The sequence below is a fragment of the Rhamphochromis longiceps genome, linkage group LG12 (assembly GCF_057381845.1).
Source record: "Rhamphochromis longiceps isolate RC_006_pf linkage group LG12, R_longiceps_female_GT1.1, whole genome shotgun sequence".
NCBI lineage: Eukaryota > Metazoa > Chordata > Actinopteri > Cichliformes > Cichlidae > Rhamphochromis > Rhamphochromis longiceps.
This window is the reverse complement of record NC_140568.1, coordinates 34,468,838-34,705,280: the sequence shown is the minus strand read 5'-3', so window position 1 is coordinate 34,705,280 and position 236,443 is coordinate 34,468,838. Positions and strand designations below refer to the sequence as shown.

General features: G+C 40.0%; 10 protein-coding genes and 2 long non-coding RNA genes across 27 annotated transcripts; 5 read left to right on the top strand and 7 right to left on the bottom strand.

Moving 5' to 3' along the window:
- Positions 1–5,210: 5,210 nt before the first annotated feature.
- Positions 5,211–13,146, top strand: LOC146657707 (uncharacterized). The gene is made up of 3 exons (XR_014914094.1): positions 5,211–7,606; positions 10,197–10,795; positions 13,008–13,146. It is a non-coding gene; the product is annotated as an uncharacterized LOC146657707 (long non-coding RNA).
- A 100-nt stretch (positions 13,147–13,246) lies between these two features.
- Positions 13,247–22,653, bottom strand: cdc45 (CDC45 cell division cycle 45 homolog (S. cerevisiae)). The gene is made up of 18 exons (XM_085426005.1): positions 22,435–22,653; positions 22,265–22,324; positions 21,782–21,874; positions 21,398–21,535; positions 19,644–19,790; positions 19,489–19,547; positions 19,355–19,403; positions 19,198–19,259; positions 19,058–19,108; positions 17,387–17,506; positions 17,142–17,273; positions 16,952–17,050; positions 16,710–16,871; positions 16,472–16,610; positions 16,307–16,390; positions 16,077–16,195; positions 13,934–14,010; positions 13,247–13,552 (listed from the first exon to the last, which is right to left on the bottom strand). The coding sequence occupies exons 1-18, from the start codon at positions 22,483–22,485 to the stop codon at positions 13,488–13,490; spliced, it is 1,707 nt and encodes a 568-aa protein (XP_085282131.1). The 5' UTR covers positions 22,486–22,653; the 3' UTR covers positions 13,247–13,487.
- A 1,256-nt stretch (positions 22,654–23,909) lies between these two features.
- On the bottom strand, positions 23,910–33,508 carry plpp5 (phospholipid phosphatase 5). Of its 3 annotated transcripts, none has more exons than XM_085426002.1 (8): positions 33,351–33,508; positions 31,128–31,268; positions 30,924–31,032; positions 29,838–29,928; positions 29,660–29,723; positions 29,448–29,572; positions 28,821–28,991; positions 23,910–27,801 (listed from the first exon to the last, which is right to left on the bottom strand). In XM_085426002.1, exons 2-8 carry the CDS (start codon positions 31,196–31,198, stop codon positions 27,632–27,634), a joined length of 801 nt encoding a protein of 266 aa, XP_085282128.1. In that variant the 5' UTR covers positions 31,199–31,268; positions 33,351–33,508; the 3' UTR covers positions 23,910–27,631. The 3 variants fall into 3 exon arrangements, with proteins under 3 accessions (XP_085282128.1, XP_085282130.1, XP_085282129.1); XM_085426004.1 differs by having other exon boundaries at positions 33,375–33,508; XM_085426003.1 differs by lacking the exon at positions 33,351–33,508 and adding an exon at positions 32,790–33,340.
- Positions 33,509–36,211: 2,703 nt separating this feature from the next.
- Positions 36,212–64,797, bottom strand: nsd3 (nuclear receptor binding SET domain protein 3). Of its 3 annotated transcripts, none has more exons than XM_085426000.1 (25): positions 64,221–64,797; positions 61,422–62,281; positions 58,202–58,450; positions 57,931–58,093; positions 57,677–57,831; positions 56,063–56,692; positions 55,823–55,985; positions 55,611–55,711; positions 55,129–55,174; positions 54,885–55,015; positions 54,021–54,146; positions 53,771–53,897; positions 53,478–53,678; positions 51,121–51,300; positions 50,318–50,464; positions 47,093–47,249; positions 44,829–45,031; positions 44,621–44,733; positions 44,378–44,524; positions 44,160–44,282; positions 43,531–43,647; positions 43,034–43,175; positions 42,815–42,921; positions 42,502–42,706; positions 36,212–41,519 (listed from the first exon to the last, which is right to left on the bottom strand). In XM_085426000.1, the coding sequence occupies exons 2-25, from the start codon at positions 62,235–62,237 to the stop codon at positions 41,254–41,256; spliced, it is 4,815 nt and encodes a 1,604-aa protein (XP_085282126.1). In that variant the 5' UTR covers positions 62,238–62,281; positions 64,221–64,797; the 3' UTR covers positions 36,212–41,253. The 3 variants fall into 3 exon arrangements, with proteins under 3 accessions (XP_085282126.1, XP_085282125.1, XP_085282127.1); XM_085425999.1 differs by having other exon boundaries at positions 55,823–55,988; positions 64,221–64,796; XM_085426001.1 differs by lacking the exon at positions 50,318–50,464 and having other exon boundaries at positions 55,823–55,988; positions 64,221–64,792.
- A 3,702-nt stretch (positions 64,798–68,499) lies between these two features.
- On the top strand, positions 68,500–82,342 carry letm2 (leucine zipper-EF-hand containing transmembrane protein 2). 2 transcript variants are annotated; one of them, XM_085425996.1, is made up of 11 exons: positions 68,500–68,755; positions 69,203–69,271; positions 71,830–72,376; positions 76,108–76,251; positions 77,191–77,328; positions 77,442–77,645; positions 78,071–78,190; positions 78,739–78,858; positions 79,185–79,283; positions 79,626–79,694; positions 80,974–82,342. In XM_085425996.1, exons 2-11 carry the CDS (start codon positions 69,225–69,227, stop codon positions 81,028–81,030), a joined length of 1,545 nt encoding a protein of 514 aa, XP_085282122.1. In that variant the 5' UTR covers positions 68,500–68,755; positions 69,203–69,224; the 3' UTR covers positions 81,031–82,342. The 2 variants fall into 2 exon arrangements, with proteins under 2 accessions (XP_085282122.1, XP_085282124.1); XM_085425998.1 differs by lacking the exon at positions 79,185–79,283.
- A 1,625-nt stretch (positions 82,343–83,967) lies between these two features.
- LOC146657702 (uncharacterized) lies at positions 83,968–86,757 on the top strand. Of its 2 annotated transcripts, XM_085425991.1 has the most exons (3): positions 83,968–84,100; positions 84,783–85,006; positions 85,091–86,757. In XM_085425991.1, exons 2-3 carry the CDS (start codon positions 84,793–84,795, stop codon positions 86,248–86,250), a joined length of 1,374 nt encoding a protein of 457 aa, XP_085282117.1. In that variant the 5' UTR covers positions 83,968–84,100; positions 84,783–84,792; the 3' UTR covers positions 86,251–86,757. The 2 variants fall into 2 exon arrangements, with proteins under 2 accessions (XP_085282117.1, XP_085282116.1); XM_085425990.1 differs by having other exon boundaries at positions 84,783–86,754.
- A 2,470-nt stretch (positions 86,758–89,227) lies between these two features.
- prnpb (prion protein b) lies at positions 89,228–95,350 on the top strand. Of its 2 annotated transcripts, none has more exons than XM_085425992.1 (2): positions 89,228–89,383; positions 93,377–95,346. In XM_085425992.1, the coding sequence occupies exon 2, from the start codon at positions 93,384–93,386 to the stop codon at positions 94,473–94,475; it is 1,092 nt and encodes a 363-aa protein (XP_085282118.1). In that variant the 5' UTR covers positions 89,228–89,383; positions 93,377–93,383; the 3' UTR covers positions 94,476–95,346. The 2 variants fall into 2 exon arrangements, with proteins under 2 accessions (XP_085282118.1, XP_085282119.1); XM_085425993.1 differs by having other exon boundaries at positions 89,268–89,395; positions 93,377–95,350.
- Positions 95,351–96,810: 1,460 nt separating this feature from the next.
- Positions 96,811–100,462, bottom strand: prnpa (prion protein a (Kanno blood group)). The gene is made up of 2 exons (XM_085425995.1): positions 100,184–100,462; positions 96,811–97,910 (listed from the first exon to the last, which is right to left on the bottom strand). Exon 2 carries the CDS (start codon positions 97,907–97,909, stop codon positions 97,391–97,393), a length of 519 nt encoding a protein of 172 aa, XP_085282121.1. The 5' UTR covers position 97,910; positions 100,184–100,462; the 3' UTR covers positions 96,811–97,390.
- Positions 100,463–100,588: 126 nt separating this feature from the next.
- Positions 100,589–117,135, bottom strand: rassf2b (Ras association domain family member 2b). The gene is made up of 11 exons (XM_085425994.1): positions 116,760–117,135; positions 110,433–110,574; positions 108,121–108,194; positions 106,212–106,287; positions 105,770–105,921; positions 104,631–104,743; positions 103,718–103,860; positions 103,343–103,496; positions 102,524–102,645; positions 102,254–102,351; positions 100,589–102,027 (listed from the first exon to the last, which is right to left on the bottom strand). The coding sequence occupies exons 3-11, from the start codon at positions 108,171–108,173 to the stop codon at positions 101,958–101,960; spliced, it is 981 nt and encodes a 326-aa protein (XP_085282120.1). The 5' UTR covers positions 108,174–108,194; positions 110,433–110,574; positions 116,760–117,135; the 3' UTR covers positions 100,589–101,957.
- Positions 117,136–119,088: 1,953 nt separating this feature from the next.
- slc23a2 (solute carrier family 23 member 2) lies at positions 119,089–156,924 on the bottom strand. Of its 9 annotated transcripts, none has more exons than XM_085425980.1 (17): positions 156,628–156,924; positions 155,041–156,435; positions 141,130–141,178; positions 138,288–138,502; positions 135,672–135,770; positions 134,183–134,299; positions 133,083–133,240; positions 128,015–128,103; positions 127,804–127,871; positions 126,781–126,962; positions 125,696–125,816; positions 124,855–125,011; positions 124,570–124,717; positions 124,349–124,454; positions 123,967–124,234; positions 123,651–123,746; positions 119,089–123,189 (listed from the first exon to the last, which is right to left on the bottom strand). In XM_085425980.1, the coding sequence occupies exons 2-17, from the start codon at positions 155,092–155,094 to the stop codon at positions 122,924–122,926; spliced, it is 2,193 nt and encodes a 730-aa protein (XP_085282106.1). In that variant the 5' UTR covers positions 155,095–156,435; positions 156,628–156,924; the 3' UTR covers positions 119,089–122,923. The 9 variants fall into 9 exon arrangements, with proteins under 9 accessions (XP_085282106.1, XP_085282107.1, XP_085282109.1 ...); XM_085425981.1 differs by having other exon boundaries at positions 138,288–138,499; XM_085425983.1 differs by lacking the exon at positions 155,041–156,435 and having other exon boundaries at positions 156,624–156,924.
- A 1,657-nt stretch (positions 156,925–158,581) lies between these two features.
- LOC146657696 (calsenilin-like) lies at positions 158,582–235,440 on the bottom strand. The gene is made up of 9 exons (XM_085425979.1): positions 235,102–235,440; positions 231,677–231,773; positions 196,839–197,013; positions 168,958–169,082; positions 168,765–168,834; positions 166,849–167,027; positions 165,902–166,006; positions 165,438–165,500; positions 158,582–159,623 (listed from the first exon to the last, which is right to left on the bottom strand). The coding sequence occupies exons 2-9, from the start codon at positions 231,680–231,682 to the stop codon at positions 159,576–159,578; spliced, it is 771 nt and encodes a 256-aa protein (XP_085282105.1). The 5' UTR covers positions 231,683–231,773; positions 235,102–235,440; the 3' UTR covers positions 158,582–159,575.
- Positions 160,756–162,772, top strand: LOC146657697 (uncharacterized). The gene is made up of 4 exons (XR_014914216.1): positions 160,756–161,039; positions 161,413–161,565; positions 161,936–162,023; positions 162,615–162,772. It is a non-coding gene; the product is annotated as an uncharacterized LOC146657697 (long non-coding RNA).
- Positions 235,441–236,443: the final 1,003 nt, after the last annotated feature.

Sequence of the window (236,443 nt, the reverse complement as noted above, 5' to 3'; positions counted from 1 at the left end):
TAGTTTACTTACTTCACAGGCGAGGAATTTACTCAAAACACTGGGGATTACTTTGGTATATTAAGGTAATGAAGTTACAGTCCTATTTAAACAGTGGAAAAATACACAAGATATTCCAATAACAGCTCTCTGATTTAGAACTGTGACTGGATTACAGAAGCTTATGCATACTTGTTTTGCTGGTGACTTACGAATCTTAGCAGGTCATATGCCCTCTTAAAAGTTCAAAATATGGCCACGCAGAGAGGCTGCATACAGTCAGGATAGAGGGCGATCAGTGGACTTCTAGTAACACACATAAGAAATACTTCATGGTAGATTAAAATTATCATCAGAGACTCAGGGTGCCCACAATTGAGGGTTGAATATGCAGTTAAGAAAACAACAAAGGTTTCACTGAGACTACAGCAAGTTTCCAGCATGTTCAACCATATCACAAGGTCCTCATCTATAGGTTTGATAGAATATTTCCATTTCAAGGTCTACTTACTTGCATTTTCTGAAAGATATGAAAAAAGCACAAGTTCAATAAGAAACTGATAAAAAACTGCTCGTCGATTGGACACAGGAGGGCAGAGTGTTGCAAAGAGAGCGGGGGCTCACACTTGCAAAGGCTCTGTCACATTTAGTTTTTAGTCTTGATCCCTAGTCCTGATCAACACCTGAGAGTCCCGGTGAGGTGTGCAAAAGTGGGTGCTTCATCATGCAGACTCCCAAAGAGGAAAGCCTAAGCTTTGAATTGGATTCTGGAGCCAGTGCAGTGAGATCGGCAGAGGTGTGATGTGAGGAGCTGAAGGATGGAGGAGCTGGTAAGGAGCTTTGCAGCAGCATTTTGTATGAGTGCTAGACAACCCGAGGAGAAGGCAGTGAGCTGCAGTAGTCAAGGTGAGAGGAAATAAAAGCAGGAATAACAAACTCCATTTCACATTTAGATATAATAGGACTGCATTTGTGAAATTTGTCAACTGTTAACATCAGAATTCAGTGAAAACTCGCCACAAAACGTCACTCCAAGATCTCTGATAGCTGGTTTGAGATCACCAAAATTACTTTTTCCCCAAACGGTAAATGGTACAGCTTTTATTTATTGATGTCAGACTGAATATCTTTGGAATTTAGACTATGAATCCAACAAAATGACCATGTTTTTAATGGCAACCTTTGCTTTTAGTCTAAATAATAAAATGTGAGTAATTTGTAACTTCAATAACTGTTAATCATACTTTCATGTTTACCTATAAATGCACAGGTTATCATAACCTAATCTACTTGTATTAGTTGGAATGTTGTTGCACAGTAAAACATGTTCTACTAGACAGAGTAACATAATCAGGCTAAGACTGGCTGACAGTAAGCGCTCACACTTTGTGGCCTGCATGGGTTTTCCCACACAAAGACACTCCCGGGAAGCTGCAGTGTGCTCTGCCTCAGTGAGATGTTTTTTTTTTTCAGATTGTTAGTTCCACTCATCTTCACAGAGGGTGACGAAGCACAGTGTGTGTGTCTGTCTGCGTGAGTAACGGGTTAAGTGAGTGTATGTATGTGTGAGTATTGAAAGAGCTGGAATGGGGGTGCACATTTAAAAAAGGCCCTCATTTCTCTTAGGAGGGAGGCAAATAGGGCCGGCGACGTCACTCAATGGACGCTCGCCATTGTAACCAGCCAGAACCTGCAGTTGCCTGGCTACGGGAGCCTATAATGTGGTGGTATGGATGAGCCTAATAAAAGGCCTGGCTAGCAGACATTCCAGTAACTATGGACACACACACACACATGCACATACACACACACGCACACACACACAAACATACGCACAGCCTATCCACAGCAGTCTGGAAGATGAAGGAGGGATTTACTTAAAGCCTTTAATGGTCACTGCAAAAATGGCTGAGACAGCAAAAGCATATTTTCTTCATTGTGTTTTATCCAAAGAGCAAATGTTGCCATATGTTTTGAAACATGCACACAAACAAACGGATGACACAGCACACAGAGAACAACTAAACTTGACCTCCGAGTGAGCGAGAGGCCATACAGTTAAGGCCGTGTCAAAAGGCGATCAGATTGATCACTGATTTCAGATTTGTGTCACGAATGAGCGACGTGTGTTTTTTCATGGTTGAGTTAAGAAGTTGACTCTCATGGCTTGAACCTTGACCTCTGGAGCTGGTCACCGGTCAGGCTGCAGATCGGCTCCCTCCACTGATCAGGCATGATCTAATCGAAGCCGAGCCTCAAACTTCGGATCAGGGTCACAACCCTCAGTCTGAGCTCCTCACACCAGCTGATAACGGCTCTTGGAACGATTGGTCACTTTAAAACTTAACATTACAGGACAATGATATTACAAAGCCTCCAAAGCAGCGTAAACGAGTCACGAAACAAGAGAACTGAGTAATGCTTTTACTGACTGAGTAAGACTTGCACCAGAGCCAGCAGGTGCACACAATCTACAGACCTCCCAGCTGGACACAGCTTACTCACAGACAGCAAAGCCAAGAGTCTGCAGGTGGTTAAACGTGGAGGACAAATGTGGCTTTGTACATAGAGTTAAAGACCCCATGAGTCATTTGTTTGAGAAACAATGAGAGAGCTAGATGGAGATGGAGATCAGAAAAAACAAAACAAAACTCCACGTTCTTTCCTCCAGTGTGTCCAGAAAGTTTACAGCTTGACTCACGGCTTTTTGTCAGAGTCCAGTAGCACGACCAGGCTTCCTGTGCAGGGGGACAGCAGAACAGGAAACAGGAACAGGAAGGAACATGGAGGGTGCGGAGAGGAGGAGAAGGAGTAGAAGTGTAATGTGTGTGTGTGTGTTTGTAGATGGAGCCCTGTGGTTTGGGTAAACTACTCCCTAGGCTTCAGTATTCACACAAACACAGGTACAGATAAATGTATGCGTTTGCATATGACAACGCTCTGTTTTATGCTAGGTTAGTGGTTTGATGCAATCCTAACATATAATTGCTCATCTGTGGGTTGAGAACAGACATTCCTCAAACATTAAAATATCCATCTGGATTATGTAAAAGTGAAGATGTTAAGTTTGTTTACTTTTTGCGCTTCACAGAACAGCAAAGACATTATCACATGTAAACAAACATCAGGTCAAATCTGGAAAATAGGGATACGTGATTTATCTTTTACCGGGAAAAGGACAAATCCCTTTATCTCTTTACCCCTTGAAAGATAACTAGAAGGAACCCTTGAAATGGTTTTTCCGAACCTAGTGTTTCAGGCCTGCTTATTGAGCAAAAAGACTGGATGTGCATCAGAAGTTAGTTTGGGTGTCTCTCTGCCTATGTAGCTACCTGGAAACTACTAATGGTGGTCAAGTCATGTCTTTATTGGTAAATACTGAGGTGTCGAAGCTCGTCATTAAGGGTACAAGGGAAATTATCAAATGTTGCTTTTATGAGGAGAATAGTTAAAAATAAATTCACCCATTTTTATACTGTAGGGGCTAAGTCCAGCATTTAAAATGAGCATATTGTATTCATTTCCTGCTTCTCTTTTAGACGAGCTTAACATGATTCAGAACTCAAAATAATCCTTTTTTTCTTGCACTGGTGCAGCCCCTGATCTCATCCTCTGCCCAAGACAAACTATTTTAGCTCCTTAATCTTTAAGGCCAGTCTCCCTTTGAGCCAACTTTCTTTTGATTGGCTGCATGTCACAAACAGAAGGTCCTATCAAGAGAACTATGTGCTCAGAGCCACAGCATCATATACCTCAAACAGTTTGCAGAAAAATAACCTGTATGCACGTATATACATACACATGAAAAAGAAAGTTATCACAGGACTCTATGGAGTCAAATCTACTTTGGTTCATTGAGTTTTGCAGGTATTTGTTTTTGCGCAGCTCACTTAAGATGAGCCACAATTTTTCAGTCAGGTTGAAGTCTAGACTTAATTGTATCACCTCAATTCTTTTTATTTTCAGCTGTGCTTTTATTTGGTGCTGTGCTTCGGATCATTCTTCTGTTGCATGACAGTCTCGGCCAAGCATTAGCTGACAGCTGATAGAGCTGATGAGAGGTGAAAAGTCTTCAAGGAAATTTAAAGAAGTCCAGACACTTTTCTTTCCAAGCTCCTTAGACAATGATGATGTGGATGACTGAGAACATTCACAGACATCAGACAGACATCATCACATATGACTTCATGATACTTTAGAATACAGAGGAGTTCACGGTCAGCTCAGTGCCTGCCAGGTGCCCACGGCCAGTGGCTGCAAAACAAGCTCAAATCATCACCCCTTCACCACCATGTTTGACCGTTGGTATGAGGTGTTTGTGCTGTTATGGTTTTCTCCAAATCTGGCACTGTGCATTATGGTCAGACATCTCTACTTGGGTCTCAGCTGTCCAAAGGACATTGTCTTGTGGTTTGTTCAGATGTATTTTGCAAACCCTAGCTGTGCTCTCATGCAAGAGACTTTCTCCTGGCAACCCTTTTAAACCATAGCCTGTTCAGGGTTCTTGTAATCGCACCGTCATGAACATTTATTGTGCTAACTGAAGCTGGCAGGATATGAGCTGAAGCTCTTGGTTTTTTTGCAGTATCTTTGAGCACTCTGTTTAAGTACTTGTATTGATACAAGTACAATGATATTTGACATCCCCAAACTTCTAAAACTTTTAAAATGTATCAAATATCTCAAATATCTGTAAGGAAATGTGTATTTAAAGCCATATAGAGAATTATTTGCCTGAACCGATTTTGCAACTTAAATAAAACATTAAAGATTTTTGTATTTTGCTCAATGTACATTTGATAAAGCTCAGATAAGGTTGTGAAAAACAGATTTAACATGTGTTATTTAATAGGTTGTTAAAATGTTTATCTACGACATAATTCAGGGATAATTCGACCTCCAAATTCTATTGATGCATTTACTTTATTGGTAATATTTAAATCCTTATGTATACATCGTGTAAAAACTATGTAGACAGCTCTCCCATTTTAAACAGGAATACTGTGGCATGTTTAAGAAATCAGAAGATGCATTATGTAGGTCCATAAATATCAAATTCTACTGGACGAGAACTTTCAGTAACTATTACCTGCTGGTAAATATATGATAAAGTGAATTATCCTTTCAAATCTGTATTTGCTTGATGTGTTAACAAGCAACAGGTTCATCATATCAATTAAAAATATGTCACAGATTATTCCCACTTACCCCCCGAAAAAGCATCTAAACCTTTAAAACTTTAACCCTTCAAATCTCAATATTTACAAAAAGGCATGCCAAATATTTAATCTCACTTTCCCAAAAATGACACAATATTTAGATTTTCATGTATAATTTAAGACAAGCCAACAACATTTCTACAGCGAGTGTTTTCTTAAAAGTGCAATAAACAGAGAGCACAGGGATGGTTGTATCTCAAAAATATGAGCGGGGAGAAATTCAAACAGGGAGTCTCTACTCCTTCCATGCCAGTCTGGGTGAGATCATGTTTCGGTATATCTTCAAATGGACATTCGAAATACCTGGACACATAAAAACTTCATCGCACACATATACGAGTGGGTAAGATGGATGAGTTAAAGTAGTGAATGGCAGCCCTCTGCTGAGATGAAGAGTGCTGGCAGCATGAGGAATGTCTGGGTGTGATCAGGAGACATTTCTGATTTGGCATGGTTAGCAAAACGTATGTTATGTCACCACCAGCACTGTTTATTACTCCTGTTGCTATAAAGGGCTGCGATACAGGCAGTACTTTAACTTTGGCTTCTATTTGGACTCCCGTTCAAACATAGGATATGGCAATCAGTGGTTTAGTAAACAAACACTATCTAAACCACGTACACAAACAGGATCAGGATTTAGATGCACAAAGTGTATTGTTTCTACACTAATTACATCTTGCAGGAAAACTTGGGACTCTTGAAAAGAAAAAAAAAACCTGAATTTGATATGTGGAAAAATTAAAGGTAGAACAAGGAAACTCATGTTAGTGTGTGTTTTGTTTTTGTCTTTCTCTTCCTGAGCTTTCTGTCTGTGTTCAGGGGACCATAGGTTATTTTGAAGAAAGAAAGTTGTTCTGCTTGTTATCCATTAAAGGGTATCCTGCATGACTGAGCCACCCACCACAGGAAATGGCAAAAAAAAAGACACTCTCATCACACCCGACTGTGTTTGAGCCTGCCCTCCTTCAACTTCCCTTCAGTTTTTCTGCTTGACATCCCAGTGTGCAAACACACAAATGTAACAGGAATGTCATGCCGATTAGGGTTTTCTACGCAATACTTTAAAAAAACATCCTGTGGAAAGCATATTTATACATAAACAGACCTTGTATTAGTGTAGTTATCATAGTTATACTCTAGATTGGTTACATTATTGTCCACAAGTCTTGAGACGTCACTCATTTCTTTATATTTTGCTTGGAAAATGGGTAAAGGTGCATACATAGAAATACAGTATATAAAGCAGAGTTTCAATTCTAACGAGCTTAAAAGTCAATATTAAAAGTATGACCAGCAAGTTCTTTAACACAGCCGGCACTTAGCTATCTGCAGGCTTCTTGAAGGACGTTCAAGGCTCTTCTTCTTTGCCAGCCTTTTCATTCTCTGTCAAGTTGATCCCACACTGCTTTAATAATGTTGAGGTCGAGGCTCCGAGGAGGCCAGTCCACAACTGATAGTGCTCCAGTGTGTGTGTTTTTTATCCAGATGTGCTTTAGTTGCATTGGCAGTGTTTGGGAACATTGCCATACTGAAAAATTAGGCGGTTTCCAATCAGACCCTTTTCAAATAATACTGCGTGGTGGACAAAAAGCAACCTTTTTCTTTCTGCATTCATAATTCCATCAATTTTGACAACATCCACAACTGGCCTCAAAACATGACAGACACTTCATCGTGATTTACAGATGGCTGCAGACACTCATGTTGTGTCTCTCTCTTGACCTCTTCTGTTCACACTGACAGAAATGTGATCCAAAAATGTCAAAATGTCATCACTCCGTAAGGCCTGTTTTCATTGAGATTCAGTCCAGTTCTTGAGTAATTTGGCATTCCTCAACCTTTTCTCCAGCTCCATCTTGCTTAGTTATTCGAATCATTTCTGATGAGGATTCAATAAACAGTAGACTGATCAACTGAAGGCCCAGAAGCACCTCTCAGGCCCTGCGTCATATCTTTGCTGCTAATCTCTTTTGCTTGAAAGCATTTTAAAACAAAAGAGAACAGACCAATTCAGGAAATAACACCGCCAACTGTGAGAGGGTTTGAAGAGGTTAAAGGTCGTAGGGGTTAGGGATCATTAAGGGCAGCTGTGGGCTGACAGGGTGAGACGAAAGCAGCAGAAGCAGTGCAGGAAATAAAGGTTTTAAGGTGATGATATTTGTACTGTTGAGTTTGTGTAAAAAGTTTGTATAGGACTGTGGATCACGATCTGCTCACAGCATGACGGAGAGACTAAGTCTCTGGCTGTCCAGAGGATTGTCAAAGACAGAGAAGGAACAGGAGTAAAAACAGCTGGTGCTCCTTTTTTATGGATTTTGATGAATGTGCAGATTTCTGAGAGTTTATTTAAAGAAAGGACACGAGCAGGTGAAACAAAAGGAACTACTTATGGGATCAACCAGCATGTAAGTAATTAATGAAACGACATTTTGTTGTTCTATAGGTTGTCATTGTTAGAAAGACAAACTACTCAGGTGTGCCGTGGCACTAGATAAAAAGTCTGATTAACCAAAGTAATTAGAGTTTGCTAGGATCAGGAATGCCTATACATCAAGCGGACCAATAAATGAATGGAGAAAGCCAACACAACCAGAGCCAGTGGTATTTGTGTACATGTCAGCAGATAAGAAAGAAGTATGAGTGCAGAAATGTCAAACACACTAAAAATTGTGCAGTTAGCAATGTTTATGTGTGTTACTGATATGTGTATGTAACAGATTATGTGAATTAAAGTTTATTAAAGGATTAGCGAGCCCTTGTTATGGCAAAACTGAAACACTACGCTTAAACATAAAAGTTGTATGGAGTTTTTAAATGTAGATCATAACAGCGTATCATAAAAGTCAGAAAATACTGTATCAGCCCCCCCCCACCCCTCTCCCACCACCCACATCATTACTCCACCGACATCCCACAAAGCCCCACTAAGCAGCTCAGTCCTGTTGAGGCAACAGTACTGTTTGTGTGAAGCCTTGAAAAATCTCTTCTGCACATTTACACATTGACTGTATGGTCCTGCCTTTGGGGAGTTGTTTTCCTCAGTGTGTGTGTGTGTGTGTCTGGTCTGTAACGTGCCACATTCCTCGTATGCAGAGCAGCGTAAAGGGCAGTGGCCCCACTTCACCAGAGGTGCAAGAGGGGGGTGGTGGAGAGCAAAGTGATTGATGGCTGAGGGGGAGAAGGCCAAAAGGGTGGATGTGCCGCGGGAACATCCAGTGAGCAGATCTCGTTATTTGCAATGTTGTCACGTCTCCATCCTTGTAACAACATATAAATAACAATGTATAAATGTATAACAAACAACAGAGAAAGGTGCTAGCAATTTATAATAAAGCCCATGATGTATTGTGTAATTTCCTGGAAATTACCATCTGGTTTTTCTGAATTAGGGCGCAGTTTACAGCAGCTTCAAATAGTGATTTAGTTGCACAGCAGAACAAGGAGGGTAAAAACAGCAGGTTTCAAAAAGATAGAAGAAACAAATTATACTGTAAATATTTTAGTAACTTTGGGGTATTTTTTTACTTTCTTATAAGGCTTATATTATTGAGTAACCTAACCTGCCCAGCTTACATTGTAATTAAACAAATACATACATATTTAGAGAACTGAATTTTTTGTGCGAATGAAAATCAGAGCAACTGAAATGATTAAAATTAGACAATTTAAATTCAAATATAAGTCATTTTAATTCAATATCAGGTGGCACCAAACATGTTTAATTACAATGCAAAACTATGAGGTCAGGCAACTCAGTGATACACCCCATGCCCCTAAAAGTGCAGTGTAATTACAGTGCAAGAAAAGAGGTGTTGATGGAGGCTACTTGTTAATACAGCCCGGTCCCCAAAACGTACTGTGGAATTATAATGCAACATGAGGATGTTATACTACTTGAAAATATAACACGAGCAGCAAAAATGTGTCTGTAATTACAATGTAATGTAGGACGTTAGGCTACTTTATAATAAAGTCTGCATGTTTTTAATATATCCTGTGTAAATACAATGTAAAATAGGGTGGTTAGACTACTCTATGTTACAATTCAATTCATGCCCCTAATAATACTTTGTAATTATTTTTCAAGTTGGGGAGGTTGGGCTACGCAGAAATAAGGTCTTCAAACTTACAATCCTGAGTAATTACAGTGTAAAACTGGAAGGTTAAATTACTCAGTAATACAGCCTGGAACCCTATAAATGCAGTATAATTACAGTGTAACACAGAGAAACCTTCTTTCCTCTAAAACACCTCGAAGTTGATAATTACGGGATATACTTATATGTACTTATAATGTGCCCATTTTCTTCAAAAACAACATTACTTTTCAAAATGTAAATTCAGTTTTTGTGGTTGAATTTCAATGCAGACACGCATCAGGACTGCCTGTAATATGGACATCAAAATAATATATAATTATAATGAGATGGGGGAGTTTATGCTTCCTAATATTATTGTAAAAAAATGATAAAACATACCACAAATTTACAGGCTACTTAAAGATACATCAAATATAATTAGTTTATTTTAAAAAATAAACATACAATGGTTCCTGTCTTCTTCTCATCTTCTACTGCATCTAAAGATAATTATTTTTTGGTAGAAAAAAAAATTATAGGTAGTCTTACATGGAAATATTTTTGGAAATTTTTGTTCCACTAAAACGTACAGGTCTTCTTTAAACACGTTAATTACCCAGCAATAAAGAAAGAAAGAAAGAAACTCAATGACAGCGGTGGAAGCAGAAAGGCTGCTGAATTTATGATAATTACATCTCTTAAAATAAACTACTCTGCTTCCTCAGTTACAGTTTGTAACATTATTTCTTCTGGATAACATCACTCTGCTGTGACTGTAAACAGTGTCATTATGGATGTAAGTAATTCTCAGCCAGCCTAGGGAAAACAGCATGACTCGCAGATACTGAGTTAAACCAAGGTGATGTGCACGCCCTCCTGACAATACCACTGTTTGCCTTAACATCCTCCACTGCAGCATGTTTCCGGCCCGCTGCTGCCACTCACTCCGGATTTTCCTGCAAAACCACCCAAACTCCCTTCACGCTGAAGTTCATGATCTTATCCTGATCCAGGGGTGATAGGGATCTAAATCACCCTGCTGGGAGCAGCTCAGGCCTTTCCCTTCCAGTGAGTCTCAAGGGCGGCAGCAAGTCCCCACCAGGGGGCCTGGCCTACATTCCCAAGTGTGGGCCAAGGCTGTGCTCTCACCTTTGCCCCACATGAGCGGGCTGAGCTCAGGAGAAGATGTGAAGTTTAGTGGACCTCAATGCTTTAACTGGAAATCATAGAAATACAGTAAGAAGAGTTTTGGTGGAACCACAAGTTGTGCGTCAGCAAAACAAAAGACTGGATTAAGATGAAAAGACTGTTATCGGTTTGGATTCCTTTCTCTACCCCTTTCACTGACCACTGCCAACAGCAAACACTTTGCCAAGTCTTTGTTTCATGATACAAGACTTATGACTTCCTTATAACGCCTGGATTTTTCCAAACTGATCCCAGCAGTTTTGCAGCCCCCTGCCTCCTGCCTGCAGCTGGATGGATAACCTTCCACAAGAGGGTTTTAAAAATGCGGTAATTCCTTCAAATATGAGTGAAGTTTAAATAGCCTAGGAGTGGAAAAGGGTTCCTTAGGTAAAGCCTCAAGTCATGCACCCCAACAAACTCACTAACACTTAATAACAAGCTAATGGTGGTTTCTGCTGACTGTGTGGTGGCAGATCGTGAAAAACTGACCTTATCTACTGCTGATGTTTTCAGGACTTCAACCTGAAGCTTTTCATAATCATTCATATCCAAACTTTAGCAGAAAAGCTAAAGTTTGGATAGCCAGCAGACTTGGGCTGTAACCACAAGTACTGCAGGACGTGCTTGTTGATTCTAGTAATCTGTGAGGTTTGCTACATTCAAAGGATTTATTGGGCTTTTGCATAGCAAGTAATCTAAAATCCACTATATCCACCTTGTAATAAAAAGGTTGCTGGGCATGCAGGTTCTTTTTAATTTGCTCCATCTCCCTCAGAAACCATTTATATGAAAAGATTTAAAAGTGATTAAACTAATACATATTTTAAATACAAAAAGCAGAAATTTCAAATATGAAAACATAAATGTATTCATTAACATTTACTTTTAGAGTTTTTCATTAAATATAATATTGTCCCTGAAACAGTAACTACTGCAGAAAAGGTTCAACTGTGCCGACTCAAGCAACATATGATACGTGACTGCATCAGATGTTAGACATTTAAAAGTGAGTTGCAGCGTTTTTTCAGTTCATTGCGGTTTGTGGCCCTTTGTTTATGCACAGCTCTCACAGGTCTTACTGTGGCAGTTTGAGGTCTGGACTTTAGCCAAACCATTGCAACCTTCATTCTTTGATTTTCAGACATTCTGTTGTACAGTTGCTGCTGTGCTTGGGCTCATTGTGCCGTTTCATGACTCAGTTTGTGCCAAGCTTTAGCTGTTACACAGATGACCTCACATTTGACTTCAGAGTATGCAGGTATACAGAGAAGTTCATGGTTGACTCAGTGCCTGCCAGGTGCCCAGGTCCTGTGGATGCACAATAAGGCCAAATCATCACCCCTCCACCACTGTGCTCGACAGTTGGTACGAGTTGATTGTGCTAATATTATGTTTGGTTGTCTCCCAACATGGCCCTGTGCATGTTTGCAGTACAGCCAAACATCTTCACTTTGCTCTTACCTGTCCAAAGGACATTGTTGCACAAGTCTTTGCAAACCTAAGTCTTCCTGCCATCATTCTTTCCAGAAAGCAGGCTTTCTCCTGCACATCTTTTCAAACAAACCATTCTTGTTCAGTCTTTTTTTAATTGTACTGTCTTGACAATTTTCCTCTTGTTAAAGCTTCTCACCTGGCCATATAACCCATCTCAGACTATTGGGCTTCTCATTCCTGATGTTTTACCTGAATGCTGCAGACCATCAAACTAATGCATCTCTGCTTATAAAGGTGTGCACAGTTAGGTATTAAAGTGCATTTGATTAGGGGCACCTGGCTGCTCCTATGGAAGCATTAACAGTAATACAGTAATACAGTAATACAGTAATACGTAAAAAGTTTCACATACGATTTGAAAGTCTTTAAATGTGTAGTTTGAGTTAAATAACCACAAAATACTGCAATAGTAGAATTTGTTATTAGTTGGTACATCTTTTTTTTTTTTTAACAATAATTGCCGTATTAAAGTTGTCATTATTTCCAGAGTTTCTTACTGTTAAATATTTGCCTGCGCTTTATTCTGACACAAACATTTTGCTTTTTTTTAAAAAACTCTTGTTTCCTCTGTTTATGCAGTGTACAAACTCACCCAACTGTTGTAATATAACAAACTCTTATTAATATTAAAAATAAATAATGCAATGTACTGTCTGTTGACAGTCAAGTGAAAGTAAATGCTTCTTTCACTGAGAAGTGAGCATAAATAGCCCGAGTCCTTGTATGTGTACTTGAACGTTAAAGCTGATTCTAAATACCAATATACCCGTCAGTCTCTGTATATACTACAACTACAATATGGCAACTAAGGACACCTTTATGGGTTCTCATTTAAAATTATGCCTTGAGTTATTTAAAGCATGACTCGCAGATACTGAGTTAAACCAAGGTGATGTGCACGCCCTCCTGACAATACCACTGTTTACCTTAACATCCTCCACTGCAGCAAATATGAGACTAAAAACTATTTTGGTATTCAAAACTGCCATTCTGCAAAATTTACACAAAAACTTACCTCACGTAATTTTTTTGTTTATCTTCTCAGGAAAAAGAAAGCAAAGCCGGCCAGGCTTTGAGATAAACAGCTGACTTCTCTCAGGCCGCAGTGAAGCCAAGACATGCTAAAAGTTCAACAAATGACACGTGAAGAATGTGGGATTTTCTGGTCATACATTAGACAAGGTAAAAAATATTAAATACTGCAAGAGTATAAAAAAAAAAAAGAAGTTAATAATGCCTGATCATATAAAAATAAAAAAAGGCATAAAAATCAACGCGTCTCCATTCTATAAAATGATTTATTAAACATGTTTAAAATGTGAATGACTTAAAACTTCTCACATTCAGGAATAAAAGACAAATTTAAAACAACACATTTACAAAAACACTGTACAATATACACATAAAAACCACTTAAAACCTTAAAAAACAAAACCAAGGATAAAGTTCTGGTGCTGGTGACATTTTACACGCCTGACACATGTGACCAGCAGCTGATCTGTCGCCCTGGGAGAGCTTCAGTTTCTCATGAAAGGAGAGTGATGAGCGCATCCAGAAACTTGCTCCTGTCTTCAGTCTTCAGTTCAATTACTGCAGAAAGAAAAACACAGATAAGAAAGAAAAACATGCCAACAGGACAAATCATCCAGCAGCAGTCTGACATCCCGGGAGGAGTTTTTTTGCTTGCGATTTTTAAAATGATGGTGAACTGGATAAATATTTTAGATGGGAATGAGCAGAATATTCTAAAATATTCTTTCACACATGAGACATGACAGATTAAACTAAAAATCCTGAGTAACAGCATCACAACTGAAAGTTTGGGTGAGAATGGCAAGACAAACAGACTGCACATTAAACAAAGACTAGGCTGCCACCTAGTGGCCACATTGCAGACATGCAAGAGCAAATTCACTGACTGTCTGCACAGCAGCAAAAAAACCAAACAAACAACACTTTACTGTGTCTTACTTGAAGTGTCGAAGTGGTCGTGAAGAGTCCTGGAGCTCGTGCTCTCTGCAGCTTTCTCAAATGCACGACCAAAGAAACTAAAAGGGCAAAAACAAACGCAGAGGAGGAAATGAGGCAATATTGTTGTATACTGGTAGAAAAATGTGAAAAGGAAATAAATTAGAGCCACTAGTTGTTATTTGAGTCCCACTGTGTCATGCTCTGAACTGGAAAATATTCACGCCTTTATTTAATTGTGTCTGAAATATTATAATTCAGCATTTGCTCGTCTTAACAGAACCTGGAACGTCTGCAGGTTGTTCAGAACGCTGCTGCAAGGCTTCTAACTTTTTTTTTTTTTTTCTTAAATGACATCAGAAACAGCAGTATGCGACATTACGTGATGGCAGAGCTTCAGTTCATCCTTTGTCTTTTTTTTTTTTTTTTTTTAATAAATAGGACAGGGGGAATGAATGAGAGAAAGAGGGGGAGAGAAAGAAAGAAAACCAAAGGGGAGAAGAGACGGTGAGAAGGGGGGGGAAGAGAGAGAGAAAAAAAAAAGAACTCCTGGGTCACCTGTATGGAGAAAAAAAAAAAAAAACAAACAAAAAAAACAAACAGAGGAGACAGCAAACAACAAAGAGCAACATAATAATAGAGAAAACAAAGCACCATCACAATAAACTAGCTAGTCATAGATATCAATATTTACTAAATAATAAACGATATTGTGCAGCACGCAAGATAGACAGCGCACAGTGTGCTTTGAGGCAGCAGCCAAGAAAGCTTTAGTCCGCGTCTGTGAATACCCATGTGTGCATACCTGTGTGGATCAGCATGCTTGCATTCCAAAGGTTTCTCCATGTAATGATCTGCTAGGGAGTGTGGGGGGGCCACAGCCCCGTCCTCCAGGGTGTGAAGCGGGTATGGAGGAGATCAAAACTCCAGACATCCAGAGGCCCCCAGAACACAAGAGACCACGGAAGACCAACAGAGGGGCAGCCGCGCCACTGTTCCAGTAAGAGCTGAGGAGAGTCCCAGATGAGGGCTCGCCCAGCAGCCGCGGAGCAGAAGTCAGGGGGAGTTGCAGTGACGCGCCCGTGAGCTCCGCCGGCCCCCAGCTGCGCCTGAGTGACCGAGCCCCAGGCCGAGAGGCCGGGGGCACCCCACCTCCAAAGGGGCCCGAGCGAGCCCCAGGCCCCAGGCCCCGACAAGCGGCCGCCAAGGAGTGAGCCGGTGTGTACCCGGACGCCCACCCCCAGACACAAAGAACCACCAACACACCGACACCTGAGGGAGTCCGCCACCGGCAGGGGAAGTGGTGGTGGGTGGAGATAGGCCTCCAAACCTTGGAGGGCCTGAGGTGTCCCCAGAGAGGTGGCGTCTGATACCCAACCTGACATATAGACACAGACATACAGGCACACACAGACACAAACATCCATTCCCACCCTCATGCTCTCATATGCACTCACTCCACACTCAACCAACGTGGAGACAGACATAAAGAGACGCTGTACACACGATCACACTCCCCAAGCGTACTCTACAAACCGGGTCTAGGTACCCTTGCCCCTGGAGGGGGGAACTGCACCCAGACCCAGGTGGTGTTACCCTTTTCCCTGCGGTGGGGAGAGGCAGACCACCCCGACTCCGCAGCAGCAGGGAGGCCCCACACCCCAGACCGCAGTCGGACGGCCAACTCCTCCTACTAGCCCTCCCGCTCCAGCAGGCCGCAGAGAATGGGGGTGGGAGAAGACTCCAAACCTCCCTCCACCCGCTCATTGTAGTGTTGATGCATATGTGTTCTAAGGTGCAATTAAAACCCAGGAGGGCATGGAGCTACCTGCCAAGGAGCAGCAGGTAAGCGTTATAAGTTATAAGGCTTCTAACTTATAACTCTTCTCACATATCACATACACAGGCTCACCATTAACCTCAGAGACCACTTGAAGACTCTGGTTTTGACTTTTAGAGCATTGCATGGACAAAAATCAGCTCACATTGGTAAACTTTTATATCCGTACATCTCCAGCAGGCTCTGAGTTGTTGAGATTAGGTCCTGCCGAGATTTGTGGACTCTGATCTCTTTCAAAAAGCAGCTAATCAGGTTAACCAGAGATGCAGGTTGAGAAGGAGAGAAATCATAAACTGAGAAACTTACTTCTTCTTGTCGGACGTCTCAGACTCTGGTGGGATTCCCACAACAATGACAGTTCCCTTCTCCACATCCTTGGGGGCAGCCATGACGAGCGGGAGCAGTTTGCAGCGTTTATTTCTCGTCTAATTGGCCAAGACACCGTGAGTGAAAGAGCAGAGAGACTTGAATAACTATGATTTCAGTGAACCTCCGTCTACATTGTGAATCAGTCCCGATAGCGTTCAGACACTCACCGAATGGACAAAAGCCTTCAGGAGGTACTTGCAGAGCAGCGTTAGCGCCATGGGCTTGGAGAACAGCTTCACGTCAGGTGTTCCCTACAAAGAGAGGATGTGAATAGGATATATGGCTAAATAAAATTGAAAGCATGCACATCTCAGGCATCCAAACACTCGCACCTCCATGAGGTAGCAGTAGAGGAAGGGTCCCTGCGACAGGATGAGGTTGGTGCAGATGCAGCTGGCGACCGTTTGCTGGATGGCAATCAGCTTCTTCTTCGCTAGCTCAATACCCGAATGCAGACGATCGATGTTGCTCCTGCACAGAGAAAACAAAAGAAAAAAAAAAGACGACATTTTTAAAGGAAATGTGAGCAAATTAAGTCTTTGAAGAGTGAACTTAGTTTCCTTTGCACACCTAGAAAGGGCATCGAGAGCCTTGATGAAGTTGTCAGTCTCGCTGTCGTCTTTCTCAGCACTCTCCAGCAAGGCAGCAGTAGCGTGCACTATGTCGCTGGCCAGGAAGCGGTTCTTAAAGCCGAAGTGAACGCCAAACGTCTGGATGCGGATGTCCTTCATACTGATGAAGAGGAGAAATGGGAGTAGAACAGGGAAAAGCAGACTGGATGAGCAGTCAGTGGTTGCCATTCAAATACATACCCGTATTTATTGGAGGACTCCTCAATGACGTCCCTCAGGTTTTCTTTGATCGACATATCCATGGAGTTAAATTTCTGACGCACTTGTTTCAGCGGCAGTCTGTAACACAAATTTTATTTCAAACAAATTCCGGCTCAACAAAAAGAGGAAGTTTGTTAACACACAAAGCATGGATTAGAAAGCACTTTACCCCATGTCTGCTAAAAACTCCTGGAGTTTCTTTTGGCCATTTAAGGTCCAGAGCTTGAAGCTGCAGGAAGTGTAGCAGGAATTATAAATGCTCTCATACAGAGACCAGTGCTGGTAAAGGGTAAGACGAAGACTGAAGAGACAGTTAAGGCTCTGACTTTCAGTAATTTTTAGCAATTGTGTGGCAGAAATCAGGTGGAACATAAAGATCTGTAAAAGGCAACAAGGCAGATGAGTTAAGGATACTCGTATTCAAAGGAGATCCTCATACAGTCGATCGAGAGCGAGTTCTCCTCATCCTCGTTTCGGTGGTTATGTCGGGAAACGTGTCGCTGCATAGTGGCGATGTCGGTTACATACTTCATACTAAAAAAGAAAAAAAAGAAGCGAGGCAGACAAAAATAATAATAACTCAGCAGAAATATAAAAGAAAAAAAAGAGAGATCAGTTTACACAAAGGTTCCTTGTATTTATATTTCAGACAGAACCCAAAGTGCAATGACTGGTAAATCTTTGAAATATTATATTTGAACAGTAAGGGTTAAAGGTGAAGTGGAAACCTGTGGTCTGAACCGTCACAATTTAAACCTCTTTTTGGATGCAGGTCACCAGCACAGTTCAGCATGAGGGGTGCAACACTGCTCATGATATAGCCAAGTGACATATCTGTGATATCCATTATTCCCGAACAACACATCCTTCAGCTGAGGCATCATCGTCCCCATTTCAGTAAGTCAGTGCTCAAGCACATTCTGCACGAGCATGGCTCCATCGCTAACGAGTCCATGTGCTGAACTTGTCTGCTTCCAGTCCAATAATATCTCCAGGAGGGCCAATTTGTTAAGCAACTGATTTCTTTTTTTATATATCAAGTAAGACAAGGAAAGCAATTTTCATGAGAATCTGCTGATGTTTTTTTTTTTTTTTTTTAACTTTAATATATTAAACTCAAACTGAGTCACAACACTCAAAGTGCACAGCATTGGGTCAAAATTTGGCACCTTATTTCGAGCCCTCATAACATCACAGGCGCAGAACTATGTGAAATTTTCAGACCTGAAATGCTTTAAAAAAAATAAATAAAAAAATAAAATAAATAAAAAAATAATTTAAAAAATATATAAAAAAAAATTTTTTTATGTCCACAAAAAAGCACAGAAGGAATCTCGTACAGAGACAAAATATGGATAAAAAAGAGATCTTCTCCAGGGATGTCAAACTCATTTTACATCACAGGCCACAAACAGCTTACTTTGATTTTAAATGGACCTCACCAGCTAAAATTCCCCTTTGTGTCAGTGTAAAGAAATGTAACTCCACATTCAATCATTGCAATATCTCAGTGTAAGAAAATTTGTGCAATTTCAACAGTACGGCTCAGCTTTTTCTACACCCCTGATATAAAAGCCACCTGTCTCACATGGTGACACGATCCTTGTTTAGCCTTTTTGAAGTTTTGTCAGCTTGACAGACAAATTGGTGCAGTTTTGTCTTTGGGATTATGTTATATCCCACAACACCTAAACAGCTTAAAATTGGTTCTGGACAAAAACGACATTTTGGCTTCAGATTTTTATAACTGGAGTGGATGGTGTAAAGGAGCTTAAAAGTCAGTTTTACCCAGAAAAAAATGAGTTATGAGTGAGCTGGAAAAGAAAAGCCCCAAGAAGTATCAACCTTATGTAATTTGCAAGCCAGTAAGTCTCAAAATTTCCATAGTACAAGATGAAAACTTTGCATGCTTTCATTAAAAAAAAAAAAAAAAAATACTCTCAGATTTTGACTGATTTAAGGTTTTAAATGGTTTGACAGCAACTGCTTTCAGCTTTTATTTACATTTTTCAGTGTCCTGAGCTTTTGGGAAATTGGTTTATAATTGTTTTGATAATAGTTTTGTAAAACTGAGGGCATCCTTACTTTGTGATTTTATCATGAACCCACTGGTCTGTCAGCCCGATGATGGCCCACCTGCAAAGAAGAAGCAGTGCACATCTAACAGACCGTATAAACTGTATTTCAAGATTGTTTGCCATGAAAGATCTCCTCAGAAAGCTCACCACAGCATATCCTTGGTATCTTTAGTCAAAACCCACGCAAGCTCAAAAAACATCATCGCAGCCTGACAGGAAAACAAATTAAAATTCAGGAGTTCATTCAGAAATTCAGGTAACATTAATGTTCTTATATTACTTATGTGAGGTTGTCAAAACTCACCGAGGTGCCGTGATATTCATACTGCTCATAGTCAAACAGGATTTCCCTCCTGTGAAATTAATGAAAGGTAAGCATGCATTCAACTGTTGTGCTGTGCACAGAAAGAACCAAACAACTAAGTAAAAACACTTCACCTTCGAGCCTCCCACTCCCTCTTGGCTCGCTGCCTTTCAATTCTCCTTTCGACAGCCCCCTGCAAACACAGGACCACAGCCCCAATGTAATAGCCTTTACAGTTCACGCTACCAGTTCATCCCTGCGGGCAGCACCGACTCAGTTTAATACGTACCTCATCAAATCTTCTGCGTTTCCCAGACGGCTCTGAGCCTTCATTGCTCTCATTTCCAGAGTCTTCTCCTTCCTCATCTTCATCTCGAAAGATATCGTCATACGACGGCACGCTGAGGTCGTCATCCTGTTTGATGAGCAGCTTAATCTGTTGAGCAGAAGACAGAGAGTTAATGTAACGCTCACTTCCACAAACAAGTGGGAGTATTGTTAAGGGAGTATTGTCCTCCACAGGACAAGACTCAGCAGTCCATCTGCATCTTAAGGATAAAGGACACTCTTTCGAGGATGCCAATGTTCACATTTTGGACAGAGAGGACAGATGGTTTGAAAGAGGAGTAAAAGAAGCCATCTATGTCCACTGTGAGCGACCATCTTTGAACAGAGGCGGGGGTTTACGACACCAACTCTCTGCCATCTATAATCCAGTTTTGAGATCCCTTCCCAGACGCCTTAACGCCCACTCACATCCTGGGCCATCTGACCTCAGGAATTCGCATGATAAGGTGGGGCCAGGTTTCACAGTGAACACACCCGAAACTCTGGCTGATTGGGACCCACGCCCAGTTTCCCACCTTGGCTCAGGCGATTAGAGGATCATCAGGGGGTCCTTTTGTCCCTCTGTGGGGGGTCACTCCCACTAGGTTTATATCTGGGACTCTCCACCATTTGACCTTAGAACTGAAGAAGCTTCTCGGATGAGAGGTGAAACGTCTTCAAGCAACTTGAAGAAGTCCAGACGCTTTTCTTTGCAAGCTCCTTTGACTACAATGACCTGGATGACTGAGAACCTTCACAGAGTATTGTTAATCTTGAACTTCAGGTGCAAATGGATCATTGTTTACAGTGAAATGCATAAAGATAATGAACTATTTGATGTTTTGTACCAGATTGCAAATACAGTACAGCACAATAGCACAAGAGTACTTCCATCTGTAGTTCTGATGGGCAAAAAGGAGACTTTATCTACATATTTAAAGGCCCCTACGCTAACTTTGCCCGCTGGACATTATCAGTCACAGAAATTTAAAAAAATCTTATACCTAACTAGCTAGGCACTTCACCGGCATGCTGGAGAGAATGTGGAGCAAAGATGGTCGATTCATGTATTTTGGACTTATTTTAACAACAAGTATTTCAAAAGTTTTGGACTTTGATGCTTGTAAAGGTTTTACAATTTTTTATCTTGCCTATTCCCCTGTGGACTAAGCAATGGTGACAAACACCTGAAGAGCCTGGCTCTACAGGCAAACTAGTGGTTAATATTGTTAAACACACACATACCGGTGGACAGATTATACACAGTGCCAAATAGAATTGGAGGAAATGTGTGTGTTGTTATTTGGCTCTTGAGACAAACTGATGAGACTGATGATGTGAGAAGATGTTTTTTTAAATTCACATATACAGAACTGTTTTTCCCCCCCTTCTGCTTTAAAATAATGCATCAACTTGGCCCTTCTTTTTTCTTACACTCCAAACGTCTCCACTATCATGCTCCCTATCATGGTCATCGTGGTTCGAAACCTCATTTTTACATCCCCTTTAGCTGTAGGGTCCGCATCCTCATCAAACTTCTGCCACTGAGCTGAGTCTTACAGGCCTGACTCCATCTGATCCTTCTCTTCTCAGACTTCATGCCTTGAGTGAATCCCTGTGCTACTCTGAGGCTCTGTGGGGTAGACCCTAGCCTGTGAACCTATGTGAACTTATTAGTGGGGATATAGCCCGAATTAGCAAACCATTGCACATCACCTGGGTATCATTGTAGACATTGACCACATCTACAGGCCGGTGAGTGTCACAGATGAAGAAGATGGAGTCATCATCTGGCTGCAGCATCTCAAGGAGGTCAACATTTGCTCCGCAGTTGATGAGAACAAAGTATCGAAACTGCAGCACAAAAATCAGTCAACACAATATATAAGGTTCAGTGTTTACTGTCATATATTCATGTGCAGGCTCAGAGTAGTGTACTACAAAGCTTTCCACTTCAGGTTCTCAAGCAGAAACGCATAAAAAAGCAAAGGTTTCCATGGTGATCTCAAAAAGCTAAAAGCACCTTCATACTGGCTTGAAATAACGTGTTAACGTCAATCTCGCTTTACAGCACAGCCTTCTGGTCTTATTTAAGTATACCTGCTCTTTGTGTTCAAGGAAGGCAGTGCCAAGGTCCTGCCAGCCTGTAACTGGCACAAGTGTATACTGGATCTGGTCACAGTGAAACAAGGCCTAGTGAAGACACAAACAGTCAGTGTTTACATCAGCTTATAATTACTCTGAACACAGTAAAAGTCAAAAAAGCTCCATAAACCGCAACAGCACTTACTGAAACCTACTGTCAGTACTTTTAAATATTCCCAGTTAATGCATGAACAGATGGTAACCTCCCCATTATGACAGTACGGTTGGGTGTCCGAAAGTCCATAATAACTGGAAGTATTTAATCAGCATGCTCTCTGTTTACCCTCTACAATGACCTTAGTTTAAGAGCGCAAATGTTCGTCATCATGCACAAAAGCCACTAGAACAAGAGAGGCAAAACAACAGTGGAAAAACAGTCAAAAACTGTGCACGCAAAGGCTACAGGAGCTGCCGCTTGCTAACATTTTATTGTCTTACCTGCAGTATTTTACAGGCGCAGAGAGCGTCAATGTCTGGTGCCACCAGGAGCACGACTCTCTGTAAGTAGCACGAGAAGGTTTATAATGTAAGCGATTTCAGTTTGCGATTTCAGATGTTAAGTTTCCTAGCTGCTAGGCAATGTTGGCTAATGTTAGAGTTAGCCTTACCTGGTTGGCGACAACTTCATAAAAATCCTTTCTTATGTCCGCGATGAACATTTTCAGAGAAGTCAGTCGATTAAAACTATTAAAATAAGACGAGCCTAATCGAATCACCCTGAGGTGGCATAAACTGCGGGTTATTTTGGCTTGCTGTCAGGCTCGGAGCTTTGACAATACACACACAGCGATGCCGCTCTGTTCCCTGTTGGAAATGTGGCGCCAAATCTACACGTCACTCCCGACCAATCAGATAGAAGAAAATCAGCAACGTCAACGCTGGAAGTCCCGCCTACCAGGTTGAGGAAACAAAGCAGTACTGGAACTAAAGAGAGCTGAAATAAAGTTATAGCTTTATTTATATCGATTTTGAAATATTTATTAATTTATTTAAATGTCATAACGATGTTTTTATAATATGTGTAAACTCCTTTAGACTTTATTAAGAACACAATATTATTTTAACATTAGTGTTTACATTTATATTACCTGAATGGTGAATTTATAATAATATAAACAATTATAGATGGTAACCTCTCTCTACCTCTATATTTTGGAGAAAGATCTAATCAGTTTTCTGTGTGTCAGAATGATTATTTTGTTTATTCCCTGACTGCAAAGACATAGGAAAACAATTTAATAAAAAACACAAAAACCTCACAGAGTTAACTATGATTTCTGTACCATACTGTTTTAAGTCTAACTGTAAAAATGCTAAAACAATGACTTATGCACACACTTCACACATTCACAAAATTGTAGTTTTCCACCGTGTGGTTACAATAACAGAAATTGTGTGAATTTATATGAGAGGTTCACTTAACCAAGTATAAATGTATTCATGTAAACCTGGAGCGCAGTAGTGACACACACTTTACAAGTATGTACTATTAAAGATGTTTTCATTGGCATAGCTATAAAAGTGGCATTAATCACACATTTTTAGACTTTAATGATAAAAGCTGTTATAGACTGAAATTTTAAAAAGTACTTGATTTAGATTAAAACATATTGGAAAGGATTTTGCCCAACCCCTTTCCACTTGAATAGTATATAAATGTATCTCATGAGCTTGTCTGGCAAAAGGCCTTGAAAGAAAACTTCTCCCGCAAACTCACAAAACAAGTTGAACTGAATTCTATTATTTAAAAAAAGGTGCGTTCAATTGTTTATTTGTGTCACCACCTGAATCTGATTTACACACCCTAACGTCTGCTAAACTATCCACCCACCAACTGTCCATTACCCTGCGACGTCATTACTTGAAATACATTAAAATAATTTCCAGCAGAACTACATGCTTCAGTTTGATTATAATAGGTGAAAAACTACAAAAAGAGAGGTGGCACAGGTTACAGTTTTGATTAGAGGTTTAAAAATCTGAATTATTACCACACACAATATGTAAATACATACAATGTCCGGGAGATTACCTCCCAATACATCATCTACAAATACTGGTGCGCCATAATTTGATATGCACATGCGTTTTAACCTCATTTATTAATCATCCATCATCACATACAAACTCAAAACCAGGACTGCTGACTCCAAAGAAAACATGGAAAGGACAAGAGATCATTCAGTGTCATGGGGAGATTCATTAAAAGCATCACAACACAAACAGCACATAAGCAGAATGAGCTGTACGATCATGGCATGAACAAAGCAAACAGGAAAGTCTCAGCAGAATCCCCCAACATCACTCTGAATGCCCTGAAATTACATAAATTAATAGAATGGATGGAGGCAAAAAAATATGTGTGAAACATGCATGATTTTATGAAAAAGCAGCAGCCTAATGACCTTTTTTTTTTTGCCTTAAAGGGACAGTTCACCCCAAAAATTGAACTTACAGATTTTTCCTTGTTTATTCATCAAGACAATTCTAGTACGAGTTGGTCAGATTGGGAAAAATCAGCTGTAGAAATGTTTTTGCCTTTAGGGTGCTTGAATCCTGTTGCTTAGAGTTCCTCAAAATACATTTTAAAATTCAGATTTTTCTCTTTTACTATGGACATTTAGCTCCATTTTATTTAAGATTATAGACAGCACTACAGGCCGGAGGGAAAATTTGTATGTCCGACTTCAGGGTGAGTCACACCTTCAAAGTTTACCCACAACTTTGCTCCCATTTTCATCCTAACCACTTCTAAAGTTACAAATATTAAAAATTCAAGTAAACTCCTGCATTCCCCAAAAAGTAAACAAGTACCCCCAAAACATCTGTCAAAGAAATTCAGATACGATTTCTCTCCTCTTGTCTCATTTTTAAAAAATTTTTTGACATTATCCACACACGTCTTCACTTTTGACTCCACCAACAATTAATCCACTGAGTAAAAAGAAATGACACGTTTCTTTCTGAGGTTAAAAAAAATGCAGCATGCCATATTTGTTTGTTTACAAGTGAATACACTGGAAACAATCAAACAAACAAAACGTAGATTCAGGAAGGAAAAAAAAAAAAGGTTACATGACCGAGAGCATACACCATAACATGCAGCATACACTTCATTCATGAACTGAGAGGAACATAGTAAACAAAGGCACAAAAATTATCCGCTTTCTTTATGCCAAGTTTGGTCTGTAACCACTGAGATCCAGCTGCTTTTATGCTTGGGTTAACCATGCAAAACTTTGGCCGGTTCAACACACAAACAGAAAAAAATATACATTAAATAAATAAAAACTCAAAATACGCCCAAACCACAAATTGTAGCGTTAAATGTCTCAGATTACGATCGATGAGTTTACATGCTGGAGAGAAAAACCTGGCCAGCAGGAGCACTGGGAGGGTAGCACCATCGCCTGGAGAGGTTAAAACAGTACCTACAGTACCCCATCTACAGTAAGCCTGAGAAGACTCGTTTAATTCGCTTTACAGTTACGGTGACTTGGAATAACGTGATTGGCTGAGCTGTCCTGTTACACCAGAGATGATTTTATCATTTAAAGCAAAGCAGGCACTGGAAAAACTGAGAAGCGTAAAGCAGCACTGCTACATCAGGATGTTAATATCGTGGAGGACTTTTTACAGAGAAGTTTTGTTTTTTTTTTAAAAATCAATAAATGGAAACATTGAACATATATTATAGGAAGACAGAAAGTTTTAAAGCATTCGATAAAGTAAAAATAAACAAGCGTGATCAATATGTTTACGTGAACTTGGCTTTAAATGCAAGAGGAGTGCTTAGTTGTTTGCACTCCTGAAAGTTCATTTAACAGAATCACTTGGAGGTGTTATATACTTTTAATCACTAAACCCAATATATGCTCAAAACCAAAACAAATACTGTTTTCCTCTGTGCCACAGAGCTTCACTGCTGTCCAAAAACTACTGGAATGTTATATGTGTATTCATCCGCAGCTGAAAATAGTCCCTATTAATTGCACTTTTGTTTTAACAACAGTGCTCAGCAATTTAAGAAGGTTTTACCTATATTGACTTTTTTTCAAAGTTTTACATCATCAAAGCATCAAAACACCACAGAAAAGATGGGAAAGTCAAAGTAATATTTAACTCGTTGTTAGCTATGATTTAATCGTGGGACCAGCCAACATCAAGCCAGGCTGTTTAAACTGAAAGGCTGTTGCTGCCACTGCACTTTATGGCAGCATAAAGTTAATTTCACATTCTTAATTTGCAGGTATAACAAAGACAATCCTGTGTCTTTACCCAATTCCTTATCAAAAACAACAAAATGTTTACCACAAAGTATCTTAGTGTTGTGATATGCTATAACAGGCATCATGACAGATGCAGTTTTACCCAGTAACCTCAAGAGAGACATGGTCTGGTGGTCAGTAGCATCTAAGCTCAAAAGTTCCATTACACTGGATCATTTAATCACATCTTACTGTCTGTGTCATCATGTCATAACATGTTTCTCTGAGGTTTTACTAGGTGTGTTTGTGCTATTTTGATCTGTGAACAGAAAGGACAGTCAAGGACTTTGACCCCTAACAAGCTGATGTTTGCTCCCAGTGTTTGTTTAAGCCTGAGCCAGCTCCAAAACCACAAAGACTGAAACAGATGGTGAAAAATCCTCAGGCATTGAGTTTCGATTCTTCTCACCAGAGGAGGCGTCTATGCACAGAAATGAACCTCAGAGTGCGGTTAGCTTCCCTTTAAGCCTCAATCCTGCGTCTTTACAAAGTTGCAAGTTTACAAAACAATCACAAAGTGATTCTCACATGAGAAACTCTTTCACAGCAGCTGAGCCAGAGACTGATGAGTGGTGGACTGTTTGTACAGTGGCTGTGTAGATAACCTGCTCAGCTGTTGTGAGTAAAGTATGTGATCTATAGGCACAATACACAGAGTGTGCAGAGCTGGGCTGGAGAACAGCATCATGATAATGAGATACCCCATCTGTACCCAGCAAACATTTCAATACTGAATAACTGTCACAGCGGAATTTTCAGACATCAAGTCACAGTTGGAAAAATACATGAGGTTACCGGACATCATTGTTAGACTTTCTGGTAAGAGAAAGCTTGTGTTCAAGATTTTTTTCCCCACTATCTCCTTATTGATGAGAATAAAACAAAAAAGTGTCTCGAGAGGAGGAATCAGGAGAAAAAATAATCATGTCGTGTGACCTCTTTCTTTTCCTGAGCGTTCCTGAGTCTATGACACTGACATCGAGGACAGGGAGGAGATAATTGTAAAAGTTCAATGCATAAACTTCACTGTGCCACAAATGAAATACAGTTTAGATGCAGAAAACTGTAAAAATATAAAGTGTTTTTGCAGTAACCCGATTTGTTATTCCTCACTTTACAAGAGGCTGTCTGACCTTGCCTCTATTCTGCGTTGAGACAACACTGACATACGTCTGTCTACGGTTTAGTTTTTGTGGTCGTACTGCGACCTCTTTTGACCTGTTTGCTGGGTAATTACGGGACTAGAAACCTGCTAGACACCTGCTAATGTGCTAGTGTAGCTCTCAAGGGTTTCAGAAACAATGTAGGAGAAAATTTGAATCGGTAATTGATGCAAATTCATTCCAGAAAAGAAACTGTGTATCATGTCTCCCTCTACAAAAAGAAAACCCAGAGAATACATAGACAATGATTAATGATCAACTTAAATACCGATATGCTGCCCAGCCCTAAAGAGTGAAAAAACAGTATTACATGGATTACTGTGCAACTCAGTTTAAATGACACCAGCAAAGAGGAAAATGCAGTTACAGCTTTTCTACATGGGCAGGATGTAGGTGGAGTTGGCCAGCTTGCGCTCCTGTGCGGCAGGAACAGTCTCTCTGTGACGCAGAGGTCTGTGGCAGTCTGGGTCCCGAAGGGGAGGGTAGTGCTGCCTGTAGCACAGCCAGGCGAAGGCGAGACCCAGCAGAGACCCCACCAGCACATCTGCATAAAGGAGACACATAACAACACGGATAAGAACTTTTTCTAAATTAGTCCCTTATTTACATTATGCACTATTATACACTATATATGGACATAACTAACACAAGCACCTGGGTTCATCATGCAAATGTGATAAGTTACCCAAACCTACCTGGCCCTGTGTGAAAAAGTCATTGCCCGTAAACCTAAGCTGCCACCCTTCACAGCAAGAACTGCAATCAAACATGTATGATAACTGACAATGAGTCTTTCACATTGCTGTGGAGGTGATGTGCCCCACTCTTCTATGGAGAATTGTAATTAAGTCATATTGAAGGGTTTTCAATGATGAGGAGCCTGTTTAAGGTCATGCGACAGATGTGAATCAGTTTTAATCCAGATTCTGAGTAGGTCATTCCAAAACCTTTCCTTTTTCACATTTTCTGATAGAGAGCAGAATTCATGCTTCCATCAGTTGCAACAAGTTGTGAAGGTCCTGACGCAGCCCCAGACCATCACACTACCACCACCATGTTTAACTGTTGTTATGACGTTCTTTTTACTAAATGCTCTGTTAGTTTTATTCAAGATTTAATGGGACTCAAAAATGTCAAAATCACGACTGTCACAGAATATTTTCACATAAATCTTGGAGATCATCAAGAAGTGTTTTTGGCAAATGTGAGATGAGACTTTGTGTCCTTTTTGGTCAGCGTTGGTTTTCACCTTGCCAGAGACATCCATAGATGTTTGTCTGGGTTCTTTTGTGACCTTCTTCAATGAGTCATTGATGCAATCTTGGAGTAATTTTGGTAGGCTGGCCACTCCTGGGAAGGTTCACCACTGTTCACCAAGTTAATTCATAACTTAACAAGGGGCTAATTACGTTTTCGCATACAGACAGCTAAGTCTGGATAACCTTCATAAATAAAAGCGTTTGATAGAGATTTGTCTTTAAAATAGTACTCAAAATTTGTCAGCTAAAAAAGCCAACTACTTACAGTATTTTGCAGTGTTCAGACCAAGCAAATTTAACAGACCTTGCCAGTGGTGTTTGTAGTCGCAGGTTCTGGAGAGGGCGATCACAGCTGCAATGAGTAAAGGAGTGAGGAAGGCACACAGCCGCCACGCTCGGCCTTGGCCCGCTGCTGTGAAGCAGCGCAGCTTTCCTGCAATGTAGAGCGCTGTGAAGCCCAAACCTGCAAAGGCAACTGCAACGAAAGAGAAAGAAACGGAAGGGATGAAATAGAGCCAGAGGAAGTTTTATGCCACAAAATGGGAAATCAGAGCTGAAATTATAGCACTGCACTGAATCCCTACCAGTTAATGATGTGGTCTGCACTACTCTGCTATTAAGAGGCTGAAAAATCTCATACAGTTCCCTTTCTTGAAAGGGCAGAGAGACTTCAGCTGCGGAAGTCTACCTCACTGAGATGTGCAGTTGCATTTCTGATTTTTTTTTATGTTCATAGATTTAAGGCAGTACTATAACTCAGGCATGAGTCTAACAATGAAATAAGAGCCTAAAGGCTATTACACACTTGGATACATGTGCATTGAGATATACGCCCCCCGGCCTCACTCTGTGCCTCCATTTACTTTTCTTGTTGCCTGCTGATGAAAATGTACCAGCTCTGCAGCCATAATTGACCATAACAGCCTCTTACAGGAAGAATGCCCGCTGGGAAAGCTCTTTCTGCCTTCCATGATGACATCTGGGTCACCACTGCATCGCAGCTCCAGATTCATCTGACCGTCTGGGAAACAGCGGTAGAAGAAGTCTGGTCGTGGCCTGAGGATGTGACACAGAATGAACATGGAGGACAAATGTGGAGCTTCTGGTTAAAGTTGAATGTGCTATGTAATCTAACATGCTTACCTGCCAACTACAAGTTTGATGACATTGGTGAAAACTCCGTTCAGCACTAGAGTCAGAGTCACAGCTGGATGACAGGGGGAAACAGAACTGAATCATGAAAAAGATAAATCAACTCAAAAAGCCAGCCCACACATTTAAATGCGACAAACCAAAAAGCTCTTTTGCACGAGTTTCCTACCCAGTGAGGCTTCCTTCAGATCACCACGCTCCGACTTATTCAGGAAGGTGAAAGCCAGGATTACAATCAGCGGGGTGCAAACCGCCACACTCTGTAACAGATCAACAAAAGAGGAGATCATAACAATAATAATTGTAAATCCTCTCCATCTGAGACTGGACACACACACACACACACACACACACACAAAACTCTCCACAGATTCAATATTAAAATGTCTAACGTTACAGCAGTGAAAAGCACATTTACAGCCTCTATGGAAAGTTTACCCCTTTAACAACCCCTGCTGTATGGTGGGTGATTTACTTATAACTCATAAATATGCTTACTGGTAGAATTTAAAAACATGGGGCTGTTTTTGGGTAATTAAACTAGATTTCTCCATAGTTTTATTTATTTTTTGCTGCTAAGACCTTTTAGACCATTTTCAAAATCATATTATTGGACATATCAAATACCCCATTGTGCAGTACAGCTTTCGTCCTATGCTGATGTTTTAGGACTCCTAAAACTTTCAGGATAATAGACCAGCCGTTTTTAAGGAAATCAAGACTGGTTAAACTGGGTAAACTTATTTCTTCTCCACACTCCACGCCTCTAAAAGTTTTGAGCCAGTTTATCAAACGTCTCAAAACTCCCCTCTGGAGTCACAGGGGGACTTTACGATTTTGTCCACGTGTTGGACTTGTTTAAAGTGATTTCCCCTGTGAGAGCTCAGTCACACTCAGTAAATATTAACTCTACGTCATCAGAACAAACAACAACTGTAAACAAAAGATTTTCATGATCATATAGCTACGTTCTTGATGTGCATCAAAACATACCCAAACTAAAAAGACAAGATGTTCATTTAATATGTAAATTAACCATCATGCGGTTTAATTTTAAAGCTAATAAAAATCCAGAGAGTTATGATATATGATGAATATTTTTTCTCACAGAAATATGAACTTATGGGAGTTAAGGTCCTAAAAAGAAACTTTACAATGATCCTACAAAACAGCAGAAAGTTAACGTGTTCCAATAAAGTACAAAAATGACCAGAGGGATTTTATTTATTCCAGTTTATCAAACAGCTATACTCACAAACATAAGAGAGGTGGGTACATGGTCCCTCTCCACGCGGTGGAATTTATACAGCCACATCTCCTCTGCCTGAATCTCACGGTAGAAAGGAGGAAGCTGCTCCGTCACACTGAGCAAAGCACAAATGGTGTTAAGGTGGTGTTTGCCCACAATAAAACAAAATGCTTGCATTCAGATGTTGTGCCTGTCCCAGGGATAACTTACAGGAACACCACCAACAGCGCCAGCCGGATGGAAATTTCCGACAGGAAACCACGCAGCAGCCTCCTCTTCATTTTGTTTCTCGGAGTGGACGTCAGTCAACAGCAAACATCTTCACTCCACCATCTTTTAACTTAACTGGGACTAAAGACAATGGAGAGCTGAGTTTTAGTTTTACTTTAATTTAGATGTTGAAAGAAAAACAATGAAACCTAAATAGATGAGAAGATTATTGATTTTTTTTTTTAAATAGTTTCAGTGATTTATGCAAAATACTTTAGTTACAAGTATGTGCATTACAAACAGCTGAAGTTATTCTGCTTTATTCTGTTGAGGTGGTACAGTTATTTCCTGGGCACCTCCTGGTGATACTGGTTAATATTTTGGGCTGTAAGTCTAGTTTTAACCTTAACATCTACAGCCAATCACCTGCCTCCATCTCCCCTTATCCTTACTATCCTCCTCTATCACACCAAATTTCCTTGACTACAACCATGAAAATTCCTTTGAAGTATTTCTCTTTTCCTCCTGCATGGCAGCTACATCTTCAACATCCTTTGTCCAGTATGCTCACTATTCCTCCTCTGCAAATGCCCAAATCATCTCGGTCTAACCCCTAACTTTATCTCCAAACACTCAACCTGAGTTGCCCCTCTGATGTACTTATTTCTAATCCATTCCATCACTCCCAATAAAAATCTTAACTCTACCACCTCCAGTTCAACCACCCGTCGTTTGAAATTAAGTTAAAAGATAACCCCGTTTACCAAAATGAGGGCATGAAACGTCACACGAAAGGTAACAATTCCAAGTTTCTCAAAATAATCACCATTAAAGCAAAGCTACTTACATTATTTATACATCCTATATACAGAAAAACAGCAAATATAAACGTTGTACTACAGTAAATATATGGAGCCCACTAAGTCCTGTAAGGTGATATTTTTTTATCTTATTACTTGTTTGATTAAGATAATCACTTGCTCGAAGAGATAAATAACTTGTTTGCACAAGATAAAAACCGTTGTGTAACTTGTGTCCACAATAAAATGCTCTCAAAAGCCAAATAACTTGATTTGCACAAGGTTAAAAACAACTCTATCTTAAGGGACTCCATAAAAATGGGGTGTATGTAAAATGATCTTGACACTTAACATCTGGTGTTGGTCTAAAGGAGGAGAAAATAATCTTGTAATCTTAATAAATACATGAGTGCACCATTCATTTGAAATCACAGGCAAAACGATGCCAAATGCGCCTGTTTGAGCTTATTATTTTAAAAGAAATGCAAAAAATAAAATAAAATTGATGACTCCCCCTCTTTACACATCGTATGTTCGCACAGATAAATACAGGTAAAGATAAAAAGGCTGTTTACATCAGTATTTACACTGACCACGTCTAAAATCTGGCATAAAGGCCAACATGCTGCAACTGTGCCCTCCACTTCCAGATGCTCTATATCAGGGGTGCTCACACTTTTTCCGCATGTGAGCTACTTATAAAATGACCAAGTCAAAATGATCTACCCACTACAAAAATCCAAAACATATACTTATTTATAAATATATTGAGGATTCTTTATATCTACAATGTATATACATGCATAACTGCAATATCCAATATTTCACAACACAATTAACTATGTAAATTTTTTGTCATTACCTGAGTTTACTCTGATGACTTGCACTGAATTGAATCAGCCAGGGATGCATAGTCCGGACAGTAGCTGCTGACGGCCAGGTTTAAGAGAAAAAACCGAGAGCTAAAAATTGGAGTTAACTCGCTGACTAGCTTGTCAGTTTTACTACACTTCGCGCCGCTGTTTGCGCATGCGCAGCGACCTAAGCGTCAGAAAAAATCTGCTGTCATCTGACTGGCTTCCCTGTATCAATCAAGTGACGGGATGGATGATAGGCTGGCATCTATTTTTTTAATGCCATGCGATCTACCAATACTACCTTTGCGATCGACTGGTCGATCGCGATCGACGTATTGAGCACCCCTGCTCTATATATTAAAGAGGTTCCATTTGACCGGATATAACATAAACGCATTGAATTATGATCAGTGCCGTCGGTACAGAGGAAAATTATTATTTAAGTGATCTGTACAAAGTATACGTTAGCAGACTAAGCTAAGCAGAGCTAGCAACATCTGTCACCATAGACATCTGGCCGAATTTCCGCGTTGTCAAGCAAATTGACAAAAATTAACACTACTAACCTTAAACCGGAAGCTGTTCTTTACCTCTTTATCCTCATAGTTTACTCTTCTTGTAACATAAAGCAGGCCCCTAACTCTTCTGTGTCTACCGAAGGTGTAAGTCGCGCATTCTTAGATTTGAGAGAAACAGGGATGTCACGGAGGAGGAGGAGGAGGAGGAGAAGGAGCGCTGCGTGAAGCTAACGAACACCGCACGCGCGTCTGGTGTGAGCTGTCAAAATAAAAGCCTTAAAAATGAAAGTGTTAAGTTAAATGCGGCTCAAAGTCCCGTCGTACTCCAGATAGATAGATAGATAGATAGATAGATAGATAGATAGATAGATAGATAGATAGATAGATAGATAGATAGATAGATAGATAGATAGATTTTAAAAAAGCGAGTTGTAGTGAAGAATTGCGATTGTGTAGTTCACTGTGTACATTTTTTAAAAAGTATATTAAAAAGATGGCCAGCAATTATAAAACTGAGGTATGGTGACAGTTTATTACCTTTTCCCTGTGTGTTATTTAGTAACATTTGATTTTTAATCAAGGTATAAAAGTGTTAATTCAGTAATTTTCGATGGACAATTCTTTTCTGCTGTTTTGATTTTTTTTTTTTTTTCGTTTACTTTTTTTCGGATGGGGGGTTGTAATGTTCTCATGATATAAATGCTTCACGGTGATCCACGTTCGTTCCAAAGGAGAAAAACATTTTCTTGATGTTTTGTAAACCGGAAGTTGTCGTAGATCAGTTTTTCCTGCTTGACACGTGGGACGCAAGAAGCCACGTCACGTTACGAATGGCCACCTAGAGGTTACAGAAGATGTCTGCATGATTTATTGCCTAAATGTTTGTTTCTTTACTGCTGCGTCTTCGTAAAATATTTCACTTTTTGCATAAGTTTAGCTCCACTTATTAAATACTCATCCATTCAAAGCTTCCCAGTTTATATTTCTAGGATTTTTATGTGTTTTGCCTGTTAATATGTTTTTACCGCACATTGAGGTAGGAGAAATAGCATTTCACTCATTGTATGGTTGTCCCGGACCAGTTACCAAGAAGGTAAAGTTCATTAAAATACACACTTAAAAATAATTGCCCCGATAATTCTCCAGAGCAAGATTAATATAAGTAAATAAAACTAAACAGAAACTTAATACTAGGTGTAAACTAAAAATGTTTTTATTAACTGAAATAAATATAAAAAATAGAATTTTGGGAAAGATGAAAACGATACTGCATCCTTACAAAACAAAATAAAAATGCTAAGGAAATGTCATGAATTTTTGGTCTTTATGACTTTGGTTAAATCTTGTTATCAGGCACCAGCCTGATTAGGGTTGATTGAGACTCTATATATGTATATAACTGAGAGGCTTAAATCTGCCCCTTACAAACACTCCAGTCTGGGTCTTCATATCAGGTACACAGAACCTTAGATGAATAATGACAAATTTGCCAAAATGCAGAAGCAGTATGTGGACAGACTTAGACACACCATTACTGCTTCTATATTATCTCAATACAGCTCTTCTCTCTCAGACTTTTAGGCTTACTTGTGGTTCCTCAGATATTTAAAAGTAGAATGGGAGGCAGATCCTTCTGCGTTCAGGTCCTCCTTCCATGCAACCAGATCACAGTTTGGATTCAGGAGACAGACCCCTCTCTGCCTTTATGACTAGCCTTAAAACGTTCCCTTTTTGAAAAAGCATATAGTTAAAACTGGATCAGGTGACCCTCAACCCTAGGCCGCTGGGGGGTTCCTATGGTACGTTGTTCTTCTTCACTCACCTCTTTTCACTCTCTATGTATAGGGGTGGCTGTAGCTCAGGTAGAGCAGCTCTCCTACTACTTGGAAGGTTACATAGAAAGAGCATAGAAAAAAATGGGCGAATGAGGCAAGTTGTGTAACTCTTAAAATGATCAGATAGTGGCAAAGAAGTTATACAAGATGCATTCCTCAGTTAGCATGGTAAATGTAAAAATTCACAACAGTATGTGCTGCTAGGAGAAAGTTGAAAATGTTGAAAAAAGTGGAGATGTCTGAACACAGCAGGACGTTTGGAGAAATCCAAACACCTTATATCAAACATGGTGATGATTGGTGCTTGTTTAGCAGTCACTTAGTCAACTATAAGCCTCTGTTTACCAAAGTACTCTAGGGTCTAATGTGAGGTCATAAATAAAGCTTGGCTGAAATTGGGTCATGCAACAAGACAATGATCCAAAGCACAAAATCTACTATATAATAACCTGACCTCAACCCAATTAAAATGTCTGAAATTGTAAGGAATGGGCCAAAATTCCTCCATTATGCTTTGAGAAACTGATAAACTCATACAGATCATGATTACTTTAAGTTATTTCACACTTGCTAAAGGCAGTTCTACAATCACACGCTACTTTTGGATTTTAGTTTTTGACATTAACATCCTAGGACCTGGAGTCCACATATGTGGACATCACATTTTAGGATGTCTAGACCAAAATACTTAATTTTCCTCTACAAGGCCTGATATCCACGTACAAGGACATTATGCTGCCACTGTTCTATCAAAATAAATGTCCTCATATGCGGATCTCATTTTTAAGGAACAAAATTCAGTAAAAAAAATTTTTTTTAAAATCTGGTAATTTTTTGTTTTTACATTCATCAGGTACCAATCAGCTCAAATAGCAAAGAAAATTTTAAAATGCATGCCATGAAAGAGTTTGGGTCTTAGAAGGTTAATAGCATGATCTATTTTGTCTTTGCCACGACTGTATAATAACTCCACTGCAGAGTGGTAAGAATTTGCCCCTGGATGCATTTTGCTCTGGTTCACTTTGTTCTCACCAAACAATAAAAAAAAAGAAGAAGCCACACACAGTGGGAGTGTTTCACTGAGACAGAGTACAGCTTTATTAAAGTCAAACTTCAGGCATGTCTGAACTCTTCAAACTCAACTTTCGAATGAAAAAGGACAGAATCAATATCCTCAAATAAAAAGACAGTCATGTACAAAAAGAGTGTCGTCTCAACAGTCACACACATTTAGAAGCAGAATTTTACAGGCAAAAAGAGCACGCCACAGTAACAAGATCCTATGCAAGTTCAATGCAAACTATTTACAAGTTCTTCAACAATAATGTAGTATGCAGTAACACAGATTGAACAGTAATTAACATGGTATTTTGTGTTCATCCACTTTTTAATTGAAGCAACACCAAGAGAGATAGAGATATGACCCCAGTTAGAGTTACTGTAAGCAATTTTACTACAAGTAAAAAGAGATCATGAGTGCTTATGAAGGTGAATTTATTTATTTATTCCAACACTATTTGACAGCATGTTAATTAAAAAAAACCCCAAAAAACCCCAAAATGACAGTCGGCAACATTGCACAAAACACAAAAGACATTACAGTGAACTGAAACATGCCCTTTGACACAGAGACAGGGGGTGGAAAACAAAATAAAATCCTCCTTAGGCGTATTTAAGGGCCACTTAAATGAGAGCAAACATGCTGTCTCTTCAAACCAAAACATACACACCAGACAGTTTCTGAAGTAACTCAGATGAACACTTAAATAATACTGCTGCTTTGTCAGGCAGGAGGGCCGGGAGAGGACAAACTGGCACAAAAAAAATGAGCGCGATCATGCGATCTGCAGGTGCGAAGGAAAATAAAGGCCGTTCGGTTTTGCAGAATCTCTGTGCAATACAATAAAAAAACCAAAAAAAACCAACCAAACAAAAAGACATTGGCAATAAGTCGTTGTCTGGAAGCATGCAGTTCAGCTAAGCAACAGAAAAAAAACAGAAGCTTTAAGACAAGTTTTATCATCATAAATGATCGCTTTTGTTTAAGCAGATAACACGAGTCAGGGATGCCTACGGTTCGATAATCATACACGTACGAAACCTGTGCTAAAAAAAAAACCCAAACCTAAGCAAACAAACAGTACATCAATAAATTAAAAAAGAAAGAAACTAAAGTTTAGACGCACAGACCTTTTGGAGTACACAAATAGGTGCTTTAGTCATGGACCTACTTGATTATCAAGGAATACAGTTGTAAAAAGAAAAGAAAAACTAGAAGTGCTTAATTGCATTAAAAACAAAACAAATACAACTATCCCCTTTTTTTCGCCTCCAGGAATCCCATCTTAAAAAAGGCTTCCTGAAAGGCACAAAACAACAGGAATTATAGGAAAGAAACTGCCGAATGCAGAAGAGTGAGAGACTTTAACTTGAAGGGGGCAAAAAGTTCATAGTTCAAGCTTTTCTATGCATTTCTGAATGCACATCAATCAATTAAAACAGAAGTCTGACCCCAAAAAGTTCATTTCCCCGTGGTCGAATTAAATCTGACTTTAACGTCCCCGTTTTCACAAATATCTGTTGTTGGACATTAAAAAAAGTCAGGTGATTATCACAGCGAGTGAGTAGGCATCAAGTGTCCTGCCTCAAACTTTGCCTAAACTAATCAGGCCTTGTGTTGTGTGCCACAAGCGAGAATCAGTGAGAATCAGTGTCCAGAGGTCGTTCAAGGCCTCACACTTAAACTGAAATCCTGTAGCGCACAGAAACCGGACTTGCGCATATTAACATAATTTGTCAATGAACGGTGAGTATTTTCAAACAACTAAAACACGTCTAGTACGTCTTAGTTTTCTGCATTCGGAGGCTTTTATTCTTTCTCCCTCATGATTTACAGCCAGCTGCCAGTTTATTAGGCAAAACCAACAACAACCCACACTGCTATCAGGCCTGAAATAAAATTTTAAAGAAAGCTATAATGCTCAGCTTTTGTTTTTAGAGGTGGCAAATTTTTTAGAGCAGGGTGTCAAACAAAAGGCCCGGGGGCCAGAACTGGCCTGGCAAAGTCTCCAATCTGTCCAGCTTTGGAAATATTGAGGGGATAAACTTTTGGACTTTTAACTGTGTTTTTACAGTTACTAAGTATCAAAGTGGGCTGCATGTGGCCTTTGATGTATAATAAGTTTGACATCCCTGCTTTAGAGGCCGGAGAATAAAACTGTCCATTTAGAAGCTGTAGCGTAACAAGAGGCTGGATACAATCCCAGCTGGTGACTGGGCAAGAGGTGGCGTAGAGATCATCCTTTCAGATATTTACCCATGATTAATCTATCAGCATCGACATCTGAACGAGTTTACGACTCATGCAATCCCACTAAAGATTAGGACTGCACATGCTCCTCAGCTCAGTAAAGAATACCTTAAACAACAATATAAAGAACATAATGTCATTTTAACTCACTGGCTCAGTTTTTATTAGCACTTAAAATAAAAACATTCGTCTGCGAAAACAGATCTCTCTTAGTGATGTACCAGTGTGGGTAGACTGAAGTCAGCCTCAACAACACTCAGGTAAACAAGAAAAAAAAAAAAGAAAACGCACCTGAGTGTCAGCACCTTGAAGCCCTGTATGTTTCATATCATGTCTGAAAAAGGCTCCATTTATTCTACCGTCATCAACATCAGTAGAAAAATAATGAGCATTATAACCTCCTCGAAGTTTCATCCCAGTTCTGAAGTTCTATCTAATAAACGGGCAACTGAGTGTTTAAAAAGACCCTAAATCACCTAAATTGATTGGAAACATTGGCACCATTTTACCCTGTTGCACTTTTTTTTTTTTTTTTTAAAGAGAAAATACATCTTTTAAGGGCACAAAAAACAAAACAAACATCAGTGTAACTGACAAAGCAAGGCGCGATCACAGAAAAGCTTCCTTCAGTGACAACCACCTGAGTCCGGGCTGCAAAACCTGCTCTGAAACAGAAACTTTACATTCCAATACTGAAGTGCTTCACACTGCTTTTAAACACCAATTACAGTGAGTCACGACACAGGCTGATGAGCAGCGGCTGTTACCGGATGTGGAATCATTACACCAAATGTTTAAAAAAAAAAAAACAAAAAAAAAACAAGAAAAAGAAAGAAAATACAGGTATATTACGTAAAACTCCCCATATGTTTTTTTAAGCCTATTTCCTTACAGAGGGAGACAAGTTACTGCACTGGTGTTTGAAAAAGAAATTGGTATAAAATGTGGTGCAATAAATACAAAAATTTGAGATTTGACGATGAGCGATTAAAAACACTGTACAGAAGTTTGTACATTATACTGGACTGAACTGTTGTTACACCATTACGTCTCCATATAAAGCCCAGCCTTAAGAGTTTTCTCAAGCTGGAAAATGAAGAAGTGTCTCTGGAGGACACGGAGGACATTTTTTTTTGTTTTCTTTTTTTTTTTTTTTGGACGAAGCTGGGTTGGCAGTCTTTCCTACTTGTGTGCCAAAGAAAAATGTAAAAGAAAACAAACAATAAAAGAAATATGAAACAAAAATAAAATAAAATAAAAACAGCATTTAGGCCACTTTCCTCAGAAGAAACAAGCCACACCCAGCGCTCACCACGTTTCTGACCGAGAGGCAAAAAGTTACAACACAGTTTAACTTCCAATAATACAAGAAGAAGAGGTATCCATTTTGAAACACTTGTCATATGTTCTTTTAATATACATTTCTGTATACGTATGACCTAGCTAAGGTGAGTAGCAATGAGCCGCGTGAAAGTGCTTTTCAGAAAAAGTCTGGCAAAAAAACCCAAATCCCCGAAAACAAAAAAGCCGTCACAGTACGCCGAACCGAAACAACTGAAGTGGACTGCATCTGGGCAGTAGTAACTACAGCTAAAAACCCAAACTTAAGGCTTATTAACACTTCTTTAAGACAGCACCAGTGATCACAAGCTGGGCCCCTCCATCTACTTTGCAAATAACTAATTGGAGGAAACATGAAAACATAGCTTTAAAGAAAGAATTTTTAAAAAAAGGATCTGTCTTGTTTTTTTTTTTTCAATTATTATTACAAAAAAAAAAAAAGAAAAAAGAAAAAGCTTTTCCATCTTCCAAGAACAATCAGAGAGGTGAGGCTCCGCCCCCTCCTGATCTTTTTAGTATTTTACAATATTGTGAGCCAATTATGTACACAATGGCGAGTGCGACTGGCAATATGAAAATCACAAGAACTTCTGAAATGTCATACCATTTCACTATATACCATTATATTTCACCTTAATAGGACTATTTTCACAAGGAGGTCTGCGTAATGTTCAACACCTAAACAAACATAATACACCACTCACTGAGATGAAGTGAGAGAATCTGTCTGTAAACATTAACAAACATAGATACTGTATATAATTATATTTATCTATACCCATAAGCATATTAAAACCATGTTTAAGGAAGGTTGGAATGTAGTGTGGTCCTGGAAAAAAACAAATTGCACGAAATTGGTCATTTCCCCGCCGCTCCTTTTCTCTAACAGATAAAGAGGATGACAGATCACGAGAAAAGCTGGCTCGTCTCCATCCTAAAGCCACCCTGTGTGTGAGACCACAGCTTACAGCAGGTAAACAAGGAGAGGAGCAGCTTGGTGGTGATGGAGAGCTTCAGCTCCCACATCCTTTTCCTCCTCTCTGCCCCTTCCTCCACCTCACTCAGTGAGTTCTTCAAAGTGCCAGGAACTGGAGACGTGACGACGCTTACACTGCTTTAAAAAGAAAGAAAGAAAAAAAAATAGCAGTAAAAATTTAAAAACAACATAATGAGGTGGTGGCCTGGGCCCTCCAGTGGGCGCAGGCGAGCTGCAGAGAGTGTAAGTAGTGGTGTTTTATGGCAAGACAGGAGGGAAAACGGTGCCTGATGATTTCTGGTCCTTCTCCTACTGTCGCCACAAAACAGCATCAAGGTGTTCGTCAGCGTGTCTCAGCTCTGAGTTGTGGCCATCGCATGTGTCAAAAAAAAAAAGAAAAAAGCACTGTATTCCCTGTTGTAGTGCACTGCTTAGGATCAGAGGTGGATTGGAGCACACTTTGCAGGGAATGAGGTATTAAGGGTTTTATCACTCCGTGGCCGGCTGGCCTGACTCCGGCTCCTCTTTGACTCTGACGGGGCTCTGAGCGGAGCGCCGCTGCTGGGTGGAGCTGGATTTGGCCCCCAGGGGACTGAGCGGGTTGTGGCTGGAACAACAGAGGCGGTCGTCCAGGGAGGAGGTGGTGAGCGCCCCCGCCTCATGATCCCGGCAGAAGGAGCGAGGGCAGAAGTCACAGAGAGACGAGGCCGGGTTGCTGCAAACGCTGCAGTCATGCCACGGGCATTCCCACCGCCCTGGAGACAGGAAATGGGTTAATTACAGACGCATCAAGTCAGAGAACTGAAAAAGGAGATTATTTAAAAATAAATATCACATATAGCCCACCACATCTGCAGTCCACTTGACATGTCAATCACAACTCTGATCATCACACTTCGTGTTTTCTTTGATTGGGAAAACTGGTGTAAAGCATGTGAACCAGATTACAAATGAGTATGTGCTGATCTTTGATATAGATTAGATAGAACTTTATTAATCCCTCGGGTGGGTTCCTCTGGGAAATTCGATTTCCAAAAAAGCATAGGCCCAGGACGAGCCTTCCTGTTAACTGTCACACTGCTGAGAGATCGTCATCTAGACACTAATTCAGCACAGAAGTCAAAACAGACGGATAAAGGTAAAAAGTGTCCAATCAGTGTAACATCTACCTCCACAGAGTAGCTTAATTTTTATATGCTCCATTACATTTCTGATAAAAACAAAAGCTTTAAAAGTAAATGGAGTGGATGTCTCTCCCTGCCTCCTTCAGACACTTCTGCATCTGTGTCCCAGCTACAAATCCAAAATGGAAAGCTCATGGAAAACTGATGCATAAGGACAGCATACAGGGGTGGATGGGAACAGTGACTTAAATGCTGTGCTTTCCACCACCTTTGTCGTTTTCCTGCTGTGCTGATTTTTTTATGTTGTGGAGTGAACTGATTTTTGAGGACAGGAGTTTCCAACCTCAAAAAGAGATCCCAAACAAAAACTTGAGCTGTCAATGAGATGATTTACAGAACAGGAAATTCTTCTAATATCCTGTCCTAATACATCTGCTTTAATTTCCGGTACATTACTGATAACATAGTATTATAGAGAAGGTTTGAAAGTACAGACAGCCAATTAAAAAAAAAAAAAAAAACCCTGGAAAACTGCAAGAAACTGACCTGCAGAAACGTTTCAGGAGCAACACAAACTAAACAAAAGCATGCAGAAAGTCATTTCTGTCGTTACCGTATGGCGGTTTGGTGAGGTTGAGACACAGCAGGTGATACGCTTTTGGGCAGTCCTTCCTGTCACACATCACCAGCTCTCCTCCTTTTCCGCAGCAGAAGCAAAAGTACTCGTGTGTGTGTTTGCCCTCCGGCCGCAGTTTCCGCTTCTTCTGCTTCATCTTTGCATTCCTGGCCTTTTCCTCTTTCTCCGTCACTGCAGCACTCTGCAGGAAATGTGATAAAACAAGAAAGAGGTATCAAACACAGGTTCCAAACTTGGCTGCTCCTTCTTAGGTACTCTGAATTTTAATGGGGATGACAAACATCCTCACCGATGGCTGGACCCCAAGAAATCCAGAGCAGTTGTCTGATCCACAGTGACACGACGTTCTCCTGTTGCCCACACAGTGCAGATTGTAGTTAAACGTCAGCTCTGTGCCTGCAGGGACACCAGGGAGAAGAGCAACATTAAATGGGAATCATCCAACTTGCTCTCAGTACATTTAATATACATGAAGGAAAATGTGTGTCAGAGCTGCAGATTAACTCACCAGCCTCGATGTCACAAAGGGCAAAGATTCCAATACGAACGTCGCCGTTTACCGTCCACTTCTGGGTTTCGCAGTTTGGGCTGCAGCTGTGGTTAATAAACCGAGACGAGTTTCCTTTTGGGCCAGCGTCGATGACACGATCCTACCGGGAAGACGTGAGTATTAAGACACCAGAGTTTAGGAAATGTTCTTCTGTGGACGATTTATGTATCAGGGATGTTATGTGAACTGACCCCAAATTGGACAAGGAAATGAATGGATGAACAAATAAATGGGACAGTCAAGGACTGAAAAATTAAATCAATGAGGAAGTGAAAAAAAAACAAAACAATTTAAGATCACTGAAAAGTATGTTGGAGTCTTTTGGGGGCGTTTCTAATGGATTATCTGACTAATATTACAACTTGTTGTATGTTACCTATTGTTACCTGTTGTATGTTATCTATTGTTGTTAGCATTGTGTATCCTGAGTGTCCAGTAAACGTCACAGATGTTACCTTGGTGAGGGTGAGCATGTAGAAGTTGGTCACATGATTTTCATGGGCACGTTTGATTCGCTGCTGGCACTCTTCTGAGTCTATCACCTCTCCCACATACTCGGCCACAAAGTCACCCTGCAGGAAACAACAAACACATTTATATTGTTTTAGTTATTACACAGACACGCACTTAAAAATTACTTATTGCTAGGAAGCAGACTGACAACAAATAACAAACACACATATGAGAACCACTGATTTGCTGAACTTTTACACTCTTGCCTGGCAGATGAAACTGATTTCTAGATTTTTGAATTTACATATCTAGAAACTGCTACTGCACTCAGATGTTTTTGTTTGTATGCAGAAGAAGATACTTATAGCATAAATGAACATATGTTAACAAATATCACAGACACTGGGGCGTTTAAAAGCTTTTCTGCAGGGTAGGCAGCTTGCAAGATTAATAAGAAGAGCTTTTATTGTAATCTATTCAGTTTTTTTATTTTTCAGTATTTTTCTATGTTTAATTTGATTGTTAAACTAATTTAGATTGCTTTATTTAACATTTCAGCTTGTAGCAAATACAAATCAGATGTGCTGATGCTCTTTAGATGAAAGGTCTGCATTTTAAGTGCAGCGCCCACCTTCTTCAGTGCCTGGTTTGTCCTGAGGCCCCAGCCACACCCTTCCGTCTTTATCACTTCTGTTTCTGCATACAGCCGTTTGGAGAAACACTGATTCTCACAGCTGTCTCCTGCAGGGCACACCTGATCACAGGAGCACAACCAACCACAGAAAGTTAAAAGTTAGATTTTATTACCTGAAACACAAATGACATAAAAACCCAAAGATGCACGCAGACCTGTGGGTGACACTCGTACTGCAGCATGCGGTTGAGACACTGGGACTCCAGGCTGCAGGGATGCTCGTCTGCTGGCTTGCAGTTGCATCGCTGAATTTCTGACAAGTCGGCCACGTGCACCTGAACTTTCCCCACAGGCTTGTTGGACTGACAGGAAAACAAAGCAGCCACAGAATTAGTAACAACCCTGAAAACTTGACGATCAAAACTTATAACCACCTTTTGGTCTTTCCATCTGCTCACCTTGATGAACTTGTAGGGTGGTGGTTTGCGAGAATTGCGGTCCTGCTTTAGAGCCTCCCTGCTCTCCCTCTGCGCCTTAAGCTCCTGAAAGCGCCGGGCTGCTTCTTCCAGAGCTAAAAGATGAATAGCGACTCAGAAAATCATCTTTTCTTTTGGCTTGAAGTGATATCACAACAGATTAGAAGGAAGGATTTTAGGAATATGTTACCTTTCTTGAAGGTTTTGTTAATATTGATCTGTCCTGTGACAAAGTTCTTGTCATTCTCCACATATGGGAAGACGCGGCCTTGGTTGATCCAGTAGTAGTCATGGGAGCCAAAGAAGAAAACCGGGAAGTCACCAATATCGTGCCGAAGACTCTGAATGTTTGATGGCACCAGGCGAGGGTTGCAGATCTCTGCAGGCCACCACCTGGCAAGCAAGGGACATCATTAGAAAATCAAGGGCAAAAGTGAATAAGAATAAAAATACCTATAGGCCACAGAAGCCTGTGATATGAAATTCCACAATCTAAATTTACAGATAAATCCACGATGCAGCGAGTCCTCGAAAAGGTGAACCATGACTTAGAGAGGAAATACTGTATTTATTTGTTTCTGCCTAGAAATTTTGTTTTTTTAAATCAAATTCAGAGCTGCTTCATCAACAGATTAATAATTATCTGTGTGCACACCTTTAATCTGCCAGAAGATTCTAAACTGTGAGACAAATATTGAGCCTGACTGACAGTCAGTGTGAGAGCGAAAAGCACTGCTCAGTGTTTCCTGAATACCTGCATTTATATTATCACATCCTGTTTCCCCATGAGGTGTGAAAACAATGTGCTACACCGAGTTTAAACAGACCAAGACCAACAATCTGCATGCACGCACCCCCCTGACATGTTTGCGGTTCTCAGGCTCATATTAGATTTCTTCCTGCTGCAGACGCAAGTAAAAAACAGATCGTTTAAACCACTGACAGCTCAGCTAAATAAAATAGTCTAGTTACAAGATCCTCTATGATGGGGTGGGATATATTAGGCAGCTGGTTAACAGTCTATTCTTAAAACGTATGTGTTAGAAGCTGAAAAAATAGGTTGTGTGTCTCTCAAAGATTTAAGAGACAAACTGCGATGCATGTCCTGTTTTGCGTTGCCAGTACACAGCATTTACCAACAGAGGCCCATGGGAATACAAGCAGACAACTGAGATTACGGTCTCTGATAACACTGAGGAATAAAGGCTGTCCTGTGTAGCTGATCTGCCAGATTAGCTACTGTAGCACAAATAAGTGAAACTCTTAATGGTGGTCATGAGAGACTGATGAATAAAACAGTCAGCACTCTCATGCTAGCTTTAAGCACAAGCAGTGGTCATGTGAGCATCAAAAATGGATCACTGGTTGTCTAGTCTGATGAATCATGTCTTCTTTACGTCATGTGAACGGCTGGGTGAGTGTGTGTTGTTTACCTGGGGAAGAAATGGTAAATGGCCTGTATTTGTATAGCGCTTTACTAGTCCCTAAGGACCCCAAAGCGCTTTACACATCCAGTCATCCACCCATTCACACACACATTCACACACTGGTGATGGCAAGCTACATTGTAGCCACCCTGGGGCGCACGGACATGGCAGTTAGGATGCACTATGGAAAGAATAACAGCTGACAGAGACAGTGTGATGCATCTATCAGTGTTTTTTGTATTCATGTGGTTGTTACGATGACATGGAACAAACACTGTTGCATGACCAGATACATAACTTCATTGCAGCCGTTCACTCTGATGGTGTTTTCTAGCAGGAATGGAGAATGACTATCTTCACAGATTGATGATGATTTCTTTTGTCTTCTGCTCCGTTTAATTTTAGTGTCTTTTATTTTAACCTTTTATTATGAATACTGGCTTTTGTAAAGGAGTTTGTAACTCTTGAGAGGAAAAAGTGCTAAATAAACAAATATTGCTTGGGTCTCCAAAGTCTCTAAATCCTCATTCTGACTGAGCAGCAACTTGCAGGACTTAAAGGCTCTTCTGCTAACGTCATGGTACCCGATACTAAAGGAAACATTCAGTGGATTCTATGCCTTGATGCGTCAGACACAGTGTTGGCAGCACTAGGGGGACATAAACGGTATTAGGAAGGTGGTTTTAATATTGTGGCTGATTGTTGGTCTTAATTTTTTTAAGGCTCTGGACAAAAGATACTTGAACAGTTTCAGCTTCTGTGGCAGATTTAAATTATCAAGACTAGAAGGATTATTATAAGAAAGGAAACAGTATTGCTGGTCATTACTGGGTTTCTGGACAACAGCGGAGGTCTACGACACAGAAGACTCTATGTGCAATCAACTTTCTGTGGTTTTTTAAATAGGATTAAAAGGTAGAAATCATGCACTGAAATCTAAACTATCACTATCTTATCCTTTAAATGCATCCATACCACAAAGTGACAGCTGCATAACCTTCAGCTGTCCCCAATCTGTGCTTCCTACCTGTAGTTGCCTAGTTTGACCCAGACAATTTGTTTGTAGTGAGGTTTCTTCCCTGCCCTGCAATCGCTGCAGGACCACGACCCCTCCGGCATCTCCATCTCCAGACACTCCGGGTGGAAGGAAGCTGGGCATGAGTCGCAGCACAGCAACTTGCCTCCTACATTTGTATGGATGTATACATGTGTGTGTTTGCGTATGTGTGTATGGATGTGTGTTTGTGTTTGTATGTGTGTATGTGTGTGTGTGGTGTGTGTGTGTGTGTGCATGCGTTGTGGAGAGGGGGTGGGTATGCAAAGAGAGGAGGAGTGCATGATTAGGTGATGCACCTTAACACCTGGTCAAACTCTGAATCTCATTTGCAGACAAGCCTATTAACTAAAAGTACAACTAGTACAAAGTCTATAAATACAGAATACAATCGTGGTTTTCTAGCATCTAATGTGAGTTAAAACAGTGTTCCTTAGGAAGACATTCCTACCACAATAACATCTGGCTATTAATCTAAATGAAAAACTAAGGCTAGGACCTTCTGGTCTGAGTGAAGCCTCCTGTAACAGCCTGACGGCATGAATGAAATGATTGGAAACCCTGCATGGGTTTCCTGGTTTGGGTATAGCATTTTATTGCAGCGGTTACAGCATGTCTGGCAATCAGATTCAGAGCACTGTACCAAGACCAGTCTTATGGGAAATACATGCGGTAGCACCGGAATAAAAATCAGCCAGCAGGTTAACAATGAATCAGGGTTATACTCAAATAACAAAGTACTGGCAAAAAGCCGGCATGCAGTCCAGCTCATAAAGCAAACTTCCCATCACACATATCACATTCTGCACAGACCAGCTTGCATGGAATCAAATCTTTACAGTATTTCCATTTCCAAAATGTAATTTAAAAAAAAAATGCAATAGCAGAATTATAATTTTTAAAAAAGAAGAAAAAACCCTGTAATTTAACCTCCATCACCTGGAAACAGTTCTTTGCTTAATTGTACTAAATGATTAGGATTATATTCCATCCAAGGCAGGTCAAAGCTCAAAGACATGAGGGGAGCCAAAATGTCATACTGTTTGAAATTTTCAGTCAAAAACAAACTTAGTTGCAGTTGCCATAAAAGAGGTGACGCCGGACGAGGTCTTTCAAATCAAAACCAAGCCCAGAGTGCTGAAGCAGAGAAGCAATGCGCCTCCAGCAGCGAGAAGCTCCACAAACCACAGAGAGAACCTGAACCAACCCAGAGCATTGGGACTTCATACATCCATGCTGCAGGTCTAAGGACCAATTTTATTTTACCAGCAGATAAACTGATTTATTTTCTTTATAACCGACTATTTTAGCAAAGAAGTTTGTAGATTGGTTGCTGATGCGCAACCAATTTTACGATGGGCCTCATGCAAGAACCACTCATACAAACAAAGCAGATCTACGATAAATAAGAACTTTTCACGTTCAACAGGATGAGTGAACAAAATTCATGAGCTGTTCAGATTAGTTGTGTTAAAAAGAGATTTTTCCACATTAGTCTGACTTTTAGCTTTGCACTGACCATCCCCACCCCCCGGGCCCTGGACTCGTACCGGTCCGTGAGTCGTTTGGTACCGGGCCGCGAGAGTTGAGGCTCAGGTGTGAAATATATGGTTTTCAGGGTTTTTATCGGTTTTCAGCATTATTTTGTTATCATTTTTATTGTTAACTCGGTTTTCCTCGGTCTTTTCATGTGTGTTATGAATAAATCTTCTTTTTTTCGGTACCGGTACTAGTTTTATTTTGTTGTATTTATCTGCGACACCTTAAAGGCCGGTCCGTGAAAATATTATCGGGCATAAACCGGTCCGTGACGCAAAAAAGGTTGGAGACTGCGGTTTTATTCTGTAATTGACTTAAAAGACGAATAACCAAATACCTCTCATCCTGCTGAACAGTATCCGTGTTTGTGACACTGGTTCCTCTTCATTGCTTCCCATCGTAACTTTGCAGAGAGAATTTGTCGCCTCTAACTTCATGCCAAATTATTCCCTTTTATACATGTAGAGTACTGCACAAAGGTTTAAAGGCATTTCAATGTTTAGGTTCTTATCATTCAAATAGTACCAGGGTGTCAGGGAACGGTCTGCTCAGCCAAACTCACATCATAGATGCCCAAATATTCAACCAAAGTCATAAAGCTATAAAGAAGTATCTTTAGCATCAAAAAGAAAACATCCTGACACCTTAGAGTCGGTCTTGGAAAGTCTGCAAGGTTTCATTTATTCTGGAAAACACTTCTTTTTGACTCTGAGAATAATCATAATTTACAAAACAACATTCATGTTTTATTCAATATGACCCCAAAGAAGTCAATGAGCCAGTAAAGTCATGAACGCGTTTACTTTGATACAACCAGAAGTGTCTTTGCAATGACCATTACCACAGAAGACATGTTTGGCTTTACTTTTCAGACCCAGAAGCTACGTCCATCTTTTATAGTCTATCGTAATAACATACTTAGGCAGATGAGATGTGTTATTTCAATTATGTCGCCATCTCTTTTAATTTTGTTGATTAATGAACAAGCACAAATGTATCTTTTTCATATCTTTAATATGAATACGCAGCCATGAGGCCTAGTTGTATAGTACAGTGACAATATCCACGGATTGATTGCCTTAAATATTACACATTTTGCATAAATGAATAAATTCAATCTATATAATTGCACACCAAACTCCAGCGAGTCGGTAATTCCTCACTCCAGCTTCATCAGTTAAAGAATCGCCTTTTTTGTCCTTTTATTATATACAAGAGCACAATTTCTGCCTAATCTACTGCGCTGTTATTGTGTGACAATGAGTCAGCAGTACACAGCTAAACAGAATTGATGTACACTTGTGCCTTTCTAAATGTAATATCTTTGAAAGACCAATTTTACAATAATTTTACTTTTGTGACTCTGGCTTCTCATATGCAACCCTTCAATGAGAGGCTTGGGATGAGAGCACAAGACTTAATTCTTGCATGAGGCCCACTGTTGTTTTGTTAATGTGTTAGGGAACTTGGCTGAAGTTACTCTGCGTCACTCTGCGTTAAAATTAACTGCATGTGTAGTCAGTTAATTAACTTTGCACCTCAAGGCTTTGAAATGAAAGATGTGTACAAAAAGGGAGGGAAGGGGGTCAGAATGGGAGCAGGCACAACACAAACACAGACCAGTGGGACAAAGGAGAAAGAGAAAAACTGTTCAGTTACCTTTCCCAACATTCTTTTTGGTAGCTGACGAAGGAGAGGGAATCATAGGTAATTTCAACTCAGCACGATTTGACTCAGTCAGAAGGTAGTGGGACTTATAGGCATATGAACTTAATATGGTGTCAGTAAGGTCTTGCACTAACAGCCCTACACAAGACACACAGGAAGAGACGGGGGTGAGCCGCAGTCAAACTCGAAAATTACCCAAAGTTTACAAAAAGAGAAAGAACAAACACGCGTGCACAGCCACACAAACACACATACTCATACACAGTTGTAACACGCACAAAAAACAAAAGTAAAACAAAGTTGGTCTCAACAGAAAGAGGCCAGACAGTGCACTCAACTTGAAGTTAAATGTGAGGCTTAAACGAGCTAAAAGTCACAAAGAAAAAAAGGATGTTTTCTTTCATCGGCACTCAGGACAGACGTGGTTCTTTTAAGTGGAGTGCAGTGTAACAGCCCGACTCGTTCATAGTATTAGTATCATGATGGAAAACAGACACAGCACTGCTATCCATGAACAACAAAGCCAAACATGAAACATGTAATATTAAAGATACCTAAATGAGATGTTACTGCGTCAAAAAGAGGTTAAAAGTGTATAAAAAACAAACAAACAAAAAAAAGATGACAATATGAGATGATGCAGGCAAGAAGAATCGATCTTGGATTTCGCCACAAGATTCAAATCGTCTGGTGTACGGTAATTAAGAACTGCTTGTGTCTGCAGCATGGGGCGAGGGGGAACGTCACTCCTTTGGCTCGGGGGTTTGTCGGTGTGTAGGGTGGGGAAAGCTTACCTCGGGCACACAGGAAGCACCATCCCACGTTGACGGGGGAGGTGAGGAGGCCGTTCTTCTTGGCGCTGCCGTGGTTGCTGCAGATCATGATGTGGTGAGTAAGGATGACACTGCCTGCCGCCACGCAGCTGTCGCTGGTGTGATAGGCCAACGGACAGCGGATACAACGAATCAGACGACCTGGAGGGGAAACAGATGAGAGAGAGAGCAGATTTTACCACAATCGTGGTATAAATTTGCCTTTATGTCTTTGGCCTTGTGACGTTCTCCAAGAAGGTCAAGGAAAAATGATTAGGTAGGAGGTAATCATTCTGGAGTATTCAACTGTACTCTAGGGCTGCTAAAAAATAAATACATTAAAAAAAAAAAGTAAAAGACAAAAAGAGGTGCACATGGTCTGGGTCTTTATGACCAGGGTGCAAACAGAGGCCCTCAAGCCATCCTGAAGACATGCACTGGAGTCACGTGAAGACACTGCTGGAAGTAGACAGGATGAGGTGTCCTTGTAGATCCGAGATGCAGGAAGCGGCAACTGTTCTGTTTTATGCAGATTACCTTCTTTTCGTGATCATTAAAAAACAAAAATGGAAGTATAATTGGAATCCAATTAATCACTCAGCCTAACAACACAGCTCTGCTCACTTCTTTTTACTGCTGAGATTCTATTAAAAACAAATAGGTCATATTCCTTTAATGGGCTCCAGCTGTAATTAAAGGAAAGCAAAAGGAAAAAGACAACCGACTACAGAGACTTCAGCTCCAAGTTATTGAAATCTATCTTCACAGTACTTAAACAACAAAACAGAATCTGACAATAGATTTTCCATAGGGCACAAGAAAACCTGGAGATTTGCGCAGTATTTACTCAGGTTTAAAAGGAAAAAAAAACTAAGCTAGACAAAATGGTAAGGCTAATTTTTGAACATAAACTATTTTTTGAAAGAAGCCATCTGAGAAGCTCAGAGGGGAAATGTGACTTTTCAACATCTAAAATAGAACAAAGTGTTACAAAAACACAAGAGATCACAAGTCAAAAAGATTGAGAGTCACTGCTTTGGGCTGTGTAGACATATACTGAACAAAACAACACGAGTTTCTCCTGCTGGGACTGGATTTAAAATAAGTTCTTCATAAAAAGTTTTCTCCACTGTATTATAGAGACTGATGGCCTGCTGTGCCTAAGCACTATTGATTTGTATTTATTTATTTTAAACAAAAGCTTCAGCTATTTGCAAATGTATCTTTTTGGTACAACTGCTCTCATTAACATTTTCACATGAAAAAATATATAGATATTAAAAGTGGATTAAAGAACCAGAGAAACATGACTTGAGAAAAATCCAGTAAAGTAACAACCTAAAACGATTTGACTCCTATCAAAGTTGCACAGGTCCTCACCTGCATCCATTTACACTCATAATGATCTTAGGTATGTGAAAAGAAATCAGTGTTATTTGATTTTTCTTTGAATCATAAAGTTTTTTCCCCATTTGTATACAAAATATAATTCACTGAAAATGATTCTTTCAGTCCTTTTCAAAGTAATTTCATGCAAAACCAGAGCAGTGTCCGGTAGGTGTTAGGCGTGTTTTTTTTTTCCTTTCCAGCCTTTCCTCTCTTCCCACTTGGATGACTTTCATGTCTGATGGCAAAGGTATAAATCAGTTCATTTTCCTAAGGGTTTCCCTGACATACTGGGATTGTTGTGGAGGGCTGCAACGACACACTTATAAAGAGATAAAGAGATAAAATTAAAATGGAGCAGAATTGAGTTCCACTTATTATTACAGTCTTCCACTACAGTTCCAGTTTCTCATGTGGCCCCTTGGGAAAATGAACCACGCACCCCTGGTATAAATCATAGTTGTTGATATCACTTTTAGCACCTCTGCATCGAAGCGCATCTTTTCTCATTTGCAGATATTTCCTGCAGGATAATGTACGATCGCCTAAAGACCTTTCCAGGAGCAAGCCAGTTTACTTTCTCCAGTGCTCGACAGTCTCCAGGTACTTCTCACCAAACAGAACAATTGAACTTTGACATGAAGAGGATGTTTGTGCCAAGGCTGTCACCAAGTATTCTTCATTAAATCTGGCACAAGTTCTCCCACAGTCTGTTTTCTCTGAAGAAGACACTCCTATTTACTTCTAATGCATTTAACTCTTACATATTTCAACAAAGAATCACAAGCTTGATTTCAATGTGAGCTTTGTTCTATTAGTCAGTCAGTATCATCACCTAAGGAGTCTAAACTCCATTTTAATGACCTTTTTTCTATCTATCACCAGCTCACACCCCTACAGACTCAACCACGAAATTACTAAAGGCCACAGACAAAAAAGGGAAGCTGTTCTACCTTTACTGGCTCGTTGTGGGTCTCTCTCCAGACAGCAGGTTGAACAACTGTGCTGAGGGCAGCTGAAACCTCCACCTGGGCTGCTGGTGGTTCCCGGGAGTTTACGGACACAGTCCTCGTGATAGTAACAACCACATCCAGACACAGAGCAGCGCGTCACCTCCATGCCCACTGTTTTACAGCTAAAACAAGGATGGTTCCCTAGAAAAGGAATGTCAGAGAACGTGCTGTAGAAAAGCGCCAAACACTGCAAATATGATGGTAGATATGTAGTTGTGTTTGAATTCACTCACCTGTTCTACATTCTGTGCAGCTAAATCTTCCTTCAGGTGGGGACGACAAACCGAGACACTCCATGTGAAACTGCTTGTTGCAGTCACCTTCACATACCATCAAACCATCGCCGTACACCTCGCAGATCTACACAAAAACACAGAGAGTGAGGCAGTTTAAAAATATACCACACAAATATACCACACAACCAATGCCTGTAAATGTTTAGAAGAAAGAGCAGAACTGAGGCGAATCATGAGCAACGCTGACCTGGCACACAGTGTCCCTCTTGCTGGTGCTGCTGTCCTGACGGGACAGGCCAGAGTCCACAGACTGAGTATCTGAAGCATCTGCATCTGCTGCTGCTGGACTATCAAGACTCTTCCCAAATAAGCCCTGAAGCAGAGATGCACTGAATGTAAACCAGAGTGTTTAACCAATGCGTCGGGTGTGCAGACATTTTTTCTTATCTTACACTGGACCTTTGTGAATTGTATCCTCATCGAACCAAGCTGTTTAAGTTCCTCTCCCTTTACCCTACTTTTTCCTGATTGGCTGTACCTCGCAAACAGAAGCTTCTGCGCTCACAGTCAGAGCTGCGCACCTGAGATGACCAAATTAGGAATATCCACTCTCTACATATAAATCAAAGAGTAGGAAAAAACTGGCAAATGAGCAGCCCCAAGTCTGAGCTTGAGTTTGCAGGAATTACTTGTACGTCATCATAACAATACATATATGACAGGAATGACAAAAAGAGTATCAACTGCTTCAAGTGTCTTCTTTTCTTCAGCAGCAGAGAAGCCAAAGAATAATATAAAAACATGTAAATAATAAAAAAAATGATCATCCTTAAGAAGGTAAAAGCTTAAGAAGTGCTCATTTCTGGTTTTAAAGGGTGCAATGTTGGGATCTAAACAGGCCTATTGCTTACAGGAATAAAAATAAATTAATGCAATAAGAGCAAAATGAATCAGAGATAATGAAAACATGACTGAGATCGAATTTTGCACTATGAACAGTAAACATCTCTGCATGCATGGCAATAATGTATGGATATTTAGCCTCTGGACTAATGGAGAAAAATATTTTGTGTGCAGAAAAAAAGCCCTAGGTCATGTCATTCAAGGCTACCTGCGGGTCGTTGAGGCCTCTGGAGTCTGAATCAGACGTGTCTCTGTACTGAGATGAAGCCATTTCGACATCTGTTGATGCTCTGCTTCGCTTCTTCAGTGGCTTGCACGCATCTGAGATCTCACTAGCTCCTACACGATCACATGGGGGGGGGGGGAAGAAGAGACAGATTTTGTCTTTCTACAAGTACAAAGAGCTTCCATGACAAATGATTTACAGCGTGTGTGAATGAATGATCGCTCACCTTTCTGTGAACCTGTCCTCAGCGTGGTCTCTGGAGCCATCTCAGCCTGCAAGGAGATTAAAAGTGCAGGTTCAGGTTATCTCAGGTCTTCTTAGTTTGGATTCTAAGCTGTCTCATTCAATTTAATGAAACTATTCCTGCACAAAAATTCAGGAAAGTTTGCAAAACAAATCTGAATATAGCTCAACACGTGCATACCTGGATTATTTTGGAAGACAGATACACAATTTCACAGTTCTCCTGCCAACTCCTGCGGTGTAGGAAAAATACAGCTGCCCAAAGCTCTATCATATTACAAAATCCTTTTAGCAGCATTTTAGCATCTGATAAGCTTTCAAACTGCTAAAGCTGTTACGTGAACAGAAGTGCTAGGCTCATATTTCAATTTTTACTTTATTATATTTTTATATTCTATAAAAATCTATAAAAAAAGACAGGGAGAGAAAGGTATGGCATACTGATTCCCTGTGGAGGACTAATACCTGCTCTTTTTTGGTTTTCTTCTTAGGGACGAGATCGTTGCCTCTCTCTGACTCAGACCTGCTTCTGACACACCGCCGCTGAAGCTTCCTCTCTTGAGAACCTAAAAAAACAAAACAAAACACTAAGCTGCATCTCTTTCTGACTTTGTCAATTTAATCCATAAAATTGAGAAATGCAACAGAAACACTCTGCATGTCTGTGTTTCGCCAACCTTGCGGACTGCTGTGGTGTGATCCCGGAGATGAGGTCTGCTGCAATCCTCCCTCTTCACTCCTCCGACTCGCTGGGGAATCTCTCCTCTCCTCTCCCTCGTCCTCTCCTTCATCCCCATCTTCCTCCTCCTCTGGACTGGGCTCAGGTTTAGCTCTGCTGTCCTGCTGAAATCAACATTTGAATATTAGCTTACAGGATGTTTCTGCTGTGTACATCTTCTTCTGTCAGTTAGACCAACCTCAGGTGAGCAGTATCCCAGGTCGGGCTGCCTGCCTTCTCTCTCCACCCTCTCTTTCTTCTCTTCTTCTTTGTCCTTCTTTGGGGAGGCAGCTGCTTTTTTCTGGATAAGAGGCCAGTCACATTTTGTGATCTCCACATTCAGCCTCTTCATTGTGATAGAAAGAGGCAGCAGCTTCCTGGCAGCTGCCGTTTTCCACGTTTTGACCGGAGGCGGAGAGTCCTGCTGTGCTCGTGCATCACAGCCGGCATTCTGTTTCGGTGAGCTGGTCTTACGTTGGTCCCCCCTCTGGTTCTTATCTTCACTTGAGGCCTGGGAGTTTGCGTTGTCATCTGTGTTTGAAACACTACACTGTCTCCGTGGAAGCTGCCGTCGCGGAGGCTGCTCTCTATCTGGTGACTTTACATCTCGGTCCTCCTTCTTACTGATAGAGCTGCTTGAGCGCCGGCTTCGTTTCTCAGGTCTGATGTTGGGTTTCTTGCTGGGTGGGGCTTCAGTAGGGTCTGGGTCCACATAGATGAAGGTGTAGTTGTCAATTCGCTCCTGTCTCGTCATCAGAAAAGCATCCTCGGCGTGACCAACACCCACCTCCCACTGAGAACGTTCCCGCTGAGGGATAGGCTTCATTAGCTGATGAGAAAAAAAAGAAAACTCATGAACTTATAAACATGTACTAACCCTGGCATTCATGATTTTGGATTAACTGAAGGCTTTTCAGGGAGTTTTTAGAACAATAATAATAATAATAATTAAAAAAAAAAAAAAAGTGTTCCACATACTACATACATGACTAAAAACAAAAGAAGAGGTGTGCGGATCCAATAATTGGTATTGATTCGATATTGGTCAAAGATAGTGGGTAACACATTGGGGAAAATATAATCAGATGCTCCATTAGCCAAAACTACATGGTACAACCTCAGTTAACAGCATGCCATGAAGACAGATGTGACAAGTAACTGAGATTTAAGAATATCTGATTGGGTTAAACTGATATCTCGAGCTCAGACGTGTCTCCATGTAAATTTATTATTGGCTTAGCTGTGTAAGAGGGGAAAAAGACAGCATCAGATTACTAACCATCAGCATGGGAGATGAAAAAGTGGCACTGAGAAATCCCCACTATAAACACTGATGTTACATAAAGCTGTCTTATAATCCCAGTGAGGATGGGATGTCTGATGATGATGTTATGTGAAGAGGACAGCTCAGAATATGCCTTCATTAAGAAAAGGGAAAAATCTTTAAAAACAAATTAGACTTGCTCATTATTCTTTCAAACTAAGTATCCCAATTTTCACCCACTCAACAAAATCAAACATTTTTAAATGTGTGCCGCTGCAGAGGTCTAAAGCCTGAGCTTTTAACTCGAAAGGGATTACTTGCACATACGATGACCTCATTACTTGAATTTTTTTTTTAATATCTTTAATATGAGCATCCACCATTGTTACAGTGGCTGAAAATAAGGAAAAGCATAGCAGGTCCACTATATGGTTAATTCTGGTTAAAGATTTTTGAAACAATCTTTTTAAAACCTGAAAACAACAAAAATTCTGTTTAAACAGTTTGTTTTCTTTAAGTCTTAAAAATAAATCTCCCATCTGTGCATACTTTGTGTCTCTCTACAGGGTTTGTGGTTTTGCGAAGTGTCTCTGACTGAAGCTCGTCAAACTGTTGCTTCCCCTGGTACATGACTATCCTCTTCTCGTGGATCCACGCTCGCTCTGCGACACTGCCAAAGAACTGGACGTGATATTCCCTGTGACCTGCACGGCAGCAGAGAAAAGAAAACAAGTTGCGGCACTTCTGTGTTTACACATTTACACACTTAAACTTGAACAACAAAGACGTTTAAGGGATTTTACCTCTGGTGTTGATGCGAGTGTGGACCTTCATCTGTGGGTCTGAGGACACCATGCAGGGCCACCAGGGGTAGGTACCCACCTTGGACCACACCAGATCTCCTATTACAAACTCCTTACAGAAGCCTGTCTCCTGGATCACTGATGGATGATGGACCTTAGGAACCTAAACATGAACAAGTCACTGTTATGTTTTCAAAATGTTTACTACAAACCACAGCAGCTGATCTGCGACGACTTCAAACTGCTTTGGTGAGTGAACATGAGCTCTTGCCTTCGGTGTCTTTGGTTCGGTTTTAATAACGGTCTTCGGAGGCTTCTCTGTCTGCACCGGCGGTGCTTCCTTTGGCGGCGGCTGGACGTGGGTGTCCTCTGTCTGGCCTGTGGTACCTGGCTGTGTTTGGCTCGTGTCCAGGCTCTGTTCCTGAGCTTGCAGCAGCAGTCTTGCACTCTTTTTCCTCTTCTCCTTCTTCCTCTCATGTCTGCGCTGCGCCTGAGCGGCCTCGTTCTTCTGAGACTCTTTCTGAAGACGGGGAAATAAACAGAAAGAAGTCAGCTGCGATGAGACGGCAGTTCATTTTGTTGTGTTTTTATAAAAGAAACAACTCAGAATTTCCTCAGATGTCCGCTGCTTTAGGGATTTTGAAGAATAATTAAAAGTAAACTAAGATGTGCACGGTAATAATTCCATTAAAAAATAAATGGACTGATAAGATTTCCAATTAATACGCACAGTTATTTTGCCAAGGTGTCTTGGGATTTAAACAGGACATTTTATGTTCATTTCCATCCGCATAATTTTATTCTTGGACTGCAGCAGAGTAGCTTTATGGTTAAAATAATCCTCATTTATCTAGTACTGAGCCTGGGTATACTCAGTTTATTTATCATCTGTCATTTGGGCTCTCTGTAAGTGAACTTCCTTCTGATTGGCTGCCTCTCATAAGCAAAAGCGACCTTCACACTTCCTGATAATGATATCCACTCCTTTCGAGATCATACGGAGTCAAGAGTTAAAAATAAATTTACAAAATAGAGCATTTAGACCAGTCTAAGTGTGAGCTTTTGGCTTACAAGTATTTGTCAACACACACTGACATCAATGTCTGACAATGTCCATGACAACATGGAAAAAGGGAGGAAAAAAGCATTTTTAAAGAACACAATGTCTTTAAAATGGGAAAATAATTGTGTTTATGCAAGTTTTTCCTTTACTGAGCAGAAGCATAAGGTGCAGGAAAGCCAAAATGTAATGTAAAGTTCCACGCTGTATGTGGACTGGCCGAGCTTACGTGTTGGGCGGCTGTCTAAAAAAGTACATGAGGCATCATTGTTACAGTTTTTTAAGTTTTCGGCTTGCTTTTTCTTTCTGTTTGGTTTTGAGCATTTGTTTTCAATTCGGTACTATCCAAAATGAGTTTGCCTGTTTCACTTCAGTTTTTCATAATTTCCATCTTTTTAACTGTTACAATAGGGGAGGGCATGTTCAAATGACGCACCAAACTGACAAAGACTAATACCAAGGACATTTCCTGCGTATGATTTCCAAGTAGACAAGTTGTTAAACTTGGTTCTGTTTTTCTGAGGCCTAGTTTTTAAGCTTTATATAACTTAACTAAAACTGCTTTTCCACACCCAGTTTTAGTTTAGCTTTAGTTAACTATTAACTGTTATAGTAGAAGACACACAATTAGTTTATGCAATAATTAAAATAATCATTTATTGATGTCCCCAGACTGAAGTTCTGAAGCAAATTAGTTTGCAGCACCTCTGAACTATGTTTCACACGTCTTTCTCGGATTTAATTATTTATAAACCAAAGGAATAACAGACACGGGACGCAGCGGTTCAGATTAAAGTCAGTGTGTGCTTTCTTCTCATGCACAAACCTTTACCAGCAAACCCTTTAGGTTTACTAATACGCACATTAATAAAAACATACAAAGTTAAAAGCAAGGTTTTAAAATAAACACACACACAGAGCGAGTTTGTTAGTACAGCCATAAAGATTTGTGAAGAAACATGTGCTCATGTTAAAGAGGACTGCCAAACACGAGCAAATGTTAATAAAAACCTGACAATAAAACAATGTGAAAACTTCAGATGCTTGTTATATTTTGATAAAGTTTCTTTATCTGCATTTTTTTTTTATTCCTGTGAGAAAAAACAATTTAAAGATTTTTAAAACAAAAGGAGCAACAACCAGTTAATTCTGTTCTTTGACAGGCTGAAACCAGCATTAGTTTAATATTTATCCTTAGAATCAGAATCAGAATCAGAATACTTTATTGATCCCTGGGGGGAAATTATTTTTTGTTACAGTGCTCCATTTTAAACCAACATTAAGACAAGACAGACAATACACTAACTAAGAATAGTACAATAATAATTAAGTTCCCTAAATAATTAAACTTGTGCTTTTTACGTGATCTTTACTCTTCCTAGAAAGAAAGAAAGAAAGAAAGAAAGAAAGAAAGAAAGAAAGAAAGAAGAACTGTCTGCAACACTGTGAACAAACTGAGCTGAAGGTCATCACAGTTATCTGGTATTCAACATTAGCTGTGAACGAGATCTCTAATCGTTTTCGTTTTGATCCTCTAATTGATTACGTTGCTAATCATTTCAGCTCTAACATCAAGTAAGAAGTTTTTCTTAACTTTATATAAATATAAAACATTAGTCCTTGTCTTTTTCAGAGAGACAGTACAGCAGATTGGCCGCAACCTCAACCAGAATCGTTCAAATCTGGTAAATTTTATTAAATCCTCTGGCAGTAGCTGACCAGAGCTAAATGACGATAGTATGTATGCATAAATTATATAAAGACTAGAAAATGCACTTTCACCCCATGACCTCCATTTGAACAGCTCTTGTTATCTTGCTATCCAAACTTTGATTAAATTAAAGGGGCTGATCCTGATAATGTGCAGCCTTTAAGCTTCTGGAGAGTTTTTAAACTCATCAATAACCCACGTGTTGTCATTGATGGCCCATTCCTTCTACACTTAATCAATTCAGATGGTAAGTGTAATTCCAGCTGCACTATCGTCTCTTGATTTTGTTGCTCATAGGCTTGGCTCTTGATCTTAGTCGAGAACACCCGGGCTGATTTTGTACCTCAAAGTTTTAGTTCTCATAGGAATGGCTAACTATAAAGTCTAGTTTGCAGAAAAATTAGCTTAAACATTATACATTTTGTAATTATTAATGCAATTTTTTAAAAATACATTAAACTCTGGAGAATCAGAGGTTCTTCAGCTCTGTTCTACCACATGAAAAAAAAAAAAATGTTTGAAGCAATTTTGAAAAGGAGATAGCAGTCAGATCATGCATCTTTTTCATTATATGAAATAATAATAAAAAAAGAAAACAACACTGTGCGCACCTGTGCAGATTTCCACATTTCCACCTAATCTTCTGCACTAAAAAGCATCTTTGGAAGAATAAACAAAAAGGTAAAAAGAAATGTTGCCTAAAAGGCTGTTGGCAGTTACCTGCAGTTCTTGCAGCAGGTCTCCGCACAGCGCAGACTCGAACAGCTCTTTGCCGTTCTGATACGTCTTTATGATCTTCAGCTTGATCTCCGGAGAGCTGGTTTTCTTCAGGACCCCACCAGAAGCACTGGATGGGGCGTGCGTGGGCTGAGACGAAGGGGTGTTGTCCACAAGTGAGGGGGGAGGACTGGACGAAGGCAGGTGTAACGGGGGAGGAGGGGGCAGGTTGTGAGTCATGATGTGAGGTGTCTGGTGTAGGTGATGCTGGGTGGGCAGGGGTGGCGGTGGAGGACTCTGCGGGTGTGAGTGGGTTTGTATGTGAGGTGGATTTGAGTGGATGTGGAGCGAATGGTGGTGGTGATGGGGATGATGATGATGGTGGTGGTGGAGGTGTGGGTGATGTGTGGACAGTGGGGGTGAAACGGGAGACAGAGGTCTTTCCTGGAGACCGGGACCTCTCAGGACGGTCCCCTCCACCGACACGAGGCCGTGGTCCCCGTAGCTCCGTATGGCCCCATAGCCATTAGCAGAGCCGTTGGGGAACTGCGAGTACATGGAGAATTTAGCCTGCGGTTCGTATATGCCCAAACCCGGCGGGTAGCCATTGGGGACCTGCGGCATGTCCTCCGAAGCCGATGGCGGGTACGGAAACTCTGCATCCAGGGCTGCATCGTAGGAGGGACCACCATCCTCACCCGGGTCACTGCCGGTGTCGCAGGTGCCTTCCTGTCTGATGTTGGCGGAGTCAATGAGCTGAGGGGGTTGCTGAATTGTATTTCCCATGATCCCTTGCATGAAAGAGAAGGAGAAATCCATTGTTGGGCTCCTGCATCCTTAACTGTCTTTTTCTTTGACTGGACCTGCCGACAGAGGTACACACAACTGAATGAACCGCAGGAAAGCTCAACAAGCACACAGCCAATAGTCACCAAGACCTTAGCTTCTATCCTTCAGGAATTATTAACAGATTATTTAACACAGAGCAACAGATTAACACTGCACACATCTGTGTTTCTGGGTTGGCCTTTTTTATTTAACTTTCTAGCAGTGTATTAAGCAAACTTGTTTGCAAATTAAAGCTTCACTCTGGAATCCCAAATTGTCACACACTGACACTTGGTGTCACATCTGAACCCACGGTTACCGTTTTTTAAGCCTCATTTTCAATGAAAAAGGCATATTTAAACCTAAACAATAATCCTTTCTCTAAATGGAACCAAGCAGATTTGGTGTCTGAAACGTATCAAACTGCAGCTGTAAATGAAGAGAAACTAAGAGCAAAGACAGAGTTACATCATCTGGTTTTTTGGCTCCCACAGTAAACACAAGGACTGTTTATTATTATACGAATAAAATAGCTAGAAAAACATCAGAATAACAGAGTTTATTTTTTGTTTATGACCACTGATCTGGGCTTTGGTAAATCTTTCTCACTGCAGATAAACACACGGGACTGTCATAAGTTCTGGAAAGAAGTCAGCCATCTACCGAATTGGTTTGCCATGTATCAGCTGTTTTCTGGTTAAAATATCTAGAAATTTCTGCTAATAATATAGTGTGAAACTTCTAACTCTGACTTGTAGAAGCACACACCTCTCCTCCCTTACAAACTCAGGGTTAGCTGACCATTAACTACACAACTTTAATTATCACTTCAGTGGCAGTTTCACCAGGCTCCTACTCCTCAAATCTGAGTTTTAGAGCAGCAGTTTGAATTATGTGGGATTTTTTTTTTTTTAAACAGATGCACTGAGGAGATCTGCAGAATACTCATTATAATGATTACTGTGATAAACTCACAGGGTGGTCTGAATTGCAGACCCCATAAATCCCCATATTATCATCACAAACTCGGGTCATCTTCGTAGTGTATACTGAGAGGTCGTGCAAGCTCCTGTTCACAAGCTTTAGGTGATTTTTATGTGTTTATTTTCATCAACACAAACACATGGTGGCCTGCTTGCACAAAACAAAAGAGCAGCTACCAGAGGTGGGTTTGACCTCATGCACTGAACACTTTTAACCACCAGAGCTGATATAATTAATTAGGTTTAAAGTGTTGAGTGGGTAATCTGCTCCTCTTGTTGCGGTTTAACTTGTTAGCAGCTTTGCGAAGGGTGAACAACGGTGATGTAAACATCCAAAAGATGTCATCCAGCGGTCACTAGTCTCCTATAAGGACTTGTAGTATAACTTGGGTGTATATATAGTGTGGCAGAGATCAATAGCTGGCTATAGATGTGTTATTTTAATCAAACATAACAAAAAAGACGGGTGCATGCATGGGCATAACAAGGTTTCAATGACTGATCTTACAGCTTCCTGCGATGTTAGCTTGAAGCTACCTGGCACCAAAGGCATCGAAATGGAAATACAGGAGCCGTTTAAACGGTTAAAAGGCGAAGCACACGACGGGGATGTGGCTGTATGTCTTTCTGACACACTCGGGGACACATTTCCATTTATTAATGTTTTCTAATCCATCTAAGCGCACATGAAACAAGATGAAAGGAGGTGGAAGGGGAGGAGGGGGGAGAAAGCTAATGTTGGGTAGGCTAACGCTAACGCTGCCAATATGGCTGCCTGGTACCCCTTTAAATCAAATTGTCTGCCGTGATTATACCTCCATCACTGACGGTTTGTGGGGGGAAAATGTGCCCGAAAGCAAGCTGGCTACGACTGAAAACGAGGAGATGCAACATGCAGAGGCGGCCAACACTGAGCAGTAGCACCAGCAGCAGCACGGATTTTGATAGCGAGTCGAAAGATGCAGGAAAATACACAAAAAAATGTCAATACCTTCAGCGTGTCCCATTCTAAACACATACACCAGCCAGCAATGCTTCCTCGTTTAATCTACAGGAGGAGGAGGAGAAGGAGAAGGAGGGGGGTACAAAATAATAATAAAAAAATAATAATAATCCTGTGATGTTGGTAAAGCTCAGGCCTTTTCGTTTTAACGCAATTCTCCACAGAGAGGAGGAGGAGGACTCGATCTGGTCGCTGCCCAATCCCAACGCGGGGCTCTTCGTCAGTGCGAGGACCCGAAAACCTCAATCTGATCGCAACCCCCTTCCTGTCCTCTTCTTCATAATAATCTCTAGCACCCTCTTCCTCCGGTTTAACAAAAGCGCTCTGCCCTTTTTTTTTTCTTTTAAATTCTCGGTGGATCCAGCTCCTCAGCTCAGCGCCAAAATCACACTGATGCAGCCTGCAAGCAAGGGTCACCAGAGGCACCCCGGGAGCTGTAGTTTATATCTTACATTTGGTTAAACAGGAGGAAAAAGGCATCTGAAATGCACGGAAATAAAGGAGGAAACGCATGTGTGGGGGGTTTCATTTATTTATTTATTTTTAATGGGCTACACAAGAACATTTTACTGCTCGTATCGTGGATAAACACTGTTAAATATTTGATTTTTTTTTAAATCATTATTGTTATTATATTTTTATCTCTGTGTCCACGGCACCATGTATCTACGCTTGCAGCAGGCTCTCCGATTGGCTTTTACGCGCCTCCTCGCCTGATCTGCTTCTCAGGGGGAGGAGGTGGAAAAAAGAAAGAGCTGTCACTCTGCCTCTTGTTTCTTGTTCCTGCATGTTGTTCCTGCAAGTGTTATTAGGAACACTTCCTTTCATATATCAAGGATTTCGTTCAGCAAGAAAGTGCCAGGTTTAAAGTCAAAGTCAAAGTCAACTTTATTGTCAATTCTGCCACATGTACAGGACATACAGAGAATAGAAACTTCGTTACTCTCAATCCCTAGATAAAATAGAAAATGAACATTTAAATATAAGAGTGATTAAAAATGCAAGTAAAATATTTTAAAGTAAAAAAAATTAAATAATATAATACAATTTTACATATAACAAGAAAGCTATACAATATACAATATAAGGGTAAATGACATTGAGTGCAAACCAGGCAGAGTAGTGCAAATAGGCAAATAGTGCAAATGGAGATTTGGTAATGTACGGTATGAGATAGTGTAACACAAAGTCTTATGAGGGTGGATGGATGGATGGATGTTCTCCCCAAATACAGGGGAGTCCAAACACATGGATAATACTTTATAATACAGTCCTGTAATTAAATGGAATTTTAATGTATTTTATTTGAAATTACAATGTAATTTATTATTGTCATTATTTACCCACAAATACTTAAATATAGGCAAAAACAATATTTTCCCATCTTACATTGTAAGTACACTGTGCTTTTTGGAGGGAGTGCTCTATATTATAGAGCAGTTTGACTTTTACATGCTTTATACTGTAAGTAATTTAAAGTTCGGTATAAGCATAACATCCATCATGCATAATAATGAATATTAAATAATAATGTAAAAAAAAAGATGTAAAAACACAAGATTTAATGTTTAACACAACAGCTGCTACTAAAATATCTGTTTTTTCCCCTTTTTTATTGATTTGTGAATAATCTGTCAAATCTCTAAAGGCTTTTGCAAAGACAATATGTGTGAATTGCAGCTTTCTTATCGTTGAACATTATCTTGTGTATTGATCTGGTCACTGTTTGTCTGCCAGATTGTGCTCTGTCTCCGGTTTCTACCATGCAAATGCTTCCTTAGAAAACGCCAAACTTTTGTGTATGAGAAATCTCTGTCAGTTGGAGCAGTAATTTTCAGACTGTGGCTCAATTAAAAACCAGTGTGCTACTTCCACCGATGTCCGTGTAACTAAAATTTCAACCTGGTCTTTGTCATTTTTTATTAATAATAAACATAAAAGATAAAATAATGGTATGTCAGGTGTGAAGTAGAGCATGGCAGAAGAAGTTATAGAACCAGTAAATTAGAAAAACAGTCTGGCTTCTGACCTTCTCTTTTGATGCGTATTTCCCAGAATCGACACAATAGTTTAAGAAATAGAGGTTAAACTGTGAGGGAACTGAAGGTGCCTGAAAACTGATCAATTGCTGCTTTTTTTGTTTTATTTACTGAACCATTTAACACTGACCTGTGAATCATTAAAGCATAAAACAGGCACCAAATACAAATGATAAACCAGTGTTGTGTTGAAACATAACAGAAAATTTAACAAAGAACTAATTTTAAAATATATCTTCAGGCCCTTTGTTAGTAGCAGCTTGATGCAAAAACACATTTACCCCCCATTTCTTTAGCTGAATGTATTAAAAATGTAAAATATAACACAGTTTAACAGATATTTTTGAATCAACATGATTTCAAAATAGCTATTACATTAAAAAAATGTAACCCCCCCCCCCCAAAAAAAAAAAAAAAAACCCAGAGGAAACTGCACAAGTGTAGGACAAAATAAGTAGGCATAACAACAAAGGGCAGGGATAGCTCAGTAGGTAGAGTGGTGGCCCCATGATCGGAAGGTCGGGGGTTCGATTCCCCTGAACAACTACCCTGAGGTACCCCTGAGCAAGGTACCGTCCCTACACACTGCTCCCCGGGCGCCCAGTGGCTGCCCACTGCTTCACTGAGTGAATGGGTTAAATGCAGAGAGGGATTTTCCCCACGGGGACCAATAAAGTACACTTTCTTTCTTCTTAAAAAATCAAACAAACAAAACTATCTACAGCAGATAAGCAGTATCTGAGCGACTTCACACAGGACCTATGGGATGCATCTGATCTATCTTTTGGTCGCTGAAGCCTCATCAGATGATTCCAAAGTTGAAATATGTGATTTAAAACATCATCAATATGTAGCGAAGAGGTCAGGAGAGCAGTACAACAGTGAGTGTAAAACACATGCGCTCTATAAAACAGAAAGGTACGGTCTCATTTTGGTCCACCATGTAATTCCATCTAGAAGGCATCTGATTAGCAGTGGCTTTATTTTAGCATGAATCGAATACAAAAGAATTACTTTTTATTATTTTGTTGTACATATACATTGGAATTGTGGATGCTTCATACTGTGCAAGAAATATAAATAGCCCAATGGATAACAAGTAAAACACACAATAAAAGGCAAACAGTCGAACAGTCTGACGTAAATATCAAGGAATACTGATCAATACTTGACACTGTGGCAACAAGGTGTCTCTGTCTGAGTGACCAGTGTAAGCGAAAGAAATGACCACTGCAACTAAAAGTTGTTTCAGAGTAATCATGTGAGTAGGCCTGTGCATGGCTCCATCATGCATTAGTTAACTTTAAAGCTTGAGGGACAGCTCGTTTGGTGGCTTACTGCAGGTTTAAACACTAGCATACCAATGAAGGAGAATCAATCCAGAGTTGATTTGATGTGAGAGGGCAAATTGCTATCAGTTGACAAACAAAAGTCGAGTTTTTCTGAATTAACAAGACCTTAAAATTGCAACAAAAACAAAACAAATTTAATGAGCAGTACTGGCTCGCTTTCCTAGTTTAGTTTCGTTGTATGTCTAAAAGACGGGATATATTGATGTATTTGTCTAATGAAGATACATTTTAAATGTATCCTCTTATATCCTGAAGACATGTCAGTTCAACTAATCCTGGAGATGTTGGATGCTTGACTCTTTTCCACGTTTGGTCCTTCTTCTCCTTCCTGCTTCATTGCTACACCTGCCTCTTTCTCATTCACACGCATATATTCTTTCTTGCTTCTACTGACTTTCATTCATCTTCTCTCCAGAGAAGACCTCCACCTATCCGGGCTCTCTCGCACCTACTCTCAGTACAGGTTACACTGTTGTCTGCAAACATTATAGTCTACAGAGACATCACAAGAAGGGGCCCAGGGCAGATCCCTGATATAATCCCAGCCCCACCTTGAATTCATCTGCTACTCTTACTGCGCACCTCACCACTGTCTTGCAGATTAGTTACACTGATTACAACACATTCAATATGAAATCGTTTGACAGCATCAATATGAAAGTAAAGATTGTTTCATTTCATTGATTTATATGTGCTTTTTTAGATGTCATCTAGCATCCATAAATCATAAAACTGAAAATGAATAAATACAAGAAGGGTAACACCCTCTTTCACTGAGCAGAAGCTTTTTTTTTCGCCCACACAGTGAGCCATCTTTGCTAGCATAGACGATCTTTGACACTTCTCACACAGCCTTTACGCATGTCCGGTGTGACATTTCAGTGCAGCTGCCTGTGACGGCTGCACAAACACACAAACACTGTCAGTAAAGAAGCTCAAGCCTGTCGCGTCTGAGGGCACTTTCGACGGAGAAACCCACCGTAAATGGGTTTATCATTACACCGGCCGTTACTTTCATCGTTCCCTTCTACATGGATTGAGTGCCGTGGATGGATATTATTGTCGTCCTACCGAGAAACCTTACATCGCCCTGTCCGCTACGGCAGCCATAGCTCGGTCATCGACGCTGGAGGTTGGTGGGCTGCCATTTAGTTAGCACCGGCCGGCTAAGCTAACGCAGCTAACCGACTATGTTAGCCGGTTAGCTCACTTTAGCTAAGCGGCTAGCCTAGCGTAGGGCTGTGTTTCTCTGGCGGAAATTTACCCTGGGAATTTACCCCTCCTGGTTTTGGTATCAAGTTACGTCCTTTTATTACTGCCTTTAAAAAGAGGCGGAGTAAGGTTTGGGTTCAGTTCTTAAGGTCTTCTGTTAGGTTAGATTATTTTTTTAGGGAAACTGGTAGAGTTAAGTCTGTGGTACCTCTCAGATGAGTAGTCACGTTAAAACTGTTGTTACATAATATCGGGCTCATTTGCTGTCTCGTCGTCTTAATGTTAGTTTTAGCACTACAGTAGTTTTCTGTCTCACTTCTGTTCCCATAAGAGTGAACTCTAACCTCGCTGTTTCTCCGTTTAACAGAGTACTGTAATCTGCCCCTACAATGGCAGTCTTTAGTCACCAGGTGCTCCTCGCAGTTACAAGATCAAGGTAAGTCAGTTGGACACGGTTTCTTTTACTTTTAGTACCTAACAGTTTTATTTTTACTTTTGCTCGAATACTTTCGCTTATTGTGTGTAAGCTGGAGCAAACTGTGAGTCGGGGCGTGTTGTTGGGCTCTGCTACAGGTAAACAAAAGAGCACGACCCAGTGCTGGACAAGGATCGATGCTGATACCGAGTTAAAACAACACATTTAAGCCTGGATAATATTTACACTTGCTTGAGAAAACGCTCAAATTAATCAAATTAACTTACAAGGGAGCAAACTCAGAAACCTGAGGACAATCTTTAAAAACTACAGGAGGAAAAAGAAGTATGAGGAAAACAAAAGCGAAAAGTAAGGGAAAGAAACCCCACAACAGAAAAAATTACTTAAGGGCCAAAAATACACAAGGACACACATGTTTATAAGGAAACACATTTTTTTATATAGTGAAGGAAATATATGCTTCACTTTTTAAGGTTTAGTGGAAAAGTAAAGAACACGCACATTGTTGAGACACCAACAGGACCATCATTAAAGTAGACAGAAAACTCTAAACTCAGGCTAATCTAAAGTAGTTGTCCTCTGGTCTGAATGTGTAGCTACTGTGAAAAACAACAAAAATGCATATGTGCTGTTTCAGTGTAAACGTCAGTGTCACCAAAATAACTTCACGTGTCACTGATAGTCAGTATCAGCTCTCTGTTGCATTCTGCTGTGTTGCAGGAGAGTGTAGTCATACAGTTATATAGTTAACTATATAACCCATTCTTGATCCAAGAACAGAAAGGGCAGGTCAGTTTGTTTGTAAACTTTTTGTGCATCCTGCAGGTAAACAGTGTGCATTAAATAAATAAATAAATAAATAAATAAATAAATGAAGATGGGTTGCCACTGTTTCATGTGCGTACATACCAGAGGGGGGGATAACATCCTCATCTAATATTAGCGTCAGATGAACTTTTTCCATAATTCTGAGAACTGTTGGAAGAATAAACTGATTTCGTGTCTGGACTGCAAGAACTCTGAATAAGTTTAGGTCTTAGACAAGAGTTTTAAGGGTCCTTAGATAAGTATGCAGTTGGTTACAGTTCCCATTGTTAACTGAAAAGCACTTGAAGGTGTGTAGTCATCAGGACAGCTTCTCAGAGGGTGGTTACCCTCAGGCAGTGCCTAATGTACATTTAGTAGCAGGCACTGTTTGAGGTCGGGGGAGTGTCCTGGGGGCAAACTGTGACCTTATGTTTGCTCCCCAAACTGTGAAGAGTCCATTCTTAAACTGCATTAATATGTATTTGCTAGCAGAGGCTCTTTCTGGAGGTATATGGAGGTAAACTGTGACCTCAAACAGTGCTTGACACTTACACAAAAGCCTACAGAAGTGAGAAAAGGCCTCTGCATTCATGTGTGTATAGTAGCAATGATGGTGTTTGGAGGAGGAAGTGGTGTTTCATTGCGGGGGTTCATTGGATTCCAGGGACTGCCGGAAGATTCAGTATCCCTCTGAAAGCGTTGCTAAAACAATAAGAAATTTTCAGAAACAGATGGTTTCCTAGAAGGAGCTGAACGAGTGATGTGGTGATTCATCCAAATATTTTTAGAGTGAATGTGAACGCAGATATGTGTACAATTCTGCGAGCTGGAAGTAGTTTCTGTTCGGCTGTTATTATTATGGGTGTAATTGCTGTTTAATGACAGCTTTATAGCTGATAAACGATATGTCGTATAAAAGGTAAAGTTTGAGATCACTTCCCCTCGTCCCCCTTAGTATATAGAATTGGTTAATAGACTTTTTTTTTTCTTCTAAACATTAGCTTTTTTCAAGTTTTCACCAGGGTACCTTGTTGTATGTTGTGACTTCACTATCCTGCTAGTTCAAACCAGACATACTAGATTTAGGATAATTAATAATAGAGAGTCTGTCTGACATGGCTGAATGATGTCAGAGGTTTCCACAAAATTAGCTTGACCTTACTGGTTAACGACAGTCCCACTTTCAAAATAAGAGTCCAGTCTAAGAGCAGTAAAAATGGGTCATTTTGTGGGGGATGTTTGCACAAATTCCTTATTTTTCAGAAATATTTTTTTTCTGGTTTTTATGAGTAAAAGTTCCACTCAGAAAACATCTACGTTTAATTCATCACCCACTAACTTAACAAACATCGTTTAAATGTCACAGTGGAGCTTTTTGAGGTTTTAAAGCTTCACAGACAGATGATTTTAGACCTAAACTTTATCTCCTGTGTGGTAGTGCAGTCAGTGCCCACACCACAGTTCAAATAAAATGAGCCTCTTATTGAAATTTGAAACATTCACATATTGTAAAGCTATCCGGTCGGCCCGGTTGGACAATTTGAGTCCACTTCTGGATTGCTAGCTGTATATTTGACTCCCTCCTCTGATTTAAATCCAGAGGAGTTCATTTACAGCAATCTGAACCAGAAGCTATTCTGTGTTTGTATTCAGTAACATAACGTTGTGTTATTGATGGTCTCATCCGTCACTAAAACATACATTTAAGGAAAGTATTGTCTAAGCAGTTTTTGTTTTTTCTCTGTCAACAGGGGATCATATTTGTTATCCAAGAGGCACAGCTGCTCCTCCTTGTCTTCCAAAGCCTATCTCCACGTAGTCCCTCCTTGCCACGTCTCGCCTTCGTTCCCACTCAGGTCCTCCCGCTATGGTCACCATCACTGTTTCCGTGGCCACCCCCTTGGTCGTAGCCACAGCTCTGTCCTCCTCACTCGCTCCCTACACAGCTCAGGTGTTTGGCTCCAGGACATAAAGCAGGAGGACACTAAGACTTCACCACTACCACCACCTGCTGCTGCTCACGATGCTTCTTCAGGAGATAAAAAGGACTCTCCAGCTGCTGCGCCTCAGTCCCAACCTCCATCTGCTGCCCCTCCAGCACCAACAGCCGCCGCAGCCACCGTTGCTCCGGTTAAGGACAAGGCACTCGTGAAGAAGTCTCTGTATCAGAGGTTCGTGGATGAGTTGAAGCATTACTACAACGGCTTCCGGTTACTCGGTATCGACACCAAGATTGCTGGCAGGATGGTGTGGAGGCTGCTGCATGGACAAGTGCTCACACGCAGGGAGAGGAGAAGGGTAAGGGAGCTTAAATGTTGGATTAGTCTGACTAATTTTAGTCTTTAGGGTTTTCAGGATTGTAGCGTGAGTTTAGTTTTTGTTTTTTGAAAATGCTTACGTTTAGTTTCCATCTCACAGCTTTGAAGCCATCTTTCCACAGCTCTGTCCTGCATAATTTGCAGGCTGTTGTGTTTATCCTGCTGTGATGTGCTGTAATAGGCTGCAGTCTGGGTGCAGCAGTAGTTTGTCTGGTTTCTACTCATTTTCAAACACTCAGCTTGAGAGTCATCCAATCCCCTTCCACCACCACCCTTTCTGTCCTGTTACTGAGATTCATTTCACACCCAGCTCACTGGCTTTGTATCAGAAGGAGCTGAGGACGATGGATGTGAGGTTTTACAGTCTTTGTTCAGTGACTCTGAAAATCCTGAATGACGTTAAATATAATCTGTGGCATGAAATCCTGCCATTAAATATGTCCTGTCTCTGACTGCCTGACCTGCTGTGCGTTAAGGATTGACTGTTTAAACACTAATCCCCAGTGTAGTTGGTGTTTTGGGATTCAGAGAAATATCACGGTCTGTATTTTATCAAGAACCTGTACACGCCTATTTACTCCTAAAGCTGAAGCCATTTAGTGTGCTACAGCTATGAGGCTGAATAAGTGTATTTTTTTTTTTCTTTTAATGGTTGTTTTCACCTAACAGCAGCACTACAGAGGTTTTATACGCCTGCCGAATGTCTAAATATATACACAACTCGTGTGATTTCACAGCTTGTCATGTTATTATATCTCTAATGACCAAACTATTTTAGCAACCAAGAAGGTACAGTTGTGATCACATATATTATACAGGAATCTATCAATCTATCTCTCTCTCTATATATATATCTATATATACATACATACACACACACACACACACACACACACACACACACACACACAGAGCGCTCAACACAGACAGCATCCTCAGAAGGAAGAGCGCAGGGCAAGCTAGCGAGACAGAAGTTAAGCTCTCCTTGCAACATGGCAAATTGAACCTCCCCCACCCTCATTCAGATCTGGCGTTTGGAATTATTTTGGTTTTCATGTGACGTATGACCCTGAAGGTAAGCGCATCATGGACTAAAGTAAAACAGTATGTTGGATGTGCCACGCAATGCTCAATCACATGGGTGGGAACTAGTGTGTTAGCGCAGTTAGCTCGTTAACGCCCCACGCAAGGGGCGATCAGGGGTAGCTCGTTAACGGAGATTTGCCGTGTTGTGGCGTTAACGTCATTTCAACGAGATTAACGCTGACAGCACTAGTGGGAACACAACGAATATGACTGCACATTTACACCGACGTCATCCTAGTGCAAAGACAAGTGGAAGCAGACAAAAACAACAAGCATGCATGCTACAAACTTTACCCGACTCATTTAGACAGCCGTTAGCACATGATTCTCCTTATGGGGACCTGATATATTTAATATTGTGGCGAGCTCAGACAAGGTGGAGACGGAGGTGTCGTTTGGTCTTGCTTCCCGTGAGCTAGCCAGGGAGCACAGCCGTTTATTGACATCTGCAGAAGAACACTGCCGCTAGCTAACTGCTCAGCGCGGCAACCGCACAGCAACAACAACACACAGGGCGCCCTCTGACCCCGGAAGGACACACCGCCGCAGCGAGAGGGCGTCACCCGTCACTATGGCAACATAAACAAAACATAACTGTACAAACAGAACCCCGAACAGCCCTGACCCGCTACATAGCCCCCACCTAAGGGGTCAGTCGTCCCCGACGACCCCATTACCCCACACAAAGTCCTGCAAATGTCCAGGTGCCTTCTTTTGGCGCACTGGCCGGTCACGACCGGCGGGGGAAAAGTCACTCGGGTCAGAACATGGGGTGCCACCATCATCACACTTCTGACACCAATGTGGCGAGCTCAGACAAGGAGGAGACGGAGGTGTCGTTTGGTATTGCTTCCCGTGAGCTAGCCAGGGAGCACAGCCGTTTATTAACACTGCCGCTAGCTAACTGCTCAGCGCGGCAACTGCACAACAACACACAGGGCGCCCTCTGACCCCGGAAGGACACACCGTCGCAGCGAGAGGGCGTCACCCGTCACTATGGCAACATAAAAAAACCCCATAACTGTACAAACACAGCCCTGACCCGCTACAATATGCTGCTGAGAATATAGCCCAGAAGAAGCGTATAGTATAGCTTTTATTTTGGAAAGAGCCATTTCTCTGTAATAAACTCTTTCCCACAGATGAGTGATTCCTCAATCAGATACAGGGCTTGCAAAATCGCTAGCCCGACGTCCCGGGGCTAGCGATTTTTCCAGTCGGGCTTTGTAGGAAGGAAAAATATATTGTCGCGAGCTCAGACAAGGAGGAGACGGAGGTATCGTTTGGTCTTGCTTCCCGTGAGCTAGCCAGGGAGCACAGCCGTTTATTGACATCTGCAGAAGAACACTGCTGCTAGCTAACTGCTCAGCGCGGCAACCGCACAGCAACAACAACAACACATAGGGCGCCCTCTGACCCCGGAAGGACACACCGCAGCAGCGAGAGGGCGTCACCCGTCACTATGGCAACATAAACAAAACATAACTGTACAAACAGAACCCCGAACAGCCCTGACCCGCTACAATATGTCAATGCTTTTGCATTCTTTCGGAAATGTAGCTGGGTAATTATGTCATTGGCGTCGATGAGCCACTGTCAATATGTGACATATTGAAATCACGTTTTAATTTGCGCTTGTTTTTTGCTTTCACTTTGCAATCGCGCGAACTGTGTATAGAGAGCGACAGCACTGATTGGTGAGTGATGATAATTTGCGCACCAATTCCTCTGACATCGTCTTATCAATCGTTAGCTTACTATGCAAACATGACAAGTGAAATCTCCCGCAGCAAGCTTAAACATATGAGAGGTTGATCGCGCAGAGAATCGCTGACCGGTGTGTGTGTGTGTGTGTGTGTGTGTGTGTGTGTGTGTGTGTGTGTGTGTATGATAATGGAAATAGCCAGTTTGACTGACAAGCTGAGGGCCGTTTATGTCCTCACAGTGCCAGCAAGTCTACATCAATATTTGACAGAAACTGTCAGTTGGTTTACTTTTCCTGATGACATGTGTAGCGCTTCAGGTACAGTTATTGTTGGTGAAGCTGGGAAACAGCCATGGTCACACATGTCCTCCATCTTGAACTGCAGCTGGCGGTCCTTATTCTTCCTGGCATAGCAACTCGTGAACTAGTTCTGCTGCATCACCAGCCACAGTTGAGCATGGAAGAGAAAGTAGATAGCACCCATAAATTTGCACCTTATCACAGATGCATGGGCTACGTCCACACGTATGCAGGTATTTTGTTAAACCTCTGTGCATCTTGAAATGCATTTTAATATTCATTTTCTGTGTTTACACAGAAACGATGTCAAAGGTGTGTACCTTTATCTCCTTTTACTTTTGATTTCAGACTGTGTGCTGTATTATCATTTGTGGGCTTTTGATTGGCCAGCATTTCTTCACTGTTATGGTTAAAGTGTACCTCTGGACGTACCCTCGGTCGCTGTCAGACAAATATCATATTGGTGCATCCCTGACAGTTAAACTGTAAACTTTGATCTGTGCTTTTATAGGACCCCTCGTCCATGGCTGTCCCTCTTCTACCTCTGCTGTGGAAGGACCCACAGTCAGCAGCACCACAGCATAAATACTGTTGTCTTGCACTGTTTCTGTTTGTTGCAGCTGATGAGGACCTGTGCTGACCTCTTCCGTCTGGTGCCCTTCATGGTGTTTATCATCGTCCCCTTCATGGAGTTCCTTCTTCCCGTCTTCCTCAAACTGTTCCCAGAGATGTTGCCCTCCACCTTTGAGACGGAGACCAAAAAGGCATGCACACACACACATACCCATACACACACTCTGCTGCCTGAGTGAACTTATAATAGGGTTCATTGGGATTATATAACCTTTCAGACGTGACTCCAGCAGCCTGCTTACTTGATCTAATCTTGATAGTTTACTCTGAGACACGTGTCTGGCATTTATAAGCACAATGTAAACTCTAAATGTTTTGTTTTTTAACATGTTGTCAGCAGACAACCTTTGAACTTTTTATGTGTTAAGTAGGTGCATCTGTCAACAACTGTAACTATTCCTATGACCTGTTCTGATATCGGTCTTTCTTAAACTGCATCATCATTTCTGATGTGTTAAACGCCGTCTTCCCTCACGCACTGAAAGTTTCTGTTGTGTGCGCCCTGTTATCTCTGATCCTGCGTGGTTGTTCTGGAGCACAGCTGAATGATTCAGAGATATGTTGTCATGCTGCTGGGCAGCTTGGAGGTGTCTGCTCTCTGAAACTTAGTTAACAATAATAACAATTAAAGAAAAAAGTAAAACAGCGTTAAAAGCAATGTCAGGGAAAGTCCAAGCCAAATGTAAACTCAACTTACTGTGATATACATTTTATTATTTGCAGTAAGCAAAATGCTGTCAAAGGGAAAATGTGGGCTTCCTTTTTATTGAGCTGTAAAAGCTTCTTATCCTAAACATTCTTCCTGATACCTATACTGAAGCATAAATTAGTTTCCCATAAAAAGCTCTATGGTTTCCGTATAATATATATAATGGGTGTTAAATGCAGCTAAACATAATCAATCAGAGACTGTGTTTTGTTTTGTTTTCCCCCCCTTCTCAGATGATCTTGTCGCATCACTCTGATCTCTTCCCCAAAATGTTTTCCTCTCTAAACTTTAAGGACATAGTTTCTTTAGCCTCTCTTTGCTTGTTGCCTTGCATTTTTAAACAATTGTTGTCATCCTGCAGGAGGAGAAGCAGAAGAAAGGTCTGGCTGCGAAGCTGGAGCTGGCTAAGTTTCTGCAGGAGACGATCGCTGAGATGGCTCGAAGGAATAAAGCAAAGTCGGACGATGAGGCGCAGCGCTTCTCCAAATACGTGCAGGAGGTGAATGACAGCAAACTCGTTGCTCTAACGTTGTTACTGATCCGCTGTCACGTGTTTGAGGGATGACTGAAGAAGCTTTACTATAGTAATGCGTCCGTAACTTTCCATTTCAGGTTCGGGGCACAGGAGAGCAACCCCAAACGAAGGACATTGTCCGCTTCTCCAAGCTGTTTGAGGACGAGCTGACGCTGGAGCACCTGGAGCGCCCCCAGCTGGTGGCTCTGTGCAAACTGTTGGAGCTGCAGCCTATTGGCACCAACAACTTGCTGCGCTTTCAGCTGATGATGAAACTCAGAGCCATCAAGTCGGACGATGAGGTGAGACTGAAAGCTCGTTACCACAAGTTTACAGCTGTGACTAGGAGAGATACACAAAGGCTGTAAAACTAAACAACCATTAATCATCTCAGGTGACATCACAGGCTGGGTTTAATCATCTGCCAGTTATGATCAGATTATCCCTTTCTCTTCTTTCCTGCTTTACTTAGTGTCTGATGTTACTGCACATAAAAATAGTACATCTTTAACAAGAAGTAAATCTGTAATAAATGTCTCTGACTTGACTTGTTTCAGATCAGTTTTACTACAATGTTTCCTTTTAAGGTAGAAAGTTCTGAAACACCAAATATATCCTCTTTTTACTGTGCTGCATATGTACACAGCTGCTAGACATACGTTGATCAAGCTAAAGAGTAACTTTTCTCATGCTTCAGTTTTTCACTTCCTCTTTCATCCCTTCACAGATGATTGCAGCCGAGGGTGTGGCGGCCATGAGTGTGTCAGAGTTGCAGGCAGCGTGCCGCATTCGTGGGATGAGGTCTCTCGGTCTTACTACAGATCAGCTTCGTGAGCAGATGCAGCAGGTGAGCAGCCGGTTTTTAACGTGTTTTCTTTAAGTGTTCAGTTGGGAGTCGCCCACAGACACCGCTGTTTGAGGTCAGCTGGAGCAAAATGGTTCAGATTTGCTCTTGAAGACAAGTTCATCTTGGAGAAAAATGAGGAGTACTGTAGGACATGATGGCAAGCTATTGGTCCAGTTATTGGATCTGCTTTTCAGCCTGTTGAGACTAATATTAGCAGGTTTGCCAACTTTGCAAAATAAATCCTTACAAATACAGGCATCCAAGAATATAAATGCACTGAATGGGTTTTAATTGGAAAAATAATAAAGGAAAATGAGGAAATAACAGAATAAAATAAATAAAAAAGTTATTGGTGTTTACAACAACACAGATCTAAATTAATGAGACAATCTCACCACCACCGATTTTTCCATCCAGTTCTTAAAGTCAGGATCAGGTCGACGTCTGATCCAAATATCAGAGCTAATTAGAAAAAACCTTTTAATCAAAAGCAAACCTTTTATACCTTTCCAGTAATCTCGTTTCATAAATGTTTTTCTCTCATCTAGTGGCTGGACCTGCACCTGAATGAGAACGTTCCTCCATCGCTGCTGCTGCTCTCCAGAGCCATGTACCTGACAGACCTCAAACCCAAACCCCACGTCATCCCGCCTGTTCCTAAGATCGAGGTTCGTCCTTTGCAGACAATTTAAAATCCTACAACTTAATTCACTGACCTATCAGTCGGTCAGAGAAAGCTGCACAACGCTTAACACTCCAGCTGTTTAAAAAAAACAAAAAACAGGATCGTCTTTGCTAATCATGATGGAAATAAAAACTGTTTTAAATACAACCAAAAGAACAGAGTAGAAAGTAAAAAGCTGGAAATATAAAAACAGGTTTTGAATGTGAAATAGAGCACATCTGAGAAAGAGAATGATAATCAAATTAAACCAGAGCAGTTTATGATTTTAGATGTGTTCTTCTCACCTCATATTTGTTGGTTGGTCTGCAGAAGGTTGGTGTTACTCCAGAGGAAAACCCAGTAGCAAATACAGTCCCAGTCAGCAGCGACAGGTTGGCAGACCCTGCACTCATCATCAAAGACAGACCGGTCAGTGCACGCCTAACAAAACCAAACACTGAACCCCAACAACACACATGAGCACGAGATCAGATGAACTGTATTTATGACACAGGAAATTGGGCCAAAGCTGCAGGTCTGCAGAGATTTCCTCCTCAAGACCAAAACTTTATTTTCATGCTGGAGGAGCTCTGCTGCCCATTTTTAGGCATACTTGAGTGCATGGATATTTTCTGAGATATAAGGGACAAAATAAATTACTAATCGTCATTTATACTTCCCAACACAGGACATAAAGCCAGTCAGTTGTATCCATTATTATTCTCTAATGATATATTTATCATATTTTTCTTCTCCTCTATCGACTTTTAGGCAGAGGAAGTGAGAGACAAAGCTCCAGCCGTGTCAGACAAACCTCTGACTCCTGCTGAAGTCCTTCAGGTGAGTGTCCACAGAAACCTGAATGGTTTCCAGTAATTTCTTCCCACTTTGGTCTCATTCGTCTGTCACACTGACCTGAACATGCGATTGACGTGCTCTTATGATAAATCTTTTAGGTAATCACTGAAAGCAGAATAAAACATAGACACAGAATAATAAATTAATCCGTGAGGGTTAAAAATATCTGAAAACGACCTGTGACTGTCACACAGTCACATTTATCTTTTAAAGTCAGTCCTCCCAAGATGTGTAAAGACATTTTAAGATTCCTTGTACGGATTTTTTTTCATCTTATTTTTAGCATCTTTCAAACGAGTCTAATTTCAAATGTTAATGACTGCCATGAGTCCTGGTCGTTTGATTTCTCCTTTGTTTATTTATGTTTTAAAGACGTGAAATCATTTTTATCCGTCATGATAAATCAGTGAAACATGTTAATGATGCCTTTGCAAAGTCTGGGCCTAACTGAGCGCTTTCAGAGCTGATTAGTGGTGAACTATTCACTCCTGGCTGCTGATTCGAGGTGTTCTTTAAGCTCCAGAGAGATTGTACTGTGCTGCAGTTTGTGCAAGGTGTGAGTGATGTCAGGTGATGAGCTTTTTCTCTCAACTTTCAGTTGTGCAGAGCACCGTTTGCTCACCCTGCCCCCCAGAGTGAGACGGCCAACAGGAAGGTTTACTGTAACATCCTGAGGCAGTCTAAAAATAGCATTAGTGTGGGAAACCATAAGAACATACCTAAGGGGAGATTGGATTTGTGCCTTAAGTTTTGACATTTTAGACACTGAAGTTAAAGAAATGCACTGTTATTTGGGTGTATTATTGGGATTTTTTTTTGTGCAGATGTTTTAAAAATATTTTTTTCTACATTTGGAAGATCACACAAATCATGGGCTCCAAATACACAAAGAAGCAGACATCTTTTTACCTCTTTCCTGCAAACATCTTCCGCTCTTTATGGATTGTTAATACATTCACGGCTAGTGTGTAAAAGGCCAAGTCAAGCCACAGGTCTAGGTGTATGGGCTTCTTTATCTACCGACAGCTCATGGCCGTAAATTCTTCAGAATTGCATATTCTTCAATGTGTTTGCCGTGTTTTCTCAGTGTCTGGGCACCATGCTGCAACTCGTTTGACCCAGGCAACAACGTCACTGTGTCCATTGTATTTCTTGGGTCACTGCAGACTTATTAACAGCGTTAAGAAGAAATTTGTTTTGTCTTGATACATGTTCAGTAGGAGATGATAATGTTTAAACACTCTTCCAATCTTTTCCACAGGCCAAAGCGGCAATAGAAGGAACCCAGAAGAGCAAGATCAGTGCGAACGGCGTGTGAAGATGAGCAGGAGAGCCTGGAGCGAGGGGAGGAATGGACGGGGCTAAAACCCCTTATTCTGTTTTTGAACCAGCATCTCACCCAGGAGTCCTGCCCGCTCCTCATCTTCCTCACTGCAGGTTCGGCGGCTTCACCTCAGCTTTGCGCACCCCGATCTCTGACACTCTCCCAACGTGCTACCGCCCTGGCAGTCAGCTGATGGCTGCTGATTCTGTGACCTGAAGTCATTTCCTGGTGAACTGTTTGTGATGACGATGGTTTCTCCCTTTGTACATTTGTAAATATGCTCATTTTTGTTTTTGTGTTCTGTAACTGAAGCAGCAGCAGCTTTGTACAGTTTGTTATGCGCATACCAGGTTTTATTTGCAGGTGTTTTTAACTCCTGTGCCAGCTGAGAGAGAAGTCAACCCTTTTCTTTTTTCTTTTCTTTTTTTCCCCACAGTAGCTGCCCCACCTTTGTTAAAGTCAGCTGTAGGCACCAGAAAGATGCTGCCTACATAAAATATAAAAGGTATTAAAATGTCAGAGATTGAGTTGATCTTATGGTGAAACAGCAGGTTTAGATTGGGGTGGGTGGGGGGGTGATGATGACGTGCTGCTGTTAAGTGAAGAGGGGTTCGTCATTAAGTGCGAGCTCACTGGTACAGCCACTGAAAGGACAAGCTATTTCAAGTGTATTATGTTTTAACACTATGATGCTAAAGAGTCTTTAAACGGAAAATGCTTGATGTCCGCTCGCGTGGAGAAGCTGTAAGCCTGAAGCCACACATGAGATGATTATTTTTTGGTATCGTGGCTGATTTGCCCAAATGTCTAACATCGTTATGCCCCCATATTTACTGTCATCAAAGTTGGAAGGTTTCTCCAGCTTTGTGTGTGTGATGCTTCAAACTCCCTGTAAACATTTAATGGAGAAGCAACTTGTGTGGTGTTTTATTTCTTTTTTCCCCACTCGTTGCTGTTTATCCGTAGGCACCTCCTGGAAGTGGATGACATAACTGAAAGGACATTTTAACTCCAATCATTGCTGGTTAAGACTTGTTTCACTGGTTTTACACATGTGCCTATGGTTAGAGGGTGATTGTTTGTCACCAGAATATATTACTTTGGTTTTTCAGTCACCTCTGTGTTTGAAGCGCCCAGTTGCACCTTTTTCTTTATAGACTGTCTCCTGTTTGGCCCCTTTCCCGTTTGATCCAAATGATTCCTCGAATTATAATCACCAGTGTTGTTACTGATGGGAAAAGCAGACACCTTTTCAATCATCTCTACATCCTGCGCTGAAGGAGATCAATAAAAAGACTCAAAACTTTCTCTCTTTTGTGCTTCAGTTTTTAATGGATGTGAACTGTTTTTGCAACATTGTGTCATCAGTAACGGATCAGTGCTTTCTAAAGAACCCTGTAGTCACACCTGACTCTGGGGTCAGAGGTCATGATGGGTGTACTGCAATGCCAGTTCAGCATATCCAGGCTTTCTTTGTGTTCGCAGGTTTGACAAACTCAGACCCAGTTAGAGATAAAGGGTGTCAACTTTCTCTTTTTCTCTGCCCACTTCAGAGCCGTTACAGTCATTAGTCTCATTAGTTCATAGCTTTTAATGCTTTCAGTGTGTTGTGGATGAGTGCCAGCTAGTTACTCGAGCTCTTAATTCGAAACTTTAGTTACTCAAAACTTTAAACTTGTTCAAACATTAAATGTTACTCCATATTCAGGATTTTGTCCTGTAACCTAATCAAGGAGACATTAAATCACTTTAGTTTGTGTTTCTGATCAAAGTAAAGTTCTACTGATTTAATATTCTTGCTGATAAATGGCCTGTAAATAGACTTGGTTGCAAATTAGGATCAAACATAAAACCACTTACAGATGTGTACAGGTGTAGTCTGAAGTTGACATACACTCATCATGGGAGCAGCTGCCCACATGGAGGAGCCAAATACCTCCTGAAGAAGAATTTTATGGTCATACAAGATCAGAGTATTGAGGGTTTGTTTTGTTTTTTAATCACAATGAGAAGAGGTATGTTTGGAGGAGTAAAGTTGAGGCTTTCAATATTTATATAATTTCCTGAAGCCTGTCGTGAGAGACAATGAACCTGCTGAGACATTTGACAGTTTCATGAAGTTCTGCATGAATAATCGAACAGATCTTGTGCCTGTTAGACCTGACGCTAAAGTGAACTACACACGGTGACAAGAACAGATCAGATGAAGCTCAGGAAGTGCAGAGAGCTTAATGCAATGGATGTCGAAAAGCTCTTAAAGAAAAAGCTGGAGCTTAAAATCAGAAGTAGAGACTATAGAGGTGTCGTCCAAGGGTTTTGTCTATATTCACCCGCATTACACTGATGCTGCTGGGCAGCAACATCCAAACAGAGCTGCTCTGAGGCCTTCATCATATGGAGAAACACAGAAAAGGAAAAAGAAGAGAGTGCAACAGCAGCATGGTGTATCAGTCATTTGGCCCTTCATCTGAAACTGTTTTTGGATTTTTTTAATATGGACTTCTGTGAAAATGAGTTTAGATCACTCATTCCCAAACTTAAGAATGTCACAAGCCAAGAGACACTACTCTTCTCCCCCCGCAACACCCTCACGGCCCACCAGGGGGCAGCACCCCACACGTCTAACCCCTGGTTTAGAAATTTGAAGATCTCGTAGTCAAAGGAAATCTAGATTTATGGTTTTGAGAAACATCCCGATTTTCAGTAAATTATAATTTTTAAAAAAAATCTTAAACCTTTCATCTAATGCCAACATCTGTGGATGGATGACACCAGTGTGAGCTGCTCACCTGCGCTGTGAAGGATATCAAAGACATTTTTAAAAGAGTCAGAAAAGTTGTTGTCTCTAGTTTGAGCTTGAGTCGAAGGTTTAAATGAATGTGTTTTCTCTGGGTCGAGATTGACAATGAATGACAGAGTGAGTGTGTGAATGTCTGTGGTGTATTTTGGGAGATGGTGACGGGAAGGGGGTTGAATTTTTTGTCGCCATGGGGACAGGAGGGGCTGACATTTGAAGTTTATCTCATACACAAGCAGTGCTGCCGTGGACTCGCTGGAAGCACAGGTCAGTATGTGTTTGTGTGCTTTGTGGTGAATTTGTCTTAACCTAAGAGCAAACAGAGGCAACGTGTTCGTGATTACAGGCTCGACCTGGTGAGAGACTTTACGTGGACATCAGGTGATAGATAAGTTTTGTGCACTTCTTTGTTTTCCTTTTGGTGGCGGGGAGCGATTCAAGCAAGTGTTTTGCGTTTTAAAAACAGCTATAAATATGGCTGGCTGCTGAAAGACTGCTCTATTTTAAGCTCGCCAGCTTTAACGGACCTACAGCTTCGTGTTGATAACAGTAGGGCAAGAATGTGTCGTGCAAACGCATATGACGGTTGTAATTGATGCAATGCACTGATACAGTTACATGCATTTCAAAGATTATTCAGAGGTTTTTCTAACTTCACAGTTAGGGTCATGCATTTTAAGGTTTCAGTGAGTTTTTCCATTTATATTAAATAATCATAAGACAGCACTGCGCAAGTACGGATCAGTGCTGTTAAAGGCAGGGCTGTGCACATAGATTTACAATATTATGTCACTCAACTCTATGGGGGGTTTAGTCAAAAATAGACTGCACACAAAGAAAAGGAGGAAGACTCCAGGTGTGAAAAATGAAACCTCGTGGCCTACAGAGGATAAATTATAATATTACTAGTGTCTTCCTGTTTGCTTTCTTCTCTGACTTCTCTCTGCAGTGGTACAAAGATGAAGCCAACACTTATAGCCATCTTGTGTCTACCTCTTCTCGTCATTCACATTAAACCTTCACTGGCTTCCAAAAGAGGAAAGTTTCCTCAGATAATGAATGCTTTTAAGAAGCCTTCAAAAACAAAACCTAATCAGGACACTAAGTCTAAGACCCAACAGTCCACACAGTTCAACCAAGGAGGCTACCCCCAACAACCAGGCAGACCAGGAGGTTACCCTTACCAAGGAGGTAACCCCAACACAGGAGGCTACCCTCAACAACCAAGCAGACCAGGAGGTTACCCTTACCAAGGAGGTAACCCCAACCAAGGAGGTTACCCTCAACAACCAGGCAGACCAGGAGGATACCCTTACCAAAGTGGGTATCCTAATCAAGGATTCTACCCAGGGTACCCAGGACATCAAGCTGGTGCTTACCCAGGACCGGGCTACCCATACTGGGGCAGTTATGGCAGTTACGGGGGTTATCCAGGCGGATACATAAACCACAACCCAAACAACAAAATCCTGAGTCCTCACTATGCCAGCAGCTTTGGGTATGGGGGTTATGGTGCTGGTGGCGGCTCTCCCTTCTCAAACTATGCAAAGGCACAGGGCTTTGTTCCCTCTGATAAATCCAAAGGTTTTGGTCGCAGAGCAGCATTGGCGGCAGCTGGAGGAGCTCTGACAGGAATGGCCCTGGGCTACGGGTTAGGAAGGTTCCCCCGTCCTCACTTTCACTTCCACAGCCCCCAGGAGGAGTATTACTACAACTACTACATGTACAGGAAGTATGGTATTAGATCTACTGATACAAATGACTTCAGCAGAGATTACGAATACATACAAGTTGACGTAACATTTGATAGTTTCATAAAGTCCTGCATGAATAGAGCAGATCTTGTCCCTGTAAAGAATCGAAAACCAAACCTCAAACCAGCTGTGACTACATCTAAACCCCCCACAGCTGCTACTGTGAACTCCACCATTGCATCAATTACTGCTGCTCTTGGCACTGCCAGCAGCGCCACAAGTAACAGCACCGCAACGAAAAACTCCTCAACAGATTCCCCTTCAACTCCTCACCCTCCGAATAAGTATGAAGACAATCCTGCACCTGCAGCTTCACAGCTCCTCCAAACTGATGATGACGACACAGTGAGCATTGTGGAGATTGGTTACCCAGCACTGATCACACAGGTTAAGCTCAAGAGGTGCATCGAACTTTACATCGTCAATGCTGAAAGAAACTTGAAGAAAAAGACCAAACTTGAAAGCAGCAGTGGAGCGCAAAGACTGCAGACAGACCTGCGAGGGCTTTTCTCTGTCATCACCAGCATTATAGTGATACTGCAAACACAGAGAAACTTGTGTGATGTGTTGCTCATTTGGTTTTTATATCTGACCAATGAGTGTGCGATGAAACACTCACAACCCATATGCAACACTTTCACAGCCCACCAGGGGGCAACATAGCAGACCTTTATAATCACTGTTTTTTGTAGATATTTGCAGACACCAGAAGAATTGTAATCAAAGTCTAGATGTTTGGTTTTGAGAAAAATCTCAGTGAGTCTGGAGTAAATTATAATAAACAAATGTAAAAGTTTTCATCTTATGATTCATTTTGGGTCATACGTTGTGCATGAATGACATCAGCCTGAGCTGAACTAGCTGAGTAGAGTATGCTTTAACTAAGATTGTAAATAAGTTAAAGTTTGTAAGCATGTCAGCATGAATGATGAAGCAAGCAGGATGAATCTGAAAACACTAGTGTGAGCTGCAGATGGACTCTCATTGTATTTACTGAAGAAACCTGATTGGTATCAGCCCTAAAGATGATCCATTCTGATCTATTACATATATGATGGAGTCAAATATGTTTAAAGTAAAAAAATTCCAAAGCCATGCAATGGCCAGATTGGAGTCTTTACTGGGCTAATTCTGGCCTTATGTTTGACACCCCTGCAATAAACAGTAACCTCGTGTGATTGAAGTTGCACCCTTTTCCTCTCCTCTTCTGTTTGATTCAAATGAATCCACAGCCTTTATCATGAATTTTTACTTCAGGTCAGCTGGGATAAGTGATCGATGGAGAGAATTTTGACTGCAGTCACAGAAATGCAACACAGGAGGAAACAGGCTGCACTGGACCACAAGAGCAAAACATAAGAAAATAATTTGTATTTTATCTGACACGTTATAGGACAGATTTACTGAAGGAAATTATCCACAATTGCAGAATGAGCTACTAAAAATGCACTGTAATTTCTATACAAAGACACACTTCAGTAAAAGAAATGTGATATAATGGCTCAAAAATCCAATGTGAGCTCAGGTTTCCCACAAGTGCTTCTCTTTGAAAACAGCTTTCCAGTTACCATGTTACTGTGTCATGTGGATGTAGAGTGCACCGCTTCTTAGTTTGAATAGCACACTGCAACATTGAGGGATTAATCTAACACACTAAAGATTTTCTTTTTTACAGACTGAGCAGAGAGAAGTTGCTCTCTGTGTACACACTGCTGAGAAAAGGAAGTTCATTTCAGTTCATTTCTGCTCTGTTTCATGAAAACAGTGTTGCAGTGCTAAGTTTTAGCACCGCGATATCAGCTTTGAGTCATCCACGTAAAGTGCAGATTACGCACTCGTTTTGATAACATCTCCGCTCGTAAATCCAGGAGATTTTTAACGTCAGAAGATGCTTTCAGCTCCTACAGATGTTAGTCTGACCTCAAATGTTCCTTCTTCTTAAAAAAGCCAGCTTTCGTAATGAAGGGATATTTGGCGAATTGAGGGGAATTTAAAACTGCTGGCTAAGGGTAAACGTAAATTCATTAAAATTATAATTCATGCCGGCAATAATGACACCCGATTATGTCAATCGGAGGTCACTAACCATATTGAATTCCCCTGCCCAATCAGACCAGGGGTGTCAAGTTTAGCCAGATGATATCTTTAAATTGCTGTCTGTCTGAGTGGTGTCCAAAAAACGACGTGGGCTTCATAGATAATTGTGAAACTTTCTGGAGGAAACCTGGTCTTGTTAGGAGAGACGGCATCCATCCCACTTTGAATGGAGCAGCTCTCATTTCTAGAAATCAGGCCAACGTATTAACCCCACAAAATGTGACCAGGAAGCAGAGTTGCAGTCTTACACGCCCCTCTGCAGCTTCTCTCCTCCTGTTATCCACCCAAACCCCATCCCCTGACTGTGTCAGCTCCCAAACAGACAAAAAAACAACAACTTTCTCTTTCTTCCAAGTCTCTGTTAGTACATGACTTAATAATTGATCAACAGATCGATTTAGTCTGCCTTATCATCCTGGTTGCAGCAGGATGATAATGTTAGCTTAAATAAAACAACAGTCCTGAGTCATTCTAACTATCAGAAACCTGAAGCACAGCTGAAGGGGCGGCGTGGCACCAATTACAGCCTATTACTCAAACAAAGACCAAGACCTCCCCCCCCCTAAAGGAGACACTCCCTGTTTTTGCCACACAAACATCCTCCAGTGACCAGCTGAGAGCTTTTTAACCGCGAGTGGTGAAAGCAAACACTTTACTCCATCATATCAGTACGCCTCTTTTTACAGTCTACATTACAAATAAACACAAGAGATGGTCAGGACAGAGATAAGCAAAGATAACTGTTCATATACAAAATAATTTACATATCAAACATTTCTTTAGGTCAAGTGGAAATTGGAAAGTGGAACTTTTTTATAAATCCCATAAAGACAGTTTTTTAATTAGAGTAAACAGAAAAGAAACTGAACAATGTTCTTCATGCTTTGTGGCCTGTTTAAACCCTGTTTCCTCTCTTGTCTGTTTCCAGTGTCTGCTCTGGTGAAAGGATGGCTGACGTTTCCGCACTGCCATTCCTGCGTTGTTGTAGACTTTCCTGAGTTCAAGTGCACTGCCACTCAAACCCGTTACTACAACCTGGCTTCCTGCTACCAAAGGAGTACTCTCCATGGGTTTCTCCCAGTTTCCTCTGGCTAGCCACTGATCCCTCTGCAGTCTGTCGATAAGCGAGCAGGCTTTCAACTCAATTTTCTTAAAAAAACATAAAATAAAAATAGGAAACTGGACAAGCAGAAGGGAGTTTTTCCGTCCCAAGTGCTTACCCTTGGGTCATCTGATTGTTGGGATTTTCTCTGTATTATTGTAGGGCCTCTACCATACAGTATTAAGGTCACTGTTGTTGTGATTTGGTGCTATATGAATAAAGTTGAATTGAAAATGGAATCATTTATTCTTTCAGTATGAGCCAAATGTACGATATATGGTAAAACGTTCAGTAAAGCAGACACTTAAAAGTTGAACCATTAGTAAGTACACGCACTGAACTCTCGCTGCTGATTGGCTGTGGGCCCTTATTTGATTATTTTTCCATTTCCTTTTCCCCGGTGGATGCCGAGAATCGACTCCACCCCAGCCCTGCCCCCATCATCTGTTTCTAAGCGACCCACATCTCTCGTGCGGCCATATGTCAGACAGAAATGAAACAGTTGAAACCATAACCGGAGAGGTACGAGCGCCGCGGGGACATTATCGAAGACAAACAGGGAGGAAGGAACTCATCTGACTCACGGTCACCACACAGGTGAGGCTGTAGGTAAAGTAGAGCAATTAATGTTTCTACCTGTGATCTGTGCGCAGTTCACGTCACCTGGAGTAAACAGTCTTTATCTAACCGAGTATCAGGCAGTGGTTATTGCAGGGCGTATTCCAGTGAAGTTTTCCCCTTTTAATATGAATTCCCTGCATTAATATGCAGTTATAAATAAATTCTAACAACATGTAACATATGTTTTAATTGTTTCAAGGAACAAACCATCCACCGGGCAATTTGTTATTGCCTCCCATATCGCGGCAGCTCTTTAACAACAAGTTACAGGGAAAGGCATCGCATACAGTTAAAAAAGTTTTTACAAGTATTTAAAGCAAAAATCATCGATTAGTTATCACTAGTCGCTGTATTAGCCTGAGACAAATAAAATGCTTACCATACCGAGGAGGTTATGTGTAAAATAAAGAAAATACCTTTATTGCAAGTCTTTAATATATAATTTATAATCAATCCACTCCTTTTTAGCCACTTAAAATATTTTTATATAGCTATTATGTTATATTTGTTACAAAGCCAGCTGGCCTCTTGAAGAACAGTGAGTGTTTGACATTCATAAATAAAGAACATATAAAGGTCGCTTTGCCAAAAACCAATTTAATCTTTTAACTCATGGTAGAAATGGCATAAAATAGCTTGAGATCATTCACGACAGATATGCTTGACGTACATTTCACAGATTAAAGGCAAACAAGTCATTTAAAACTATTTAAATACAATCGCTTTTTGGCACAACACCAGAATAAATAAAAGTTAATTAAATCAGGCTTAATTTTAATTGCTGTGTCACAGCAGCCGAACTGTTAAACACGACCTATAACAAGATCTGACAAGATAATTTAAACAACAGTTGTTGGGTTTTTTAAAGTACACAAAAGCAGCTATTTGTGTGTGAGGCGGGGAAGATTTTCGGTATCCAAAAATGCTCAGATAAATAGTTAAATAAACCCTCCTTCTCCAGTTTGTCCACAGCCCTTTTTTTTCCTTCTTCTTTCTTACTTTCTATTTTTTTTTTTTTTTTTTTTTTTTTTTTGCCTTCCCTGTGTGGTTTTGCAAAAACGATGGCTCATTCCATTATTTCAGATACTGATCAATTAGCATCATGCGTCCCAGGCTGATACACAGCGGAAATCCATTTTGGAGCGCCACTAAGGCGCCTGTCTAATGGAATTTTCTTTATTTTTCTTTATATATTTTCTAAAGCCACACCTTCTCAGACAAGGATTTGTGGTTTTTCCACGTCATGTCTGACAACAGACTGAATAGTATTCAATTTTGTAGTAACACATTACAAACAACTGGACAGACAGTTAAAATAATTTTTAGTAGTAATATATTTTATTGTCATTTAAAATGTGAACATGCTAATATAAACCCGTTAGCTCATATATAATTGTATATAACTCCTATGAGAGTTATTTCTTAATTTTCTTGTTTGTTTGTATATTTGTCACACTTTAATGTTTCAGATTAACAAACACATTTTTATAGTAGACAAAGATTACCGGCGTAAATATAAAGTATTGTTTTTAAATGATGATTTCATTTAAAAAGCTTATCAAACCCCCTTGTTTAATCATGATTCGACTTTGGTCAATCAAATTTTTTGGAAGCTGAGTTCAATTTCATTAGCCACACCCAGGCCTGATTACTGCCCACCTGCTGAATCCAGAAATAACTTACAATACAATACGACTTTATTTGTATTGCACATTTAAAACCAGAGGTACACCAAAGTGCTTCACAAAATCCACTAAAAGCAGTAGCAAAATACAAATGCAAATAGCAGGTGGAAAGCATTGATTAACCAAGCATACAAGATAAGCAGATATCGAAATAAAACTTCAAAAGCAAAATCAATACAAAACCTTGTTCAACAAAACAGAAGAAAAGGGTACTTACAAGAATCGTACTCTAGATAGCCAGGAAAGCTAAACCAAATAGATAAGTTTTCAATCGAGATTCTGGATCGAGTCAGATGCACGAATAGCTTGTGGGAGATTGTTCCAGAGGTTAGGTGCAAACAGAGCGAAAGCACGGTCACCTCTGCTCTTTGCAGTGACCTAGGTTGCACCAAGAGCAATTGTCCTGATGATCTCAGTGCTCTCCTAGGAATATACAGGCTGAGAAGATCAATAAGATAACTAGGCGCGATATTATTTATGATTTTAAAAGTAAGCAATAAGATTTTAAAATTAATGTGATACTTAAATCGATGGTATCTGACAAAATGAAGCAGGTTAAAAGATCTCAAAAAGCAACACACTATGATCTAAAGAAGCGACTGAGAAACAAAGTCATTGACATCTATGAGTCTGGAAAGGGTTACAATGAACCAGTGTATCAAAATGACTCCAAGAGCACATCAACGACTCATCCAGGAGCTCACAAGACTGGATAACCACATCTAAAGAACTGCAGGCATAAACTAACATTTCACAAAAAGACCATCGTGCCAACAGTCTAGCATGGTGGTGGTAGTGATGGTCTGGGGGTGTTTTGCTTCTTGACTTGGATGACTTGCTGTAGTTGATGAAACTTTGAATTCTGCTCTCTACCAGAAAATCCTGAAGGAGAGTGTCCACCCATCAGTTCATGCCCTGAAGCTCAAGTTCATTTGGGTGATGCAGCAGGACAGTGAGCCAAAGATGTTTTACCCCCTTAATAACTACTTAGGTTATTTTTGTCCAATGTCAAACTTTTTTGGATGATTTGAAACATGTACGTGTGACAAATATGTGAAAACCTAAAAACCAGGAGGGGGTAAATACTTTTTCAGTGCATTGTACATATTTATGTCCTGGAAGCAAGATATTTTAAAATTCTGATAGTTGAAAACAAAATTAAGATAAGGGATATAAACTACCTTCATCATCTACAGTTCCTCATCATTTTAATAAACATTACTTACCCTCCAATATAATATCTGTTTGATTATCCACCTGCCTGTCTCATTTTCATACTTGTATTTAATTTCGAAGATCAAGGTGATAAATATGTGCTCGTATCAACTTGTTTTAAAAACCAGCTTTCATTACAGTTCTTTCAATTAAAACAAGCAAAACAGATGAGAAAATAACAACAGTTTGAACTACACCCTGCATTGTTACATGATCACACTGCCTCAGCATCACTTCTAGTATCATATTTCTGTGATGGGATTTGCAACTCAATAAAGAGCTTGAGGAGTACTCAACACTGACATTACACAGCACTGTGGAGATGTCACTAATTACAGCCTCCAAGGTTCAGGTTCTGCATCATAAAGCTATCAGCACTGACATTGGCAGACTCTCAGGAGAATTTCCAGTTTTCCTTTTGTTACTGAAAGCCTAAAAAATGAAACCCTGTTGTGTTTCCACATGTCTAAACTGCTCATTTGCCTTCTTGCAAATCTAATATCTCAAAAGTGGCAATTAAGCACCAAAAATACAATCTGGAAACACAGAGATTGATGAAACAATCAGACAAAAATGCACCTAAGAAAGTGAATTTTCTACCGTGCAAAACAAAATCCAGTGCATACATGACTGATTGCAGCTGTCAGCGTCTCTGCTCTAGCCTTCCTAGTTTCCTCCAACACAATTACAAATTAAAAAAAAAATGCTGAGATGGTTTGCACATGTGCAGAGGAGGCATAGTACACATGAGCAAAGGTGCTGAATATGGAGATTTCAAAAAGGAGGAATAGAATAAGACCACAGAGAAGATTGAATTTGGTGAATTTAGGGAAGGAAGACATGCAGGGGGTGGTGTGACACAGGACGATGCTAGAGATAGGGTAAGATGGAGGGAGACGATCTTCCCCTAAAGAGAGCAGCCAAAAGAAGAACACATGTATGATTTTAGGTTTCTGCTGCTAACAGCTCTCTAGCACTAAAACTAAAATAATAAAGTGACATTAACACTACATAAGTACAAAATTAAAAGTGATATGCTCTAAATATTATCTCATATTTGTCTCCACAGAGTGAAGATGAAGCTCTATTCATTGTCCATGCTTAGTTTGTCACTTATCTTGCTTAATACCCCTTTCTCGCTGACCAGGGGAAAGGGAGGGAGAGGAAAAAGTTCGGGCAGCAAAAAAGTCTCTTCGGGCACCAATACAGGATACAAACCCAAAAAAGACTCCACCCCTCAGGGTGGCCATCCAAAACAAAACAATCAGGGCAGTCCCGGGCAGCAAGGCAATTATCCCAGGCAACCAGGTGCAGCAGGCAACCCTAACCAGTATCCGGGACAAAGTTCTCCGTATGGAGGGTATGGAGGAGGTTATGGAGGCTATGGAGGAGGTTATGGACGGTATGGAGGAGGTTATGGAGGTAATCGTCCTTCTGAGAATTCCAGAGGGTTTGCTCGCAGTGCAGTAGTAGCTGCAGCTGGAGGTGCAGTGGCAGGAACGGCCCTGGGCTATGGGTTAGGACAGTTCCACAATCCTCACTTTACTGTCCGCAGCCCTCAAGAGGAGTATTATTACAAACACTACATGCACAGGAACCATGGGTCTAAAATCCACACTAATAGAAATACTAACAAAAATACTAATACCAATACCAATACTACTGAATACAGCAGCGACAAAGGAAGAGATGCCGTAATTACTCAACCCGTTCAGAGTTATGGAGACTACATGGATGCCTGTATGAAGAGGTCTGACATTTTGCCGGTGAAAACTCAAAAGCCCCAAATCAAACCAGGTACAACTGCCACAGCTACAACCAAAACCAACACGTCTACTCTCGTGACATCACAGAGCAACGACACTGCCACAGAAAACCCCTCGACCCCCACCCCTGCAAGTCCAGGCCCTCCAAATCAGCCCGAAGAAGATGACACAGTCAGCATTGTGGAGATCGGCTACCCGGCACTGATCGAGCAGGTGAAAACCAGGAGATGCTTGGTGTTGTACATGGCTTACTCCATGAAGTACATGAGACAGGAAGGGCCGAAAGACGGGAGTACAGGAGGGGTAGAAGGATTGGAGATGGGCTTTCAAAGACTTTTAGCAGTAGTTACAAGTGCTATGCTGATGCTACTTAACAGCAATGTACCTGTGCTGCTGCACTGAGATGTTCATTTGACATTATAGAGAATGTGTTCATGAATAAGATGAAAGATGATAAGATGAAAAATAACTTGGTGGAAAGGAACCTGTAATGCTTTCTTTATTTTGTGCTGACTTCTGCTGTGAGATTTTATACTTTATTTTATACTTTATGCTTCATATAAAGCAAACATTGACGGCACAGATGGCTGACTTGTGATTACAGGAGAAATTAAAATAAATAGTTACAAAGCCTTTTCCTGTAACTGTAAAACAAAACGAGCTAAAGGGTTGTTTCTTATGGGAGAATGTGAATGTTTTCATTAATCCTAAAGGCTTGCACTTTTTCCTCGTCATGTTAAATAAATGAAATAGCTTTACTAACTTGTACTTGTGGATATTTCATTGCTTCGGAGCTGGCAAATGACAATGTCTCGTAGCATTAGTGTTATGAAAACGGTAGAGTCAGCATTGGATTATGTATTTTTTATGTTATTGTATCCATCCAGCACCTCCAAATCTGGGATCATGAGCCCGTCCAGGCCTCCTCCACACCATTATTGTGTTGGGTAATGACATAATTTTCTCTTGGGGAATATGCTACACTAAGCTAGATGTTGTGATGGGTTTCTCTTTCCCATTTAAAGGATCATGTGATCATTCAGCTCCGTATTAGTCTGTAGATTTCCAGACATTCAACGATCCCTAACAAATGTATCAAACTGTGTGATTTGGCCCCCCCTAATGGTCCCGGTCTCTCTGATAGACTTGCTTTGTAAAGAATGGTCTATTTTACTTGTACCTCAGATTTAAATGCCACATTTAACTCTCTTGTCAGACCTTTAACCTGCTTCATTATAGAAATAATTAAGAACTAGCAAACACTTATCAGCTCAAATTAAATATGAACCCCTGAAAATAGGGCATCGTGTATAAAAATGGCTGCGGCTCCATAAAGGTTAATGCAATATTCTTGTTAAGCATTTCAAATTAAAGCTGGCCGTCTGCACGTTGACCTTTTATTCATTTTATAACTGTAGGTCCAGTGTGTTGGTACACAAAATACCAGACATAACTTAAATAAGTGCACTATTTTGATTTTTACACTTAAATGTTTCAGATAATCAAATCAATTTTTATATTAGACAAAGAAACCTGAGTAAATGCAAAATGCAGTTTGTAAATGATGATTTCTTTTATTAGGAAGAAAAAAGCTGTTCAAACGACCTGAAACCGTGTGAAAAAGTAATTGCCTCTCCTTGTTAGATTATAAATTAACTTTGATTAACCACTTTTTTTTTGGAAAGCTCAGTTCAGTTTCACTAGCCACACTTAGCCCCGATTATTGCCCTCATAACACAATGCTTCATATCACAATCTAAAGAAACCCAAGAACAAATGAGAAACAAAGTCAGTGACGTCAGTCTGAAAAGGATTACAAAGGTTCCTAAGGCTTAATAATAATCTAAAATAATCTAAAATGATGTGGTTAGCATGGAGAATGAATGTCAACACGAAGCTATATCACACATTTATTTTACATTCATAACAGTTTTAAATATTAAAGAACATTCTTTAATAAAAATCTACAAATGATCATAAAACATTTAATTATGCAAATATGTCAACGAAAGCAATACTAAAAAATATAACCTATACACAATATACAGCATAGGCAAAATTATGTAACAATTGTGAGTACAAGAAAATAATTATTATAATATGTGTTAAATTTGTTTAGATCAGAGGAATAAGGAAGGATTTGTCTGTGTTTCAGTTTGGCTTAGCTGTAGCCTGAGAGTGTGTGCAATTGTTTAGAGGGAAAGGAATTTATTGACACTGGGGGTCTGCTGTCATAAAAGGAGACAGGAAGCTACAGTTGGGGGTTGCTGATGCTTGTACCTTTAATAAAATCTCATAATTGTTATAAACTTAGAAGTAGGCTTGCAGGAGACTCTCCACCTTAAATGTAAATGTAAGACAACAAGAGGCCAATGGCCCAGTGGATGCAGAGTGGGGGTCTCAGTGTTTGTAATATGTTAACTCTGTTTTTTATGTTGTGTAGAGGAATTTACACAGAGACACACACAGTGCTTTGACTGTTACGACGCACCCACACCTACATGCACACTCACTCACATGCACTCACACATACACACGGGTACGTGCACTCACATAGACACACGGGTACGCGCACACACAGGCACTCACGTGCTCGTGCATACACACACAGACACAGAGTTTGCAGCACACCATGGGGGTTTTATGATGGGGTCACTTCTATAAAGGAGTGGAAGATCTGCAGAGGGACACTGGCCTTGCACGTCTCCCCTTCTAGAAGATGCATGCTTAACAAGAGGAATAAAGGTTTTTGTGAAAATGACTACTGAGTCCGGTGCCGTCTCTGGATGGCCGAGGAACAAAAAAAAGAACCGGGGTGAAACTGATTTCGCAACACAATGAAAAAAATATTTAAATTTGGTAATTAGAAAATTACATTAACATCTAATCCTGACATTGTTCCTTGAGGTAGACTTAACTTAAAACAGATCTAATTAATTCCTGCTCTATCTTTACAGACTGTAGTCATCACCATATGTATAAAAACAGTGGTCACATTAAAAGAAGTGAAAAATGGGACAGGATAGCAACATCACATCAAATCAGATTACATTTCGTGACTTTAATAATGATTTTTGACCGCGTGTTTTCATATTCAGCGTAATGGTGTCACATTGATAAGTCAAACTCCTCTTATTGTCCTCACACAGGGTCACTGAAGTGTCCATAAAACAAATTGGCAACAGGTTTTTATTTCTGAAAACTCAAATTTCAGGTGAACTATGACTTTAAAAATGTCCCCTTTACAGTAGGATGGGTTATTTTTGAAAGGAGGGTTTTTTCTGGTGTGTTTGTAAATCTCAGCTTCGTCTCCAGCGCTACATGAATGCCACCCAGTGGCCCATGAGCAGGGACATTAGGGAGCCAATGACAACAATGATGCTGTTGTAGATTGGGCCACTGGATGCTCCGGTGTAGTACTCTACATCACCAGAGCCCTCTGGCTCATAGCCAGGGCGGGGGCCATAGCCGTAACCACCTCCGTATCGTGGGTATCCATAACCTCCTCCATACCCTCCATATCCACCATATCCTCCGAATCCTCCGCCATACCCATACCCATACCCAGGACGGCTCAAGGCAGAGCCGAGCATGGATCCTCCTATTGCTCCTGCAGCAGCTGCCCCAGCTACTTTCCCGGCACTGGGGCCACTGCTCTGGACAGGCGGTGGTCTGTAGGGCTGACCTCCCCACCCCCGGCTGTAGCCTCCTCCTCCTCGGCTGAACCCACCACCTCCACGTCCACGGCGGGCCTTGGAGCCGGGTAACAGTGTGGCCAGGAGCAGCACACAGAGGGCCACTGTGGAAAGTTTGTGCATTTCCAACGTGATTTTCATCCTGTCAAAATAAGATTATAGAAACTTTATTAGGACTGAATTGGTTAATGAGGTTAATGAACTTCATTAGTAATCACTTTTACATTTTTATAGACTTGCTTTTACTTCTATTACATGTTACATCATCTTTCAGTTGTGTTGTTAATTTTTTTGCTCAGCTTTGTTCTGTCATTGGGATTTAAAAAATTATGTATTCATTTTGCTATTATAAACAGGAAAATCAAATTTTTGTTTCTGCTGTTGCTGTTTTAGACTATACATAGTAAAATAATTACCCAACAAGTACCAACCAAGGATTTCGTTTAAATCATTTAAAGAGAAAATATTTATTTGCATTATTACTACTTGAATGGTGAGTACTTAAATTTATTTTTTTTTTAAACTATACTTTATACATTATATAAAATGGAAAGGTTCTTGAACTCACACAAACACACTGATGAGATGTTCTCAGTGCAGCTTTAGTCCTGCTGTGTGGTATTATTACACTGCTGATGAATTAGGAACAGCACAGATCACTGCTCTTAATCCAGCTTTGAGAAACAAATCTTACACAAGCACTGTGGCATGAGTGCTGAAGCAGACAAGGGATCAGATCAGACTCATATTTTCTAATGCACCTCAGTTAGGATCCTGTAGATGGGGTCTGTTTCTAAATCTATGGATTAGCTCGTTTTTGTTGGGATGAAATTCATATTTTCTTAATTCTGAAATCTGACTATTTTTGACCTAATCCTAAATTATGGACAGGCTAAGACATAAGATAACCATGTAAAAAGAATTAGAGAAAGATGACACAGGCCATAAAAATAATGTATTAACAAACATCCAGGCTACATTTATATATGAGGTTTAGGTGTAGGCTATGCACCATAAATACAATATTATTGATGTATTATTATAAAATATCCAACATTAAATTATGTAAACTCCAAAAAAACAAAAACCTAGTAAAAACATATTGCATTAAGTATGTCACTGCTATAATCTGTACTAACAAAATATTAGTGAAGATTGTACTTTATATACAGTGTGGTAGGACAAGTGTATTTTTAAGTACTGTGAAGTCTAAGCAGGTCCTGTATCTAGTAATAATTTCAGTAATGAGGTGAACATGAGGACTAACATTAGAGTTAGTGACTTGTTTGTGCCACTAAAAAGTATCTCAAAATTTTAATAACTCAACTTGAAATATTGAATCATGTTGAAATATTGAGATAAAATTGGGTGGCAATTTCTGTTTTTCTGTGGCAGAAATACGCTTGCATCAAAACATTTACTCAAATCTGTACACTTTTGATGTATGCATGACTACATTGAGTGGGTTTTTTAATGCTACTTTGCACATGCACTCTGACACATTTTAAAAAGAAATATTGCACTTTTTACTTTTATTCACCAGCTTTATTTTAATTAAGTCTTCTCTGGATGAGGATTTAAATAGATAATTTTAATAAGTATGTTATAGAGTTTTAAGAAATACTCTCCAGTATTTAAAACGCCTACAGCAGTTTCACCTTGACCAACTGCGTCACTGAAGGATAGCTCACATATTAGAGCATCGATAACACCAATCCACTAATAAGGATCGCTATCACTGAATCATAACTACGTCTGTTTTTCAAACTTTAAATCCAATTTAAAGCAAAGTTTAATCCGCTCCACTTAAATTCTCTTTTATCAACCATTCAGTCTATAAATCCAGGTTGGTTTTATATATTATTATTAAGTATCCATGATTAAAAGAGAACTTAGAGTTGACTTTTTATTTATTATAATCCTTGTTTGTACCTTGAGATGCATTCATATTAATTGTAATTAGTACTACCATGTGTTGCTTGAGAATTAGGATTTGACAAATACCACAGTCTTTGTACGCTGTATGCAACTTTTATATTACATTACTTTGTATAGTACTACTAATTCTTTTACAAAGAAATGAAATACATGTCCCACCACTGATTATATGACCATGACATCATTGGCTCTGTCAACAGACGGTGTACACTGTCTAATCTGTGTCCTCTTACAAGGTAACTCGAGCTATAATTACACTGGGTCAGTTAGTTTGAGAATAATCCAGTGACTCTCAGATTACAGCTACACTTTCTAGATATAAGCTCTGATCTGTGCAAATATTTTTTTTAAATATCCCAGAAATAAGAACAAAAGGCTGTAACTCACTGAGCCTCATACAATAAACATCCCACATTTTAATATAAATTAGTAACATGAAGAAAAAAGAGAAAAAAATAGAAATAAAAAAAGTCTTACCTGCGAAATTAATATTTTTTTGTGTGGCGGAGATTTGGATGGTATTCCTCTTTGGGAAGCTGAAGCCAAAAGTGATGTTCGCAGCTCAGACTCCTTTTCTTGTCTGTGGGAAAGTATGTTTCAGGGCCAGCCTGTTATCCGTCAGACAATCTCAATCACCTCATTGGCTGACTGTGCAGTAAGCTGCTGGTGCTGCCGACATCACGCATAAATACCTGAGAGCGCGGGCTTAACATTTGCGTTTCTAATTTTATCTGAATTATTTAACTCTCCGAGTAAACAAACCAGAACATTCAGCGAGCTCTCCCGAAGCTTCTGCCATTGCAAACGAATTCAGCATCGTTAGGTAACAGTGACTGCAACAAAAACAGATGAGAACTACAAGTTCATTTTCCCCAGACAAATTTTTTATTAAATAACAAACATTGTACGAAAACTTCCACAAAGTAGTGGCAAGAGTTAACACTTTAAAGGCTAAAATTTCTTCTTTACTTTGTAAAAGACACAATACAAAAGCAGGCAAGTCTGAGTCACTAAAAACACAACATGCATGCTCTCACACAATCTTCGGGGCGTCGTCCACTGCGTGTCAGAAATACTGAACTGTCAGGCGGAAGGAGACAAAGTGCTGTACATGTGGAGGCAAACCGCACTGCTTAGAAATGCTCGTTCGTACGTTTAAAAACATTCTCCGTAAAATTCACAGTCTTGTGGGATTATCGTTTTGTGCTTCTTGTCTCTGCTGGATGTAGATGTCAAAAAAACTAAAAAAAAAAAAAACTAAATCAAAATGAAAACAAAACATGAAGATTTTGTGCAATCTGGTTAACGTCAGGCAAACCTTTAGCGTAAGAGTGTGTGTAGGAACAAAACAAGTAGCTCAAAAAGTTGCATTATTCCAAGGAATAGTCTGTTATTTTGGGGAACTTCTGGATCTAACTTCATGCTGAGAGTTTGGCTTCAATGTCACCAGATCTCATTTAAAACTCAGTAAGCAGGACAAAGACCGGTGCCACCAAACATAAACAGTTGAAGTTTTGGGGGTTTGATATGCAGGAATCACTTCTCCATACTCTTTCACTTGGGCTTTTTATGCATTAAATTTAATGAAATATGTAAGGTTAATTTTTGTCACCGTCAGACCACTCCACATTTACAGGATGGTTGTTCCCTGTGATTCTCAGTCTTACATGCTGCCTACATGTAAAATTGCCAAATACTGTGTGTAACTGCATTATCACAGTCACAGCCTGCAGTGGCAATAAAAAGATTTCACATCAATGAAATGAAAAAGGTCCTAAATGTTTACATCAGCTTCAAAGTATCCCACCAACTTTGTGTGTTTTGTGCTTGGAGAAACCTATATAGTCACTATAAGATGACATTTGTGCTTTAAAACGATTTTGAATATTTCCTGCAGCGAAGGCAGAAGACAGGTTACATTTTAGCCTCATCTTGCAGGCTAACAGACTAAAAAAAGGTTAAAAAAACACAAACAGGAGACGTTTGTCCGAGTGCTCTGTTCATGGTAAAGAAAAGCAAAGAAAAAAAAAGTGTGTGTGTTGCCATGACTCTCAGTATCACAGAGATGGTCACACTCAACACGTGCACGAAAGAGCAAACTGTGGGCTGACTGATTGTGGGATGTGCTGAGGGAGGACAGCTGGTGAAACATGTACTTGTTGCTCTTGTCAGCTGATTCTTGGTCATTCTCTTGGTCACGGCTTGGCAGCTGTGGTGACAGTTTGGTGTGGGGGGCCCTACCATAAGCAGATCACATACACTTTGCCCCCTCTGGAAGACACTGGAGCTGCTTCTCGATTATATTCCGAATATAGTTATACCTGCAAATATGAAGGCAGAGGAAGACCAAATCTGAGGATTTTTTAAAGAGCCAATAAAAACACGTGCACATCCACATTAGACTGGGGGCAGGTGGTGGGCTAAAAAATAGTTTAAAAATAGCTTGTAGGCCTCCACTTTTCATATTTATTGCAGCTCATAAAAGTTAAAGATGTTAAGATTATGTTTACTGAATGCCAGGACAGATTAAAAATGTATTTCTTATACCTTCTCCTGAGTTTCTGCACCTCTCTGTCCTCCTCTTCCTTTAGCTTGGTGATGAAACTCTGGAGGACAGGCATCTCAAACTTGATATACTGCGCCACCTTGTGGAAGCAAAGAGAATTTTAAGGCCAAATCCCAAAAGATAATTGAATATTGGAAACACAAGTGCAAATACTTGTGCGTATACTTTATTCGTTTTACAAGGAAAAAGTAACTGTAAAATAATTAACACATGTTCATTTATAGCTATGAAAAAAGAAAATGGTGATTTACATCATATGTGACTTCTTCTCCGAGATCTTCTTCCATGAGGAATATTTTGCAGACTTGCTCACACGGTCCCTGCATGATTCTCAGCAACATAGGATAGTCAGTCCGCTTCAGTTTCACTCGCTCTGAAACACCAGAACATACACGGAGTGATGGATTAATAACAATAACACATTTTATACACAATGTCCTCAATGTCCGCCTTTGAGCTACATGACACATATCCATATTTGTAATCCACATAGCCAATAGTTCATGAATAATTTAGCACTGACATTCAGACTTTACAGCTGGGTCTGATGCAAGAACTTAATCAAAAACAAACAGCAAGAGCACTCAGTTGTATGTGGGGTAGTTTGCCATTTGTTACCGCAACATAATCTACAATCTCATCAAACATCTTCATCATCATTTTGAAAGCATCATTACTTTTCAGTTACACTTCTGCTAATTGCTGTTTGATTACTGACTGCAATGTGTTTCTTTCAGCTCAGAAAACCCAGTGAGTGAACAGAAATGGAATAATGACAACACCGATTCTGTGTTGAGTTTCCAAATATCATAGCCTCTAAAAAAAATAAAAATAAATTATAAGCTTTATAGAGATTCAAAAGGTTGATCCTGTTCATCTTGACGTAGCATTTTCAGCTACGAAGCTTTATAGAGAAGCTCTGTGTTGTAGCTTTAGTTCAGATTTGATTGCACCACCAGCAATAATGCAAAAACTTCCAACTTTAAAAGTAATAAAACTAAAAGTCTAAAAGTAGATGATAAAATCAGATAAAATAAAATTAGTGGACTGCGGCTAAAGTCTTAACTCACCTCCACTAGCATGGACCAGATAGAGTGCAAAATCATCTGGGCTGTTTTCGATTTTGAACTTGTTAAGGAGAACTCGTAGCACCTGCGGCGTGGTCATACAGCTGTTGATGCGAACGTTAGTCACCGACCCGTAAGCAGGCGTAAACACTGCTGTCTGAGGATGAAATGGAAAAACATTTTAAATATTAATATTTTAAATATTAATTTAGGTTCAGTTAAAATTGTTGAAGCTAAAACTTTTACTCTTTTCACTTTTAAACACATTTTCTCAAGAAAAATGTAACTAAAACCTGTTCCCAAATCACATAAAGTCACATAAATGAACTAACCTAATGAATTTTATTTGATTATTCTGTAAGTTTTTAAAAGTTTTACTTTATGGTTGTAGAAGTGTCCGTTGATGGAGAATCGATGGCGTCGGATTTTCCTCTGGTCACTTGGCGACCTTCGCTGGCCTCTCCTTAAGACCCCGGCATCGCTCTTTGTCCTGAGGAGCTGAGAGGAGCTCTCACTGTCCTCTGTCAAATCAAATGTTGAACCACCTTAAATTACTGATTATTATTCAGTGTAGCCCTAAGCTAAGATCACAAAATAGTGAAAGAAAACCATAGTTTTAGAAATAAACATCACTTACACAGAACTGTAAACAAATTTTATCTTTCGCTTTAATGTGCAAATTTTATTTTTAATTAAAAATGTGTTTATAGCTAATTTCATTTCATCTTAATGCGATCCAACTTTTTTTCGCCAAGATTCAGCCAGTTTAAAAACAAAATATTCTTAGTAAATGACTGATGTTTGAGGCTGCTTATTCGATCCTCATTATAGCCATCAGAGTAATGTACAGTTCAAATGAGTAAAACCAAAAGAACAGGTAGCAAAAAACTGAGAAACAGCTCAAAAAAATCTATAAATACTGAAAGAAGTGTGAGCAAACACGTTCAAAATAAGATAAATCTATCTATCCATCCATCCGCTTATCCTTTTCAGAGTCACAGGGGGTGCAGGAGCATATCCCAGCTGTCATAGGGCAAGAGGCGGGGTACGCCCTGGACAGGTCGCCAGTCTGTCGCAGAGCTAATACACAGAGACAGACAACCATTCGCGCTTACATTCACTCCCGCATTCACACCTATGGGCAATTTAGACTAATTTACACCTTTGGGTTAATATTTTACTCTTACTTTATTGGTTATTTATAACCATGTAGATACAGCTTGAAATATTTAAAATCTAAATGACTGAAGTCTTAAAATATAAATGTATAAAACGAAAGTCCAAAATTTACCTTCTGCCTCCTCTTCAGTCACACCGTTGTCCTCTGGTTGGCTGTCAGGTGGCGTCACTTCCACTGTGGGTGAGCTCTGCTGAGCCTGTTGACCATCTGTGGTGGTGGGAGAACTTCAAACAGGGAACAGGAGAGAGTACATTTATGGGGTGAAGGAGAAGAACTGCAAACTGTCAAAACTGTAAACATACAGCTAAAAATATTTTTTCAGATAAAAACTGCACCTTCAAATGATAACTCCCATCATGTATTTATGACCATAAGCTGTAGTTTCTCAAAAAACTATTATCCTGATATTGATTTTAGTGTGGACTAACAGCCACTAGAATCTTGTAAAGCCATTAAGTTTAAGAGCAGTCCAGGTCTGCACAGCTGAACTAAAACTCCCTCCACACCATGTATGAATCTAGAGGGAGATCTCGATCAGTTTGTGAGATTTTCTTGAGAACACCAGTTTTTCTTTTTTCACTTTGATATGTGTTTGTGATGCCATCAACATGCTGGTCTGTCCTGACTGTAGTGGTGAGTCTTATTATTAGGTTTCCTGTAGTAGCTGCCATTTTTAACCTGCTGTCATATCTGGGTTGGTTAGTTTCAACTTGTGACTGCTGTTCCTCTTTGCCAGTGCAGCTGTTCTTTTAGTTAGGAGTTGTGACAATGTTTCCTGTCATAATCAAGCAAATTTCTGAAGAATCTCACAGCAATTTGGCTACTTATGAGAGTTTTTGTTGTTGTTTTCATGTTAACATCCAAATGGCAGCTCTATGCCTGTGAGGCCTGCTATCCTCGGAGCAAGAATAGCTTCTTTTGATAAATGGGAGCGCTGAAAATGGCACTAAGAGCCTATTGACATGGACTGATTTGCAATAGCTTGGAGTACGATCCTCAATTAAACCAGAAGTGTGGCTTAAAAGATTCACTTTTGCTTATGGAAAGCTGCCAATTTGTATCTTATTTAGGAATTAAACTCCATTTACATGGATTTAAATCTCAAACCCTAATTACACACTTTTAAACATTAAATACCTGCTTGTCTTTCATTGGACAAACTAGATAAAATCTATATCTGCCCTCACTGACCTCTCTGTATCACCATTTCCGGTCACTGGGGTGTAACTGGATCTGTCTGGAGCTCTTACCCTTGACTGTCCAGATTGCAACCCGAGTGCCAAGACGTGGAGGAGGGGGGCGGCCGGATTCGCTCGTGGTCATCCTGCATCTGTAGCCTGATTGGTCGCCGGAGGCCCCAAAAGATATTCAGCAAGCCCTCAACAATCAGTTCCTCTTCTTCCTGTTGGAAGACACGAATACTGATGAATACACACAAACACACATATACAGTAAATACACACAGACTGGACAGTTGCTACTCCTTAGGGATATAGGGTGAAATGGGTGGGGTATATTATATTAAATATATTAAGAGCAAAAGTGAAAGCGGGGATGAAGCCTCGACACATTCAGGTTCTTCTGTTGAAATTTAAAACAATAAAATAAGATTAAACACATTCACTCACTCACTCTGCACTCACACTGTATGTGAGTACATACACACACAAACCGAGAGATGCAATTACTCACCTCTCTGTGCCGCAGCTGCAGATTCTGCCCTTCATAATAGAGGTTGTAAGTTTTAAGATGTGACAGGACTGTTGACCTGAAGACAGAAGTAGTTAAATCACTGGAAGGAAACAAAGTTTTAAGGAGATTCCCACTGATTTACCACCTCGTAGTGCCTGCAGCTGTAATTCTGCATGCACCGTGCACTTTTAACAACACTAGATCAAATTTTGGGGATCTTTATTCATCCCAAAAATGCATAACATCATCACTAATGGAGTGATGCAAATATATCTGAAAACCAGTTGGTGCTAACATCAGTGGATACAGGTCACTGCACTGACAATATTTCTGGCACTTAATCACCACTTTGGTAATTTTGGATTTCACTTAGTTTCTGTGGTGGTGAGTTGAAGGCAGCTGAGAGATGAGCAAACAAAAAGAAAACTATTCTACAAAGTCTCATTCTATGCCACTGTGCAGGGGCAGGTTGTAATATAGCCATGTAGTAATAGATCACCTCCTGTGTAATGCTGGTGCGGCCCTCCACAACATTCCTGATGAAATAAAGTATTCCTTACTATGCTGTTAATGTTAATGTCAGTAAGACCGAAAATAAAAAGAACTAATTAAAAAAAAAAACTTCATATATGTTTAGAGAAAGATAGGGCAGTCTCTGCTGCTGGATTAGTGTTATTGTGTACTTTATGCAGGGGCAGATTGAAATGTTAATTCCAACCCTGTTTAACCCTGAGATTAACAAACTGCCCAATCTCAAATCTGACAAAATTCTCTGACCCACCCAAACCTTAAATTACAATGTTGCCGTTTTCACTGATTTTTCATCTTCTCACAGTTTTCTCCTAGAGGTTTATTCTCCATTAGCATTACTTGATAGCCACTACTACATTTAAGTTCTTTCCCACCAGATAAGAACCAGATGAGATCAGGATTAAAAGATTAAAAATAAGTCACAGAATTGAGATTAATGTGTAATTTTCAGATCCCGTCCTTTCTTTCATTAGCTCTCATTTCTTTTTTAATATACAGACAAAGGAAGAAGAAAAGTGGGTGTAGCAGTTTCTTGGTGTAGTAAGATAAGAAGCATGTCTAAAGAGAAGCATTTAATGTCTGTTCTTGGTAAGGCTGAGATTCAGTTTCAATTGATGTTTTCTCATCAGCTTAATAAAGCCACCATTAAAAACTTTGGAAAAGACATTTATCTTTGGCTGTGTGAATAAAATGTTGATTTGGCTTTCTGTTGAGAGGTTTGGGGTTTCAGTAGATGCAAGTGTGTGATTTCCTGTCTCTGTGTTAACCCTGTGAGTGACTGGTAACATGATCTGTGTACTGCTGTTTATTATTCAGTCATCTTGGCAGGATATCGTGTCTTGTATGCTTATAGAAGTCAAATGTAATTTGACAATTAACTGACAAGCAGTTTCAGGACCAGGTGAAGTCCTGTTCCCTTAATATTTCAATGTCTCTATACTGAAACCCTAAATAGGAGTCTCACAATACAAGTGAATGTATATGCAGGTAGGCGGAGTAACTGTAACTTTATGTTGTGGAGAAAAATAATTGTTAATAGTTTTCAGTGTGCATTATTTATCATTTTTATTAACTGATTGGTCAGACTTCAAAAGCCAAAGATCACACAGTTTGTTAGGTATTAGGGATACTTGTTGTCATAAATAAAGACCTAGATTTCAGATAATGAACACTGCAAACATTTAACAGGCTGAAACCTTTAAAACCACAAACATCCCTATTTCACATCATCTTTTTTAAATTAATGGGTTTTTTTTAAACATACCAAAGATGAATAAAGGCTACTCATTTGTTTCCCTGTTGTCACTTACTGTGAATTTATAATCTGTATAAACATACTTATGTTTATATGAGAAACAGTGCGGGATGGAAGACTTACTTGCTGACGAACTTGTTCTCTCCGATCTGAACCCCGTACTGTGTATCATCCATTCTCAGTGAGCATGAGAGGAGCTGAGACACAAAGAAGGCACACAGAGTTAATGTCTCATGACTCCTCATGACCAGCAGCGAGCACAGAACAGAAGTGACAGAGTGACTGCAGGAAGAGGAGGAGGCAGAGCTGCAGACCGTAAACAATAACAAGAAGATGATATCTGCTTTCCTGGCAACTACTTCCCTTAAGATAGTTAAACCTCCACCACTGTGTCCCTGTACTAAATCAAAACATATACTATGCGAATGAGGGGAGCAGCTGCTCTCCTCATTCTCTTCTTCGTCTTACAATGTATTTTCTCTTTCCTGTGAGCTCTTTCACATAAACAAACGCTGCACATTTGCACATGCAGCTGTTTTAAATGGCACTCTGCCACCACCCTGCAGAGTTTTCCTTCCCTCTTCGCTGAGTGACAGAGTGTTTCTGTGTGAGTTTGACAGGATAGAAACCTCCGGATGAAGGACAGGTGCAGGACACATGGACCACCTGCTGCTGCAAATTATTTCAGCTGCCTAAACATTCATCTCTGAGCATGCTACTGGCAAAACACATTATGTGCCTTCATCTGCCATATAGCACGCTTTTCTTTTCTTTTTGTTTTTCCTCAGAACATGAAGACCAAAAGTTAAAGATGCAACTGTTGCAGGGTTTTTCCTCAAAATAGGCCTTTGGAGTCAGAGGCACTTACCAAGATTAGTTTGCATGTAGATGAAGCAATGAATCGCCTTACTTAACACGAAATTGAGCATTTTGCTACCGTTTTAGCAATTTCATGAGCAAAAATACATTTTATGGTTGAGTAAATGTAACCCCACCTAACTCTTTGAGGTCTAAAATCAGTGATGACCTCTGGCCTAGCCCACAAAAGTTATTCCCCAAAATGAAAGTTCATGATAGTTACTTAACAAGCCCATGCTATAAGAAACATCTTTTTTTAAGTAATTAAAATAAGAATTCTTGGTTCTCTAACCAAACCCTGTGTTTTTGAGACAAGCAGAAAGGATATTTTGGAACAACTTTCAATGAAGAATGATAGTTTTTTTTAACCCTTGACCTTAATAATAATAACAAAAAATACATAATATGATTGCACAGGGTCATCAATGATGCTGACATAGACCTTAAAAACACATTTTCTTCTGGGGATTTTCCTCTATATGTAGAAAGACCTCTGCTTTGTCATGCAATGCGCGTGATTTTTTTCTACACTGACATATTTCAATAAGTCACAACTGAACTGAAACAACATTTACTGCAGGTCTCAGCTTAGCCTCTGAAGAAAATGAATCCTATTGGTTTAAATGATTGCCTGTTTAAGGCAGATTGCAAAAAAAAAAAAAATGGTTAGACATTCATGATGACCTGACAATACAGCTTCAATATCTGTGTGACTTTACACTTAGATCTGTCATCAGGTCACAATTTATTCTTCACTCTTCAAGACACCTACACTGTGTTAGATTTAAGTAACATTTAAGTCCACACTATGCAACAGTGATGACCTACGAAATTACAGCTATACCTACAGCTGCTATTCCTCTGCTGTTTGTTTTGCATCCCTTGCTGTCTCTTGTTTTTCTACCCGTAAGATGATCAGGTCACTTTTGTGGCAGTCCCCAGAGACTCCTTGACAGTAGTCCTTGTTCTACTGCGGAGTGCCTTGGCGAGCTGGAGGCAGAGAGATGGTTCAAGTGGGTGAGCTAACTGAGACTACGAAGACAAGGACTACCAGCTACAATACAAGACGGTGGAGTTCGAATCCTTCCACTGGGTAAGCAATTCACTGGACACAGCTTATTACTGCTCCACTGTTATTTGCAACAAACTCTAAATTTGTATGATTCATGTATATTTAAAAAAAAACGTGTGTCTAGCCTCCTTTCATATTCCTTTTAGAGCAACTGTGAGTGACCTGAGGTAGTCTGCAGGCTGATTCCAGCCCCAGGTGTGTACTTTACCCATACCTGCCGTAGACTTTTTTGTTTTGTGTTAACATTGAAGTAGTATTACTGCTAATTAGTTACAGTTAACCCCTGTTTACAGCATACTCCCCACAGTAGTGTTAAATACACTTGATTTACTGTAAACAGGCCGAAACACCCAAAACCATTTTGGACATTAGTTGAAAGGCCTCGGTTTAAACTACCTTCCTGTTACATAGCCAGTGCCTCTGTAACATAACAGCCAACAAAATATGAAATATTAAGAATATATATATATATAAAAATGTATTATAAGACAACAATGGATCTTACCGTCGTAAAGACTATGAGTTGTTGTTGAGTCACCAGAGAAGAAACTGCCTATGAGGAGAGGCAGCCAAAGTTATAGGCAGGTAGATTCTGTTTGTATCCTCAGGTGTCAGTGATCCAAGAGGGTCTTTTCTTCTGAACGTGACTGTGAACAGACAGGGAAGAGTGGGGACGTTAAAAGGAAGTGCTCCCCTTCCGTTAAATCACTTCCTCCTTTACTCAATCAGCCACACAGGAAGCCGACACAGGGCCTGACACAGCTTAAAACTTCCTCAATTCAAGCAGCACAAATGAATAATCCGCTTACACACACGTGGACGAGCCTCACCCTGTTATCAATCTTTAAACTCTTGGATCAGGCACATACTTCCACAGTTTAGTGTAAACAGAAGCAGCTTCAACACGCAGTGCTGATAAAATAAGATGGGGCTGTCAATCTCTGAAATAAAAAGCCTCAGTTAATGTGGGCAAATTAAATATTTAACGCCAATCAGCTCAGCCCAACGCCAGGGGCTATCAATATTTCATCACCTATATTAGCCCTGTCAAGAGCTCAAAAGCTAAGCACTGACCTACACAATGGAAGCCATTAGCCTTTATTATCACGGTCAAAGGCAGCGGTCTGCGACGGACATGTGGCCAGCTGACAACACAAAAACAATGCCATAATTGTCTGAGATCAACGTGAACTTTATGCCAACTAAACTGGAATCTGATAACAAAATTGATCCTTCTTTCATGAGACTTCAAGCTCCAGAGAAAAAGATTGACTCAGACATGTCACTTTTAACGCTGCTGAGAGGGCAACATTAAAAATGTGAGCCATACTCACTGCTCATTCATGGTGAGACACCCATTTTGTTCTTTTCACTGTTATTTTAGAGCAGTGTCAATCATCTAATACGAGTTAACATATTATTTAATTCAGGGGTTGTAAATGAAAAACTAGATGAATACAAATGATCTTCTTTTGGCTGCTCTCTTTAGTGGTTGCCAAAGTGGATCAGATGCTTCCATCTCACCTTGCCTCTAGCATCCTCCTGTATCACACCTGCCCCTCTACATGTCCTCTTTCACTGCATCCATTTTCTCTGTGGTCTTTTCCTTCTGCCTGGCAGGCTCCATATTCACCTTCCTTTGTTCAGTGTATTCGCTGTCCCTCCTCTGCATGTCCAATCCATCTCAGCCTTACCTCTCCAACTTTGTCTCGACCTAAGCTGTCCTTCTGAAGTATCCATTTATAATGAATACATTATTAGAAATTAATACAGCATTGGTCAGTCATTGGGAGTGAGAGCATCTTCAACTCTTTTCAGGGTCACTCTCTACAAACTAATCATAGTACATCTCACTACCATCTTATAAACCCTCCCTTTCACTCTAATCACTCATCTCTACCCACTGTACCCTGGCTACACTCTCTTCTTCACCTTGGTACTGTCTGTCGCTTTAGATAATTGACCCCACTTCTACTATGAACAACACTTATTCTTTAGACATTTTATTTTTAGTTTACCTGGCACCTTACTCTTTTCATTTTGCTGAATTATGATAGCGATGGCTAAACTGATGCAAAAACTAATCTGCAGCTGGGCTTCAAATTCACTTTTACTATTGTAAAACTATTAGACTGTTATATTTTATAAACTTTATTATTACTTTAGTCTACTTTTAATGTGTTTCATTTGCACAAACAAAAAATGTGATTCAAAGTTTCAAAAGAGGCCTAAAAGTGTTTAACAGGTTTTTTTTTCCTTTTTCGCTCCATTTCAAGTTATCAAAAAAAAAAAAAGTGAACAATTTATATTGTTTTAGTTTTAGAACTCCATAAATGTATCAAAACATATGACTGTAATGGAAATGCAAAGCTAAAGCTCTAAATAATCATAAGCAGCCCACTGCAGAGTACTCACGTATTTTTTTTTTTTTTATCAAAATAAGGCAGCTCTACAATAGCAGGCCATAACATGCTCAGAGACCAGATTTCGATGCAGTTACCCTGTTTAATTGAAACATCTCCAAACCATTGATCACTTTTGTCTGTTATAACAAGAGATTCTTGTGTTAGTACAGGGAGTGCAGAATTATTAGGCAAATGAGTATTTTGTCCACATCATCCTCTTCATGCATGTTGTCTTACTCCAAGCTGTATAGGCTCGACAGCCTACTACCAATTAAGCATATTAGGTGATGTGCATCTCTGTAATGAGAAGGGGTGTGGTCTAATGACATCAACACCCTATATCAGGTGTGCATAATTATTAGGCAACTTCCTTTCCTTTGGCAAAATGGGTCAAAAGAAGGACTTGACGGGCTCAGAAAAGTCAAAAATAGTGAGATATCTTGCAGAGGGATGCAGCAGTCTCAAAATTGCAAAGCTTCTCAAGCGTGATCATCGAACAATCAAGCGTTTCATTCAAAATAGTCAACAGGGTCACAAGAAGCGTGTGGAAAAACCAAGGCGCAAAATAACTGCCCATGAACTGAGAAAAGTCAAGCATGCAGCTGCCAAGATGCCACTTGCCACCAGTTTGGCCATATTTCAGAGCTGCAACATCACTGGAGTGGCCAAAAGCACAAGGTGTGCAATACTCAGAGACATGGCCAAGGTAAGAAAGGCTGAAAGACGACCACCACTGAGCAAGACACACAAGCTGAAACGTCAAGACTGGGCCAAGAAATATCTCAAGACTGGTTTTTCTAAGGTTTTATGGACTGATGAAATGAGAGTGAGTCTTGATGGGCCAGATGGATGGGCCCGTGGCTGGATTGGTAAAGGGCAGAGAGCTCCAGTCCAACTCAGACGCCAGCAAGGTGGAGGTGGAGTACTGGTTTGGGCTCATCAAAGATGAGCTTGTGGGGCCTTTTCGGGTTGAGGATGGAGTCAAGCTCAACTCCCAGTCCTACTGCCAGTTTCTGGAAGACACCTTCTTCAAGCAGTGGTACAGGAAGAAGTCTGCATCCTTCAAGAAAAACATGATTTTCATGCAGGACAATGCTCCATCACACGCGTCCAAGTACTCCACAGCGTGGCTGGCAAGAAAGGGTATAAAAGAAGAAAAACTAATGACATGGCCTCCTTGTTCACCTGATCTGAACCCCATTGAGAACCTGTGGTCCATCATCAAATGTGAGATTTACAAGGAGGGAAAACAGTACACCTCTCTGAACAGTGTCTGGGAGGCTGTGGTTGCTGCTGCACGCAATGTTGATGGTGAACAGATCAAAACACTGACAGAATCCATGGATGGCAGGCTTTTGAGTGTCCTTGCAAAGAAAGGTGGCTATATTGGTCGCTGATTTGTTTTTGTTTTGTTTTTGAATGTCAGAAATGTATATTTGTGAATGTGGAGATGTTATATTGGTTTCACTGGTAAAAATAAATAATTGAAATGGGTATATATTTGTTTTTTGTTAAGTTGCCTAATAATTATGCACAGTAATAGTCACCTGCACACACAGATATCCCCCTAAAATAGCTAAAACTAAAAACTACTTCCAAAAACATTCAGCTTTGATATTAATGAGTTTTTTGGGTTCATTGAGAACATTGTTGTTGTTCAATAATAAAATTATTCCTCAAAAATACAACTTGCCTAATAATTCTGCACTCCCTGTAGAAATGCTCTGCAGGATGGTGTGGCTGCAATAGCAGAACCAGCAGCATATAAATCTAGCCAGACTGACCCACGGCTGACCTAGTCCTGTTTCAGATCGGAGTGCTCTTCTGTGTCCAAATGTAGAGCTAATCGACCGTCTGAAATCCCCCCGTGCCTCATTACAACCTCAGTCAACCCGCAGCCTCCATCTACCCCCTCTTTCTATATATATTTATGTCTCATCATTTTTGTACCACAGTAACTCTGCTCTCCGCTGCTTTCTGTTCACAGTTTGCTGCTTCATGTTTCCTTGTGAAAGACTAGAGGCTATCTAACACACTATTACAAACCAGGATCACAACTTCCTCCATCCTCCCCCCGGCTTGTTTTCTGCCCTCTTGCCCTGCTCCCTCTGAACCTCCTCCGTCAATGTCTTTGGCTGAAATGCTCGATGAATAGCTCCTGTCCTCTTCCCCTGCCTTCAGCCTCCACGTTACCACTGCTCTGCCTTGCTATTGTCATTATTGTCATAGCAACACCAAAAACATCTGAGCTCCCGAAACTAGTTCACAACACTGAGCCAAAAATAGTGTGTGTATGTGTATGTGTGTGTGTCTGTTCGTCTCTCCTGCTCCTTGTTAGGCTTACTGGGCTTGTCAAAAAAACAAAACAAAAAAAACAACACAGTGAAGCATGACTCGAATCCGAATATGGCTCCCAGATTCCAGATAAAGACGGAGCTTTTCTTCCTTTTCGGCAGATGGTAGAGCTAAAGATTATCAGCTGCTGGTTTGTTTCACATAAAGTCAATTAAATCTGGAAGAAATTCCCATCTCCGTCAATCAAAGCACACCCACTTTTTTGTGAAATAATGACGCCATGCAAAGTTTAACCATGCTACAAATATTTTCCTAGTTACAGTTCTTCAAAGTACATAGAGCTCGGTATAAATTTGGTGCTCTTTAATTTGGTGTAATTTTCCAGCACTCTGGTCTTTTGTAACTTCAAAAGTAGAGACAATGAAATTACATTTTCAGAGCTGAAACACACACTGACACTTTGTTCAAAACTTAAACCAAATTGGTTTTACGTCCACTTTAAACATCAGTCTCACCAGCTCTGCACATCAATATCATCGGATATATCAGAGCTTCGACAGCCTCAATTTAATGTCTATTATGCAGTGCAGGGGTATCAAAAATATAACTTGTGGGCCCAAACCAGCAACCCAAGTGATCTGCTTTGGCAGAGAGGAGGGCTATGGAAAAAATTGCAAAGAGGGAAGGCAGAAATGTTAGAGTTTTACCTGAATTTTTTTTTTTAGGTTTATGGTTTTCTTACTGATTTTCTATGGACTCTGATCACCACGTTCCTGCGTGGATGCCCCTTCACTTCTCTTGTTCTCTGTCACTAATAGTCCATTTAATTGCTCCCCTTGAGGTTCAGAAAGTTAAGGTTTGCCATTGTTGTTCCAAGTGTCTTCAAAAGTGACACCACAATTATCACTGCACCTCCTGATTCCTGAACAAATGTGTGTGCGGCACTAGATTTTAATTATATATCAAAGCAGGAGCACAGAGGGAGACTGCGGCAGGAAAGATGGGATGTTAAAAGGAAAATAAATTAGTTTTCTGTTTCAGCCTAATCTGTTATAGAAGTTTGTTTTTTTAACCGCCCACATGTCATAATTTTGGATTACTATTTTAAAATTTGACTTATTATCTCAAATTTCTGAGAAAATAACTTTAAATGTCAAACAATGGCCTATTGTGTATGTGTGTGGGTATTTATCTAGTTATTGTTCGGGTGAAGACTGGGGCTGTGTTGTCATTGATTGTCACTGATCACATAAACATTGACTATTGTAAGGGCCGTAAACACCAGGCTAAAACTTTCCTAAGATGGTGTCAAAAAATAAATAAAAGCGTCCAGATGAACTGGCAGTCAAAGCATTTGAGATGTCAGAAAGGGCTATGGGAACTTGAAAAGACTATTTTGATATTTGTAATGGTCAAAATTTTAGAGAATAACTCAACACAAATCAGTAAGGGAAACCTTAAGTTGACTGGTACTAGCTACCAAAACTAAATATTGTCCAGTATTTGTGAAAACGTTTAATTTTAATGTTTACATTGTGGTTTACGCTTACCGCTTACCTACCTAATCACCCAAAAGTTGAAATCAAACGTCAACAAAACACTTTAAAAACACCAGAAACGACCATGGTGGATGGATTTATTGCTGGTATATATTAAACTGCAGTTTACAATATACTGGCAAGTGAGTGCACATTAATATTCACTTTTTTTTTGGCACTGCCTCCGTCTATCCGGCCCTATTTTCTTGTTATGTAACGCGTTTTAAGGACACATCTTTATGCACACTCTGGTAGAGACCCAGTGGGGTAGTCCTATCATTTGCTGTTCAAGATTTAGGCTAGGGCATCATGTTTGGTGCCCTGATGTTTCCTCACAAATGCCTCATATTCGAGGTTTTTAGTCTGTCTGTCCCCTGCGCTTTTAATAAATAAATAAATCGGCAAATCGTCCTGCATTTGATGCTGTCGAAACACTAAAACTTCATTTTTATACAGGCAACCAAAGAATCCATCTGCAGCCAGCCCGTATCGCCACATCTACCGCTCAGACACATCATCATGATCAGCCTACTCAGCCACACCGACCCCTCTGTCTGCTTCGTGCCGACTTTTGGAAGTCTTCTCACGGCTCACCTAACATAGGTCTCCTCGGTCCTTTTCTTTCGTCTTCCAGTCGTTTCTCCTGAACTGAGCGTTAGCCGTTAAAACTCCTGGGACAAGTCGCTCGTTCTCCTGCCGTTGGACACAATCAGCGGGGCGCGTGCAGCAGTGCATCCAGAAGCTGGTAGGAGGAGAGCGCGAGAGGTCCATCTGTTGTGGCGGAGCTCGCGGCACAGCAGCGTCGCGGGGCCCCGGCAGGGAGCCAATCAGAGGGCGAGGCTGACGTGTCTTTGTTCGCGCTGCGTGAGGAGATGAATGAGAAGTGGACAACAATAGCAGAGCAGAAGGCAAGGACATTATTCAACAGAAACCCCAATTTAATGGAAGCACGACACAAAAGTACAATGTCCCACGTCAAACTCTGTCCACGCATGTGCAACTTCATGCTAGTTTATGGCTCTTATGGAAGATCAGATCTGCCAAAATACAATAAACTTTAAAAAAAAAAAATTTCATTATTTATTACTGTCCAAGTCAAAATTTCGAGTTATGCATCTCAAAATTTCAACTTACAAGTTTAAATGAGAAACTTACATTTTGAAAAAAATACCTTCAAATTTATTTTTTAAATAAATAATTTTGGTGTCAGAAACAAACTTCCATATATTAGCTCCCTTTTATAAGAAGACTAAACATTTTGTTTTCTTTTCCCTTTTTCCTTAAAAAAGTACTGTTGTAGACTTGGTGTAACCTCTGGCGTCCTCGATCATCACAACATGGACATAACCCATTTCAACTTCTAGCCATCTTGAGGATCTGAAAATCTTGTGGTCCACTGAAACATTTAATCAGAACTCCAATCATCATACAAACCTAAGAGGAAATACTTCCTGTTTCATGTTTTCACTGATTCTCTTTGTCAGAGAAAACAGCCAAAGGGAAAAATCTTTCTTCATGCCTTCACTCTGGTGATAAAAATGAGCAATTTTTAAAATCTTATTACTGAAACTTTAAAACACTGAATAAACTAATTACAACCATTCTTCAATAAAAGACAGTCCTGTTTTTGTACACGTATAAAACATAGACATAACCACCTGCTGAACTATAGGAAGCTGCCTGCACTCACATATTTGCATCTATTGACTTGTATATTGTTTTGCTTTCATTGTTGCTTCCTTTACTTGACTGTTCTGTGTGTTTTACTGTGGATGTGGCCAATCTTTAATAGCTGGTTCACTCAGTCTTTGGCCTCTCTCCACACACTCTACACCATATGGCTGGTTTCAGCCCGATTTTAGTTTTAATGCAACTGATAAAACTACAAAAAACATGTCAGTTAAGTATTGTTTCCTTTTGGTTACAAAATTGGTACATTTTGGCTAAAGCCATTGTTCCCATTACTTGTCATGATTCATGAATTGGAACTCGAGTTGTTTGTTTTTTTTGTCCTCATTTAATCTGGAAATTGTTCCTTTGAATTTACAGCAATGAAAATTGAAGGTAATTTTCCTTTGTTTCAATTCATAATTGCAGTCTTTCTTAACCGACTTTCCCACCTTCTGCAAATTAAACTGTGACCGACACAGGAAAAACTGATTCTAGTTGTTTAAAACAATTCAACTCTTTACACTGAAAAGACCTTTTAAAAAAAAAAAAAAAAAAAAAGTTAAAATAAAATAGTGCTGACCAAAGCTCTGGTTAGAGCTACTCAAATATTCAAACATGTTACCTCTTCAATAAAATGAATTAAATATTTTCATTTTAGTTTCAGTCATCTTTGTGGGAAACACAATTTAAAGAAAATGTTTCAAATCTCAGTACATTTTGATATTTTATGCTTTTCGACGTTAAAGACTGAAAGCTTTGTAGCCCATGGGACATCTCAGTCTAGAGATACTCTGTAGCTACATTACTGACAAATGAGACAAGGGTCTGTCAGTGACCATGTGCATTGTGTCCAGGATCAGATTACTTAAAACTAGATTTTGACAGGCGGTGCCCTCTGTTGTTGTTGTTTTGTTTTTTGTTTGGGGGGGGGGGGGGGGGGGGGGGGGAGAGAGAGAGAGAGAGACTCTGCAGCACTTTTAGCGCTGCCTGGTTTGTATTCCAGTCTCTGTAAACCCTAGAGATGACTGTGCGGGAAAAATCCAGCAGTTTGAGAAATAATTAGATCAGCCTATTGGGTATCAACAACCATGTAACATCAAAAGTCACTTAAAATCACGCTCTGGTGCTTAGTTTGAACTTCAGCAGGTGGTCTTGACGATGTCTACATGCTTAAATGTATTTAGTTGCTGCTGTGTGAGCGAAAAGGAGGAATGGTGACAATTTAAAAAAAAAAAAAAAAAAAAAAGACAGAAGACTAAATTCATTCAGTAACATCTTATTAAATAGTTTTAGGGACAAAGAATAAAACATTTTGTTGCTACAATTAGTTTACACAATTTATATTCCAGAATGTTTAGCAAACTTTACTCCATTAAATATACATTTGTGTTTTTACATCTATTTAAAGTTTCTCAGCTTGTTCTTGGATTTATATTGGTAATGTGTTAACATGGACAGAAAACAATGTTAGAGTAAAAAAATACAATATGAAAAGATCATAAACAGGATTCCACCAAACCACAGATTTGAAATAGGGTTAAAATGTATTTACTTTTTAAATAAAAAGTACAAGAAAATGGTGCGCTTTCCAGCATGATTTAAGATTCAAAGTTATGATTCGTTTCTTACAAATATTTGCTTGCAAAAACATAAAAACTATGTATATAAAAAAAAAACATTAAAAAGATAGAACACTTAATACACAGAAGTATAGTCTCCAGGTAATGACCCCTTCAAAATAACTGAAAGGGATTGATGTCTTTGTGTTACGCACCTTATGGTCACCTTTTTAAGAGCCATGTGAATGTAATTCAAACCAGAAACAATGTTTTTATTTTGTTTTTTACTGTAACTGGCTGCTTCTTTCACAGCTGTGCAAGAGGTGCATGTGTACTAAATCCTACAATAAGACAGGAGTACAATAATAAAAAACTGGAGGAAGCTGCCATGAGGCACAAAGACATCCCATGTTCATCTTCACATTAAGCGATAAGGCAGGTTTCACTCAGCTGCTTGATAAACAACAGGCTCTTAATAAGGTGACCAACGGGTGTGTCCTCCTCCTGCATTCAGAAATGGTGACAATAAAAATTCCAGAGGAGAAAAACAAGGTACACCAATCACGAGGACACAGATGCATCTTCACTGCAGGGCCAAGAGTGTGCAAGGAGAGACTGATGTGATGGGAGAAGTGCTGGTTGCATGAACATGATATGACACAGAAAACAAGGTCACGAGTCGTGTGCATGCCAGAAATTTACTACAGCAGGGGCCAACCCCCCCAAAACTACCCTCTATCTCTGTGGAAGCTGCTTAAAAGTCTGACTTTGATCACTGCCAGCTCTTAGAGCTAGGTTACATAGTCACGACACATCAGCTGGAGTGCCAACAACACACTGCTTATTTTACCAACCACCTGGTAAAGTCCCTTTGCAAGTCAGCCAATAATTTAAACGAGGGAGATGAGGTTTTAGATTTACAGTTTTCGCACGTCAGTTATCTCTAACCCTGGGCTCTTTTGTGACATCATTACTCTGTTTTTTTACCATCTACTCTGGATGGTCATTCAGTATTTTGGAAAAATCAGTCTGCGACCTCGTAAGGAGTTTCAGCGGTATAGTCAACGCAAATTATATTACTGTAATTGCATATTTTATTTGACAAACAAATGGAAATCTATAAAAATGTCCCAACACCTTTAACCCTACCTAAAGAGTGACACCCCTGTAGATATTAAGGGTCACATAATTAATAACTATGGTTTATTTTGGCGTAACAAAGTATGAGACGTCACCAAATCAGAGCAGTACGTCATAAATGGAACTACAGCTGGACCTGTTTTAATTAGGTCATTAATGTTCACACCTCCTTTAAAGTCTTCAAAAGCACTGTAGTAATATTTCAGGTTTCCAGGTTAGTGCGTATGAAGTCATCTGGACCCCAGTCTTCTTGGCACCATTACATGTGCAAACAGTACTTCGTAGTAAAAAGGCCCTGATCTGTAAATTCTGAACTATCCAGTTCGACATTTAAAAGTGTTCATCTTTTGCTTTCAAATGCAACATGATAGAAATGGAATGAAATAGAAGCAGCTTTTATATTACGTCAGAAACAACCCTTTCAAAGCCTCTCTCGCTGGGTGACCTTCTAAAAGTACCGATTGGAGCTGGGGCGGAGGGCAGGAGTAGCTGTCAATCATTACCGGTCTTTACAGGGCTTCAACAAGTAAACTAAAACACACTATTCTATTCTGAAAGGGACGCATAAACCCGTTAGACTTTTTCTTTTTTAAAAACCCCCCATAAATAAATAAATAGCTTTAATAAGAGAAAAAAATGGGGGAATCTGGAATGAGACTAAACTAATCACGTCTCTCAGTAGCAACAAATGTCAATGAAAAGTTTTGGTATATGGTAACAGAACAGCAGAAATACAAATAAAGAGCTTTGAGCGTTTTGGTTTTATAAAAATCTCAAGTGGGCTACTCTTTATTTCTATGCATCATTTTTTTATATTGTTGCCAACTCTGGTATTTTTTTCAAAAGCTGCTCTTTATACATAGAAGCAGCAGAGGCACACAGTGTGGTCAGAAAAGAGTGGCTCTGTTTTTGGGGTGGGGGGCACGCCTGGGTTAATACCGTACAGACTGCAAATGCTTTGAAACTTAGTAGGAGATGAAAGAGAGCGCGTATTGATGACTGAGGGAGAGCAGGAATGTGAAGAAAAAGTCATGACCAGAGTTAAACAAGTAAACATTGATACGTCATGACTGTCTGGGAAAAAAAGAACCCCCCCCAAACTGCCACACTGCACATGTGAGCTGATGAAGGGCACAAAAGAAAGAAACTGTTAGATTTATATACTCTATAGTCAGCAAAATACACTGTCCTTACCTCCCAGTACAATTATATAGCCTTTAGGTAAATCCTACCTTAATATACATCCACAGTGACCCCAAAACTGTGAGACAAGTCCCACATGGAGCTGCGCGAGAACACTTATTCTCATGTCATCATTCATCAGTTTCATATATACTCACACAAGGTCTCCCTGACAAGGCCACATGTCCGTGTTACTGTGCGCATTAATGCAGCTCTTATAAATCCTCTGCCGTCACCATGATGATAGAGGCATTATTAAAAGCTTGTCTCATTAGTTAAGAGCCAGCATGTAAAGTAAATAAAGGGTAGCAGATTTAAATTAAAACTTTAACGAGCATGTTCAGGAAAGGCAGAGTTTTGGTCCTGTTAACAACTGATGAATAATACTGACATAATCTAAATAAATGTAAACCGGTATGTTAGTGATTTTCTTTTCTGCCCAGTAATATGGGAGAAGTCTTCTGAATATTAGCACTTCATTATGAAATAATATGGGATGCGAGCCTCTTTAGCGTGAGCGTGTTTTACTGAAGAATCTGTGAAGTGACATTCTACTTTGAACTCAGGAAGGAGGTACTACAAAAATAAATCTCACAATCACTTCACATGGCTAAGGGGACCCTACAAACTACTTCCATCATTCTGCATGACCCCCTGTTGTGCAATGCAGTGCTCGTGCTTGATCTACAGTGGCTGCTGGTGTGTGCATGTGTGGTTGCATAACAAATCCAGAGGGGAACGATTCCTAACATGATGCTCAAGTCCCATATTTCAATCTACTGTGCTTTGAGAAGAATGTATGCAACATAATTTGGGCTGTCTCAGTTAGCAGCGATCACGAGTGAGTGAGCCATTAGACATTCAGCTCCGACTGCCTGACATCCATCTGTCTCCTCCTGGATTACTCCATGCACACATGCACACAAACAGACTGATCTCCACATGGTGACATCTTTTATAGCATGCTGTGGCTTGCTATAGCATGCTTAAAATAGCATAGTGGGAAGTGGGAAGAGACTGATACAAGCTATAGAAAATAAACGCATATAGTGACAGGGTGGGAAGGGGGGGGGGGGTTGGTGCATCACATTTTCTTCCACACAATCCAGTGCCGCTTCTGTCCTCCACTCCCCCATTATGTTGACTTAGTGTACCATCCCTTGCTCCCCAAAATTCAACCATTTCAAGGTTTCTCCAGCCTGCTGGTTATACCCGACTCTCTCCCAGTGCTGCGCCGCCCTCCCCTCCCTTTGCCCCATCCCCGTGTCCCATTCTGTTCCTGCAGGCTCCCTGTAGCCGCCCCCAATGGTAGCCTGTGAACGTTGGGCTGATGGGGAAGTTCTTGAAGATTCGGTGTCTGCGGATGAAGTCCATTCCAAACGGCAGGTCGTAGGATCTCATCCCTTCCAGTTCTGCTGCACTAAGACCAGAACCGCGTTTCAGCTTCCTAATACCTCGTTCTTCAGGAGAACCTGAGGATAGAGAGAGATTAATAATGAGTGCCTTAAAGTTCACAATTAAAAGTCCAGGCTAACAAGGAACAAGCTCCACAAGTCTTCTGCTGCTGCTGTGACTTTCTGATGTTTGTGAAGATGGAAAGAAATTCGTAAGATGCGCCTCCGCCCATTCATCTTCAGTTGATTTTCCAGGTGGCAGCAGGTTACGCTCAGACGACTCTCTCAGCCATGTTTTCTTCCACCTTTCCCAGCATGACCTCGAGGATCAGACATACGACCACCCCCCACATGTAGTGCCTTGTACGATACCTGTACCTGCTTGGCAGTCACAGCCACATGTTATGATCGTGTTCCTTAAAAACTTTTTTGCACGCTCCAACAAACTACCATCACTTTCTCAAGCAGCAATAACTTAAAACACTATTAAATGTGAAAACATTCATTCTTGTTCAAACTAATGAAATTAAAAACCTTACCAGGGATGGTATTGTCCAAAATGAAGGCGACAGACCCTCCGACGAACATTGCAGTGGTGAGGAGCACATTTAGCACTTGGTCAATTTCAACAATGCCTGAGAAAGACAGAAGTCGTGAATGTAGTACAATTTGTTTTTGAAGTTACAGCACTGACACAAAGTTAAACTGATCTAATCTCTGGACTGGAGAAGTCACTGAACTTCTGATTGACAAACAACTACTTCCTGACCCACAGCACTCTCCTACTGTTACTGGTGCTCCTTGTAAAAGTGAAAATGAGTGACTGAAAGTTTGATTTCCCTTCCGTGCACTCACCGGTGACCAGTGGGTTCTGTTTGAGGTAGTTCGGCAGCATCAGGCCAAAGAAGATCGAGAAGCCCAAGACAAAGAGGTTCCTGGAGGAGTTGAGGTCGACAAACTGCAGGTTGGACAGTCCCACTGCTGTAATCATACCAAACAGGGTGCAGAACAACGCTCCCAGGACTGGGTCAGGCAGAGAGGCAAAGAGGGCACTGAATTTACCCACGAGCCCCAGCAGCAGCATCATGGCAGCTCCATACTGGATTACACGCCTGCTGCCCACCTGGAGAACCAATTAAGACTTTTAAAACACCTTTTTAAATAAAGAGCAGGTAACATGAATACAGAAAAAGTAAATAAAGAATAAAAAAAACCCCCAAAACATATAGTGTGTTACCTTTGTGATTCCCAGGACGCCTATATTTGGACTGGAGGAAGTAGAGCCATTTCCTGTCCCGAAAAGACCATCCAGCACACAGGAAATGCCTTCTATAAATATTCCCCTGCAGAGACAAAAAAACATCATAATTATAGTTCGGACCAGACAGTAAACTGCCTGGGCTGTTTGTGACTACTGAAGTATGAGAGCAAATAAGGAGGTGGAAAAACAAAGGTTACCGGTTGATGGCGTGGATGGGAGGCGGAGGAGCACACGACAGCCGAGCGCAGGCGTAGTAATCTCCAATTGACTCGATGATGCTGGCCACCACAGCGCTCATCATACCGATCACACCTGCAGCCGTCACCGTGGGAACGCCCCACTGGACTGTAGAGGTAAAACATGCTGGTATTTTTATCCATCATCATGCTTAATGCCAACTTTAAACTTTCATATTATATTTCTATAGTCAGTCTACAGCATATATACAATTTGTAGACCTTCCTCTTCATTAACACACTCACAGGGGTAGGGGATTTTGAACCATGGTGCTACTAAGAGGATCCCTTGACGTGCGTCTGTGCGGGCGTAGAAACCGTATTTGTCCTTATCTGGTGGGAAAACGTCGGTCACAGTGAAAATGAAACATAACAGCCACGACATGAGAATGGCCATTATGATCTGCATGAAAGAGAAAAGAAAAAGCTTATCAGACTTTTACATAACATCAAAAACATGAAGAAAAAAAAACAACAACACCCTTTACCCTTTTTGTATATGTTTTTATTACTTCTCTCCAGCTATCTGTTTATATGCAGAGTATGTGAAAGAAATCATGACCTTTTGGGGTGTATGCATCAGTTTATTAAATTAAATTTGCCTTGGTTATACTTAGACCTGTTTATCCTAGAAGCTAATAAACTAATACATCAGGAGGTGAGTGTTTGGATCTTCTTTGGATACAGCTTTGTTCACATCATGCTGTCTGACTTCACATGTGGACTAACCATTCTACACATTTGGACTAGGAAAAAAAAATCATTTAATGATTAGTTTAAAAGCATTGCAGCATAAGACCTGAGGCCAATAAAAAGACATAAAAGTAATTTGAGATCGTTTCATGAAAAAGGTATAAATTAAAATAAGAGCAGCAAATAAATAATTTAATGGTGTTTTTAATCACTTCACCAGCAGGGGGAAGAAAGTGACTGATTTACACAGTGCTCAGACAACCTGGGGAGACGGACGTTTGCTCTGCTGAATAATTTGTGACTTACAAGAGAGAAAAATATTAATAATTGGAATGAAAGCAAAAAGTCTAGACACTGTTTGTATGCAGGCACTTACAGCATGTTGTGTACTTACAGGAAACATTTTGAAGACCTGGAGCCTATAGGATGTCCAGCCCTTCTTGGCTTTGTAGATGGGCAGAGGAAAGTGAACATTTCTGGCATACTGAGAGAAGAGCAGCACCAAGAAGATAGTCCTGCAGAGAGAACCAATCCTCCTAAGTTTAGTGGTGACATGTTATACCGCATATTCTCTGCATGACAACCAATTCTGCAAACATATTCCTTTAAGTCCTGCCTATGTCTGACAAGGACTCCAGAGGCTTAAGAGCCAATCAATTATCCTAACGGCCCAAGAAATTAGTTGCAATTACAGCCACAATACCTCAATTCCTGTGGGCGAGAGAAGAGGCCCTCGAGCTACAGTGTAAACAGCTATGACACAGCAGAAGCTGATGTCACCACCTGAACATCACATTATGAAGTGCATCATCCTTCATGAGTCAGCCCTCTGTAGCTTCACAGCCCACATGATCCAGGGTTAAGTGCTTCCTAGATTAAGTTTTAGTGTGGTCATCTTAGCCACTCAGGTCTGGCTTTAACTAGAGAAGACCCACCCACCTGTTGTTTCAACCCTCTGTCTGTGAGGGGCAGCCAATCAGAAGAAAGCTGTCTTAAAGGGAGAGACGCTAGGACAGATGGACTGAACCAAAGTTGAGTATGAGATAAATAGGGATATTTTATTTAAACTGTAAATCATGCAACGTTTCTATAGTAGAGTATAGGAATATAATTTATATGGAACTGGAAAGCACCACAATGTTACACCCCAGCTGTCAAAAAAAAAAAAAAAAAAAAAAAAAGTTAAATGTACCTCTAAATGTATCATGACGAAAACATTTAAAAGGAAAACTATGTTGTTTCCATAACTGAAAACAAAGAATTTAAATTAAAAAAAAACCAAAAAAAAAAAAAAAAACCAACTTGCCAAGTAAGTCAAAATTTTGAATCATCTCAACTCAGACATACCTTGAACTTTTGAGATACTAACCCGAAATTTTGACTTACCAATGGCATGTTTTCCCCATAGACAAACAAACTCTAGATAGTGTCTTTTTAAAGACAGTGTTATTGAGGACACATTGGCGTGTCCATACTTACAGCATAGCAATACCCCAGTGTTTTCCAGCCCTCTCCCCTGCAGCCTGGAAACCAGACAAGCCGATGAGGGCCACGGTGGGAGTGATGGTCAGAGGTCCGATGTATTTCAGGAGCATCCCGGGGAGACCCAGCATGCCAATGCACACCTCAACCATGGATGACACAATGATGGCACCTTGGATCTGTCAAAACAAAAATAAAATAAATAAATTTCTGTTCTGCAGAAACACGTGAGCTGACATATATGTACGTACACACACACACACACACACACACACACACACACACACGTGTGTATATATACCTACCTACCTACCTACCTACCTACCTACCTACCTACCTACCAAGATTCATGCAAAATGAACATTTTCATAAATCAAAACACAAAGTAAGGTTTTGTATGTGAGGCTATTGTGAGACTGCTCACTGTCAGTTTGCTTAGTATTAACTAGGTCTGTTTACACTGTACTTGCACATATCAGTACTTAAGCATTAAATAAAAACCCTCAAATTTATGAATTAAAAGCAAACACTGTGATTGTATAGCACAAGGTAACAGAGTCGGCAGCGCTGACAGCGATAATCCTGTTTGCCTGGTCTTTCTGTTCTCCTCTGTCACATTTTATCAAACGTCTGTTCCTTCATTCAACAATCTGATTCAGTCTGATCGAGTTTCGCCTCATTCACGTGTCACATAACAAACAATTACTCAACCGGCTTACGCAAATGCAAAAGGTTAACGCAAATTAAGAGCATGTGTCACACAAACCCAAACCCTGCAGACATATAGAAAACAGTAATGTCTCTATTTTAGCAGCATATATACAATGTTCAACTTTTTAAACATCAGCTTAACAGACATACTTTTCAAATTTAGTTGTTCAAAAATGTGTTATTTAAGTGCAGTTCAACAACATTTAGAGAAAACCTGCAGTAAAGTCAGTCACCCCTTCCCACAAAGATGTGGTTTGGAACAGTGTGAGTGAGTGTATGTGTGAGCGTGTGCATGTTTCTTTGCCTTACCTCTCGTATCCTGGGCTGCCAAATGTGCTCTGTGTTGAGGAGCTCTGTACCGTTTAATGCTGGAATATCTGCTTGTGGAAAAAGACGAGGAGATGAGCGATCAGAAACCAACGAATCACAGATCTTTGCAAGGCTTTCCCACTGAAAGCCAGCCAGACCATTGAGATATAATATATTGTAAAGTAAAGATAGATGACAGTCCTCTCTTCACCTGTGTTGTTGCACTTCCATTTCTCCAGTGACAGGATGGCTCTGGCTGGTGCGAGAAAGGCGAAAGCACTGGCCTGAAACAAAGGAAGCCTGAAAAACATGAAAAGCTCACTTTAGATATTAAACACTTAAGCCAACTAAGCCATCTCTTTAAGAAATAAGAGAACCATTTCGGGTTAGTTGTGATGTACTGAACAAAAAGATGACCTTTTTCAAAATGTATTTATTGACAGTTCACAATTTAAAAACAGGGTTATTCAGCCTCAATTCATAATTTAATTGGAGCCAAATCTGCTTGTCTAGGGTGAGATACCCCATCTAGCTGAGGTGCTGTGAAACACTTTCACTAGCTGCATAAAATGTTTTGACAAGAGTTAAAAACAGACTTCACATAAGCTAAATTTCATCAAAGTTGTAGAAATAGTTTAGGAAGTGTGGCTGTTTAAAAATTAGTCACATTTGGGACATTTTTGCCAAACTTCAGGGGGTTTTAGTCATATCTGGTTTCAATTAAGAACTTCTGATTTGTAACCCTAGCAGTACAATCATTAAAAACTAGACTAGACCAAGTATCATTTTTAGTTTCAGTGAGCCAAAATTAGATGAGTGTTCACAAGTACTCCCCCACATGCTGCTCCACCTGACCTTGATTTCCATTTTTTAAAAACATCACTGACAGTATTGCATGAGAATACACCTGGACTGCTGCTGACTAATCTAAGGACAGTTAAAAAGAGGCGAGGTAGTGGGAAGGAAAAAGGAAATGTTTCTTAAGAGGAAGTGAGATTTCATGAGCGCTAATTATGAATTGGCAGCACATCTGTTTGTTTCGACTAAAAGTCTTCTTGTCAGTGCAAATATACAAATCAATGAAAAAACTCCAGAAAATTTTATGTGGGCCTCAAGATTGATGGTTGGCTCCATAAAACAAAATATTTTTAACTCAACTTTATCCCCGTGTTTTTACCCTTTTCATGTTTATCATTATTGCTGTAATGTTTTCTTTGCTTTTCATTTTTAAAATCTGTTTCGTCATGTAGGCTTCATGTGTGCTTCAATGTGTAACTGTAAAACAAATCACTAAACATTTCTGTGTATACAAGTCTCATGTTTGCAGGTAGCAGCTGTGCACACAAGCAGGACACTTTGGGTAAAAAGAGAGACACTTTCACCTTTCCTGGAAAAGCATTTTGCCCTTTTTGATTGACCTCACTTGGCACGATGACTCAGAAATCTTCACTGCATATCACCCCCACCCACTTTCCACCTCTTTACAGCTCTGCACGTGTTCTTCTGCGTCATTCCTCAGTACACATCTCCAAACCTTCCCCCCCCTCGTCCTGCATTCAGTCTATCACTGTGGATACGATCGAGTCAGTCACTTGATAGCTGAAGAAATCTGAGCAGGGATGAATATGTCTGTAACCAGGCTTGTTAACAGGTTTGAACATGCAGTTAGAGAAATAGTCAGGTGAAGAAATATTTAAATGTTGAGCACCAACATGACATTCTAATGAACAGAGAGAGGCCCAGAGGACTGATGGGCTGGGATATGCATAAATAATCAGCCTAGAATAACAGTTTTTGTCCATGCTGATCTGCCTTTTTCTTCATTTTTTCTTTTTTTTTTTCCCTTCATTGTTAGGGAGTTATCTGGTACATTATAAACAATCCAGATGTGATGGAGTATGACTATTACAGATACACTGTTGCTGTCTCCCTTTCCCCCCTGCTTTTATCCTCTCCCTCCCTTAGTGGTTTCCATTCAGTGACATTTCTCTGGAGAAACGAATCCACTGAGAGATGGACAGATAAGCACCGTCTGTGACATCAGGGCAGCACTGCCTGAGAGAGGGGAAGCTGCTGGTATGGCAACAATGACGGGCTTAACAAAAAAAAGGAAAAAAAAGACCAGACTGTGTTTCAGTCTCCCCCCTCCCCATCTTTTCTATGAAAAAGCAAAAACTGAGCATGTGATTTATGTTTTAGATGTTTTTGAGCACTCTACTACACAATCAGTAAACATATACAATCTACATATTTAATGATCCTTTTTCTGGCATTTATAGCATCATGTAAGACTGGAGATAAAGTTTATATTTTGATAGAAACTCATCAGTTCACAGGGGGAAAAAAATATTTTGCATGTACAGAATTTACTTTTTAAACTATAACAACTAATCAGCAACCGAAAAAACAAAAACAACAAAACAAAAATCTGTCCTTTTCTGCTGATATCAAAAGCTGATATTAACCTCAGCCTGATGCTGAGACATTACATTTGTGGCTGATAATTGGCACAGACACTGAAAGATGTAGATATTTACCAGGCAATCAGATTTTAGTGGGACGCATTATGGGAAAAGTGGGATGCAGCACTGTTGTGGTCCTAAAACACAGAATATTTTCACTACATTGTTAGACTATGTCTTCAGACGTTGGAGACCACTAACCCTTGCAGAGCTGTCAGTTTTGTAGTCTCCAGATCTGTTCTGTCACAGAAACATATCAACATCTAAATGGAAATGAGGACTAAACTCAAATGTTAAAATGCAAGTTGTATAGAGTGTCTGAAATAGTTTGCCACATTGTCCAACAGGGGGCAGCTTCTTCACTTTCAGATTGACCCATTATATGTCCACATGAACTGTCTGTAAAATAAGTTGTGGGAAAAAAAGGACAAGACAATGGGCTAATAAAATTACCAATAAACGTAAGGCTGTTTGCTCAGCTTGCACAAATCAGTGACGATTCAGGACTAAATCACTTTCTGAAGGTATGACAGCCCCAATTAATGTTTCATGTATTACAGTTAATAGTGGAGGAACTGGCCAAATGTATCAGCTGTAGTTGCTATTAATTTATTAGTTGTCAAAAGGGTTTCAGAGGGTTTAATCTACTTGGGGTTGTGCTGTTGTCCAGTGACTCATCCCTAAAAACTTTTTTTTTTAATGAAAGTACAGACCCAGAAGAGGAGGACAACAGTTAAACAGTTACATTTGTGATTGACATGACATTGACCAATCAGCTGAAAGAAGAAAAATAGGGTCAAAATCCACACTTGGAACTTGAGCGCAGAGTTGCACACATATTTTTTTGGCCAAGTCCACACACAAAACCTTTTCTCTCACACACGCACGCACGCACGCACGCACGCACAATATTTATGACCACAATTTGAGCTCATAGAAGTGCACTGAGATTACTCCGGTGACTCGGGAGGCTATTTCAGTCAAGTAAACTCACTGTTGCTTTCAAAACAAACAGCCTGAGATCATACGAACTTCGTGACAAGGTGCATTAGCCGGACAAAAACAGCCACTAGAAGATGGTTATTGTGAATAGGATAACAACAGGGTCAACAACAACACTGAGGTAAGCTGTGGTGCTAAATGATCTTCAGCTGGACTTGAGAGGCTCAAAGTAAGCTATAAAAAGGGTCCACACACCATCGCATCACCAGCAGCAGCCTAATTTGTTGACAGCTCATAGGTTAGATCCATGTTTACGCGTGTGTGAGCTTATGCAAGTGTTGCAGCAGAAATCGACCATCTGAGCAGGCATAATTTTTCCTAATCGTCCTTTGTGTATCGCTTCTAGAGTAGCCTTCTACTGCTACAGCACATCAAGGATTGATGTGTTGATGCTCACATGCCTACCTTAGTTCTAACAAGTAACCTGAGACTTTCTCTCAGCTCAAACCTTTCTGGAAATTTTTGTGTGTGTGTGTGTGTGTGTGTGTGTGTGTGTGTGTGTGTGTGTGTGTGTGTGTGTGTGTGTGTGTGTGTGTGTGTGTGTGTGTGTGTATAAAACCCCAGTAAAGGGGCAGTCTCTGAAATACCCAAACTGCCACCAAAGTCACGCAGCTGGGTTGAATGTTATCAGTTCCTCATTGTGTTTGGATGACTAACTGCATCCTTAATGTGATTGTCTGATTAGAGATTTACAGGTGACCACATGTAATGTGATGAGTGTATATCTTTTTCTACAAGGTGCTGATTTTTAAGCCACTATTTGTCTGTTAATAAAATAAAAGGAGGAGGCAGGATAACTTTCACACACTTTTTTCCTTTCCATCAAAGTATCAGTAAAAGTCATAGAGTCAGTGTTAAAATGAACAGCCTGTGTGTGCGACTGTCTGGGTTTATATGAGTGAGGTGATTTGGCCGGTGTTGCTGCTGCTGTGCAGCATGATAACGAGACCAAGACTCTTCCACAACAGGATTGAAAGATTAGGTTTAATAATAAAAAAAAAAAGGAAAGAAAGAAAACGAGCCAGGGTTCTCTCGCGCAACTGCTCCTTCTTTATGAAAGAAAAACAGCACCTCTTGCCATCATAACTCAACTTTCATTAAAACAGACCCCAGAGATGTGATAATATCCATGACAACAGATAACATTTTATACCAGTCATTATTTTCTGGCAAGTGATAGGAGTGATATAACCTTAAGAGCTGAATAAGGGTGAATCACCGATTACAAAACATACCTCACATTAAGCATGTCTGATTTTATGTTTGTCGTAAATAACAAACAAAAGTAGAAAGTGTAGAAATAGTGCAGAGGGACCGTTACCAAATGAAGAGTTTAATTCTTTGTATTTCCAGAAAAACAAGTATGAAGACAAAACGCGATACATTCTTGAGAAAGGGGGTCAAAGCGAATCATTCCACACATCTAAACTGGTAAACAGGCCATCCCTCCTGGAAAAGTCACTACTGACCAAGACATGCCCGTGGTTAATCAGTTATTGCTTCCGTGTTTTTCACATTGCTTGGCCAGAAGTGATGCAATAGAAGAACCACATGTTGTCTCAATTTCATAAAATATTACAGAAACACAGCAGAGAAATTAAAATGCTACTCATCCATATTTTGATAGAAACTACACGTAAAAGATAAATAAAGCTTGTATGTAGTAGTGCGTATCTTTGTGGATGCAAATTGGACTAATCTGCAGCTCTAAATTAAAAAGATGTAATTCATTTACTCAGTTCATGTAACGCCTAAACACACTCACAGTTACTCAGGGATGAGAGACAGCGGGGGAAGAGAGGTGTGTGTGCATACCTGCAGCCCAGTGTGGTCTGTAGCAGGGTAGTGATCCCCACACAGAAGAAGATGGTCCCTATGAGCTGACTGGTTGCCCACTGATCAAAGCCGACGCACATCGCCTCAGAGAGGAGGAACGGCACCGCAATGGTTCCACTGAAACATGTCAAGTAGTGCTGGAAAGACAAGATGGCAGAAGGTCGTTCCTATTTTTTTCCACCATCTACTATAGAAATTTAGTCCACCCCCTTCCCAAAAGCCCCCGATAACAAAGCACAAATGTTTAGTTTTATAATTTGGATCCTCACCATCATTCCTTTAGGCTCATAAGTGGAAAATATAATGGGAAGTCTTTGACCCTCAAATGAAACTATCTGCATTGTTTATATGGTTACCATATTCCCAGAACAGATTAGTCTATTTCCCCATTTATAATCAGGGTACCAGTCATCCAGTTCTCTACTACGGGAGTGGACAATCCAGTTCCGCTCCCACCTTGCTCCACCTGGAAATTCCCAAATCTAAAGAAAAGCCTGTTTAGCCTGTTTACCTGTGCAAACCACAAAGAAGTCTCAGGTGAACTGAACAGTTAATTTAATATTTGCATTTATGCATCAGCTAACCATTCTTAACAGGCAGATTATTAAACTGATTTATATTCTGAGCACAGTTGGATTAAGAGGACAGAAGGAAAAAAAAAAATAGACGTCACTGACATAAAACATAGCTTAAAAAGCATCTGCCACACCCTTATCATAGAGTGTGTATTTGACATTCTCAGTCCATATTAACCTCCTAAGACCCAAACTCTTCCACAGCATGCATTTTTAATTTCTCTTTGATAGTTGGGCTGATTGGGTCCTCATGAATGTAAAAACAAAGAATTACCAGATTTTTTTTTTTACTTAATTTTTGTTTCTAAGAAAAATGAGAGCCACATATGAGGATATTCATTTAGAATTTTGATAGAACAGTAGCAGTATAATGTCCTCGTAAGTGGATATCAGGCCCCTGTACAGCAAAATTGAGTACTTTGGTCTAAATAACCCAAAATGTGATGTCCACATATGTGGACGCAGGGTCCTAGGAGGTTAAAACAATTTAATGTGTAGGTTTACCTGTAATCCCAAGAGCACACAGAGATACCAGGGTGGGGTGTCTTCAATGGTGTAGATCATATCCGACCTCCTTGCATCAATACTGTCTGTACTGTCCAATGTCTCAGACATTGAGCTCTACACACATAATGAAACACAAACAGTATTATCATTTTAATCCACTTCCCTTTGCATCAGTGCATGTACTTTACATAGGATGTACAGGAAAATAGCTGCCACATGTTGTGTTAGTGCAAGAGAAACGTGTCAGAGCAGATCTGAGGAGAGCTCTGTTAAATGTCTCAGACAGAGCTCTACACAGACAATGAAACACAAAGAAACTGTATCCTGTTAATCTACACTTCTCTTTACATGCATGCTATATGACATGTACTGGAAAATAATGTTACGTCAGTGGAACATGTCTGAGCCGATCTGTGGAATTTTATGAATGGAAAAATACCAGAGGTAAATTTCTGTCTTACAGAAAAGTGCAGTGTCATGGTGACATTGAGAGCAGAGAACCACAGAGGAAGATAAGGAGTCATTCTGATGAGTTGGTCTTTTCTACTAAATATCTCATCAGCATCTTTCTGTACTACAATGAGGTTAAAGTTTTTATGTAAACAAAAATAAACCAGGAAAACAGAACAACAAAACATAATTTTTCTAACTTCTACTTTGGAGATTAGAATTGAAAACAACAGCATGTTTACAGCAGAAGTTTATACTATAAATAGTGAATCACATGAAAGGGTTTTACTTATAATGATATGGCTTTTGTTTTCGGGGAAAACCCATGAATGGATACTTATCATAATTACAGGTTTTAAGCTTCATGATTGCCACTTACTGTTAAAAAAAAATGGAGGTCATAGCTCACTTTGGCTTGTTTTTATAAACAATGTAAGACATGGGTATACATTCCCTGATCTACATCCTGTAGCTACGGCATCAGTGCAAATTCAGCCTTTTATGGGAAGAACATTTTAGAGAAATAAAAACTTCTTTAAGATTTGCATACCCCTTTTCAATAACATTTAAGGTCAGCATTTTTAGAATAGATAAAAACTTTGCTTACTTATTTTTGTTGTCTCAAAACAAAAGGTGAAAAGCATCTATTAAAACTTACTGGATGTGATTTTTAAAGAAACAAAGCAAACTTTGCTACACATCACAGAGACATCACTAGGTCTTTAGACCAGTGGAGCATTGAGGGCTGTTTGCTTTATTATTAATAAATCAGTCTTTGATAACAATCTCAAGTATGTAGGTGAAAGATGAGTTGGGGGGAAAAAAGGAAATCACTGAAATTGTTTTGCTGAGCGCTGCTAACAAAAAACAACCCCCCCCCCAAAAAAAACCCCACAGAGTCAACAAAAGCACTTTATGAGTACGCTTTTTGAGTCATTGTGCCAAAATAGTGACTTGGCTCTTTCAAAAACATCCTTTAAGATGACTACAAAAACTCATGAGGAATTCACTTTGACGGTTTTTACTCCTAAGTTACCTTTTCGCCTCCTTGATTATCTTTAGTGTAGATGGCCATCAGCTCTGTGTTCTCAGTGTCCTGGTCACCACTGGCGCCGCTGACTCCATTTACCACCACCTAAACAAATACAAAGAGTTTCACGTCAACATTTTACTATCCCAATTTGCCAGAGCATGCAGGAAAAAACAAAAATCACAGTTTCTCAAAAGCAGGTTTGGCGCAATGCTCATACCTTTCGCTTTCAATGTAGGTTTTGTCAGCGTGCCAACATGCAAGCTGAAGCAATGTCAATATTTGTGTGTGTGCGCCAGTCTATATGTTACGCAGTGTGGAAGGCCGGATGCACTTATGTCCCCTGGACATGGACATGTGCTTCCTACAGTATGCAAACTTGTAACCATTCAAACAAATTTCAATAATTGAATATGCATTTGAGGTTTATGTACGAGAGTGCGGCTTTGCTGCATTTGTCACAGCATTTAGGTTAAGAACAATCAGCAACGAGGAGGAGAGAAAGCAGTAGTTTGCATAGTCAGGAGTGTATGCAAATGTGCCCACCAAACCCAGAGTTTTTACTCTACAGTCCTCACATGCAAACATATGGCATGCATAGGCCTCCAGATTAAACTCTGAGCGGTGGAGTGGATATTGAAGGTTATCAGGGAAACATGTCAGATCACCAGGACAATTAAATGCACACAAAATGTCAGGTTCATGTTTTATTTCCCTTTGTGTTCCACTGAACAGCTTCAGTAAATGCCTCCAGAGAAAATTCTTTTAAAGAGGGAACAAAGCTTATCTAAGTTTCTAACAGGAAACCAGCTGGCTCCATGGTCACCCTCAAAGCTCTATGGGAGGATTTATCGTAGTTTATACCTTGCTTAACCTGTGTCACCTGATTATTTAAACATTTAAGGGTATTAAGAAGCCACATGAAAATTAATTTCATGTTTTCCCCCCTCTTTTAGGACATGAAAGGATGTTTGCTAGCACTATTTAAATCTTCACCAGTTCCTGAAGGAAATTTCAGGTTCTTTTTTGTGTGTTTTTTGTTTTGTTTTTAATTTTTTCATTATATGGAAATATTCTGGAGAAGTGCCAAATTAGAGTTGCTTTAGGGGAAAAAAGATTCTGCTAATACAACTAAGACTTTTTCTAAAATGAAAAAGTACCTTATTCAATGTGAACACTTTTAGACTGTATGGAAACAATATGGATATTGTTAACTGTAAACAGTCATTTTATATTGCATGTAGGACAGGCTGGGTTCATTTTTAACTCGTGCTGTATGTGAAACTTAATCTGCAAAGCTGTGCAAATAATGGAGAGCACATGGGGTTTCTTACAAGTTACAAATTATTTTACTTATATTTATATCTTATGTAATTTTATGATTTAGTTCCAATGTACAGCACTTTACGTCAGCTGTGGTTGTTTTAAAGTGCTTTATAAATAAAGATGATGATAATTATAAATAGTCAGTCCTTCTGTTACCTGGGGCCTTGTTATGGGACCAACATGCTAACATATAGGTAGTCAAAATGTCTCTCTCCTCTCCAGTCTTAAGACGCCTCAAGGGGATCTTGGCCAGTCCCCAGACCTCATGACCTGATCCCTGCGCATGTCGAGGATCTACCCTGGTCCAAAACCAGATACAGGTGGTAACTCTATAATAAACCTTACTGTGAGAAGTGGCCATAAGAAAATCATTTGTAATTTTCACTAATAAAAGTTGGTCATATTTAAGATGAAGCATTAATTAACGGTAGGTGTTCTTTAAGTAGTCTAGAAGAAACAGGGTCTAAAAGACAGTGTATGTGCAAGTATTCATCTCAAGGCAAAAGTTCATACTTCATACTATTCTAAACGCTCTGATTTCGACAGTTTCGTTCTCTTGGCTGTGCAGGATTAGCAACTGCAGATATCTGGAAGATGGTTATCTCTGCTGCACAGACCTGACTGAGCACAACAGTCCACACTCTCCTAATTGTAAGGGGCAGTCAATCAGTTGGCTTAGTGTTAAAGAATCCCAAATGGCTTTTATTAAGGGCTTCAGTAAGATAGAGTGTAAGATAAATAAGAATTATTTTAATCTTTGAATCATGCAACGCAATTCTAGTAGACCAAAAATATAAACTTAAAAGGAGCATAATAGCTTCTCTTGTCAGCACAGAACATGGGCAAATCTCCTGCAAGAAGTAAAACACGTATGAAAAAGAATCTCTTAAAACATGCTATGTTTTAATTTAATGGAGCTATAAGAATTAACAAGCATATTTGTGTGGAGGAAATCAGATTTGATAAATGTCTCTGTTGTGATTTTGCCCACTGACCTACATAAGGCAGCGGCCTGGTGCCAAGAGGACAAACAGAGGAAATGGATGGAAAAAGTATTGGCTGCAGCATGCATTAAGTGACCATGAAGTAAGAGGTTCGTGTGCGACTGTCTGCTCCAACACATTCCAGGCAAAAAGCAATGCCAAATATGATTGCGTGAGTCAGAAAAGAGTAATGTGAGGAGATGTAGGACAATCCCAACTATGTGCAAACCCCTGTCTTTGTCTTCATTATACAAGCATGCTTTAGGTGTGGCTGTGGTCTCTGTGGGAACATTGTATTTATGGTTGTATGTACCGGAATTGGGTAGAAATTTGCCCCATGTTTGCACTCCTCTTCATATTTTCCTGCTTCACTGCTGCTGTCCATCGATTTGGAGGTGGTGTTCTTCCCCACGCCCATGCTTGTGTCTTCGTCTTCTTTCTCGTTCTCTGTTACTCCTTGGTCTTGTTGTGGTGTGGTTTCAGATGAATCCTTCAGGGTGATTACATCGTCTAGGAGTGCCTCTTCTGCTTAGAAAATGAGACAGATAAGGAGGGATTAATATTTGATTTATTTACAAGGGCAACATTCCTGTGATAAAATCAGGGCACTGCAGGGGATGATGGGTCAAAATTTCTGGTGGAATATATTAAATTCTCAGACTTTGTTTTTTTTTATTCTTAGTGTGATTCACAATAATAAAGCAACAGCATAAACACAATTAAATTGAACTGTTCATTAAGGGATCATGAGCCATTGTTCAATACATATTTAACTAGCTAAGATATTGCTTTTTCACTTCAAGATCTGCATTATTGATACCTGGTGTCTTTTGAAGAACCAAGACAAAGTTAAGAAGTTTTGTAAAAGCACAAGAAATAATTATGACATAGTTCTAATTAAGTAAGATCCGCTTATTGGAGCTATATAATCTGTTTACATCCTGATAGAGAGTTCACAGAAGATTTGGGAAGTGAAAACTACTCACAGGTCTAGAAATCAGCATGTAACTGTTCACATGCAACTTTATGCCACTACTACATTTATGGATTTTGAAAGTAATTCCAGGTCCAAAGCTACTTTTTAAAAATCCAGAAGACACAAATATTACTCCTTTTGAACTTTGTGGATCTAACAGAAAGTTTATCAGTGTGATTGGTTTTCTGTCTAGTTGACAGAATATTTTTTTCCTACAATTCACTTTGTTTTGTTTTTTTTGCTTGCTTTTACATTCATATGTGAAAAGTTAAGCAAGTCTTGATTATATAATACCTTAATGTTTTGTTAGTCAAACAAAAACAACCCAAGAAACACCGCTCTGGTCATTATACAGATCATTTTTCACTATATTAAGAAAACGGTCATCTTAATCTGCCTTAATCAAAACAGCCTGCACAAATTATCAATAACCAGATAACTTGTGAACTAACAAGGGATACATGTCAATCAGTAATCCATGCTGCAAACAGGTCTTTGACAAACAAAAAAAGGCACAAAGAGGAGAGCCCATTAAAAGAAAAATAGTATTTGATAACAACAGGAACAAAGATCACTGTGCGATGATGCAGGAGGCAGAAAGAGAAGGAGTTTTAGCAGGCATGGTGCATAAGACGTACTATTTTTTTTAAATCAATGTCATTTCTGTTTTGATCTCTTTTTGTTTATGCCTAAACTGGTTTACAAATTTAAACTGTGCCTTTTGTGGTCAACTGACACATCCCTAGAGGATAAAATGCTGCGAGTATTTTACATGTGACCTATCATCCAAAAGCCAGGTGTTCATGTATTCACATGTCCCTGGTGTGGTGCTCCTGCCTGTGTAGAATTTTAATTAATATGCATGAACTGTCTTGTTGTGACAATAACGCACGCAAACATATAGAAATTACATAAATGTCCCAGATGTACACAGATGTAAGCATAGGTTTCCAATGTGATAAACTAGAAACAAACTCCAGATGCATATTTACACGTCTAAATAACTGAACAAAAATAATAATAGTGACGTTCATTAGGACAGCTGTATTAATGAGCACACGGACAAATTCTCACTGAGTGAAAACTGCTGTATACATCTGATAAATACTCTGATAAATGATTGCCAATGCAGGAAGTGAAGATCTCCACACAGGAAAGAAAATATACCCACCAGCACTTTTTGTAAGTGTGGTTTATGTCACCAGTTGTTATTTTTGTAGTTTGTTACAGCTTTTTAAACTTCAGTGAAGTGATATTGCATGACTGCAGCTGTATTTGTCACTGTTAAGGAGGAGAGACATGCTATAATTACTAGAAACCAAAGGTTTTTTTTATGGCTTGGTTGATCCCTCTAACTGCACTTTTAAAGAAACCAGTCCTCGCTGACATCTGTCACAAGCTAAGGTATACGTGTCGCTTAATCAAGAATGTTTGACTAGACCTTTCATCCTTTTCCACGGCCTTTATCCCCACTTTCTACACAAAATATGTTTAATAGACTCTTCAGTACCACTTTGGTCTCAAAAATGATGGCTGGAAAGCAAATTTTCATTGAACTTGTACTTTTCCATCTCATCGCTATCTAGAAGACAGTACTACTGGCATGAGCATCCTGGTGACTGCCTTTTGTATATTTCTAAATGACTACACTCGGAAAAGAAAACCTCAAATTTGTATTTTGCATATGTTAAGATTTTCAAAGACATTTTAATATCAAGTACCACATTATTTTTTTAAAGTTAAATCATTTCTGATCACTAGATCTTGACTGGAGTATGAACTAAAACAATTATTTTGATGCATTTCCCGTTTGCTCGTTACTGAATGATCTGGAATTCTAATACGTTTTAACAGCTCTGCAGGAGTATCATGGTACGGAAAGATGCAGACACTCATATTGTGATACTGGTCTCAGTTTACTGAAGCCAGATATAGTTTTCCAACCATTTGCTCTACGAAAAACTACATGCTTACATTTTTAATCTTTAAACTGTTATCAAATGTCAGCAGCTGTCCACGTTGCTTGCGAATCCCATTTTTGTTGCGGCTCATCGTCTGTGTTGGATTTTGTTGCATTTTTCAGTTTTTGACATTTTCAACCTAAAGCCCTCCCAAAATATCCTCTCCCACCCAGTCATATTCCTGCTTGCAGTGTAAGATGTTGGGATAGTTGTAATACCTAGATGACACATCCCATCACTCCTGCCAAGCTGGGCGGTTGGGAGCATCTGTGTGGAAGGAGCAAGAGAAGGGGAAAGGAGGAGGCAGTATAAGAGAGGACGTGAGGGGAGGGGGGGGGGGGGGGGGGGGGGGGGGGGGGGGAGAAGAGGGGGAGGAAGCACAGAGAGACACAAAAGGGTCAAGGATAAGGAGGAGGAGGGAGGTGAGACATAAGTTAATTTGACAGATAGCATTTAATCACAAGCAAGAGTTATTACCGTGTGACTGATGTGCCGATTGTAATTCAGACTCTCAGCTGAAACATGGTTTCAGGAAGGCGGCAAGAGCTGTAGAGTATTGCAAGCCTTCTGGCTCTTCAACAAGTGCATGTCTTAAGCACCTTAAATTGGTCTTATGAGAAAAGTGAGGGCCCAGCTGAACTTTAAAGACACTTTAAGCACACTCATAATTGCATGTAAAAGCCATCTCAAACTAGTCAGACAAGTTTTAAAGAGTTAGGACCAGATTGTAATTTAAATTGTAGAACAAAAATCTCTATCGCCTCTGCTAAATGACTCAAAAAGATCTAAGTCGTACAGAGACAATAAGGCAAGTAATTCTGTTATTCTTATAGGTAATAACTGAAAGACAATATCACCAAATGTGGCAGCACTCCTCATTCTTCTTGGCATGTTGATTTTCATTTCAGAGTCATCAATTTTTAACCAGGGGCTTAGATTTCATTAATGGTGGGCATTTGTTATTGTGGAGGCCTTCTACTTAAACACTTGAATCGCACTTGAAATTATGGATGGATATCAATTTGTTTCTGATACTGAGGCCATTTTTAACTCCGCTTATAAGTCTAATTATCTATTAATTACCTTATTCCTGTGAAAACAAAGAAAGGTTTCCATTGTGAATAAAACAGTTTTATACGAGCGAGCACAGAATAGAAACACTACAGGAGAGAAATAAAAATAAATAAATCTTACATGTGAGTCAAGTGTTCCCATCAGGAGCTTGAAGTAATTGTTTTGCATCATACAACCATTTGTCACCATTATCAGTTCCTTTTATCACTGCCAATCTTTGAGGCATATGATGATGGATTCGATCATTTGCTTCTTAATTTTTACCTCTACTTTAGGCTGTGACTTAACATGACAGGAAGGCTCAACAATAAACTTCGCAAAAGCAATTCATTCAGCTCCTTTAACACTCTTTACCCTGCAGCTCTGCCTTTATTTTTTCTCTTGCTAATTATTACCAAGTTTAAATCTTCACTAGACACTTACACTCAATTATTTATCAACATTTTGTTAGGTAAACCTGTTCAACTGTTTGTTATCAAATATCTAATCCACCAATCACATTACAGCAACTCATTGCATTTAGGCATGTACACGTCGTCAAGACGACTTGCTGAAGTTTAGAATGAACATCACAATGGTGAGTTGCATAAGTGGTTTTGGACGTTGCACGCTTGTTCGTGCCAGACAGGCTGATCTTAATATTTCAGAAACTGACAATCTAACGGGATTTTCCCCACATAATCATACCTAAAGTTTACAGAGATTTTTTGAAAAATGGGCTAGAATACTCATTGGCTCAAAACAGAACATATGTCTAATGAAGAGTGTTTTTCCTGTATCAGCATCAGCCTTCCAAGGGGAGACTACTCAAGTAAGCATAATCAATAAGGCAGTGATTCTCATATCTGTGCATTTTCCTGCCATGTGATAAGCAAAGTGTTCCATTAAATAATTTTACTAAAAGCTACTAGTGATTTTGTTTGGCTCTGTTTAAAATCTGTGGGCAAGACAAATTTCCTCTATGCAAAATATTAGCTCAGTGTTATCACAGAAATCCCTGCCATAACTACAAAAATAAGAACATCATACTAAACCACTGTCCCTTAATATTGTCACATGATGAGTTATTAATCTAAGCAATGAATACTACATACAACACAAGAAATGATGGCACTTAATTAAGCTCAGTGCTGCCTAGCCTATGACTCTCTCAGTGCTGTGAATCATCTCTGAGATGTGGAATAGAATAGAAAGTATCCCAGTAGCCTGTCTGCCGGTGATGATCGGAAATCTGTGTCGTTCCCTCATCCCACCCCCACCACAAAAACATGGGGAACTGGAGCGAGAGAGGAGAGAACTGAAACTGAGTATATGCCATTACACAACAAAATCAAAATCTGCAGTTTTATAATCATGAAATGTCACATTATGTAAAAGCAAACATAACAGGACAAAAACAGGGAAAGTATTCATGTTTGTAAGAGAGACGATATTAGAGAGATGGGAAAGCAGCGAAGAAAGAGTGAGACAAGAGGGAACAAAGACAACTGTTGTGGTTATTTTAAATCATCCCAAAATACACAAGCTGCTGGACATTTGAAGGATCTATAACCATGGTAACTCGATCTGCAGATCCACTGCAGGCCTGTGCCATGTTGTTCGTTTCCACACCAGATGTTTGTGTTGGCGCTTTCATCTCCAATTTATGTGACAGCATGCACATGTGTATGAGGACCATCCCCTCCAGATGTTAATCTGGGGCTCAAAGTCTAGACGACATTATGCCTGCTGCAGGACTGCATAGTTCAGTTCAGTCTTTAGTTCAGCAGCAAGCACTAAACTAATGCTTAAAACTGCTGCTTTTACAATTACAGTTTAAAGTAGCAACCCCTTTTCCTAAAAATACCAACTGAATAAACTTCATAGAAAAGCATGACTTCAGATGTTTGAAACACAAAAAAACAAACATAAGACTTTAATTGAACTATTACAGACTGGCAAAGGTTTTCAAATAATATTCATCCAATTTAAAAAAAAAAATAAAAATGTATACAGATTTCCAACACGGTCCAGTCAATCTGAGTCAGTCTGTGCTGTTGAGTGCAGCTCATTTGCAACGAGCCGATTGCTTACCTGTGTTATTTGGCACTTAAATTGCAGTCCTGCAACAATTACTATTTAGGGATTTTTTTTTTTTTTAAATCTGACTCTGAAAGTAGTTTATATGAACTTGCCTAATGTGAATTCTCCTGCAAGTGGTTGCAGACTTGTTCCTGTCTTTGAAACAACCATTTAGAAGGAAACAAGATTTCAAGTTCACCGCAATCCACTTTCCCCCAGCATAAAAAAAAAATAAAAAATTAAATACAATTAAAAAAAAAAAATGTACCAATGTAAACTCTCTAGCTCATTAAAGGAGACACCTTTTATTTTTTTCCTGTGATCCTATTACGCAATATCGGCCAGTCTTTTACTTTTTAATTGTCATTTCCTTCCGTGAGCACTGGTGGGTTGAAGGACAACAGTAGCACTGTACTTCTGTTATTTTTTTGTGTATTCTAATCCATGTCTGGGGAGGTGCTAATGAAAACAAGAGTTATATCTCCTCAAAGCTGATCGTATTTTCTCCTAATGAAACAATGAAGCTAAAGAAGCCTTCTCTGAAAAACTATTAAAAAAAGAAAAGAAAAACAAGCAATGATCGCATATTCCCATCTGCATTTTGTTGTCAGAGTCTTGTTACTTAACATCTTGTAACTACTTCAGTAGGTTTTGTTTTTAAAATGCATTACATACTGGAGGAAGCTATCAGAATCAGAGAAAACAAAACCACAGGAGGTGCACAGTAGAAAAAATTTCCACAACTGTAAGACAGCCAGCAGACATAATAAGGACTGTAACTGGAAACTACTATTCATTGCCCAATGGGATTGGGAAAAAACAAATGTGAATAAATGGAATTAATAGAATTAAAAGTCCTGTATTTGAGAATGTGGAAGTTAAATTTAAGAAACTCTTTTTTGCTTTAATCTATAAAAATATGATCTATTAAATGTAAATGCTGTTTGTCTGGTTTTGTAATCTTCCTGCAATGTGAAGCGCAAGAACGTCTTTTGTAGTTGTCATGTTATCATGAATCCAAAGTTTCACAATGCAAAATGTACAGTCATGTACAACGCTGCAAAGCTCCACCGTTTCTCAAGCTTAATAAAGAAAAAAAAAAAAGTCATTATCATGTCAAACTTAAGCTGCTGTGAAAGTATCTGGTACCAGGAAAAATAAAGCTGCAAAAAATTTTAAAGTGAAGAAAATGAAGTTTAAGTTCAAAGTCTTTCTGACTTGGTAAATGGACTGGTTCTTGTATAGCCCTTTGCTACTCAAGCACCCAGAGCGCTTTAGTTTTTAGGTCTTTTACACACTTAAAAACTCACCTCTACTCATCAGAACTGGATACTTACAAGTTCCTTCCATTAAAAAAAAATATATATATATTTTCATGCTTTATTATTTAAAGTTAGTTATGTATATGAAGATAAAGAACAGGGGACTACTTTAATTTGTATATACAACTGTGCCTCACTTGTCCAGCGGATTAAATTTAAAATGAACATGCATTTGTATCTTTTTATAACACAGTAAAGGAAGTGCGTGTCAACTTGAATAATGCCATCTTAAGTTTACCTGTCTTGTCCATGCTTTGCATATGTATGAGACGCATGGAGCAGAGTGTACAAGAGTGAGTACACGGGGACCGTGAGTCTTTAGATGTCATGTGTTGCTACAAATCTAGTTTCCTTATCAACAGGTCTGACAAGCAGAGCTTAACTGTATGATTGTAGAGGCTCCATTGTAGCTTTATTATTTTGTTAAACAACAACAGGTTTTATATTGAAGAGGCTATGATGTAGAACCATCTTAGCTACATTTGTGCTGTTTGCCTAAGTTGCCCTGCAATGTTGAAAAGATCATGGCAGATGGTAGTAGTAGGCAAAAGTGTGCAGGAGGAAATAACAATTAAAGTTGGGCAATATGTAAAAATATTCCAACCGACAATCGTCAGTCCAATAACCGACGATAGTCGATATATTCGAAAATGTGCAGACTTTTTGATGGCCGGAGCAATATAATCATGCATGGACTGATTTGAGCATTTAGAACACAGAAGAAGTCCAAACAAGGATGAACTAATTGCCAAATTGCACACTGGAGGAGAAGGTGCAGACAGAAATGGACTGATACCTCAGCGAGGAGGTCGTAGATGGAGAAGATGATACACTGGCTTTGTGGAAAATGCATGAAGAACGTTTCCCACTGATGTCACACATGGCACGGAAATATCTGTGTATACCAGCCACAAGCACACCTTCAGAACGCGTCTTCAACACCGCTGGTAATATTGTTAACCACCTCCACACACTGCTAAAACCTGATAAACATGCGGATTTTCCTGTCAAAGAATTTATAAAACTTTGTTTGGAGGGAATATTTTACCTTCTTTTGTTTGTTTCAGTATTAATATAGCTACTTTCTGAATAATTCATTCATTCATTCATTCGAGATGCACCAAATCACACAAAAGACTTAACTTTACGCCTGAGGTTTTTTTTTAATGTTCGCTGGAAGAGACATTTTTTTATTTTTAACTTTTTTGTTGACTGGTCGAGTGTGTAAGATAGATAAACAGAGGCTGAACAGAGGCTACTGCCATTCTTTCTTTACATTATGAGTTTGAGTGAATCACAATTTCTTATTTTAACCTGAAATTTTATAAAAAGATGGATTTAGCTTCCAAGCATTGGAGACCAATGCCTGAACACCCAAATAGGTCCCATTTAAAATTCCATGTATAGTACAAATTCTTTTGCTTGAAATGCCTAACCCTAATTGCTACAGTGCATTTCTAAAGCAAAAATGCTCCAGCAAAGGTTTGATTACTGGTTTTGTTCACCACATGTTCTAGAGCGTTCACTACTTACAAAATATGCACGCATGTGGTCATGAGGCAATGAGGTGCCAGGCAAAACCTTACATGACAGGGTACACGTGAACAGTTCTGATTTCACTATGAGGGAGGGGGTGAGGACTGCAAAGAGACTGCAAGGACATGTTTACATTGCTCCACTGGCAGCAAGTTAACCAGAGTTTAGTAGACACAGAGATCCCTCAACAGTAGAGTAACAAGGACAACATGGCTGTAAATACTCCAAAACTGATCAACATAAACAGTGCGTTTAATAAGCAGGTTTGACTGATGATCAGAGTTTGATGAGTCACAAAATTGAAAAAAAAACCCTCAACTGACAACCACAAAAATTAACACATGATGAAAGGTAAGTGTTACAAAGGTAAGTGTTTCAAACAAAAGCATTTCAGGTTTCGTTTGAAACCTGGACCTGTTTGCTGGTTCAGGAAGCGCAGTGAGCTTACCTTTTTACTTTTATCTCTTGGTGCGACAGGGGAGCAGGGCATTTCATGCTACACCAGCATGGCTCTTCAGCTGTTAACACTCGCCTCATCAGACCTCAAGTTACCCAGAGGTTGCTGGGATACTTCCTGTCATATAGATGACTCGCTCTTTTTGTGTGTTGTATGTAGTTTTGTGGGTTTATTCTGGTCTAAAATATGATTACCTCTTCTTTTTTCCTCTATTCAAGCAGATAGTAACCTCACGGAGAACACCACAATTTCAAGTTGCTGTAAACTTTCAGCTGATGAGGAAGTGAGAAAAAAAAAGGAAAAAAAGTGTTTCTAATTTCCCTGTTCATGAGAATTGTAAGGGAAGTGGGTTAATTTGGATTCACCAGTTAAAAACAAACCAACAAGCAGGACAGACAATAACATTTAGATCAGGAGATGTTCCCCATTTAATTGCATTTTCATCCTGTTCTCAAAGCATCACCTACACCCACACAGCATGCCACCAGCAGCATATGAACAGATTTGTTACTGTAACAGTACACTTTGCTTATAGGTCATTCCACCTCCTACAGCCTCAGGCATTTTTCCCACCAAGCCCTGCAGCGATTAAAAACTAAATGCATCCCTTGTTGCTTAAAAGGTGATGCAATCCTTTAAGTCTACTTGAGCCAGAGTCTTGCTGGACCTCACAGTAGGACAACCAGTTTCACCTGCTCATAACAGTAGGGACCAATTACCTTAGTTTGGCCAACTGTACAGTTTCATAATCAGCTTTGAAAAAATAAATAAAAATGCATGACCTGGGTTTTTACAGAAAGTTATACAATTTCAATAAAAGTGGGTCATCGCAAAGAAAATGTAACTGAAGTTCATTACAACACTTTACAACAACAAAAAAAAAAAAGATGAAAAAAAACTGGCTGTGGCCTGACACATTTAAAAATGTGCAAATCTGGGTTATGAATTAGCAGGTGGGTGCAGTCTGCATAGGTTGGATAATGAGGTCAAACTCATTTTCATTGTCTGCAAAATGTATAAATATTGGAGAAAAAAAATTCAGCTGTATGTAAAGACACAGCACCAAACCCAAAGAACGCTTACAATCATTCTGTAATCAAATATAAACACAAATTGTCACAGGGCTGCTTTTGTACAACATGAACTTTTTCACAATTCGTATAATTCGTGGAGGATGTCAACTCAATTGACGGGCACAGAGTGCTTTTAATCTTTTGAGATATATTTTTTTTATGCTCCATGTGAGAGTAGTACTCTTCCTGCAAACGGGAACCCTCTGAGTGATGCAAGTGCACAGCCATCTGTACAGTCTACATCTAAGCACACTGTTGACACATCAGCAGCCAGCATATTTTTAAATTTCCGTGTGAACATCAGCTGTGAAAGCAACGGTTGGAGCTAAAAATAGAAGTAAATAAATAAATAAATAAATAAATAAAAAAGGACCAACAGTAAAATCCAGGCTTTATTGAGCCCAAATTCAAAATATTCAACTCAGGAATATGCACCTACATGAATATGTTTAACGTGCGTAATCTAGTTTCTTCAGCAGGGATGCATCACGCTGGCAACAAAGAAAAATTAGACATAAAAATAGCAACTTTTTCCAACCCTGACCAAGTTGATTTTTTGGCCAAGGTTTTTTTTGTTTTGGTTTGGGTTTTTTTAAACTTAAACTCAATTGAGCATTTTTTTCTGATAAAAGGATAAAATGTAAAATCTGTCTTGTGATTGAAAGCACCAAAAAAGTATACGCTCAGGGAAACAAATAAGGAAAAATATATCCACAAACAAGCATCAACTTATTAAAAGTTGTGCTGTTGAAATTTTGACTGAGAGCAATTAACTAACCCTCTGATTTTCTCTAGTCTTATTGCCATAAGCAAATGAAGCAACTGAAATACAATCATGAGAAAGGCAAAACTCAAACTGTGTGTTGAAATCTGCACCGATGCAACGCTGCTGTTCTGAGCATTTTGGCAGCTTCCACACATGAAGCGTTATCACTACATTACTTTTACTCTATTAGACATTTGTGTGAAATGTTGTCAAAATTCATGCTGCTTGAGTTTGAGTTAAAATTTCTATTTGTTATAGCATTTACAAGAATGATGATCATCTAATCAACCTAATCTCAGGTCTTCAACAACCTATTTCATTAGAGTTTAAACATAATTTGTCTACAATTTCACCATTAAGACTAAAACCATCAGAGCTGTAACTTGTCACTAAACCTTTTAGTGGTCCCCCACACTCGTTTCAGAACTCGAGGGGGCCAATCTTTCCAAGCTGTTGCACCCAGTCTGTGGAATGCACTTCCTCAATTTCTACAGTGTCTGGACTCGGTGGAGACCTTCAAAAAGCTTTTAATTAGGCCAGGGTTTTTATTATGCATTTATGACTGTATTGTGTTTTATTAACTTTCTTGTGAAGCACTTTGTGACATATGTCTGTGAAAAGTGCTAAATACATAAGTAGTACAGTTTCATAATCATCAGTTCCTCCTAAAAATGACAGACTTACAAACGGTGATGCATTTTCTGTTGCACACCTAATCACTTCTTAGGAATTACTAATCACTTTGGTAAGTTTAACCTTTTAATATTAACAGAAATTTAAAAACACACCCAGCACACAGACACATTTTGCAGAGGAAGTTTTGCATGCCACGTGATGCGTGGTGGTGTAATACGGGAGGACACGTAACACATGCGCTCAGAGAGATAAAGAGATGCTTTTTTGAAAAGGAGCTATGAAGACCATAAGTCTCCTTGCAGACAGGGATGCTAGCAGAGTGTCCCTGTCGATAAAAGAGCCTTACAATGAACAATTAAGGTAACCAGAAAAATGCTTAACCAGCTTTCATCGAACAGACTCCTCTAAAAACCAAGTCAATAGGATTCATTAAATTATTTTAGCCAATTTAAGGCAGAACATTGGGTATTTAACAACATATGGGTTCTATGACATCAAATTAAATATAATATTGGGTCATGACGTGACCTGGTGGAAAGCTTGAACTCAGATGGACCACTCCCATTAAGCAAGCAGACAGTAAATAGAGGTCCTCTTTAGTATGGCGGTAGCAGTCCATTCATCATTTGTCATGCTGCTCATTAAATTTTTATGAAACTTACACAAGACGTGGGTTATTGCTCTGTTCCAATAGTTACAAAACTGGTCAGCCTGAGGAAATGTCACATGATTAACACAAGTGTGACAAAAACTGGATGAACTGTGGATAAATCCATTTTTTATCTTGAAATTTATTCAATTATATTTCTAATAGCATTTTGTTTTGGAGCTGAGGCTAAAAGTAGAATTAGCATTACTGTCTGCAGCATAAAAAAAACAAAAAAAAAACTTATGCTCCATAAAATGTCAGAAAACAGTTTGTTATGAATATAAAAGTAATTTGCTTTGCTGGGCCTGCACAAAATCCATTATACTAAGAGAAAACAGCCATTTTGTAGCTAAACTAGTTGAATGTTGCTTCAGCTGTACTAACAGATAATCATAAAGATTCTGTCCATAAAAATTGTGAACCGAAAGGCTGACAGAGCGACTGCAGAAGGCTACCACTTTGGTGTCCTCAGACTCATCTCTTATTGGTTCAGATGATATGGCTAAATTGGCTTTATCAGGTGGAGACCTCCAGCTCACACTAGAGTGACCTGCAGACGATTGTGAAGTAGCAGGAATAAGAATTCCTACCCACCTCTGAGTCTGATGCCATGCTTCAGGGAAATGGATGAAGTGCCAACCTTCACCTTGTGTCAAAGACCAGTTGTTTTCCAAATGGAAGACTTAGAGAATCTCACGGTCTTGTTCATGATAAATGCTGACAGATGGATTGAGGTTGCATCTGCAGTGATGCCACACCGGTGTGTTGTGATAAAGAGAGTTGCCCATAAAAGCGAAGCTGTCGAGTTACCAGTCATTCTATGTCCCTAAGTTCATCCATTTTTACGAGCTTTGGGTAAAGAATGAGATCACAGGTACAAGCAGCACCCTTTCTCCAAAGGGTGATTGGCCTCTCTCTCAAAGATAGGGTGAGGAGTTTAGTCATTCTGGCGAGGCTCAGTATTGCCGCTACTCCTCCTCCACTTATATGCTGAAACCTGGCCCCAGATATGCAATACAAAAAAAGGATGGATAATGGGGAACAATGAATTCTGAAAAATTTATTAAAAAAAAAAAAAAATCCCTCATCAAGGTAAGCACTCAAACTACATATCTCTACCAAGGCCAAACTTCCTCCATATCATGTAGGAACTGGGTGCCTCAATTCATAAGTATATGCGGATCCACAGATATTCTCCTGAGATTACCAGGAAAATGTCTCACAATATTTCTTATTCCAATTTTACGTACATTTGTGAAGATATGAAGCAAATTGCCCAGGTTCTCCACACTAAACAAGAAGTACTTACTAATTTTTTCCTGTTCTGATTTGATACCTTACTCTCAGGCAATGGCTGACAAGTACAAGCAAGTACTACCCATTGTCACTGACATTTGATCCAGCTTTTTGAGTCAGGAACAAAGACCGTGCAAAAGATGAATATAGGTATCACACAGTGGTGGCCATTAAAAAGAATGCAGGTTATAGGCACTTCTCAGACCTCAAATAGTGTTTTATACTGTCTAGGTAAGGACAGAGACAAATATCAATCCCTATACAGAATCCTACATGAAGGAAAAACTAAAAATCTTAGAACCAGATTGACTTCAAGGGTTAGTGATGTTTATTTTAAATCACTTCCCAGTCTGACCAAGCCCCAATTCTAGTAAAATCTTCACGCAAAGTGGTATATAACATTGAGTCATCCTGCTAAAAAACAGACAAAACCAACTAATTGCATAATCTCATTTGTGAAGGTAATTTAACACATATGGGTGTCCTCAGGTGCAAGTATTATAAAAAATTTCCAGTATTAGCATCATTTGAAGTACAATGTAGACACAATAAGGTTGGTTTTAAGGGATCAGTATGGATCTGAGAGGACCTCTACAAACATAAGCTGAGGCTGTGGATCAGGTTTCAAGTTCTAAAATGTTTATGTAAACAATTTTACATAAATTCACTCAGATCAGTCATTTTAATATTTAGGATATATTTTAAAGGAATTGGTCTTCACTACACAAACACTAGCATCTAAGGAAAAACCACTTATACACAATCACCAATAAATCAATAAATGGCTTCAGTGGGCACTTCCATCCACACATCCCTCCTCCCCCTTAGAGAAAAATCTTTTTTCTTGGGGGGGGGGGGGGGGGGGGGGGGGGAATCCATAGAATCCTCATTTTAATTTTACAACTCATTACATCAAGCCAGATGTGACCCAGAAGAAAAGAAGGGTAAAACAGCGCAAATAATCATAATCAACAGCTGTAAGGGTAGGCAGACATACACAAACAAATTCCTCTGTGAGGGAAATGTATGGACGTTGCAATTTCAAAACAATCCTAAGACAAAACAACAGCTCAGAAACAATGCTCCACTAATGCTAAACATAATAAATTATTCACATAAGAGGTTAATACAGCAGGGTATGTTTTTCAGTATTTGTTACGCAAGAGTCATATGGGCTGCCATGCTGGTTTTACCCATTTAATCCACACCTTAATCAATTATATCAAACGAACAAACAGGAATTTAGACGGCTGCATGTGTAGCTGTCAACTTTATAAAACAGATTCCTTTTATTTCTTTTTCTAGCAGAAAATCAATGTTATAAAGCTATAAATAAAACAGAAGTCAACACCACACAAGCAGACACATTTACACAGTACAGTAGGAAGGCACAGCATGACCCAGCACTACAGTGTAATCTTAGTCACATGCTGCCTACACCAAAAAGGGCCAGAATCTGCGACCCAGTTTGCCTCTATGAGTCTTGTCCTGGCCCCGACATTCTGTTAGGTGAGCCACTGCTCTTTTCAGTGTGACCAAGATGAAATGGTTTAACGGATTAAAAGGAAACAATGTCCAGGATGACTGCAGTTTAGTGTACAACCTTAACCGAACTGGAAATAAACCACACTGAAGTCAGAGAAGTACCTTATTTTACAGTAGCATCGAATAAATACACAGAATGTTTTTAGCATGACTCACAGTTGATATATAAACTAATGGTAATACCACTGCTGTCCATGAACAACCTGTTCATGGACAGCTAGTTATTATTATTTTTAAACATAACTGACAGATGAGAGAGGGGTGCCGCTTTGTGGGAACACTGGCAGGAAAATTTCATCACTTCATCCACTGCTCTAAAATAATCTTTTCCATCAATTTCCATCTTTCTTTGTTTTCCTTTTGCTGTTGACAGGACTGGTTCTTAGCCATTTTCCTCCTCCTCAGCACTATGTAGCATCTTTACTTTCCTTTGTTTCCTTGACGTGATCGTGACCCACCACAATTAAATCTCAACCACTGACCTTTGCTCTTGCCAAACAACCAGAATTACCACTTTCCTCAGTTTGGCCTATCAGTCAGGCATTCCATCTTTAAGGTTTTTTGAGGATAACGGATGACAGAGCTTCAAAGGGAACACCTGGTCCCAACAGCCTGTCACATTTCTTTCTATTTCAAGTGCTCCACTTTCATTTGGTCCCCAATATGAATAAGTGTGACTGGCTAAACAGCTTACAGAACAATCTGTGGTTACAAATGGCTTTTCATCTGTATCTTCCCCTTTCTTTCAGACAGTCACTGCTGCACTCACTGAGCTCCCCCCCTCTACATCACAGCACCTATGGATCAATAGCTCATACATCTGCCCCAAGGTTTATTAACTGCCATCTGTTACATCTGAAAGACTGAAAACCTTATTAGGGCTGGGCCATATCATACTATACCAATGCATGAGTTAAAATTACCTACCACGCAAATAAACAAGACAAGCCCAAACACTTAGAGCAAGAGCTTTGTCAATAGTATTGAAGTAGTTTGCCTGTTTACAAGAGGTCAGACCGCCAACAAAGCACAATTCTTTGGCTGTTTCACCTCTTGAGGGGGAGAAAAATAAAACAAATCATATAGAAAACCAAAAACACCACAGACAACAAGTACAATCAAGTATGACAGCATGCAAGGAGATATTAGCAACTGGTGATGTGTGACCCAAAAGTAAACGAACCAATGGCACATCACTGGAGCACTCGCTAGGTGCACTCAATATGACAGGAACAAACATTGCATGGAAATTAAGGATGTAGTTAAATGGTGGAAAAGCAGGGCTTTAAACAGCGAGTTAAAACATCCCAGACTTAAGCTGCATCATCGTATATAATGCTGTGTCACTACAATTGCACTGTAATAATGCTGGTATTGGCACTCTGATAAAGCCAGACTTCAGTTTAGGTAGTCTGTCATCGATGACTGTAGATTACTGGGAAAGGATGGAAAACGCCCATCATTCTGTGTTGCAAACACCAATAAAACTTAGTATTTTTTTCTATATTGTCATAAATATCATTTTAGTAAATTTCCTTAAAACCCCCATTATCTATGAAGAAAATGGCTGATTTTAATCTACTATCCGGATAACATTCCTAAGAAAAATCCTTTAAATATTCTTTAGCTGTATTTGCACTTCTCAGTTTTTCATAATTTAAGTTCAACAACTACTTAATTATACTTGTATGGGTTTATATTTGGGATTACATACATGTCTATTAACCCAGGACATCACTCCTTGTGTATGCATCCTTTTCTTTTGCATGTAGTAGGTCAGAAAAATCTTGAGCTCAAAAGCAGGTCACCTCCATGTCGATGCATACTACCTGTGAATATTCATCACCAAGAAAAACAGCTACACAAAATTAAATAAAAGAAAATCTAAAAACTAAACTAAACACAGCTGAAGAAAAAAATGTCACAAATCTTGTCCACTCAAGTGCTGTGAAAACTACAGGTTAAATGACATAGGATAATACCTTGCATGTAAGGGTGGTGCAGGGATGTACTACAAGCACTAACAGACTGCAGTAAGAATTTTCAAAAACACAATTTTAGAGGGGGAAATGAGGCTAGAGGAATTGTTTATTTGTGGACGGGACACAAATGTGCTACTGGCCATTTGGTCTGGCAAAAGTATTTATTTAAAGCTTACAGAAAACCAGCTATGTTACACCACGGTATTTATTTGGTAAATGGAAAAAATGCACTAAATCCCCTGCTTAAACAGCAGTTGCGTTGTGTGTTTTGTGGAAGAAATTTATATCAAATCAGTCCACAACCCCATCAATGCTGGCATTATAACTAATGTCAGCAGTTTGAAAGAATAAAACGGCCAAATCTCAGTCATATTACAGATTAAAATATCTCATGGATTGCATTACTGTGACACTTCTCATGACAATTGTGACTGATCTGAGGACCCTGATGATGACAACCACAAGCTGAAAGCATTACTTTCACAACAAAGCCCCGTGTAAGCAGGTGCAGTTGTATCAAAGGTCCCTGCTCTGAGAATGGCAGTTTCATTTGAAATTTAAACTACTCAGAGAGGAAAATAAAGCAGTCGAGCTGCTACCTGGAATCTGGGTGTTGATACAAAGTAAATTTTATAATGCAATTCTCATGCAATCGTAAATAGCCATGTCACCTCCAGGCACTGCCCATTTGGCTTTTGGGTTGGGTTTTTTGGGCCACTTATTGGTCATGTGATAGATGCACATGTACTGTGAGCATACACCCACCTGCCTAGCCACGTTTCTAGGACACTGCCATTATCAATTGCCAGTAAATCCTAAAAGCCAAATGTGCATTAGTGTAGCAGTTAGTGCTGCTTGATTCATTAAGGGTTTTTATTCATGCATACTTAGCCTATCTGTATTATGTTTTGTGTGTTGTAAGAGTCACAATAAAGCCCTCATTATCTAGAAACCTTGATACATCTGCCCTAAACCTCATACTGATAAGTAAAAAAAAATATGAGCTAAAGAGGAGAAAGGTGACTAGTACTGGAACCCTAACAGAACCCTGGCTATCTGGGCCTTTATTTTCACGGTCACACTTTCAGCATCAGCATCGCCACGGTCGAGGCGGCCCACGAAGTCCTCTGAGGAGAGAGAGAGAGAGAGAGAGAGAGAGAGAGGGGAGCTCACACACCTCTAACCGCTAGCGGTTATCTTCTGCCAACTCCAGCCCCTAAACTGAGACGGCGTACAGAGTGGGAAACCAACGCAGGGGTGCCTAACACTCACAAGGCACTGGAATTAAAAATAACGTGGCACGTTTTGCACTCACCTACCTGATAAAAGAGTAGACAGAGTCCACTTCCCTTCTCGGCTAACGCTGGCTTGTCCCCGTGGCTTGTGTTGTTGAAGCTGTGCGAGGCGGGAGGCACGCGCAGACGACAGTTGAAGGCGGAAAGTGGCTCACACGCGCAGCGGACGGCGGCGAAGAGATTGGGAGACTGTCCTTAAACCCAGTTCTTCCTAGACGACCTGCTTCCCCTCGGTTTCGAAACAGCTTCGCGTGGACGGATTTCGCCTTTCATAAAGCCACGGGAATGACGCTCATCAGGACGCATGCCCACATCGCCCGTGACGTCGGGTGCCTATGTAAGCTTTCGCCCCACCTTAACCAATCAGAAGCGACTTAGAACGTGACGCAGCCCAGACTCCCCCCCCCCCCCCCCCCTTCAAGGACAGGTTCTGTAATTATAACCCCGCTTGTATAACCTGGCTGTAAGTTTTCTGCAGCCTCCTAAACAATTAAAACGAGCTTTCGGGGCTCTGGGCTTGTATTGTGTATTTAGGGTTCTGTGGAGAACATCCTCACACAGAACATCACATCCTTGGGAACAGCTGTGTTAAGGACCAAAACGCTCTTCAGAGAGTGATCCGTACAGCAGAGCACTGCTACAGGATTGCTCTCCCTCCACTTCAGGACACCTACACCAGGAGATGCCGGACTAGAGCAGCGCAGATACTGAAGGACCCGTCCCATCCTGGCAACAAACTGTTCCAACTTCTGAAATCATCCGGGCTAGGACAGAGAGACTCAAGAGGAGCTTGTATCCCCAAGCCTTCCGGGCCCTAAACCATAACACCCCCCCCCCCCACAAACACACACATACACCCGCCCTCTCACACAGCATCCATAAGTGACTGAGACAGGACTCTCTTCTAGACACCCACCGGCACAATGTACATTTCAAATTCTTTTTTATTTTTAAATATGTTCATATTGTCTGAGTAGGAGTGGTGCAGTGAGCTCAAGGGGGCGGTACTGGGAGGCAGGTGAGCCACAGGTGGTGGCGATTATGTGATGACAGTGTCTTCTTTCTGTTTGTTTCTGTTTGAAACATTGTGTGTATCGCATACTTCACATTCAGATTGTCTGTTCTTATTTAATTCGCTTAATGTACAGAATTCACCTGCTTGCTGCATACAATGCTACTACTGCACATTCACCTAATGTATATAATATATAATGTTCTTCTTCTCTCCCCCTTTTTGCACAAGTCGAGGAGTGTGTCAGGTTACATTTCACTGCGTGTTGTACTTGTATAACTATGCATGTGACGAATAAAGAATCTTGAATCTTGAACTATCTTGGACTCATCATGAGATCCCTGCTTTTGCCACTGTGTTGTAAAACTTTATGTTTTACAACTGATAAATATGTCTAATTACTGACTTCAATCCCAGCTTTGGCCCTTAACCAATTCCTGAGAAAATCAATGCGTGCTTTTTAGCCTTTCATGTCACACATTACAGTGATGTTGTGCAACCTGTTCACCCAAAGCCTGAATGTTCAATCAATAAATATGCTGCTAAATTAAATATGTTCATGTCATTGTCTTCCCTTTTGTGTTAACTTGATCTACTCTGCACATTAATAAGCACCACTTAAAATAATAATTTTACTGTATTCAATTCTATTGTTTAAGTGGGTGGGCTTGACATCATCAGGTTAGTGGTCACTCTGAGGGATCGTATCAAAGTATCAGTGTGACCCCTGTCAGGCTGAGGAACGCATTATGCATGCAGTAATAGACAGTATGATCAAGAAAGACTGGAAGAATAGCCGTAATTGCATAAGCCGGGTCACACAACAGGGCAATGCTCCAAAGCCAGCATGTAACACTAAATACAGAGGAATAGAAATTGACTTTTTATAATGAAAGATTTTCTGAATCATCATTTGAATGCACTGGTTAACCACTGGTTAACCACAATAAAGAGAAGAAGTCGCACCTGTAGACAGCATCTTTAATTACCTGACATCACAAAGGTCCTACTGTACTGTACATGACACTGTGGCACTGTGGAGTCAGCATGCTCACAGATACTAAAGAAAAGGTCTTAGTTTGATGTGTCTTTCTTCACGGTTGTGCAAAGACTCATTTTTGTAATCTGATCAGCAAACATAATCTTCCAAAACAAAAATAAAAAAAGAAGAGAAACATTTAAATATCCCAAATTCCAACAACGCTTACTAACCATTTTTTTAAAAAGTGATTAACATTGAAATTTCTTAAACAAATATTGAGCACTGGTCCTATTCCATCACTTGGTGGAGCACAGATTAGACCAACACAATGCATTAGATATAATTATTAACTTTACATGTATATACATATACACTGGTTTTCTTCAGTGGTATATCAGGTGCAGGTATCTACAGTGCCTTTATTTCAGGCACATATAATACATAGTCATAAAACTGTAGTGCAAGCTAATTCCACATGACATATCTGATGACAAACATGCTTTAGTTCATGTCTTTTTTTTCACTGTGATTTTTTTCTCCATCCAGTGCTATAAAAAAATCTGAGGAAACAGCAGGCTTTTCCATATGTGAGTGTATATACTGTATGTTATTGTTAAAGTTAGTATCCATGTAGTTTGTCAATTTCTGTGAGCCTCTTCGTTCCTTGTGGCTTTTGTCCGCTGATCAAAGCACAATCAGCATGTCTGTTGAGCCACCGAGGACAAAAAAGTCATCCAAGAATGTCTCCTTTGACATGAGGCAGTTTTTGTAATCCAGAAACAGTCACAAGATACCATTAAAAGAGTGTGGCGAGAAATAGAAAAACCTCTAGTCCCTGCATCTTCACTGGAGCTACATTATGTATCAGGGTGTCTTACGTTATTGTGGAGTCTGCGGCATTGGGTGGAGTGCATGACTTTGCTCTGTTTGTATGCGAGTTGTGCTAATGAAGGAAAACAGCTGAGGACGTCCAGATTCTTATATCACATTTTCAAACAGCTGCATGGAGTTCATGATGTTCTCATCCTGCAAATAAAACGATAAAGAAAAAACATCTGTCAGCAAATTCAGAAGGAAACAAATGTTCACGCTGATTAGGTCAACGTTTCAGATATAACAAATGGCCATGGTGGCACTGTTTATAGCCAAAAGAACTGAGTCATTATCAGCAACTGCGAATATAAATCTTCCACCATGTCATGTTTCTTTATAGGGGCACAGATTAGAGACTGAGCTTGTTTTTACAAATATCTAATAGACAACTAATTTCAGTTTTTTGATGTGCTTGATAGAGAAGAAGACTGAATGCAGTCAACTGAGGCAATGCTGTATAGAAGAGTGATGTGAGACACTGAGAAAGTCATGCAGAAAATACAGAAAATGAAATCTAGGGTGTACTTAGAGCCCTAGAAAAACATTCTTTTTCACCAAACTTTATATTCAATGACACTTGAACTGGTGTTTGAGACCACTAACTAAGGAAAAAGATTTACTGAGGTCATCGATCAAGTCATCCCCTGGTGGTAATCCATCTATTACACACAGCCTGTTGGGGAAAAGCAGCAGCATTCAGTCTATTGTTTGTGTTAATTCAAAGTTCTCAGATTGTAATTCTTTTGCGCCTTAGTGTTATCGGTATTTTTAAAAAAAATTGTGTGTAAATAAAGCATGCTACACTGAAAAAAAGGGACTGGCCATCTCTTGGATTTATGTAAGCATCTTGCATGTATTTAACACAATTACCTCATGTTTTAAAGATAAATGTAACTATATAGTGTAAAAACTACATGATATGCAGAAAGGGTGTATTAAATTGTTCATATCATGTTCAGGTGAAGTAAGTCAATAAGATAGCAACGTTAAATCTCGTGAAACCACGCGTGATTTCATCTCGCGGGCTTTGGATCGTGGTTCAAAAAAGGCATCCATCTCAGTCAAGTCGAGTAGCCAACTCTACGTTTTTGGTATGTCTTGATTTTTTTAATTAATATTTACCATATTTCAGCCAAATGTAGTTAAACGTCTAGAGTGTCGCCATGTAACATGCTAAAAAAGAGCCGTTAGCTTATTTGCTGTTTTATCTGTTGTCAAAGAATTGGCGCTTTTTCATTTGAATTTGTCTTTGGCACAAGAGCCGTAATATCACATTAAACCTAATTACGAGGCACTCATAACATAATTTGGTTTTCTGTGTGAATAGATTTGCCAACTGACTCTTCAGTTACATTGTGTATTTACTGCACCGTGGTGTTAGTGAGATTTTGGACATTGAACAGCGTTAGCTAATATCATCAGCGGCATTATGCTAGCTTACATCCCTACCCCTCCTGCCCTCACCTGCTGTCCTTTTCTTTTTGTTTTTTTTGCTGCACATTGAGAGACCACATCTATTCTGCATTTCACCAGGAGTCAGCTGATGGATTGTGGGTTCAAGGTGTTATGGTAAGAAAGTATATTCTATTTTCGCTTAAGGTTTCTGTAACTTAATTATAATAGGTTTTGTATAATTATTAGGTGCATGCATACACAAATAGACCACCCTATTAAAACAACTGAGAAATCCAAAATCTGCCATAGGTTTAACTTATACCTGTATGTATTGTCAGAAAGGTGATTACTGGACTCACATTAATGCACACTTGAACTAAAATGAGGTTGTAACTTGTGGGTTCTTGGGTTGCAAATCAGAAACAAACATCTTTGGATTGTTTTAATCCCATAAGATCTGGAAACACAGTTTTTATTCAACAAAACATTACTGATTAACCAAGCACAGTGCCTGCTGTTATTTCAAAATTTCAAAATGTTATTTCAGATAAAATGCAGCATTCCAGTGCATCCCAACCATGCCTTTACAGTCAAGGTTTCTGACGGAGCTGAGTTTCTCTCTGACAGTCTGCTGAAAGTGTTTGCAAAGTGATCGGGGGAACAGTGCACAAAGCTAAAGGATGTAGCTGCCATGATGACAGTAAGAACTTTAAAATTCTTTAACTACAAAGTGTATATGTATTGCATTAGGTCAGTAAAAGATTTTTATGCTGCATCCATTGAAACAGTCAACTATTACCTGTGAGTACTGATTCCACTGAAAGGATGCCATTCTTTTTTGTCATGCATTTACTGGCCCACTGAGAAAAAATTATCTTTTTAAAAAAATAAATGTTCTGGAAACTATATATCCATAAAGTTGATGTCAAACAGAAACTTTTGATATTGCTTTGTAGATGCTGGTGTTGCATGTTGACTGGTTTAAAAAGTCAAGTTTTTGTCTGGGATCATTTTCTTCTGTGCTACTGAAAAGTTCACAAATCTCTGTTTTCTTTGTTATAATACTTTAGGATGACATTAATGCTCAAAGGGAGTCTCATCAAAGTGCTCCGCATCTGTGTGAAAGACAATTGCAACATCTTGGTGCAGGAGTTCATGGTGAGTGTTTTATGAGTAGATTGTGGCTTTGCAACATTTAAAAATGCATTTAGTTATCCACTTGATCCTCATTGGACTGGTTAGGACCAGTAGTCCTCTTTAATAATTTGAAGTTCACATGAGGCCTAGTAGTGAACTCGGCCGCCGGCCCTTGAGGCCCCACCCCTACCCCTGTATTAGGGGTCACATCAGTGTGAAAAAACTTTAAATTTGTCATTCTAGTGAACAAAGGAAAATCCCACCAGTATTTACATTAGCTTTTGTTTGAAAAAAAAAAAAAAAAGACCAACTGACCAACAGCTAACCAAATTGTGGGGCTGAAAGTCTAAATTCTAACATCTTCTGAGTGACATAACCTGGATTTCTGATGGGCCGGTGTCTTTCTAACAAAAACTAATGTAAAGCATTTGAAATTATTATGTTTTTCACTCTCTCTTAGAAACTCTGTTAGACCATGAATGGCAGCATGGCAGGCCACTCTTTGGCTATAGCTATTTACTATGGTTTAAATTACTCTAACATTAGAACTGGTAGATTCAAAAGAGATGAGTTTAAAAGGGAATCTTAAAAAAATGTTTTGTGTTTAACCAGGACTTGACTGAGGCCACTGCACAGATTGAGAAAACCACAATGAACATCTGTCTCCAGAGATGCGCCAGGCAATGACTTTTCTGATGTTGGCATCATCATCGAGGGTATAGTAGTTCTTCAAGATCTGGATAACGTGACCTTTGCAGTAGCCATGCTGTTTGGACCATTTTTATTCCTTCAACATGAGTTACCCATCACAACTCTGCTACACTTTTGAGGTGATTCAAAGGGTGGTAATGGAGTTGGATGCAACTCAGCTCTCAAGAAAAGCTCACAACTAAGACAAAACTGCTCCTGCAAGGAAAGCTCACTGTTATGCATGTGAGGTGACCAGCTCTAGGTGAGAGGACATTTAAATCTCACACTTGTTCTGCTGCATTTTTGAAGCTCAATTCCAGGAGCAGATCGCAGGGTTCATTTTTATATACTCTGCAACTGCCATGAGGACAAGCCGTTTTTGTTGTTGTTGTTTGTTTTTCCTTTTGCTCTGTACAAGTTCTCTGTTTGTCTGTTTGGCAGCATTTTTCAATTTCTGTTTGTATTTTTTCTTTCTTTTACTAGTGAAGAGATGTAGCGTGAACAGTTATACAGTCTAAATATCCCATATGGGTCGTGTGAAATGGTATTTTCAGTTTCATTCAGTTGAAGTAAGGAACGTTGAATATTTCTAAGTGTGCTGTTTTGAACCAAGATGTCACAGTATGATCAGTGCTGTAATTTTTGACAGTCACTGTATCAATATTACTTTTGCGTCTCTTGAATAAAGGTTTTGACCTGCAAGTGCTAATTTCTTTAGTTATTGGGGTAAAATGGGTAATGTTAATAGGAAGGTGTTTGCCAATTCAGTAACCTAATTTAATGTTAATGGAAACTAACATTTCCTCAAATTGTTTAGTTATAATTGTTGTTTAACTGAATCTTGACGTCAGAGGCCTTAAATAGAATGTTTTGTATTGTCCTGTAACATTTTTCAAAAGAAAGAGTCTAATTTCTTTGCTGTGATTGATTCCAGAGAACACGGAAGAACTGACATTATTTAACTGTTGATTTATGTAGATTCAGTGGAGGAGTAATGTCAGTTTAATTCTTTACCTACTGTCAATGCAGTGAAATTAGACATTTTGTTTTTAAAGGTTACTGGTGGATGCCAGCAACCATCTTGGAAGAGAACAATACAATCTGTTATAAGGCCTCCATTTGAAAATTGTGTATTTGATACTAGAATATAATAGCAAAATGTAATTTGAAGATAACATGTAGTATTTAAGTGACCAAGTAGTATTGGGTAAAAGTTATTGAATGGTGTTGGGATAAAGTGAAAAAATTGTGAAGGATTAAAATATTCCAAGAGCTCAAATTACTTCATCAAAACATGTTTAAGTCACATTTTATCAACACAAATTGCACAGGTTTATTGAACATGAATAAATTGTGTTAATTTAACTCAATTGTTTAAGTTGCTGCCGAAGCAAAACATCTGTGTGCAACAAATGTCCACCATTGAATTAAGTAAATCCAACAACATATTTTTTTCAGTGTACAGTACGTCTACAGTTTGAGTAAAATAACTGGAACACTCTCTGCTCGTTACGTAAATGCACTGGCTTGAATTTTCCATTTTTATCTCTGTTGATTGAAGCATGTTAAAACAGCTGCAGAGCTGCATCAGAGGCACTGACCAATATTTGAGTTTGGGGTAAACAGCACACACAGATGGTCTCAAAATAAATAATGACGAATAATCTAAAAACCCAGTGTTTTACACCAACCAAAACACAAGATAAGTTAGTGTACATACTTTGACCTCAACTACTTGTGAAGTCGGTAAGAAAACTGACATCCACGAAACTGCGCATACAATCTAAAGAAAATTTTGTGGTAAAACAGTTAAGAAACGGGGTCAAAAGTCAATTAATTGCCTCATTACAAGTTTTTACTTGCTGGTAGTGAGTGCCAACACTCAAAACTACCCTTTATCAGGAGATAATGACTTTTACTGTTGCCCAGTTAACAAGTTACAGCTTTTGGAGGTGTGTTTTAAAATTTCTTTCTTTTCCAGTACAGAGATGTCTTCCTGGTAAGGCCTACTGACTTTACTGTAAAAAATCTAAGAAAAAAAAACTGTGTTTATGTCAAGGTTGTCTAGCAGACATAAAAAATCTGAAAAAGTAGCCTGCCCAAATAACTAGATGATGAGTAAACACTGTTTTAGTGTTTGTTAACATTGTGTAGATACTGACTGTGACAAATTAAACACCAGGAGCTTAATATAGCAAAATACAGAGGAAGTGCTTTCCTTCAGAGAATGTTCATGATTAAGGATATTAGTTTATAAACATTTTTCAACCAAAATAGTGTATTGATATGAGGAACATCTGGTTCTGGTTATTAACTGCAGAGATATCTTTGAGGATGTGAAGCTGAGTTTTTAATCACTGACGTTTTTAAGTTCATGAATTGGGTATTAAAAAAGGAAATTAGGTGTAATCAGGTCTCTTTTCCTTACAGTACTGACTGTGAGAAAGAAGTGGAGACACATATAGAAGAACACAGGATTAAAGGTGATTCAAAAATAAACACGCTATAATTAGTAAAGGCAAAGTCCGCATATAAATACAGAATATGATCATTACAGACTAGAAAGTGTAATATTCCTCCAAAAATAACATGTCAGGGTTTACAATATGTGTGAAGGGAGATAACACTAGTCAGTGTGAGTGCCGTCATGCTGTAGCTGACATTGAACCAAGAACCTTGATCTACTGCAATACTGTAATTGTGATTTACACTGACTGGTGTGTGGGACAAAAAAGTGTGCATCACCTTCTGACAGGTCTCAATGAACTCTTCAATAGTCACTACACCATCTCTGTTCCTGTCCATTTTCTGAAAAAACAGAAAAAATAAGAAGAGAAAGCAGACATTAGTGAGACAATATTTACGATATTTAACTCTTAAGAGACCAAAATGAATGAGTAGGGTCATTTCCAACCAAATTATATTTTACAAAGGAAAACTTTTCATAAATGGCTCTGTTTGCGTTTATACCTAGACGTTTGTCTTTATCTATGACAGATATTCTAAGATGCTCTAATGTAGTTATGTATGGCTTACAATAGCTTTTATGGAAAAGGGAGTCAATCTGAGCCATCACCAGTCTTTTCATCATAACTTTGGGCATTAGTCATCTGCCTCAAGGCTAAATCTTACTACCCCTAAGTCTGTTATCCATGACTCAATGAAAAACTATAATCTAGAAATTATATTTAATTGTGTGGAATCAGAACCTGAAAGAACTTGTCGACATGTTCAGAGGGTGCTTCATCCCGCACGCAAGGGTAGGTATACCTCCCCATCATGTCATAGATCGACTTCATAATTGCCAGCATTTCCTGAAGAGAAGCAGAGAAGGAAAGGGAGTGAATATAATTCACTTTTTACCTAAAACAGCCAACTGTTTCAGTGTTTTGTTTACCTACTATGAATTTTAAAATGTACAAACTCTATATTATATGATTAAAACGGAAATTTAATTTAGTTGTCCCATCTTGGCTGTTTTTAATAAAAACAAAAAAAAAGCCAGTCTCTGAGAAAGATGAGATTGTATCAGGGCAGATAGATAGAGACAGACAGCCCTTGAGGCTAAATGTCTACATATGTTTATTTAGCTTGAAACTGCCAAAGGCACAATCATCATTCAGGTCACCTATACCATGGAAAACGAGTATAAGAGCTCTCCTTTAAATGTCTGCGACTGGTGTAGTTTCTCAAAGTGAAGCCAATCAACATGCTATTCTCTACAAATACAAACAGGCATATCTGCCTCAAGTAATGGGCTTAATATGCTTATTAACACCTTAATAAGCAGTTAATAAGCATTATTAAAATGCTTATTAACTGCTTAAATAGGACATAATAGTTATTACTAACAAAAATATATAATTCTGCCTGGTTTAAGGCCCCTGATCAGTATCTAGACCCAGAATCTAGATTGAGAAGGTGAGCTAGTGAGTGTGGTTTTTAAAAAAAACAAAAAACATTTATCTTCTTGTAAAGCACTTAAGTGTACACATATGAAATCAGTTATTAGTTGCTTCTACTTCATGTCAGTTTAAACAGTTTTGGATGTAACAAAGGTGACAGAATATGAAATTTGTCTTTGTCTTGTTGTCAAAAAAATGACATATCTTACACGCACGCACGCACGCACACACACACACACACACACACACACCTCTTTGGTGATGTAACCATCCTTATTAATGTCGTAAAGGTTGAAAGCCCAGTTGAGCTTCTCGGTGACCGAACCTCTGAGCAACACTGATAGGCCGATGACGAAGTCCTCAAAACGGATTGAACCGTTTCTGTCCATGTCAAACGCGTTGAACAGGAAGTGAGCGTAGGTGGTTGCATCTGTAGATGAAAGAAGATGCGGATTTAATGTAGTGCTTTTAACAAAGCACCCAAAAAAGCAAAGGAGAGGGAGACCCAGTTTTCAAACATTGTTAACAAGTTTTCATGATTGAAGTTGGGACTTTGGAAAGGCTGTTCCAGAGGTTAGCCTGCGGTTTCAATTCTAGAACTAGTGTGTGTGTTTTGATGCGTCCTGTTGCAACACTGTTGCAGTGCATTGTTCTTGGGTTGTAAAGCTTCGCTTCGCCTTCAATTCAGTTCAGTTTTATTTATATAACACCAAATCACAACAATAATCACCTCAAGGCACTTAGTATTGTAAGATGAAGAACCTACAATACAGAGAAACCAACAACAACCAGACGACCCCCCCATGACCAAATATTTTGGCGACAGTGGGAAGGAAAACCTCCTTTTTAACAGAAAGAACCCTCCAACAGGGGTAAGGGGAGGGAGACATGACACTCTTCCAAAAATGCCTCATGTCATTGTACCCAAATAGATCAATTTTTGTGTCACTTTTCTCCAGAAGGCTTTGACTTGTCCGTGTAGTCAACACCCTTTTAGTCCATGGCGATGTAAAACATATTCAGCCAATAAAGCTGGTGTTTCACTGGTTTCCAGTTCATAGCAGGCTTGAGCACTGATGGCTCCTGGGTTGCTCCTGAGCATCCAAAGCAGCTTCCTCTCATCTGAAGGTGGCAGTCTGGGTATTCTTTCAGACTTTGTCATACTGGACTTTTCAGTTTCAGATTAATTCTGACACACTGTGTATTTTTTAATGCTATTAAATTATTTTAATAGGGCAGCATTAAAGCATGATAAACTGAATTTTAACTGAATATTGCAGCATGTGGCTCTTGTAGCCACATACTTTTACTTCTCATACTAAATGCTTTTAACTCATTCCCCCTTTGACACCTACTGGGGTAACCCTTGTTTCTCTTTCCTGAATGGAGGCATATTTCAAGCCTGCTTCAGGAACAAAATAATTGGGTGTGCATCTTGTTTAAATCTTGTTTAACCACCTAGGACCTGGCGTCCACACATGTGGACATCACATTTTGGGTCGTCTAGACCAGCGGTCTCCAACCTTTTTTGCGCCATGGACCGGTTTATGCCCGACAATATTTTCACAGACCGGCCTTTAAGGTGTCGCAGATAAATACAACAAAATAAAACTAGTACCGGTACCAAAAAAAGAAGATTTATTCATAACACACGTGAAAAGACCGAGGAAAACTGAGTTAACGATAAAAACCATAACAAAATAACGCTGAAAACCGATAAAAACCCTGAAACACATACATTTCAGACCTGAGCCTCAACTCTCGTGGCCCGGTACCAAACGACTCACGGACCGGTACCGGTCTGAAGCCTGGGGGTTGGGGACCGCTGGTCTAGACCAAAATACTAAATTTTTCTCTACAAGGGCCTGATATCCACTTAGGAGGACATTATACTGCCACTGCTCTATCAAAATTTAAAACGAATGTCCTCATATGTGGGTCTCATTTTTCTCAAAAAAAAAAAAAAAAGAAATCAGATAATTTTGTTTTTACATTCATCAGGTCCCAATCAGCCCAAATAGCAAAGAGAAATTAAAAATGCATGCCATGAAAGAGTTTGGGTCTTAGGAGGTCAAAGTTATGAAATATAAATCAGATGTGGAAAAATATGACCCTCAGTCCCTCACTAAAAAGGACAGAAAAAGAGGAGATTGTTTTAATGTCTAACCTCCTTGGGGAAAGAACTGAGAATAGATGGACTTGAATGTCTCCTCATCAACCAGTCCGCTGGGACACTCCTGCTCAAGAGAGGAGGAAAAAGGAGATATACATGTTAGAATAATAATTCAGCTCTATATAAAGCATAGTAATAATAGCAAAGCAATTAGGCTGGTCTCAGCAGAAGGAGCAGCTAGACGCACGTTCTTGAAGCCTCGATACAGAGACTGAAGCTCCTTCCTGGTGAACTTGGTCTGAGCCTGCAGCTGGTCCAGCCCCTCTGGCTGGTGACGCACAGTCGACAGCTCCAAATCACTGTCGCTGCTGTCTGTGGGAGGAAGAGAGACAGAGAGAAAGGGATGGATAGACAGACAGAAAGGAGGAAAAGTAAAGAAGGGGAGAAGGAGAGAGAAGTGATGAAGGGAGGGAAGGATGGAAAGAAAAAAGAGGGAGGATGGGGCAGACATTGAGTGAGAGGATGCAGGTCAACATTCGGAGATGGGGTGTGGGTGGGTTCACACATTCAACAGGAGGAGGCATAAGAGGAAAATGTTCGAAGTTCAAAAGAGAGAATTATCAAAAAACCGTGGAGGAGGAAAAGGCAGGCGAACAAGGGAGTAAAATAAGAGGAGGAGGTACTTTCTTTATGGTGGACATGTCACCAAACTTGGAGGGTCATTTTATGAGAATTCAATCAATGCATCCCACATGGCCCCATCAGAATCAGCTGATATTGTTGGTCAATAATGTATGAGTAGTTTCTGAGCTACAGGCCCTTGAAATATATAAAAGGAAGGTTGAAATTTATCACTTTTTTTTATTGCCTTGTTTAAACATAGTTAAAAACTACAACCAAATCAGTTTTAATCAGGTTCAAGCATTTAAAAATGAAAGGCCATTAAAAAGCACTGAATTCCAGCCAATCTCTATGTACTTCAAGGGCCTGTAACTTGGAAAGTATATTTATAGTATAAAAGTAAAAGTTTGCATGCCTTCATTAAACATAAAAAAGTTATTATAGAACAAAAATCAGCCTATCCTGAAGGTAGACGTGTGGGAAATGTTTCAAATCTGGCTGACTTTATATGGAGCGACTTTCAAAACAAAAGCCACCACAGAAAACCTAAGTTTGATCATTTAGATCAAAGACACTTTCTCACTCAAATGAAGTGTCGTGACATTGGTTACCATTGCACACTAAGAGAAAGCACTGCACAGCCGGGCAAAAAGAAAACACTTTTAAAAAAGGAGGGAAGTTTTCTCCGTTTGGTTGGACTCGTGCTGTTACATACTCACCATCTTTAGACAGAAAGAACAGAGGTGGAGGAGGTGGACGGGTGTCGACACCGAGATGGAGTGAAAGAGCGTAAATGGAGAACAGTGGGAGAGTGACAGTAAGAGGAAGAAAAAAACAAAAAACAAAAAGAAAACATGTCAAGTCAGATCGGACGCTGTGTGGTTTACACGCTGGGTCCAAAGGAGAGGATTCATGTCATATTCGGATAAAACACCCAGCAGAGCGGGGAAATATGATACGCTGTGAAACATAAACCCAAACCACAGAGAAGGGGATTAAAACTGGAATGTGATCCGCTCTTCAACATTTCTTTATAGTTCATTTATTCTTGCACAATGTGAGAAGAAGATGGCTTCTGACCTTGTCTGTATGGGTGCAGCTGTCAAAGACGGTCATGCTCTTGTAACCCAGTTATATCAGAAAAGGCACCCGGTAGGATGAAATACTTTCTCAAAAGTCCACACATTTTCCTTTTTCCCCTCTAAATTTTCAGACTGTTCAATGCATTTTTGCAACATTTCTGCAAAAAAGTTTAATTTGCCTGCTAAAGATTCTAATCTAAAATGAATCTAACCTGCACATTTTTAATAATTTCAAATTCTATTAAAGAAAATAACGCTCATATGATCCCATCAGAGCATGATTATTCTGTATCTCCTGCATGATACAAAATAATACAGAATAACCAAGAAAAACTATTGGTGACGAGAGTTCTGCAGGTCAGCATTTAGTTTGTGGAAATAAAAACCTGATTCATTATGAGCCATAAACATTCAGAGTTACGCCTTACTACAATCTAAAACATGGGATGATGGTAAGTATTCCTACAGAAAGCACAGGTCTGTATATCAACCTTTTCGTTGTAATGAAAAGGCTTTTTTTACTCTACCCACAATCCTAAATTGAAACAGTGGCGTCTGATTGGCGGAGGCATCTGTTACCATGGAAATGTTGAACCCAGGGCTCAAAACTTCAGAAAATTCAGACACACAGAACACAATCTACAAAATACACTGAAAACTATTATAATACATTAAGAATGAAAATGGCAGACTTCACTTTGCTGGGATTTGCAATGCATTATGTAATAATGTAAAGTGTTAGGCATAATTTTAGAAAACTATCTTAATCGTTGATTTCTCTTTGGATAAAAGTAAATCAGTTTTTCTTCTTTGTTTTACTCCTCATTTATTTCTTTTAGAGAGGTTTTATGCAGTCAAATAGCCTGTGCCCAAAATGCTTTACTTCTACCTCTAATTTAATTACATGTGAATGTTCCATGTATAGTTTGTAACATAAATAAAAGATAAAATGTCAAATTTAATGGAATCTGGTGAAATAAAATTGACTTGATTGGCAAAGATTCAATTTATAAGCACATTTTCCTTAATGATTTATTATCTGAATAAATAAACCTTTTAATTATATATATCACCTGTATTTAACTCAAAATTATTGCTTCATTGAGGGTGAAGAATCATGTTTTCGAGGGTGCTTAAACATGTTAATGTCCACTAAAGTCTTTAACTGGCCTAAGTAATAGCTGATCTTTCACGTACTCCCCTGGCTGGAGAAGTACCCTGGGGGTACTTGTACTGGTACTGGGGAATCATTGCTCTAACAGAAGTGATTTCTGTAGCTACTGTACTATACACACTCTGAGGTACTGGGAAAGTATGGTTGTTTTTTTAAACATGTGTCAATTTTAATGTCACTAACTGTCACTAAAACACGAGCCAAACTGCTGCACTGGTATTACCATGATAGTTAATTCCCCCTTTAATGCCCCAGTGCTGCAAATACTCACCAGACCATCAAATATGTATTCATGCCAAACTGAAATCAAACTATTTACTCCTGTTTGAAATTAGTATTTCAGGAATCAGTAATACACTGTGTATTTCTATAATTGCCATTTTTAAAAGATTTACATATTTAAAGCTTTGGGTTAAAAGAATATACATGTGAGCAATTATTACCAGAGGTTGATAGGGACTGACTGTCAACTCACATCAATTATTCAGCTAACAAGCTTTAAAATGATGCCTGTGTAAAACCAAGCCAAAAAAAAGTCTTTATAGTTTACACCATCTGTGGCTGTCTCATGTCTCTTACAGCTATGTCTTCTTCTCTCTTGATAATCTACACGTATCCAAATTGGGTCAGACACATTCACAACATTCACAAATTGCTCCGTGTCTTTCCTCCTCCTCACTTCCCCCCTCCTGTGGCATCTCACCGGTCTCAGTGATGTCGATCAGGCCCAGCAGGTGCATCAGTTTGAGGAACATGATCACCAGGCAGACGATGCCAACTGTCTGGAGTCCCTCCGTCTCCCATCTTACACTCATCTTCCCCTCTTCTTCTATCTCGTCTTCTCTTGTTATTTTCCTTGCCTCTATTTCGACATCACTGGACTCTCTATAGACACCTGTTTTAATCCATCTGCCTCTCACAGTCTCACTCTTCTCCACTGCCTTTTCCTGTCTCTGAAACAGTGTCAGTCACTCATCACTCTTTTTATGTCACATTTTTTTCTTGATGATTCTTTATTTAGCTCTCCCCCTCTGCCTTTTTAATTGACTGCCTGTTTTTTTTTTGGGTTTTTTTTTACCCCGGTGATCTGTTGTGCTCCAATGAATGTTACAGGATTTTTTCCACAATTAAAAGCAGGGTGTGATGGTCCAACTCCCTCATGAACGTCAAATGCTTCAGATGAGAGTAAAAAATCCCCCCAAAAAATCTGGATCACCACGTTAATCCACAGGAAATCCAATCACACAAAGAGGAAGCTCAAATATTCTCACACCACATAGATTAGGTTTTTGGCAAAAAGCTGAAGCTGGCTTGGGATTTCTCCAGTAAATATTATTCCTGCCGTCAGTGATAACAATAAAAAAAATTATCCAAAATTCACAAGGAGGTGCATCAGGAAAATCCACCACAGAACAAATGACTGATGCTGTGCAGCTTCCTCCTCTATAGCCTCCCTCCATATCACACCTTATTCTCTGCTAATTAACCTCTGAACTCCTGAGGAAGCAGAGAAAGTTGCATTTCTCCCATTTCCATCAAAACAACCTCAACACGAGACCGGAAAATACATCAAATCAGTGCAGGACGGCTTTAAATAGGCATAGCTGACAAAGATTAGAATGATTTCTGCTAAATGTGACAAGCGGAAAAATAATTTGCCTTTAAGGACACAGAGAGGGTGGTGACAAAGGTCAACAGGTGTCCTGAATCTCATTTTCCCAGTCATCTCCGTGATCCACTTTCTAATTGTTCCCCCGTCTCTCTTGGGATCTGCAGCACAGATTTAATGCCTCGGTGGAGTCCTGTCACACACTCATTCTCATGTAATAAAGAAAAACAGTGAGACAAGGCTCCCTCAGGCCCTGTGACACTTGTTCAAAGCTCATTTTACTGTGTGCCTCCCTCTAGTGGAGACTAAAGAGACAACATGCACAAAGTGCATGATGTAATATGAGGATGTAATTCCATAGACTAAGAAATTGTTTTTCTCTCCATTCACAGTTATGTCCATGCAGACCTTCTATAATTTCCTACTCATTCAATTTGAAACTTTAGCAATAAAATCCAGCGATAAATCATAGATAACAGAGTCTACCATTAGTGGATTGTATTAACTCCTAAGATCATAAGATGCAGCTTCTTAAGCATATTGCTCTAAATAAACAGCATTAACTGAAAGTGACATTCATCTCACATCATTTGTTTTTCAGATCCTGGAGGATGGAGCCATTAAAATAAGAAAATAATAATTAAAAATGACAGCTCTTACATTAAGCACATACGGGGCTGATTGATGATGCTGGAGGTGACCAGGATGGACAAGATTAGAAATAAGTACATCAGAGGAACAGCTCAGGTTGAGCAGTTTGGACATGTGCAGAGAAGGCAGGATGTTAAAGATGGAGCTGCCAGGGAGAAGAAGTTGAAGACCACAGAGAAATCTCATGGATGTAATGATGGAGGATCCGCAAAGGGAAGATATGGCAGAGGAGGACGCTAGAGACAGATCTGCTGTGGTCTGATAGTTCCCTCAACTCATTCGCACTTTTATAATATTGCTGCTCAAATTCACGGCAGGCTAAAATGACCTTTAGGCCACCGGGAAATGTTTTGGTGCTTCCACTTGCCAGTCCACTACTGCCTGCTATTTTGATTTTATTGATTCACAGTTCAAATAAATCTTTTTATCTTTTACTGTGCCTTAGCCCCTCAGCTCATCAGTGATCTGAAACAAACAGCATTAAAGCTCCTCTCACTTTTAGTTGATTGCCTTCTGATTGGCTGCCCCTTGCAAACAGAAGGTGGGCTGATATTATAGAAGTCCAAGAGTAGAAAAAAGTGTCAAAGCTAAAGTCTAAACCCTGAGCTTTCCTTTCAGAGGAATTAATTGCACATATGCTGAACTTATTTGAAACTTTGGCCATATTAGATAAAACAAGAAGAAGCACAGTAGGTCCTGTTTAACTGAAAGCATTTTCTAAATGTACCAGCTTTGGGAAATTGATGATACGAATCATAAATTCTGAGTAATTTATTAAATTGATCTAAAGGGCTTCTAAGAAACATGAAAATGAGCAAAGAAACCAGAGATGAACAGAGTGAAATACTCACTTCCTCCTTATCTTTTCTTACCGTACACTGACGCCACTTGCCACTTAAAATATCCAACACAAACCGCCAGTAAAACACCAGATACTGGTATCAGAAAGCCCCGAAATAGGGCTCATACATCTTTAAAGCCAAGGCTACCTCTGCCATCGATTTCATCCCAAAATAGGTCCTGGACTGATCCCAAAAATCGACATCAGAGAGCACCGGCCTGAAAGGTCAGTGGTTTGGTTTTAGATCACATCACTTAACTGAACTATAAGCACACACACATTTACACAAACACACACAACAAGTGCCAATGAGTGAATATTTTTCGTAGGGTGAAATCAAAGGAGCTTTTGTTGAGTGCTGATGATATAAATAATTCATCAAATAGGCCACGGCATCTTCTGATTAATAAGCGACCACTAATGTATTGCTGATGCTAAATGTGGAATGTTTTAGCACATACACAGTACCAAAATGGATTCTGAGATAGCCTCCTGATGTGGTTTAAAACATACTTTAATAGATATTTGCCTGTCTGGTTCCCCCACGAGATTATAATCAACTCTGTTGTGAAAACACTGAATTAATGAATATTTAAAAAGCCTGTTGTATTGTATTCTCAATGATGAAACAACGAATCTTTTATAAACACAACTTAAACTCAAAACGTTGAGGCAGGAAAATGTGAAAAGAAAATTAATATCTTAAACTGCAAACACAAAGACAGAAAAAAAAATGAGGCGACATAGAGATCAATTAATTTCAACAAAACCTCTTGGGTTACATCTAAGGAAGACCAGTTCAAGGACCAGTCCTGCTTGTCATCCAGATGTATAGGGATTGCACCAGTTGTGACTGAAAAGTGGTGCAATCCCAGACAAATTAACTCTCAATTAATATTAAACTGTGGTCTTATCAAAACATCCATAGTACCCGTCTTTGTTGCTGCTGATGGAATCAACACACTCTTGGAGCTAGAAGATCTTTACCACCTCATACCACAATACCTGTATTCACTTTAGATTTAACTTCCTTTAGCATCACACTTAGATTTTGATTTATTGAGCTCTTGACTTTCCATTTACCACACACACACACACACACACACACACACACACACACACACACACACACACACACACACACACACACACACACACACACACACACACACACACACACACAGTAGCATGAATGTAAATGACAGAAAAAAAAACTCACTCATCACTCATACACCTGGAAGAAGTCACACTGCCAGGGAAATTAAATTAGTGCACATAATTGGAGCTAATTTTTCTGAATTTCAGGAGCTAGACTCCACCCAAAACACTCCTCTTCCGGTCATATGTCTATAAATACCTACTTGCACCACACACACATTTATTCTTGTTTCACCCTCTCTCTGCTCTTTGTCTAGTTTCCACCCGTCTATCCCAATGAGGCATTCCCTAAACCGCAGCCCCTCGTTATCAATAATAATAACGAGAGGCAACTGTTGTGCTTTGATGCTTTATAGATAAAACTGGACTGGATTGAATTGAATTTAACATTTTGCATTTTGGGTTGGTGTCCTACTGACATGAATTAAATAACATAAACAAAATACAAACTTTCATTTTTATTGCATATATAGTTTAGCTTAAAAATGTGGATTAAGCTTTCCTGCCATAAGATCCCGATGCACATATTCAAGATTTAAAAAAAACAAACAAACAAAAAACCTTAACTGAGTGTGAGGGTGCATGATTTAAAGGGCACAACCACAAACCCTTCAAGTTGCTTCACTGCATGCTTCTTCAGATACATACATTTCTCATTTCAGCATTAAACAGTAGTATTTTTATATTAATATTAATGTTAACTTTACAGTATTAAAGCAAAAGCTGATTAAAATTTTGTATGTGGTGTTACACCAGTTCCAGTTCATTGTATTAAACTGTAGTAACTGTTGTAATCAAGTGGTTTAAGATCAGGTGACTGACTTGGCCATTCAAGAATATTCCACTTCTTTGCTTTAATAAACTCCTGGGTTGCTTTGCCTGTATGTTTTGGGTCATTATTGTCTGTATAATGAAACACTGGCCAATCAATTTGACTGCATTAACTGGATATGAGAGGACAGTACGTCTCGGAACACCTCAGAATTCATTAGGTTGCTTCTGTCCTGTGTTACATCATCAATAAACACTAGTGTCCCAGTACCACTGGCAGCCATGCACGCCCAGGAAATCAGACTGCCTCCACCGTGTTTTACAGATAATGTGGTATGCTTTGGATCATGATCTGTTCCACACTTTGCCATCATTCTGGTAGAGACTGATTATGGTTTCATCTGTCCAAAGAATATTTTTCCTAGAACTGTGCTGACATTTTTAGATGTTTTTTTTTTTTTTTAAGAAAGTGCAATCGAGCCTCTCTATTCTTGAGTTTTATCAGTGGTTTGCATCTTGCAGTGAGCCCTCTATATTTACTTTTCATGGTAGACTTGGATATTGCAATGCCTAACCCCTGGAGAGCATTGCTCATTTGGTTGGCTGTCTTTAAGGGGTTTGTCTTCACCATGGAAATGATTCTGCGATCATCCACCACTGTTGTTTTCCATGGACGTCCAGGTTGTTTTGTGTTGTTCAAATCACCAGTGCTTTTTTTTTTTCTTTCTCAAGATGTACCAAAGTGTAGATTTTGCCACTCCTACTATTGCAGAAATTTGTCTAATTGTTTTTTTTTTTCTTCTGTTTTTGCAGGTTAAGGTCGGCTAGTTTCACCTGCATGGAACACTTATTTGACTGTACCACGTCTTTTCACAGCAAAATCTTCCACATGTAAGCACCGCACTTTAAATCAACTCCAGGCCTTTTATCTGCTTAATTGATAATGACATAATGAAGCAATTGCCCCACCTGCCTATGAACTAGCCTTTAAATCAATCGTCCAAATACTTTAAAAAAATGGTGGCACATGTTGAGCTGAAACTCCTAAACCCTTCATCCAGATTGAACATGGATACCTTCAAGTAAAAGCTGAAAGTCTACACATTATGTCCATCATATAATTTAAAATGGAGTATGTTTCAGTAAACGGGTAAAAAACAACAACAAAAAACCCCCCCAAACAAACAACAACTTGTGTCAGTGTCCAAATATATATGGACCTAACGACCTAATGTAGAAAAAACTTAAAATCCATCCAACTACAATAGCAGATATATATTCCACTTCCTGTATCGGTGATGACGCAAACATTCTGGTGACAAGTACTTAAAGATGATTAAGGCAATTAGAAGATGATCCAGGAGTGGGATAATGACACTGCAGTTGGGAAAGTCTTAGTGGGAGATGTTGAAGTAGGTAGTTAAATAGATGAAGGCACATGATGGGAATTTTGGAGGCTACTCAGGGATGGCCAGTGTCCTTCAGGGTCCTGGAGGAGTACTCGGGGCTCCATATTTAGGCGGTCTCAGAGAAAGCTTGTTCGATACTTTATGTATAATTGATGTGAAGTAATGCTAAACCTGGGTGTAGGCTCTAGTATTGGAGGAGAAGAGGAGGAAGAGGCAGAGGTGGTGTTGGAGGAACTGAAGACAGTAGAGATTGAGAGGAGTGATAAATTATGTAAGGACATTACTAGCGTTTTTGTTGAATTTATTACTTATGATGCCGAGCCATATGAGAGGCACTAATGTGCCGACTGGAGCCTTCCGGCTGTAATTGTCTTGGCACAGTGACTGTAGGGCACTCTGACTCGCTGGCCTTCAGCCCAAAACTCTAGTCAAAGGGAAAAAATGCATCATTCAAAGAGCAGTGTCTGATGTTTCTTTTGCTGTCCTAAAGGTACGCTGCCTGTTAGCCCTTCAAGGCTTCACGAAGTATCAGGCATAATAAAAGCCCATTAAACTTTTCAACTCTGAATATAACATTAGAAAGAAATGTTAAAAGCCCCCAAATATTACAACATCTACAGAATTTCGAAAAAGAAAAAAGGGAAAAAAACATTAGAAGTACTTTAATTGGATTTTTGTACTTCACAGACAAAATGTGAACAAAGACTCAACAGAGACGATGTAGTCGTGACCTTTTTTCCACTCTTCACTCAGGCTTTTTTCAAAGACCCTTGTGCTATAAATAAGGCTGCTGAGGTTTGTCAACATGATGTCAATTTCTGATTGAAACATAAAAACTAGGACATTAATGCTTTTGAACATTGAAGTGAAAAAGGTCATGCACTGTTATCTTATTTGAAAAAAAGCACACAACATCTAAGAGTTCAATATGTTCTGTCGAATGGGCTCAAGTTCCTCCTAGCCGATGTGTCTGACTCATACACAATATAAAACTTCGATGTAGCTTCCAGATCAGAAAAATAAAGCCAATGCAAAGTGTCTAAAAGCTGTATTCAACATGAAAATTACCAGATGGAGATAGCTGTGGTTTCAAAAAGATATTTGGCAGTATAGAAGTTTATTTCTGTCTTGTCCTCTGTCACCTACCTCCCCTGTTTCCTGCTCAGTCACTCATTCCGAGTCATATTAAACCTTAAAGCAAAGGTTCCTATGCTTTTGTCACTTGAAAGTAATAACTAATAAGAATAACGTATAAAGCTTAATATTGTATGGTTGTTATTTACATAGCTCTCCTACAAATGCTACCCTGGGGTAAATGCGTTTTTTGGTTAAGAGCACATTAGCTGTGCCACCTATTCATAAAGAACTTGAAATAAACTGGACTCCAATAAATATGAATTAAACATTTTGAAAAGTTAAATTTCAGTATCTTAAATTACTCCTGTACATGTGTTTCATAATTTGTGAACACATGCTTTTACCTGTGTGTCTGCTCTACTTATATATGTATATTTCTTTCTTTATTTTTATTTTCTTTTTTTTTTTCAATGAGTGTTGTAATTTCAAACATTTATTTCTTATGATTTAAGCTCACAGAGTCATGCATATAGAAAAAGTAAGCTTATTGTTGAAATTGCACTCCTTATATTAATATATTAACAAGTAGTTAAAACATCTTTGCACTGATAGAAAGAGGACTTTCATTGGTCCATTAAGCTCATACTGGACTGTATGTGGCCCACTATGTAAAATAAATTTGACATCTCTGATCTGAAGGGCTCATCAGCTGCTAAACACCACAGTTTCTTCGTCTTCACGTCTATGTTTCATGACTTGCGTTTGTACTTTTCTGTGATGTAATCTAGACAGTATAAAATAAACCAAAATGAACTTATCTTAGTTAGTTATAGGAGGCAGTGTGGACATCACTATTTGATCACTCTCCAAATGATTGACATCCACTAAGAAAGACTACAAATACTAGAGTTAAATTTAAACCCTTTAGATATGCTTAAAAACCAGCACAATGGGTCCTGTTGGTTATATTTGTCCACATATTATTTTCATATATTGTCTATAAACGTATTAATACTTAATAAATATTATTAATCAATTAACATGTAAGCAACAAGTTGTAACTGTTCCAAATTTCATTGGTGATAACATTCAAATGCAGAAAACCGTTGATTGGCTGAAGCGTACAGTTTATTAAAGATACAGTGATTAATACTGGAGTATTATTTCCTGTGTTAAAACTAAGTAATCAGAAGTCTTGGATAAGTCCAGCTGTGTTTACTAGGAGACAGAGATTAATCACAGAGAAATCTGATCATGCGGTGGCGGCCTTTAAAAGTCCAAAAGTTCTTAAATGTCAATTTTTCACGAGCTCATCCTGACAACTTTTTCTTTTTTTGGGCAACCCTTTACACAGTTTGTTTTGCTAAACTCTCAAGGGAGCAGACGATCTTTATTTTCATAACCAAATTTGGAAACAAGCAATGTTATGTAAAGATTTTTGTAGAAGTGTTTCCATAATGGCATGCAACACCACAGTTTATTACATAAACCATAAACCGCATTAAAGCCTCATAACTTAGAATTTATACGCAGTATACAAACATTTAATAAATGATTTATAGCACACTATAATGTAAGCAGGTACAAGTGTTTATACATGCACATGTAAACAGTAATAACTCATTGAGTGGAGGCTGAGGTCTTATAAGTTCAAAAGGCAACATGATACAACTCAGCGGTCTTAATGTAACGTTATAATTGTTGATTGATTATTATTAAACACTTTTGATATTATCATATAACTAACCTACAGTGCAGTGCACTCAGGCAGTGCTTAAAGGTGTATAAAAGTTTACCCAGCAAAGGCTGCAGGTGGGCTGTTACCTTCAAACGAGGACATCGGCTCCAGGATCCCAAACTGCTTGAGAACTGCCATGAAAAGGATGATGACCACGCCGATGGCGAAAAGCTCCATGCCCTGGATCCCCATGACTTCAGAACAGGCAGGAGCCCACTCAGGGCCAACCAAGCCCCCGGGGATAGATGAAAGAAAGCTCGGGTTGATGCGAGTTAGCGCTCTACTCAACAACAAGCGGTGTCAACAGGGATGAGCCAAGAGGCAACAGGAACCGGCCTGGTTAGTGGGTGACTGCATGAAGCTGTCTCCAGGCCCAGGAAGCAGCATGAGAACCAGCTGGATGAAGGCTCCTCTAATGTCAACACTGATGCTGAAGTGGAAAATATGTGGAGGCTGACATATATGGAAAATCTTCCTCTCTGGACCCATGAGAAAAACTGGGAGCTGTGTCACAGGCCATTTATTAGATCAAGTTAAAGGAGACTTTTAGAGCTCACAGTGGAAAAGACACACGTTACTACTCAGCCTCTTAATCCGGCTATTATCAGTCTTCGCTGCATAGCGTGGACTAATAAATCACATCTTGGTTTTAGATTAAAATGTCATTTAGAAAAAGCAAAACAATGCGGTGCAGCGTCGGTGTCCATTTTCATGAGTTTGCACTCATTTACTAGGAGAAAGTCAGACTGAATAGGACAGGCTTATTGAACAGAACATCCAAGAAGAGAACGTGAAAAACCCAGGTCTTCTCATCTTCCATGCCATAAAATGGCAAAACCGCATTAGAGATCATAAATAAATCACTCCATTACAATTTCGAAACCGCATGAGCAATCTCTAAAACCTCAGCTCTGGAAACAAAAAACACTTCTTGTTTTATCTGCAAGCTGAGAACTATCTGACTCTCTAACCTCAGCGGTATCCACTTTAAACGGACCGTCCAGTCAAGACGGAAAAAACTGAACTTTGCTCAAAATAAAAAAATTCGGATGAAACAACAATCTACCCCGAAACTGATGGGACTTACTTGATGTTTAAAATCATTTAAACAATCACTTTTTTCTGCTCTCGTACTCTTACAATAGGAAGTAATCCCCACGTCCACCATTCAAGCGTAAATTGAGCGTCCACAGTTAAGTTTAAACTTGGCATCGCAGTCCACTCTTCATTGTTTGGCCAAATCCAAGTCCAGATATGGAAGAGTATGACCCCTGAGAGAACATACTCAGAGCAGCAGCAGCAGCAGTGTCCGGGAAGGGAAATCCTGAGAAACTGAGAGTCGCTGTGGGGAATGAATCCTCCCCCCTCAGTGTCTGCCTCACTCGCATGCACTTTCCCACCCCTCTCCTCTTTCTCTGCAGCTTCCTGAATTAATCTGTTGCTGTTTCTTGCTACAACTTTTCACCCCTCAGCTCAGTTGCTCCACCTTAAACCTTGTGCACATCCCGTCCTTCTACTTTTTTTTTTTTTTGAACCTCTGGGTTCCTCCTTTTCTTCCCTCTGTCTATATGTGCTCTGGAGCTTTCAGCCTCCTCCTCCTTCCCTCTCTATCTCATCCGTTGTTCCATAACTATGGCCAATAGCAGACTTTCTCCCCACTCTGTTGAGCTCTTTTATGCAAACTATTCATTCTGCATCCACCTTTTAAGGCTTAAAACATTTTGGGGAGCAAATTGCAGTAATGCTCATCTTGAAGAGCCCTCGATAAATGGCCTCTGATAAAGAGCTTTATACTGTCAATAAATAGCTGCTATCCGCATGTCACTTTGCGGCCGTTTTGCATCTCTTCCGTGGTTGTTTTTTCTTCCTTTTCTGGCTACTTTGTTTCTTTGTGACAATTTTGCACCTTGTTTTTGCAGATATGCAGTATTCCTTTTGAACATGTGCCATCTTTGTATCAGCTTTCTGTATTCTTTAATTGTTTTGCATTTTTTGTGGCTACTTGAGTCACTATGTCGTAATTTCTTGCGGTTTTTAAGCTGTTTTCCCTTTTCTGTGTTCCCATTTTGGTCTATTTTGCATCTGCTGTAGGTGTTTTATTTTTCTTTGTATTCATTTTGTGAGTGTTTTACTTTTCTTTGTGATGTTTCTGTACCTCTTTGCAGTAATTCTACATCTTTTTGTGGTTATATTGTGTATTTTTGTAATTTTTCTTTTTTGGTCAGACTGTATTTGTGTTTGTTTTGCATCTTTTTTGCAAAATGATTTCAGTATCTTCTTGTCATTTTGAAATTTTTGTGCACATCTCTTTTTATAATAGTTTGTTGTGTCTTTGTGGCAACTTTGTAAGATGTTTTATTTTATTTTTTTTATTCTGGTACATGTTTTTAGTTATTTTGTACCTTCATTTTGCATCTTATAGCTTTTGTGATATTATTATATTGTTATATTATTTCATTAATCCACATATGATACACATTACACCACTGTGGCTCTGCCAGCTCCATTACTGTCACCATCCTCAGCTGATCCTGTTTGCATATGAGGGCTGGAGTCAAGAATTCGAGGTTGAGCAAACGCAGAGATCAAATAGGAACATCAGCCTCCCTACACGTGTAACTTCTTGATCTTTCCACTTATCTGTTTTACTCTGAATCAGACGTATAATGAGTCCTAATTATGCATCGCTAAACCATTTTAATGATTACACAGAATTACTGGAACATGGTCCACAGTTTGCCAAGGATAACATGGAAAAATATAATTGAGTGAGTATCAGCGTGCATAAGTATGGTTGTGTGAGTGTGTGTTTAGCAGGTCAAAAGAGGATAACTGATGACTCTGCATTTGCTAATGCATCAAGATAAGATGTGTGTGTATGTGTGTTTGTGCGCGTTATTGTATTGACTTGGATGGAGAAAGGAGATGCAGATGGGACGCTGGAGTGGGAGAGATCAATATCTCTGTGGTGAGGTGGTGGAGATCCCCTCTGTTTTTCCTGCTTTTTGTGAATTTAACCAGAAAAACCGAGGTCACCTATCACTGACAGAATCACGTCACTGGTTACTCTGTGGTGGGATTTATAATGAGTGTCAAACTTACATTTTTCACACAGCTTTGAAGGAGGATTTGACAGGAGACAAGCAATAATGAGCCAACATTAAATACACACACACACACACTGCATGCATGTATCTGGGCATGTGTGTATACTTATGAATAATTGTGTATGGGTCTATTCTGAGAAAATATCAATGCTGGCGGATTTCCGTGTGTGTGTGTGTGTGTGTGTGTGTGAGAGAGACCATTAGGACACTAACAGGGTTTAAAAGGTAGGCTTGTTGCTGATGCTGACACAGCAGTCGGTAAATAGGAAGAGAGGACCCAGACTGTTTCCTCTGAGTCAGACATATCAGCAAAGATCTACTGAGATTGGAAGACACACTTAAATAACACTTAAGCCTCTTCAGTACAATAGCACCAATTCACAAGAAATGACTCCTTGCTTCACAAGTTTTAATATTTACATAAGAAGTTTGACCAGCGACTAAAATTAGAACTTCAAGCTACAGATTAGAACACAGATGTTATTGCCTGTGCGCTGACGTTGCTTACCAGTGCACCACCGTGCTGCCCTCAAATATGGAAGCAATACCTTTTCATAGAGTATAAAGAGACAAAAACATAATTTACATGTAGAAATTACTGGCTATTTCATTTGTTACACCTGTTCCAATCACAACCCATGCATTTAGCTATGTAGAAATGATTAAAATGACCTGCTGTAGTTCAAACTGAGCATCAGAATGGGAAAGAAAAGTGATTTAGGGGACTTTTTATAAAGATGTTTGTTCTATACTTTTCGAATGTTTCATAATCTTGTACCGTCTCTGTTCAGAAAAAAAGAGACGGTCCGGAAAAAAAGTGTGAAAATGGGTGAAAGTGCTTTGTTGGTGACAGAATAACTGCTCGTTACAACCTGGTATACAGAAGATCATTTCTGAGTGCAGAACACGTCGAACCTTGTAGATGATGGGCTACAGCAGAGAGAGACCACACCAGGTGTCACTCCTTTTAGTTAAGAGTAAGAAAACTAGAAGCAACTTCACTAACAGACTGATTCAATTCCTAAAAATACACAATATCTGACTGACAAATTATCATATTATCATTAATATTTGTCATTTCAACTGCTGTAATATTAATACTGTAAGTAAGTAATAATGTGACATTGTCTGTTCCTACCTGAGCGGTGGTACCTGGCTGCACTGTGGCCACAGTGAGAGAGGCAACTGGGCCGAGAGAGGCGCCTCCTGGCCTCCACAGAGAGCGCAGCCATCACAGCTCCCATAATCAGCTGAACTGTCACAATAGCAAGACGTCTAACAGGAGAAGATCCAGATTTTAAATGACTGAATGTAAATGCTTGGTCGTGGAGATCAATGCTAACAAAATGCTTACAAATGTCTGAGCCGCCCGCCAAGTTTGACTCCGAGCACTGAAAGTCTCAGCTCAGCCTGAGAGGAGGCAAACGAGCAAATCTCACCTACTAACAAAGGCAAATGGAAAAAGCGACAGGTGAGAGAGACGTTTGTGTGTGTGCGCGCGTGTGTGTGTGAGGCCACATTTGAAAATCTGTTTGAGTTTGCGACACCACGTCACAGCGCGAGAGGGAGATAAAAAAGAGAAAAGGATCAAACAGCACAGCAGAGCTTCTGACCTTTCACATCACACATGTAGCAGACGCCCCGACATTTCTTTTTTTCTGCCTGTCTCACTCCCTTCCTGTCTTCAGATCGTTCACCTCACATAAACATGACTTCGACTCCTACTGTCTCACAAATTTCTGTGGCTCTGGAAAGTCAAACAACTCCCCAATATCTGTAGTACCTCCAAGAGCATAAGGGAAAGTTTTATGCTTGTCTCTTTTGTGTAAAGAAACCTTAATGTAGTGCTGTTCAGCAATACTGCATTTGGATGTACGATCAGACTCATGCACACAGACGCTCAGACAGCAGCTGTGAATTTAACAGACTGCAAACAAATCTGGTTGCTGTAGAGTTTTTCCAAGTAAAACAGCAATTCTTCTCCATTTTCTCCAGCGATAGAAACTCTGTTTTAAACATACCTGCAGATTTCCTCCACACAAGGGTTAATGGATAAAATAACCCAAAGATTATGTAGTTATCCAGGAATGCCGTAAAACTGCTCATGTATATCTAAAAATGTAATCATAAAGGAATATAAAGACAGGTGCAGCTGTTCAGCCTAGGAACAAATGAAGCAAGGAGGGAGTAAGAATCTGAGCTCCAAGGGAACAATTAAAGCAAACACACAGTCCCACTGCATGTAAAAAATATGACACGTGTACATTTTACAGGTCCACTAACTCTTTGCTTTTAGTTTACTCTTACAGTATGCTTTGAGTTATTATCCATTTCCATCCCATCATTAATAAAAACTGCTGGCACATTTCCACTGGCAGATGTTATGGCATGGGCCACACATGTCCATGCCTTAACATTGCCTGAGCCATGCTTTGTTTCATGAGCTGCTTCTTTCCTCCTCTATACTTTCTCTCCCCATCATTCTGGTACAAGTTAATCTTGGTTTCATCTGCTCGAATCTTTTTTTATCCAAACTACACAGACTGAGTCTAATCTGACCTTCTTGTTCTTGAATGTAGCCAGCGGTCTGCACCTCCATGTAAGTCTGTATTTACATTCATGAAGGTCTCCAAAAGTTGATTCTGTACATCTGGACGTAGCGTTTTGTGGGAGAAACGTTTCGTCACTCATCCATTCAGTCTCACCTGACTGCAGGTTTCCCCAATTATAAACTTATAAACAGTAAATTTGCATAATGACTGAAACCAGCCCACTGAAGGAACAATGGACTGGGAGGTCAGTTCCTTAATCATAATTATGCAAATTCTCATGACCATTGATCAACAACCACTGATCAATGACTACCATTCACAGAGAGTTGGGGAATGGCTGCAGTCATAGAATTGTAAGATGGCGAAAGATGTACCTTTAGGCCCCCTCCTCGATTCAGAGATGGTCTTTCCCTTTTCACGTAAATGACCTCCTTGACTCCGCGCTCAAACCAGCGTTCCTGCCTGTCCAGGATGTGTACATCCTCATCATTGAAAGAGTGTCCACTGGCCTGTAGGTGTAAATAGACTGCAGAGTCCTGGCCTGATGAGGTAGCTCTTCTGTGTTGGGGTGGACCAATTTTTGGCGCAGTGTGTTTTGGGGTTTAAAAGCCACAGAGACCCGGTGTTTTGGTCAGTGGTTGTTGATCAATGGTCATGAGAATTTGCATAATTATGATTAAGGAACTGACCTCCCAGCCCACTGTTCCTTCCGTGGGCTGGTTTCAGTCATTATGCAAATTTACTGTTTATAAGATTTGGGGAAACCTGCAGTCAGCTGAGACTGAATGGATGAGTGACGAAACGTTTCTCCCACAAAACGCTACGTCCAGATGAACAGAATCAACTTTTGGAGATTTACTTACCTGGATGATTGAGCATGCATCAAGACATTCATGAAGGTGTTTTTTGAACAGAGACTTTGACAATGACATGCCAACCTCCTCTTATTATTAAGTTAGATGTTGAGAAGCTGTTTTTCTTTAACCAGTTCTGTCATTGGGCACTGCAGTTTTCTTCTGAAGTCTTTGAGCTGAGCACGTATAATCTCTTTAAGAAAATACCAGATTGATGAGATTTTGAGATAGGTTTGTGTTTTTAGCCTCCCTCCCTCAATTAGATCATCTCTTTGGACATCACGTTGACATACAAAATGCAACTTTTGTTGTTTTTTTTAAACTTGTACAAATATGGAGAATAAAACAGGCTTATAGCTGATTTTCTTTAGACAGAGCTAGTCAAGCTGTTTATCACCTTATTTTTTAGTTGACTCTTCAGACCAGAGCCGATTCCAAAATGTAATCTCATTTTCGTCTTCACTGCATTATAATGAAATACTCTGGCTTTGATAGGCGAGTCTCTGCTTGGTTTATCTATCCTAAATAGAAATTATTGAATTATTAGAAAATGGAAAAATAAATAATCTAATTTATTAAAATTTGTCATTTCACAGTTTTCCCACCAAAGACAAGGTCTCTATCATTTTGGATATTTGCAGTAAATTTAAAAATCAAAATTATAAAATTATAATTTTTAGCCCATAAAAAGCTGTTTTTTTGACTGTTGTCATAAAACTAAGTTTGAACTGAGGAATGTATTTGCCATGTTATATCCACTCTGTCCACCAGAGGGCGTCAGACACCAAACAGCAGAGAAGAGCCACTCGTGTTATTTCACTGACACAAGAAGAAACTGGAGATATTAGATCAAATTTTGATTAGATCAAGTTTGTATATGATCTGATTACTGCCAGATCATAGACAAGCTTACTAAGCCATAAATGAAAAGGAAGACAATGTGTGGTTTCTCACGACATCTGTATCCATGTTTGACAGGAGAACATCAGGAATAAAACAAAGCAAGAAATTTAATTTGTAAAGCCTGCCTCCCTGAATCCACCCTGTTATTCGCAGTATGTTCACGAACATGAGTGGAAATCTGCGAATGCATGGAAATCTTTAAAGGCTGTGCACAGATTTTAAACACCCTGCTGCTCAGTCAGAAGAGAGATGACTAAATCATCCAAGTCTCTTTAATGCCCGTTTCTTCCCAAACAACCTACCCCAGGGACATAAGATGAAAACTTTGCACCAAGTGTTGACAGGAACTGCCCTCTACACTGTCAGTAAACAGCACCCCAGACATGTAAACTTGCTCTACGTCCTCTCCAACTCCAAGAGCTGCAAAAACCATTTAGTGGCCATTGGGGGAAAAGATGGCATCTTTTTCACACTTTTTACACTCCTGCTGTCTTTGCCTCACTCCGTCAACTTTTTTAATTTTCCAATTAAAACTAAATCCAGTCTTATATCCATATGAGATAATCTCCTTTTCATAAACCCACCTCAGCCTGGCAGGTTCAAAGCCAGGCCTGGATGTGTGATTAAAACAGAGTCTTACTTTTCCGCTCCCCTCGCGCTGCTACGGTTGTTTTATTTTTAAATTTCTCTTTATCCAGCACTGAAATATCCTCTCATATTCCCTTATCTACCTCTAGCTAGCTGTTGTTGTTGAATTGTGCTATACAAATAAATTTGCCTTGCCTTGCCTTGCCTATAATCTGCTGTTTTAATAAGCGGAATGAAAAATGCACGACCGAACAAAAAAGAAAATACCTTGAACTAGTGTCCCGGTGATGAAGCCAAAGAAGCAGCGCAGCAGCTTGGTGATTTCCTTTTCACAGTGTGCCCTGCATGCATTCATCATCCAAACTTTGGCCAAATAGACCACACAGTGTAAAAAAGAAATGCTGATCTTGCAGGAAAAATCAGGAATGTGATAAGACACAGAAAAGTCTTCTGATATAAAGGTTGTTTCATTTGTCCCACTTTGCTTACAGGTGATCTTCACTTCCTCCTCCTCCTCTCTCCACTACCCTTGGTGTCTCAGACGAGGTGACTCGAATCACCATTGCTTTCCTTAAACACGACCCAGTCTGACAAACCACAAAAGAACCCCCCCCCCCATCGCCGCTTTTCCTGTTTCAGCCATCATCAGCCATCGTGGTCACTGGGACCACCGTGTCAACGTGTACAGTCACGGAGAAAGAAATCCCAATATTCTGCTTAGCTCCCTCCCTCATTTTCCTTCCATATCTAATCCGACTCATATTACACTTTTCGTGTTACAGTCACTGATATCTCTTCGTCTTTCAGTTTCACTGATACAGCCTTCTTATCTCACTCTTCTTCCCTGGTGTGAGAGTAACTTAAAGTAGAGATTAAACTTTATGCTGACTGAAATGAAAGAAGTCATGCATGCCAAAACAGAGTGGAGCTGTGCAGTATAGCTGACTTTATTTATAGGAACTGTTTATTCGTGTTTTTCCTGTTTTATATCACTTTAAATTCAATATCTTTAGACTACTTTAACCAAAACAAGAAGCATAAAAACATCACGGCATACTTTAAGTTTGTTTAGCGGCTAAAATGTTAATTTTCTTTTTTTTACGGAGAAGATATTATGAGTTTATGACTTCATAAATCACGAGAGACAGGAGTATTCCCAGATGAAAATGTTCTACAAATCAGCCTCTGAATAATATATGAACAAACCTCGGTGCTCAGAATACAAACGGGATTAAAACTGGAACGCTTGGTTTGTGCATTTGTGAGCGGAGTGCAGATTTCCATAGATTTCTATACATTTTAATTAGAAACTGCTATTTTACATTGAAAAAAATGCAAGCAACGTTGACACAATGGAACTTACAGTTTATTATAATTATTTTTGTATTCAAAGTTTTCTGAAATTTGCTGTTTGGATGTTTAAATGTGTAAAATAAGCATTAAATGTCTAGTGTGCAGGTTTTGATGAAGAAGACATGTTATGGAAGCTAAATAAATAAATCTGTGCCTATGAAAAAGTCTCATCTTAACATAGATGATTCATTCATTCATTGCAGATATCTGCCTCCCACCAAGTGTAAGCACTTAGTTTATTATTAGTTTGATTAATCTCAGGAATAATCGTAGAACACAACACATTTGTGAAAAAGCCTTTGTTATCTGGCTTTAATCCTTTCTTAACCTTAAAAAGTCCAGTCAAACTTAATCAAGCTTGAATACATGGTTCATAAAACTAGACACGCTTCACTTGATTTATTCACAACTTCACCCATTGAGTGATAAGTAATCCTGAGCTAACAGGAGATATCTGGAGTGATTAATACCTAACTTCATGACTCACTATTGCAACAGAAACATATGTTCAAACATTTCAGTATCCCCTTGGAATACAGTGGATGGATAAGAATACTGTGCAGCCTACACATTACACTTAGAGGAGCTGTGTGGCCATGGACACGTATTCCATGAAGCTCCTGGTACAGTTTTTGTGCTGATGTTAATGCCAGAGGAGGTTTGGACTGTCGCCAGAGCATTGGCGACTTTTACATACCTACCTTTGTGACCGATTTGCTGTGGTTCCTAAATTCTTCCACTTTACATAAAACCACTTACAGGTGAATATCTAGGCAGACTGCATGGCTAGGTGCTTGATTTTACACACCTGAATTTAAAGATTAAGAGGTGTCGCTCAGTAATTTTGTCCATATTGTGTGCTGTTGTCTGAGTGCTTTGTAATGTCTCTGTATTTACTTGATTATTATTATTTTTAAATGTTTTGCAGTCGGTTTTGTGAAGATATTTTTTTGTAATTTGCGTTTTTATCAAGCTGCAGTGCACTAAGCTCTCAGAGCCATCACATTATGTGGATGATGTGTACTAAGAACTACCTCTTCAAATTCTGAGGTAACACTACTAATTAAAATTTTAAATGTAGTTTACATCTTTATACACGCAAGTAGCAGAATGATCTTAAATATATTTAATGTGACATAAACCATGCCAGCTACACATAAAAGTTGTACATGGTCACTGTGATGTCAGCCAGTTGTGCGTAAAGTCCCATTTTTAAACCTTGAGTTGAGAACATTCATCATAACTGGTCTATTTTTAAATCAAACCTCAAGGAGAGGGGAGGATGTTACTGAGAAACCAAGGAACACTGTACAATTATTCCTGAGAGACTTACAAACCAAAACCTATAGTGTTTTATTGATTATTTTACTCTTAATGGGAACAAGATTCACATAATGTGTTATGTACTGTAATGAATAAGACTTTTAACTAGCTCTTGAGGCCATAAACGCAGTAGGAAAATAATTACTGAGATCACAAATTGAGTGAAAAGTAGGGCCATTTTCCTGTAGAGTGCTATGCAATCAGATATCTTTTTACAACCAGGAGTCGCCACCTGCTGGTCATTTGCAAGAATGCACGTTTTAAGACAAGCAATTCTCTTCACTTTTCACACACATAAACATATGTCCTGCAAAGCTCACCTCAGTTAATATCTGCATAAAACATGCTACAACCAAGAACAACGAGCAGGAAATTCAAAGCCAATCAGTAAAAAGTTTCTTTTTGAAGTTTCAGCTTTACCAATTTAAAACTAATACTGAATAAATACATCAAGACTAAACATAAGTGATTGAAACTTGACTACATTACCAACTTATATGAAGTGGAGACCATTTAGATAACATCTAGTGCCAAATCCGTTTAATTAGGGTTCCCGGGAGAACAAATCTGCTGGACAGCAAATGTACTGCATCATGCAGACAACAATTTTCTATTATTATAGGTTGATTTCTAAAACCAAGCCCACAGCCTAATAATAAAGGGTTTGAAGGCCTAATGGTTGTGAAATTCAATTCAATAAAGGCTTCAAACAAAGGTAAGAACGAGCATCCAAAATCTGAAAGAAACACATTTATGTACACTGAAATGATCAGTGTTATCCTTAAAAACACAAGGTACCTGAAAATAGAAATGATTAAACCCACTGTCTGTAGTCCTTCGTTTCCATCAGTGTATAAACTGCAGTTATCCTGCTCAAACCCTGCACACTGTCTCTAACTCTCCACACCTAAACTACACCCACACCACTGATTCACATCTCCGTCTCTGCGCTGCTATTTTTAGCTGCTGGCCATTATCGAGGTGAGGGTTTGCCCACTTCCACTGCTGAATCCCTCTCGCTTTTCCCTCGACACCGCTAAGATGAAATAGATCCCATCACAGCCCCACTTTTCTTTCTCTCTCTGTGATTGTTAGTCCTGTTCTTTTTTACTCACTGCGCTCCTGTTTCCTGCAAACAAAGAGCTTATTCACTGATCTCACAGCCAGAGGCAAAGAGGAAAAGACCTGAAGGATTACTTGAATCTGTTAAAGATTGATGAAGTGCATTAGTGCACATCAAGGCATGTAAAACAAACAAACAACCTCAAAACTAATAGATGTAATTTGGTTGCACAGGTGCTTGGGTGGAAACCTTCAAGGTATAAATATCTGTGCTAAATCACTGGAAGTCCCTCTGCGCACAGTGGTGGACATTATTTTTATTCTCTGCTGGAAACAGCCCGATATTAGATTTATAGTTAACTTTCTATTTTCATTTAAGCAAGCATGATTTAAAAGCAGAAATACGAGAAGTACGAGTTCTTCAAATGTGTCCATGTGGATAAAATTGTTCTGCAACAGGTTTTAGAGAAAATGTACAAAACAGGTCTATGACTGTGTGTGTAGCTCTCCTAATGGGCTTTACTGATTGCATGGGCTGGCCAGAGGAGTGGGCATAATTAATGACTATGACCCGAACTTGTCTCTATAAGCCCGAAAAAACAAAAACAATCCTGGAACAATGATGCAAAAAAAAATATCCAAACATATTTTCCAGCATCTCCACATCCAGGCAATATAAGTTTTATCCACTCAGTGATGAAAAGTGTTTTCAAATATTAGAAATCGTTTTGTCAAAAACTTTGATTACGTTTTTAAAAAAGTGAAGAACTTCTACCAGAGCCAAGAGAGGACGAGAGGAGGAAACACCAACTCATGGAGAGGGTGGTGTGTGTGTGTGTGTGTGTGTGTGTGTGTGTGTGTGTGTGTGTGTGTGTGTGTGTGTGTGTGTGTGTGTGTGTGTGTGTGTGTGTGTGTGTGTGTGTGTGAGAGAGAGAGAGTCAATGTCTACCTAGTGTACCATTACATTACATTACAGCGTGAACTGAGCTCAGACAGGTCACAGCCACAGACTCTGCCTCATTGTGTTATTTAAATTTAAACTTTAAACTGATTGGACACAGAAATGCATGCCTCCAATGATAAAAACAAGCAAACAAACAAACAAACAAACAGACAAAAAACAAATGAAAATAAAGTTTAGGAGCAGAATACAGTTGGGGACAAATATGGTGTTATGAGGCAGGGATGAGGAAGGAGAAGGAATAGAGACAGAAGTGAAGTAAGGAGAAGGATGGACAGGAAGAAGCCAGGGGTAGGACAGACAGATGATGAAGGAAAAGTGAAGGAATGAAAAAAAGGAGGGATGAAAACAGGAGTAAACAAATAAGAGAAAGATAGAAGGCAAGTAAGTCAAGAAGGAAGTAGAAGAGGCAGCAAGGAAAGAATAAAGTCTGTAAGGAAGAAAGATGATGGTGATTAAGAAGTGACAAGGAAGGACAAGAAGAGGAAAGGAGGTCATGAAGTGCTGAAGAATTGGCAAAGAAAGGAAGACCCAGAGGAGGCAAAGCCCTGATGAGAGCACACTGAGATGATTTGGGTTTCTTCTTGTTTTATAATAAATATCCAGAACTAAACTATGGATTTTATTTGCACTGTAGAAATGTTTTCTTACATTAGAGCTATTTTAAAATCAACAAACACCAGATAATATTTTCTGCCATTCACAAGCAGGCTTCAGTAAAACACATGTATATGTGTATAAAGATTAAAATTAAAAGAGTCTCTTTTCCTCCCTGCGGGGAAAAGACTAACTGTGTACAATAACAGCTGGACCACTGGGTGGAGCAATAACCCCTTTGAACAAACCAAGACTGGAGGCCTGTAAAGCCAGAGGAAGGAACAACTATTTATAATGCAGGGTAATATGCTCAGAAGTAGGGCTGAACGATTATGGAAAATAATCTAATTGCGATTTTTTGCCCCAATATTGCGATTGCGATGCGATATGCGATTATTTTTTAAGGTATTTGTCTTCTGTATTATTAAACAAAGACAAGCAATACATCATATAGTATGGCCAATACTATATTACATTAATTTTAAACTGTTATTTCCTGGAAGACAGACCTCTGTTATGATGACATGAGGTGATGCATGAATTGATGACTGACATTTTTATTTAACTTCTTCAATCACAACAGTATATTTGAACATACACAATAGTTTATTTTTAGCTTACAAACATCTGAGCATAAAGTGCTGACAAGGAACCCTGGTGTAAACATTAAAATGAAAGTCAGTACAATGTGCAGATTGCAGAAATATACATAAAAAAAATCAGTGGCTTTACCACACTCAGTTTTTCGACATCTGTGAACTACTAGACAGTCATTCAATTAAAAAATAATATTAAATAAATAAAACTAATAAATAAAAAATACACACATCTTACTGATCTCTGCAGTCAGTAACATTACACATAAAGTGCAAACATAATAGCAATTGTATAAACACACACACAAACACGCCTTTAAAGTTTAAAGGCGTGAAATTGGACGGTCTAGCCTTCTGATTAGCGTCACCGCTGTCTCGGTGGAGTTTAATAAACTCGGCCGTCTGCTTCTTGCTATCTAAAATATAACCAGACACTGGTGTAAATTCTCGACTGTCTCATACTTCTGTTTAATAAGTTTTCTGTTTGACGTTTAGTCAGCTGTGTGAAAACCAAGGAGGAACCCACCCGGGGGATTAATAAAGTTTTATTTTATCTAATCTAATAACTTTAATCTCAGCCAAACCGATTTACTCACGAACAAACAAAACACTGAAAAAAGCCCAACAATAACATTTTTAGGTTGTCTAAGTGACTTATATATTACGTTTAACCCGAGCAGCGAAACTCCGCGGTGATCTGAAAATGATGTGCCGGGAGTTGTGCCGTTCTCGGCCGCATCAGTAACCCTCGAGCTCCCGGCTAGCTGTCGAGCTGGTGGGTAGCAGACGCCTCTGAAAACGTCGAAGCACTTTTGCAAATATGGGATATCTTGATAAACCGAGCAGATATTTGATGTTTACACAACTACTTTCTCGCCTGAAAATATGTTAAAAGTTTATTTTGTGACCCAGAAAGATTAGTATGAGTAATTTTAAAACTTAGTAGCGGCCGCCATTGCTGGAAACTGGAGTTTGGCTGGGCCGCGCTATGAATTCTGGGATATGGTAGTAATTTGGACAGCCTTCGGCGCGTCGCTGTGACGTAATCGGTCTACAAATGCGGCCTCAGGAGGATGCAGCCCATGAATTGTATAATATAATCGCAGTATAATCGCAGCCTTTGCGGTTAGAAAATTGCACTTGATCATGTCGCGATATTATCGCAAATGCGATATATCGTTCAGCCCTACTCAGAAGTCAAACATAATTCTCAAATGTAGCTTTGAAAGGCTTAAGTAACCATTTTCTCTGCTACACTGCAAAGCTAAAAATTTCCAGTATTTCAAGTATTACAAGGGCTACAAGGGAAAGTGGAAACAGTTGGAGAAAACACAGCAGTGCATACAATCAAGGCAGGGAGACAAGAAAACATAAAACAGGACACAGGAGACAACAGAGTATCAAAATAAAACAGGAAGTAGCAAACAGGAGGCAGAGACATGAAAACTCTGGAGTGGCTACACTACACCGAAACACAAAGAAGAAGACTGTTTTCATATTTTAAAAAAAACAAAACAGTGAGGACAAGTATCGTTCAAACATCTGGAACAATACTAGTGAAGGTGCTCTAAGGTTTAATTTTGACTGCCTGTTTCAGTAGTTTAGCTTGTCAATATGTTGCTTATTTTATCGATTATATTTTTAGGGTCTCATTTTACTTATTTACCCCCTTTTTGTTAAAAAAAAAATCAGCATTTTTTAAACTTCTAATTATTGTATTTTGTTAATCGGTTTTAATTCACTTACCTGTGCTTTTTATTGTTATTGTTATCTATACAGTTTTGTGGTTGCGACCTCTGTGCATCTGTTTTCCTTTCAAAGACAAAGTCAATAGACAGATAAAAAGCAGTGCACAGGAGGCGTTGGAGAGGGTATTCAGGTTTGTGGACAATATTAATGGTGACCGAGGGTGTAGAGGTTTTTGATAAATGAGCGTATGACTTTAAATTATCTCTTGGTACTTGACCCTGAGGTCAACTGACCAGCTCAGTCTGCAGGAACTTTGGGATTCATGTGTCAAAGCCATTGATCAGTTCAAACTCTTTGTGCTTTCACCCCACATGTCACACTCAGCCTGAGATGCTCATGTCACTCCTCTCACCTTTGTCCTGTGGCTGCGTGCTGGCGATGATCCATTTCACCAGGCAGCACTTCATCAGAGCTCTCCGAGAGAACCGCGGCTTCTGCCACTTCCCAGAATCCTTCACTCTGCCCGGTGCAGGCTCGACGCCGTTGGCATCTCCCAGCAGGCTGCCATCGACCACCTTGCCATCCGCCTGGAGAGAGGGGAAGGGAGGGGATGAGGGAGGAAGAGGAGGAAGCGGGAGAGAATTCAGCACAAAATTAAAATTAAACAAATCTGACTGAAATGTTCAAATGGAGCCAGAGATTATGAGTAAGTGTGTGTGTGTGTGTGTGTGTGTGTGTGTGTGTGTGTGTGTGTGTGTGTGTGTGTGTGTGTGTGTGTGTGTGTGTGTGTGTGCAAGCCTAGAGAATCTGATTAATCTCTGAACTGCAAGTGTTTCAGGAACTCTTTAAAGAGGTTCAGAAAGAGTTCAGTTCTGGATCTCTTTAGTGTTTTATGAGGTTTTATAAGCACATGAGAGCTTTTCCATTGCCACCAACTGTCTGCTGACATGACGTAACAGTGAACCATGACAGTAAAACAGGGAGCTGAACGATGCTGATGATGTTAATACCAGTTGCTGTTTCCCTCTGTTGCTGTTCCCTTTCTTTAACATTGTTTGCAGCCGCTGTTAATGAGAAATATTGATTAGAGCTGCTAGACTATTCCCACCTACTGAAATTAGTCACATAAACATCTCTCAAATGACATTTAAGAGTGTTTCCACTGTCCCAGGAGTGGAAAGGTCCATCCTTTCATTAAGGAGACTGGAGTTTAGCTCTCACTGGGGGCTATTTTTAAATTTCTTTTGCACCCACCAATTGATTTAGGCATTACAAGTTCTTTGTTATAGTAGATTTGGAAAAAGATGGGATTTGGGGTTTAAAAAGACCCTTTCAGAATATTTAATGCATGTTGGAAAGCTTCGTTTTCTAGGTTCCACGGGTACGGTGTCCCAGCCCATCTGAAAGTGATGGCCAAACCCTGCTTTACAGCATTAAAGAGTACGTTTACTGCCTACAACAAAAAAATCATAACCACTGAATATTTTATAAGTCATCCATTTGGACAGAGCTGACCGTTGGGCCTCACCTCTGCCAATTCAACGTTCTGACTTGGACCGCTTCACCGTGTCTGTGTAGTTGGAGCCTTTGTAATGGATTATCAGTGAGGTATCCAAGGATGTTAGGCTTCAGTTTTCCAGAGTAAAAGTCTTTATCTAATTAGTCCTATATGAATTTAGTCCTACTTCATTTCAATAGATGCTTCATCTTATGGTACAATAGAAGAACAAGAGTTTAGCAAAGATTATCATGTGACAAAAACAGAAAATTAAACATATTAATAACCTGAAATAATTATGATGAATAAAACAGTATGGGGTAGGTTATTTTTCTCCATATAAAACCTCTAGAGATTACACATATGTGTGCCTGTGTGTTGTACCAGTACTGTTTGCCAGTTTGCTACTGTTTGCTAATGCTAGCTAGCTTTCAAACTAAGCTAGCTAGCATTATTAATGCACCCTCGCGCACAAAAAAAACAACATGGAAGTGGCCAGTGATAATATAGAGAAACTAAAAGATGCTAATAGCTCATCATTTATATACATTTTGTGGCGAAGACAACGGCGCATTTATTCAAACAGGAAGTTTAAAGTTTAAGAGATAGATCAAAATAACAGTTACAGCAGCACAAACGATCAGTGGAGGACAACAGACAGTATAAGATGCAATTAAAGGCCAATAAACACATGGAATCATCCAGCACTGATTTAAGAGATTGAGATATCAGTACTCAATACTATATTGACTATACTACATTTATTTTACACAAGCTTCTGTATGGTACATAAGTCAAAACTTTGACGTTGTGAGTTTGTACGTCGAAATTCTGACGTACTAATCTGAAATTTTGCCTATATTTTTCCTTGACAAGTCTGCCTGATACTTTTTCTTTTACTTTTTTTTTTCCAGTGGCAGATAAACCTTCTTACTAAGAGCCAGACAACAATAACACAACTGGTGAGACACCAACAGTGTATCAGTCACAAAACAGTCTTGAAATTTAAGTAAGGACGGTTTCATATTTCTGGCTACAAATAAAAGCACACAACGTATCTCTGATACCTATTAGATCCAAAAGAAAGAATAAGAGCAAGCCATGCTTAAAGAGATTATTTCCACTTCATCTACAAATATCATGCTCTCACATCTTTAAATAGCTGAAATAACTTTAATTTCAGATTAGTTAAAAGCCTCATTCTGTTCATTTTCATATTTCAGCTCCCTGTAATGCTTACCATGCAAGCCCCATCCCTACCATCTCATTCATATTTAGCATTTATCCGCTTTCATCAGAGGAGATAACGTTTTTGGCTCTAATATATTTTTCAATTTCTTTCCTTCACATCTTGGCATCCTTTCAGTTTTTTTTATCCAGCAAACATTGATTTGATCCGATGCGATCTCTGATTTACTGAGAATGTCTTTTCTTAGATTCTCAATAAGCTCTTTTAAGCTGCTCCTGCTGGGTGCATGCAAAATAGTCACATACACACACATGTGCAGGAAGGAAGATGAAAGAGGTGAACAGTGAACAAACAGACACCCCGTTATGCTATTGGCAAGAGAGACAGAGGGAGAGGAGGGGGGAAAATGAAGATGCAGGGTGCACAAACAAACACACGGAGGATTTTTAACAGCTATTTGATTCTGTGGGAGTCTGACCATGCAAATCCTTTACTTTAAGGCAGAAAGGGAAACAGAGAGAGCGAGAGAAAAAAAAGAAAAAGATGTGAGGAGAACAAGGTCTGCTCATGTTCCTGGAAGAACCGAAGTCAATTACCATAATGAATCGTGGCCCATCTGAGGACGGCCAGAGGACAGAGGGATGGAGGATGGGAAGATAGGAGGTGAAGATATGAAAGCACTTTGCTGGGGAATACATTTTCAAGGTTATTTCTGTGCATCTTCCACATGAACAGATTGGTAAAAACAGCGAAAGATGAGTGGAAAAAGTGGCTGAGAGGGACAACTGCGAGGAAAGAGATGGATGAAGATGGCTTGTATCGTAATGACAACATACAATATCTGTTTAATCGCATGTCAACAGTGACATATATGCTGCAAATGTGCTCAGCAGTGACTCGCTTCTTTGGAGAAGTAGATTATTGGAAAGTGTTGTTTTCAGCATGGCTTTTAAGAGAAAGTCCCAAACTCCAAAGTGAGGGCCGTAAGGCAAACAGATGCAGACAGGCACAGTGCAAACAACAGAAAATGCAGCCCTACATTATTTGTTTATTCATGGGCTGCTGGACATGTAGGCATACTCACAGTCACTCACTCACACACACACACGTTTGCAGCTAGTATCTTCTGTTTCTTAACGCTTCAGCTGGCTTTGTCCCGGGGCGGCACTTCCCATTCGTAATGTCTGTACAACATCCACTATAACACTCATGCACATCCTATAAGGGACCCATAACGCTCAGAGCAAACAGAGGAGCCAAGCCGTACGCATCGCTATGCTCTGCCATCAATTATTAAATATAAGTTGCTGGGTTGTTACTTCAGCGGAGGTTGGCTAATGTGAAGCATAAACTCTGGCCTTATTACGTTACAGAGCGAATCTGGATCACTCTAAAATGAAACACAGTCAAAGAGAAACGAAGTTAAAGAGGACTGATGGTGTTTATGTACTCAAAAGTGTACAGTTAAGTCCACAATTTGTTGGAGAATTGCACACTTTTTGTAGTTTTGCCTCTGTCACCACCACAGTAGACTTTAAATCAGGAGTGTCAAACTCAAATACACAGTGGGCCAAAATTCAAAACTGGAACAAAGTCGCGGGCTAACGTTAATATTTATTGAAATATATTTATTGAAATATATTTATTCATCCAGATATAAGAATGAATCTTTTCTTATGGACTCAAACACGTTTTGCTGAAAAACTGAATCTGGAACAAGCAAAGCTTAATACTAAACAATATATATATTAGCTGTATAATACCAGTAGGCCAGCTCTGATAGTAATTTGGTGTGGCTTCGTGGGCCAAATGTAATTAGGCTGCGGGCCAAATGTGGCCCGCGGGCCAGAGTTTAACACCTATGCTTTAAATGAAACAATAAGCATCTTTAAGATGTTTTCTGACAATGTCTAATCTGACCTTCTTGTTCTTGCGCGTAATCAGTGGTTTGCACCTTCTTGTAGACCCCCAGTCTTTCCATTCATGAAGCCGTTTCTTAATCGGGACTTTGACAATGATACATCTGCCTCCTTAAGCATGCTCTTGACTTGGTTACATATTGTGAAGTTGTTGTTTTTAACTATAAAAATAATTCTCTGATCATGTACTTTACTTGTCTTCTGTCTTCTTTTAGGCCTTTAGGGGTTGCTGAGCTGGTCAGCGCATTCCTCGTCTTTAATTATGTACCAGATGTTGATGTGGCTACTGTTGAAGTTTCTGCTTTATCACTCATTGGTTTAATTGGTTTTTCATCCTAATGATGGCTTCCCTCACTTGCACTGACATCTCTTGGGCTTTTGGGCACAGCACTTTGAATTATATTGAGATATTAGGCTCCATTTGTCATTAAATAATGAGAGAACAAACCTCACTTGGCCATGAAACTGGCTGTAATTCTAAAACAGTTCATGTAACGCAGTTTTGTAAAGCTGGAAGTCTGCATTTTACTCACACATTGTTTAATTTGAAATCCACTGAGGTGGTGTACAGAACCAAAACTACAATAATTCTCTTTTTGCCCAACAAATTATGTGTTTAACTTTTGACTGTTATAATTTCTGCATGCTTATATTTCTATACATAGCCAATGTTTCAAATAACATCAGATTAAGTTATTATGTGTGAGCCAATTCACAATTCAGGCAGCTTTAACCACTCGGTTTCAGGCAGTTTATTTCTACCCTTGGTCCTTTCAGGCACACAGTTCTGGCTGTGAGACAGTAACTGACCCACCTGCTGTTCAAACCTTGTTTAAAAGGGCGAGCTTTTCAGAACAAAGTTGGGTTAAAGCTGTGAGTCGCAAAATGCAGAGAAGGCTAAAATGATGGCGCGTAGACATCTGAGACAGAGGATGGACTCAGGGGCCACAATGAGGCCCAGTGTGAGTCAGTTAATGATTAAACTTAAATTCAAATCATGTAATGCACCACTACATGATAGATAATTAGCATAAGAATCAATTCCTATAAACCTCTGCACATTTAGAAAGACAGTCGCTAGAAAACTTCAGCTTGGTCACAGAGATTGGTGGACAAAGACAAACATGGCAACCCAAAGACAACAGACTTTCACAAACAAGAAGAACAGATGGAGCTGCACTTCCTTCTGGTACAACGACAGAAATATCTCATTCCAAACTGAAATGAAACTCAAATACCAGGAGTTCAACACTTTCTCAGACCAGAACAAAATTCAATATTTACTGTAGGAAAACAGTGCCAGGACCTGACAGAAAACTAACACAACTGAGCTTCTCTCTTTAATTCATCTCCATCCTTTTCCCTCTTGTCTTATGATTATAATTAACTTGAACCCCTCTCATCAGATACATTTTTTATTTTCTACTTCTTGAGCAGTATTAGTAGAGTTTTGGTCACTTGGAACAGCCATGCAGGCTGTAAACACAACACTGTGTAACTGTTATGGAGAACGAATCAGGGAGCTGTGTCAGCAAGCAATGTTTACACTGTCAGCAAACACGGATCAGCATTAGCATTAATTTGGTGTTTTATTTCTGGCCACCTGTCGAATCTAAGTCCAATATATTTACCTTATTTTAGCACAGCTTCATTTCCTCTATTTTCTTTGTTTATTTATCTTAACTGACAAACTAATGAGGGATTTATCAGGCTGTTAGGCTTATAAGTGCTTTGCTTTCCTCGACAGGTAGTTGCTACGCTATTTTAGAGTGAAAATGTAACATGAATTTGGCTTTTTAAAAATGTATACTAGTCAAAAACATCTGCTATTGCTTTAAATGGTTATGGCTGCATGGTACTGTAGCTTTTAATGACGTACAGCACATTTGTTTAAATGGTGACAAATTTGAAATGTGAAACCACGAAACATCTCATGTTTCGCTACAGTCCACTCCAAGAGTTAGTGTTGCAGTATAAGTACTTAGGAATAATAATTGATGGCTCGCTGCCTTTTACAACTAACATTTAGTAACTGCTGTCAAAAACTTAAACTGAAACTGTCCTTTCTGTCCCGTTAGGAAAGTAATAGACTTTCAGCCTCTACTCCTACGTCAGTGCTCATTTATAGTGACATGATTTATATGCACGTATCTTCACAATGCATAGATATGCTTAATACCGTCTCCACTGGGGCTTATTCCAAACTCCACCGAACGTTGTATGCTGGGGTCGGTTGGTCTGGTATATTCATGTCATAGACTAAACCACTGCTACATTATTATTTAGAAGGGATTTCTTGCCTTGCTCCTTTCTTAATCCATTAGATTAATGAAAAAATTGTGGGCCGTCACTGCCTAAGATTCATTCCTGCTGTCTGTCCTGAAAGTTTGCACTGAACTTTAACAAAAGAGCCTTTAAATTAGTAGCTTGCTTTCAGAATCTGCAACAAAATCAGCTCACTAAATTAATTTATGGGGATTTTAAATAACCTAGAGCCAGTTACTCTGGGCTGGAAATGTTTTTCCTGAATACCGTTACCCCCTGTAGGCCAACACAATGACCTTTACTGTTCTTTTAGTCATAATTGGCACTGAAAGTCAAAAAGGTTGGTTATTTGTGTTGTATTTTACTTTTTATATTCACTGTTTTTCACTGTGTATCTGTGGGTTTTTTTTATACAACTACCATTAATACTATTGGTGTGTGTCTTGGCAAGAACAATGTGGATGTGAATTTTTAATTTTATCAGTCATATTATTAAATAAAGGTTATGTCACAGTCCTCTATCTGTTGGATATTTTTGTTTATTTGAAATATCTTTTGATTCCCAATTTATTTAAATTCCTAAGTGTCAGGTTCACATGTCTTAGTCCCGGTCTCAGTGATTGTTACTTCCTGTTTTATTTTGATAGGCCCTTGTCTCGTGTACTGTGCTTAGTGTTACTTCCCCTTGTCTCAATAGTCAGATTTCCTTCAGTGTATTCCCTTTTTCAGGTAATGCCTGGTATGTGTATATATATTGCCCTTTGTTCCTGTTGTGTTGTCCCTAGTGGTTGTGTCCTACCTTGAAGTATGTTTAGATTTGTTTGTTCTTCACCTTGTATTATTTTTGTATCCAGTTTAGGCTAAATAAAAGTGCTTTTTGTTTACTGTTTTCAAGTCTTGCATTTGCATCCTACTCATGCCTGCTGCACAGTCAGCTTGCCTGACAGTGCCTGAGTGTCTGCATTTGGGTCTTCATCTTCACAACAAATATGACAGATTAAGTAAAAAAAATAAAAAATTGCTTATGGCAAGCAGAGCAAAACTGAATCACAAAGGAAAATTATGGGTAGAAGAAATCAGTTCAGTGATGCTAAAAGAGCTGCAGGCTTTAGTAATGAATCCCTGTGTGATTGTCACAGTAAGTGAGAGCAGCTTTAATTTATTTGTAGTAGATATTTCCAAACCACTTTCCCTTCTCTTTTCACACATTTTAACCAAATCATTTCTTCCCTATTTTTGTTAAAAAGCCTAAAAGCCTAAAAGCGTTTTATTCTTGGATTCTTAGTGTGAAAATAGTGCACAACACATAATGATTCAACAATTACGAGCCTCTACAGACAACAGAAAAGGTGAGAAAACATGCACACTCTCACTGTGATTTAAGGCACTGTTGCTGACATTATTTGTGTTTTATTGGTTTCTGAAAATGGCTTACACTATGTGTAGAAAAGATGTATAAGTGGGGCCGATGCCATTCAAGATACAGCAAAAGTATTTTCATGCAGAAAGTCTTAAGGAGTTAAATGTTGGGCAGTCGTGTTATAAATTATGTTAGAATACCTGAGAAGGACATTTGAGAGTGAAGTCATTCTGGGAGAATGGCTTAAAGAAGCTCATGACTCTGTGAAAACACAGCAATATGGAAAAAAAAATGAAAGTAAAAGTGATGGAAAGAGGTCTAAGAAAGAGAGAGCGGTGTATCCTTGCAATGTTATAACAGCGGATGGGAGTTTCCATTAATAATTTATGAGTGATTAACGAGGCCACAGCAGATTCACTTTCTCTCACTTTCTCTCTGACTCTTTGTGTCAGTGTGACTCAAACTTAGCCAGCAGAGTTCATCTGTGCTCCTCTGCCGCTTCTTCAAGGTCAGCATGAATTTAAACATGCTGTTTTTTCTAATGGCCAAAAGGGGATAACTCCCCTGGTTGCAAAATGAAGTCAGATTGTAAAGAGGCTTACAGAGAAAATGTACTTTTAAGTCTTACTGAATACAGCATGATGTTCGTTTTACAAATTAAAGTCCCACTTAGAGGCAAACAGATGAGAAAGCAGGGTGTGCGTTGGGTTGAACTAGCTTGGGCTTGGGCACACCTAAAACACAGCTAAAACATCACAATGAGACCTGACAATGTTTTTTGTTTTTTTGTTTTTTGCATATTTGTCAAATGTAAATGTTTCAGAATATTATATCCAGTTTATAAAAATTCAATTTATCAAGGAAATAAAAAGCTATCCAAGTCTACCTCCCCCTGTGTGAAAAGGTAAGGTTTCTTGCACCCCTTTTTAAATCCTGAACCCAATTTATTGGGAAAGCTAAGCTCAGTTTCACTAGTCACACTCAGACCTGATTACTGCCAGATCTGCTAGATCAAGAAACCTCTTAAACAAAACCTGTGTGATACAGTGAAGTGGGTTAAAAGATCACAAAAACAGCACATCATGCCATGATCTAAAAAACAGTTGAGAAACAAAGTCACTGACATTTATCAGTCTAGAAAGAGTTACAAAGCCATTTCTGAGGCTTTGGGACTCCAGTGAACTCCAGTGAGAACCATTATCCTCAAAGCGAGAAAATCTGTAACAGTGGTGAATCATCCCAGGTGTGACCAAAATTAGAGCGCATCAGCGACTCATCCAGGACGTCTCACAAGAGCCCAGAAGATCTAAAGAACTGCAGGCATCACTTGCTTCAGTTAAGGTCAGAGTTCAACAATAAAAAAGAGACTTGGCAAAAATGACATCCATGGATGAACCACTCCTGATGAAAAAAACCCACAAAGGCTCAACTCACATTTGCCAAAAAACATCAAGATGATCTCCAAGATTTTTGTGTTAGCTTTCTTCATGTAAAACTGCATTTCTTTAAATTTGCTAAGCTTATTTTTGCTTTATATCAAAAATTATTTGATGATCTGAAAAATTTGAGTGTGGCAAACATGGAAAAAAAAGTAATCAGGAAGGGGACAATTACTTTTTCACAGGACTGTATATACAGTCTGTACTGAGACCATTGACGTGCATTCGAAGCACATCTACAGAAGACGATATAGAGGGTGTGCAGACTATAAATAGACCAAGACCACAATATACGCAGTTGTGTTTGTGTGACTTTGATGGACACTACATTGACTCACACCGATTTCAGCGAGACTGCTGCTACTGCTGTTACTGATGTTGTGTTAGTTTCTTATAATGGCTTACGCTGTTTTTAGAAAAGAAGTATAAATGAGGCTGAACCCATTCAAGATACAGCAAAAATATTTTCATATTGTCGTTCTTAAAGAGTTAAATGTTGGTTATGGTGTTGGTTATGGTGTTTAACCATAACCCTAAAATCTCACCTGAAAAAAAATCAATGATTTATGTTGCTTTCTGTGCCCATAGGCAAGACACAACCACACCATGTGACTGTGTAAACGTCCCCACAGGGAGAGTTAAACCAGCACACACCTCCACATATAACTGTCGCACCTACAGAATAACAACCAGCTATGCTGCAGCTCAGTGATACTGCACTTTCAGAGTTCACTGAAACCCTCCACCTGCACAGAAACAATCAGATTAGCCAGATACAGCTGGTGAGCGAAGTTTTGTTCTGAGGATAATCTGAAAGTGATTTAGGAGTGATACCTTCATTATAAAGAGTTTGGAGAACTGTGTCATTTTCTGCCATTTTAAACACACAAGAGTAGAAGCCAGTGTGTGTATGTGTGCGTGTACTCTTATATAAGCTACAAACATTAGCATATGAATAGTGATAGAAGCTCTCCCCTTTTAGTGGGGGACTGTTTCATTATAAGCAATAGTAAATGTATAGGGTTACTCTACACTAGAATTAAATAGCTCTTTATCATTTTTTCCTTATCTTTTGCACACAAGTTTACAAGTAAAAAAAAACTTTAATATTTTTTCAGGTTATTAAATCTGAAGTAAGGAAGTAATCTGAAAATAATATTAACCTACAATGTGTCAAGGAGCCCCATTGTTTCACTAAGCAATATTGGATCTACACTGCAGACAGCATTAGTAAACAGGGAACACCACATAGTGTAAACAATGTATGCTATAACCAGCGATATCCGTTCATTGCACAATTGCAAGCACAAAAGCTTCAGTTTGCATGTTGGTTTAATTGGCTGTGAGTGTTTGTCTCTGTCGTTCAGCCTTGCAACTGACAAGCCTGTCCAGGCTCTATGCCACCTTTTCCCTTATGATGGCTGTTTCATTGTCCTGTGGTTTTGAACCCACGGTTTGGGTTTGTTGAGACTTTCTGGTTAAGTATTAAAAATTCTGTTTGATTATGGTTTTCTTGTTTTTGTTGCTTGGAGCTCTTATACTTCAGGTTTTCTTTACTTCTGTAAGTGTCAGCCTCATAGTCTCAATCAGGTTTTAGTTTTCCTTTGTTTTGACTTCTGCTTATTATTTCTTGTGTTAATTTCTAGTTATTTCCTGTTGATTAGTATTACAGGGTTTTTTCATTCCTTGGTATCTGTACCTTCATGTTGTATCGGGTTTATTGTCACTGCGTTTAGTCTTCAGTTCTTGTTAGAGTTAGAATCACTTGGTTTAGCTTCATTGCTTTAGTTAATCTCTGATGACTCTGCAATAGTCGGCCTCATCACTGATGGGGACGACAAGGAGTACAGAGGACTGACTCAAGACTTTGTGGACTGGTGCCAGCTGAACTACCTCCAGATCAACGCCAGTAAAACCAAGGAGCTGGTGGTAGACTTCCGCAGGCACAAGCATTCTCCACTGCAACCACTGAACATCCAGGGTATGGACATTGAGGCTGTGGACAGCTACAGGTACCTTGGTGTTCATCTGAACAACAGACTGGACTGGACTCATAACTCAGACGCCCTCTACAGGAAAGGGCAGAGCAGGTTGTACCTGCTGCGGAGACTCAGGTCGTTTGGGGTGGAGGGCCCACTCCTGAAGACCTTCTATGACTCTGTGGTGGCTTCTGCTATCTTTTATGGTGTGGTCTGCTGGGGCGGCAGCATCTCTGCTGGGGACAGGAAGAGACTGAACAGGCTGATCCGAAGGGCCAGCTCTGTTCTAGGATGCCCTCTGGACCCAGTGGAGGTGGTGAGTGACAGGAGAACGGCGGCTAAGCTGTCATCCCTGTTGGACAACATCTCCCACCCCATGCAGCAGACTGTGACAGCACTGAGCAGCTCCTTCAGTGGGAGACTGCGGCACCCACGGTGTGGGACGGAGAGATTTCGCAGGTCTTTCCTCCCCACTGCTGTCAGACTCCATAATAAAGACTTTAACTGAACAAACACACACATCCACACATGTGCAATAACACTAAGTGCAATAATCCTTTCTGGCATCGTTGTATTTTTACTCAGTTGTATATAGCATTCGTATTCTATTTTTATCTTATTGTATATTTTTATTCTATTTTATTCTACTGTATATAGTATATTATTTTATTCTATTCTGTACAGTTGTGTACTGTATTTATTCTTATTGTATTCTAATTTTTGCGTCATAACTTTTGCACTGTCCACTTCCTGCTGTGACAAAACAAATTTCCCACGTGTGGGACTAATAAAGGTTATCTTATCTTATCTTATCTTATCTTATCTTAATCACTTAATGACTCATTGTATCTGGTTGTTAAGGCTTCATTTCTGTGTCATGTTACTTCCTGTTTTATTTGTCTCTTATGCCACGTTTTAGTTTTAGTTTTCCATGTCTCGTTATCTGATTGAGTTCAGCTGTGTCTAGTTTCCTAGGTGTCTCCACTCTCCCCCAAGATTTACTGTCTCCCACCACAGTCTCAAGAGCATGGAGGAGATTCCAGGAGATAGTTACTCTAGGAGAGCTGAAGGTTATTACCCATCAGCAGAGTCAGTATCTGCTCCTCTCTATAAGGAGGAACAGCCAACAAAATGACCTCCCGCAGCCCACTGGTGGGAAAGTCTCTGACCAAACAATCAGAAACAGATTTCATGAGGGTGGCCTGAGGACTTGTTTATGTGCTTTTCACACATAAACAAGTTCACTCTGAGCACATGTAACTAATGTTAAAGGGTCTGGAGAAGCTGTGAAGAACGTTATGCTCCCTGTAACATTGTTCTTCACAACCAGTTTGGTTGTGGGTCAGTGATGGTCTGGAGAGGCATATCCTTGGATGGACACACAGACTTCTACAAGCTAGGCAATGATGCCCTGACTGCCATTAGATGTTGAGATGAAATCTTTGGCCCTATTCTCTGCCTTGTGTGATGAGTCTATATAAGTAGTTCCTGTAGAATGAAGTCATTGATACTGTTGACTGGCCTCCATGGTTGCCTGATCTAAATCCAGCAGAACACCTCTGGGACATTATGTTTTAATCCATCTGATGCCACCAGGTTGCACCTCAGCATGTAAAGAAGCTCAGTGATGCCCTGGTCCAGATCTGGCAGGAGATTCCCAAGACACCCTCTGTCGTATCATTAGGAGCATGCATCATTGTCAAGGATGCATACAAACATGTAAGTTCATACAAACTGCTGAACTGCCACATCACTTTGATTTTTTAGGGCATCTTTGTAGGCTGATAATTTTCATTTGCATCAAACGATGTAGCATCCGTTCATTCCTAACACATTACCCAATCCATATCAGTATATATATCCAGAATGATTCTTTTTCACATTGAGATCTGATGTGTTTTTAAAGTGTTCCTTTAATTTTTTTGAGAAGTTTATATGATGTTCCTGACATATTGCCTGTGCTCTCTGCCTGTTTGTTTTCCTTGTTTGCTCTGCCTTCTGCGCCTTTGTTTTTGTTTGTTTTTTAAGACCTTTAGATTCAGTTGAATTTCTGTTCTGGATTTTCATGTACTTCATACTCCAGCTGAATAATTTCTCTTTCTCTTTTTTGTTTTATCAAGGTTTGTGTCAGGGACTTTTTATGCACCATCTGACAAGCTGGGATATACACCAGCCCCCATGACCCTGAACTGGATAAGCAGAAGAAAATGGCTGGATAGGCCATTATTGTTTGTGAACAAGGTTACATGATTCAGTCCTCTCCTGTTCCTCTCTCTCTCTTCTTACAGAAAAGCTGGATAATGCCACAGAGTAACCATTATGGTGGTTGGCAATTGGACCATTAAGCAAGTGCAACATTAATTCCTTCAAATTCTGCTCCCTCTTTCAACTGAATGCCATTTAAATTGTATTTAATCAGCTACTGTTGTTGTAAAATATACATCTGTCGTGCAAGTTTGGAAACACCAGCTTAGTGTACAGTCATTTCAGCTTAATCTCTAGAAACAGTTGCATGAAAACAGTCCCTGTAGACAGCAAAGTTTTAAAAGGTATCCACTGGCTAACCTGGGAACCACAAAGCACTGGTTGAGAAGTTCCCAGACTGGTTCTACTGGAACCAGGGGGAAAAGGGAGAAAATAAAAAAGATTATGATGTTTCTTCTGTTTTCATCCTAACTACTACAACACAAACATTTATTGTCTCCCAAGTTATATTTCTCTGTCCTATTTATTGTTAAGCATTCCTTTGTAGAACTCTGAGGAGATCTAATTGATCCACAGGGCTGCAACTCAAAGCCTTAACCTGATTTTAGACAGAATGAAACTGAGCGTATGCACACATACACCAACACATCCACAATGGGAAAACAACAGTCATTTCATTAGCCCCTCATTTTAATATTTATTGTATCTCCTCTCCCTGGATGTCTGCACAAATCTGTTCTCAATCGCTCCATCTCGTCACCTCTTCATTCCTTCCAATTTATTTCACAGTCAATCACTCCTTCTCCATCTCTCTCCCACCTGCAGGGGCACCTCCCCCTCCTCCCCCTCACACACATAATGTCACCTGTCACCATGCTCCTCTCCAGGTGAAGCAGAGATACCAGCTGGGATCTAAACAGAAGGGAAGGCAGACTCAGCCTCTGCATGCCCATGTGTGCTTGCATATGCGGGGAGATAAGGCGAGCAGGCAGAAGGAGGAGCGTGGTGACAAGGACTGACAGCACAAAGGGAGAAGTACAGTGAATACTTGCTAAACCCTCGCACATAACCCATCCAGGCTTCCAGCAGAGTGAGATGCTCTTAAATCTCTGCCTTGCATTTGTGAAGCAGCATGAGAACAACGCAGCTTCACGGGGAGTTGGTTCATTTTGTTGGCACAGTGTGTTGACAAATAACATGGCACAGACTGGCTCTAAAATAGGAAACACCTGGAGTTATGACATCACTGGCAGCAGAAAAATGAAAAGATTGTGCTTGTCCTTTTAAAAGAAATGAAATAAAGGAAAATTCTTCTTATTTAAAACATCTAAATGACAAGAAGTCAGCTGGAGAAAACTCTTGGATAACACCCTCTGTGTTCAGCACGGCGAAACTAAAACTGCCATGAGGATCAGGAACCAGCAGATCCTTACAAACAATAGAATGTGGAGTTTAAAAGAGACGAGGGATTGGTCTAATGAAAAGAAAAAATGAAGCTGCCTTATGAACAAAGTAGGAGCTAAACATCTGATCCATACCAAATATGTCTCTTGAGAGTCCTCCATCTTTATGGAGAGGAACTTCTGAGTGTTTTTTGTCTGACTGGAAGCAGCTGGGGGAAAAACACCCCACATGTCATCACCTTGTTAGGTTTTCCTTTGTTTTTAATGGCAAGTGTGTTATATGGTCTTGTCTGATTTTCACCAACTTAATATAGCTCCTTGGCTGCTAAATGCTTCATCAAGTCCACCAGCTGGTTTGATACTAAGCAGGAAGTGTACCGATGGTTGATTTTATCAGGGATTTTTTTTCTTTTTTTGTAAAAAGTATCTCGCAGTAGCTAGAAACCATGTTACTGCTGAGATTTGACCAAAATTGCAAAACTGCATCTGTAACACAAAAATAGCAGGAGGAGCTCCACAGAGATGAAGGAGCATCATGCAGAGCCTGGTAGTGATTCCTTATGGTTTTGTTGCTAAGAGCCCATAGTACATATGTCATTTAATCATGTTAATGTACATTCATGCAGCTTTACATTCTTAAATGCCTACAAACTGCACACTCCTTGTCTTTATTTCCTCTCTCTGTTTCACCAGCAAAAGAAAAAAACGGGGCATTGTTCCATGTCACTAACGTTTTTAAATTTAACTGGCAAAGATGTCAAATTTCAGTTTTTAGTCACGTGGCTGCCGCAGTGCCACAGTGCCGAAATTATGCTCATAACAACGCAGTCAAACAACACATCAGGACACCATTCATAATAACAAAGACAGATGGACGCATCGGGACACCATGCTGAAAACACAGCCAAACGGGAGGAAGCACAGCGAGACGACCAAAGTAAAGCCGCAATGATACAGATGCCTTTTGTCAGCTCAGAACTCCACGTGGACAATCAGCCAAAATAGTAGCCCCAGGAGGTCAGCGTGACTTCAAAAAAAGAGTGTGACGTGGACACTCTGATGGACAGACCTCAATTCTTTTTCTCCAGCAAACAGGAGTAGCCTTACTTATCTCATACTGGGATTCTGAGCAGTCTGAAATATGCTTTTTTTTATTTAGCTCCTCCCCCTTTAAGCCAACCCTCAGCTTAAACCAAGTCTCTTCTGAGTGGCTGAGCCTACCAAACAGAGCGGGAGGTTTGACAGGCTGCTATGCCCATAGGGACAGTGTATGCCTGAAATTATCATATTGATAACCTCTCTCTGACATTAATATCCAAAATTAAAAGTGATGTTCTTGCAAGTTGAGCTCATTAATTACTTTTATCATTTTTAATATGAGCTTCCACCATTAATTCTTTTAAAAATGTCTTCATTTTTGATTGGGTCTAAACCTAATGAAGGCACAGTTATAATGGTGGAAATGCACTGCACAGTTACGTAACAGTCAAATATTGATACAGCCAATGTATTGATTTTGTAAAGCACAGACAGCAATTGTTGTGCTGCCAGTAGTGACAAGAGATCAGAAAGCCCTCATACGTGTCATTACAGAGGATGATAATGATTGGTGCATTTATATTAGTTCATCTTCTTGACTGGTTTGTTTCCTTCTAGCTTCTGTCTCTTTGTTTGATGAGATCCTGTCAACTGTGTATGCAATACCTCTCCTTCTCTTTGTAAAGTCATTTGCCAGATAAATTAAATCACACACCCAACTGCATATACAGCATCTGAATCAAATAAATAGGTGATAAAGTGATAAAGCTTTGACAATGAGCCCAATTCTGTTCTCAGATTTCTGAAGAAGGCAGCAAGCAGAGCTGTAACCTTTACTGTAAGCAGACAGAAAATATCTGCATTACTGTTGTTGCGATGTGGCACAGTGCGGCTCTATATGTGAAGTCAGCAGCATGATGACGAAATTATGAAATATGAAAGCAGGCTGACGGTCGACAGCTGATACTATTTGTGTCCTAAACGCTGTCAAAGCGAATCATTGTGTCTGTGGGAGGATAGCACATCCATATGGACTGCATGCTGTGTGTGTTTGTGTGCGCACGTGTGCGTGTGTGTGTCAGAGAAGAGCAAGAGTGAGACTTATATTGATGTGTGAGCCTGCATGTGGTGAAAGAATTAAAACTCTGGGGAGGCTCAGAGCTACAGAAGAGACATGTTTCAATTATCAGCCCCTCCTCCTTCACACACACACACACACACACACACACACACACACACACACACACACACACACACACACACACACACACACACACACACACACACACACACACACACACACACACACACACACACACACACACACACACACACACACACACACACACACACACACCAGTCAGTCTGAAACATATCACATTGCTTCGTTCTTCTCCGGACAGGTCAATAAAAATACTGGCAGATAATAACAACACATACTGATCAGTGACTGATATTCTTCAGCAGCATCTTTGCACCTCACTGCATTTTTACCCTTTTAGGTCAATAATACTCCGTTTTTCTTGGTAATATGAAGTTGGCTCTGTGTGTGTGTGTGTAGCTTCCTGGTAATATAAGCTATGGTAATCATAAGACAAATGGAAGACTTTGGAAAAACAAAACAACTTGACCTTGGTGAGCTAAAAGTTTTCTGTTGTTTTTCAGAAGCTCTCTTTTGTGTTTGCTGATGAAGTTTGATCAGAACTGTGCGGTGCCCATCCCTGTTCCCACTTCAACGGATACAGTTACCAAACCTGGTAAATTATTTAATGAGTCTACAACTTCCAATCACCCCACCTATTGAGCAGGTGGGTCCCGAAGACACAGTATCAGGTGCAGCATGAGGGTGAGGGTGGGTGTGTTGCCGTCAGCCTGTCTACCACAGATTCACTCATCTTGCAGGCTTATGTGTGTGTAATAGCTATGATGGGTACACTCCCCTAAAGCAAAATTCCACTATAAAATACTTGTTTTGTGATCTTTACTTGCAGTACAGTAGTAGAAAGATTTAAATAAAAACTCTTATAACAGGGAGAAGTATGACTGCGGGCTGTTTTCCATCCCAGACCTATGGAAGTTTCTGCAATTCAAACAAACAAACCAACAAACAATTTTTGCCATTCATAACTCCAAATTTTGCATTATTATCTTGAAATTTTGGCTAACTTGAAATTAGGGTTAGATTTAGGGTTAGTCTAAGACTGACTAACAGGAAAAAAAGTATTTTCAGTGGCAGGAAACAAGCCTCATACATACAATACAATATGGCATACATCTCTATCTATTTCTATCTGTGATGGGTCTCTAGCCACACACACCAAAGGTGGAGAAGAAAAAAATCCTATTTTTTAATTTAAATCATCACATCTGAGTGTTTATTCACTAAACATCAGATTCCAGCAGTGTTACAGCTACTTAAAAGAGCTTTTCACTATTGCCATCAACTGCAGCTAACAGAGGCTAATAGTAGCTAACAGTGACAAAAACAGCAGCGCTACCAACAGGTCAGCATATCCTGAACAGCTCACCTCAGTACGACTCTCATTGTTCAGAAGTGAATGTGTCGGACCCGTATTGGACTCCTTCCACAAAGTTTGACATCTTCGTCCACAGTAACTAAGGGTGGACAATTTTAACCTGGCATTGACAGCTGAGGTAAACAGCAGACTTAAAACCTTCTACAGATAGGGAAAGAACTCTGGGCCGGCTCCAGATCCAGTCCTAACGGTATTAGAAACATGTTGGTTGGCAACATCTCTTTTGCTGACTAAAACATGTTTATCCTATAACAGCCACAGTGGCTAGGATTCTGCACTTGAATTGGGAGTGAAAAATAAACGTAATTGAAAATTGAACTCAGTTCACAGCTTAAAGTTTTTACACATTGTTACTTTAAGAGCTAAAAAGGTAATTAGGGGATATTAGTGATTAAGGAGGATGTTGGGGAAGCTAACAGGGTCAACAAAACATAGGTTTGGCAGGAATGTGCAGACATGAGGTTTGAGTCCACCCCTCAATACTCATTTCACGTACTATTTATAGTTGGCTACAAATATTCTTTTATACACATTTTGAATATTTTGTTTTCAAAAAGCAGTCACCTCTTGTTGCATCACATCTTTATAAAAACATCAAGAGTTTGGAAATTGAGGAGACGAAAATTTGAAGTTTGACAAGTCAAAAGTTTTCCCACTTTTGTTTGATGTGAGATTTTAGCTGTTTAGTAGTTCAGGGCCTCCTCTGTCACATTTTTTTTGTTTGTTTGCTTGTTTCATAATACACCAGAAGGATTGCTGCTACAGCTCACCTGGTTGAACTGGTGTCTGATGTGCCAAAGGCTGAAGTCCTCATTGCTTGGGCCTGGTTTGAGTCTGCCCCAGATCATTTCCTGCGTGTCATTCTCCCCCTCGCTGTCCACTTTCCTGTTAACTGTCTGCCCTGTCCTGTCAAATGAAGGCTAAAATTCCAAAAGTAAAAATTAAAAAGAATAAACACCAAATGTTTTCACTGGATGACAGGTCTGAATTGTAGGTTAGTTTGAAATACGCAAAGACTTCCCAAAGAAGAAAAAGTCTGAATGGCAGCATATTTTGCTCTTAAATGTGCATTACACAGCTTTAATGGCGCCTTCAAAGATCCTCAATTGCCAGTGTGATGTGCACTAATACACAGACTCTGGCTTTTAAACTGTACGCTGATGATAATCCAGATGGTTGCTCTCCTCTTTAGACTGCAGGGCTCAGTGTCTATGATTTTCAAAAACAGTCAATTCTGGAAAAATTTGCCGTTGGTCACACAGCTTTCAGGACAGTTCTCCACTTTTTTCAGTCCATCTTACATGAACTCAGGGCCAAAAATGAGGGCCTATCTGGGTTTGTTTTTCCTTTTTGCACGGTTGAATTTTAATTTGCATCAGTAGATGAAACAACGAGCTGCACTGACAGTGCTTTTTAGAGGAGTTTCTGAGCCTGTGCAGTAATTTCCGCCACAGAATCATGTCAGTTTTAAATGCAGCACTATCTTAGATCCTTAAGATCACAGCCATGCTATTTTGGTTTTCAGCCTTGTCGCTGTACCACCGATAACAATATCCTAAAATTCTCTTAATAATGAAAACGTGGTTCCTAAATGATTAAACCACTTGCCCGTGCGTCCTGTCCCACAGAGGTGAAAGACTCAGCCTCTCTAGGATATTCTCATAGAGCCAGTCGTTTTACTAATTAACTGCATCAACTACAAAGTGTTCCACCAGGTGATTTTTTTTTACAGCTTTCACAGTTTTGGGGACATTTAGTGGTGGAATCAAATTCAAACTGAACATGTATTTTTTTCAAACAGCCAGTGTTTCTTAGTTTCAGTCATTTCTTTATACCATTTTTAGTTAAATATAAGTTTTAAACTATGTCACTGTGTTCAGTTTTTTACTGACATTTTAAAAACTGAGATAATTTCCTAAAACAGCAGACCTTGGAAGTTTTAAGTAAACATTACTCAGGTATCAAACAAGCATTAAACCAGATGAAACAACAACAGGAGAGAATAAAAGCACTGAGTAAATTCACATTTATCATTATCCAAATGAATATTTTTCAAACTGAGGCAGAGTGTGGCATAAAATATAAAAATGTCAGGCTCACTCTTTCAACAGGCACTCTGATATTGCTGAAAATGACTCAGAATGAGAAAACAACTACCAACAATATTGATCACACAGTCATTCTACAGCAAATAATAAACTGAAGTGAGTCACCCACTGAAACAGCAGGTGCCCAGCTCCCTCACAGCGTGATTTAATTCAAACACCTTGTTGTAGAGACCCACCTTTTAGCACATCCCAGCACACCCACTCACTGCACCAGATGCACCTTGTTTAGTTCTCTCACCTTTGATTGGGTGTGGTGCTTGTCCTTGATTGCACTCACCTGTCACACATTATATGTCACACAGTATATAAGGACTGCATTCACTTTTGGCTCACTCTTTCCTCACTTCCACACGGGGCGGCAGCTGAGGTGAGGTTCTGTTTGGGTTTTTATTTTATGTATTGTTTAAGGTAATGAGTAACTTAAATCTGTTTTCTTTCAGCATTGGCAGTCCATGTGTGTCTTTGTTTCCTTCCTTCTTTGCCTTATTTATTTGAGAATAAAAGGAGAACCCTGAGAATAATTCTGAATTAGATGGCTGCTTTTTCTTATTCTAACCGGATGAGCCCATGATGCTGATTGCTTCAGCCCTGAACCTTCCTTCCTTCAGAACATGGTCCTCCGAGCCGGAGTGGTATTAGCGTCATGGATTCAAAGCAGCCATTGACTGAAGGTTTGAGAAGATCCAGTCGTGATAGTCGACCTCCTGCCTACCTGCAGCAGTATGATGTTCAGTATCCTGGAGCTAGAAGAGCTACATGTGAGACAGAGAGCCAAACCGAATGCCAGCATAGTGACAAAGACACACATGGGCCGCAGGATCCTATCGGAGAGTCAGAAAGACAACCAGAAACATCCCCTGCTCCTTTACCCACCAACCAAGATGAGGTCATGAGGGAACTCCTGACAACAATGAGGGAGATTAGGCAATTTATGATTCAATCATCTCCTTCCCATTCTCGTAGCTCCAGATCTTCCATTCGCACAGTCTCATCTGATGGAATCAAATCTGTATGCAGTTTACGAGCCAGTCCTCAAACACATCAACAACATGAGCAGCTCCCAGTGATTGATACAGTAACCTGTCAATCACCCTTCCAGCCCCCGCAGATTAGCCGTCAGTCTGGCTTAGTTACAGCTGCCAGCCATCCTTTACCTAATTCAACAATACTAGATGCTGCAATCCCTTCAACTGGTTTGCCTAGACCAGTCCTTGCTACAGAAGATGAGACTCCCTTTGATTTCCTGGCCTTATCACGGCAGGATCCCCACCAGATCTCATGTGTTCAACCTGCTGTTCCTTTAGCTGAAGACCCTGTTCAACCTCTCATTCGCATATCTGACCACAAATATTGCCCTCCTTTAGAGCAGCAACCAGCTACATACAATGCCTCATATGAACAGAAACCTTTGATACCTGGTACTGCTAGCTCGGGTCACTCCTCTAGCACGAGAACACATGTATATAAGCTTGAAGGTCCTTCGTTTCCAGACCTTAGTAGAGAAGACGAAATGCAATACAGGATGTTACGGATGGCCCTTACAAACCTTCTTGATCCTCATGAGACAGAGCACTTCAAATATCATGTCCTTCTTGATCACCTCAAAGTAGACCAAGCTAAACGATTAGCTCTTGCCTTTTCCTACGCTCCTCCTGACCCATACACTCAAGCCATCAAAGCCCTTGATGAGCGTTATGGGCAACCAAGACAGCTGGCATTGAAAGAGCTAAAGAATATACTGGAACTGCCTCCTATCAGAGCAGGTGATGGTCAGAGTCTTGATAATTTTGCTCTTCGTGTACAGGCTTTAGTTGGGTTGCTTAGCACTATGGGAGAACAAGGACGTGCAGAACTAGACTGTGGCTCCCATGTCGATCGCTTGTTAGTGAAGTTGCCTGCAGAGCATTTCAGTCGCTTCAAACGGCATGTTTACAGGGAACAGGGAGAAATGACGTATACCTTGCCTTTGTTCTCATCCTGGTTGCAAATGGAATGCAGGTGTCAACCAAAGAAGGCCAGTCCTGTTCCATCCTTCAACCAGACACGACCTGCCCGTAAGTACGCTTCTCCACTTACAACAATATTACATGAAACAAATACATCTGATGATTCTGTACATGCAACACAGCCGATCATGACAACTAAGGCTACATGTGCATATTGCTGCTCACCAGAACATCACATTAGTAAGTGTCCTGGGTTTATTCAGAAGACAAAGGATGAGAAAATAAACTGGATAAAAGCAAACAAACGGTGTTGGCGTTGTGCTAGGACTCATCAGGCCGCAAAGTGTGACCTGAGGAAAGCATGTGCCACCTGTATGGGACTACATCTACAGATCCTATGTAATGTAAATAAGAGATCTAAAACTGACACTCATCCTGTAGTGAGGACGCTATACTTTGATAGACCTAGTGATTGTCCTAGTGTCCTTTTAAAGGTCGTGAAAGTGCTCCTGCGAAATGGCAAAAGAACCCTTGAAACATATGCAGTACTTGACGATGGCTCCCAGCGTACCATTCTTCTGACATCAGCTGCACAGCATCTCAACCTAACTGGGGAAGCAGAGAGATTATCACTTAGAACGGTCCGTCAAGAAGTTGAAACTATTCATGGTTCTTCCGTAAGTTTCAAAATCTCACCCATCGCACACCCAGAGAAAACCTACACAATTACTAATGCCTTCACTGCAAGTCACCTAGCACTTTCAGACCACACCTACCCTGTATCATCTCTCCAACGGAGATACAAGCATCTTCAAGGTATCCCATTACCCATTATTAATAAAGCAGCGCCACTCCTGCTCATAGGCTCAGATCATACTCACCTCATCACGCCTACTGCTCCATTGAGACAGGGACCATATGGGTCTCCTGCAGGAGTTAAAACCCAATTAGGATGGACACTTCAAGGTCCGATCACAGATTTTCAGCCCCAGAGCAGTACAGAGCATGTGCAGTGTTTGTTCACATCTCTCAGTTCATCTGCAGATGTACTGCGTTATCATGTTGAGAAGCTATGGCAACTAGACACTTTACCTGAATACAGTGAGAAATCTGTGATCCGATCAAAGCAAGATCAACTGGCACTGGAACTCCTTGAACAGGCCACAAAAAGGGTTGAGATCAATGGTGTTAATCGCTACGCCACTCTTCTTCGGATGGCAAACTTTCCTCCTTTGAATGTCCCTCCAACTGTAGTCATGTCTAGACTCCGCAACACTGAGGCTCGGTTAGCTAAAGATCCTGACAAAGCCATGTCTTACAAGGATCAGATTTTGAAATTGGAGCAAGCAGGCTATGTAGTCAAACTTAGCCCGGAGGAGATGCACAATAGCAAAGAAACCTGGTATATTCCTCATCATATGACAAGTCACAACAATAAAGATCGCATAGTCTTTGACTGCTCTTTCACATTTCAAGGTCAGTGTCTCAATAAGTACCTGTTGCCAGGACCAATCCTAGGCCCAACACTTCTTGGTGTTTTGTTGCGTTTTAGGCAACATTCAGTAGCAATAAGTGGCGACATCAAAGGCATGTTTCACCAAGTCCGTCTTCTGCCTCCTGATAAACCACTCCAATTCCTGTGGCGTGACATGAACAAAGCAGCTCCCCCTTCAGTGTATGAGTGGCAGGTACTCCCCTTTGGCACGACCTGCAGCCCTTGTTGTGCAATCTATGCACTGCAGAAACATGTGAAGGAATATCAATCTGACAAAGATGTGCAGTCTTCAGTAATGCAGTGTTTCTATGTTGATAACTGCTTGCAGAGTTTTCCATCAGCAGAGTTAGCTCGAACACTCCTAGACAAATTAAGAAACCATCTATCAGAAGGAGGCTTCGACCTTCGCCAGTGGGCCAGCAATAATCCTGTTGTGATTAGCCATCTACCATCTGAGGTAAGAACGGCAAGTAATGAACTTTGCCTGACTGAAGACAAGCCATCTGGCCCACATGAACGCACATTAGGATTATTGTGGAATTGTGAGACTGATTTGTTTGCCTATAAATACAGAACTCTAGCCTCACACCCCACCACAATGCGTCGTATCTATGCAGTACTTGCTCGTCTGTATGACCCATTAGGCTACTTACTCCCATTCACAACACGCGCCAAAACCTTGGTGCAAGAGCTATGGAGAAAAGAGAGAGATTGGGACGACCCTTCCCTTCCACACAACCTCTTAGAGGCATGGAAGTCCTGGGAAGAAGAACTTTGTTATCTCCCACAAATTGCCATCCCACGTTGCTATACTTCTAAGGAAATGGATGTTTCTACCACAGTTCGACATTCATATCTTCTGTGACGCTTCAGAGCGAGCATATGGTGCTGTCGCATATTTGAGATCAGATGATCTTGAAGGCCATGTAGAACTGAGTTTCTTGTTAGCTCGCTCACGTGTTGCTCCTAAACGGCATTTAACAATACCCAGACTGGAGCTATGCGCAGCCCTACTAGGCGCACGCCTCAGTGAGTTCATACAAACAGAACTCACCTTACCAGTCAGGACTACCACCCTTTGGTCTGACTCGACAACTGTACTTCACTGGCTTCAGTCAGATTCCTGCCGTTTCAAGGTATTCGTAGGAGCCAGAGTCTCAGAAATTCAAAACCTCACAAACAGTCAAGACTGGAGATGCATCAATTCAGCCACAAATCCTGCTGATGATGTTACGAGAGGTAAATCCCTGAAAGAATTCCTTAGCCCAAACAGGTGGACTAAGGGTCCCTCGTTTCTGCATGAACCTCCAAATAACTGGCCCACAGTTACAGATCTCCATCCTGATGATGATCAGACTGAGTTAAAGAAATCCTACTTCTTTGGTATTGTCAGTATACCCTCCCATACATACACACCCAGCTTCAGAACGTATCAAGAGCTATTGGATTTCACGGCTCATTCACTCTCCAACCAAAAGGGTAACATTCCTTCTGCAGCTGATTATCAAACAGCAGAACAAATCCTTCGTCAGGCACAACTGGACAGTTTCGGTGAAGACTTAGCCCGTTTACAGTCAGACAAACCCCTCTCATCCGACAGCCGTCTATTGTGTTTGTCACCAGTGTTGTGCAGGAATTCTGGACTTATCCATGTAGGAGGCCGATTACGGCAAAGCCCAGACTTGGAATTGAACGTCATTCACCCAATAGTACTTGATCCTGCTCATCCAGTGACCAAACTGATCATACAAAATTATGATGACAAACTGCATCATGCTGGTTCAGAAAGACTTTTTGCTGAACTACGTCGGAAATTCTGGATTCTCAGAGGAAGGGAAGCAGTACGCAGGCATCAGTATAGCTGCGCTGCATGTCAGAAATGGAGAGCACAGCCCATCATTCCAAAAATGTCAGACTTGCCTGCTGCTCGTCTTAGGTTATTCAAACCACCTTTCTACTCCACAGGAATAGACTGCTTTGGACCATACAAGGTCAAGACCGGCCGCAGATCGGAGAAAAGGTGGGGAATAATATTCAAATGTCTCACCACTCTGTGTATACATCTTGACCTCCTGAACAGCATGGATACCGACTCCTTCCTCATGGCCCTCCAACGATTCATTTCTTGACGAGGAACACCCCTGGAAATTCTATGTGATCAAGGAACTAACTTCAAAGGAGGAGATAAGGAACTACGGGCAGCCTTTAACAACCTTGCTCCGACTCTACAGCCGGTCCTGATGACTAAAAGAATCCATTTCAAATTCAATCCCCCGCATGCACCCCATTTCGGTGGAGCCTGGGAGAGGGAGATACGTTCTGTGAAGAATGCTCTGAAGAGGACCATTGGGGCCCAAATGGTCACTGAAGAGGTCCTAAGAACAGTCCTAATTGAGATTGAAGGCATTCTTAACTCAAAACCCCTAGGCTATGTATCCTCAGACATTGCGGATATTGACCCCATAACCCCAAACCTTCTCATTATGGGCCGACATGATTCGTCACTTCCCTTAGTATCCTATTCTGATTCTGACCTCCTAGGTCGACGACGATGGCGACATACACAAATATTGGCAGATCACTTCTGGCGGCACTTCATAAAGGACTATCTACCATCCCTCCAAAGAAGACCCAAATGGCAGAAGGAGTACCCAGATCTCACATTGAACTCTGTTGTCATGATTATGGATTCACACCTTCCACGTGCCCTTTGGCCTGTAGGAAGAGTTACACGCTTGCTGAAAAGCCCAGATGACCGCATCAGAACTGTGGAGGTCCTGGTACAGGATAAAACCTATATCCGCCCTGTCTCCTGTCTGATCCCCCTGCCCCCGCTTCCTGACGAAGACTGATCCTGATCATATCAACATATTTCTCACTAGAAATATGGGGGCGGCTGTTGTAGAGACCCACCTTTTAGCACATCCCAGCACACCCACTCACTGCACCAGATGCACCTTGTTTAGTTCTCTCACCTTTGATTGGGTGTGGTGCTTGTCCTTGATTGCACTCACCTGTCACACATTATATGTCACACAGTATATAAGGACTGCATTCACTTTTGGCTCACTCTTTCCTCACTTCCACACGGGGCGGCAGCTGAGGTGAGGTTCTGTTTGGGTTTTTATTTTATGTATTGTTTAAGGTAATGAGTAACTTAAATCTGTTTTCTTTCAGCATTGGCAGTCCATGTGTGTCTTTGTTTCCTTCCTTCTTTGCCTTATTTATTTGAGAATAAAAGGAGAACCCTGAGAATAATTCTGAATTAGATGGCTGCTTTTTCTTATTCTAACCGGATGAGCCCATGATGCTGATTGCTTCAGCCCTGAACCTTCCTTCCTTCAGAACATGGTCCTCCGAGCCGGAGTGGTATTAGCGTCATGGATTCAAAGCAGCCATTGACTGAAGGTTTGAGAAGATCCAGTCGTGATAGTCGACCTCCTGCCTACCTGCAGCAGTATGATGTTCAGTATCCTGGAGCTAGAAGAGCTACATGTGAGACAGAGAGCCAAACCGAATGCCAGCATAGTGACAAAGACACACATGGGCCGCAGGATCCTATCGGAGAGTCAGAAAGACAACCAGAAACATCCCCTGCTCCTTTACCCACCAACCAAGATGAGGTCATGAGGGAACTCCTGACAACAATGAGGGAGATTAGGCAATTTATGATTCAATCATCTCCTTCCCATTCTCGTAGCTCCAGATCTTCCATTCGCACAGTCTCATCTGATGGAATCAAATCTGTATGCAGTTTACGAGCCAGTCCTCAAACACATCAACAACATGAGCAGCTCCCAGTGATTGATACAGTAACCTGTCAATCACCCTTCCAGCCCCCGCAGATTAGCCGTCAGTCTGGCTTAGTTACAGCTGCCAGCCATCCTTTACCTAATTCAACAATACTAGATGCTGCAATCCCTTCAACTGGTTTGCCTAGACCAGTCCTTGCTACAGAAGATGAGACTCCCTTTGATTTCCTGGCCTTATCACGGCAGGATCCCCACCAGATCTCATGTGTTCAACCTGCTGTTCCTTTAGCTGAAGACCCTGTTCAACCTCTCATTCGCATATCTGACCACAAATATTGCCCTCCTTTAGAGCAGCAACCAGCTACATACAATGCCTCATATGAACAGAAACCTTTGATACCTGGTACTGCTAGCTCGGGTCACTCCTCTAGCACGAGAACACATGTATATAAGCTTGAAGGTCCTTCGTTTCCAGACCTTAGTAGAGAAGACGAAATGCAATACAGGATGTTACGGATGGCCCTTACAAACCTTCTTGATCCTCATGAGACAGAGCACTTCAAATATCATGTCCTTCTTGATCACCTCAAAGTAGACCAAGCTAAACGATTAGCTCTTGCCTTTTCCTACGCTCCTCCTGACCCATACACTCAAGCCATCAAAGCCCTTGATGAGCGTTATGGGCAACCAAGACAGCTGGCATTGAAAGAGCTAAAGAATATACTGGAACTGCCTCCTATCAGAGCAGGTGATGGTCAGAGTCTTGATAATTTTGCTCTTCGTGTACAGGCTTTAGTTGGGTTGCTTAGCACTATGGGAGAACAAGGACGTGCAGAACTAGACTGTGGCTCCCATGTCGATCGCTTGTTAGTGAAGTTGCCTGCAGAGCATTTCAGTCGCTTCAAACGGCATGTTTACAGGGAACAGGGAGAAATGACGTATACCTTGCCTTTGTTCTCATCCTGGTTGCAAATGGAATGCAGGTGTCAACCAAAGAAGGCCAGTCCTGTTCCATCCTTCAACCAGACACGACCTGCCCGTAAGTACGCTTCTCCACTTACAACAATATTACATGAAACAAATACATCTGATGATTCTGTACATGCAACACAGCCGATCATGACAACTAAGGCTACATGTGCATATTGCTGCTCACCAGAACATCACATTAGTAAGTGTCCTGGGTTTATTCAGAAGACAAAGGATGAGAAAATAAACTGGATAAAAGCAAACAAACGGTGTTGGCGTTGTGCTAGGACTCATCAGGCCGCAAAGTGTGACCTGAGGAAAGCATGTGCCACCTGTATGGGACTACATCTACAGATCCTATGTAATGTAAATAAGAGATCTAAAACTGACACTCATCCTGTAGTGAGGACGCTATACTTTGATAGACCTAGTGATTGTCCTAGTGTCCTTTTAAAGGTCGTGAAAGTGCTCCTGCGAAATGGCAAAAGAACCCTTGAAACATATGCAGTACTTGACGATGGCTCCCAGCGTACCATTCTTCTGACATCAGCTGCACAGCATCTCAACCTAACTGGGGAAGCAGAGAGATTATCACTTAGAACGGTCCGTCAAGAAGTTGAAACTATTCATGGTTCTTCCGTAAGTTTCAAAATCTCACCCATCGCACACCCAGAGAAAACCTACACAATTACTAATGCCTTCACTGCAAGTCACCTAGCACTTTCAGACCACACCTACCCTGTATCATCTCTCCAACGGAGATACAAGCATCTTCAAGGTATCCCATTACCCATTATTAATAAAGCAGCGCCACTCCTGCTCATAGGCTCAGATCATACTCACCTCATCACGCCTACTGCTCCATTGAGACAGGGACCATATGGGTCTCCTGCAGGAGTTAAAACCCAATTAGGATGGACACTTCAAGGTCCGATCACAGATTTTCAGCCCCAGAGCAGTACAGAGCATGTGCAGTGTTTGTTCACATCTCTCAGTTCATCTGCAGATGTACTGCGTTATCATGTTGAGAAGCTATGGCAACTAGACACTTTACCTGAATACAGTGAGAAATCTGTGATCCGATCAAAGCAAGATCAACTGGCACTGGAACTCCTTGAACAGGCCACAAAAAGGGTTGAGATCAATGGTGTTAATCGCTACGCCACTCTTCTTCGGATGGCAAACTTTCCTCCTTTGAATGTCCCTCCAACTGTAGTCATGTCTAGACTCCGCAACACTGAGGCTCGGTTAGCTAAAGATCCTGACAAAGCCATGTCTTACAAGGATCAGATTTTGAAATTGGAGCAAGCAGGCTATGTAGTCAAACTTAGCCCGGAGGAGATGCACAATAGCAAAGAAACCTGGTATATTCCTCATCATATGACAAGTCACAACAATAAAGATCGCATAGTCTTTGACTGCTCTTTCACATTTCAAGGTCAGTGTCTCAATAAGTACCTGTTGCCAGGACCAATCCTAGGCCCAACACTTCTTGGTGTTTTGTTGCGTTTTAGGCAACATTCAGTAGCAATAAGTGGCGACATCAAAGGCATGTTTCACCAAGTCCGTCTTCTGCCTCCTGATAAACCACTCCAATTCCTGTGGCGTGACATGAACAAAGCAGCTCCCCCTTCAGTGTATGAGTGGCAGGTACTCCCCTTTGGCACGACCTGCAGCCCTTGTTGTGCAATCTATGCACTGCAGAAACATGTGAAGGAATATCAATCTGACAAAGATGTGCAGTCTTCAGTAATGCAGTGTTTCTATGTTGATAACTGCTTGCAGAGTTTTCCATCAGCAGAGTTAGCTCGAACACTCCTAGACAAATTAAGAAACCATCTATCAGAAGGAGGCTTCGACCTTCGCCAGTGGGCCAGCAATAATCCTGTTGTGATTAGCCATCTACCATCTGAGGTAAGAACGGCAAGTAATGAACTTTGCCTGACTGAAGACAAGCCATCTGGCCCACATGAACGCACATTAGGATTATTGTGGAATTGTGAGACTGATTTGTTTGCCTATAAATACAGAACTCTAGCCTCACACCCCACCACAATGCGTCGTATCTATGCAGTACTTGCTCGTCTGTATGACCCATTAGGCTACTTACTCCCATTCACAACACGCGCCAAAACCTTGGTGCAAGAGCTATGGAGAAAAGAGAGAGATTGGGACGACCCTTCCCTTCCACACAACCTCTTAGAGGCATGGAAGTCCTGGGAAGAAGAACTTTGTTATCTCCCACAAATTGCCATCCCACGTTGCTATACTTCTAAGGAAATGGATGTTTCTACCACAGTTCGACATTCATATCTTCTGTGACGCTTCAGAGCGAGCATATGGTGCTGTCGCATATTTGAGATCAGATGATCTTGAAGGCCATGTAGAACTGAGTTTCTTGTTAGCTCGCTCACGTGTTGCTCCTAAACGGCATTTAACAATACCCAGACTGGAGCTATGCGCAGCCCTACTAGGCGCACGCCTCAGTGAGCTCATACAAACAGAACTCACCTTACCAGTCAGGACTACCACCCTTTGGTCTGACTCGACAACTGTACTTCACTGGCTTCAGTCAGATTCCTGCCGTTTCAAGGTATTCGTAGGAGCCAGAGTCTCAGAAATTCAAAACCTCACAAACAGTCAAGACTGGAGATGCATCAATTCAGCCACAAATCCTGCTGATGATGTTACGAGAGGTAAATCCCTGAAAGAATTCCTTAGCCCAAACAGGTGGACTAAGGGTCCCTCGTTTCTGCATGAACCTCCAAATAACTGGCCCACAGTTACAGATCTCCATCCTGATGATGATCAGACTGAGTTAAAGAAATCCTACTTCTTTGGTATTGTCAGTATACCCTCCCATACATACACACCCAGCTTCAGAACGTATCAAGAGCTATTGGATTTCACGGCTCATTCACTCTCCAACCAAAAGGGTAACATTCCTTCTGCAGCTGATTATCAAACAGCAGAACAAATCCTTCGTCAGGCACAACTGGACAGTTTCGGTGAAGACTTAGCCCGTTTACAGTCAGACAAACCCCTCTCATCCGACAGCCGTCTATTGTGTTTGTCACCAGTGTTGTGCAGGAATTCTGGACTTATCCATGTAGGAGGCCGATTACGGCAAAGCCCAGACTTGGAATTGAACGTCATTCACCCAATAGTACTTGATCCTGCTCATCCAGTGACCAAACTGATCATACAAAATTATGATGACAAACTGCATCATGCTGGTTCAGAAAGACTTTTTGCTGAACTACGTCGGAAATTCTGGATTCTCAGAGGAAGGGAAGCAGTACGCAGGCATCAGTATAGCTGCGCTGCATGTCAGAAATGGAGAGCACAGCCCATCATTCCAAAAATGTCAGACTTGCCTGCTGCTCGTCTTAGGTTATTCAAACCACCTTTCTACTCCACAGGAATAGACTGCTTTGGACCATACAAGGTCAAGACCGGCCGCAGATCGGAGAAAAGGTGGGGAATAATATTCAAATGTCTCACCACTCTGTGTATACATCTTGACCTCCTGAACAGCATGGATACCGACTCCTTCCTCATGGCCCTCCAACGATTCATTTCTTGACGAGGAACACCCCTGGAAATTCTATGTGATCAAGGAACTAACTTCAAAGGAGGAGATAAGGAACTACGGGCAGCCTTTAACAACCTTGCTCCGACTCTACAGCCGGTCCTGATGACTAAAAGAATCCATTTCAAATTCAATCCCCCGCATGCACCCCATTTCGGTGGAGCCTGGGAGAGGGAGATACGTTCTGTGAAGAATGCTCTGAAGAGGACCATTGGGGCCCAAATGGTCACTGAAGAGGTCCTAAGAACAGTCCTAATTGAGATTGAAGGCATTCTTAACTCAAAACCCCTAGGCTATGTATCCTCAGACATTGCGGATATTGACCCCATAACCCCAAACCTTCTCATTATGGGCCGACATGATTCGTCACTTCCCTTAGTATCCTATTCTGATTCTGACCTCCTAGGTCGACGACGATGGCGACATACACAAATATTGGCAGATCACTTCTGGCGGCACTTCATAAAGGACTATCTACCATCCCTCCAAAGAAGACCCAAATGGCAGAAGGAGTACCCAGATCTCACATTGAACTCTGTTGTCATGATTATGGATTCACACCTTCCACGTGCCCTTTGGCCTGTAGGAAGAGTTACACGCTTGCTGAAAAGCCCAGATGACCGCATCAGAACTGTGGAGGTCCTGGTACAGGATAAAACCTATATCCGCCCTGTCTCCTGTCTGATCCCCCTGCCCCCGCTTCCTGACGAAGACTGATCCTGATCATATCAACATATTTCTCACTAGAAATATGGGGGCGGCTGTTGTAGAGACCCACCTTTTAGCACATCCCAGCACACCCACTCACTGCACCAGATGCACCTTGTTTAGTTCTCTCACCTTTGATTGGGTGTGGTGCTTGTCCTTGATTGCACTCACCTGTCACACATTATATGTCACACAGTGTATATAAGGACTGCATTCACTTTTGGCTCACTCTTTCCTCACTTCCACACGGGGCGGCAGCTGAGGTGAGGTTCTGTTTGGGTTTTTATTTTATGTATTGTTTAAGGTAATGAGTAACTTAAATCTGTTTTCTTTCAGCATTGGCAGTCCATGTGTCTTTGTTTCCTTCCTTCTTTGCCTTATTTATTTGAGAATAAAAGGAGAACCCTGAGAATAATTCTGAATTAGATGGCTGCTTTTTCTTCTTCTAACCGGATGAGCCCATGATGCTGATTGCTTCAGCCCTGAACCTTCCTTCCTTCAGAACACACTTGCATGTCAATAGCCAGAGAGAAAGGAGAGATAAAATGATGAGGTAGAGGTCCTGCAACAGTCGACCTACAGGAGGTACCAAACTGGAGCAAATAACAGCTGCTAAATGCAGAAAGGAAAAAATGCCAAGCATTGCTTTGTCCATGAAATGTCAGAATTTGCTTCTTTTTTTGTACTTTGTGCCCATGCATTAGGTATTTTTCATCTTAAACATCATACATACAGCATGGTGACTGAAAGAACCACGAGTGTACACGCATACGTCCATGCACACAGACCTCAGCTCTCCATCTGATGTTCATGTGATTTATTGATCAATTTACTGACTGACTTATTGACCCACCGAGTGACCGATGATGAGTATCATCAATCTCAAAGAGGCTCTGCACTGTCCTCAAGCTTGTACTCCAACCAACTCCAACCAATCAAAATCTCACCACTCAGAGCTCGATGCACTTGTGAGTTGTTTGCGTGTGACTACCAGCTCCTGTCTGAGATTATCAGAATTTTATGTTGAAACTGTTACACACATGTTGCAGCCTCCCGTCTCCTGCTGAATGATGTGTGTCTCTCCTTTCTTATATTTTGCACAGGGTTGCCCTTGTTTTCCAGCCCGCTATATTAAAAAAAAAAAAACAGCCATAAAGGGAGAAACTTGTTCTTTCTGGGAGAATTAATGAGCACTGCCTTGCAAGGTGGTAGAAGTCACTTTGGGGAGGCTGGGCTTTCACTTTACAGTCTATTACCTCGGATTTAGACTCAGAGGCTGCTTGTTGTTGAGATCTGAGCTCCTAAACTGATTCATCAGCATGGAGGAAAACACACACACCGGCAGAATTACCAGCACAATCCCACTCTTTCGTTAGAATCGAGGATTATTACAGATTTGAAGTCACGAGTGAATCACATAAAGGACGTCTATTTCACGCACACACATTAATAATGACATATATAAACCACACGTTAAAAAGAATTTGATGACAGGGAGCAAAAGTCGCGGTGGGAGACGTGATGCCAAGTGACACTTGCTGTCTGCAGGATTTCTGCTGCGCGCTAAAAGCGAAGCGTCTCCTCCACAGGCAGCTTCCACAGCTGCAATTACATAACTTCACTCCGAAACTCAGCTCTCGGCAAAAGTGAGAGGGAATGAGCCAACGAGGTCCGCGAAGAAAGAAAAAAAAAATTGGTTAAAATATAAATCAAGCCAACAAGTAGCCGGTAGAGGAGATGCCGCGCGTTAATTCAACTTAAGACGCGTTTTTGCTTTTGCAACCTGCAGAAAAGCCGCCTTTTTTAAATGCCCGATTACAGAAAATAATCATTCGATGTTGATCTTACCTGCATGCTTTCCTGTGTTGTAACGGCGACAATGATAGCTGATTTTTGCAGAGTGTGTCCTCTCTGCGCGGATTCTCAACCTCCGACTGCCGCTGCTCTGGATGCAAAGGAATGCACGCGCGCGCGCGCGCACACACACACACACACACACACACACACACACACAGAGAGAGAGAGAGAGATCCACGGAAGAGGCGGGGGGTGGGGTAAGGGGTGCAGCTGGAGGATGGAGGAAACAAGTGGACTTACAGCCTGATGATGTGAAGTCAACAGGCTGGCCGTGGGTTTAATTCCGCTGGGATGTTGATGTTGTCTGAAATAGCATACGCATAGGGTTGCCAACTCCCTGAAAAATAAATAAGGGACACCTCGTGGCCAGGGCCGGGCGACCCAGTTGTCTTCACCCTTCCCAGTGTGGTGAATTTTCTAGCTCTTTTTTTGTGTGTGAAATTATTTTTTTAACCATTTGACTTGAAGTTGATTTAAGTAGATGCATATTCTATTCTTTGTGATATGAACACATGTAAAACAAATGATCATTTAGCCATTTATTTTTAGCTCAAAATGACAACATTAACACAGTAAAACAGGTCTCTTTCTTAAACAGAAGCCTGTCATGCTTAACTTTTGAGAATATAAGTAAATCTTTCTTTAAAAGCACTCTGTCCTGCTTAACTTAAAATAATAGAAAACAATAGAAAGAAAAATATTCTTGTAACAGTGCACATTTAGTGCATTTAGTACAATTGGCTTCAGTTGAGGTATTATTTCAGCTTTTCTAATGCTAATCAGCTGCTCCTGTTTGTAAACCCGCTTGTTCCCATGATTACGCATCATAACTCATCATCATTATTCATCTATGTATTACTTTTATGTATTAGTCATCAATTTGTTGTAATCATCTATCCTTGCAGTTGTTTATTACACAAAATAAATTATATTATCACACTTCTGGCCACATAGCGCTGATATTCACTGCACATGCCCATATTAACGTTTTCCAGCCAGGTGTTTTCCTTTTCCCATTCTTCCCTTTCTCTGAGGGGAACAAACATTGCTGCTCTAATGCTGGGCTCACACTGTGCGATTTTTGGCCCATTTTGAGCCGATTTTTGAGTGATCGGACCGATTTTGGCCTTCATCGTGCGTCGTGTAGTATACGTGGGGTAACGAGAAGTGATTAACACCTCACGACCAGCTCCCGATCATCAATCGCTCGTGAGGGTGTCACCACAGGCGCTCACACTGCTCACGCGCAAACGTAAACGTTGGTGAAAAAGACGGCGCAGCACGGCTGTGCAGCGTGTGATCTGGACACAAGCGATGGAGGCACAACTTGTAGAACTTTGGAAAGCTCATCCGAGCCTTTTCGATGTGGCATCACAAAATTATCACGACCACAACAACCGTGAAAATAGTTGGATTTACACTGCTGCTCAATCACAGCTGCCTGATCAATGTTTTTCATTAGCAATTTAGCAAAGTTGATGGTAGTGGTGTGTCTGTGTGAGTGAGAGACAGAGAGAGCGAGCGACAGATTTTCTGTTATAACCTTCATGTTATGGAGGCACAGTGTGAGCACTCAGGTCTAGGGTTGCCAACCGTCCCTTAAAATACGGAATCGTCCCGTATTTCGAAACAAAAGTACACGTCCCGTATTGAGCTAATAAGGGACGCACTTTGTCCCGTAATACAGTGAGAATCAAAAGTAGTCTATAAATGTTTATGGAATTAACACTTTGTTTGAAAACATAATTCCCAGCCCCTCTCCTGCTTTGTGACCAATGAGCTGACAGCACACTTATGACAATTCGAGTATGACAATTCAGATTACCGCTCATCTCATTGGTCGAGGAAAGGTCGCTTGCGGAGAAAATACCGGAAGACAACAGATGACCACAACAAGAAGCATGGCCAACAGGGGAACAAACGCCGACTCTGCGGTGCAAGTCTCGGATGACAGTACACCTAAAGCTGGGCAAACACTGTGCGATTTTTTTCAGTCACGTTATTCAGCTCCTGCTCAAACTGCACGATTGACTCGCAGGGGTTAGAAGTTCGTATGTCACGATGTACTCTCACACTATACCGCCCGATGCTCTGATGCGACCTGAGTGCTCACACTGTGCCTCCATAACATGAAGGTTATAACAGAAAATCTGTCGCTCGCTCTCTCTGTCTTTCACTCACACAGACACACCACCACCATCAACTTTGCTAAATTGCTAATGAAAAACATTGATCAGGCAGCTGTGATTGAGCAGCAGTGTAAATCCAACTATTTTCACGGTTGTTGTGGTCGTGATAATTTTGTGATGCCACATCGAAAAGGCTCGGATGAGCTTTCCAAAGTTCTACAAGTTGTGCCTCCATCGCTTGTGTCCAGATCACACGCTGCACAGCCGTGCTGCGCCGTCTTTTTCACCAACGTTTACGTTTGCGCGTGAGCAGTGTGAGCGCCTGTGGCGACACCCTCACGAGCGATTGATGATCGGGAGCTGGTCGTGAGGTGTTAATCACTTCTCGTTACCCCACGTATACTACACGACGCACGATGAAGGCCAAAATCGGTCCGATCACTCAAAAATCGGCTCAAAATGGGCCAAAAATCGCACAGTGTGAGCCCAGCATTAGAGCAGCAATGTTTGTTCCCCTCAGAGAAAGGGAAGAATGGGAAAAGGAAAACACCTGGCTGGAAAACGTTAATATGGGCATGTGCAGTGAATATCAGCGCTATGTGGCCAGAAGTGTGATAATATAATTTATTTTGTGTAATAAACAACTGCAAGGATAGATGATTACAACAAATTGATGACTAATACATAAAAGTAATACATAGATGAATAATGATGATGAGTTAAGGTGCGTAATCATGGGAACAAGCGGGTTTACAAACAGGAGCAGCTGATTAGCATTAGAAAAGCTGAAAAAATACCTCAACTGAAGCCAATTGTACTAAATGCACTAAATGTGCACTGTTACAAGAATATTTTTCTTTCTATTGTTTTCTATTATTTTAAGTTAAGCAGGACAGAGTGCTTTTAAAGAAAGATTTACTTATATTCTCAAAAGTTAAGCATGACAGGCTTCTGTTTAAGAAAGAGACCTGTTTTACTGTGTTAATGTTGTCATTTTGAGCTAAAAATAAATGGCTAAATGATCATTTGTTTCACATGTGTTCATATCACAAAGAATAGAATATGCATCTACTTAAATCAACTTCAAGTCAAATGGTTAAAAAAATAATTTCACACACAAAAAAAGAGCTAGAAAATTCACCACACTGGGAAGGGTGAAGACAACTGGGTCGCCCGGCCCTGGCCACGAGGTGTCCCTTATTTATTTTTCAGGGAGTTGGCAACCCTACTCAGGTCGCATCAGAGCATCGGGCGGTATAGTGTGAGAGTACATCGTGACATACGAACTTCTAACCCCTGCGAGTCAATCGTGCAGTTTGAGCAGGAGCTGAATAACGTGACTGAAAAAAATCGCACAGTGTTTGCCCAGCTTTAGGTGTACTGTCATCCGAGACTTGCACCGCAGAGTCGGCGTTTGTTCCCCTGTTGGCCATGCTTCTTGTTGTGGTCATCTGTTGTCTTCCGGTATTTTCTCCGCAAGCGACCTTTCCTCGACCAATGAGATGAGCGGTAATCTGAATTGTCATACTCGAATTGTCATAAGTGTGCTGTCAGCTCATTGGTCACAAAGCAGGAGAGGGGCTGGGAATTATGTTTTCCAACAAAGCGTTAATTCCATAAACATTTATAGACTACTTTTGATTCTCACTGTATTACGGGACAAAGTGCGTCCCTTATTAGCTCAATACGGGACGTGTACTTTTGTTTCGAAATACGGGACGATTCCGTATTTTAAGGGACGGTTGGCAACCCTACATACGCAGAATATTTAAGACACATTCTGTGATGTACTTTTGTTCATGCTTTTTCCTTTCGAGCTGATAGTATCGCTGCTGCAATACTGATTTTACGCTCTAACTAATGGTTTCTTTACATGTTCATGTTTTTTTTAGAAGACTTTAATTAACTTTTTTTGGTTGCCAGGTCCCTCCAGAGGACTGAATATTACACTTCAGTCAGTGTGCTACAATATGTTATACTCAGTTCAGTCTAGTTTAATTATATAGCACCAAATCACATCTGCATTGTCTCAATGCACTTTTACTACAATAATACAGAGAGAACCCTTAAAATCAGCCTCTTTGAGCAAACACTTGGCGACAGTGAGGGCATCTACCGCAATGTACAGTGCTGCTTTCAGCGGATAAATAATGGGTTAATAAAAATGTTTGAGAGGCCAGGGAAAGCCTAATAAATTAGCAGCTAAAACAATATTTATAGCTGCAGTGCTTATTATTGTAAGAGCACTTAATTGAGAATTTATTGGAATTGTATCTGCAGATTCTTAAGCAAATGGTATGCTGATTTGCCAGTTCTTCTCAACAAAATCATCATAAAAGAGCAGTTTTGTCAATTAAAACAAATTATTAACTAACCATTTTTAGCTGAGTGCCTTATGAAGAATTGGTGCCAAGTTCTCTCTTGCTCTCTAATAACATAATGGATTATACTGAGAGTCACAACAGCGCATGAATACAGCAAAAGGACACATCAGTTTCTGTCGTTTCATTCGTCTCTTTTCTGTCTTATCATCATCGCTGCAGCCAGTTTATGGGTACCAAGTTAAGAGAAGGGTGTGTGTGTGTGTGTGTGTGTGAGTGAGAATTACGTGATTGTCATGAGAGTTATT

What these genes read in the sequence shown, in the direction of transcription:
- LOC146657702 (XM_085425990.1), top strand. Translation starts at nt 84,793, where the DNA reads ATGAAGCCAACACTTATAGCCATCTTGTGTCTACCTCTTCTCGTCATT.
- prnpa (XM_085425995.1), bottom strand. Translation starts at nt 97,909, where the DNA reads ATGAAAATCACGTTGGAAATGCACAAACTTTCCACAGTGGCCCTCTGT.
- nsd3 (XM_085425999.1), bottom strand. Translation starts at nt 62,237, where the DNA reads ATGGATTTCTCCTTCTCTTTCATGCAAGGGATCATGGGAAATACAATT. An exon ending in AGAGGGACACTGTGTGCCAG is followed by an intron (nt 53,898 to 54,020) that starts GTCAGCGTTGCT and finishes GTTTTTGTGTAG; the next exon opens with ATCTGCGAGGTGTACGGCGA. An exon ending in CTGCACAGAATGTAGAACAG is followed by an intron (nt 53,679 to 53,770) that starts GTGAGTGAATTC and finishes TTCCTTTTCTAG; the next exon opens with GGAACCATCCTTGTTTTAGC.
- LOC146657696 (XM_085425979.1), bottom strand. An exon ending in TGTATCGAGGCTTCAAGAAC is followed by an intron (nt 168,835 to 168,957) that starts GTGCGTCTAGCT and finishes TCTCTTGAGCAG; the next exon opens with GAGTGTCCCAGCGGACTGGT. An exon ending in ATGGTTACATCACCAAAGAG is followed by an intron (nt 166,007 to 166,848) that starts GTGTGTGTGTGT and finishes GCTTCTCTTCAG; the next exon opens with GAAATGCTGGCAATTATGAA.
- rassf2b (XM_085425994.1), bottom strand. Translation starts at nt 108,173, where the DNA reads ATGGATGATACACAGTACGGGGTTCAGATCGGAGAGAACAAGTTCGTC. An exon ending in GAGAACAAGTTCGTCAGCAA is followed by an intron (nt 106,288 to 108,120) that starts GTAAGTCTTCCA and finishes TTCTGTCTTCAG; the next exon opens with GTCAACAGTCCTGTCACATC. An exon ending in GAGAAGAAGTCACATATGAT is followed by an intron (nt 102,352 to 102,523) that starts GTAAATCACCAT and finishes TGCTTCCACAAG; the next exon opens with GTGGCGCAGTATATCAAGTT.
- cdc45 (XM_085426005.1), bottom strand. Translation starts at nt 22,485, where the DNA reads ATGTTCATCGCGGACATAAGAAAGGATTTTTATGAAGTTGTCGCCAAC. An exon ending in ATGAATATCACGGCACCTCG is followed by an intron (nt 19,260 to 19,354) that starts GTGAGTTTTGAC and finishes TTTTCCTGTCAG; the next exon opens with GCTGCGATGATGTTTTTTGA. An exon ending in GCTCTCGATGCCCTTTCTAG is followed by an intron (nt 16,611 to 16,709) that starts GTGTGCAAAGGA and finishes TTCTCTGTGCAG; the next exon opens with GAGCAACATCGATCGTCTGC.
- slc23a2 (XM_085425980.1), bottom strand. Translation starts at nt 155,094, where the DNA reads ATGCAAAAGAAAAGGATGCATACACAAGGAGTGATGTCCTGGGTTAAT. An exon ending in ATAATCAAGGAGGCGAAAAG is followed by an intron (nt 134,300 to 135,671) that starts GTAACTTAGGAG and finishes TTATGTGTGTAG; the next exon opens with AGCTCAATGTCTGAGACATT. An exon ending in GGCAGCCCAGGATACGAGAG is followed by an intron (nt 126,963 to 127,803) that starts GTAAGGCAAAGA and finishes TTGTTTTGACAG; the next exon opens with ATCCAAGGTGCCATCATTGT.
- plpp5 (XM_085426002.1), bottom strand. Translation starts at nt 31,198, where the DNA reads ATGAAGAGGAGGCTGCTGCGTGGTTTCCTGTCGGAAATTTCCATCCGG. An exon ending in GCGCTGTTGGTGGTGTTCCT is followed by an intron (nt 31,033 to 31,127) that starts GTAAGTTATCCC and finishes TGCTTTGCTCAG; the next exon opens with TGTGACGGAGCAGCTTCCTC. An exon ending in TCCCAGCGGGCATTCTTCCT is followed by an intron (nt 28,992 to 29,447) that starts GTAAGAGGCTGT and finishes CTTTCGTTGCAG; the next exon opens with TTGCCTTTGCAGGTTTGGGC.
- prnpb (XM_085425993.1), top strand. Translation starts at nt 93,384, where the DNA reads ATGAAGCTCTATTCATTGTCCATGCTTAGTTTGTCACTTATCTTGCTT.
- letm2 (XM_085425996.1), top strand. Translation starts at nt 69,225, where the DNA reads ATGGCAGTCTTTAGTCACCAGGTGCTCCTCGCAGTTACAAGATCAAG. An exon ending in CTCGCAGTTACAAGATCAAG is followed by an intron (nt 69,272 to 71,829) that starts GTAAGTCAGTTG and finishes CTCTGTCAACAG; the next exon opens with GGGATCATATTTGTTATCCA. An exon ending in CGCCTGTTCCTAAGATCGAG is followed by an intron (nt 78,859 to 79,184) that starts GTTCGTCCTTTG and finishes GTTGGTCTGCAG; the next exon opens with AAGGTTGGTGTTACTCCAGA.